Below are 288,358 nucleotides of genomic sequence, written 5' to 3' on the forward strand. Positions count from 1 at the left end.
TGTGAGGATATTTCCTTTTTCACCATAGCCCTCTATGGGCTTCCAAATATCACCTTGCCAATTCCACAAGAACTGTCTTAGCGAAAGGCTTCTGGAGGGGAAAGCTGTAACTCTATGAGATGATTTCACAGAACACAAAGAATTTTCTCAGAAAGCTTCTTTCTCTTTGTTATCGGAGGATATTTCCTTTGGCCCTAGAGTCTTCAAAGGGATCCGAAATATCTCCTCTCAGATTCCACAGAAGTAAGGCTAGCAAAGAGATGCACGAAATACAGATGTAACTCTGTGAGTGGAAGTCACATATCACAGAGCAGTTTCTCAGAAAGCTTCTTTCCAAATTTCATCTGAGGATATTTCCTTTTTCACCATAGCCCTCTATGGGCTTCCAAATACCACTTTGCCAATTTCACAAGTACTGTCTTAGCGAACGGCTTCTTGAGGGGAAAGCTGTAACTCTGTGAGATGATTTCACAGAACACAAAGAAGTTTCTCAGAAAGCTTCTTTCTCTTTTTTATCGGAGGATATTTCCTTTGGCTCAATAACTTCCAAAGGATCCGAAATATCTGTTCTCAGATTCCACAGAAATAAGGCAATCAAAGAGATCCACGAAATACAGATGTAACTCCGTGAGATGAATTAACAGAACACTAAACAGTTTCTCAGAAAGCTTCTTTCCAAATTTCATCTGAGGATATTTCCTTTTTCACCATAGACCTCTATGGGCTTCCAAATATCACTTTGCCAATTCCACAAGAACTGTCTTAGCGAAAGGCTTCTGGAGGGGAAAGCTGTAACTCTGTGAGATGATTTCAGATAACACAAAGAAGTTTCTCAGAAAGCTTCTTTCTCCTTGTTATCGGAGGATATTTCCTTTGGCCCTGTAGTCTTCAAAGGGATCCAAAATATCTGTTCTCAGATTCCACAGAAATAAGGCTAGCAAAGAGATCCACGAAATACAGATGTAACTCTGTGAGATGAATTAACAGAACACTAAGCAGTTTCTCAAAAAGCTTCCTTCCAGATTTCATCTGAGGGTATTTCCTTTTTCACCATAGCCCTCTATGGGTTTCCAAATATCATTTGCCCATTACACAAGAGCTGCTTAGCGAAAGGCTTCTTGAGGGGAAAGCTGTAACTCTGTGAGATGATTTCACAGAACACAAAGAAGTTTCTCAGAAAGCTTCTTTCTCTTTGTTATCGGAGGATATTTCCTTTGGTCCTGTAGTCTTCAAAGGGATCCGAAATATCTGTCCACAGATGCCACAGAAATAAGGCTATCCAAGAGATCCACGACATACAGATGTAACTCTGTGAGATGAATTAAGAGAACACTAAGCAGTTTCTCAGAAAGCTTCTTTCTCTTTGTTATCGGAGGATATTTGCTTTGGCCCTATAGTCTTCAAAGGGATGCTAAATATCTGTTCTCAGATTCCACAGAAATAACGCAAGCAAAGAGATCCACGAAATACAGATGTAACTCTTTGAGTGGAAGTCACTATCACAGTGCAGTTTCTTTGAAAGCTTCTTTCCAGATTTCATCTGAGGATATTTCCTTTTTCACCATAGCCCTCTATGGGTTTCCAAATATCACCTTGCCAATTCCACAAAAACTGTCTTAGCAAAAGGTTTCTTGAAGGGACAGCTGTAACTCTGTGAGATTATGTCACAGAACACAAAGAAGTTTCTCAGAAAGCTTCTTTCTCTTTGTTATCGGAGGATATTTCCTTGGGCCCTATAGTCTTCAAAGGGATCCGAAAATCTGTCCTCAGATTCCACAGAAATAAGGCCATCTAAGAGATCCACGAAATACCGATGTAGCTCTGTCAGCTGAATTAACAGAACACTAAGCAGTTTCTCAGAAAGCTTCTTTCCAGATTTCATCTGCGGATAATTCCTTTTTCACCATAGCCCTCTATGGGTTTCCAAATATCACTTAGCCATTTCCACAAGAACTGTCTTAGCGAAAGGCTCCTTGTGGGGAAAGTTGTAACTCTGTGAGATGATTTCACAGAACACAAAGACATTTCTCTGAAAGCTTCTTTCTCTTTGTTATCGGAGGATATTTGCTTTGGCCCTATAGTCTTCAAAGGAATCCGAAATATCTGTTCTCAGATTCCACAGAAATAAGACTAGCAAACAGATCCACAAAATAGAGATGTAACACTGTGAGTGGAAGTCACATATCATAGAGCAGTTTCTCAGAAAGCTTCTTTCCAGATTTCATCTGAGGATATTTCCTTTTTCACCATAGACCTCTATGGGCTTCCAAATATCACCTTGCCAATTCCACAAGAACTGTCTTAGTGAAAGGCTTCTTGAGGGGAAAGCTGTAACTCTGTGAGATGATTTCACAGAACACAAAGAAGTTTCTGAGAAAGCTTCTTTCTCTTTGTTATCGGAGGATATTTCCTTTGGCCCTATAGTCTTCCAAGGGATCCGAAATATCTGTTCTCAGATTCCACAGAAATAAGGCTAGCAAAGAGATCCACGAAATACAGATGTAACTCCTTGAGATGAATTAACAGAACACTAAGCAGTTTCTCAGAAAGCTTCTTTCCAGATTTCATCGGAGGATATTTCCTTTTTCACCGTAGCCCTCTATGGGCTTTCAAATATCACTTTGCCAATTCCACAAGAACTGTCTTAGCGAAAGGCTTCTTGAGGGGAAAGCTGTAACTCTGTGAGATGATTTCACAGAACACAAAGAACTTTCTCAGAAAGCTTCTTTCCCTTTGTTATCGGAGGATATTTCCTTTGGCCCTATAGTCTTCAAAGGCATGCGAAATATCTGTTCTCAGATTCCACAGAAATAAGGCTAGCAAAGAGATCCACGAAATACAGGTGTAACTCTGTGAGTGGAAGTCAAATATCACAGAGCAGTTTCTCAGAAAGCTTCTTTCCAGATTTCATCTGAGGATATTTCCTTTTTCACCATAGCCCTCTATGGGCTTTCAAATATCACTTTGCCAATTCCACAAGAACTGTCTTAGCGAAAGGCTTCTTGAGGGGAAAGCTGTAACTCTGTGAGATGATTTCACAGAACACAAAGAACTTTCTCAGAAAGCTTCTTTCCCTTTGTTATCGGAGGATATTTCCTTTGGCCCTATAGTCTTCAAAGGCATGCGAAATATCTGTTCTCAGATTCCACAGAAATAAGGCTAGCAAAGAGATCCACGAAATACAGGTGTAACTCTGTGAGTGGAAGTCAAATATCACAGAGCAGTTTCTCAGAAAGCTTCTTTCCAAATTTCATCTGAGGATATTTCCTTTTTCACCATAGCCCTCTATGAGTTTCCAAATATCAAATTGCGAATTCCACAAAAACTGTCTTAGCGAAAGGTTTCTTGAAGGGAAAGCTGTAACTCTGTGAGATTATGTCCCAGAACACTAAGAAGTTTCTCAGAAAGCTTCTTTCTCTTTGTTATCAAAGAATATTTCCTTTGTCTCTATATTCTTCAAAGGGATGCGAAATATCTGTCGTCAGATCCAACAGAAATAAGGCCAGCTAAGAGATCCACGAAATACAGATGTAGCACTGTGAGCTGAATTAACAGAACACTAAGCAGTTTCTCAGAAAGCTTCTTTCCAGATTTCATCTGCGGATAATTCCTTTTTCACCATAGACCTCTATGGGCTTCCAAATATCACTTAGCCATTTCCACAAGAACTGTCTTAGAGAAAGGCTTCGGGAGGGGAAAGCTGTAACTCTGTGAGATGATTTCACAGAACACAAAGAAATTTCTCAGAAAGCTTCTTTCTCTTTGTTATCGGAGGATATTTCCTTGGGCCCTATATTCTTCAAAGGGATCCGAAATATCTGTACTCAGATTCCACAGAAATAAGGCCATCTAAGAGATCCACGAAATACCGATGTAGCTCTGTCAGCTGAATTAACAGAACACTAAGCAGTTTCTCAGAAAGCTTCTTTCCAGATTTCATCTGCGGATAATTCCTTTTTCACCATAGCCCTCTATGGGTTTCCAAATATCACTTAGCCATTTCCACAAGAACTGTCTTAGCGAAAGGCTCCTTGTGGGGAAAGTTGTAACTCTGTGAGATGATTTCACAGAACACAAAGACATTTCTCTGAAAGCTTCTTTCTCTTTGTTATCGGAGGATATCTGCTTTGGCCCTATAGTCTTCAAAGGAATCCGAAATATCAGTTCTCAGATTCCACAGAAATAAGACTAGCAAAGAGATCCACGAAATAGAGATGTAACACTGTGAGTGGAAGTCACATATCATAGAGCAGTTTCTCAGAAAGCTTCTTTCCAGATTTCATCTGAGGATATTTCCTTTTTCACCATAGCCCTCTATGGGCTTCCAAATATGACTTTGCCAATTCCACATGAACTGTCTTAGTGAAAGGCTTCTTGAGGGGAAAGCTGTAACTCTGTGAGATGATTTCACAGAACACAAAGAAGTTTCTCAGAAAGCTTCTTTCTCTTTGTTATTGGAGGATATTTATTTTGGCCCTATAGTCTTCCAAGGGATCTGAAGTATCTGTTCTCAGATTCCACAGAAATAAGGCTAGCAAAGAGATCCAAGAAATACAGTTGTAACTCTGTGAGATGATTTAAGAGAACACTAAGCAATTTCTCAGAAAGCTTCTTTCCAGATTTCATCTGAGGATATTTCCGTTATCACCATAGCCCTCTATGGGCTTCCAAATATCACTTTGACAATTCCCAAAAACTGTCTTAGCGAAAGGCTTCTTGAGGGGAAAGCTGTAACTCTGTGAGATGATATCACAGAACACAAAGAAGTTTCTCAGAAAGCTTCTTTCTCTTTGTTATCGGAGGATATTTCCTTTGGCCCTATAGTCTTCCAAGGGATCCGAAATATCTGTTCTCAGATTCCACAGAAATAAGGCTAGCCAAGAGATCCACTAAATACAGATGTAACTCTGTGAGATGAATTAAGAGAACACTAAGCAGTTTCTCAGAAACCTTCTTTCCAGATTTCATCTGAGGATATTTCCTTTTTCACCCTAGCCCTCTATGTGCTTCCAAATATCACTTTGCCAATTCCACAAGAACTGTCTTAGCGAAAGGCTTCTGGAGGGGAAAACAGTAACTCTATGAGATGATTTCACAGAACACAAAGAATTTTCTCAGAAAGCTTCTTCCACTTTGGTATCGGAGGATATTTCCTTTGGCCCTAGATTCTTCAAAGGGATCCGAAATATCTCCTCTCCGATTCCACAGAAATAAGGCTAGCAAAGAGATCCACGAAATACAGATGTAACTCTGTGAGTGGAAGTCACGTATCACAGAGCAGTTTCTCAGAAAGCTTCTTTCCAAATTTCATCTGAGGATATTTCCTTTTTCACCATAGCCCTCTATGGGCTTCCAAATATCATTTGCCAATTACACAAGAGCTGCTTAGCGAAAGGCTTCTTGAGGGGAAAGATGTAACTCTGTGAGATGATTTCACAGAACACAAAGAAGTTTCTCAGAAAGCTTCTTTCTCTTTGTTATCGGAGGATATTTCCTTTGGTCCTGTAGTCTTCAAAGGGATCCGAAATATCCGTCCACAGATGCCGCAGAAATAAGGCTAGCCAAGAGATCCACGACATACAGATGTAACTCTGTGAGATGAATTAACAGAACACTAAGCCGTTTCTCAGAAAGCTTCTTTCCAGATTTCATCTGAGGATATTTCCTTTTTCAACATAGCCCTCTATGGGCTTCCAAATATCACTTCGCCAATTCCACAAGAACTGTCTTAGCGAAAGGCTTCTTGAAGGGAAAGCTGTAACTCTGTAAGATGATTTCACAAAACACAAAGAAGTTTCTCAGAAAGCTTCTTTCTCTTTGTTATCGGAGGATATTTTTTGGCCCTACTGTCTTCAAAGGGATCCGAAATATCTATACTCAGATTCCACAGAAATAAGGCTAGCAAAGAGATCCATGAAATACAGATGTAACTCTGTGAGTGGAAGTCACATATCACAGAGCAGTTTCTCAGAAAGCTTCTTTCTAGATTGCATCTGAGGATATTTCCTTTTTCACCATAGTCCTCTATGGGCTTCCAAATATCACTTTGCCAATTCCACAAGAACCGTCTTAGCGAAAGGCTTCTTGAGGGAAAACCGGAACTCTGTGAGATGATTTCACAGAACACAAAGAAGTTTCTCAGAAAGCTTCTTTCTCTTTGTTATCGGAGGATATTTCCTTTTGCACTATAGTCTTCCAAGGGATCCGCAATATCTGTTCTCAGATTCCACAGAAATAAGGCTAGCAAAGAGATCCACGAAATACAGATGTAATTCTGTGAGCTGAATTAACAGAACACTAAGCAGTTTCTCAGAAAGCTTCTTTACAGGTTTCACCTGAGAATATTTCCTTTTTCAACATAGCCCTCTATGGGCTTCCAAATATCACTTCGCCAATTCCACAAGAACTGTCTTAGCGAAAGGCTTCTTGAAGGGAAAGCTGTAACTCTGTAAGATGATTTCACAAAACACAAAGAAGTTTCTCAGAAAGCTTCTTTCTCTTTGTTATCGGAGGATATTTTTTGGCCCTACTGTCTTCAAAGGGATCCGAAATATCTATACTCAGATTCCACAGAAATAAGGCTAGCAAAGAGATCCATGAAATACAGATGTAACTCTGTGAGTGGAAGTCACATATCACAGAGCAGTTTCTCAGAAAGCTTCTTTCTAGATTGCATCTGAGGATATTTCCTTTTTCACCATAGTCCTCTATGGGCTTCCAAATATCACTTTGCCAATTCCACAAGAACCGTCTTAGCGAAAGGCTTCTTGAGGGAAAACCGGAACTCTGTGAGATGATTTCACAGAACACAAAGAAGTTTCTCAGAAAGCTTCTTTCTCTTTGTTATCGGAGGATATTTCCTTTTGCACTATAGTCTTCCAAGGGATCCGCAATATCTGTTCTCAGATTCCACAGAAATAAGGCTAGCAAAGAGATCCACGAAATACAGATGTAACTCTGTGAGCTGAATTAACAGAACACTAAGCAGTTTCTCAGAAAGCTTCTTTACAGGTTTCACCTGAGAATATTTCCTTTTTCAACATAGCCCTCTATGGGCTTCCAAATATCACTTTGCCAATGCCAGAAGAACTGTCTTAGCGAAAGGATTCTTGAAGGGAAAGCTGTAACTCTGTGAGATGATTTCACAGAACACAAGTTTCTCAGAAAGCTTCTTTCTCTTTGTTATCGGAGGATATTTCCTTTGGCCCTATAGTCTTCCAAGGTATCCGAAATATCTGTTCTCAGATTCCACAGAAATAAGGCTAGCAAAGAGATGCACGAAATGCAAATGCAACTCAGTAAGTGGAAGTAACATATCACGGAGCAGTTTCTCAGAAAGCTTCTTTCCATATTTCATCTGAGGATAATTCCTTTTTCACCATAGCCCTCTATGGGCTTCCAAATATCACTTTACCAATTCCACAAGAACTGTCTTAGCGAAAGGCTTCTTGAGGGGAAAGCTGTAACTCTGTGAGATGATTTCACAGAGCACAAGGAAGTTTTTCAGAAAACTTCTTTCTCTTTGTTATCGGAGGATATTTAATTCGGCCCTATAGTCCTCCAAGGGATCCGAAATATCTGTTCTCAGAATCCACAGAAATAAGGCTAGCAAAGAGACCCACGAAATACAGATGTATCTCTGCAAGATGAATTAACAGATCACTAAGCAGTTTCTCAGAAAGCTTCTTTCCAGATTTCATCTGAGGCTATTTCCTTTTTCACGATACCCTTTAAGGGCTTCAAATTATCACTTTGCCAATTCCACAAGAACTGTCTTAGCCAAAGGCTTCTTGAGGGGAAAGCTGTAACTCTGTGAGATGATTTCACAGAACTCAAAGAAGTTTCTCAGAAAGCTTCTATCTCTTTGTTATTGGAGGATATTTCCTTTGGCCCTATAGTCTTCAAAGGGATCCGAAATATCTGTTCTCAGATTCCACAGAAAAAAGGCTAGCAAAGAGACCCACGAAATACAGATGTAACTCTGTGAGTGGAATCACATATCACAGAGCAGTTTCTCATAAAGCTTCTTTCCAGATTTCATCTGAGGATATTTCCTTTTTCACCATAGCCCTCCAGGGGATTCCAAATATCACTTTGCAAATTCCACAAGAACTGTCTTAGCGAAAGGCTTCTTGAGGGGAAAGCTGTAACTCTGTGAGATGATTTCACAGAACACAAAGAAGTTTCTCAGAAAGCTTCTTTCTCTTTGTTATCGGAGGATATTTCCTTTGGCCCTATAGTCTTCCAAGGGATCCGAAATATCTGTTCTAAGATTCCAAGAAATAAGGCTAGCAAAGATTTCCACGAAATACACATGCAACTCTGTGAGTGGAAGTCACATATCACGGAGCAGTTTCTCAGAAAGCTTCTTTCCAGATTTCATCTGAGGATAATCCCTTTTTCACCATAGCCCTCTATGGGCTTCCAAATATCACTTTGCCAATTCCACAAGAACTGTCTTAGCGAAAGGCTCCTTGAGGGGAAAGCTGTAACTCTGTGAGATGATTTCACAGAACAAGAAGAAGTTTCTCAGAAAGCTTCTTTCTCTTTGTTATCGGAGTATATTTACTTTGGCCCTATAGTCTTCAAAGGGATTCGAAATATCTGTTCTCAGATTCCACAGAAATAAGGCTAGCAAAGAGATCCACGAAATACAGATGTAACTCTGTGAGTGGAATCACATATCACAGAGCAGTTTCTCAGAAAGCTTCTTTCGAGATTTCATCTGAGGATATTTCCTTTTTCACCATAGCCCTCTAGGGGCTTCCACATATCACTTTGCCAATTCCACAAGAACTGTCTTTGCGAAAGTCTTCTTGAGGGGAAAGCTGTAACTCTGTGAGATGATTTCACAGAACTGAAGGAAGTTTCTCAGAAAGCTTCTTTCTCTTTGTTATCGGAGGATATTTCCTTCGGCCCTATAATCCTAAAAGGGATCCGAAATATCTGTTCTCAGAATCCACAGAAATAAGGCTAGGAAAGAGATCCACGAAATACAGATGTAACTCTGCAAGATGAATTAACAGATCACTACGCAGTTTCTCAGAAAGCTTCTTTCCAGATTTCATCTGAGGATATTTCCTTTTTCACGATACCCTCTAAGGGCTTCCAAATATCACTTTGCCAATTCCACAAGAACTGTCTTAGCCAAAGGCTTCTTGAGGGGAAAGCTGTAACTCTGTGAGATGATTTCACAGAACTCAAAGAAGTTTCTCAGAAAGCTTCTTTCTCTTTGTTATGGGAGGATATTTCCTTTGGCCCTATAGTCTTCCAAGGGATCCGAAATATCTGTTCTCAGATTCCACAGAAATAAGGCTAGCAAAGAGATCCACGAAATACAGATGTAACTCTGTGAGTGGAAGTCACATATCACAGAGCAGTTTCTCAGAAAGCTTCTTTCCATATTTCATCTGAGGATAATTCCTTTTTCACCATAGCCCTCTAAGGGCTTCCAAATATCACTTTGCCAATTCCACAAGAACTGTCTTAGGGAAAGGCTTCTTGAGGGGAAAGCTGTAACTCCGTGAGATGATTTCACAGAGCACAAGGAATTTTTCAGAAAACTTCTTTCTCTTTGTTATCGGAGGATATTTAATTCGGCCCTATAGTCCTCCAAGGGATCCGAAATATCTGTTCTCAGAATCCACAGAAATAAGGCTAGCAAAGAGATCCACGAAATACAGATGTATCTCTGCAAGATGAATTAACAGATCACTAAGCAGTTTCTCAGAAAGCTTCTTTCCAGATTTCATCTGAGGATATTTCCTTTTTTCACGATACCCTCTAAGGGCTTCAAATTATCACTTTGCCAATTCCACAAGAACTGTCTTAGCCAAAGGCTTCTTGAGGGGAAAGCTGTAACTCTGTGAGATGATTTCACAGAACTCAAAGAAGTTTCTCAGAAAGCTTCTTTCTCTTTGTTATCGGAGGATTTTTCCTTTGGCCCTATAGTCTTCAAAGGGATCGGAAATATCTGTTCTCACATTCCACAGAAAAAAGGCTTGCAAAGAGATCCAGGAAATACAGATGTAACTCTGTGAGTGGAATCACATATCACAGAGCAGTTTCTCATAAAGCTTCTTTCCAGATTTCATCTGAGGATATTTCCTTTTTCACCATAGCCCGGGAGGGGATTCCAAATATCACTTTGCAAATTCCACAGGAACTGTCTTAGGGAAAGGCTTATTGAGGGGAAAGCTGTAACTCTGTGAGATGATTTCACAGAACACAAAGAAGTTTCTCAGAAAGCTTCTTTCTCTTTGTCATTGGAGGATATCTCCTTTGGCCCTATAGTCTTCCAAGGGATCCGAAATATCTGTTCTCAGATTCCACAGAAATAAGGCTAACAAAGAGATCCACGAAATACAGATGTAACTCTGTTAGATGAATTAACAGAACACTAAGCAATTTCTCAGAAAGCTTCTTTCCAGATTTCATCTGAGGATATTTCCTTTTTCACCATAGCCCTCTATGTGCTTCCAAATATCACTTTGCCAATTCCTCAAGAACTGTCTTAGCGAAAGTCTTCTGGAGGGGAAAGCTGTAACTCTGTGAGATGATTTCACAGAACACAAAGAATTTTCTCAGAAAGCTTCTTTCTCTTTGTTATCGGAGATTATTTCCTTTGGCCCTAGAGTCTTCAAAGGGATCCGAAATATCTCCTCTCAGATTCCACAGAAATAAGGCTAGCAAAGAGAACCACGAAATACAGATGTAACTCTGTGAATGGAAGTCACGTAATACAGAGCAATTTCTCACAAAGCTTCTTTCCAAATTTCATCTGAGGATATTTCCTTTTTCACCATAGCCCTCTAAGGGCTTCCAAATATCACTTTGCCAATTTGACAAGTACTCTCTTAGCGAAAGGCTTCTTGAGGGGAAAGCTGTAACTCTGTGAGATGATTTCACAGAACACAGAGAAGTTTCTCAGAAAGCTTCTTTCTCTTTGTTATCGGAGGATATTTCCTTTGGCCCTATAGTCTTCAAAGGGATCCGAAATATCTGTTCTCAGATTCCACAGAAATAAGGCAAACAAAGAGATCCACGAAATACAGATGTAACTCTTTGAGTGGAATTCACATATCACAGAGCAGTTTCTCAGAAAGCTTCTTTCCAGATTTCATCTGAGGATATTTCCTTTTTCACCCTAGCCCTCTATGGGCTTCCAAATATCACTTTGCCAATTCCTCAAGAACTGTCATAGCGAAAGACTTTTGAGAGGAAAGCTGTAAATCTGTGAGATGATTTCACAGAACACAAAGAAGTTTCTCAGAAAGCTTCTTTCTCTTTGTTATCGTAGGATATTTCCTTTGGCCCTATAGTCTTCCAAGGGATCCTAAATATCTGTTCTCAGATTCCACAGAAATAAGGCTAGCAAAGAGATCCAAGAAATACAGATGTAATTCTGTGAGCTGAATTAACAGAACACTAAGCAGTTTCTCAGAAAGCTTCTTTGCAAATTTCATCTGAGGATATTTCCTTTTTCACCATAGACCCCTATGGGCTTCCAAATATCACTTTGCCAATTCCACAAGAACTGTCTTAGCGAAAGGCTTCTTGAGGGGAAAGCTGTAACTCTGTGAGATGATTTCACAGAACACAAAGAAGTTTCTCAGAAAGCTTCTTTCTCTTTGTTATCGGAGGATATTTCCTTTGATCCTATAGTCTTCAAAGGGATCCGAAATATCTGTTCTCAGATTCCACAGAAATAAGGCTAGCAAAGAGATCCACGAAATACAGATGTAACTCCTTGAGATGAATTAACAGAACACTAAGCAGTTTCACAGAAAGCTTCTTTCCAGATTTCATCGGAGGATATTTCCTTTTTCACCATAGCCCTCTATGGGCTTTCAAATATCACTTTGGTAATTCCACAAGAACTGTCTTAGCGAAAGGCTTCTTGAGTGGAAAGCTGTAACTCTGTGAGATGATTTCAAAGAACACAAAGAAGTTTCTCAGAAAGCTTCTTTCTCTTTGTTATCGGAGGATATTTCCTTTTTCCCCATAGTCTTCAAAGGGATCCGAAATATCTCTCTCAGATTCCACAGAAATAAGGCTAGCAAAGAGATCCACGAAATACAGATGTAACTCTGTGAATGGAAGTCACATATCACAGAGCAGTTTCTCAGAAAGCTTCTTTCCAGATTTCATCTGAGGATATTTCCTTTTTCACCATAGCCCTCTACGGGCTTCCAAATATCACTTTGCCACTTACACAAGAGCTGCTTAGCGAAAGGCTTCTTGAGGGGAAAGCTGTAACTCTGTGAGATGATTTCACAGAACACAAAGAAGTTTCTCAGAAAGCTTCTTTCTCTTTGTTATCGGAGGATATTTCCTTTGGCCCTATAGTCTTCAAAGGGATCCGAAATATGTGTCCTCAGATTCCACAGAAATAAGGCCAGCTAAGAGATCCACGAAATACCGATGTAGCTCTGTGAGCTGAATTATCAGAACACTAAGCATTTTCTCAGAAAGCTTCTTTCCAGTTTTCATCTGCGGATAATTCCTTTTTCACCATAGCCCTCTATGGGTTTCCAAATATCACTTAGCCATTTCCACAAGAACTGTCCTAGCGAAAGGCTTCTGGAGGGGAAAGCTGTAACTCTGTGAAATGATTTAACCGAAAACAAAGAAGTTTCTCAGAAAGCTTCTTTCTGTTATCGGAGGATATTTCCTTTGGCCCTATAGTCTTCCAAGGAATCCGAAATATCTGTTCTCAGATTCCACAGAAATAAGACTAGCAAAGAGATCCACGAAATACAGATGTAACACTGTGAGTGGAAGTCACATATCATAGAGCAGTTTCTCAGAAAGCTTCTTTCCAGATTTCATCTGAGGATATTTCCTTTTTCACCATAGCCCTCTATGGGCTTCCAAACATCACTTTGCCAATTCCACAAGAACTGTCTTAGCGAAAGGCTTCTTGAGGGGAAAGCTGTAACTCTGTGAGACGATTTCAGAGAACACAAAGAAGTATCTCACAAAGCTTCTTTCTCTTTGTTATCGGAGGATATTTCCTTTGGCCCTATAGTCTTCAAAGGGATCCGAAATATCTTTTGTCAGATTCAACAGAAATAAGGCTAACTAGGAGATCCACGAAATACAGATGTAGCTCTGTGAGCTGAATTAACAGAACACTCAGCAGTTTCTCAGAAAGCTTCTTTCCAATTTCATCTTAGGATATTTCCCTTTTCACCGTAGCCCTCTATGGGCTTCCAAATATCACTTTGCAAATTCCACAAGAACTGTCTTAGCGAAAGGCTTCTTGTAGGGAAAGCTGTAACTCTGTGAGATGATTTCACAAAACGCAAAGACGTTTCTCAGAAAGCTGCTTTCTCTTTGTTATCGGAGGATATTTCCTTTGGCCCTATAGTCTTCAAAGGGATCCGAAATATCTGTTCTCAGATTCCACAGAAATAAGGCTAGCAAAGAGATCCACGAAATACAGATGTAACTCTGTGAGTGGAAGTCACATATCACAGAGCAGTTTCTCAGAAAGCTTCTTTCCAGATTTCATCTGAGGATATATCCTTTTTCACCATAGCCCTCTATGGGCTTCCAAATATCACTTTGCCAATTCCACAAGAACTGTCTTAGCGAAAGGCTTCTTGAGGGGAAAGGTGTAACTCTGTACGATGATTTCACAGAACAAAAAAAAGTATCTCACAAAGCTTCTTTCTCTTTGTTATCGGAGGATATTTCCTTTGCCCTATAGTCTTCCAAGGGATCCGAAATATCTGTTCTCAGATTTCCAGAAATAAGGCTAGCAAAGAGATCCACGAAATACAGATGTAACTCTGTGAGCTGAATTAACAGAACACTAAGCAGTTTCTCAGAAAGCTTCTTTCCAAATTTCATCTGAGGATATTTCCTTTTTCACCATAGCACTCTATGGGCTTCCAAATATCACTTTGCCAATGCCACAAGAACTGTCTTAGCGTAAGGCTTCTTGAGGGGAAAGCTGTAACTCTGTGAGATGATTTCACAGAACACAAAGAAGTTTCTCAGAAAGCTTCTTTCTCTTTTTTATCGGAGGATATTTCCTTTGGCCCTATAGTCTTCAAAGGGATCCGAAATATCTGTTGCCAGATTCCACAGAAATAAGGCTAGCTATGAGATCCATGAAATACAGATGTAGCTCTGTGAGCTGAATTAACAGAACATTAAGCAGTTTCTCAGAAAGCTTCTTTCCAGATTTCATCTGAGGATATTCCCTTTTTCACCATAGCCCTCTATGGGCTTCCAAATATGACTTTGCCAATTCCACAAGAACTGTCTTAGAGAAAAGCATCTTGAGGGGAATGCTGTAACTCTGTGAGATGATTTCACAGAACACAAAGAAGTTTCTCAGAAAGCCTCTTTCTCTTTGTTATCGGAGGATATTTCCTTTGGCCCTATAGTCTTCAAAGGGATCCGAAATATCTGTTCTCAGATTCCACAGAAATAAGGCTAGCAAAGAGATCCACGAAATACAGATGTAACTCTGTGAGTGGAAGTGAAATATCACAGAGCAGTTTCTCAGAAAGCTTCTTTCCATATTTCCTCTGAGGATAATTCCTTTTTCACCATAGCCCTCTATGGGCTTCCAAATATCTCTTTGCCAATTCCACAAGAACTGTCTTAGCGAAAGGCTTCTTGAGGGGAAAGCTGTAACTCTGTGAGATGATTTCACAGAACACAAAGAAGTTTCTCAGAAAGCTTCTTTCTCTTTGTCATTGGAGGATATCTCCTTTGGCCCTATAGTCTTCCAAGGGATCCGATATATCTGTTCTCACATTCCACAGAATTAAGGCTAGTAAAGAGATCCACGAAATACAGATGTAACTCTGTGAGATGAATTAACAGAACACTAAGCAGTTTCTCAGAAAGCTTCTTTCCAGATTTCATCTGAGGATATTTGCTTTTTCACCATAGCCCTCTATGTGCTTCCAAATATCACTTTGCCAATTCCACAAGAACTGTCTTAGCGAAAGTCTTCTGGAGGGGAAAGCTGTAACCTTGTGAGATGATTTCACAGAACACAAAGAATTTTCTCAGAAAGTTTCTTTCTCTTTGTTATCGGAGATTATTTCCTTTGGCCCTAGAGTCTTCAAAGGGATCCGAAATATCTCCTCTCAGATTCCACAGAAATAAGGCTAGCAAAGAGAACCACGAAATACAGATGTAACTCTGTGAATGGAAGTCACGTAATACAGAGCAATTTCTCACAAAGCTTCTTTCCAAATTTCATCTGAGGATATTTCCTTTATCACCATAGTCCTCTATGGGCTTCCAAATATCACTTTGCCAATTTCACAAGTACTCTCTTAGCGAAAGGCTTCTTGAGGGGAAAGCTGTAACTCTGTGAGATGATTTCACAGAACACAAAGAAGTTTCTCAGAAAGCTTCTTTCTCTTTGTTATCGGAGGATATTTCCTTTGGTCCTGTAGTCTTCAAAGGGATCCGAAATATCTGTCCACAGATGCCACAGAAATAAGGCTAGCCAAGAGATCCACGACATACAGATGTAACTCTGTGAGATGAATTAACAGAACACTAAGCAGTTTCTCAGAAAGCTTCTTTCTCTTTGTTATCGGAGGATATTTGCTTTGGCCCTATAGTCTTCAAAGGGATGCGAAATATCTGTTCTCAGATTCCACAGAAATTAGGCAAGCAAAGAGATCCACGAAATACAGATGTAACTCTTTGCGTGGAAGTCACATATCACAGTGCAGTTTCTTTGAAAGCTTCTTTCCAGATTTCATCTGAGGATATTTCCTTTTTCACCATAGCCCTTTATGGGTTTCCAAATATCACCTTGCCAATTCCACAAGAACTGTCTGAGCGAAAGGTTTCTTGAAGGGAAAGCTGTAACTCTGTGAGCTTATGTCACAGAACACAAAGAAGTTTCTCAGAAAGCTTCTTTCTCTTTGTTATCGAAGGATATTTCCTTTGTCCCTATATTCTTCAAAGGGATGCGAAATATCTGTTGTCAGATTCCACAGAAATAAGGCCAGCTAAGAGATCCACGAAATACAGATGTAGCGCTGTGAGCTGAATTAACAGAACACTAAGCAGTTTCTCAGAAAGCTTCTTTCCAGATTTCATCTGCGGATAATTCCTTTTTCACCATAGCCCTCTATGGGCTTCCAAATATCACTTTGCCTATTCCACAAGAACTGTCTAAGCGAAAGGCTTCTGGAGGGGAAAGCTGTAACTCTGTGAGATGATTTCACAGAACACAAAGACCTTTCTCAGAAAGCTTCTTTCACTTTGCTATCGTAGGATATTTCCTTTGGCCCTATAGTCTTCAAAGGGATCCGAAATATCTGTTCTCAGATTCCACAGAAATAAGGTTAGCAAAGAGATCCACGAAATAAAGATATAATTCTGTGAGCTGAATTAACAGAACACTAAGCAGTTTCTCAGAAAGCTTCTTTCCAGTTTTCATGTGAGGATATTTCCTTTTTCACCATAGCCCTCTATGGGCTTCCAAATATCACCTTGCCAATTCCGCAAGAACTGTCTTAGCGAAAGGCTTCTGGAGGGGAAAGCTGTAACTCTATGAGATGATTTCACAGAACCCAAAGAATTTTCTCAGAAAGCTTCTTTCTCTTTGTTATCGGAGGATATTTCCTTTGGCCCTAGAGTCTTCAAAGGGATCCGAAATATCTGTTCTCAGATTCCACAGAAATAAGGCTAGCAAAGAGATGCACGAAATACAGATGTAACTCTGTGAGTGGAAGTCACGTATCACAGAGCAGTTTCTCAGAAAGCTTCTTTCCAAATTTCATCTGAGGATATTTCCTTTTTCACCAGAGCCCTCTATGGGCTTCCAAATACCACTTTGCCAATTTCACAAGTACTGTCTTACCGAACGGCTTCTTGAGGGGAAAGCTGTAACTCTGTGAGATGATTTCACAGAACACAAACTAGTTTCTCAGAAAGCTTCTTTCTCTTTTTTATCGGAGGATATTTCCTTTGGCTCAATAACTTCAAAAGGATCCGAAATATCTGTTGTCAGATTCCACAGAAATAAGGCAAACAAAGAGATCCACGAAATACAGATGTAACTCCGTGAGATGAATTAACAGAACACTAAGCAGTTTCTCAGAAAGCTTCTTTCCAAATTTCATCTGAGGATATTTCCTTTTTCACCATAGACCTCTATGGGTTTCCAAATATCACTTTGCCAATTCCACAAGAACTGTCTTAGCGAAAGGCTTCTGGAGGGGAAAGCTGTAACTCTGTGAGATGATTTCACATAACACAAAGAAGTTTCTCAGAAAGCTTCTTTCTCCTTGTTATCGGAGGATATTTCCTTTGGCCCTGTAGTCTTCAAAGGGATCCAAAATATCTGTTCTCAGATTCCACAGAAATAAGGCTAGCAAACAGATCCACGAAATACAGATGTAACTCTGTGAGATGAATTAACAGAACACTAAGCAGTTTCTCAAAAAGCTTCCTTCCAGATTTCATCTGAGGATATTTCCTTTTTCACCATAGCCCTCTATGGGTTTCCAAATATCATTTGCCCATTACACAAGAGCTGCTTAGCGAAAGGCTTCTTGAGGGGAAAGCTGTAACTCTGTGAGATGATTTCACAGAACACAAAGAAGTTTCTCAGAAAGCTTCTTTCCCTTTGTTATCGGAGGATATTTCCTTTGGTCCTGTAGTCTTCAAAGGGATCCGAAATATCTGTCCACAGATGCCACAGAAATAAGGCTAGCCAAGAGATCCACGACACACAGATGTAACTCTGTGAGATGAATTAACAGAACACTAAGCAGTTTCTCAGAAAGCTTCTTTCTCTTTGTTATCGGAGGATATTTGCTTTGGCCCTATAGTCTTCAAAGGGATGCTAAATATCTGTTCTCAGATTCCAGAGAAATAACGCAAGCAAAGAGATCCACGAAATACAGATGTAACTCTTTGAGTGGAAGTCACATATCACAGTGCAGTTTCTTTGAAAGCTTCTTTCCAGATTTCATCTGAGGATATTTCCTTTTTCACCATAGCCCTCTATGGGTTTCCAAATATCACCTTGCCAATTCCACAAAAACTGTCTTAGCGAAAGGTTTCTTGAAGGGAAAGCTGTAACTCTGTGAGATTATGTCACAGAACACAAAGAAGTTTCTCAGAAAGCTTCTTTCTCTTTGTTATCGGAGGATATTTCCTTGGGCCCTATAGTCTTCAAAGGGATCCGAAAATCTGTCCTCAGATTCCACAGAAATAAGGCCATCTAAGAGATCCACGAAATACCGAAGTAGCTCTGTCAGCTGAATTAACGGAACACTAAGCAGTTTCTCAGAAAGCTTCTTTCCAGATTTCATCTGCGGATAATTCCTTTTTCACCATAGCCCTCTATGGGTTTCCAAATATCACTTAGCCATTTCCACAAGAACTGTCTTAGCGAAAGGCTCCTTGTGGGGAAAGTTGTAACTCTGTGAGATGATTTCACAGAACACAAAGACATTTCTCTGAAAGCTTCTTTCTCTTTGTTATCGGAGGATATTTGCTTTGGCCCTATAGTCTTCAAAGGAATCCGAAATATCTGTTCTCAGATTCCACAGAAATAAGACTAGCAAAGAGATACACGAAATAGAGATGTAACACTGTGAGTGGAAGTCACATATCATAGAGCAGTTTCTCAGAAAGCTTCTTTCCAGATTTCATCTGAGGATATTTCCTTTTTCACCATAGACCTCTATGGGCTTCCAAATATCACCTTGCCAATTCCACAAGAACTGTCTTAGTGAAAGGCTTCTTGAGGGGAAAGCTGTAACTCTGTGAGATGATTTCACAGAACACAAAGAAGTTTCTGAGAAAGCTTCTTTCTCTCTGTTATCGGAGGATATTTCCTTGGGCCCTATAGTCTTCCAAGGGATCCGAAATATCTGTTCTCAGATTCCACAGAAATAAGGCTAGCAAAGAGATCCACGAAATACAGGTGTAACTCTGTGAGTGGATGTCAAATATCACAGAGCAGTTTCTCAGAAAGCTTCTTTCCAGATTTCATCTGAGGATATTTCGTTTTTCACCGTAGCCCTCTTGGGGCTTCCAAATATCACTTTGCCAATTCCACAAGAACTGTCTTAGCGAAGGGCTTCCTGACGGGAAAGCTGTATTTCTGTGAGATGACTTCACAGAACACAAAGAAGTTTCTCAGAAAGCTTCTTTCTCTTTGTTATCGGGGGATATTTCCTTTGGCCCTATAGTCTTCCAAGGGATCCGAAATATCTGTTCTCAGATTCCACAGAAATAAGGCTAGCAAAGAGATCCACGAAATACAGATGTAACTCTGTGAGATGAATAAACAGAACACTAAGCAGTTTCTCAGAAAGCTTCTTCCCAGATTTCATCTGAGGATATTTCCTTTTTCACCATAGCCCTCTATGGGCTTCCAAATATCACTTTGCCAATTCCACAAGAACTGTATTAGCGAAAGGCTTCTTGAGGGGAAAGCTGTAACTCTGTGAGATGATTTCACAAAACACAAAGATGTTTCTCAGAAAGCATCTTTCTCTTTGTTATCAGAGGATATTTCCATTGGCCCCATATTCTTTGAAGGGATCCGAAATAGCTGTTCTCAGATTCCACAGATATAAAGCTAGCAAAGAGATCCACGAAATACAGATGTAACTCTGTGAGATGAATAAACAGAACACTAAGCAGTTTCTCAGAAAGCTTCTTCCCAGATTTCATCTGAGGATATTTCCTTTTTTACCATAGCCCTCTATGGGCTTCCAAATATCACTTTGCCAATTCCACAAGAACTGTCTTAGCGAAAGACTTCTTGAGGGGAAAGCTGTAACTCTGTGAGATGATTTCACAGAACACAAAGAAGTTTCTCAGAAACTTCTTTCTCTTTGTTATCGGAGGATATTTCCTTTTTCCCCATAGTCTTTCAGAAATGCGAAATATCTCTTCTCATATTCCACAGAAATAAGGCTAGCAAAGAGATCCACGAATAACAGAGGTAACGCTGTGAAATGAATTAATAGAACACTAAGCAGTTTCTCAGAAAGCTTCTTTCAAGACTTCATCTGAGGATATTTCCTTTTTCACCATAGCCCTCTATGGGCTTACAAATATCACTTTTCCAATTCCACAAGAATTGTCTTAGCGAAAGGCTTCTTGAAGGGAAAGCTGTAACTCTGTGAGATGATTTCACAGAACACAAAGAAGTTTCTCAGAAAGCTTCTTTCTCTTTGTTATCGGAGGATATTTCCTTTGACCCTATAGTCTTCCAAGGGGTCCGAAATATTTCTTCTAAGATTCCAAGAAACAAGGCTAGCAAAGAGATGCACGAAATACAAATGCCACTCTGTGAGTGGAAGTCACATATCACGTTGCAGTTTCTCAGAAAGATTCTTTCCATATTTCATCTGAGGATAATTCCTTTTTCACCATAGCCCTCTATTGGCTTCCAAATATCACTTTGCCAATTCCACAAGAACTGTCTTAGCGAAAGGCTTCTTGAGGGGAAAGCTGTAACTCTGTGAGATGATTTCACAGAACACAAAGAAGTTCCACAGAAAGCTTCTTTCTCTTTGTTTCGGAGGATATTTACTTTGGCCCTATTGTCTTCAAAGTTATTCGAAATATCTGTTCTCAAATTCCACAGAAATAAGGCTAGCAAAGAGATCCACGAAATACAGATGTAACTCTGTGAGTGGAATCACATATCACAGAGCAGTTTCTCAGAAAGCTTCTTTCCAGATTTCATCTGAGGATATTTCCTTTTTCACCATAGCCCTCTAGGGGCTTCCAAATATCACTTTGCCAATTCTACAAGAACTGTCTTAGCAGAAGTCTTCTTGAGGGGAAAGCTGTAACTCTGTGAGATGATTTCACAGAGCACAAGGAAGTTTTTCAAAAAACTTCTTTCTCTTTGTTATCGGAGGATATTTCTTTCGGACCTATAGTCCTCCAAGGGATCCGAAATATCTGTTCTCAGATTCCACAGAAATAAGGCTAGTAAAGAGATCCACGAAATACAGATGTAACTCTGCAAGATGAATTAACACATCACTAACCAGTTTCTCCGAAAGCTTCTTTCCAGATTTCATCTGAGGATATTTCCTTTTTCACGATACCCTCTAAGGGCTTCAAATTATCACTTTGCCAATTCCACAAGAACTGTCATAGCCAAAGGCTTCTTGAGGGGAAAGCTGTAACTCTGTGAGATGATTTCACAGAACTCAAAGAAGTTTCTCAGAAAGCTTCTTTCTCTTTGTTATCGGAGGATATTTCCTTTGGCCCTATAGTCTTCAAAGGGATCCGAAATATCTGTTCTCAGACTCCACAGAAATAAGGCTAGCAAAGAGATCCACGAAAAACAGATGTAACTCTGTGACTTGAATTAACAGAACACTAAGCAGTTTCTCAGAAAGCGTCTTTCCAGATTTCACCTGAGGATATTTCCTTTTTCAACATAGCCCTCTATGGGCTTCCAAATAACACTTTGCCAATTCCAGAAGAACTGTCTTAGCGAAAGGATTCTTGAGGGGAAAGCTGTAACTCTGTGAGATGATTTCACAGAACACAAAGAAGTTTCTCAGAAAGCTTCTTTCTCTTTGTTATCGGAGGATATTTCCTTTGGCCCTATAGTCTTCCAAGGGATCCGAAATATCTGTTCTCAGTTTCCAAGAAATAAGGCTAGCAAAGAGATCCATGAAATACAGGTGTAACTCTGTGAGATGAATTAAGAGAACACTAAGCAGTTTCTCAGAAAGCTTCTTTCCAGATTTCATCTGAGGATAATTCCTTTTTCACCATAGCCCTCTATGGGCTTCCAAATATCACTTTGCCAATTCCACAAGAACTGTCTTTGCGAAATGCTTCTTGAGGGAAAAGCTCTAACTCTGTGAGATGATTTCACAGGACACAAAGAAGATTCTCACAAAGCTTCTTTCTCTTTGTTATCGGAGGATATTTCCTTTGGCCGTATAGTCTTCAAAGGGATCCGAAATATCTGTTCTCAGATTCCACAAAAATAAGACTAGCAAAGAGATCCACGAAATACAGATATAACTCTGTGAGTGGAATCATATATCACAGAGCAGTTTCTTAGAAAGCTTCTTTCCAGATTTCATCTGAGGATATTTCCTTTTTCATCATAGCCCTCTATGGTCTCCAAATATCACTATGCCAATTCCACAAGAACTGTCCTGGCGAAAGGCTTCTTGAGGGGAAAGCTGTAACTCTGTGAGATGATTTCACAGAACACAAAGAAGTTTCTCAGAAAGCTTCTTTCTCTTTGTTATCGGAGGATATTTCCTTTTGCCCTATAGTCTTCAAAGGGATCCGACATATCTGTTCTCAGATTCCACAGAAATAAGGCTAGCAAAGAGATCCACGAAATACAGATATAACTCTGGGAGATGAATTAAGAGAACACTAAGCAGTTTCTCAGAAATCCTCTTTCCAGATTTCATCTGAGGATATTTCCTTTTTCACCATAGCCTTTTATGGGTTTCCAAATATCACGTTGCCAATTCCACAAGAAACGTCTTAGCGAAAGGCTTCTGGAAGGGAAAGTTGTAACTCTGTGAGATGATATCTCAGAACACAAAGAAGTTTCTCAGATAGCTTCTTTCTCTTTGTTATCGGAGGAAATTTCCTTTGGCCCTAAAGACTTCCAAGGGATCCGAAATATCTGTCCTCAGATTCCACAGAAATAAGGCTAGCAAAGAGATCCACGAAATACAGATGTAACTCTGTGAGTGGAGGTCACATATCACAGAGCAGTTTCTCAGAAAGCTTCTTTCCAGATTTCATCTGAGGATATTTCCTTTTTCACCATAGCCCTCTTGGAGTTCCAAATATCACTTTTCCAATTCCACAAGTACTGTCTTAGCGAAAGGCTTCTTGAGGGAAAAGCTGTAACTCTGTGAGATGAATTCACAGAACATAAAGAAGTTTCTCAGAAAGCTTCTTTCTCTTTGTTATCGGAGGATATTTCCTTTGGCCCTATAGTCTTCCAAGGGATCCGAAATATCTGTTCTCAGATTCCACAGAAATAAGGCTAGCACAGAGATCCACGAAATACAGATATAACTCTGTGAGATGAATTAACAGAACACTAAGCAGTTTCTCAGAAAGCTTCTTTCCAGATTTCATCTGAGTATATTTCCTGATTCATCACAGCCCTCTATGGGCTTTCAAATATCACTTTGCCAATTCCAAAAGAACTGTCTTAGCGAAAGGCTTCTTGAAGGGAAAGCTGTAACTCTGTGAGATGATTTCACAGAACACAAAGAAGTTTCTCAAAAAGCTTCTCTCTCTTTGTTATCGGAGGATATTTCCTTTGGCCCCACTGTCTTCAAAGGGATCCGCAATATCTGTAGTCAGATTCCACAGAAATAAGGCTAGCAAAGAGATCCACGAAATACAGATGTAACTATGTGAGATGAATTAAGAGAACACTAAGCAGTTTCTCAGAAAGCTTCTTTCTCTTTGTTATCGGAGGATATTTCCTTTGGCCCTATAGTCTTTAAAGGGATCCGAAATATCTGTTCTCAGAATCCACAGAAATAAGGCAAGCAAAGAGATTCACGAAATACAGATGTAACTCTGTGAGATGAATTAACAGAACACTAAGCAGTTTCTCAGAAATCTTCTTTCCAGATTTCATCTGAGTATATTTCCTTTTTCACCATAGCCCTCTATGGGCTTCCAAATATCACTTTGCCAATTCCACAAGAACTGTTTTAGCGAAAGGCTTCTTGAGGGGAAAGCTGTAACTCCGTGAGATGATTTCACAGAACACAAAGAAGTTTCTCAGAAAGCTTCTCTCTCTTTGTTATCGGAGGATATTCCCTTTGGCCCTACTGTCTTCAAAGGGACCCGAAATATCTGTACTCAGATACCACGGAAATAAGGCTAGCAAAGAGATCCACGAAATACAGATGTAACTCTGTGAGATGAATTAATAGAACACTAAGCAGTTTCTCAGAAAGCTTATTTCCAGATTTCATCTGAGGATATTTCCTTTTTCACCATAGCCCTCGATGGGCTTCCAAATATCACTTTGCCAATTCCACAAGAACTGTCTTAGCGAAAGGCTTCTTGTGAGGAAAGCTGTAACTCTGTGAGATGATTTCACAGAACACAAAGAAGTTTCTCAGAAAGCTTCTTTCTCCTTGTTATCGGAGGATATTTCCTTTGTCTCTATAGTCTTCGAAGGGATCCTATATATATGTTCTCAGATTCCAAGAAATAAGGCTAGCAAAGAGATCCACGAAATACAAATGCAACACTGTGAGGGGAAGTCACATATCACAGAGCAGTTTCTCAGAAAGCTTCTTTCCAGATTTCATCGGAGGATATTTCCTTTTTCAACATAGCCCTGTATGGGCTTCCAAATATAACTTCGCCAATTCCACAAGAACTGTCTAAGCGAAAGGCTTCTTGAGGGGAAAGCTGTAACTCTGTGAGATGATTTCACAGAACACAAGGAAGTTTCTCAGAAAGCTTCTTTCTCCTTGTTATCGGAGGATATTTCCTTTGGCCCTAGAGTCTTCCAAGGGATCCGAAATATCTGTTCTCAGATTCCACAGAAATAAGGCTAGCAAAGAGATCCACGAAATATAGATGTAACACTGTGAACTAAATTAACAGAACACTAAGCACTTTCTCAAAAAACTTCTTTCCAGATTTCATCTGAGGATATTTCTTTTTTCACCATAACCCTCTATGGGCTTCCAATATCACTTTGCCAATTGCACAAGAACTATCTTAGCGAAAGGCTTCTTGATGGGAAAGCTGTAACTCTTTGAGATGATTTCACAGAACACAAAGAAGTTTCTCAGAAAGCGTCTTTCTCTTTGTAATCGGAGGATATTTCCTTTGGCCCTATAGGCTTCAAAGGGATTCGAAATATCTGTTCTCAGATTCCACAGAAATAAGGCTAGCAAAGAGATCCACGAAATACAGATGTAACTCTATGAGTGGAAGTCACATATCACAGAGAAGTTTCTCAGAAAGCCTCTTTGCAGATTTCATCTGAGGATATTTCCTTTTTCACCATAGACCTCGATGGGCTTCCAAATATCACTTTGCCAATTCCACAAGAACTGTTTTAGCGAAAGGCTTCTTGAGGGGAAAGCTTTAACTCTGTGAGATGATATCACAGAACACAAAGAAGTTTCTCAGAAAGCTTCTTTCTCTTGTTATCGGAGGATATTTCCTTTGGCTCTATAGTCTCCGAAGGGATCCGATATATCTCTTCTCAGATTCCAAGAAATAAGGCTAGCAAAGAGATCCACGAAATACAGATGCAACACTGCGACTGGAAGTCACATATCACAGAGCAGTTTCTCAGAAAACTCCTTTCCATATTTCATCTGAAGATATTTCCTTTTTAAACATAGCCCAGTATGGGCTTCCAAATATCACTTCGCCAATTCCACAAGAACTGTCTAAGCGAAAGGCTTCTTGAGGGGAAAGCTGTAACTCTGTGAGATGATTTCACAGAACACAAAGAAGTTTCTCATAAAGCTTCTTTCTCTGTGTTATCGGAGGATATTTCCTTTGGCCCTATAGACTTCCAAGGGATCCGAAATATCTGTTCTCAGATTCCACAGAAATAAGGCTACCAAAGAGATCCACGAAATACAGATGTACCTCTGTGAGAAGAATTAACAGAACACTAAGCAGTTTCTCAGAAAGCTTCTTTCCAGATTTCAACTGAGGATATTTCTTTTTTCACCATAGGCCTCTATGGGCTTCGAAATATCACTTTGCCAATTCCACAAGAACTGTCTTAGCGAAAGGCTTCTTGTGGGGAATGCTGTAACTCTGTGAGATGATTTCACAGAACACAAAGAAGTTTCTCAGAAAGCTTCTTTCTCTTTGTTATCGGAGGATATTTCCTTTGGCCCTATAGTCTTCAAAGGGATCCGAAATATCTGTTCTCAGATTCCACAAAAATAAGGCTACCAAAGAGATCCACGAAATACAGATGTAACTATGTGAGATGAATTAACAGAACACTAAGCAGGTTCTCAGAAAGCTTCTTTCCAGATTTCATCTGAGGATATTTCCTTTTTCACCATAGCCCTCTATGGGCTTCCAAATATCACTTTGTCAATTCCACAAGAACTGTCTTAGCGAAAAGCTTCATGAGGGAAAGCTGTAACTCTGGGAGATGATTTCACAGAACACAAAGAAGTTTCTCAGAAAGCTTCTTTCTCTTTGTTATCGGAGGATCTTTCCTTTGGCCCTATAGTCTTCAAAGATATCCGAAATATCTGTCCTCAGATTCCACAGAAATAAGGCTAGCAAAGAGATCCACGAAATACAGATGTAACTCTGTGAGTGGAAGTCTCATATCACAGAGCAGTTTGTCAGAAAGCTTCTTTCTAGATTTCATCTGAGGATATTTCCTTTTTCACCACAGCCCTCTACGGGCTTCCAAATATCACGTTGCCATTTCCACAATAACTGTCTTAGAGAACGGCTTCTTGAGGCGAAAGCTGTATCTCTGTGAGATGATTTCACAGAACACAAAGAAGTTTCTCAGAAAGCTTCTTTCTCTTTGTTATCGGAGGATATTTCCTTTGGCCCTATAGTCTTCCAAGGGATCCGAAATATCTGTTCTCAGATTCCACAGAAATAAGGCAAGCAAAGAGATCCAGGAAATACAGATGTAACTCTGTGAGTGGAAGTCACATATCACAGAGCAGTTTCTCAGAAGGCTTCTTTCCAGATTTCATCTGAGGATATTTCCTTTTTCACCATACCCCTCTATAGGCTTCCAAATATCACTTTGCCAATTCCACAAGAACTGTCTTAGCGAAAGGCTTCTTGAAGGGAAAGCTGTAACTCTGTGAGATGATTTCACAGAACACAAAGAAGTTTCTCAGAAAGCTTCTTTCTCTTTGTTATCGGAGGATATTTCCTTTGGCTTTATAGTCTTCAAAGGGATCCGAAATATCTGTTCTCAGATTCCATAGAAATAAGGCTAGCAAAGAGTTCCACGAAATACTTAGGTAACTCTGTGAGATGAATTAACAGGACACTAAGTAGTTTCTCAGAAATCCTCTTTCCAGATTTCATCTGAGAATATTTCCTTTTTCACCCTAGCCTTTTATGGGCTTCCAAATATCACTTTGCCAATTCCACAAGAACTGTCTTAGCGAAAGGCTACTTGTGGGGAATGCTGTAACTCTGTGAGATGATTTCACAGAACACAAAGAAGTTTCTCACAAAGCTTCTTTGCCTTTGTTATCGGAGGATATTTCCTTTGGCCCTATAGTCTTCTAAGAGTTCCGAAATATCTGTTCTCAGATTCCACAAAAATAAGGCTAGCAAAGAGATCCAGAAATACAGATGTAACTCTGTGAGATGAATTAACAGAACACTAAGCAGGTTCTCAGAAAGCTTCTTTCCAGATTTCATCTGAGAATATTTCCTTTTTAACCATAGCCCTCTATGGGCTTCAAAATGTCACTTTGTCAATTCCACAAGAACTGTCTTTACGAAAGGCTTCATGAGGGAAAGCTGTAACTCTGGGAGATGATTTAACAGAACACAAAGAAGTTTCTCAGAAAGCTTCTTTCCCTTTGTTATCGGAGGATATTTCCTTTGGCCCTATAGTCTTCCAAGGGATCCGAAATATCTGTCCTCAGATTCCACAGAAATAAGGCTAGCAAAGAGATCCACGAAATACAGATGTAGCTCTGTGGAGATGAATTAACAGAACACTAAGCAGTTTCTCAGAAATCTTCTTTCCAGATTTCGTCTGAGGGTATTTCCTTTTTCAACATAGCCCTCGATGGGCTTCCAAATATCACTTTTCCAATTCCACAAGAACTGTCTTAGCGAAAGGCTTCTTGAGGGGAAAGCTGTAACTCTGTGAGATGATTTCACAGAACACAAAGAAGTTCTCAGAAAGCTTCTTTCTCTTTGTTATCGGAGGATATTTCCTTTGGCCCTATAGTCTTCAAAGGGATCCGATATATCTGTTCTCAGATTCCAAGAAATAAGGCTAGCAAAGAGATCCACGAAATACAGATGCAACTCTGTGAGTGGAAGTCACATATCACAGAGAAATTTCTCAGAAAGCTTCTTTCCAGATTTCATTTGAGGATATTTCCTTTTTCAACGTAGCCCTCTATGGGCTTCCAAATATCACTTTGCCAATTCCACAAGAACTGTCTTAGCGAAAGGCTTCTTGTGGGGAAAGCTGTAACTCTGTGAGATGATTTCACAGAAAACAAAGAAGTTTCTCACAAAGCTTCTTTCTCTTTGTTATCGGAGGATATTTCCTTTGGCCCTGTAGTCTTCAAAGGGATCCGAAATATCTGTTCTCAGAATCCATAGAAATAAGCCTAGCAAAGAAATCCACGAAATACAGATGTAACTCTGTGAGATGAATTAACAGAACACTAAGCAGTTTCTCAGAAAGCTTCTTTCCAGATTTCATCGGAGGATATTTACTTTTTCACCATAGACTTCTATGGACTTCCAAATATCACTTTGCCAATTCCACAAGAACTGTCTTAGCGAAAGGCTTCTTGAAGGGAAAGCTGTAACTCTGTAAGATGATTTCCCAGAACACAAAGAAGTTTCTCAGAAAGCTTCTTTCTCTTTGTTATCGGAGGATATTTCCTTTGGCCCTACTGTCTTCAAAGAGATCCGAAATATCTGTACTCAGATTCCACAGAAATAAGGCTAGCAAAGAGATCCACGAAATACAGATGTAACTCTGTGAGATGAATTAACAGAACACTAAGCAGTTTCTCAGAAAGCTTCTTCCCAGATTTCATCTGAGGATATTTCCTTTTTCACCATAGACCTCTAAGGGCTTCCGAATATCTATTTGCCAATTCCACAAGAACTGTCTTAGCCAAAGGCTTCATGAGGCGAAAGCTGTAATTCTGTGAGATGATTTCACAGAACACAAAGAAGTTTCTCAGAAAGCTTCTTTCTCTTTGTTATCGGAGGATATTTCCTTTGGCCTATAGAATTCCAAGGGATCCGAAATATCTGTCCTCAGATTCCACAGAAATAAGGCTACCAAAGAGATCCAGGAAATACAGATGTAACTCTGTGAGATGAATTAACAGAACACTAAGCAGTTTCTCAGAAAGGTTCTTTCCAGAATTCATCTGAGGATATTTCCTTTTTCACCATAGCCCTCTAAGGGCTTCCAAATATCACTTTGCCAATTCCACAAGAACTGTCTTAGCGAAAGGCTTCTTGAGGGGAAAGCTTTAACTCTGTGAGATGATTTCACAGAACACAAAGAAGTTTCTCAGAAAGCATCTTTCTCTTTGTTATCGGAGGATATTTCCTTTGGCTCTATAGCCTTCGAAGGGATCCAATATATCTGTTCTCAGATTCCAAGAAATAAGGCTGGCAAAGAGATCCAGGAAATACAGATGCAACACTGCGAGTGGAAGTCACATATCACAGAGCAGTTTCTCAGAAAGCTCCTTTCCATATTTCATCTTAGGATATTTCCTTTTTCAACATAGCCCTGTATGGGCTTCCAAATATCACTTTGCTAATTCCACAAGAACTGTCAAAGCCAAAGGCTTCTTGAGGGGAAAGCTGTAACTCTGTGAGATGATTTCACAGAACACAAAGAAGTTTCTCAGAAAGCTTCCTTCTCTTTGTTATCGGAGGATTTTTCCATGGGCCCAATAGTCTTCAAAGGGATCCGAAATATCTGTTCTCAGATTCCACAAAAAAAAGGCTAGCAAAGAGATCCACGAAATACAGATGTATCTCTGTGAGATGAATTAACAGAACACTAAGCAGGATCTCACAAAGCTTCTTTCCAGATTTCATCTGAGAATATTTCCTTTTTAACCATAGTCCTCTATGGGCTTCAAAATATCACTTTGCCAATTTCACAAGAACTGTCTTAACGAAAGGCTTCATGAGGGAAAGCTGTAACTCTGGGAGATGATTTCACAGAACACAAAGAAGTTTCTCAGAAAGCTTCTTTCCCTTTGTTATCGGAGGATATTTCCTTTGGCCCTATAGTCTTCCAAGGGATCCGAAATATCTGTCCTCAGATTCCACAGAAATAAGGCTAGCAAAGAGATCCACGAAATACAGATGTAGCTCTGTGGAGATGACTTAACAGAACACTAAGCAGTTTGTCAGAAAGCTTCTTTCTAGATTTCATCTGAGGGTATTTCCTTTTTCACCATAGCCCTCGATGGGCTTCCAAATATCACTTTTCCAATTCCACAAGAACTGTCTTAGCGAAAGGCTTCTTGAGGGGAAAGCTGTAACTCTGTGAGATGATTTCACAGAACACAAAGGAGTTTCTCAGAAAGCTTCTTTCTCTTTGTTATCGGAGGATATTTCCTTTGGCCCTATACTCTTCCAAGGGATCCGATATATCTGTTATCAGATTCCAAGAAATAAGGCTAGCAAAGAGATCCACGAAATACAGATGCAACTCTGTGAGTGGAAGTCACATATCACAGAGCAGTATCTCAGAAAGCTTCTTTCCAGATTTCATCTGAGGATATTTCCTTTTTCAACATAGCCCTGTATGGGCTTCCAAATATCACTTTGCCAATTCCACAAGAACTGTCTTAGCGAAAGGCTTCTTGTGGGGAAAGCTGTAACTCTGTGAGATGATTTCACAGAAAACAAAGAAGTTTCTCAGAAAGCTTCTTTCTCTGTGTTATCGGAGGATATTTCCTTTGGCCCTATAGACTTCCAAGGGATCCGAAATATCTGTTCTCAGATTCCACAGAAATAAGGCGACAAAAGAGATCCACGAAATACAGATGTAACTCTGTGAGTGGAAGTCACATATCACAGAGCAGTTTCTCAGAAAGCTTCTTTCCAGATTTCAACTGAGGATATTTCTTTTTTCACCATAGGCCTCTATGGGCTTCGAAATATCACTTTGCCAATTCCACAAGAACTGTCTTAGCGAAAGGCTTCTTGTGGGGAATGCTGTAACTCTGTGAGATGATTTCACAGAACACAAAGAAGTTTCTCAGAAAGCTTCTTTCTCTTTGTTATCGGAGGATATTTCCTTTGGCCCTATAGTCTTCAAAGGGATCCAAAATATCTGTTCTCAGATTCCACAAAAATAAGGCTACCAAAGAGATCCACGAAATACAGATGTAACTACGTGAGATGAATTAACAGAACACTAAGCAGGTTCTCAGAAAGCTTCTTTCCAGATTTCATCTGAGGATATTTCCTTTTTCACCATAGCCCTCTATGGGCTTCCAAATATCACTTTGTCAATTCCACAAGAACTGTCTTAGCGAAAAGCTTCATGAGGGAAAGCTGTAACTCTGGGAGATGATTTCACAGAACACAAAGAAGTTTCTCAGAAAGCTTCTTTCTCTTTGTTATCGGAGGATCTTTCCTTTGGCCCTATAGTCTTCAAAGATATCCGAAATAACTGTCCTCAGATTCCACAGAAATAAGGCTAGCAAAGAGATCCACGAAATACAGATGTAACTCTGTGAGTGGAAGTCTCATATCACAGAGCAGTTTGTCAGAAAGCTTCTTTCTAGATTTCATCTGAGGATATTTCCTTTTTCACCACAGCCCTCTACGGGCTTCCAAATATCACGTTGCCATTTCCACAATAACTGTCTTAGAGAACGGCTTCTTGAGGCGAAAGCTGTATCTCTGTGAGATGATTTCACAGAACACAAAGAAGTTTCTCAGAAAGCTTCTTTCTCTTTGTTATCGGAGGATATTTCCTTTGGCCCTATAGTCTTCCAAGGGATCCGAAATATCTGTTCTCAGATTCCACAGAAATAAGGCAAGCAAAGAGATCCAGGAAATACAGATGTAACTCTGTGAGTGGAAGTCACATATCACAGAGCAGTTTCTCAGAAGGCTTCTTTCCAGATTTCATCTGAGGATATTTCCTTTTTCACCATACCCCTCTATAGGCTTCCAAATATCACTTTGCCAATTCCACAAGAACTGTCTTAGCGAAAGGCTTCTTGAAGGGAAAGCTGTAACTCTGTGAGATGATTTCACAGAACACAAAGAAGTTTCTCAGAAAGCTTCTTTCTCTTTGTTATCGGAGGATATTTCCTTTGGCTTTATAGTCTTCAAAGGGATCCGAAATATCTGTTCTCAGATTCCATAGAAATAAGGCTAGCAAAGAGTTCCACGAAATACTTAGGTAACTCTGTGAGATGAATTAACAGGACACTAAGTAGTTTCTCAGAAATCCTCTTTCCAGATTTCATCTGAGAATATTTCCTTTTTCACCCTAGCCTTTTATGGGCTTCCAAATATCACTTTGCCAATTCCACAAGAACTGTCTTAGCGAAAGGCTACTTGTGGGGAATGCTGTAACTCTGTGAGATGATTTCACAGAACACAAAGAAGTTTCTCACAAAGCTTCTTTGCCTTTGTTATCGGAGGATATTTCCTTTGGCCCTATAGTCTTCTAAGAGTTCCGAAATATCTGTTCTCAGATTCCACAAAAATAAGGCTAGCAAAGAGATCCAGAAATACAGATGTAACTCTGTGAGATGAATTAACAGAACACTAAGCAGGTTCTCAGAAAGCTTCTTTCCAGATTTCATCTGAGAATATTTCCTTTTTAACCATAGCCCTCTATGGGCTTCAAAATGTCACTTTGCCAATTCCACAAGAACTGTCTTTACGAAAGGCTTCATGAGGGAAAGCTGTAACTCTGGGAGATGATTTAACAGAACACAAAGAAGTTTCTCAGAAAGCTTCTTTCCCTTTGTTATCGGAGGATATTTCCTTTGGCCCTATAGTCTTCCAAGGGATCCGAAATATCTGTCCTCAGATTCCACAGAAATAAGGCTAGCAAAGAGATCCACGAAATACAGATGTAGCTCTGTGGAGATGAATTAACAGAACACTAAGCAGTTTCTCAGAAATCTTCTTTCCAGATTTCGTCTGAGGGTATTTCCTTTTTCAACATAGCCCTCGATGGGCTTCCAAATATCACTTTTCCAATTCCACAAGAACTGTCTTAGCGAAAGGCTTCTTGAGGGGAAAGCTGTAACTCTGTGAGATGATTTCACAGAACACAAAGAAGTTCTCAGAAAGCTTCTTTCTCTTTGTTATCGGAGGATATTTCCTTTGGCCCTATAGTCTTCAAAGGGATCCGATATATCTGTTCTCAGATTCCAAGAAATAAGGCTAGCAAAGAGATCCACGAAATACAGATGCAACTCTGTGAGTGGAAGTCACATATCACAGAGAAATTTCTCAGAAAGCTTCTTTCCAGATTTCATTTGAGGATATTTCCTTTTTCAACGTAGCCCTCTATGGGCTTCCAAATATCACTTTGCCAATTCCACAAGAACTGTCTTAGCGAAAGGCTTCTTGTGGGGAAAGCTGTAACTCTGTGAGATGATTTCACAGAAAACAAAGAAGTTTCTCACAAAGCTTCTTTCTCTTTGTTATCGGAGGATATTTCCTTTGGCCCTGTAGTCTTCAAAGGGATCCGAAATATCTGTTCTCAGAATCCATAGAAATAAGCCTAGCAAAGAAATCCACGAAATACAGATGTAACTCTGTGAGATGAATTAACAGAACACTAAGCAGTTTCTCAGAAAGCTTCTTTCCAGATTTCATCGGAGGATATTTACTTTTTCACCATAGACTTCTATGGACTTCCAAATATCACTTTGCCAATTCCACAAGAACTGTCTTAGCGAAAGGCTTCTTGAAGGGAAAGCTGTAACTCTGTAAGATGATTTCCCAGAACACAAAGAAGTTTCTCAGAAAGCTTCTTTCTCTTTGTTATCGGAGGATATTTCCTTTGGCCCTACTGTCTTCAAAGAGATCCGAAATATCTGTACTCAGATTCCACAGAAATAAGGCTAGCAAAGAGATCCACGAAATACAGATGTAACTCTGTGAGATGAATTAACAGAACACTAAGCAGTTTCTCAGAAAGCTTCTTCCCAGATTTCATCTGAGGATATTTCCTTTTTCACCATAGACCTCTAAGGGCTTCCGAATATCTATTTGCCAATTCCACAAGAACTGTCTTAGCCAAAGGCTTCATGAGGCGAAAGCTGTAATTCTGTGAGATGATTTCACAGAACACAAAGAAGTTTCTCAGAAAGCTTCTTTCTCTTTGTTATCGGAGGATATTTCCTTTGGCCTATAGAATTCCAAGGGATCCGAAATATCTGTCCTCAGATTCCACAGAAATAAGGCTACCAAAGAGATCCAGGAAATACAGATGTAACTCTGTGAGATGAATTAACAGAACACTAAGCAGTTTCTCAGAAAGGTTCTTTCCAGAATTCATCTGAGGATATTTCCTTTTTCACCATAGCCCTCTAAGGGCTTCCAAATATCACTTTGCCAATTCCACAAGAACTGTCTTAGCGAAAGGCTTCTTGAGGGGAAAGCTTTAACTCTGTGAGATGATTTCACAGAACACAAAGAAGTTTCTCAGAAAGCATCTTTCTCTTTGTTATCGGAGGATATTTCCTTTGGCTCTATAGCCTTCGAAGGGATCCAATATATCTGTTCTCAGATTCCAAGAAATAAGGCTGGCAAAGAGATCCAGGAAATACAGATGCAACACTGCGAGTGGAAGTCACATATCACAGAGCAGTTTCTCAGAAAGCTCCTTTCCATATTTCATCTTAGGATATTTCCTTTTTCAACATAGCCCTGTATGGGCTTCCAAATATCACTTTGCTAATTCCACAAGAACTGTCAAAGCCAAAGGCTTCTTGAGGGGAAAGCTGTAACTCTGTGAGATGATTTCACAGAACACAAAGAAGTTTCTCAGAAAGCTTCCTTCTCTTTGTTATCGGAGGATTTTTCCATGGGCCCAATAGTCTTCAAAGGGATCCGAAATATCTGTTCTCAGATTCCACAAAAAAAAGGCTAGCAAAGAGATCCACGAAATACAGATGTATCTCTGTGAGATGAATTAACAGAACACTAAGCAGGATCTCACAAAGCTTCTTTCCAGATTTCATCTGAGAATATTTCCTTTTTAACCATAGTCCTCTATGGGCTTCAAAATATCACTTTGCCAATTTCACAAGAACTGTCTTAACGAAAGGCTTCATGAGGGAAAGCTGTAACTCTGGGAGATGATTTCACAGAACACAAAGAAGTTTCTCAGAAAGCTTCTTTCCCTTTGTTATCGGAGGATATTTCCTTTGGCCCTATAGTCTTCCAAGGGATCCGAAATATCTGTCCTCAGATTCCACAGAAATAAGGCTAGCAAAGAGATCCACGAAATACAGATGTAGCTCTGTGGAGATGACTTAACAGAACACTAAGCAGTTTGTCAGAAAGCTTCTTTCTAGATTTCATCTGAGGGTATTTCCTTTTTCACCATAGCCCTCGATGGGCTTCCAAATATCACTTTTCCAATTCCACAAGAACTGTCTTAGCGAAAAGCTTCATGAGGGAAAGCTGTAACTCTGGGAGATGATTTCACAGAACACAAAGAAGTTTCTCAGAAAGCTTCTTTCTCTTTGTTATCGGAGGATCTTTCCTTTGGCCCTATAGTCTTCAAAGATATCCGAAATATCTGTCCTCAGATTCCACAGAAATAAGGCTAGCAAAGAGATCCACGAAATACAGATGTAACTCTGTGAGTGGAAGTCTCATATCACAGAGCAGTTTGTCAGAAAGCTTCTTTCTAGATTTCATCTGAGGATATTTCCTTTTTCACCACAGCCCTCTACGGGCTTCCAAATATCACGTTGCCATTTCCACAATAACTGTCTTAGAGAACGGCTTCTTGAGGCGAAAGCTGTATCTCTGTGAGATGATTTCACAGAACACAAAGAAGTTTCTCAGAAAGCTTCTTTCTCTTTGTTATCGGAGGATATTTCCTTTGGCCCTATAGTCTTCCAAGGGATCCGAAATATCTGTTCTCAGATTCCACAGAAATAAGGCAAGCAAAGAGATCCAGGAAATACAGATGTAACTCTGTGAGTGGAAGTCACATATCACAGAGCAGTTTCTAAGAAGGCTTCTTTCCAGATTTCATCTGAGGATATTTCCTTTTTCACCATACCCCTCTATAGGCTTCCAAATATCACTTTGCCAATTCCACAAGAACTGTCTTAGCGAAAGGCTTCTTGAAGGGAAAGCTGTAACTCTGTGAGATGATTTCACAGAACACAAAGAAGTTTCTCAGAAAGCTTCTTTCTCTTTGTTATCGGAGGATATTTCCTTTGGCTTTATAGTCTTCAAAGGGATCCGAAATATCTGTTCTCAGATTCCATAGAAATAAGGCTAGCAAAGAGTTCCACGAAATACTTAGGTAACTCTGTGAGATGAATTAACAGGACACTAAGTAGTTTCTCAGAAATCCTCTTTCCAGATTTCATCTGAGAATATTTCCTTTTTCACCCTAGCCTTTTATGGGCTTCCAAATATCACTTTGCCAATTCCACAAGAACTGTCTTAGCGAAAGGCTACTTGTGGGGAATGCTGTAACTCTGTGAGATGATTTCACAGAACACAAAGAAGTTTCTCACAAAGCTTCTTTGCCTTTGTTATCGGAGGATATTTCCTTTGGCCCTATAGTCTTCTAAGAGTTCCGAAATATCTGTTCTCAGATTCCACAAAAATAAGGCTAGCAAAGAGATCCAGAAATACAGATGTAACTCTGTGAGATGAATTAACAGAACACTAAGCAGGTTCTCAGAAAGCTTCTTTCCAGATTTCATCTGAGAATATTTCCTTTTTAACCATAGCCCTCTATGGGCTTCAAAATGTCACTTTGCCAATTCCACAAGAACTGTCTTTACGAAAGGCTTCATGAGGGAAAGCTGTAACTCTGGGAGATGATTTAACAGAACACAAAGAAGTTTCTCAGAAAGCTTCTTTCCCTTTGTTATCGGAGGATATTTCCTTTGGCCCTATAGTCTTCCAAGGGATCCGAAATATCTGTCCTCAGATTCCACAGAAATAAGGCTAGCAAAGAGATCCACGAAATACAGATGTAGCTCTGTGGAGATGAATTAACAGAACACTAAGCAGTTTCTCAGAAATCTTCTTTCCAGATTTCGTCTGAGGGTATTTCCTTTTTCAACATAGCCCTCGATGGGCTTCCAAATATCACTTTTCCAATTCCACAAGAACTGTCTTAGCGAAAGGCTTCTTGAGGGGAAAGCTGTAACTCTGTGAGATGATTTCACAGAACACAAAGAAGTTCTCAGAAAGCTTCTTTCTCTTTGTTATCGGAGGATATTTCCTTTGGCCCTATAGTCTTCAAAGGGATCCGATATATCTGTTCTCAGATTCCAAGAAATAAGGCTAGCAAAGAGATCCACGAAATACAGATGCAACTCTGTGAGTGGAAGTCACATATCACAGAGAAATTTCTCAGAAAGCTTCTTTCCAGATTTCATTTGAGGATATTTCCTTTTTCAACGTAGCCCTCTATGGGCTTCCAAATATCACTTTGCCAATTCCACAAGAACTGTCTTAGCGAAAGGCTTCTTGTGGGGAAAGCTGTAACTCTGTGAGATGATTTCACAGAAAACAAAGAAGTTTCTCACAAAGCTTCTTTCTCTTTGTTATCGGAGGATATTTCCTTTGGCCCTGTAGTCTTCAAAGGGATCCGAAATATCTGTTCTCAGAATCCATAGAAATAAGCCTAGCAAAGAAATCCACGAAATACAGATGTAACTCTGTGAGATGAATTAACAGAACACTAAGCAGTTTCTCAGAAAGCTTCTTTCCAGATTTCATCGGAGGATATTTACTTTTTCACCATAGACTTCTATGGACTTCCAAATATCACTTTGCCAATTCCACAAGAACTGTCTTAGCGAAAGGCTTCTTGAAGGGAAAGCTGTAACTCTGTAAGATGATTTCCCAGAACACAAAGAAGTTTCTCAGAAAGCTTCTTTCTCTTTGTTATCGGAGGATATTTCCTTTGGCCCTACTGTCTTCAAAGAGATCCGAAATATCTGTACTCAGATTCCACAGAAATAAGGCTAGCAAAGAGATCCACGAAATACAGATGTAACTCTGTGAGATGAATTAACAGAACACTAAGCAGTTTCTCAGAAAGCTTCTTCCCAGATTTCATCTGAGGATATTTCCTTTTTCACCATAGACCTCTAAGGGCTTCCGAATATCTATTTGCCAATTCCACAAGAACTGTCTTAGCCAAAGGCTTCATGAGGCGAAAGCTGTAATTCTGTGAGATGATTTCACAGAACACAAAGAAGTTTCTCAGAAAGCTTCTTTCTCTTTGTTATCGGAGGATATTTCCTTTGGCCTATAGAATTCCAAGGGATCCGAAATATCTGTCCTCAGATTCCACAGAAATAAGGCTACCAAAGAGATCCAGGAAATACAGATGTAACTCTGTGAGATGAATTAACAGAACACTAAGCAGTTTCTCAGAAAGGTTCTTTCCAGAATTCATCTGAGGATATTTCCTTTTTCACCATAGCCCTCTAAGGGCTTCCAAATATCACTTTGCCAATTCCACAAGAACTGTCTTAGCGAAAGGCTTCTTGAGGGGAAAGCTTTAACTCTGTGAGATGATTTCACAGAACACAAAGAAGTTTCTCAGAAAGCATCTTTCTCTTTGTTATCGGAGGATATTTCCTTTGGCTCTATAGCCTTCGAAGGGATCCAATATATCTGTTCTCAGATTCCAAGAAATAAGGCTGGCAAAGAGATCCAGGAAATACAGATGCAACACTGCGAGTGGAAGTCACATATCACAGAGCAGTTTCTCAGAAAGCTCCTTTCCATATTTCATCTTAGGATATTTCCTTTTTCAACATAGCCCTGTATGGGCTTCCAAATATCACTTTGCTAATTCCACAAGAACTGTCAAAGCCAAAGGCTTCTTGAGGGGAAAGCTGTAACTCTGTGAGATGATTTCACAGAACACAAAGAAGTTTCTCAGAAAGCTTCCTTCTCTTTGTTATCGGAGGATTTTTCCATGGGCCCAATAGTCTTCAAAGGGATCCGAAATATCTGTTCTCAGATTCCACAAAAAAAAGGCTAGCAAAGAGATCCACGAAATACAGATGTATCTCTGTGAGATGAATTAACAGAACACTAAGCAGGATCTCACAAAGCTTCTTTCCAGATTTCATCTGAGAATATTTCCTTTTTAACCATAGTCCTCTATGGGCTTCAAAATATCACTTTGCCAATTTCACAAGAACTGTCTTAACGAAAGGCTTCATGAGGGAAAGCTGTAACTCTGGGAGATGATTTCACAGAACACAAAGAAGTTTCTCAGAAAGCTTCTTTCCCTTTGTTATCGGAGGATATTTCCTTTGGCCCTATAGTCTTCCAAGGGATCCGAAATATCTGTCCTCAGATTCCACAGAAATAAGGCTAGCAAAGAGATCCACGAAATACAGATGTAGCTCTGTGGAGATGACTTAACAGAACACTAAGCAGTTTGTCAGAAAGCTTCTTTCTAGATTTCATCTGAGGGTATTTCCTTTTTCACCATAGCCCTCGATGGGCTTCCAAATATCACTTTTCCAATTCCACAAGAACTGTCTTAGCGAAAGGCTTCTTGAGGGGAAAGCTGTAACTCTGTGAGATGATTTCACAGAACACAAAGGAGTTTCTCAGAAAGCTTCTTTCTCTTTGTTATCGGAGGATATTTCCTTTGGCCCTATACTCTTCCAAGGGATCCGATATATCTGTTATCAGATTCCAAGAAATAAGGCTAGCAAAGAGATCCACGAAATACAGATGCAACTCTGTGAGTGGAAGTCACATATCACAGAGCAGTATCTCAGAAAGCTTCTTTCCAGATTTCATCTGAGGATATTTCCTTTTTCAACATAGCCCTGTATGGGCTTCCAAATATCACTTTGCCAATTCCACAAGAACTGTCTTAGCGAAAGGCTTCTTGTGGGGAAAGCTGTAACTCTGTGAGATGATTTCACAGAAAACAAAGAAGTTTCTCAGAAAGCTTCTTTCTCTGTGTTATCGGAGGATATTTCCTTTGGCCCTATAGACTTCCAAGGGATCCGAAATATCTGTTCTCAGATTCCACAGAAATAAGGCGACAAAAGAGATCCACGAAATACAGATGTAACTCTGTGAGTGGAAGTCACATATCACAGAGCAGTTTCTCAGAAAGCTTCTTTCCAGATTTCAACTGAGGATATTTCTTTTTTCACCATAGGCCTCTATGGGCTTCGAAATATCACTTTGCCAATTCCACAAGAACTGTCTTAGCGAAAGGCTTCTTGTGGGGAATGCTGTAACTCTGTGAGATGATTTCACAGAACACAAAGAAGTTTCTCAGAAAGCTTCTTTCTCTTTGTTATCGGAGGATATTTCCTTTGGCCCTATAGTCTTCAAAGGGATCCGAAATATCTGTTCTCAGATTCCACAAAAATAAGGCTACCAAAGAGATCCACGAAATACAGATGTAACTATGTGAGATGAATTAACAGAACACTAAGCAGGTTCTCAGAAAGCTTCTTTCCAGATTTCATCTGAGGATATTTCCTTTTTCACCTTAGCCCTCTATGGGCTTCCAAATATCACTTTGTCAATTCCACAAGAACTGTCTTAGCGAAAAGCTTCATGAGGGAAAGCTGTAACTCTGGGAGATGATTTCACAGAACACAAAGAAGTTTCTCAGAAAGCTTCTTTCTCTTTGTTATCGGAGGATCTTTCCTTTGGCCCTATAGTCTTCAAAGATATCCGAAATAACTGTCCTCAGATTCCACAGAAATAAGGCTAGCAAAGAGATCCACGAAATACAGATGTAACTCTGTGAGTGGAAGTCTCATATCACAGAGCAGTTTGTCAGAAAGCTTCTTTCTAGATTTCATCTGAGGATATTTCCTTTTTCACCACAGCCCTCTACGGGCTTCCAAATATCACGTTGCCATTTCCACAATAACTGTCTTAGAGAACGGCTTCTTGAGGCGAAAGCTGTATCTCTGTGAGATGATTTCACAGAACACAAAGAAGTTTCTCAGAAAGCTTCTTTCTCTTTGTTATCGGAGGATATTTCCTTTGGCCCTATAGTCTTCCAAGGGATCCGAAATATCTGTTCTCAGATTCCACAGAAATAAGGCAAGCAAAGAGATCCAGGAAATACAGATGTAACTCTGTGAGTGGAAGTCACATATCACAGAGCAGTTTCTCAGAAGGCTTCTTTCCAGATTTCATCTGAGGATATTTCCTTTTTCACCATACCCCTCTATAGGCTTCCAAATATCACTTTGCCAATTCCACAAGAACTGTCTTAGCGAAAGGCTTCTTGAAGGGAAAGCTGTAACTCTGTGAGATGATTTCACAGAACACAAAGAAGTTTCTCAGAAAGCTTCTTTCTCTTTGTTATCGGAGGATATTTCCTTTGGCTTTATAGTCTTCAAAGGGATCCGAAATATCTGTTCTCAGATTCCATAGAAATAAGGCTAGCAAAGAGTTCCACGAAATACTTAGGTAACTCTGTGAGATGAATTAACAGGACACTAAGTAGTTTCTCAGAAATCCTCTTTCCAGATTTCATCTGAGAATATTTCCTTTTTCACCCTAGCCTTTTATGGGCTTCCAAATATCACTTTGCCAATTCCACAAGAACTGTCTTAGCGAAAGGCTACTTGTGGGGAATGCTGTAACTCTGTGAGATGATTTCACAGAACACAAAGAAGTTTCTCACAAAGCTTCTTTGCCTTTGTTATCGGAGGATATTTCCTTTGGCCCTATAGTCTTCTAAGAGTTCGAAATATCTGTTCTCAGATTCCACAAAAATAAGGCTAGCAAAGAGATCCAGAAATACAGATGTAACTCTGTGAGATGAATTAACAGAACACTAAGCAGGTTCTCAGAAAGCTTCTTTCCAGATTTCATCTGAGAATATTTCCTTTTTAACCATAGCCCTCTATGGGCTTCAAAATGTCACTTTGCCAATTCCACAAGAACTGTCTTTACGAAAGGCTTCATGAGGGAAAGCTGTAACTCTGGGAGATGATTTAACAGAACACAAAGAAGTTTCTCAGAAAGCTTCTTTCCCTTTGTTATCGGAGGATATTTCCTTTGGCCCTATAGTCTTCCAAGGGATCCGAAATATCTGTCCTCAGATTCCACAGAAATAAGGCTAGCAAAGAGATCCACGAAATACAGATGTAGCTCTGTGGAGATGAATTAACAGAACACTAAGCAGTTTCTCAGAAATCTTCTTTCCAGATTTCGTCTGAGGGTATTTCCTTTTTCAACATAGCCCTCGATGGGCTTCCAAATATCACTTTTCCAATTCCACAAGAACTGTCTTAGCGAAAGGCTTCTTGAGGGGAAAGCTGTAACTCTGTGAGATGATTTCACAGAACACAAAGAAGTTCTCAGAAAGCTTCTTTCTCTTTGTTATCGGAGGATATTTCCTTTGGCCCTATAGTCTTCAAAGGGATCCGATATATCTGTTCTCAGATTCCAAGAAATAAGGCTAGCAAAGAGATCCACGAAATACAGATGCAACTCTGTGAGTGGAAGTCACATATCACAGAGAAATTTCTCAGAAAGCTTCTTTCCAGATTTCATTTGAGGATATTTCCTTTTTCAACGTAGCCCTCTATGGGCTTCCAAATATCACTTTGCCAATTCCACAAGAACTGTCTTAGCGAAAGGCTTCTTGTGGGGAAAGCTGTAACTCTGTGAGATGATTTCACAGAAAACAAAGAAGTTTCTCACAAAGCTTCTTTCTCTTTGTTATCGGAGGATATTTCCTTTGGCCCTGTAGTCTTCAAAGGGATCCGAAATATCTGTTCTCAGAATCCATAGAAATAAGCCTAGCAAAGAAATCCACGAAATACAGATGTAACTCTGTGAGATGAATTAACAGAACACTAAGCAGTTTCTCAGAAAGCTTCTTTCCAGATTTCATCGGAGGATATTTACTTTTTCACCATAGACTTCTATGGACTTCCAAATATCACTTTGCCAATTCCACAAGAACTGTCTTAGCGAAAGGCTTCTTGAAGGGAAAGCTGTAACTCTGTAAGATGATTTCCCAGAACACAAAGAAGTTTCTCAGAAAGCTTCTTTCTCTTTGTTATCGGAGGATATTTCCTTTGGCCCTACTGTCTTCAAAGAGATCCGAAATATCTGTACTCAGATTCCACAGAAATAAGGCTAGCAAAGAGATCCACGAAATACAGATGTAACTCTGTGAGATGAATTAACAGAACACTAAGCAGTTTCTCAGAAAGCTTCTTCCCAGATTTCATCTGAGGATATTTCCTTTTTCACCATAGACCTCTAAGGGCTTCCGAATATCTATTTGCCAATTCCACAAGAACTGTCTTAGCCAAAGGCTTCATGAGGCGAAAGCTGTAATTCTGTGAGATGATTTCACAGAACACAAAGAAGTTTCTCAGAAAGCTTCTTTCTCTTTGTTATCGGAGGATATTTCCTTTGGCCTATAGAATTCCAAGGGATCCGAAATATCTGTCCTCAGATTCCACAGAAATAAGGCTACCAAAGAGATCCAGGAAATACAGATGTAACTCTGTGAGATGAATTAACAGAACACTAAGCAGTTTCTCAGAAAGGTTCTTTCCAGAATTCATCTGAGGATATTTCCTTTTTCACCATAGCCCTCTAAGGGCTTCCAAATATCACTTTGCCAATTCCACAAGAACTGTCTTAGCGAAAGGCTTCTTGAGGGGAAAGCTTTAACTCTGTGAGATGATTTCACAGAACACAAAGAAGTTTCTCAGAAAGCATCTTTCTCTTTGTTATCGGAGGATATTTCCTTTGGCTCTATAGCCTTCGAAGGGATCCAATATATCTGTTCTCAGATTCCAAGAAATAAGGCTGGCAAAGAGATCCAGGAAATACAGATGCAACACTGCGAGTGGAAGTCACATATCACAGAGCAGTTTCTCAGAAAGCTCCTTTCCATATTTCATCTTAGGATATTTCCTTTTTCAACATAGCCCTGTATGGGCTTCCAAATATCACTTTGCTAATTCCACAAGAACTGTCAAAGCCAAAGGCTTCTTGAGGGGAAAGCTGTAACTCTGTGAGATGATTTCACAGAACACAAAGAAGTTTCTCAGAAAGCTTCCTTCTCTTTGTTATCGGAGGATTTTTCCATGGGCCCAATAGTCTTCAAAGGGATCCGAAATATCTGTTCTCAGATTCCACAAAAAAAAGGCTAGCAAAGAGATCCACGAAATACAGATGTATCTCTGTGAGATGAATTAACAGAACACTAAGCAGGATCTCACAAAGCTTCTTTCCAGATTTCATCTGAGAATATTTCCTTTTTAACCATAGTCCTCTATGGGCTTCAAAATATCACTTTGCCAATTTCACAAGAACTGTCTTAACGAAAGGCTTCATGAGGGAAAGCTGTAACTCTGGGAGATGATTTCACAGAACACAAAGAAGTTTCTCAGAAAGCTTCTTTCCCTTTGTTATCGGAGGATATTTCCTTTGGCCCTATAGTCTTCCAAGGGATCCGAAATATCTGTCCTCAGATTCCACAGAAATAAGGCTAGCAAAGAGATCCACGAAATACAGATGTAGCTCTGTGGAGATGACTTAACAGAACACTAAGCAGTTTGTCAGAAAGCTTCTTTCTAGATTTCATCTGAGGGTATTTCCTTTTTCACCATAGCCCTCGATGGGCTTCCAAATATCACTTTTCCAATTCCACAAGAACTGTCTTAGCGAAAGGCTTCTTGAGGGGAAAGCTGTAACTCTGTGAGATGATTTCACAGAACACAAAGGAGTTTCTCAGAAAGCTTCTTTCTCTTTGTTATCGGAGGATATTTCCTTTGGCCCTATACTCTTCCAAGGGATCCGATATATCTGTTATCAGATTCCAAGAAATAAGGCTAGCAAAGAGATCCACGAAATACAGATGCAACTCTGTGAGTGGAAGTCACATATCACAGAGCAGTATCTCAGAAAGCTTCTTTCCAGATTTCATCTGAGGATATTTCCTTTTTCAACATAGCCCTGTATGGGCTTCCAAATATCACTTTGCCAATTCCACAAGAACTGTCTTAGCGAAAGGCTTCTTGTGGGGAAAGCTGTAACTCTGTGAGATGATTTCACAGAAAACAAAGAAGTTTCTCAGAAAGCTTCTTTCTCTGTGTTATCGGAGGATATTTCCTTTGGCCCTATAGACTTCCAAGGGATCCGAAATATCTGTTCTCAGATTCCACAGAAATAAGGCGACAAAAGAGATCCACGAAATACAGATGTAACTCTGTGAGTGGAAGTCACATATCACAGAGCAGTTTCTCAGAAAGATTCTTTCCAGATTTCATCTGAGGATATTTCCTTTTTCACCATAGCCCTCTTTGGGCTTCCAAATATCACTTTGCCAATTCCACAAGAACTGTCTTAGCGAAAGGCTTCTTGTGGGGAAAGCTGTAACTCTGTGAGATGATTTCACAGAACACAAAGAAGTTTCTCAGAAAGCTTCTTTCTCTCTGTTATCGGAGGATATTTCCTTTGGCCCTATAGTCTTCAAAGATATCCGAAATATCTGTTCTCAGATTCCACAGAAATAAGGCTAGCAAAGAGATCCACGAAATACAGATGTAACTCTGTGAGTGGAAGTCACATATCACAGAGCAGTTTCTCAGAAAGCCTCTTTCCAGATTTCATTTGAGGATATTTCCTTTTTCACCATAGTCCTCTATGGGCTTCCAAATATCACTTTGCCAATTCCACAAGAACTGTCTTAGCGAAAGGCTTCTTGTGAGGAAAGCTGTAACTCTGTGAGATGATTTCACAGAAAACAAAGAAGTTTCTCACAAAGCTTCTTTCTCTTTGTTGTCGGAGGATATTTCCTTTGGCCCTATAGTCTTCAAAGGAATCCAAAATATCTGTTCTCAGAATCCACAGAAATAAGGCTAGCAAAGAGATCCACGAAATACAGATATAACTCTGTGAGATGAATTAACAGAACACTAAGCAGTTTCTCAGAAATCTTCTTTCCAGATTTCATCTGAGGATATTTCCTTTTTCACCATACCCCTCTATAGGCTTCCAAATATCACTTTGCCAATTCCACAAGAACTGTCTTAGCGAAAGGCTTCTTGAAGGGAAAGCTGTAACTCTGTAACATGATTTCACAGAACACAAAGAAGTTTCTCAGAAAGCTTCTTTCTCTTTGTTATCGGAGGATATTTCCTTTGGCCCTACTGTCTACAAAGGGATCCGAAATATCTGTATTCAGATTCCACAGAAATAAGGCAAGCAAAGAGATCCACGAAATACAGATGTAACTCTGTGAGATGAATTAACAGAACACTAAGCAGTTTCTCAGAAAGCTTCTTTCCAGATTTCATCTGAGGATATATCCTTTTTCACCATAGCCGTCTACGGGCTTCCAAATATCACTTTGCCAATTCCACAAGAACTGTCTTAGCGAAAGGCTTCTTGTGGGGAATGCTGTAACTCTGTGAGATGATTTCACAGAACACAAAGAAGTTTCTCAGAAAGCTTCTTTCTCTTTGTTATCGGAGGATCTTTCCTTTGGCCCTATAGTCTTCAAAGAGATCCGAAATATCTGTTCTCAGATTCCACAAAAATAAGGCTAGCAAAGAGATCCACGAAATACAGATGTAACTCTGTGAGATGAATTAACAGAACACTAAGCAGGTTCTCAGAAAGCTTCTTTCCAGATTTCATCTGAGGATATTTCCTTTTTAACCATAGCCCTCTATGGGCTTCAAAATATCACTTTGCCAATTCCACAAGAACTGTCTTAACGAAAGGCTTCATGAGGGAAAGCTGTAACTCTGGGAGATGATTTCACAGAACACAAAGAAGTTTCTCAGAAAGCTTCTTTCCCTTTGTTATCGAAGGATATTTCCTTTGGCCCTATATCTTCCAAGGGATCCGAAATATCTGTCCTCAGATTCCACAGAAATAAGGCTAGCAAAGAGATCCACGAAATACAGATGTTACCCTGTGAGTGGAAGTCACATATCACAGAGCAGTTTGTCAGAAAGCTTCTTTCTAGATTTCATCTGAGGATATTTCCTTTTTCACCATAGCCCACTATGGGCTTCCAAATATCACTTTGCCAATTCCACAAGAACTGTCTTAGCGAAAGGCTTCTTGTGGGGAATGCTGTAACTCTGTGAGATGATTTCACAGAACACAAAGAAGTTTCTCAGAAAGCTTCTTTCTCTTTGTTATCGGAGGATATTTCCTTTGGCTCTATAGCCTTCGAAGGGATCCAATATATCTGTTCTCAGATTCCAAGAAATAAGGCTGGCAAAGAGATCCACGAAATACAGATGCAACACTGCGAGTGGAAGTCACATATCACATAGCAGTTTCTCAGAAAGCTCCTTTCCATATTTCATCTTAGGATATTTCCTTTTTCAACATAGCCCTGTATGGGCTTCCAAATATCACTTTGCCAATTCCACAAGAACTGTCAAAGCCAAAGGCTTCTTGAGGGGAAAGCTGTAACTCTGTGAGATGATTTCACAGAACACAAAGAAGTTTCTCAGAAAGCTTCTTTCTCTTTGTTATCGGAGGATATTTCCTTTGGCCCAATAGAATTCCAAGGGATCCGAAATATCTGTTCTCAGATTCCACAGAAATAAGGCTACAAAAGAGATCCACGAAATACAGATGTAACTCTGTGAGATGAATTAACAGAACACTAAGCAGTTTCTCAGAAAGCTTCTTTCCAGATTTCATCTGGGGATATTTCCTTTTTCACCATAGCCCACTATGGGCTTCCAAATATCACTTTGCCAATTCCACAAGAACTGTCTTAGCGAAGGGCTTCTTGTGGGGAATGCTGTAACTCTGTGAGATCATTTCACAGAACCCAAAGAAGTTTCTCAGAAAGCTTCTTTCTCTTTGTTATCGGAGGATATTTCCTTTGGCTTTATAGTCTTCAAAGGGATCCGAAATATCTGTTCTCAGATTCCATAGAAATAAGGCTAGCAAAGAGTTCCACGAAATACATAGGTAACTCTGTGAGATGAATTAACAGGACACTAAGTAGTTTCTCAGAAAGCCTCTTTCCAGATTTCATCTGAGGATATTTCCTTTTTCACCCTAGCCTTTTATGGGCTTCCAAATATCACTTTGCCAATTACACAAGTACTGTCTTAGCGAAAGGCTTCTTGTGAGGAAAGCTGTAACTTTGTGAGATGATTTCACAGAAAACAACGAAGTTTCTCAGAAAGCTTCTTTCTCTTTGTTATCGGAGGATATTTCCTTTGGCCCTATAGTCTTCAAAGGGATCCAAAATATCTGTTCTCAGAATCCACAGAAGTAAGTCTAGCCAAGAGATCCACGAAATACAGATGTTACTCTGTGAGATGAATTAACAGAACACTAAGCAGTTTCTCAGAAATCTTCTTTCCAGATTTCATCTGAGGATATTTCCTTTTTCACCATAGCCCTCGATGGGCTTCCAAATATCACTTTGCCAATTCCACAAGAGCTGTCTTAGCGAAAGGCTTCTTGAGGGGAAAGCTTTAACTCTGTGAGATGATTTCACAGAACACAAAGAAGTTTCTCAGAAAGCTTCTTTCTCTTTGTTATGGGAGGATATTTCCTTTGGCTCTATAGTCTTCGAAGGGATCCGATATATCTGTTCTCAGATTCCAAGAAATAAGGCTAGCAAAGAGATCCACGAAATACAGATGCAACCCTGTCAGTGGAAGTCACATATCACAGAGCAGTTTCTCAGAAAGCTCCTTTCCAGATTTCATCTGAGAATATTTCGTTTTTCAACATAGCCCTACATGGGCTTCCAAATATCACTTCGCCAATTCCAAAAGAACTGTCTAACGGAAAGGCTTCTTGAGGGGAAAGCTGTATCTCTGTGAGGTGATTTCACAGAACACAAAGAAGTTTCTCGGAAAGCTTCTTTCTCTGTGTTATCGGAGGATATTTCCTTTGGCCCTATAGTCTTCCAAGGGATCCGAAATATCTGTTCTCAGATTCCACAAAAAAAAGGTTAGCAAAGAGATCCACGAAATACAGATGTATCTCTGTGAGATGAATTAACAGAACACTAAGCAGGATCTCAGAAAGCTTCTTTCCAGATTTCATCTGAGAATATTTCCTTTTTAACCATAGCCCTCTATGGGCTTCAAAATATCACTTTGCCAATTCCACAAGAACTGTCTTAACGAAAGGCTTCATGAGGGAAAGCTGTAACTCTGGGAGATGATTTCACAGAACACAAAGAAGTTTCTCAGAAAGCTTCTTTCCCTTTGTTATCGGAGGATATTTCCTTTGGCTTATAGTCTTCCAAGGGATCCGAAATATCTGTCCTCAGATTCCACAGAAATAAGGCTAGCAAAGAGATCCAAGAAATACAGATGTAGCTCTGTGGAGATGACTTAACAGAACACTAAGCAGTTTCTCAGAAATCTTCTTTCCAGATTTCATCTGAGGGTATTTCCTTTTTCAACATAGCCCTCGATGGGCTTCCAAATATCACTTTTCCAATTCCACAAGAACTGTCTTAGCGAAAGGCTTCTTGAGGGGAAAGCTGTAACTCTGTGAGATGATTTCACAGAACACAAAGGAGTTTCTCAGAAAGCTTCTTTCTCTTTGTTATCGGAGGATATTTATTTCCTTTGGCCCTATACTCTTCCATGGGATCCGATATATCTGTTCTCAGATTCCAAGAAATAAGGCTAGCAAACAGATCCACGAAATACAGATGCAACTCTGTGAGTGGAAGTCACATATCACAGAGCAGTATCTCAGAAAGCTTCTTTCCAGATTTCATCTGAGGATATTTCCTTTTTCAACATAGCCCTGTATGGGCTTCCAAATATCACTTTGCCAATTCCACAAGAACTGTCTTAGCGAAAGGCTTCTTGTGGGGAAAGCTGTAACTCTGTGAGATGATTTCACAGAAAACAAAGAAGTTTCTCAGAAAGCTTCTTTCTCTGTGTTATCGGAGGATATTTCCTTTGGCCCTATAGACTTCCAAGGGATCCGAAATATCTGTTCTCAGATTCCACAGAAATAAGGCAAGCAAAGAGATCCACGAAATACAGATGTAACCCTGTGAGATGAATTAACAGAACACTAAGCAGTTTCTCAGAAAGATTCTTTCCAGATTTCATCTGAGGATATTTCCTTTTTCACCATAGCCCTCTATGGGCTTCAAAATATCACTTTGCCAATTCCACAAGAACTGTCTTAACGAAAGGCTTCATGAGGGAAAGCTGTAACTCTGGGAGATGATTTCACAGAACACAAAGAAGTTTCTCAGAAAGCTTCTTTCCCTTTGTTATCGAAGGATATTTCCTTTGGCCCTATATCTTCCAAGGGATCCGAAATATCTGTCCTCAGATTCCACAGAAATAAGGCTAGCAAAGAGATCCACGAAATACAGATGTAACCCTGTGAGTGGAAGTCACATATCACAGAGCAGTTTGTCAGAAAGCTTCTTTCTAGATTTCATCTGAGGATATTTCCTTTTTCACCATAGCCCACTATGGGCTTCCAAATATCACTTTGCCAATTCCACAAGAACTGTCTTAGCGAAAGGCTTCTTGTGGGGAATACTGTAACTCTGTGAGATGATTTCACAGAACACAAAGAAGTTTCTCAGAAAGCTTCTTTCTCTTTGTTATCGGAGGATATTTCCTTTGGCTCTATAGCCTTCGAAGGGATCCAATATATCTGTTCTCAGATTCCAAGAAATAAGGCTGGCAAAGAGATCCACGAAATACAGATGCAACACTGCGAGTGGAAGTCACATATCACATAGCAGTTTCTCAGAAAGCTCCTTTCCATATTTCATCTTAGGATATTTCCTTTTTCAACATAGCCCTGTATGGGCTTCCAAATATCACTTTGCCAATTCCACAAGAACTGTCAAAGCCAAAGGCTTGTTGAGGGGAAAGCTGTAACTCTGTGAGATGATTTCACAGAACACAAAGAAGTTTCTCAGAAAGCTTCTTTCTCTTTGTTATCGGAGGATATTTCCTTTGGCCCTATAGACTTCCAAGGGATCCGAAATATCTGTTCTCAGATTCCACAGAAATAAGGCTACAAAAGAGATCCACGAAATACAGATGTAACTCTGTGAGATGAATTAACAGAACACTAAGCAGTTTCTCAGAAAGCTTCTTTCCAGATTTCATCTGGGGATATTTCCTTTTTCACCACAGCCCACTATGGGCTTCCAAATATCACTTTGCCAATTCCACAAGAACTGTCTTAGCGAAGGGCTTCTTGTGGGGAATGCTGTAACTCTGTGAGATCATTTCACAGAACCCAAAGAAGTTTCTCAGAAAGCTTCTTTCTCTTTGTTATCGGAGGATATTTCCTTTGGCTTTATAGTCTTCAAAGGGATCCGAAATATCTGTTCTCAGATTCCATAGAAATAAGGCTAGCAAAGAGTTCCACGAAATACATAGGTAACTCTGTGAGATGAATTAACAGGACACTAAGTAGTTTCTCAGAAAGCCTCTTTCCAGATTTCATCTGAGGATATTTCCTTTTTCACCCTAGCCTTTTATGGGCTTCCAAATATCACTTTGCCAATTACACAAGAACTGTCTTAGCGAAAGGCTTCTTGTGAGGAAAGCTGTAACTTTGTGAGATGATTTCACAGAAAACAACGAAGTTTCTCACAAAGCTTCTTTCTCTTTGTTATCGGAGGATATTTCCTTTGGCCCTATAGTCTTCAAAGGGATCCAAAATATCTGTTCTCAGAATCCACAGAAGTAAGTCTAGCAAAGAGATCCACGAAATACAGATGTTACTCTGTGAGATGAATTAACAGAACACTAAGCAGTTTCTCAGAAATCTTCTTTCCAGATTTCATCTGAGGATATTTCCTTTTTCACCATAGCCCTCGATGGGCTTCCAAATATCACTTTGCCAATTCCACAAGAGCTGTCTTAGCGAAAGGCTTCTTGAGGGGAAAGCTTTAACTCTGTGAGATGATTTCACAGAACACAAAGAAGTTTCTCAGAAAGCTTCTTTCTCTTTGTTATGGGAGGATATTTCCTTTGGCTCTATAGTCTTCGAAGGGATCCGATATATCTGTTCTCAGATTCCAAGAAATAAGGCTAGCAAAGAGATCCACGAAATACAGATGCAACCCTGTCAGTGGAAGTCACATATCACAGAGCAGTTTCTCAGAAAGCTCCTTTCCAGATTTCATCTGAGAATATTTCGTTTTTCAACATAGCCCTACATGGGCTTCCAAATATCACTTCGCCAATTCCAAAAGAACTGTCTAACGGAAAGGCTTCTTGAGGGGAAAGCTGTATCTCTGTGAGGTGATTTCACAGAACCCAAAGAAGTTTCTCGGAAAGCTTCTTTCTCTGTGTTATCGGAGGATATTTCCTTTGGCCCTATAGTCTTCCTAGAGATCCGAAATATCTGTTCTCAGATTCCACAAAAAAAAGGTTAGCAAAGAGATCCACGAAATACAGATGTATCTCTGTGAGATGAATTAACAGAACACTAAGCAGGATCTCAGAAAGCTTCTTTCCAGATTTCATCTGAGAATATTTCCATTTTAACCATAGCCCTCTATGGGCTTCAAAATATCACTTTGCCAATTCCACAAGAACTGTCTTAACGAAAGGCTTCATGAGGGAAAGCTGTAACTCTGGGAGATGATTTCACAGAACACAAAGAAGTTTCTCAGAAAGCTTCTTTCCCTTTGTTATCGGAGGATATTTCCTTTGGCTTATAGTCTTCCAAGGGATCCGAAATATCTGTCCTCAGATTCCACAGAAATAAGGCTAGCAAAGAGATCCAAGAAATACAGATGTAGCTCTGTGGAGATGACTTAACAGAACACTAAGCAGTTTCTCAGAAATCTTCTTTCCAGATTTCATCTGAGGGTATTTCCTTTTTCAACATAGCCCTCGATGGGCTTCCAAATATCACTTTTCCAATTCCACAAGAACTGTCTTAGCGAAAGGCTTCTTGAGGGGAAAGCTGTAACTCTGTGAGATGATTTCACAGAACACAAAGGAGTTTCTCAGAAAGCTTCTTTCTCTTTGTTATCGGAGGATATTTCCTTTGGCCCTATACTCTTCCATGGGATCCGATACATCTGTTCTCAGATTCCAAGAAATAAGGCTAGCAAAGAGATCCACGAAATACAGATGCAACTCTGTGAGTGGAAGTCACATATCACAGAGCAGTATCTCAGAAAGCTTCTTTCCGGATTTCATCTGAGGATATTTCCTTTTTCAACATAGCCCTGTATGGGCTTCCAAATATCACTTTGCCAATTCCACAAGAACTGTCTTAGCGAAAGGCTTCTTGTGGGGAAAGCTGTAACTCTGTGAGATGATTTCACAGAAAACAAAGAAGTTTCTCAGAAAGCTTCTTTCTCTGTGTTATCGGAGGATATTTCCTTTGGCCCTATAGACTTCCAAGGGATCCGAAATATCTGTTCTCAGATTCCACAGAAATAAGGCAAGCAAAGAGATCCACGAAATACAGATGTAACTCTGTGAGATGAATTAACAGAACACTAAGCAGTTTCTCAGAAAGATTCTTTCCAGATTTCATCTGAGGATATTTCCTTTTTCACCATAGCCCTCTATGGGCTTCAAAATATCACTTTGCCAATTCCACAAGAACTGTCTTAACGAAAGGCTTCATGAGGGAAAGCTGTAACTCTGGGAGATGATTTCACAGAACACAAAGAAGTTTCTCAGAAAGCTTCTTTCTCTCTGTTATCGGAGGATATTTCCTTTGGCCCTATAGTCTTCAAAGATATCCGAAATATCTGTTCTCAGATTCCACAGAAATAAGGCTAGCAAAGAGATCTACGAAATACAGATGTAACTCTATGAGTGGAAGTCACATATCACAGAGCAGTTTCTCAGAAAGCCTCTTTCCAGATTTCATTTGAGGATATTTCCTTTTTCACCATAGCCCTTTATGGGCTTCCAAATATCACTTTGCCTATTCCACAAGAGCTGTCTTAGCGAAAGGCTTCTTGAGAGGAAAGCTGTAACTCTGTGAGATGATTTCACAGAACACAAAGAAGTTTCTCAGATAGCCTCTTTCTCTTTGTTATCGGAGGATATTTCCTTTGGCCCTATATTCTTCCAAGGTATCCGAAATATCTGTTCTCAGATTCCACAGAAATAAGGCTAGCAAAGAGATCCTCGAAATACAGATGTAACTCTGTGAGTGGGAGTCACCTATCACAGAGCAGATTCTCAGAAAGCTTCCTTCCAGATTTCATCTGAGGATATTTCCTGTTTCACCATAGCCCTCTATGGGCTTCCAAATATCACTTTGCCAATTCCACAAGAACTTTCTTAGCGAAAGGCTTCTTGAGGGGAAAGCTGTAACTCTGTGAGATGATTTCACAGAACACAAAGAAGTTTCTCAGAAAGCTTCTTTCTCTTTGTTATCGGAGGATATTTCCTTTAGCCCTATAGTCTGCAAGGGATCTGAAATATCTGTTCTCAGATTCCACAAAAATAAGGCTAGGAAAGAGATCCATGAAATAAAGATATATCTCTGTGAGATGAATTAACAGAACACTAAGCAGTTTATCAGAAAGCTTCTTTACAGATTTCATCTGAGGATATTTCCTTTTTCACCATAGCCCTCTATGGGCTTCCCAATATCACTTTGCCAATTCCACAAGAACTGTCTTAGCGAAAGGCTTCTTGAGGGGAAAGCTGTAACTCTGTGAGATGATTTCACAGAACACAAAGAAGTTTCTCAGAAAGCTTCTTTCTCTTTGTTATCGGAACTTATTTCCTTTGGCCCTATAGTCTTGAAAGAGATCCGAAATATCTGTTCTCAGATTCCAGAGAAATAAGGATAGGAAAGAGATCCACGAAACATAGATGTAACTCCGTGAGTGGAAGTCACATATCACAGAGCAGTTTCTCAGAAAGCTTCTTTCCAGATTTCATCTGAGGATATTTCCTTTTTCACCATAGACCTCTATGGGCTTCCAAATATCACATTGCCAATTCCACAAGAACTGTTTTAGCGAAAGGCTTCTTGAGGGGAAAGCTGTAACTCTGTGAGAAGATTTCACAGAACACAAACAAGTTTCTCAGAAAGCTTCTTTCTCTTTGTTATCGGAGGATATTTCCTTTGTCCCTATAGTCTTCCAAGGGATCCGAAATATCTGTTCTCAGATTCCAAAGAAAAAAGGCTAGCAAACAGATCCCCGAAATACAGATGCAGCTCTTTGAAGGGAAGTCACATATCACAGAGCAGTTTCTCAGACAGCTTCTTTCCAGATTTCATCTGAGGATATTTCCTTTTTCACCATAGCCCTCTATGGGCTACCCAATATCACTTTGCAAATTCCAAAAGAACTGTCTTAGTGAAAGTCTTCTTGAGGGGAATGCTGTAACTCTGTGAGATGATTTCACAGAACACAAAGAAGTTTCTCAGAAAGCTTCTTTCTCTTTGTTATCGGAGGATATTTCCTTTGGCCCTATAGTTTTCAAAGCTATCCGAAATATCTGTTCTCAGATTCCACCGAAATAAGGCTAGCAAAGAGATCCACGAAATATAGTTGTAACTCTGTGAGTGGAAGTCACATATCACAGAGCAGTTTCTCAGAAAGCTTCTTTCCAGATTTCATCTGAGGATATTTCCTTTTTCACCCTAGCCGTCTAAGGGCTTCCAAATATCACTTTGCCAATTCAACAAGAACTATCTTAGCCAAACGTTTCATGAGGGAAAAGCTGTAACTCTGTGAGATGATTTCACAGAACACAAAGAAGTTTCTCACAAAGCTTCTTTATCTTTGTTATCGGAGGATATTTCCTTTGGCCCTATAGTCTTCAAAGGCATCCGAAATATCTCTTCTTGGATTCCACAGAAATAAGGCTAGCAAAGAGATCCACGAAATACAGACGTAAATCTGTGAGATGAATTAACAGAACACTAAGCAGTTTCTCAGAAAGCTTCTTTCCAGATTTCATCTGAGGATATTTCCTTTTTCACCGTAGCCCTCTATGGGCTAACAAATATCACTTTACCAATTCCACAAGAACTGTCTTAACGAAAGGCTTCTTGAGGGGAGAGCTGTAACTCTGTGAGATGATTTCACAGAACACAAATAAGTTTCTCAGAAAGCTTCTTTCTCTTTGTTATCGGAGGATATTTCCTTTGGCCCTATAGTCTTCCTAGGGATCCGAAATATCTGTTCTCAGATTCCACAGAAATAACGCTAGCAAAGAGATCCACGAAACACAGATGTTACTCTTGAGTGGAAGTCACATATCACAGAGCAGTTTCTCTGAAAGCTTCTTTCCAGATTTCATCTGAGGATAATTCCTTTTTCACCATAGCCCTCTATGGGCTTCCAAATATCACTTTGCCAATTCCACAAGAACTGTTCTAGCGAAAGGCTTCTTGAGGGGAAAGCTGTAACTCTGTGAATGATTTCACAGAACACAAAGAAGTTTCTCAGAAACCTTCTTTCTCTTTGTTATCGGAGGATAATTCCTTTGGCCCTACTGTCTTCAAAGGGATCCGAAATATCTGTACTCAGATTCCACAGAAATAAGGCTAGCAAAGAGATCCAAGAAATACAGATGTAACACTGTGAGATGAATTAACAGAGCATTAAGCAGTTTCTCAGAAAGCTTCTTTCCAGATTTCATATGAGGATATTTCCTTTTTCACTGGGCTTCCAAATCTCACTTTGCCAATTCCACAAGAACTGTCTTAGCGAAAGGCTTCCTGAGGGGAAAGCTGTAACTCCGTGAGTTGATTTCACAGAACACAAAGAAGTTTTTGAGAAATCTTCTTTCTCTTTGTTGTCGGAGGATATTTCCTTTGGCCCTATAGTCTTCCTAGGGATCCGAAATATCTGTTCTCAGATTCCACAGAAATAAGGCTAGCAAAGAGATCCACGAAATACAGATGTAACTCTGTGCGATGAATTAACATAACACTAAGCAGTTTCGCAGAAAGCTTCTTTCCAGATATTATCTGAGGATATTTCCTTTTTCAGCATAGCCCTCTATGGGCTTCCCAATATCACTTTGCCAATTCCACAAGAACTGTCTTGGTGAAAGGCTTCTTGAGGGGAAAGCTGTAACTCTGTGAGATGATTTCACAGAACACAAAGAAGTTTCTCAGAAAGCTTCTTTCTCTTTGTTATGGGAGGATATTTCCTTTGGCCCTATAGTCTGCAAAGGGATCCGAAATATCTGCTCTCAGATTCCACAGAAATAAGGATAGCAAAGAGATTCACGAAATACAGATGTAACTCTGTGAGTGGAAGTCACATATCACAGAGCAGTTTCTCAGAAAGCTTCTTTCCAGATTTCATCGGAGGATATTTCCTTTTTCACCACATCCCTCTATGGGCTTCCCAATATCACTTTGCCAATTCCACAACAACTGTCTTAGCGAAAGGCTTCTGGAGGATAAAGCTGTAACTCTGTGAGATGATTTCACAGAACACAAAGAAGTGTCTCAGAAAGCTTCTTTCTCTTTGTTATCGGAGGATATTTCCTTTTGCCCTATAGGCTTCAAAGGGATCCGAAATATCTGTTCTCAGATTCCACAGAAATAAGGCTAGCAAAGAGATCCACGAAATACAGATATAACTCTGTGAGATGAATTAACAGAACACTAAGCAGTTTCTCAGAAAGCTTCTTTCCACCTTTCATCTGAGGAGATTTTCTTTTTCACCATAGCCCTCAATGGGCTTCCAAGTATCACTTTGCCAATTCCACAAGAACTGTCTTAGCGAAAGACTTATGGAAGGGAAACCTGTAACTCTGTGAGATGATTTCACAGAACACAAAGAAGTTTCTCAGAAAGCTTCTTTCTCTTTGTTATCGGAGGATAATTCCTTTGGCCCTACTGTCTTCAAAGGGATCCGAAATATCTGTACTCAGATTCCACAGAAATAAGGCTAGCAAAGAGATCCACGAAATACAGATGTAACACTGTGAGATGAATTAAGAGAACACTAAGCAGTTTATCAGAAAGCTTCTTTCAAGATTTCATCTGAGGTAATTTCATTTTTCACCATAGCCCTCTATGGGCTTCCAAATATCACTTTGCCAATTACACAAGAACTGTCTGAGCGAAAGGCTTCCTGAGGGGAAAGCTGTAACTCCGAGAGCTGATTTCACAGAACACAAAGAAGTTTCTCAGAAATCTTCTTTCTCTTTGTTATCGGAGGATATTTCCTTTGGCCCTATAGTCTTCCTAGGGATCCGAAATATCTGTTCTCAGATTCCACAGAAATAAGGCTTGCAAAGCGATCCACGAAATACAGATGTAACTCTGTGAGATGAATTAACAGAACACTAAGCAGTTTCTCAGAAAGCTTCTTTCCATATTTCATCTGATGATATTTCCTTTTTCACCATAGCCCTCTATGGGCTTCCAAATATCACTTTGTCAATTCCACAAGAACTGTCTTAGCGAAAGTCTTCCTGAGGGGAAAGCTGTAACTCCGTGAGATGATTTCACAAAACACAAAGAAGTTTCTCAGAAAGCTTCTTTCTCTTTGTTATCGGAGGATATTTCCTTTGGCCCTATAGTCTTCCTAGGGATCCGAAATATCTGTTCCCAGATTCCACAGAAATAAGGCTAGCAAAGAGATCCACGAAACACAGATGTTACTCTTGAGTGGAAGTCACATATCACAGAGCAGTTTCTCAGAAAGCTTCTTTCCACATTTCATCTGAGGATATTTCCTTTTTCACCATAGCCCTCTATGGGCTTCCAAATATCACTTTGCCAATTCCACAAGAACTGTTGTAGCGAAAGGCTTCTTGAGGGGAAAGCTGTAACTCTGTGAGATGATTTCACAGAACACAAAGAAGTTTCTCAGAAAGCTTCCTTCTCTTTGTTATGGGAGGATATTTCCTTTGGCCCTATAGTCTGCAAAGGGATCCGAAATATCTGTTCTCAGATTCCACAGAAATAAGGATAGCAAAGAGATCCACGAAATACAGATGTAACTCTGTGAGTGGAAGTCATATATCACAGAGCAGTTTCTCAGAAAGCTTCTTTCTAGATTTCATCTGAGGATATTTCCTTTTTCACCACATCCCTCTATGGGCTTCTCAATATCACTTTGCCAATTCCACTACAACTGTCTTAGCGAAAGGCTTCAGGAGGATAAAGCTGTAACTCTGTGAGATGATTTCACAGAACACAAAGAAGTTTCTCAGAAAGCTTCTTTCTCTTTGTTATCGGAGGATATTTCCTTTTGCCCTATAGGCTTCAAAGGGATCCGAAATATCTGTTCTCAGATTCCACAGAAATAAGGCTAGCAAAGAAATCCACGAAATACAGATATAACTCTGTGAGATGAATTAACAGAACACTAAGCAGTTTCTCAGAAAGCTTCTTTCCACCTTTCATCTGAGAAGATTTTCTTTTTCACCATAGCCCTCAATGGGCTTCCAAGTATCACTTTGCCAATTCCACAAGAACTGTCTTAGCGAAAGACTTATGGAAGGGAAACCTGTAACTCTGTGAGATGATTTCACAGAACACAAAGAAGTTTCTCAGAAAGCTTCTTTCTCTTTGTTATCGGAGGATAATTCCTTTGGCCCTACTGTCTTCAAAGGGATCCGAAATATCTGTACTCAGATTCCACAGAAATAAGGCTAGCAAAGAGATCCACGAAATACAGATGTAACTCTGTGAGATGAATTAAGAGAACACTAAGCAGTTTCTCAGAAAGCTTCTTTCGAGATTTCATCTGAGGTAATTTCATTTTTCACCATAGCCCTCTATGGGCTTCCAAATATCACTTTGCCAATTCCACAAGAACTGTCTTAGCGAAAGGCTTCCTGAGGGGAAAGCTATAACTCCGAGAGCTGATTTCACAGAACACAAAGAAGTTTCTCAGAAAGCTTCTTTCTGTTTGTTATCGGAGGATATTTCCTTTGACCTTATAGTCTTCCAAGGGATCCGAAATATCTGTTCCCATATTCCCCAGAAATAAGGCTAGCAAACAGATCCACGAAATACAGATGTAACTCTGTGAGTGGAAGTCACACATCACAAAGCATACTCAGAAAGCTTCTTTCCAGTTTTTCTCGGAGGAAATTTTCTTTTTCACCATAGCCCTCTAAGGGCTTCCAAATATCACTTTGCCAACTCCAAAGAACAGGCCTAGCGAACGGCTTCTTGAAGGGAAAGCTGTAACTGTGAGATGAATTAAAGGACACTAAGCGGTTTCTCAGAACGCTTCTTTCCAGATTTCATCTGAGGATATTTCCTTTTTCACCGTAGCCCTCTATGGGCATCGAAATATCACTTTGCCAATTCCAAAAGAACAGGATTACAGAAAGGCTTCTTGAGGGGAAAGCTGTAACTCTGTGAGATGATTTCACAGAACACAAAGAAGTTTCTCAGAAAGCTTCTTTCTCTTTGTTATCGGAGGATATTTCCTTTTGCCCTATAGTCTTCAAAGGGATGCGAAATATCTGTTCTCAGATTCCACAGAAATAAGGCTAGCAAAGAGATCCACGAAATATAGATGTAACTCTGTGAGTGGAAGTCACATATCACAGAGCAGTTTCACAGAAAGCTTCTTTCCAGATTTCATCTGAGCATATTTCCTTTTTCACCATAGCCCTCTTTGGGCTTCCAAATATCACTTTGCCAATTTCACAAAACTGTCTTAGCAAAAGGCTTCCTGAAGGGAAAGCTGTAACTCTGTGAGAAGATTTCACAGAACACAAAGAAGTTTCTCAGAAAGCTTCTTTCTCTTTGTTATCGGAGGATCTTTCCTTTGGCCCTGTAGTCTTCAAAGGGATCCAAAATATCTGTTCTCAGATTCCACAGAAATAAGGCTAGGAAAGAGATCCACGAAATATAGATGTAACTCTGTGAGTGGAAGTCACATATCACAGAGCAGTTTCTCAGAAAGCTTCTTTCCAGATTTCATCTGAGGATTTTTCCTTTTTCACCTTAGCCCTCTATGGGATTCCAAATATCACTTTGCCAATTCCACAAGAACTGTCTTAGCGAAAGGCTTCTTGAGGGGAAAGCTGTAACTCTGTGAGATGATTTCACAGAACACAAAGAAGTTTCTCAGAAAGCTTCTTTCTCTTTGTTATCGGAGGATATTTCCTTTTGCCCTATAGACTTCAAAGGGATCCGAAATATCTGTTCTCAGATTCCACAGAAATAAGGCTAGCAAAGAGATCCACGAAATACAGATATAACTCTGTGAGATGAATTAACAGAACACTAAGCAGTTCCTCAGAAAGCTTCTTTCCACATTTCATCTGAGGATATTTTCTTTTTCACCATAGCCCTCTATGGGCTTCCAAGTATCACTTTGCGAATTCCAAAAGAACTGTCTTAGCGAAAGGCTTATGGTAGGGAAAGCTGTAACTCTGTGAGATGATTTCACAGAACACAAAGAAGTTTCTCAGAAAGCTTCTTTCTCTTTGTTATCGGAGGATAATTCCTTTGGCCCTACTGTCTTCAAAGGGATCCGATATATCTGTACTCAGATTCCACAGAAATAAGGCTAGCAAAGAGATCCACGAAATACAGATGTAACTCTGTGAGATGAATTAACAGAACACTAAGCAGTTTCTCAGAAAGCTTCCTTCCAGTTTTCATCTGAGGATATTTCCTTTTTCACCGTAGATCTCTATGGGCTTCCAAATATCACTTTGCCAATTCCACAACAACTGTCTTACTCAAAGGCTTCTTGAGGGGAAAGATGTAACTCGGTAAGATGATTTCACAGAACACAAAGAAGTTTCTCAGAAAGCTTCTTTCTCTTTGTTTTCGGAGGATATTTCCTTTGGCCCTACTGTCTTCAAAGGGATCCGAAATATCTGTACTCAGAATCCACAGAAATAAAGCTAGCAAAGAGATCCACGAAATGCAGATGTAACTCTGTGAGAAGAATTAACAGAACACTAAGCAGTTTCTCAGAAACTTCTTTCCAGATTTCATTGAGGATATTTCCTTTTTCACCATAGCCCTCTATGGGCTTCCAAGTATCACTTTGCCAATTCCACAAGAACTGACTTAGCGAAAGGCTTCTTGAGGGGAAAGCTGTAACTCTGTGAGATGATTTCACAGAACACAAAGAAGTTTCTCAGAAAGCTTCTTTCTCTTTGTTTTCGGAGGATATTTCCTTTGGCCCTATAGTCTTCCAAGGGATCCGAAATATCTGTTCTCAGATTCCACAGAAATAAGGCTAGCAAAGAGAACCACGAAATACAGATGTAACTCTGTGAGATGAATTAACAGAACACTAAGCAGTTTCTCAGAAAGCTTCTTTCCATATTTCATCTGATGATATTTCCTTTTTCACCATAGCCCTCTATGGGCTTCCAAATATCACTTTGTCAATTCCACAAGAACTGTCTTAGCGAAAGGCTTCCTGAGGGGAAAGCTGTAACTCCGTGAGATGATTTCACAGAACACAAAGAAATTTCTGAGAAAGCTTCTTTCTCTTTGTTATCGGAGGATATTTCCTTTAACCCTATAGTCTTCCTAGGGATCCGAAATATCTGTTCTCAGATTCCACAGAAATAAGGCTAGCAAAGAGATCCACGAAACACAGATGTTACTCTTGAGTGGAAGTCACATATCACAGAGCAGTTTCTCAGAAAGCTACTTTCCAGATTTCATCTGAGGATATTTCCTTTTTCACCATAGCCCTCTATGGGCTTCCAAATATCACTTTGACAATTCCACAAGAACAGGCTTAGCGAAAGGCTTCTTGAGGGCATAGCTCTAACTCTGTGAGATGATGTCACAGAACACCAGGAAGTTTCTCAGAAAGCTTCCTTCTCTTTGTTATCGGAGGATATTTCCTTTGGTCCCTTAATCTTCAAAGGGATCCGAAATATCAGTTCTCAGATTCCAAAGAAATAAGGCTAGCAAACAGTTCCACGAAATACAGATGTAACTCTGTTAGTGGAAGTCACACATCACATCAGTTTCTCAGAAGCTTCTTTCCAGTTTTTTTTGGAGTATATTTTCTTTTTCACCATAGAACTCTATGGGCTTCCAAATATCACCTTAAGAACAGGCTTAGCGAACGGCTTCTTGAGGGGAAAGCTGTAACTCTGTGAGATGAATTAACGGAACACTAAGCATTTTCTCAGAAAGCTTCCTTCAAGATTTCATCTGAGGATATTTCCTTTTTCAGCCTAGCCCTCTATGGGCATCGAAATATCACTTTCCCAATTCCACAAGAACAGGCTTAGCGAAATGCTTCTTAAGGGGAAAGCGGTATCTCCCTGAGATGATATCACAGAACACGAAGAATTTTCTCAGAAAGCTTATTTCTCTTTGTTATGGGAGGATATTTCCTTTGGCCCTAGAGTCTTCAAAGGGATCAGAAATATCAGTTCTCAGATTCCACAGAAATAAGGCTAGCAAACAGATCCACGAAATACAGATGTAACTCTGTGATTCGAAGACACACATCACAAAGCAGTTTCTCAGAAAGCTTTTTTCCAGTTTTTCTCGGAGGATATTTTCTGTTTCACCATAGCCCTCTAAGGGCTTCCTAATATCACTTAGGCAATTCCACAAGAACAAGCTTAGCGAAGGGCTTCTTTAGGGGAAAGCTGTAAATCAGTGAGATGAATTAACAGAACACTAAGCAGTTTCCCAGAAAGCTTCTTTCCAGATTTCATCTGAGGATATTTCCTTTTTCACCCTAGTCTTCTAAGGTCATCGAAATATCTCTTTGCCAATTCCACAAGAACAGGCTTAGCGAAAGGCTTCTTGAGAGGAGAGCTGTAACTCTGTGAGATGATTTCACAGAACACGAAGAAGTTTCTCAGAAAGCTTCTTTCTCTTTGTTACCGGAGGATATTTCCTTTGGCCCTATAGTCTTCAACGGGATCCGAAATATCAGTTCTCAGATTCCACAGAAATAAGGCTAGCAAACAGATCCACGAAATACAGATGTAACTCTCTGAGTGAAAGTCACACATCACAAAGCAGTTTCTCAGAAAGTTTCTTTCCAGTTTTTCTCGGAGGATATTTTCTTTTTCACCATAACCCTCTATGGGCTTCCAAATATCACTTTTCCAATTCCACAAGAACAGGCTTAGCGAAAGGCTTCTTGAGGGGAAAGCTGTAACTCGGTGAGATCAATTAACAGAACACTAAGCAGTTTCTCAGAAAGCTTCTTTCCAGATTTCATCTGAGGATATTTCCTTTTTATCCTAGCCCTCTATGAGCTTCGAAACGTCACTTTGCCAATTCCACAAGAACAGGGTTAGCGAAAGGCTTCTTGAGGGGAAGGTGGTAGCTCTGTGAGATGATTTCACAGAACACGAAGAATTTTCTCAGAAAGCTTCTTTCCAGTTTTTCACGGAGGATATTTTCTTTTTCACCATAGCCCTCTATGGGCATCGAAATATCACTTTGCCAATTCCACAAGAACAGGCTTAGCGAAAGACTTCTTGAGGGGAAAGCTGTAACTCTGTGAGATGATTTCACAGAACACGAAAAAGTTTCTCAGAAAGTTTCTTTCTCTTTGTTATGTGAGGATATTTCCTTTGGCCCCAGAGACTTCAAAGGGATCCGAAATATCAGTTCTCAGATTCCACAGAAATAAGGCTAGCAAACAGATCCACGAAATAAAGATGAAACTTTGTGAGTCGAAGTCACACATCACAAAGCAGTTTCTCAGAAAGATTGTTTACAGTTTTTCTCGGAGGATATTTTCTTTTTCACCATAGCCTCTATGGGCTTCGAAATATCACTTTGCCAATTCCACAAGAACAGGCTTAGCGAACGGCTTCTTGAGGGGAAAGCTGTAACTGTGAGATGAATTAAAGAACACTATGCAGTTTCTCAGAAAGCTTCTTTCCAGATTTTATCTGAGGATATTTCCTTTTTCAGCATAGCCCTCTATGGGCATCGAAATATCACTTTGCCAATTCCACAACGACAGGATTAGAGAAAGGCTTCTTGAGGGGAAAGGTGAAACTCTGTGAGATGATTTCAAAGAACACGAAGAAGTTTCTCAGAAAGCTTCTTTCTCTTTGTTATCGGAGGATATTTCCTTTGGCCCTAGAGCCTTCAAAGGGATCCGAAATATCAGTTCTCAGATTCCACAGAAATAAGGCTAGCAAAGATATCCACGAAATAAAGATGTAACTCTTTAAGTGGAAATCACACATCACAAAGCAGTTGTTAAGAAAGCTTCTTTACAGTTATTCTCTGAGGATATTTTCTTTTTCACCATAGCCTGTATGGGCTTCGAAATATCACTTTGCCAATTCCACAAGAATAGGCTTAGCGAACGGCTTCTTGAGGGGAAAGCTGTAACTCTGTGAGATGAATTAACAGAACACTAAGCATTTTCTCAGAAAGCATCCTTCAAGATTTCATCTGAGGATATTTCCTTTTTCACCATAGTCCTCTATGGGCATCGAAATATCACTTTGCCAATTAAACAAGCACACGCGTAGCGAAAGGGTTCTGAAGGGGAAAGCTGTAACTCGGTGAGATGATTTCACAGAACACGAAGAAGTTTCTCAGAAAGCTTCTTTCTCTTTGTTACCGGAGGATATTTCCTTTGGCCCTATAGTCTTCAAAGGGATCCGAAATATCAGTTCTCAGATTCCACAGAAGTAATGCTAGCAAACAGATCCACAAAATACAGATGTAACTCTGTGAGTGGAAGTCACGCATCACAAAGCAGTTTCTCAGAAAGCTTCTTTCCATTTTTTCTCGGAGGATATTTTCTTTTTCACCATAGGCCTCTATGGGCTTCCAAATATCACTTTGCCAATTCCACAAGAACTGGCTTAGCGAACGGCTTCTTGACCTGAAAGCTGTAACTCTGTGAGATGAATTAACAGAACACTAAGCAGTTTCTCAGAAAGCTTCTTTCCAGATTTCATCTGAGGATATTTCCTTTTTGCCCTAGCCCACTTTGAGCATCGAAACATCACTTTGCCAATTCCACAAGAACAGACTTAGCGAAAGGCTTCTTGAGGGGAAGGCTGTAACTCTGTGAGATGATTTCACAGAACACGAAGAATTTTCTCAGAAAGCTTCTTTCTCTTTTTTATCCTAGGATATTTCCTTTGGCCCTAGAGTCTTCAAATTGATCCGAAATATCAGTTCTCAGATTCCACAGAAATAAGGCTAGCAAACAGATACACGAAAAACAGATGTAACTCTGTGAGTCGAAGTCACACATCACAAAGCAGTATCTCAGAAAGATTCTTTCCAGATTTCATCTGAGGATATTTCCTTTTTCACCGTAGCCCTCTATGGGCATCGAAATATCACTTTGCCAATTCCACAAGAACAGGCTTAGCTAAAGGCTTCTTGAGGGGAAGGCTGTAACTCTGTGTGATGATTTCAGAGAACACGAAGAAGTTTCTCAGAAAGCTTCTTTCTCTTTGTTATTGGAGGGTATTTCCTTTGGCCCTAGAGTTTTCAAAGGGATCCGAAATATCAGTTCTCAGATTCCACAGAAATAAGGCTAGCAAAGAGATCCACAAAATACAGATATAATCTGTGAGTGGAAGTCACACATCACAAAGCAGTTTCTCAGAAAGATTCTTTCCACTTTTTCTCAGAGGATATTTTCTTTTTCACCATAGCCCTCTAAGGGCTTCCAAATATCACTGTGCCAATTCCACAAGAACAGGCTTAGCGAACGGCTTCTTGAGGGGAAAGCTGTAACACTGTGAGATGAATTAACAGAACACTAAGCAGTTTCTCAGAAAGCTTCTTTCCAGATTTCATCTGATTATATTTCCTTTTTCACCGTAGCCCTCTATGGGCATCGAAATATCACTATGCCAATTCCACAAGAACAGGCTTAACGAAAGGCTTATTAAGGGGAAAGCTGTAAGCCCGTGAGATGATTTCACAGAACACGAAGAAGTTTCTCAGAAAGCTTCTGTCTCTTTGTTATCAGAGGAATTTCCTTGGGCCTATAGTATTCAAAGGGATCCGAAATATCAGTTCTCAGATTCCACAGAAATAAGGCTAGCAAACAGATCCATGAAATACAGATGTAACTCTGTGAGTGAAAGTCAGACATCACAAAGCACTTTCTCAGAAAGCTTCCTTCCAGTTTTTCTCGGAGGATATTTTCTTTTTCACCATAGCCCTCTATGGAATTCCAAATATCACTTTGCCAATTCCAGAAGAACAGGCTTAGCGAACGGCTTCTTGAGGGGAAAGCAGTAACTCTGTGAGATGAACTAAAAGGACACTAAGCAGTTTCTCAGAAAGCTTCTTTCCAGATTTCATCAGAGGATATTTCTTTTTTCACCGTAGCCCTCTATGGGCATCGAAATATCACTTTGCCAATTCCACTAGAACAGGATTAGCGAAAGGCTTCTTGAGAGGAAAGCTGTAACTATGTGAGATGATTTCACAGAACACGAAGAATTTTCTCAGAGGCTTCTTTCCCTTTGTTATCGGAGGATATTTCCTTTGGAACTATAGTCTTCAAAGGGATCCAAAATATCAGTTCTCAGATTCCACAGAAATAAGGCTAGCAAACAGATCCACGAAATACAGATGTAACTCTGTGATAGGAAATCACACATCACAAAGCAGTTTCTCAGAAAGTTTCTTTCCAGTTTTTGTCGGAGGATATTTTCTTTGTCACCATAGCCTCTATGGGCTTCGAAATATCACTTTGCCAATTCCACAATAACAGGCTTAGCAAACGGCTTCTTGAGGGGAAAGCTGAAACTCTGTGAGATGATTTAACAGAACAGTAAGCAGTTTCTCAGAAAGCTTCTTTCCAGATATCATTTGAGGATATTTCCTTTTTCACCGTAGCCCTCTATGGGCATTGAAATATCACTTTGCCAATTCCACAAGAACAGGGTTAGCGAAAGGCTTCTTGAGGAGAGGGTTGTAACTCTGTGAGATGATTTCACAGAACACGAAGAATTTTCTCAGAAAGCTTCTTTCTCTTTGTTACCGTAGGGTGTTTCCTTTGTCCCTATAGTCTTCAAAGGGATCCGAAATATCAGTTCTCAGATTCCACAGAAATAAGGCTAGCAAACAGATCCATGAAATACAGAGGTAACTCTGTGAGTGGAAGTCACACATCACAAAGCAGTTTCTCAGAAAGCTTCTTTCCAATTTTTCTCAGAGGATATTTTCTTTTTCACCATAACCCTCTATGGGCTTCCAAATATCACTTTGCCAATTACACAAGAACAGGCTTAGCGAACGGCTTCTTGAGGGGACAGCTGTAACTCTGTGAGATGAATTAACAGAACACTAAGCATTTTCTCAGAAAGCTTCCTTCAAGATTTCATCTGAGGATATTTCCTTTTTCACCGTAGCCCTCTATGGGCATCGAAATATCACTTTGCCAATTCCACAAGAACAGGCTTAGCGAAAGGCTTATTTAGGGGAAAGCTGTAACTCCGTGAGATGATTTCACAGAACACGAAGTAGTTTCTCAGAAAGTTTCTATCTCTTTCTTATCGGAGGACATTTCCTTGGGCCTAGAGTCTTCAAAGGCATCCGAAATATCAGTTCTCAGATTCCACAGAAATAAGGCTAGCAAACAGATCCACGAAATACAGATGTAACTTTGTGAGTCGAAGTCACACATCACAAAGCAGTTTCTCAGAAAACTTCTTTACAGTTTTTCTCGGAGGATATTTTCTTTTTCACCATAGCCTCTATGGGCTTCGATATATCACTTTGCCAATTCCACAAGAACAGGCTTAGCAAACGGCTTCATGAGGGGAAAAATGTCACTCTGTGAGATGAATTAACAGAACACTAAGCAGTTTCTCAGAAAGCTTCTTTCCAGATTTCATCTGAGGATATTTCCTTTTTCACCGTAGCCCTCTATGGGCATCGAAGTATCACTTTGCCAATTCCACAAGAACAGGATTAGCGAAAGACTTCTGGAGGTCAAAGCTGTTAACTCTGTGAGGTGATTTCACAGAACACGAAGAAGTTTCTCGGAAAGCTTCTTTCTCTTTGTTATCGGAGGATATTTCCTTTGGCCCTATAGTCTTCAGAGGAATCCGAAATATCAGTTCTCAGATTCCACAGAAATAAGGCTAGCAAACAGATCCACGAAATAAAGATATAACTCTGTGAGTGGAAGTCACACATCACAGAGCAGTTTCTCACAAAGCTTCTTTCCAATTTTTCTCGGAGGAAATTTTCTTTTTCACCCTAGCCCTCTTCGGGCTTCCAAATATCACTTTGCCAATTCCACAAGAACAGGCTTAGCGAACGGCTTCTTTAGGGGAAAGCTATAACACTGTGAGATGAATTAACAGAACACTAAGCAGTTTCTCAGAAAGCTTCTTTACAGATTTCATCTGAGGATATTTCCTTTTTCAACGTAGCCCTCTATGGGTATCGAAATATAACTTTGCCAATTCCACAAGAACAGGCTTAGCGAAAGGCTTCTTAAGGGGAAAGCGGTAAATCCCTAATATGATTTCACAGAACACGAAGAAGTTTCTCAGAATGCTTCTTTCTCTTTGTTATCGGAGGATATTTCCTTTGGCCCTAGAGTCTTCAAAGGGATCCGAAAAATCAGTTCTCAGACTCCACAAAAATAAGGCTAGCAAAGAGATCCACGAAATACTGATGTAACTCTGTGAGTGGAAGTCACACATCTAAAAGCAGTTTCTCAGAAAGCTTCTTTCCAGTTATTCTCGGAGCATATTTTCTTGTTCACCATAGCCCTCAATGGGCTTCCAAATATCACTTTCCCAATTCCACAAGAACAGGCTTAACGAAAGAATTCTTGAGGGCAAGGCTGAAACTCTGTGAGATGATTTCACTGAACACGAAGAAGTTTCTCAGAAAGCTTCTTTCTCTTTGTTACGGGAGGGTATTTCCTTTGGCCCTAGAGTCTTCAAAGGCATCCGAAATATCAGTTCTCAGATTCCACAGAAATAAGGCTAGGAAACAGATTCACGACATACAGATGTAACTCTGTGAGTGGAAGTCACACATCACAAAGCAGTTTCTCAGAAAGCTTCTTTCCAGTTTCTCACGGAGGATATTTTCTTTTTAACCATAGCCTCTATGGGCTTCCAAATATCACTTTGCCAATTCCACAAGAACAGGCTTAGCGAACGGCTTCTTGAGGGGAAGCTGTAACTCTGTGAGATGAATTAACAGTACACAAAGCAGTTTGTCAGAAAGCTTCTTTGCAGATTTCATCTGAGGATATTTCCTTTTTCAACATTGGCCTCTGTGGGCATCAAAATATCACTTTGCCACCTCCACAAGAACAGGCGTAGGGAAATGCTTCTTGAGGGGAAAGCTGTACCTCTGTGAGATGATTTCACAGAACACAAAGAAGTTTCTCAGAAATCTTCTTTCTCTTTGTTATCGGAGGATATTTCCTTTGACCCTATAGGCTTCAAAGGGATCCGAAAAATCTGTTCTCAGAATCCACAAAAATAAGGCTAGCAAAGAGATCCACGAAATACAGATGTAACTCTGTTAGTGGAAGTCACACATCAAAAAGCAGTTTCTCAGAAATCTTCTTTCCAGTTATTCTCGGAGGATGTTTTCTTGTTCACCATATCCCTCTATAGGCTTCCAAATATCACTTTGCCAATTCCACAAGAACAGGCTTTGTGAACAGCTTCTTGAGTGGAGAGCTGTAACACTGAGAGATGAATTAACAGAACTCTAAGCAGTTTCTCAGAAAGCTTCTTTCCAGATTTCATCTGAGGATATTTCATTTTTAACCGTAGCCCTCTATGGACACCGAAATATCACTTTGCCAATTCCACAAGAACTGTCTTAGCGAAAGGCTTCTTGAGGGGAAAGCTGTAACTCTGTGAGATGATTTCACAGAACACAAAGAAGTTTCTCAGAAAGCTTCTTTCTCTTAGTTATCAGAGGATATTTCCTTTGGCCCTATAGTCGTCAAAGGGATCCGAATTATCAGTTCTCAGATTCCACAGAAATAAGGCTACCAAACAGACCCACAATATACAGATGTAACTTTGTGAGTCGAAGTCACACATCACAAAGCAGTTTCTCAGAAAGCTTCTTTCCAGTTTTTCTCGGAGGATATTTTCTTTTTCACCATAGCCCTCTATGGGCTTCCAAATATCACTTTGCAAATTCCAGAAGCACAGGCTTAGCGAACAGCTTCTTGAGGGGAAAGCAGTAATTCTGTGAGTTGAATTAACAGACACTAAGCAGTTTCTCAGCAAGCTTCTTTCCAGATTTCATCTGAGGATATTTCCTTTTTCGCCATAGCCCTCTATGGGCATCGAAATATCCCTTTGCCAATTCCACTAGAACAGGATTAGCGAAAGGCTTCTTGAGGGGAAACCTGTAACTCTGTGAGATGATTTCACAGAACACGAAGAATTTTCTCAGAAAGCTTCTTTCCCTTTGTTATCGGAGAATATTTCCTTTGGCCCTAGAGTCTTCAAAGGGATCCGAAATAGCAGTTCTCAGATTCCACAGAAATAAGGCTAGCAAACAGATCCACGAAATACAGATGTAACTCTGTGAGTGGAAATCTCAATCACAAAGCAGTTTCTCAGAATGCTTCTTTCCCGTTTTTCCCGGAGGATATTTTCTTTTTCACCATAGCCCTCTAAGGGCTTCCAAATATCACTTTGCGAATTCCACAAGAACAGGCTTAGAGAACGGCTTCTTGAGGGGAAAGCTGTAACTCTGTGAGATGAATTAAAAGGACACTAAGCAGTTTCTCAGAAAGCTTCTTTGCAGATTTATCTGAGGACATTTCCTTTTTCACCGTAGCCCTCTATGGGCATCGAAATATCACTTTGCCAATTCCACTAGAACAGGATTAGCGAAAGGCTTCTTGAGGGGAAAGCTGTAACTCTGTGAGATGATTTCACTGAACAAGAAGAATTTTCTCAGAAAGCTTCTTTCCCTTTGTTATCGAAGGATATTTCCTTTGGCCCTATAGTCTACAAAGGGATCCGAAATATCAGTTCTCAGATTCCACAGAAATAAGGCTAGCAAACAGATCCATGAAATACAGAAGTAACTCTGTGAGTGGAAATCACACATCACAAAGCAGTTTCTCAGAAAGATTCTTTCCAGATTTTCTCGGAGGATATTTTCTTTTTCACCATAGCCTCTATGGGCTTCCAAATATCACTTTGCCAATTCCACAAGAACAGGCTTAGCGAACGGTTTCTTGAGCGGAAGGCTGTAACTCTGTGAGATGAATAAACAGAACACTAAGCATTTTCTCAGAAAGCTTCCTTCAAGATTTCATCTGAGGATAATGCCTTTTTCATCATCGCCCTCTATGGGCATCGAAATATCACTTTTCCAATTCCACAAGAACAGGTTTAGCGAAAGGCTTCTGAACGGGAAAGCTGTAACTCTGTGAGATGATTTCACAGAATACGAAGTAGTTTCTCAGAAAGCTTATTTCTCTTTGTTACCGGAGGATATGTCACGCATCACAAAGTAGTTTCTCAGAAAGCTTCTTTCCAGTTTTTCTCGGAGGATATTTTCTTTTTCACCATAGCCCTCTATGGGCTTCCAAATATCACTTTGCCAATTCCACAAGAACAGGCTTATGAACGGCTTCTTGAGGGGACAGCTGTAACTCTGTGAGATGAATTAACAGAATACTTAGCAGTTTCCCAGAAAGCTTCTTTCCAGATTTCATCTAAGGATATTTCCTTTTTCACCATAGCCTTCTAAGGTCATCGAAATATCACTTTGCCAATTCCACAAGAACAGGCTTAGCGAAAGGATTTTTGAGGGGAAACCTGTAACTCTGTGAGATGATTTCACAGAACACGAAGAAGTATCTCAGAAAGCTTCTTTCTCTTTGTTATCGGAGGATATTTGCTTTGGCCCTAGAGTCTTCAAAGGGATCCGAACTATCAGTTCTCAGATTCCACAGAAATAAGGATAGCAAACAGATCCACGAAATACAGATGTAACTTTGTGAGTCGAATTCACACATCACAAACCAGTTTCTCAGAAAGCTTCTTTACAGTTTTTCTCAGAGGATATTTTCTTTTTCGCCATAGCCTCTATGGGCTTCGAAATATCACTTCGCCAATTCCACAAGAACAGGCTTAGCGAACGGCTTCATGAGTGGAAAGATGTAACTCGGTGAGATGAATTAACAGAACACTAAGCAGTTTCTCAGAAATCTTTTTTCCAGATTTCATCTGAGGATATTTCCTTTTTCACCGTAGTCCTCTATGGGCATCGAAATATCACTTTGCCAATTCCACAAGAACGGGCTTAGCGAAAGGCTTCTTGAGGGAAAAGCTGTAACTCTGTGAGGTGATTTCACAGAACACGAAGAAGTTTCTCAGAAAGCTTCTTTCTCTTTGTTATCGGAGGATATTTCCTTTGGCCCTATAATCTTCAGAGGGATCCGAAATTTCAGTTCTCAGATTCCACAGAAATAAGGCTAGCAAACAGATCCACGAAATACAGATGTAACTCTGTGAGTGAAGTCACGCATCACAACGCAGTTTCTCAGAAAGCTTCTTTCCCATTTTTCTCAGAGGATATTTTCTTTTTCGCCATAGCCCTCTGTGGGCTTCCAAATATCACTTTGCCAATTTCACAAGAACAGGCTTAGCGAACGGCTTCTTGAGGGGAAAGCTGTAACTCTGTGAGATGAATTAACAGAACACTAAGCAGTTTCTCAGAAAGCTTCCTTCAAGATTTCATCTGAAGATATTTCCTTTTTCACCGTAGCCATCTATGGGCATAGAAATATCACTTTGCCAATTCCACAAGAACAGGCTTTGCGAAAGGCTTCTTGTGGGAAAAGCTGTAACTCTTTGAGATGATTTCACAGAACACGAAGAAGTTTCTCAGAAAGCTTCTTTCTGTTTGTTACGGGAGGATATTTCCTTAGGCCCTAAAGTCTTCAAAGGGATCCGAAATATCAGTTCTCAGATTCCACAGAAAAAAGGCTACCAAACTGATCCACGAAATACAGATGTAACTCTGTGAGTGTAAGTCCCACCTCACAAAGCAGTTTCTCAGAAAGCTTCTTTCCAGTTTTTCTCGAAGGATATTTTCTTTTTCACCATAGCCCTCTATGGGCTTCCAAATATCACTTTGAAAATTCCACAAGAACAGGCTTAGCGAACGGCTTCTTGAGGGGAAAGCTGTAACTCTGTGAGGTGATTTCACAGAACACAAAGAAGTTTCCCAGAAAGCTTCTTTCCAGATTTCATCTGAGCATATTTCCTTTTTCACCGTAGCCTTCTATGGGCATCGAAATATAACTTTGCCAATTCCACAAGAACAGGCTTAGCGAAAGGCTTCTTCAGGGAAAGCTGTAACTCTGTGAGATGATTTCACAGAACACGAAGAAGTATCTCAGAAAGCTTCTTTCTCTTTGTTATCGGAGGATATTTCCTTTGCCCCTATAGTCTACAAAGGGATCCGCAATATCAGTTCTCAGATTCCACAGAAATAAGGCTAGCAAACAGATCCACGGAATACAGATGTAACTTTATGATCGAAGTCACACATCACAAAGCAGTTTCTCAGAAAGCTTCTTTCCCGTTTTTCTCGGAAGATATTTACTTTTTCACCATAGCCTCTATGGGATTCGAAATATCACTTTGCCAATTCCACAAGAACAGGCTTAGCGAACGGCTTCTTGAGGGGAAAGCTGTAACTCTGTGAGATGTATTAAAAGGACACCAAGCAGTTTCCCAGAAAGCTTCTTTCCAGATTTCATCTGAGGATATTTCCTTTATCACCTTAGCCCTCTATGGGCATCGAAATATCACTTTGCCAATTCCACTACAACAGCATTAGCGAAAGGCTTCTTGAGGGGAAAGCTGTAACTCTATGAGATGATTTCACAGAATATGAAGAATTTTCTCAGAAAGCTTCTTTCCCTTGGTTATCGGAGGATTTTTCCTTTGGCCCTATAGTCTACAAAGGGATCCGAAATATTAGTTCTCAGATTCCACAGAAATAAGGCTAGCAAACAGATCTATGAAATACAGATGTAACTCTGTGAGTGGAAATCACACTTCACAAAGCAGTTTCTCAGAAAGCTGCTTTCCAGTTTTTCTCGGAGGATATTTTCTTTTTCACCATAGCCTCTATGGGCTTCGAAATATCACTTTGCCAATTCCACAAGAACAGGCTTAGCGAACGGTTTCTTGAGGGGAAAGCTGTAACTCTGTGAGATGAATTAACAGAACACTAAGCATTTTCTCAGAAAGCTTCCTTCAAGATTTCATCTGAGGATAATGCCTTTTTCACCATAGCCCTCTAGGGGCATCGAAATATCACTTTGCCAATTCCACAAGAACAGGCTTAGCGAAAGGCTTCTTGTGGGGAAGGCTATAATTCTATGAGATTATTTCACAGAACACGAAGAAGTTTCTCAGAAAGCTTCCTTCTCTTTGTTACGGGAGGATATTTCCTTAGGCCCTATAGTCTTCAAAAGGATCCGAAATATCAGTTTTCAGATTCCACTGAAATAAGGCTAGCAAACAGATCCACGAAATACAGATGTAACTCTGTGAGTCGAAGTCACACATCACAAAGCAGTTTCTCAGAAAGCTTGTTTCCAGATTTCATCTGAGGAAATTTTCTTTTTACCCTAGCCCTATATGAGCATCGATACATCACTTTGCCAATTCCACAAGAACAGGCTTAGAGAAAGGCTTCTTGAGGGGAAGGCTGTAATTCTGTGAGATGATTTCACAGAACTCAAAGAATTTTCTCAGAAAGCATCTTTCTCTTTTTTAACTTAGGATATTTCCTTTGGCCCCAGAGTCTTCAAAGGGATCCGAAATATCAGATCTCAGATTCCACAGAAATAAGGCTAGCAAACAGATCCACGAAATACAGATGTAACTCTCTGAGTGGAAGTCACACATCACAAAGCAGTTTCTCACAAAGCTTCTTTCCAGTTTTTTTCAGAGGATATTGTCTTTTTCACCATAGCCCTCTATGGGCTTCCAAATACCACTTTGCCAATTCCACAAGAACAGGCTTAGCGAACGGCTTCTGGAGGGGAAAGCTGTAACTCTGTAAGATGAATTTACAGAACACTAAGCAGGTTCTCAGCAAGCTTCTTTCCAGATTTCATCTGAGGATATTTCCTTTTTCAACATAGCCCTCTATGGGCATCGAAATATCACTTTGCCAATTCCACAAGAACAGGCTTAGCGACTTCTTGAGAGGAAAGCTGTAACTCTTTGAGATGATTTAACAGAACGCGAAGAAGTTTCTCAGAAAGCTTCTGTCTCTTTGTTATCGGAGGATATTTCCTTCGCCCTATTGTCTTCAAAGGGATCCGATATATCAGTTCTCAGATTCCACAGAAATAAGGCTAGCAAACTGATCCACGAAATACAGATGTAACTCTGTGAGTGGAAGTCACACATCACAAAGCAGTTTCTCAGAAAGCTTCTTTCCAGTTGTTCTCGGAGGATATTTTCTTTTTCACCAGAGCCCTCTAAGGGCTTCCAAATATCACTTTGCCAATCCCACAAGAACAGGCTTAGCGAAAGCTTCTTGAGGGGAAAGCTGTAACTCTGTGAGATGAATTAACAGAACACTAAGCAGTTTCTCAGTAAGCTTCTTTCCAGATTTCATCTGAGGATATTTCCTTTTTCACCCTAGCCCTCTATGGGCATCAAAATATCACTTTGCCAATTCCACAAGAACAGGCTTAGCGAAAGTCTACTTGAGGCGAAAGCTGTAACTCTGTGAGATGATTTCACAGAACATGAAGAAGTATTTCAGAAAGCTTTTTTTCTCTTTCTTATCGGAGGATATTTCCTTTGGCCCTGTAGTCTTCAAAGGGATCCGAATTATCAGTTCTCAGATTCCACAGAAATAAGGCTAGCAAACAGATCCACGAAATACAGATGTAACTCTGTGAGTGGAAGTCACACATCACAAAGCAGTTTCTCAGAAAGCTTCTTTCCAGTTTTTCTCGGAGGGTGTTTTCCTTTTCAACATAGCCCTCTATGGGCTTCCTAATATCACTTTGTCAATTCCACAAGAACAGGCTTAGCGACGGGCTTCTTAAGGGGAAAGCTGTAACTCCTTGAGATGAATTAACATAACACTAAGAAGTTTCTCAGAAAGCTTCTTTTCAGTTTTTCTCAGAGGATATTTTCTTTTTTAACCATAGCCCTCTATGGGCTTCCAAATACCACTTTGCCAATTCCACAAGAACAGACGTAGCGAACGGCTTATGGAGGGGAAACATGTAACTCTGTGAGATGAATTTACAGAACACTAAGCAGGTTCTCAGAAAGCTTCTTTCCAGATTTCATCTGAGGATATTTCCTTTTTCAACGTAGCCCTCTATGGGCATCAAAATATCACTTTGCCAATTCCACAAGAACAGGCTTAGCGAAAGGCTTCTTGAGGGGAAAGCTGTATCTCTTTGAGATGATTTATCAGAACACGAAGAAGTTTCTCAGAAAGCTTCTGTCTCTTTGTTATCGGAGGATATTTCCTTTGGCCCTATAGTCTTCAAAGGGATCCGATATATCAGTTCTCAGATTCCACAGAAATAAGGCTAGCAAACAGATCCACGAAATACAGATGTAACTCTGTGAGTGGAAGTCACACATCACAAAGCAGATTCTCTGAAAACTTCTTTCCAGTTTTTCCCGGAGGATATTTTCTTTTGCACCATAGCCCTCTATGGGCTTCCAAATATCACTTTGCCAATTTCACAAGAACAGGCTTAGCGAACGCCTTCTTTAGGGGAAAGCTGTAACTCTGTGAGATGAATTAACAGAACACTAAGCAGTTTCTCAGAAAGCTTCTTTCCAGATTTCATCTGAGGATATTTCCTTTCTCACCCTAGCACTCTATGGGCATAGAAATATCACTTTGCCAATTCCACAAGAACAGGCTTAGCGAAAGGCTTCCTGAGGCCAAAGCTGTAACTCTGTGAGATGATTTCACAGAACATGAAGTAGTATTTCAGAAAGCTTCTTTCTCTTTGTTATCGGAGGATATTTCCTTTGGCCCTGTAGTCTTCAAAGGGATCCGAATTATTAGTTGTCAGATTCCACAGAAATAAGGCTAGCAAACAGATCCACGAAATACAGATGTAACTCTGTGAGTGGAAGTCACACATAACAAAGCAGTTTCTCAGAAAGCTTCTTTCCATTTTTTCTCGGAGGATATTTTCTTTTTCACCATAGCGCTCTAAGGGTTTCCAAACTACACTTTGCCAATTCCACAAAAACAGGTTTAGTGAACGGCTTCTGGAGGGCAAAGCTGTAACTCGGAGAGATGAATTAACAGAACAGTAAGCAGTTTCTCAGAAAGCTTCTTTCCAGATTTCATCTCAGGATATTACCTTTTTCACCTTAGAACTCTATGGGCATCGAAATATCACTTTGCCAATTCCACAAGAACAGGCTTAGCGAAAGGCTTCTGAAGGGGAAAGCTTAACTCTGTGAGATGATTTCACAGAACACGAAGAAGTTTCTCAGAAAGCTTCTTTCTCTTTGTTACCGGAGGATATTTCCTTTGGCCCTATAGTCTTCAAATGGATCCGAAATATCAGTTCTCAGATTCCACAGAAGTAAGGCTAGCAAACAGATCCACAAAATACAGATTTAACTCTGTGAGTGGAAGTCACGCATCACAAAGCAGTTTCTAAGAATGCTTCTTCCAGGTTTTCTCGGAGGATATTTTCTTTTTCACCATAGCCCTCTATGGGCTTCCAAATATCACTTTGCCAATTCCACAAGAACTGGCTTAGCGAAAGGTTTCTTGAGGGGAAAGCTGTAACTCTGTGAGATGATTTCACAGAAGAGGAAGTAGTTTTTCATAAAGCTTCTTTCTCTTTGTTATCGGAGGATATTTCCTTTGGCCCTATAGTCTTCAAAGGCATACGAATTATCAATTCTCAGATTCCACAGAAATAAGGCTAGTAAACAGATCCACGAAATACAGATGTAACTCTGTTAGTGGAAGTCACACTTCACAAAGCAGTTTCTCAGAAAGCTTCTTTCCAGTTTTTCTCAGAGGATATTTTCTTTTTTCACCATAGCCCTCTATGGGCTTCCAAATACCACTTTGCCAATTCCACAAGAACTGGCTTAGCGAACGGCTTCTGGAGGGGAAAGCTGTAACTCTGTGAGATTAATTTACAGAACACTAAGCAGGTTCTCAGAACGCTTCTTTCCAGATTTCATCTGAGGATATTTCCTTTTTCAACATAGCCCTCTATGGGCATCGAAATATCACTTTGCCAATTCCACAAGAACAGGCTTAGCGAAAGGCTTCTTGAGGCGAAATCTGTTACTCTGTGAGATGATTTCACAGAACATGAAGAAGTATTTCAGAAAGCTTGTTTCTATTTGTTATCGGAGGATATTTCCTTTGGCCCTGTAGTCTTCAAAGGGATCCGAACTATCTGTTGTCAGATTCCACAGAAATAAGGCTAGCAAACAGACCCACGAAATACAGATGTAATTCTGTGAGTGTACGTCACACATCACAAAGCAGTTTCTCAGAAAGCTTCTTTCCATTTTTTCTCAGAGGATATTTTCTTTTTCACCATAGCGCTCTATGGGCTTCCAAACTGCACTTTGCCAATTCCACGAGAACAGGATTAGTGAACGGCTTCTGGAGGGCAAAGTTGTAACTCGGAGAGATGAATTAACAGAACACTAAGCAGTTTCTCAGAAAGCTTCCTTCCAGATTTCATCTCAGGATATTTCCTTTTTCACCTTAAAACGCTATGGGCATCGAAATATCACTTTGCCAATTCCACAAGAACAGGCTTAGCGAAAGGCTTCTGAAGGGGAAAGCTGTAACTCTGTGAGATGATTTCACAGAACACGAAGTTTCTCAGAAAGCTTCTTTCTCTTTTTTACCGGAGGATATTTCCTTTGGCCCTATAGTCTTCAAAGGGATCCGAAATATCAGTTCTCAGATTCCACAGAAATAAGGCTAGCAAACAGATCCACGAAATACAGATGTAACTCTGTGAGTTGAAGTAACATATCACAGAGCAGTTTCTCAGAAAGCTTCTTTCCAGATTTCATGTGAGGATATTTCCTTTTTCACCATATCCCTCTATGGGCTTCCAAATATCACTTTGCCAATTCCACAAGAACTGTCTTAGGCAATGGCTTCTTGAGGGGAAAGCTGTAACTCTGTGAGATGATTTCACAGAACACAAAGAAGTTTCTCAGAAAGCTTCTTTCTCTTTTTTATCGGAGGATATTTCCTTTGGCCCTATAGTCTTCAAAGGGATCCGATATATCAGTTCTCAGATTCCACAGAAATAAGGCTAGCAAACAGATCCACGAAATACAGATGTAACTCTGTGAGTGGAAGTCACACATCACAAAGCAGTTTCTCAGAAAGCTTCTTTCCAGTTTTTCTCGGAGGATATTTTCCTTTTCACCATAGCCCTCTATGGGCTTCCAAATATCACTTTGCCAATTTCACAAGAACAGGCTTAGCGAACGGCTTCTTAAGGGGAAAGCTGTAACTCTGTGAGATGAATTAACAGAACACTAAGCAGTTTCTCAGTAAGCTTCTTTCCAGATTTCATCTGGGGATATTTCCTTTTTCACCCTACCCCTCTATGGGCATCGAAATATCACTTTGCCAATTCCACAAGAACAGGCTTAGCGAAAGGCTTCTTGAGGGGAAAGCTGTAACTCTGTGAGATGATTTCACAGAACAGGAAGAAGTTTATCATAAAGCTTCTTTCTCTTTGTTATCGGAGGATATTTCCTTTGGCCCTATAGTCTTCAAACGCATCCGAATTATCAATTCTCAGATTCCACAGAAGTAAGGCTAGCAAACAGACCCACGAAATACAGATGTAACTCTGTTAGTGGAAGTCACCCATCACAAAGCAGTTTCTCAGAAAGCTTCTTTCCAGTTTTTCTCAGAGGATATTTTCTTTTTCGCCATAGCCCTCTATGGGCTTCCAAATACCACTTTGCCAATTCCACAAGAACAGGCTTAGCGAACGGCTTCTGGAAGGGAAAGCTGTAACTCTGTGAGATGAATTTACAGAACACTAAGCAGGTTCTCAGAACGCTTCTTTCCAGATTTCATCTGAGGATATTTCCTTTTTCAACATAGCCCTCTATGGGCATCGAAATATCACTTTGCCAATTCCACAAGAACAGGCTTAAAAGGCTTCTTGAGAGAAAAGCTGTAACTCTTTGAGATGATTTCACAGAACACGAAGAAGTTTCTCAGAAAGCTTCTTTCTCTTTTTTATCGGAGGATATTTCTTTTGGCCCTATGGTCTTCAAAGGGATCCGATATATCAGTTCTCAGATTCCACAGAAATAAGGCTAGCAAACAGATCCACGAAATACAGATGTAACTCTGTGAGTGGAAGTCACACATCACAAAGCAGTTTGTCAGAAAGCTTCTTTCCAGTTTTTCTCGGAGGATATTTTCCTTTTCACCATAGCCCTCTATGGGCTTTCAAATATCACTTTGCCAATTTCACAAGAACAGGCTTAGCGAACGGCTTCTTAAAGGGAAAGCTGTAACTCTGTGAGATGAATTAACAGAACACTAAGCAGTTTCTCAGTAAGCTTCTTTCCAGATTTCATCTGGGGATATTTCCTTTTTCACCCTACCCCTCTATGGGCATCGAAATATCACTTTGCCAATTCCACAAGAACAGGCTTAGCGAAAGGCTTCTTGAGGCGAAAGCTGTTACTCTGTGAGATGATTTCACAGAACATGAAGAAGTATTTCAGAAAGCTTGTTTCTCTTTGTTATCGGAGGATATTTCCTTTGGCCCTGTAGTCTTCAAAGGGATCCGAATTATCAGTTCTCAGATTCCACAGAAATAAGGCTAGCAAACAGATCCACGAAATGCAGATGTAACTCTGTGAATGGAAGTCACACATCAAAAGCAGTTTCTCAGAAAGCTTCTTTCCAGTTTTTCTCGGAGGATGTTTTCCTTTTCAACATAGCCCTCTATGGGCTTCCTGATATCACTTTGTCAATTCCACAAGAACAGGCTTAGCGAAGGTCTTCTTAAGGGGAAAGCTGTAACTCCGTGAGATGAATTAACAGAACACTAAGAAGTTTCTCAGAAAGCTTCTTTTCAGTTTTTCTCAGAGGATATTTTCTTTTTCACCATACCCATCTATGGGCTTCCAAATACCACTTTGCCAATTTCACAAGAACAGGCTTAGCGAACGGCTTCTTGAGGGGAAAGCTGTAACTCTGTGAGATGATTTCACAGAACATGAAGAAGTTTCTGAGAAAGATTCTTTCTCTTTGTTATCGGAGGATATTTCCTTTGGCCCTATAGTCTTCCTAGGGATCCGAAATATCTGTGCTCAGATTCCACAGAAATAAGGCTAGCAAAGAGATCCGCGAAACACAGATGTTACTCTTGAGTGGAAGTCACATATCACAGAGCAGTTTCTCAGAAAGCTTCTTTCCAGATTTCATCTGAGGATATTTCCTTTTTCACCATAGCGCTCCATGAGCTTCCAAATATCACTTTGGCAATTCCACAAGAACAGGCTTAGCGAAAGGCTTCTTGAGGGGAATGCTGTACCTCTGTGAGATGAATTAACAGAACACTAAGCAGTTTCTCAGAAAGCTTCCTTCCTGATTTCATCTGAGGATATTTCCTTTTTCACCGTAGCCCACTTGGGCATCGAAATATCACTTTGCCCATTCCACAAGAACAGGATTAGCGAAAGGCTTCTTGAGGGGAAGGCTGTAACTCTGTGAGATGATTTCACAGAACACGAAGAAGTATCTCAGAAAGCTTCTTTCTCTTTGTTATCGGAGGATAATCACTTTGGCCCTATTGTCTTCAAAGGGATCCGAAATATCAGTTCTCAGTTTCCACAGAAATAAGGCTAGCAAAGAGATCCACGAAATACAGATGTAACTCTGTGAGTCAAAGTCACACTTCACAAAGCAGATTCTCCGAAAGCTTCTTTCCAGTATTTCTCGGAGGATATTTTCTTTTTCACCATAGCCCTCTATGGGCTTCCAAATACAACTTTGCCAATTCGACAAGAACAGGCTTAGCGATCGGCTTCTTGAGGGGAAATCTGTAACTCTGTGAGATGAATTAACAGAACACTAAGCAGTTTCTCAGAAAGCTTATTTCCAGTTTTTCTCAGAGGATATTTCCTTTTTCACCAAAGCCCTCTATGGGCATCGAAATATCACTTTTCCAATTCCACAAGAACAGGCTTAGCAATAGGCTTCTTGAGGGGAAAGATGTCACTCTGTGAGATGATTTCACAGAACACAAAGAAGTTTCTCAGAAAGCTTCTTTCTCTTTGTTATCGGAGGATATTTACTTTGGCCCTATAGTCTTCAATGGAATCCGAAATACAAGTTCTCAGATTCCCAGAAATAAGGCTACCAAACAGATCCACGAAATACAGATGTAACTCTGTGAGTGGAAGTAACACATCACAAAGCAGTTTCTCAGAAAGCTTCTTTCCAGTTTTTCTCAGAGGATATTTCCTTTTTCACCGAAACCCTCTATGTGCATCGAAATATCACTTTGCCAATTTTGCAAGAAGAGGCTTAGTGAAAGGCTTCTTGAGGGCAAAGCTGTAACTCTCTCTGTGAGATGATTTCACAGAACACAAAGAAGTTTCTCTGAAAGCTTCTTTCTCTTTGTTATCGGAGAATATTTCTTTTTCCCTATTGTTTTCAAAGGGATCCGAAATATCAGTTCTCAGATTCCACAGAAATAAGGCTCGCAAACAGATCCATGAAATACAGATGTAACTCTCTCTGTGGAAGTCACACATACGAAAGCAGTTTCTCAGAAATCTTCTCTCCAGTTTTTCTCGGAGAATATTTTCTTTTTCACCATAGCCCTCTATGGGCTTCCAAATATCACTTTGCCAATTCCACAAGAACTGTCTTAACGAAAGGCTTCTTGAGGGGAAAGCTGTAACTCTGTGAGATGATTTCACAGATCACAAAGAAGTTTCTCAGAATGCTTCTTTCTCTTTGCTATCGGAGGATATTTCCTTTGGCCCTATAGTCTTCAAAGGGATCCCAAATATCAGTTCTCAGATTACACAGAAATAAGGCTAGCAAACAGATCCACGAAATACAGATGTAACTCTGTAAGTGGAAGTCACACATCACAAAGCAGTTTCTCAGAAAGCTTCTTTCCTGTTTTTCTGGGATGATATTTTCTTTTTCACCATAGCCCTCTATCGCTTCCATATATCACTTTGTCAATTCCACAAAACAGGCTTAGCGAACGGCTTCTTGAGGGGAAAGCTGTAACTCTTTGAAATGAATTAACAGAATACAAAGCAGTTTCTCAGAAAGCTTCTTTCCAGTTTTTCTCGGGGGATATTTTCTTTTTCACCATAGCCCTCTATTGGCTTCCAAATATCACTTTGCCAATTCCACAAGAACAGGCTTAGCGAAAGGCTTCTTGAGGGGAAAGCTGTAACTCTGTGAGATGAATTAACAGAACACTAAGCAGGTTCTCAGAAAGCTTCTTTCCAGATTTCATCTGAGGGTATTTCCTTTTTCATCGTAGCCCTCTATGGGCATCGAAATATCACTTTGCCAGTTCCACAAGAACAGGTTTAGCGAAAGGCTTTTGAGGGGAAAGCTGTAACTCTGTGAGATAATTTCACAGAACACGAAGAAGTTTCTCAGAAAGCTTCTTTCTCTTTGTTATCGGAGGATATTTCCTTTGGCCCTATATTCTTCAAAGGGAACCGAAATATCAGTTCTCAGACTCCGCAGAAATAAGGCTATCAAACAGATCCACGAAATACTGATGTAACTCTGAGAGTGGAAGTCACACATCCGAAAGCAGTTTCTCAGAAAGCTTCTTTCCAGTTTTTCTCGGAGGATATTTTCTTTTTCAACATAGCCCTCTACGGGCTTCCAAATATCACTTTGCCAATTCCACAAGAACAGTCTTAGCGAAAGGCTTCTGGAGGGGAAAGCTGTAACTCTGTGAGATGAATTCACACAACACAGAGCAGTTTCTCTGAAAGTTTCCTTCCCGTTTTTATCTGAGAATATTTCCCTTTTCACCGTAGCCCTCCATGGGCTTCAAAATATCCCTTTGCCAATTCCACAAGAACAGTCTTAGCGAAAGGCTTCTTGAGGGGAAATCTGTAACTCTGTGAGTTGAATTCAAAGATCACAAAGAAGTTTCTCTGAAAGCTTCTTTCTCATTTTAATCGGAGGATATTTGCCTTGGCCTTATTGTCTTCAAAGGGATCAAAAATATCTGTTCTCAGATTCCACAGAAAGAAGGCTAGCAAACAACTCCACGAAATACAGCTGTAACTCAGTGAGTGGAGGTCACACATCAGAAAGGAGCTTCTCAGAAAGCTTCTTTCCAGTTTTCTTCTGAGAATATTTTCTTTACCGTCATAGGCCTCCAAGGGCTTCCAAATATCCCTTTGTAAATTCCACAAGAACAGTCTTTGCGAACGGCTTCAGTAGAGGAAAGCTGTAACGCTGTGAAATGAATTCACAGAACACAGAGAAATGCCACAGAAAGCTTCTTTCCAGTTTTTATCTGAGGATACATTCATGGGCTTCCAAATATCACTTTGCCAATTACACAAGAACAGTGATAGCGAAAGGCTTCTTGAGGGGAAAGCTGTAACTCTGTGAGGTGAATTCACAGATCACAAAGAAGTTTCTAGGAAAGCTTCTTTCTCATTTTGATCGGAGGATATTTCCTTTGGCTCTGTAGTCTTCAAAGGGATGCGAAATATCAGTTCTCAGATTCACAGAAATAAGGCTAGCAAATAACTCCCCGAAATACAGCTGTAACTCAGTGAGTGGAAGTCACACATCACAAAGCAGCTTCACAGAAAGCTTCTTTCCAGTTTTCATCTGAGGATATTTTCTTTTTTAGCATAGGTCTCTATGAGCTACCAAATATCCCTTTGCAAATTCATCAAGAACAGTCGTAGCGAACGGCTTCTGGAGGGGAAAGCTGTATCTCTCTGAGATGAATTCACAAAACACAGAGCAGTATCTCAGAAAGCTTCTTTCTAGTTTTTATCTGAGGATATTTCCCTTTTCACCATAGCCCTCCATGGGCTTCCAAATATCACTTTGCCAATTCCACAAGAACAGTCTTAGAGAAAGGCTTCTTGAGGGGAAGCTGTAACTCTGTGAGAAGAATTCCCAGATCACAAAGAAGTTTCTCAGAAAGCTTCTTTCTCATTTTGATCGGAGGATATTTCCTTTGGCCCTATAATCATCAAAGGGATGCGAAATATCAGTTCTCAGATTCCACAGAAATAAGGCTGGCAAACAGTTCCACGAAATACAGCTGTAACTCTGTGAGTGGAAGTCACACATCACAAAGCAGTTGCTCAGAAAGGTTCTTTTCTGCTTTCCTCTCAGGATATTTCGTTTTTCCTCATAGGTCTTTAAGGGCTCCCAAATATCCCTTTGCAAATTCCACAAGAACAGTCTTACCGAACGGCTTCAGGAGGGGAAAGATGTAAGTCTGTGATATGAATTCACGGAACACAGATCAGTATCTCAGAAAGCTTCTTTCCAGTTTTTATCTGAGGATATTTCCTTTTTCACCATAGCCCTCTCTAGGCTTCCAAATATCACTTTGCCAATTCCACAAGAAGAGTCTTAGCGAAAGGCTTCTTGAGGCTTAAGCTGTAACTCTGTAAGATGAATTCACAGATAACAAAGAAGTTTCTCAGAAAGCTTCTTTCTCATTTTGATTGGAGGATATTTCCTTTGGCCCTATAGTCTTCAAAGGGATCCGAAATATCAGTTCTCAGATTCCACAGAAATAAGGCTCGAAAACTGCTCCACGACATACAGCTGACACGCAGTGAGTGGAAGTCACACATCACAATGAAATTTCTCAGAAAGCTTCTTTCCAGTTTTCCTCTGTGGATATTCCCTGTTTCACCATAGGCCTCTATGGGCTTCAAAATATCCCTTTGCAAATACCACAAGAACAGTCTTAGCGAACAGCTTCTGGAGGGGAAAGCTGTAACTCTGTGAGATGAATTCAGGGAACACAGAGCACTATCTCAGAAAGCATCTTTCCAGTTTTTATCTAACAATATTTCCCTTTTCACCATAGCCCTCCATGGGCTTGCAAATATCAATATACCAATTCCACAAGAACAGTCTTAGCGAAAGGCTTCTTGAGGGGAAGCTGTAACTCTGTGAGAAGAATTCCCAGATCACAAAGAAGTTTCTCAGAAAGCTTCTTTCTCATTTTGATCGGAGGATATTTCCTTTGGCCCTAGAGTCTTCAAAGGGATCCGAAATATCAGTTCTCAGACTACACAAAAAAAGGCTAGCAAACAGCTGCACGAAAAACAGCTGTAACTCAGTGAGTGGATGTCACACATCACAAAGCAGCTGCTCAGAAATCTTCTTTCCAGTTTTCATCTGACGATATTTTATTTTTCAACATAGGCCGCTATAGACTTCCAAATATCCCTTTGCAAATTTCACATGAAGAGTCTTAGCGAACGGCTTCCGGAGGGGAAAGCTGTAAATCTGTGAGATGAATTCACAGATCACAGAGCAGTATCTCAGAAAGCTTCTTTCCAGTTTTTATCTGAGGATATTTCACTTTTCACTGTAGCTCTCCATGGGCTTCCAAATATCACTTTTCCAATTCCACAAGAACAGTCTTAGTGAAAGGCTTCTTGAGGGGAAAGCTGTAACTCTGTGAGATGAATTCACAGATGACAAAGAAGTTTCTCAGAAAGCTTCTTTATCATTTTGATCGGAGGATATTTCCTTTGGCCCTATAGTCTTCAAAGGGATCCTAAATATCAGTTCTCACATTCCACAGAAATAAGGCTAGCAAACAGCTCCACGAAATACAGCTGTAAGTCATTTAGTGGAAGTCACACATCACAAAGCAGTTGCTCAGAATGCTTCTTTCCAATTTTCATCTGAGGATATTTTCTTTTTCACCAAGGCCTCTAAGGGCTTCCAAATATCCCTTTGCAAATTCCACAAGAACAGTCTTAGCGATCGGCTTCTGGACTGGAAAGCTGTAACTCTGTGAGATGAATTCACAGAACACAGAGCAGTATCTCAGAAAGCTTTTTTCCAGTTTTTAACTGAGGATACCTCCATGGGCTTCCAAATATCATTTTGCCAATTCCACAAGAACAGTCTTAGCGAAAGGCTTCTTGAGGGGAAAGCTGTAACTCTGTGCGATGATTTCACAGAAAACAAAGAAGTTTCTCAGAAAGCTTCTATCTCATTTTGATCGGAGGATATTTACTTTGGCCGTATAGTCTTCAAAGGGATCCGAAATATCAGTTCTCAGATTCCACAGAAATAAGGCTAGCAAACAGCTCCAGGAAATACAGCTGTAACTCAGTGAGTGGAAGTCAAACATCACAAAGCAGTTTCTCAGAAGCTTCTTTCCAGTTTTTATCTTAGGATATTTCCCTTTTCACCATAGCGCTCCATGGGCTTCCAAATATCACTTTGCCAATTCCACAAGAACAGTCTTAGCGAAAGACTTCTTGAGGGGAAAGCTGTAACTCTGTGAGGTGAATTCACAGAACACAGAGCAGTTTCTCAGAAAGCTTCTTTCCAGTTTTTATCTGAGGATATTTTTCTTTTCAACATAGCCCTCCATGGGCTTCCAAATATCCCTTTGCCAATTCCAAAAGAACAGTCTTCGCGAAAGGTTTCTTGATGGGAAATCTGTTCCTCTGTGTGCTGAATTCACAGATCAGAAAGAAGTTTCTCTGAAAGCTTCTTTCTCATTTTGATCGGAGGATATTTCCTTTGGCCCTATAGTCTTCAACGGGATCCGAAATATCAGTTATCAGATTCCACAGAAATAAGGCTAACAAACAGCTCCACGAATTACAGCTGTAACTCAGTGAGTGGAAGTCACACATCACAAAGCAGCTTCTCAGAAAGCTTCTTTCCAGTTTTCATCTGACGATATTTTCTTTTTCACCATAGGCCTCTATGGGCTTCCAAATATCCCTTTGCAAATTCCACAAGAACAGTCTTAGCGAACAGCTTCTGGAGGGGGAAGCTGTAACACTGTGAGATGAATTCACAGAACACAGAGCAGTTTCTCAGAAAGTTCTTTCCATTTTTTATCTGAGGATATTTCCCTTTTCACCATAGCCCTCCATGGGGTTCCAAATATCACTTTGCCAATTCCACAAGAACAGTCTTAGCGAACGGCTTCTGCAGGGGAAAGATGTAACTCTGTGAGATGAATTCACACAACACAGAGCAGTTTGTCAGAAAGCTTCTTTCCAGTTTTTATCTGAGGATATTTCCCTTTTCACCATAGCCCTCCATTTGCTTCCGAATATCACTTTGCCAATGACTCAAGAACAGTCTTATCGAAAGGCTTCTTGAGGGGAATGCTGTAACTTCTGTGAGATGAATTCACAGATCACAATGAAGTTTCTCAGAAAGCTTCTTTCTCATTTTGATCGGAGGATATTTCCTTTGGCCCTATAATCTTCAAAGGGATGCGAAATATCAGTTCTCAGATTCCACAGAAATAAGGCTGGCAAACAGCTTCACGAAATACAGGTGTATCTCAGTGTGTGGAAGTGACATATCACAAAGCAGCTTCTATGAAAGCTCCATTCCAGTTTTCATCTGACCATATTTTCTTTTTCCCCAAAGGCCTCTATTTGCTTCCAAATATTCCTGTGCCAAATCCAAAAGAACACTCTTAGCGAACGGCTTCTGGAGGGGAAAGCTGTAAGTCTGTGAGACGAATTCACAGAACTCAGGGAAGTATCTCAGAAAGCTTCTTTCTCATTTTTATCTGAGGATATTTCCCTTTTCACCATAGCCCTCCATGGGCTTCCAAATATCACTTTGCCAATTCCACAAGAACAGTCTTAGAGAAAGGCTTCTTGAGGGGAAAGCTGTAACTCTGTGAGATGAATTAACAGATCACAAAGAAGTTTTCCAGAAAGTTTCTTTCTCATTTGGATCGGAGGATAATTCCTTTGGCCCCATAGTCTTCAAAGGGATCCGAAATATCAGTTCTCAGATTCCAAAGAAATAAGGCTAGCAAACAGCTCCACCAAATACAGCTGTAACTCAGTGAGTGGAAGTCACACATCACAAAGCAGCTTCTCAGACAGGTTGTTTCCAATTTTCATCAGTGGATATTTTCTTTTTCACCATAGGCCTCTTGGGGCTTCCAAATATCACTTTGCAAATTCCAGAAGAACAGTCTTAGCGAACGTCTTCTGGAGGGGATAGCTGTAACTCTGTGAGATGAATTCACAGATCACAAAGAAGTTTCTCAGAAAGCTTCTTTCTCATTTTGATCGGAGGATGTTTCCTTTGGCCCTATAGACTTCAAAGGGATCCGAAATATCAGTTCTCAGATTCCACAGAAATAAGGCGAGCAAACAGCTCCACGAAATACAGCTGTAACTCAGTAAGTGGAAATTACAACATCACAAAGCAGTTGCTCAGAAAGCTTCTTTGCAGTTTTTATCTGACGATATTTTCTTTTTCACCATAGGCCTCTAGGGTCTTCCAAATGTCTCTTTGCAAATTCTACCAGAACAGTCTTAGCGAACGGCTTCTGGAGGGGAAAGCTGTAACTCTGTGAGATGAATTCAGAGAACACAGAGCAGTATCTCAGAAAGCTTCTTTCTCATTTTTATCTAAGGATATTTCCCTTTTTAACATAGCCCTCCATAGGCTTTCAAATATCCCTTTGCCAATTCCACAAGAACAGTCTTAGCGAAAGGCTTCTTGAGGGGAAAGCTGTAACTCTTTGAGATGAATTCATAGATCACAAAGAAGTTTCTCAGAAAGCTTCTTTCTCATTTTGATCGGAGGATATTTACTTTGAAGCTATAGTCTTCAAAGGGAACCAAAATATCAGTTCACAGATTCCACAGAAATAAGGCTAGCATCAGCTCCACGAAATACAGCTGTAACTCAGTGAGGGGAAGTCACACATCACAAAGCAGCTTCCAAGAAATCTTATTTCCAGTTTTTATATGAGGATATTTCCCTTTTCTCCATAGCCCTCCATAGGCTTCCAAATATCCCTTTGCCAATTCCACTAGAACAGTATAAGCGAACGGCTTCTTTAGGGGCAAGCTGTAACTCTGTGAGATGAATTCTCAGGACAGAGAGCAGTTTCTCAGAAAGCTTCTTTCCACTTTTTATCTTAGGATATTTCCCTTTTCACCATAGCCCTCCATGGGCTTCCAAATATCCCTCTGCCAATTCCACAAGAACAGTCTTAGCGAACGGCTTCTGGAGGGGAAAGCTGTACCTCTGTGAGATGAATTCACAGAACACAGAGCAGTTTCTCAGAAAGCCTCTTTCCAGTTTTTATCTGAGGATATTTCCCTTTTCACCATAGCCCTCCATAGGATTCCAAATATCCCTTTGCCAATTCCACAAGAACAGTCTTAGCGAAAGGCTTCTTTAGGGGAAAGCTGTAACTCTGTGTGATGAATTCACAGATCACAAAGAAGTTTCTAAGAAAGCTTCTTTCTCATTTTGATCGGAGGATATTTACTTTGGAGCTATAGTCTTCAAAGGGATCCGAAATATCAGTTCTCAGATTCTACAGAAATATGGCTAGTAAACAGCACCATGAAATACAGCTGTAACTCAGTGAGGGGAAGTCACAAATCACAAAGCAGCTTCTAAGAAATCTTCTTTCCAGTTTTCATCTGAGGATATTTTCTTTTTCACCATAGGCCTCTAGGGGCTTCCAAATATCCCTTTGGAAATTCCTCAAGAACAGTCTTAGCGAACGGTTTCTGGAGGGTAAAGCTGTAACGCTGTGAGGTGAATTCACAGAACACAGAGCAGTATCTCAGAAAGCTTCTTTCTCATTTTTATCTGAGGATATTTCCCTTTTCACCATAGCCCTCCATAGGCTTCGAAATATCCTTTGCCAATACCACAAGAAAAGTCTTAGCGAAAGGCTTCTTGAGGGGAAACCTGTAACTCTGTGTGATGAATTCACAGATCACAAAGAAGTTTCTCGAAAGCTTCCTTCTCATTTTGATCAGAGGATATTTCCTTTGGCCCTGTGGTCTTCAGAGAGATCCGAAATATCAGTTCTCAGATTCCACAGAAATAAGGCTAACAAACAGCTCCAAAAATACAGCTGTAACTCAGTGAGTGGAAGTCACACATCACAAAGCAGCTTCTCAGAAAGCTTCTTTCCAGTTTTCATCTGACGATATTTTCTTTTTGACCATAGGCCTCTTTGGGCTTCCAAATAATCCTTTGTAAATTCCACAAGAACAGTCTTAGCGAACGGCTTCTGGAGAGGAAAGCTGTAACTCTGTGAGATGAATTCACAGAACACAGAGCAGTATCTCAGGAAACTTCTTTCTCATTTTTATCTCAGGATATTTCCCTTTTCACCATAGCCCTCCATAGGCTTCCAAATATCCCTCTGCCAATTCCACAAGAACAGTCTTAGCGAAAGGCTTCTTGAGGGGAAAGCTGAAACTCTGTGTGATGAATTCACAGATCACAAAGAAGTTTCTCAGATAGCTTCTTTCTCATTTTGATCGGAGGATATTTCCTTTGGCCCTATAGTATTCAAATTGATCCGCAATATCACTTCTCAGATTCCACAGAAATAAGGCTAGCATCACCTCCACGAAATACAGCTGTAACTCAGTGAGTGGAAGTCACACATCACAAAGCAGCTTCTCAGAAAACTTCTTTCCAGTTTTCATCTGACGATATTTTCTTTTTGACCATAGGCCTCTATGGGCTTCCAAATATCCCTTTGTAAATTCCACAAGAACAGTCTTAGCGATCGGGTTCTGGAGGGGAAAGCTGTAACTCTGTGAGATGAATTCACAGAACACAGAACAGATTCTCAGAAAGCTTCTTTCCAGTTTTTATCTAAGGATATTTCCCTTTTCACCATAGCCCTCCATGGGCTTCCAAATATCACGTTGACAATTCCACAAGAACAGTCTTAGCGAAAGGCTTCTTGAGCGGAAAGCTGTAACTCTGTGAGATCAATTCACAGATCACAAAGAAGTTTCTCAGAAAGCTTCTTTCTCATTTTGATCGTGGGATATTTCCTTTGGCCCTATAGTCTTCAACGGGATCCGAAATATCAGTTCTCACATTCCACAGAAATAAGGCTTGCAAACAGCTCCACGAAATACAGCTGTAACTCTGTGAGTGGAAGTCACACATCACAAAGCAGCTTCTCAAAAATCTTCTTTTCAGTTTTTATCTGACGATATTTTCTTTTTCACCACAGGCCTCTAGGGTCTTCCAAATATCCCTTTGCAAACTCCACAAGAACAGTCTTAGCGAATGGCTTCTGGAGGGGAAAGCTGTAAGTCTGTGAGATGAATTCACAGAACACAGAGCCGTTTCTCAGAGAGCTTCTTTCCAGTATTCATCTGAGGATATTTTCTTTTTCCCCATAGGCCTCTTTGGGCTTACAATTATCACTTTGAAAATTCCACAAGAACAGTCTCATCGAAAGGCTTTTTGTGGGAAAGCTGTAACTCTGTGAAATGAATTTTATAGAACACAAAGAAGTTTCTCAGAAATCTTCTTTCTCATTTTGATCGGAGGATATTTCCTTTAGCCCTATAGTCTTCAAAGGGATCTGAAATATCAGTTCTCAGATCCCAAAGAAATAAGGGTAGCAAACAGCTCCACGAAATACAGCTGTAACTCAGTGAGTGGAAGTCACACATCACAAAGCAGTTGCTCGGAAAGCTTCTTTTCAGTTTTTATCTGACGATATTTTCTTTTCCACCATAGGCCTCTAGGGTCTTCCAAATATCCCTTTGCAAATTCCACAACAACAATGGTGGCGAACGGCTTCTGGAGGGGAAAGCTGTAACTCTGTGAGATGAATTCACAGAACACAGAGCAGTTTCTCAGAGAGCTTCTTTCCAGTTTTCATCTGAGGATATTTTCTTTTTCACCATAGCCCTCCATGCGCTTCCAAATATCACTTTGCCAATTCCACAAGAACCGTCTTAGAGAAAGGCTTATTGAGGGGAAAGCTGTAACTCTGGGTAATGAATTCACATACCACAAAGAAGTTTCTTGAAAGCTTCCTTCTCATTTTGATCAGAGGATATTTCCTTTGGCCCTGTAGTCTTCAAAGGGATCCGAAATATCAGTTCTCAGATTACACAGAAATAAGGCTAGCAAACAGCTCCACGAAATACAGCTGTAACTCAGTGAGTGTAAGTCACACATCACAAAGCAGCTTCTCAGAAAGCTTCTTTCCAGTTTTCATCTGACGATATTTTCTTTTTCACCATAGGGCTCTAGGGGCTTCTAAATATCCCTTTGCAAATTCCACGAGAACAGTCTTAGCGAACGGCTTCTGGAGGGGAAAGCTGTAAGTCTGTGAGATGAATTCACAGATCACAAAGAAGTTTCTCAGAAAGCTTCTTTCTCATTTTGATCGGAGGATATTTCCTTTGGCCATGTAGTCTTTAAAGGGATCCGAAATACCAGTTCTCAGATTCTACAGAAAAAAGGCTAGCAAACAGCTCCACGAAATACAGCTGTAACTCAGTGAGTGTAAGTCACACATCACAAAGCAGCTTCTCAGAAATCTTCTTTCCAGTTTTCATCTGACGATATTTTCTTTCTCACCATAGGCCTCTAGGGGCTTCCAAATATCCCTTTGCAAATTCCACCAGAACAGTCTTAGCAAACGTCTTCTGGAGGGGAAGGCTGTAAGTCTGTGAGATGAATTCACAGAACACAGAGCCGTTTCTCAGAGAGCTTCTTTCCAGTTTTCATCTGAGGATATTTTCTTTTTCCCCATAGGCCTCTTTGGGCTTCCAAATATCACTTTGAAAATTCCACAAGAACAGTCTCATCGAAAGGCTTTTTGTGGGAAAGCTGTAACTCTGTGAAATCAATTTTATAGATCAAAAAGAAGTTTCTCAGAAATCTTCTTTCTCATTTTGATCGGAGGATATTTCCTTTGGCCCTATAGCCTTCAAAGGGATCCGAAATATCAGTTCTCACATTCCACAGAAATAAGGCTAGTAAACAGCTCCACGAAATACAGCTGTAACTCAGTGAGTGGAAGTTACACATCACAAAGCAGCTTCTCAGAAAGCTTCTTTCCAGTTTTCATCTGAGGATATTTTCTTTTTCACCATAGGCCTCTAGGGGCTTCCAAATATGGCTTTGCAAATTCCACAAGAACAGTCTTAGCGAACGGCTTCTGGAGGGGAAAGCTGTACCTCTGTGAGATGAATTCACAGAACACAGAGCAGTTTCTCAGGAAGCTTCTTTCCAGTTTTTATCTGAGGACATTTCCCTTTTCTCCATAGCCCTCCATGGGCTTCCAAATATCCCTTTGCCAAATCCACAAGAACAGTCTTAGCGAAAGACTTCTTGAGGGGAAAGCTGTAACTCTTTGAGATGAATTCACAGATCACAAAGAAGTTTCTTGGAAAGCTTCTTTCTCATTTTGATCAGAGGATATTTACTTTGGAGCTATAGTCTTCAAAGGGATCCGAAATATCAGTTCTCAGATTCTACAGAAATAAGGCTAGCAAACAGCTCAACGAAATACAGCTGTAACTCAGTGATGGGAAGTCACACATCACAAAGCAGCTTCTCAGAAATCTTCATTCCAGATTTCATCTGACGATATTATCTTTTTCACCATAGGCCTCCACGGGCTTCCAAATATCCCTTTGAAAATTCCACAAGAACAGTCTTAGCGAACGGTTTCTGGAGGGTAAAGCTGTAACTCTGTGAGGGGAATTCACAGAACACAGAGCAGTATCTCAGAAAGCTTCTGTCTCATTTTTATCTGGCGATATTTCCCTTTTCACCATAGCCCTCCATTGGCTTCCAAATATCCCTTTGCCAATTCCAAAAGAACAGTCTTAGCGAAAGGCTTCTTGAGGGGAAAGCTGTATCTCTGTGAGATGAATTCACAGATCACAATGAAGTTTCTAGGAAAGCTTCTTTCTCATTTTGATCGAAGAATATTTCCTTTGGCAATATAGTTTTCAAAGGGATCGGAAATATCAGTTCTCAGATTCCACAGAAATATGGCTAGCAAACAGCTCAACGAAATACAGCTGTAACTCAGTGAGTGGAAGTCACACATCACAAAGCAGCTTCTCAGAAATCTTCTTTCCAGTTTTCATCTGAGGATATTTTCTTTTTCACCATAGGCCTCTACGGGCTTCCAAATATCCCTTTGCAAATTCCACAAGAACAGTGTTAGCGAATGGCTTCTGGAGGGGAAAGCTGTAACTCTGTGAGATGAATTCACAGAACACAGAGCAGTATCTCAGAAAACTTCTTTCTCATTTTTATCTGAGGATATTTCCCTTTTCACCATAGCCCTCCATAGGCTTCCAAATATCCCTCTGCCAATTCCACAAGAACAGTCTTAGCGAAAGGCTTCTTGAGGGGAAAGCTGAAACTCTGTGTGATGAATTCACAGATCACAAAGAAGTTTCTCAGATAGCTTCTTTCTAATTTAGATCGAAGGATATTTCATTTGGCCCTATAGTCTTCACAGGGATCCGAAATATCACTTCTCAGATTCCACAAAAATAAGACTAGCAAACAGCTCCACGAAATACAGCTGTAACTCAGTGAGTGGAGGTCACACATCACAAAGCAGCTTCTCAGAAAACTTCTTTCCAGTTTTCATCTGACGATATTTTCTTTCTCACCATAGGCCTCTAGGGGCTTCCAAATATCCCTTTGCAAATTCCACCAGAACAGTCTTAGCAAACGTCTTCTGGAGGGGAAAGCTGTAACTCTGTGAGATGAATTCACAGAACACAGAGCAGTATCTCAGAAAACTTCTTTCTCATTTTCATCTGAGGATATTTCCCTTTTCTCCATAGCCCTCCATTGGCTTCCAAATATCCCTTTGACAATTCCACAAGAACAGTCTTAGCGAAAGGCTTCTTGAGGGGAAAGCTGAAACTCTGTGTGATGAATTCAGAGATCACAAAGAAGTTTCTCAGATAGCTTCTTTCTAATTTAGATCGAAGGATATTTCCTTTGGCCCTATAGTCTTCAAAGGGATCCGAAATATCACTTCTCAGATTCCACAGAAATAAGGCTAGCAAACAGCTCCACGAAATACAGCTGTAACTCAGTGAGTGGAGGTCACATATCACAAAGCAGCTTCTCAGAAAACTTCTTTCCTGTTTTCATCTGACGATATTTTCTTTTTGACCATAGGCCTCTATGGGCTTCCAAATATCCCTTTGTAAATTCCACAAGAACAGTCTTAGCGAACGGCTTCTGTAGGGGAAAGCTGTAACTTTGTGAGATGAATTCACAGAACACAGAGCAGTTTCTCAGAGAGCTTCTTTCCAGTTTTCATCTGAGGATATTTTCTTTTTCACCATAGCCCTCCATGGGCTTCCAAATATCACTTTGCCAATTCCACAAGAACCGTCTTAGCGAAAGGCTTATTGAGGGGAAAGCTGTAACTCTGGGTAATGAATTCACATACCACAAAGAAGTTTCTCGAAAGCTTCCTTCTCATTTTGATCAGAGGATATTTCCTTTGGCCCTGTAGTCTTCAAAGGGATCCGAAATATCAGTTCTCAGATTACACAGAAATAAGGCTAGCAAACAGCTCCACGAAATACAGCTGTAACTCAGTGAGTGTAAGTCACACATCACAAAGCAGCTTCTCAGAAAGCTTCTTTCCAGTTTTCATCTGACGATATTTTCTTTTTCACCATAGGGCTCTAGGGGCTTCTAAATATCCCTTTGCAAATTCCACGAGAACAGTCTTAGCGAACGTCTTCTGGAGGGGAAATCTGTAACTCTGTCAGATGAATTCACAGAACACAGAGCAGTTTCTCAGAAAGCTTCTTACAAGTTTTCCTCTGAGGATATTTTCCTTTTCACCATAGCCCTCCATGGGCTTCCAAATATCACTTTGCCAATCCCACAAGAACAGTCTTAGCGAAAGACTTCTTGAGGGGAAAGCTGTAACTCTTTGAGATGAATTCACAGATCACAAAGAAGTTTCTTCGAAAGCTTCTTTCTCATTTTGATCAGAGGATATTTACTTTGGAGCTATAGTCTTCAAAGGGATCCGAAATATCAGTTCTCAGATTCTACAGAAATAAGGCTAGCAAACAGCTCAACGAAATACAGCTGTAACTCAGTGATGGGAAGTCACACATCACAAAGCAGCTTCTAAGAAATCTTCTTCCTAGTTTTCATCTGAGGATACTTTCTTTTTGATCATAGGCCTTTAGGGGCTTCCAAATATTCCTGTGGAAATTCCACACGAACAGTCTTAGCGAATGGTTTCTGGAGGTTAAAGTTGTAACTCTGTGAGATGAATTCACAGAACACGGAGCAGTATCTCGGAAAGCTTCTGTCTCATTTTTATCTGATGATATTTCCCTTTTCTCCATAGCCCTCCATTGGCTTCCAAATATCCCTTTGCCAATTCCAAAAGAACAGTCTTAGCGAAAGGCTTCTTGAGGGGAAAGCTGTATCTCTGTGAGATGAATTCACAGATCACAATTAAGTTTCTAGGAAAGCTTCTTTCTCATTTTGATCGAAGAATATTTCCTTTGGCAATATAGTCTTCAAAGGTATCGGAAATATCAGTTCTCAGATTCCACAGAAATATGGCTAGCAAACAGCTCAACGAAATACAGCTGTAACTCAGTAAGTGGAAGTCACACATCACAAAGCAGCTTCTCAGAAATCTTCTTTCCAGTTTTCATCTGAGGATATTTTCTTTTTCACCATAGGCCTCTAGGGGCTTCCAAATATCCCTTTGCAAATTCCACAAGAACATTCTTAGCGAATGGCTTCTGGAGGGGAAAGCTGTAACTCTGTGAGATGAATTCACAGAACACAGAGCAGTATCTCAGAAAACTTCTTTCTCATTTTTATCTGAGGATATTTCCCTTTTCTCCATAGCCCTCCATTGGCTTCCAAATATCCCTTTGCCAATTTCACAAGAACATTCTTAGTGAAAGGCTTCTTGAGGGGAAAGCTGAAACTCTGTGTGATGAATTCACAGATCACAAAGAAGTTTCTCAGATAGCTTCTTTCTAATTTAGATCGAAGGATATTTCCTTTGGCCCTATAGTCTTCAAAGGGATCCGAAATATCACTTCTCAGATTCCACAGAAATAAGGCTAGCAAACAGCTCCACGAAATACAGCTGTAACTCAGTGAGTGGAGGTCACATATCACAAAGCAGCTTCTCAGAAAACTTCTTTCCTGTTTTCATCTGACGATATTTTCTTTTTGACCATAGGCCTCTATGGGCTTCCAAATATCCCTTTGTAAATTCCACAAGAAGAGTCTTAGCGAACGGCTTCTGGAGGGGAAATCTGTAACTCTGTGAGATGAATTCACAGAACACAGAACAGTTTCTCAGAAAGCTTCTTACAAGTTTTTCTCTGAGGATATTTCCCTTTTCACCATAGCCCTCCATGGGCTTCCAAATATCACTTTGCCAATCCCACAAGAACAGTCTTAGCGAAAGGCTTCTTGAGGGGAAAGCTGTAACTCGGTGTGATGAATTCACAGATCACAAAGAAGTTTCTCAGAAAGCTTCTTTATCATTTTGATCGGAGGATATTTCCTTTGGCCCTATAGTCTTCAAAGGGATCCTAAATATCAGTTCTCACATTCCACAGAAATAAGGCTAGCAAACAGCTCCACGAAATACAGCTGTAACTCTGTGAGTGGAAGTCACACATCACAAAGCAGTTTCTCAAAAATCTTCTTTTCGGTTTTTATCTGACGATATTTTCTTTTTCACCACAGGCCTCTAGGGTCTTCCAAATATCCCTTTGCAAATTCCACAAGAACAGTCTTAGCGAACGGCTTCTAGAGGGGAAAGCTGTAAGTCTGTGAGATGAATTCACAGAACACAGAGCCGTTTCTCAGAGAGCTTCTTTCCAGTTTTCATCTGAGGATATTTTCTTTTTCCCCATAGGCCTCTTTGGGCTTACAATTATCACTTTGAAAATTCCACAAGAACAGTCTCATCGAAAGGCTTTTTGTGGGAAAGCTGTAACTCTGTGAAATGAATTTTATAGATCACAAAGAAGTTTCTCAGAAATCTTCTTTCTCATTTTGATCGAAGGATATTTTCTTTGGCCCTATAGCCTTCAAAGGGATCCGAAATATCAGTTCTCACATTCCACAGAAATAAGGCTAGCAAACAGCTCCACGAAATACAGCTGTAACTCGGTGAGTGGAAGTCACACATCACAAAGCAGCTTCTCAGAAAGCTTCTTTCCAGTTTCCATCTGACGATATTTTCTTTTTCACCATTGGCCTCTAGGGGCTTCCAAATATCCCTTTGCAAATTCCACAAGAACAGTCTTAGCCATCGGCATCTGGAGGGGAAGCTGTAACTCTGTGAGATGTATTCACAGAACATAGAGCAGTATCTCAGAAAGCTTCTTTCGCATTTTCATCTGAGGATATTTCCCTTTTCACCATAGCCCTCCATAGGCTTGCAAATATCCCTTTGCCAATTCCACAAGAACAGTCTTAGCGAATGTCTTGTTGATGGGAAAGCTGTAACTCTGTGTGATGAATTAACAGATCACAAAGAAGTTTCTCAGAAAGCTTCTTTCTCATTTTGATCGGAGGATATTTCCTTATGGCCCTATAGTCTTCCAAGGGATCTGAAATATCAGTTTTCAGATTCCACAGAAATAAGGCTAGCTAACAGCTCCACGAAATATAGCTGTAATTCAGTGAGTGGAAGTCACACATCACAATGCAGTTGCTCAGAAATCTTCTTTCCAGTTTTCATCTGACGATATTCTCTTCTTCATCATAGGCCTCTAAGGGCTTCCAAATATCCCTTGGCAAATTCCACAAGAACAGTCGTAGCGAACAGCTTCTGGAGGGGAAAGCTGTATCTCTGTGAGATGAATTCACAGAACACAGAGCAGTTTCTCAGAAAGCTTCTTTCCAGTTTTTATCTGAGGATATTTCCCTTTTCTCCATACCCCTCCATGGGCTTCCAAATATCCATTTGCCAAATCCACAAGAACAGTCTTAGCGAAAGACTTCTTGAGAAGAAAGCTGTAACTCTTTGAGATGAATTCACAGATCACAAAGAAGTTTCTTAGAAAGTTTCTTTCTCATTTTGATCAGAGGATATTTATTTTGGAGCTATAGTCTTCAAAGGGATCTGAAATATCAGTTCTCAGATTCTACAGAAATAAGGCTAGCAAACAGCTCCACGAAATACAGCTGTAACTCAATGAGGGGAAATCACACATCACAAAGCAGCTGCTAAGAAATCTTCTTTCCAGTTTTCATCTGAGGATATTTTCTTTTTGACCTTAGGCCTTTAGGGGCTTCCAAATATTCCTTTGGATATTCCACAAGAACAGTCTTAGCGAATGGTTTCGTGAGGGTAAAGCTGTAACTCTCTGAGATGAATTCACAGAACAGAGAGCAGTATCTCAGAAAGCTTCTTTCTCGTTTTTATCTGAGGATATTTCCCTTTTCACCATAGCCCTCCATTGGCTTCCAAATATCCTTTGCCAATTCCACAAGAACAGTCTTAGTGAAAGGCTTCTTGAGGGGAAAGCTGTATCTCTGTGAGATGAATTCACAGATCACAAAAAAGTTTCTAGGAAAGCTTCCTTCTCATTTTGATCGGAGGATATTGCCTTTGGCAATATAGTCTTCAAAGGGATCCGAAATATCAGTTCTCAGATTGCACAGAAATAAGGCTAGCAAACAGCTCAACGAAATACAGCTGTAACTCAGTGAGCGGAAGTCACACATCACAAAGCAGCTTCTCAGAAATCTTCTTTCCAGTTTTCATCTGACGATATTATCTTTTTCACCATAGGCCTCTAGGGGCTTCCAAATATCCCTTTGCAAATTCCACCAGAACAGTCTTAGCGAACGTCTTCTGGAGGGGAAAGCTGTAACTCTGTGAGATTAATTCACAGAACACAGAGCAGTATCTCAAAAATATTCTTTCTCATTTTCATCTGAGGTTATTTCCCTTTTCACCGTAGCCCTCCATAGGCTTCCAAATATCCCTTTGCAAATTCCACCAGAACAGTCTTAGTGAACGTCTTCTGGAGGGGAAAGCTGTAACTCTGTGAGATGAATTCACAGAACACAGAGCAGTATCTCAGAAAGCTTCTTTCTCATTTTCATCTGAGGATATTTTCCTTTTCACCATTGCCCTCCATAGGCTTTCAAATATCCCTTTGCCAATTCCACAAGAACAGTCTTAGGGAAAGGCTTCTTGATGGGAAAGCTGTAACTCTGTGTGATGAATTCACAGATCACAAAGAAGTTTCTCAGAAAGCTTCTTTCTCATTTTGATCGTGGGATATTTCCTTTGGCCCTATAGTCTTCAAAGGGATCCGAAATATCAGTTCTCACATTCCACAGAAATAAGGCTAGCAAACAGCTCCACGAAATACAGCTGTAACTCTGTGAGTGGAAGTCACACATCACAAAGCAGCTTCTCAAAAATCTTCTTTTCAGTTTTTATCTGACGATATTTTCTTTTCCACCATAGGCCTCTAGGGTCTTCCAAATATCCCTTTGCAAATTCCACAACAACAATGGTGGCGAACGGCTTCTGGAGGGGAAAGCTGTAACTCTGTGAGATGAATTCACAGAACACAGAGCAGTTTCTCAGAGAGCTTCTTTAAAGTTTTCATCTGAGGATATTTTCTTTTTCCCCATAGGCCTCTTTGGGCTTCCAAATATCACTTTGAAAATTCCACAAGAACAGTCTCATCGAAAGGCTTTTTGTGGGAAAGCTGTAACTCTGTGAAATGAATTTTATAGATCACAAAGAAGTTTCTCAGAAATCTTCTTTCTCATTTTGATCGGAGGATATTTCCTTTGGCCCTATAGCCTTCAAAGGGATCCGAAATATCAGTTCTCACATTCCACAGAAATAAGGCTAGCAAACAGCTCCACGAAATACAGCTGTAACTCAGTGAGTGGAAGTCACACATCACAAAGCAGCTTCTCAGAAAGCTTCTTTCCAGTTTTCATCTGAGGTTATTTTCTTTTTCACCATAGGCCTCTAGGGGCTTCCAAATATCGCTTTGCAAATTCCACAAGAACAGTCTTAGCGAACGGCTTCTGGAGGGGAAAGCTGTACCTATGTGAGATGAATTCACAGAACACAGAGCAGTTTCTCTGGAAGCTTCTTTCCAGTTTTTACCTGAGGATATTTCCCTTTTCACCATAGCCCTCCATGGGCTTCCAAATATCCCTTTGCCAAATCCACAAGAACAGTCTTAGCGAAAGGCTTCTTGAGGGGAAAGCTGTAACTCTGTGAGACGCATTCACAGATCACGAAGAAGTTTCTCAGAAAACTTCTTTCTCATTTTGATCGGAGGATATTTCCTTTGGCCCTACAGTCTTCAAAGGGATCTGAAATATCAGTTCTCAGATCCCACAGAAATAAGGGTAGCAAACAGCTCCACGAAACACAGCTGTAACTCAGTGAGTGGAAGTTACACATCACAGAGCAGTTGCTCAGAAAGCTTCTTTCCAGTTTTCCTCTGAGGATATTTTCTTTTTCACCATCGGCCTCTATGGGCTTCCAAATATCCCTTTGCAAATTCCACCAGAACAGTCTTAGCCAACGGCTTCTGGAGGGGAAAGCTGTAACTCTGTGAGGTGAATTCACAGAACACAGAGCAGTTTCTCAGAAAGCTTCTTTCCAGTTTTTATCTGAGGATATTTCCCTTTTCACCATAGCCCTCCAAGGGCTTCCAAATATCACTTCGACAATTCCACAAGAACAGTCTTAGCGAAAGGCTTCTTCAGGGGAAAGCTCTAACTCTGTGAGGTGAATTCACAGATCACAAAGAAGTTTCTCAGAAAGCTTCTTTCTCATTTTGATCGGAGGATATTTCCTTTGGCCCTATAGTCTTCAAAGGGATGCGAAATATCAGTTCTCAGATTCCACAGAAATAAGGGTAGCAAACAGCTCCACGAAATATAGCTGTAATCCAGTGAGTGAAGTCACACATCACAAAGCAGTTGCTCAGAAAGCTTCTTTCCAGTTTTCACCTGACGATATTCTCTTCTTCATCATAGGCTTCTAAGGTCTTCCAAATATCCCTTTGCAAATTCCACAAGAAGAGTCTTAGCAAACGGCTTCTACAGGGAAAGCTGTAACTCTGTGAGATGAATTCACAGGACACAGAGCAGTTTCTCAGGAAGCTTCTTTCCAGTTTTTATCGGAGGATATTTCCCTTTTCACCATAGCCCTCCATGGGCTTCCAAATATCCCTTTGCCAATTCCACAAGAAAAGTCTTAGCGAAAGGCTACTTCAGGGGACAGCTGTAACTCTCTGAGATGAATTCACAGATCACGAAGAAGTTTCTCAGAAAGCTTCTTTCTCATTTTGTTCATAGGATATTTAATTTGGCCCTCTAGTCTTCAAAGAGATCTGAAATATCAGTTCTCAGATCCCACAGAAATAAGGCTAGCAAACAGCTCCACGGAATACAGCTGTAACTCAGTGAGTGGAAGTCACACATCACAAAGCAGTTGCTCAGAAAGCATCTTTCCAGTATTCCTCTGAGGATATTTTCTTTTTCACCATCGGCCTCTATGAGCTTCCAAATATCCCTTTGCAAATTCCAACAGAACAGTCTTAGCGAACGGCTTCTGGAGGGTAAAGCTGTAACTCTGTGAGATGAATTCACAGAACACAGAGCAGTTTCTAAGAAAGCTTCTTTCCAGTTTTTATCTGAGGATATTTCCCTTTTCACCATAGCCCTCCATTGGCCTCCAAATAACACTTTGACAATTCCACAAGAACACTCTTAGCTAAAGGCTTCTTGAGGGGAAAGCTGTAACTCAGTGTGATGAATTCACAGATCACAAAAAGTTTCTGAGAAAGCTTCTTTCTCATTTTGATGGAGGACATTTCCTTTGGCCATGTAGTCTTCAAAGGGATCCGAAATATCAGTTCTCAGATTCCCAGGAATAAGGCTAGGAAACAGCTCCATGAAATACTGCTGTAACACTCTGAGTGGATGTCACACATAACAAAGCAGGTTCTCAGAGAGCTTCTTTCCAGTTTTCATCTGAGAATACTTTCTGTTTACCATTGCCCTCTATGGTCTTCCAAATATCACTTTGCAAATTCCACAAGAACAGGCTTAGCGAACGGCTTCTTCAGGGGAAAGCTGTAATTCTGTGAGCTGAATTAACAGAACACTAAGCAGTTTCTCAGGAAGCTTCTTTCCAGTATTCATCTGAGGATATTTACTTTTTCACCATAGCCCTCCATGAGCTTCCAAATATCACTTTGCAAATTCCACAAGGACAGTCTTAGCGAAAGGCTTTTTGAGGGGAAAGCTGTAGCTCTTTGAGATGATTTCACAGAATACAAAGAAGTTTCTCAGAAAGCTTCTTTCACATTTTCATCGGAGGATATTTCCTTTGGCCCTCTACTCTTCAAAGGGATCCGGAATATCAGTTCTCAGATTCCACAGAAATAAGGCTAGTACACAGCTCCACGGAATACAGCTGTAACTCTATGAGTGGAAGTAACACATCACAAATCAGTTTCTCAAAATGCTTATTTCCAGTTTTTTTCTGAAGATATTTTCATTTTCACCGTAGCACTCTATGGGTTTCAAATTGCACTTTGCGAATCCCACAAGAACAGGCTTAGCGAACGGCTTCTTGAGGGGAAAGATCTAACTCTGTTAGATGAATTAACAGAACACTAAGCAGTTTCTCAGAAAGCTTCTTTCCAGTTTTCATCTGAGGATATTTCCTTTTTCACCAAAGCCCTCCATGGGCTTCCAAATATCACTTTGCCAATTCCACAAGAACAGTCTTAGCGAAAGGCTTCCTGAAGGCAATGCTCTAACTCTGTGAGATGATTTCACAGAACACAAAGAAGTTTCTCAGAAAGCTTCTTTCTCTTTGCTGTCGGAGGATATTTCATTTGGCCCTATAGTCTTCAAAAGGATCCTAAATATCCGTTCTCAGATTCCACAGAAATAAGGCTAGCAAACTGCTCCACGAAATACAGCTGTAACTCTGTGAGTGGAAGACACACATCACAAAGCAGTTTCTCAGAAAGCTTCTTAGCACTTTTTCTCTGAGGATTTTTTCTTCTCACCATAAACCTCTATGGGCTTCCAAATATCACTTTGCAAATTCCACAAGAACAGGCTTAGCGAACGCCTTCTTGAGGGGAAAGCTGTAACTCTGTGAGTTGCATTAACAGAACACTAAACAGTTTCTCAGAAAGCTTCGTTCCTGTTTTCATCTGAGGATAATTACCTTTCCACCATAGCCCTCCATGGGCTTCCAAATATCACTTGCAAATTCCATAATTACAGTCATAGCGAAAGGCTTCTTGAGGGGAAAGCTGTAGCTCTGTGAGATGATTTCACAGAACACAAAGAAGTTTCTCAGAAAGCTTCTTTGTCTTTGTTGTCGGAGGATATTTCCTTTGGCCAGATAGTCTTCAAAAGGATCCAAAATTTCCGTTCCCAAATTCCACAGAAATAAGGCTAGGAAACAGCTCCACGAAATTCAGCTGTAACTCTGTGACTGGTAGTCACACATAACAAAGCAGTTTCTCAGAGAGCTTCTTTCCAGTTATCAGCTGAGAATAGTTTCTTTTTCACCATTACCCTCTATGGGCTTCCAAATATAACTTTGCAAACTCCACAAGAACAGGCTTTGCAAACTCCAGACGAACGGCTTCTTGAGGGGAAAGCTGTAACTCTCTGAGATTAATTAACAGAACACTAAGCAGTTTCTCAGAAACCTTCTTTCCAGTTTTCATCTGAGGATATTTTCTTTTTCAACATAGCCTTCATGGGCTTCCAAATATCACTTTGCAAATTCCACAAGAACCGTCTTAGCGAAAGGTTTCCTGACGAGAGAGCTGTAACTCTGTGAGATGATTTCACAGAACAGAAAGAAGTTTCTTAGAAAGCTTCTGTCTCTTTGTTATCGGAGGATATTTCCTTTGGCCCTATGGTCTTCAAAGAGATCCGAAATATCCGTTCTCAGATACCACAGAAATAAGGCTAGCAAACAGCTCCACAAAATACAGCTGTAACTCTGTGAGTTTAAGTCACACATCACAAAGCAGTTTCTCAGAAAGCTTATATCCAGTTTTTCTCTGAGGATATTTTCTTTTTCACCGTAGCCCTCTATGGGCTTCCAAATATCACTTTGCAAATTCCACAAGAACAAGCTTAGCGAACGGCTTCTTGAGGGGAAAGCTGTATCTCTGTAAAAAGAATTAACGGAGCACTTAGCAGATTCTCAGAAAGATTCTTTCCAGTTTTCATCTGAGGATATTTCCGTTTTCACCTTAGCCTTCCAAGGGCATCCAAATATCACTTTGCCAATTCCAAAAGAACAGTCTTAGTGAAAGGCTTCTTGACGGGAAAGCTGTAAATCTGTGAGATGATTTCACAGATCACAAAGAAGTTTCTCAGAAAGCTTCTTTCTCTTTGTTATCGGAGGATATTTCCTTTGGCCGTATAGTCTTCAAAGAGATCCGAAATATCCGTTCTCAGAGTTCACAGAAATAAGGCTAGCAAACAGCTCCACGAAACACAGCCGTAATTCTGTGATGGAAGTCACAGATCAGAAAGCAGTTTCTCAGAAAGTTTCTTTCCAGTTTTCATCTGAGGATATTTTCTTTTTCACCATAGCCCTCTATGGGCTTCCAAATATCACTGAAAATTCCATAAGAACAGGCTTAGCGATCGGCTTCTTGAGGGGAAAGCTGTAACTCTGTGAGATGAATTATCAGAACACTAAGTAGATTCTCAGAAAGCTTCTTTCCAGTTTTCATCTGAGGATATTTCCTTATTCACCATAGCCCTCCAAGGGCTTCCAAATATTACTTTGTAAATTCCACAAGAACAGTCTTAGTGAAAGGCTTCATGAGGGGAAAGCTGTAACTCTGTGAGATGATTTCACAGATCACAAAGAAGTTTCTCAGAAAGCTTCTTTCTCTTTGTTATCGGAGGATATTTCCTTTGGCCCTATAGTCTTCAAAGAGATCCGAAATATCCGTTCTCAGATTCCACAGAAATAAGGCTAGGAAACAGCTCCACGAAATACAGCTGTAACACTGTGAGTGGATGTCACACATAACAATGCAGTTTCTCACAAATCTTCTTTCCAGTTTTTCTCTGAGGATATCTTTTTTTCAGCATAGCACTGTGAGTGGATGTCACACATAACAAAGCAGTTTCTCACAAATCTTCTTTCCAGTTTTTCTCTGAGGATATCTTTTTTTCAGCATAGCCTTCTATGGGCTTCCAAATATCACTTTGCCAATTCCACAAGAACAGGCTTAGCGAGCGACTTCTTGAGTGGAAAGTTGCAACTCTGTGAGATGATTTAACAGAACACGAAACAGTTTCTCAGAAAGCTTCTTTCAGATTTCATCTGAGGATATTTACTTTTTCACCATAGCCCTCCATGGGCTTCCAACTATCACATTGCAAATTCCACAAGAACAGTCTTAGCGAAAGGCTTCTTGAGGGGAAAGCTGTAACTCTCAGAGATGAATTCACAGAACACAAAGAAGTTTCTCAGAAAGCTTCTTTCTCTTTGTTATCGGAGGATATTTCCTTTGGCCCTATAGTCTTCAAAGGGATCCGAAATATCCGTTCTCATATTCTCCAGAAATAAGGCTAGCAAACAGCTCCACGAAATACAGCTGTAACTCTGTGAGTGGAAGTCGCACATCACAAAGCAGTTTCTCACAAAGCTCCTTTCCAGTTTTTTTCTGAGGATATTTTCTTTTTCACCATAGCACTTTATGGGCTTTATATTGCACTTTGCAAATTTCACAAGAACAGGCTTAGCGAACGGCTTCTTGAGGGGAAAACTCTAACTCTGTGAGATAAATTAACAGAACACTAAGCAGATACTCAGAAAGCTTCTTTCCAGTTTTCAACTTAGGATATTTCCTTTTTCACCGTAGCCCTCCATGGACTTCCAAAATCACTTTGCAAATTCCACGAGAACAGTCTTAGCGAAAGACGTCTTGAGGGGAAAGCTGCAACTGTGTGAGATGATTTCACAGAACACAAAGAAGTTTCTCAGAAAGCTTCTTTCTCTTTGTTACTGGAGGATATTTCCTTTGGCTCTATAGCCTTCATCGAGATCCAAAATATCCGTTCACAGATTACACAGAAATAAGGCTAGTAAACAGATCCACGAAATGCTGCTGTAACTCTGTGAGTGGAAGTCACAAATCACAAAGCAATTTCTCAAAAAGCTTCTTACCAGTTTTTCTTTGAGCACATGTTCCTTTCACCATAGACCTCTATGGGCTTCCAAATATCACTTTGCAAATTCCACAAGAACAGGCTTAGCGAACGGCTTATTGAGGGGAAAGCTCTATCTCTGGTAGATGAATTAACAGAACACTAAGCAGTTTCTCAGAAAGCTTCTTTCCAGTTTTCATCTGAGGATATTTTCTTTTTCACCATAGCCCTCCATGGGCTTCCAAATATCACTTTGCAAATTCTACTAGAACAGTCTTAGCGAAAGACTTCCTGACGGGAAAGCTATAACCCTGTGAGATGATTTCACAGCACACAAAGAAGTTTCTCAGAAAGCTTCTTTCTCTTTGTTATTGGAGGATATTTCCTTTGGCTCTGTGGTCTTCAAACAGATCCAAAATATCCGTTCATCGATTCCAAAGAAATAAGGCGAGCAAACAGCTCCAAGAAATACAGCTGTAACTCTGTAACTGGAAGTCACACATCACAAAGCAGTTACTCCGAAAGCTTATTTCCACTTAATCTCTGAAAATATTTTCCTTTTCTTCGTAGCCCTCTATGGGCTTCCAAATATCATTTTGTAAATTCCACAAGAAAAGTCTTAGCTTAAGACTCTTGAGGGGAAAGCTGTAACTCTGTGAGATGATTTCGCAGAACACAAAGAATTTTCTCAGAAAGCTTCTTTCTCTTTGTTATCGGACGATATTTCCTTTAGCCCTATAGTCTTCAAAAGGATCCGAAATATCAGTTCTCAGATTCCACTACAATAAGGCTTGCAAACAGATCCACGAAACACAGCTGTAACTCTGTGAGTGGAAGTCACATATTACAAAGCCGTTTCTCAGGAAGCTTCTTTCCAGGTTTTCTCTCAGGATATTTTCTTTTTCAACATAGCCCTCTATCGGATTCCAAATATCACTTTGCAAATTCCAAAAGAACAGGCTTAGCGAACGGATGCTTGAGGGGAAAGCTGTAACTCTGTGAGACGAATTAACAGAACAGTAAGCAGTTTCTCAGAAAGCTTCCTTCCAGATTTCATCTGAGGATATTTCCTTTTTCACCATAGCCCTCCATGCACTTCCAACTATCACTTTGCAAATTCCACAAGAACAGGCTTAGCGAACGGCTTCTTGAGGGGAAAGCTGTAACTCTGTGAGATGAATTAACAGAACACTAAGCAGTTTCTCAGAAACCTTCTTTCCAGTTTTCATCTGAGGATATTTCCTTTTTCACCATAGCCCTCCAAGGGCTTCCAAATATCACTTTGCAAATTCCACAAGAACCGTCTTAGAGAAAGGCTTCATAACGGGAAAGCTGTAACTCTGTGAGATGATTTCACAGAACACAAAGAAGTCTCTCAGAAGGCTTCTTTCTCTTTGTTATCGGAGGATATTTCCTTTGGCCCTATAGTCTTCAAAGGGATCCGGAATATCAGTTCTCAGATTCCACAGAAATAAGGCTAGTAAACAGCTCCACGGAATACAGCTGTAACACTGTGAGTGGAAGTCACACATCACAAAGCAGTTTCTCAGAAACCTTCTTTCCAGTTTTCATCTGAGAATATTTCCTTTTTCAACACAGCCTTTCAAGGGCTTCCAAATATCACTTTGCAAATTCCACAAGAACAGTCTTAGCGAAAGGCTTCTTGAGGGGAAATCTGTAGCTCTGTGAGATGATTTCACGGAACACGAAGAAGTTTCTCAGAAAGCTTCTTTTTCTTTGTTATCAGAGGATATTTCCTTTGGCCCTATTGTCTTCAAAGCGATCCGAAATATCCGTTCTCAGATTCCACAGAAATAAGGCTAGCATACAGATCCACGAAATACAGCTGTAACACTGTGAGTGGAAGTCACACATTACAAAGCAGTTTCTCACAAATCTTGTTTCCAGTTTTTCTCGGAGGATATTTTTTTTTTCACCGTTGCCCTCTATGGGCTTCCAAATATCACTTTGCAAGTTCCACAAGAACAGGCTTAGCGAACGGCTACTTCAGGGGAAAGCTGTAACTCTGTGAGATGAATTAATAGAACACTAAGCAGTTTCTCAGAAACCTTCTTTCCAGATTTCATCTGAGGATATTTCCTTTTTCACCATAGCCCTCCATGGGCTTCCAAATATCACTTTGCAAATTCCACAAGAACAGTATTAGCGAAAGGCTTCTTGAGGGGAAAGCTGTAACTCTCAGAGATGATTTCACAGAACACGAAGAAGTTTCTTAGAGATTTTCTTTCTCTTTGTTATCGGAGGATATTTCTTTTGGCCCTCTAGTCTTCAAAGGGATCCGGAATATCAGTTCTCAGATTCCTCAGAAATAAGGCTAGTACAAAGACCCACGGAATACAGCTGTAACTCTGTGAGTGGAAGTCACACATCACAAATCAGTTTCTCAAAATGCTTATTTCCAGTTTTTTTCTGAAGATATTTTCATTTTCACCGTAGCACTCTATGGGTTTCAAATTGCACTTTGCGAATCCCACAATAACAGGCTTAGCGAACGGCTTCTTGACGGGAAAGCTCTAACTCTGTTAGATGAATTAACAGAACACTAAGCAGTTTCTCAGAAAGCTTCTTTCCAGTTTTCATCTGAGGATATTTCCTTTTTCACCATAGCCCTCCGTGGGCTTCCAAATATCACTTTGCCAATTCCACAAGAACTGTCTTAGCGAAAGGCTTCTTGAGGGGAAAGCTGTAGCTTTGTGAGATGATATCTCAGAACACAAAGTAGTTTCTCAAAAAGAATCTTTTTCTTTGTTATCGGAGGATATTTCCTTTGTCCCTATAGTCTTCAAAAGGATCCGAAATATCCGTTCTCAGTTTCCACAGAAATAAGGCTAGGAAACAGCTCCAAGAAATACAGCTGTAACTCTGTGAGTGGAAGTCACACTTAACAAAGCAGTTTCTCAAAAGTCTTCTTTCCAGTTTTTCTCTGAGGATATTTTTTTTTTCACCATAGCCCTCTATGGGCTTCCAAATATCACTTTGCAAATTCCACAACAACAGGCTTACCGAGCGGCTTCTTGAGGGGAAACTGCAACTCTGTGAGATGAATTAACAGAACACTAAGCAGTTTCCCAGAAAGCTTCTTTCCAGATTTCATCTGAGGGTATTTCCTTTTTCACCATAGCCCTCCATGGGCTTAAAGGAGTCACTTTGCAAATTCCACAAGAACAGTCTCTGCGAAAGGGTTTTTGAAGGGAAAGCTGTAACTCTGTTAGATGATTTCAGAGAACACAAAGACGTTTCTCAGAAACCTTCTTTTTCTTTGTTATCGGAGGATATTTCCTTTGGCCCTATAGTCTTCAAATGGATCCGAAATATCCGTTCTCAGATTCCACAGAAATAAGGCTAGGAAACAGCTCCAGGAAATACAGCTGTAACTCTGTGAGTGGAAGTCACAAATAACAAAGCAGTTTCTCAGAGAGCTTCTTTCCATTTTTCATCTGAGAATACTTTCTTTTTCACCATTGCCCTCTATAGGCTTCCAAATATAACTTTGCAAATTCCACAAGAACAGGCTTAGCGAACGCCTTCTTCAGGGGAAAGCTGTAACTCTGTGAGATGAATTAACAGAACACTAAGCAGTTTCTCAGAAAGCTTCGTTCCAGTTTTCATCTGAGGATACTGACTTTTTCACCATAGCCCTCCATGGGCTTCCAAACATCACTTTGCAAATTCCACAAGGACAGTCTTAGCGAAAGGCTTCCTGAGGGGAAAGCTGTAGCTCTGTGAGATGATATCACAGAACACAAAGAAGTTTCTCAGAAAGCTTCTTTGTCTTTGTTGTCGGAGGATATTTCCTTTGCCCGATAGTTTTCAAAAGGATCCGAAATATCCGTTCTCAGATTCCACAGAAATAAGGCTAGGAAACAGCTCCACGAAATACAGCTGTAACTCTATGAGTGGAAGTCACACATAACAAAGCAGTTTTTCAGAGACCTTCTTTCCAGTTAATAGCTGAAAATACTTTTTTTTCACCATTGCCCTCTATGGGGTTACAAATAACACTTTGCAAATTCCACAAGAACAGGCTGAGCGAACGGCTTCTTGAGGGGAAAGCTGTAACTCTGTGAGATTAATTAACGGAACACTAAGCAGTTTCTCAGAAACCTTCTTTACACTTTTCATCTGAGGATATTTCCTTTTTCAACATAGCCTTTCATGGGCTTCCAAATATCACTTTGCAAATTCCACAAGAACAGTCTTTGCGAAAGGCTTTTTGAAGGAAAAGTTGTAACTCTGTGAGATGATTTCACAGAACACAAAGAAGTTTCTCAGAATTCTTTCTCTTTGTTATTGGAGGATATTTCCTTTGGCCCTATAGTCTTCAAAGGGATCCGAAATATCTGTTCTCAGATTCCACAGAAATAAGGCTAGCAAACACCTCCACGAAATACAGCTGTAACTCTGTCAGTGGAAGTCACACATTACAAAGCAGTTTCTAACAAATCTTCTTTCCAGTTTTTCTCTGAGGATATTTTCTTTTAAACCATAGCACTCTATGGGCTTCAAATTGCACTTTGCAAATTCCACAAGAACAGGCTTAGCAAACGGCTCCTTGAGGGGAAATCTCTAACTCTGTTAGATGAATTAACTGAACACTAAGCAGTTTCTCAGAAAGCTTCTTTCCAGTTTTCATCTGAGGATATTTCCTTTTTCACCATAGCCCTCCATGGGCTTCCAAATATCACTTTGCAAATTCCACAAGAACAGTCTTAGCGAAAGGCTTCTTGAGGGGAAAGCTGTAACTCTGTGAGATGAATTCACACAACACAGAGCAGTTTCTCTGAAAGTTTCCTTCCCGTTTTTATCTGAGAATATTTCCCTTTTCACCGTAGCCCTCCATGGGCTTCAAAATATCCCTTTGCCAATTCCACAAGAACAGTCTTAGCGAAAGGCTTCTTGAGGGGAAATCTGTAACTCTGTGAGTTGAATTCAAAGATCACAAAGAAGTTTCTCTGAAAGCTTCTTTCTCATTTTAATCGGAGGATATTTGCCTTGGCCTTATTGTCTTCAAAGGGATCAAAAATATCTGTTCTCAGATTCCACAGAAAGAAGGCTAGCAAACAACTCCACGAAATACAGCTGTAACTCAGTGAGTGGAGGTCACACATCAGAAAGGAGCTTCTCAGAAAGCTTCTTTCCAGTTTTCTTCTGAGAATATTTTCTTTACCGTCATAGGCCTCCAAGGGCTTCCAAATATCCCTTTGTAAATTCCACAAGAACAGTCTTTGCGAACGGCTTCAGTAGAGGAAAGCTGTAACGCTGTGAAATGAATTCACAGAACACAGAGAAATGCCACAGAAAGCTTCTTTCCAGTTTTTATCTGAGGATACATTCATGGGCTTCCAAATATCACTTTGCCAATTACACAAGAACAGTGATAGCGAAAGGCTTCTTGAGGGGAAAGCTGTAACTCTGTGAGGTGAATTCACAGATCACAAAGAAGTTTCTAGGAAAGCTTCTTTCTCATTTTGATCGGAGGATATTTCCTTTGGCTCTGTAGTCTTCAAAGGGATGCGAAATATCAGTTCTCAGATTCACAGAAATAAGGCTAGCAAATAACTCCCCGAAATACAGCTGTAACTCAGTGAGTGGAAGTCACACATCACAAAGCAGCTTCACAGAAAGCTTCTTTCCAGTTTTCATCTGAGGATATTTTCTTTTTTAGCATAGGTCTCTATGAGCTACCAAATATCCCTTTGCAAATTCATCAAGAACAGTCGTAGCGAACGGCTTCTGGAGGGGAAAGCTGTATCTCTCTGAGATGAATTCACAAAACACAGAGCAGTATCTCAGAAAGCTTCTTTCTAGTTTTTATCTGAGGATATTTCCCTTTTCACCATAGCCCTCCATGGGCTTCCAAATATCACTTTGCCAATTCCACAAGAACAGTCTTAGAGAAAGGCTTCTTGAGGGGAAGCTGTAACTCTGTGAGAAGAATTCCCAGATCACAAAGAAGTTTCTCAGAAAGCTTCTTTCTCATTTTGATCGGAGGATATTTCCTTTGGCCCTATAATCATCAAAGGGATGCGAAATATCAGTTCTCAGATTCCACAGAAATAAGGCTGGCAAACAGTTCCACGAAATACAGCTGTAACTCTGTGAGTGGAAGTCACACATCACAAAGCAGTTGCTCAGAAAGGTTCTTTTCTGCTTTCCTCTCAGGATATTTCGTTTTTCCTCATAGGTCTTTAAGGGCTCCCAAATATCCCTTTGCAAATTCCACAAGAACAGTCTTACCGAACGGCTTCAGGAGGGGAAAGATGTAAGTCTGTGATATGAATTCACGGAACACAGATCAGTATCTCAGAAAGCTTCTTTCCAGTTTTTATCTGAGGATATTTCCTTTTTCACCATAGCCCTCTCTAGGCTTCCAAATATCACTTTGCCAATTCCACAAGAAGAGTCTTAGCGAAAGGCTTCTTGAGGCTTAAGCTGTAACTCTGTAAGATGAATTCACAGATAACAAAGAAGTTTCTCAGAAAGCTTCTTTCTCATTTTGATTGGAGGATATTTCCTTTGGCCCTATAGTCTTCAAAGGGATCCGAAATATCAGTTCTCAGATTCCACAGAAATAAGGCTCGAAAACTGCTCCACGACATACAGCTGACACGCAGTGAGTGGAAGTCACACATCACAATGAAATTTCTCAGAAAGCTTCTTTCCAGTTTTCCTCTGTGGATATTCCCTGTTTCACCATAGGCCTCTATGGGCTTCAAAATATCCCTTTGCAAATACCACAAGAACAGTCTTAGCGAACAGCTTCTGGAGGGGAAAGCTGTAACTCTGTGAGATGAATTCAGGGAACACAGAGCACTATCTCAGAAAGCATCTTTCCAGTTTTTATCTAACAATATTTCCCTTTTCACCATAGCCCTCCATGGGCTTGCAAATATCAATATACCAATTCCACAAGAACAGTCTTAGCGAAAGGCTTCTTGAGGGGAAGCTGTAACTCTGTGAGAAGAATTCCCAGATCACAAAGAAGTTTCTCAGAAAGCTTCTTTCTCATTTTGATCGGAGGATATTTCCTTTGGCCCTAGAGTCTTCAAAGGGATCCGAAATATCAGTTCTCAGACTACACAAAAAAAGGCTAGCAAACAGCTGCACGAAAAACAGCTGTAACTCAGTGAGTGGATGTCACACATCACAAAGCAGCTGCTCAGAAATCTTCTTTCCAGTTTTCATCTGACGATATTTTATTTTTCAACATAGGCCGCTATAGACTTCCAAATATCCCTTTGCAAATTTCACATGAAGAGTCTTAGCGAACGGCTTCCGGAGGGGAAAGCTGTAAATCTGTGAGATGAATTCACAGATCACAGAGCAGTATCTCAGAAAGCTTCTTTCCAGTTTTTATCTGAGGATATTTCACTTTTCACTGTAGCTCTCCATGGGCTTCCAAATATCACTTTTCCAATTCCACAAGAACAGTCTTAGTGAAAGGCTTCTTGAGGGGAAAGCTGTAACTCTGTGAGATGAATTCACAGATGACAAAGAAGTTTCTCAGAAAGCTTCTTTATCATTTTGATCGGAGGATATTTCCTTTGGCCCTATAGTCTTCAAAGGGATCCTAAATATCAGTTCTCACATTCCACAGAAATAAGGCTAGCAAACAGCTCCACGAAATACAGCTGTAAGTCATTTAGTGGAAGTCACACATCACAAAGCAGTTGCTCAGAATGTTTCTTTCCAATTTTCATCTGAGGATATTTTCTTTTTCACCAAGGCCTCTAAGGGCTTCCAAATATCCCTTTGCAAATTCCACAAGAACAGTCTTAGCGATCGGCTTCTGGACTGGAAAGCTGTAACTCTGTGAGATGAATTCACAGAACACAGAGCAGTATCTCAGAAAGCTTTTTTCCAGTTTTTAACTGAGGATACCTCCATGGGCTTCCAAATATCATTTTGCCAATTCCACAAGAACAGTCTTAGCGAAAGGCTTCTTGAGGGGAAAGCTGTAACTCTGTGCGATGATTTCACAGAAAACAAAGAAGTTTCTCAGAAAGCTTCTATCTCATTTTGATCGGAGGATATTTACTTTGGCCGTATAGTCTTCAAAGGGATCCGAAATATCAGTTCTCAGATTCCACAGAAATAAGGCTAGCAAACAGCTCCAGGAAATACAGCTGTAACTCAGTGAGTGGAAGTCAAACATCACAAAGCAGTTTCTCAGAAGCTTCTTTCCAGTTTTTATCTTAGGATATTTCCCTTTTCACCATAGCGCTCCATGGGCTTCCAAATATCACTTTGCCAATTCCACAAGAACAGTCTTAGCGAAAGACTTCTTGAGGGGAAAGCTGTAACTCTGTGAGGTGAATTCACAGAACACAGAGCAGTTTCTCAGAAAGCTTCTTTCCAGTTTTTATCTGAGGATATTTTTCTTTTCAACATAGCCCTCCATGGGCTTCCAAATATCCCTTTGCCAATTCCAAAAGAACAGTCTTCGCGAAAGGTTTCTTGATGGGAAATCTGTTCCTCTGTGTGCTGAATTCACAGATCAGAAAGAAGTTTCTCTGAAAGCTTCTTTCTCATTTTGATCGGAGGATATTTCCTTTGGCCCTATAGTCTTCAACGGGATCCGAAATATCAGTTATCAGATTCCACAGAAATAAGGCTAACAAACAGCTCCACGAATTACAGCTGTAACTCAGTGAGTGGAAGTCACACATCACAAAGCAGCTTCTCAGAAAGCTTCTTTCCAGTTTTCATCTGACGATATTTTCTTTTTCACCATAGGCCTCTATGGGCTTCCAAATATCCCTTTGCAAATTCCACAAGAACAGTCTTAGCGAACAGCTTCTGGAGGGGGAAGCTGTAACACTGTGAGATGAATTCACAGAACACAGAGCAGTTTCTCAGAAAGTTCTTTCCATTTTTTATCTGAGGATATTTCCCTTTTCACCATAGCCCTCCATGGGGTTCCAAATATCACTTTGCCAATTCCACAAGAACAGTCTTAGCGAACGGCTTCTGCAGGGGAAAGATGTAACTCTGTGAGATGAATTCACACAACACAGAGCAGTTTGTCAGAAAGCTTCTTTCCAGTTTTTATCTGAGGATATTTCCCTTTTCACCATAGCCCTCCATTTGCTTCCGAATATCACTTTGCCAATGACTCAAGAACAGTCTTATCGAAAGGCTTCTTGAGGGGAATGCTGTAACTTCTGTGAGATGAATTCACAGATCACAATGAAGTTTCTCAGAAAGCTTCTTTCTCATTTTGATCGGAGGATATTTCCTTTGGCCCTATAATCTTCAAAGGGATGCGAAATATCAGTTCTCAGATTCCACAGAAATAAGGCTGGCAAACAGCTTCACGAAATACAGGTGTATCTCAGTGTGTGGAAGTGACATATCACAAAGCAGCTTCTATGAAAGCTCCATTCCAGTTTTCATCTGACCATATTTTCTTTTTCCCCAAAGGCCTCTATTTGCTTCCAAATATTCCTGTGCCAAATCCAAAAGAACACTCTTAGCGAACGGCTTCTGGAGGGGAAAGCTGTAAGTCTGTGAGACGAATTCACAGAACTCAGGGAAGTATCTCAGAAAGCTTCTTTCTCATTTTTATCTGAGGATATTTCCCTTTTCACCATAGCCCTCCATGGGCTTCCAAATATCACTTTGCCAATTCCACAAGAACAGTCTTAGAGAAAGGCTTCTTGAGGGGAAAGCTGTAACTCTGTGAGATGAATTAACAGATCACAAAGAAGTTTTCCAGAAAGTTTCTTTCTCATTTGGATCGGAGGATAATTCCTTTGGCCCCATAGTCTTCAAAGGGATCCGAAATATCAGTTCTCAGATTCCAAAGAAATAAGGCTAGCAAACAGCTCCACCAAATACAGCTGTAACTCAGTGAGTGGAAGTCACACATCACAAAGCAGCTTCTCAGACAGGTTGTTTCCAATTTTCATCAGTGGATATTTTCTTTTTCACCATAGGCCTCTTGGGGCTTCCAAATATCACTTTGCAAATTCCAGAAGAACAGTCTTAGCGAACGTCTTCTGGAGGGGATAGCTGTAACTCTGTGAGATGAATTCACAGATCACAAAGAAGTTTCTCAGAAAGCTTCTTTCTCATTTTGATCGGAGGATGTTTCCTTTGGCCCTATAGACTTCAAAGGGATCCGAAATATCAGTTCTCAGATTCCACAGAAATAAGGCGAGCAAACAGCTCCACGAAATACAGCTGTAACTCAGTAAGTGGAAATTACAACATCACAAAGCAGTTGCTCAGAAAGCTTCTTTGCAGTTTTTATCTGACGATATTTTCTTTTTCACCATAGGCCTCTAGGGTCTTCCAAATGTCTCTTTGCAAATTCTACCAGAACAGTCTTAGCGAACGGCTTCTGGAGGGGAAAGCTGTAACTCTGTGAGATGAATTCAGAGAACACAGAGCAGTATCTCAGAAAGCTTCTTTCTCATTTTTATCTAAGGATATTTCCCTTTTTAACATAGCCCTCCATAGGCTTTCAAATATCCCTTTGCCAATTCCACAAGAACAGTCTTAGCGAAAGGCTTCTTGAGGGGAAAGCTGTAACTCTTTGAGATGAATTCATAGATCACAAAGAAGTTTCTCAGAAAGCTTCTTTCTCATTTTGATCGGAGGATATTTACTTTGAAGCTATAGTCTTCAAAGGGAACCAAAATATCAGTTCACAGATTCCACAGAAATAAGGCTAGCATCAGCTCCACGAAATACAGCTGTAACTCAGTGAGGGGAAGTCACACATCACAAAGCAGCTTCCAAGAAATCTTATTTCCAGTTTTTATATGAGGATATTTCCCTTTTCTCCATAGCCCTCCATAGGCTTCCAAATATCCCTTTGCCAATTCCACTAGAACAGTATAAGCGAACGGCTTCTTTAGGGGCAAGCTGTAACTCTGTGAGATGAATTCTCAGGACAGAGAGCAGTTTCTCAGAAAGCTTCTTTCCACTTTTTATCTTAGGATATTTCCCTTTTCACCATAGCCCTCCATGGGCTTCCAAATATCCCTCTGCCAATTCCACAAGAACAGTCTTAGCGAACGGCTTCTGGAGGGGAAAGCTGTACCTCTGTGAGATGAATTCACAGAACACAGAGCAGTTTCTCAGAAAGCCTCTTTCCAGTTTTTATCTGAGGATATTTCCCTTTTCACCATAGCCCTCCATAGGATTCCAAATATCCCTTTGCCAATTCCACAAGAACAGTCTTAGCGAAAGGCTTCTTTAGGGGAAAGCTGTAACTCTGTGTGATGAATTCACAGATCACAAAGAAGTTTCTAAGAAAGCTTCTTTCTCATTTTGATCGGAGGATATTTACTTTGGAGCTATAGTCTTCAAAGGGATCCGAAATATCAGTTCTCAGATTCTACAGAAATATGGCTAGTAAACAGCACCATGAAATACAGCTGTAACTCAGTGAGGGGAAGTCACAAATCACAAAGCAGCTTCTAAGAAATCTTCTTTCCAGTTTTCATCTGAGGATATTTTCTTTTTCACCATAGGCCTCTAGGGGCTTCCAAATATCCCTTTGGAAATTCCTCAAGAACAGTCTTAGCGAACGGTTTCTGGAGGGTAAAGCTGTAACGCTGTGAGGTGAATTCACAGAACACAGAGCAGTATCTCAGAAAGCTTCTTTCTCATTTTTATCTGAGGATATTTCCCTTTTCACCATAGCCCTCCATAGGCTTCGAAATATCCTTTGCCAATACCACAAGAAAAGTCTTAGCGAAAGGCTTCTTGAGGGGAAACCTGTAACTCTGTGTGATGAATTCACAGATCACAAAGAAGTTTCTCGAAAGCTTCCTTCTCATTTTGATCAGAGGATATTTCCTTTGGCCCTGTGGTCTTCAGAGAGATCCGAAATATCAGTTCTCAGATTCCACAGAAATAAGGCTAACAAACAGCTCCAAAAATACAGCTGTAACTCAGTGAGTGGAAGTCACACATCACAAAGCAGCTTCTCAGAAAGCTTCTTTCCAGTTTTCATCTGACGATATTTTCTTTTTGACCATAGGCCTCTTTGGGCTTCCAAATAATCCTTTGTAAATTCCACAAGAACAGTCTTAGCGAACGGCTTCTGGAGAGGAAAGCTGTAACTCTGTGAGATGAATTCACAGAACACAGAGCAGTATCTCAGGAAACTTCTTTCTCATTTTTATCTCAGGATATTTCCCTTTTCACCATAGCCCTCCATAGGCTTCCAAATATCCCTCTGCCAATTCCACAAGAACAGTCTTAGCGAAAGGCTTCTTGAGGGGAAAGCTGAAACTCTGTGTGATGAATTCACAGATCACAAAGAAGTTTCTCAGATAGCTTCTTTCTCATTTTGATCGGAGGATATTTCCTTTGGCCCTATAGTATTCAAATTGATCCGCAATATCACTTCTCAGATTCCACAGAAATAAGGCTAGCATCACCTCCACGAAATACAGCTGTAACTCAGTGAGTGGAAGTCACACATCACAAAGCAGCTTCTCAGAAAACTTCTTTCCAGTTTTCATCTGACGATATTTTCTTTTTGACCATAGGCCTCTATGGGCTTCCAAATATCCCTTTGTAAATTCCACAAGAACAGTCTTAGCGATCGGGTTCTGGAGGGGAAAGCTGTAACTCTGTGAGATGAATTCACAGAACACAGAACAGATTCTCAGAAAGCTTCTTTCCAGTTTTTATCTAAGGATATTTCCCTTTTCACCATAGCCCTCCATGGGCTTCCAAATATCACGTTGACAATTCCACAAGAACAGTCTTAGCGAAAGGCTTCTTGAGCGGAAAGCTGTAACTCTGTGAGATCAATTCACAGATCACAAAGAAGTTTCTCAGAAAGCTTCTTTCTCATTTTGATCGTGGGATATTTCCTTTGGCCCTATAGTCTTCAACGGGATCCGAAATATCAGTTCTCACATTCCACAGAAATAAGGCTTGCAAACAGCTCCACGAAATACAGCTGTAACTCTGTGAGTGGAAGTCACACATCACAAAGCAGCTTCTCAAAAATCTTCTTTTCAGTTTTTATCTGACGATATTTTCTTTTTCACCACAGGCCTCTAGGGTCTTCCAAATATCCCTTTGCAAACTCCACAAGAACAGTCTTAGCGAATGGCTTCTGGAGGGGAAAGCTGTAAGTCTGTGAGATGAATTCACAGAACACAGAGCCGTTTCTCAGAGAGCTTCTTTCCAGTATTCATCTGAGGATATTTTCTTTTTCCCCATAGGCCTCTTTGGGCTTACAATTATCACTTTGAAAATTCCACAAGAACAGTCTCATCGAAAGGCTTTTTGTGGGAAAGCTGTAACTCTGTGAAATGAATTTTATAGAACACAAAGAAGTTTCTCAGAAATCTTCTTTCTCATTTTGATCGGAGGATATTTCCTTTAGCCCTATAGTCTTCAAAGGGATCTGAAATATCAGTTCTCAGATCCCAAAGAAATAAGGGTAGCAAACAGCTCCACGAAATACAGCTGTAACTCAGTGAGTGGAAGTCACACATCACAAAGCAGTTGCTCGGAAAGCTTCTTTTCAGTTTTTATCTGACGATATTTTCTTTTCCACCATAGGCCTCTAGGGTCTTCCAAATATCCCTTTGCAAATTCCACAACAACAATGGTGGCGAACGGCTTCTGGAGGGGAAAGCTGTAACTCTGTGAGATGAATTCACAGAACACAGAGCAGTTTCTCAGAGAGCTTCTTTCCAGTTTTCATCTGAGGATATTTTCTTTTTCACCATAGCCCTCCATGCGCTTCCAAATATCACTTTGCCAATTCCACAAGAACCGTCTTAGAGAAAGGCTTATTGAGGGGAAAGCTGTAACTCTGGGTAATGAATTCACATACCACAAAGAAGTTTCTTGAAAGCTTCCTTCTCATTTTGATCAGAGGATATTTCCTTTGGCCCTGTAGTCTTCAAAGGGATCCGAAATATCAGTTCTCAGATTACACAGAAATAAGGCTAGCAAACAGCTCCACGAAATACAGCTGTAACTCAGTGAGTGTAAGTCACACATCACAAAGCAGCTTCTCAGAAAGCTTCTTTCCAGTTTTCATCTGACGATATTTTCTTTTTCACCATAGGGCTCTAGGGGCTTCTAAATATCCCTTTGCAAATTCCACGAGAACAGTCTTAGCGAACGGCTTCTGGAGGGGAAAGCTGTAAGTCTGTGAGATGAATTCACAGATCACAAAGAAGTTTCTCAGAAAGCTTCTTTCTCATTTTGATCGGAGGATATTTCCTTTGGCCATGTAGTCTTTAAAGGGATCCGAAATACCAGTTCTCAGATTCTACAGAAAAAAGGCTAGCAAACAGCTCCACGAAATACAGCTGTAACTCAGTGAGTGTAAGTCACACATCACAAAGCAGCTTCTCAGAAATCTTCTTTCCAGTTTTCATCTGACGATATTTTCTTTCTCACCATAGGCCTCTAGGGGCTTCCAAATATCCCTTTGCAAATTCCACCAGAACAGTCTTAGCAAACGTCTTCTGGAGGGGAAGGCTGTAAGTCTGTGAGATGAATTCACAGAACACAGAGCCGTTTCTCAGAGAGCTTCTTTCCAGTTTTCATCTGAGGATATTTTCTTTTTCCCCATAGGCCTCTTTGGGCTTCCAAATATCACTTTGAAAATTCCACAAGAACAGTCTCATCGAAAGGCTTTTTGTGGGAAAGCTGTAACTCTGTGAAATCAATTTTATAGATCAAAAAGAAGTTTCTCAGAAATCTTCTTTCTCATTTTGATCGGAGGATATTTCCTTTGGCCCTATAGCCTTCAAAGGGATCCGAAATATCAGTTCTCACATTCCACAGAAATAAGGCTAGTAAACAGCTCCACGAAATACAGCTGTAACTCAGTGAGTGGAAGTTACACATCACAAAGCAGCTTCTCAGAAAGCTTCTTTCCAGTTTTCATCTGAGGATATTTTCTTTTTCACCATAGGCCTCTAGGGGCTTCCAAATATGGCTTTGCAAATTCCACAAGAACAGTCTTAGCGAACGGCTTCTGGAGGGGAAAGCTGTACCTCTGTGAGATGAATTCACAGAACACAGAGCAGTTTCTCAGGAAGCTTCTTTCCAGTTTTTATCTGAGGACATTTCCCTTTTCTCCATAGCCCTCCATGGGCTTCCAAATATCCCTTTGCCAAATCCACAAGAACAGTCTTAGCGAAAGACTTCTTGAGGGGAAAGCTGTAACTCTTTGAGATGAATTCACAGATCACAAAGAAGTTTCTTGGAAAGCTTCTTTCTCATTTTGATCAGAGGATATTTACTTTGGAGCTATAGTCTTCAAAGGGATCCGAAATATCAGTTCTCAGATTCTACAGAAATAAGGCTAGCAAACAGCTCAACGAAATACAGCTGTAACTCAGTGATGGGAAGTCACACATCACAAAGCAGCTTCTCAGAAATCTTCATTCCAGATTTCATCTGACGATATTATCTTTTTCACCATAGGCCTCCACGGGCTTCCAAATATCCCTTTGAAAATTCCACAAGAACAGTCTTAGCGAACGGTTTCTGGAGGGTAAAGCTGTAACTCTGTGAGGGGAATTCACAGAACACAGAGCAGTATCTCAGAAAGCTTCTGTCTCATTTTTATCTGGCGATATTTCCCTTTTCACCATAGCCCTCCATTGGCTTCCAAATATCCCTTTGCCAATTCCAAAAGAACAGTCTTAGCGAAAGGCTTCTTGAGGGGAAAGCTGTATCTCTGTGAGATGAATTCACAGATCACAATGAAGTTTCTAGGAAAGCTTCTTTCTCATTTTGATCGAAGAATATTTCCTTTGGCAATATAGTTTTCAAAGGGATCGGAAATATCAGTTCTCAGATTCCACAGAAATATGGCTAGCAAACAGCTCAACGAAATACAGCTGTAACTCAGTGAGTGGAAGTCACACATCACAAAGCAGCTTCTCAGAAATCTTCTTTCCAGTTTTCATCTGAGGATATTTTCTTTTTCACCATAGGCCTCTACGGGCTTCCAAATATCCCTTTGCAAATTCCACAAGAACAGTGTTAGCGAATGGCTTCTGGAGGGGAAAGCTGTAACTCTGTGAGATGAATTCACAGAACACAGAGCAGTATCTCAGAAAACTTCTTTCTCATTTTTATCTGAGGATATTTCCCTTTTCACCATAGCCCTCCATAGGCTTCCAAATATCCCTCTGCCAATTCCACAAGAACAGTCTTAGCGAAAGGCTTCTTGAGGGGAAAGCTGAAACTCTGTGTGATGAATTCACAGATCACAAAGAAGTTTCTCAGATAGCTTCTTTCTAATTTAGATCGAAGGATATTTCATTTGGCCCTATAGTCTTCACAGGGATCCGAAATATCACTTCTCAGATTCCACAAAAATAAGACTAGCAAACAGCTCCACGAAATACAGCTGTAACTCAGTGAGTGGAGGTCACACATCACAAAGCAGCTTCTCAGAAAACTTCTTTCCAGTTTTCATCTGACGATATTTTCTTTCTCACCATAGGCCTCTAGGGGCTTCCAAATATCCCTTTGCAAATTCCACCAGAACAGTCTTAGCAAACGTCTTCTGGAGGGGAAAGCTGTAACTCTGTGAGATGAATTCACAGAACACAGAGCAGTATCTCAGAAAACTTCTTTCTCATTTTCATCTGAGGATATTTCCCTTTTCTCCATAGCCCTCCATTGGCTTCCAAATATCCCTTTGACAATTCCACAAGAACAGTCTTAGCGAAAGGCTTCTTGAGGGGAAAGCTGAAACTCTGTGTGATGAATTCAGAGATCACAAAGAAGTTTCTCAGATAGCTTCTTTCTAATTTAGATCGAAGGATATTTCCTTTGGCCCTATAGTCTTCAAAGGGATCCGAAATATCACTTCTCAGATTCCACAGAAATAAGGCTAGCAAACAGCTCCACGAAATACAGCTGTAACTCAGTGAGTGGAGGTCACATATCACAAAGCAGCTTCTCAGAAAACTTCTTTCCTGTTTTCATCTGACGATATTTTCTTTTTGACCATAGGCCTCTATGGGCTTCCAAATATCCCTTTGTAAATTCCACAAGAACAGTCTTAGCGAACGGCTTCTGTAGGGGAAAGCTGTAACTTTGTGAGATGAATTCACAGAACACAGAGCAGTTTCTCAGAGAGCTTCTTTCCAGTTTTCATCTGAGGATATTTTCTTTTTCACCATAGCCCTCCATGGGCTTCCAAATATCACTTTGCCAATTCCACAAGAACCGTCTTAGCGAAAGGCTTATTGAGGGGAAAGCTGTAACTCTGGGTAATGAATTCACATACCACAAAGAAGTTTCTCGAAAGCTTCCTTCTCATTTTGATCAGAGGATATTTCCTTTGGCCCTGTAGTCTTCAAAGGGATCCGAAATATCAGTTCTCAGATTACACAGAAATAAGGCTAGCAAACAGCTCCACGAAATACAGCTGTAACTCAGTGAGTGTAAGTCACACATCACAAAGCAGCTTCTCAGAAAGCTTCTTTCCAGTTTTCATCTGACGATATTTTCTTTTTCACCATAGGGCTCTAGGGGCTTCTAAATATCCCTTTGCAAATTCCACGAGAACAGTCTTAGCGAACGTCTTCTGGAGGGGAAATCTGTAACTCTGTCAGATGAATTCACAGAACACAGAGCAGTTTCTCAGAAAGCTTCTTACAAGTTTTCCTCTGAGGATATTTTCCTTTTCACCATAGCCCTCCATGGGCTTCCAAATATCACTTTGCCAATCCCACAAGAACAGTCTTAGCGAAAGACTTCTTGAGGGGAAAGCTGTAACTCTTTGAGATGAATTCACAGATCACAAAGAAGTTTCTTCGAAAGCTTCTTTCTCATTTTGATCAGAGGATATTTACTTTGGAGCTATAGTCTTCAAAGGGATCCGAAATATCAGTTCTCAGATTCTACAGAAATAAGGCTAGCAAACAGCTCAACGAAATACAGCTGTAACTCAGTGATGGGAAGTCACACATCACAAAGCAGCTTCTAAGAAATCTTCTTCCTAGTTTTCATCTGAGGATACTTTCTTTTTGATCATAGGCCTTTAGGGGCTTCCAAATATTCCTGTGGAAATTCCACACGAACAGTCTTAGCGAATGGTTTCTGGAGGTTAAAGTTGTAACTCTGTGAGATGAATTCACAGAACACGGAGCAGTATCTCGGAAAGCTTCTGTCTCATTTTTATCTGATGATATTTCCCTTTTCTCCATAGCCCTCCATTGGCTTCCAAATATCCCTTTGCCAATTCCAAAAGAACAGTCTTAGCGAAAGGCTTCTTGAGGGGAAAGCTGTATCTCTGTGAGATGAATTCACAGATCACAATTAAGTTTCTAGGAAAGCTTCTTTCTCATTTTGATCGAAGAATATTTCCTTTGGCAATATAGTCTTCAAAGGTATCGGAAATATCAGTTCTCAGATTCCACAGAAATATGGCTAGCAAACAGCTCAACGAAATACAGCTGTAACTCAGTAAGTGGAAGTCACACATCACAAAGCAGCTTCTCAGAAATCTTCTTTCCAGTTTTCATCTGAGGATATTTTCTTTTTCACCATAGGCCTCTAGGGGCTTCCAAATATCCCTTTGCAAATTCCACAAGAACATTCTTAGCGAATGGCTTCTGGAGGGGAAAGCTGTAACTCTGTGAGATGAATTCACAGAACACAGAGCAGTATCTCAGAAAACTTCTTTCTCATTTTTATCTGAGGATATTTCCCTTTTCTCCATAGCCCTCCATTGGCTTCCAAATATCCCTTTGCCAATTTCACAAGAACATTCTTAGTGAAAGGCTTCTTGAGGGGAAAGCTGAAACTCTGTGTGATGAATTCACAGATCACAAAGAAGTTTCTCAGATAGCTTCTTTCTAATTTAGATCGAAGGATATTTCCTTTGGCCCTATAGTCTTCAAAGGGATCCGAAATATCACTTCTCAGATTCCACAGAAATAAGGCTAGCAAACAGCTCCACGAAATACAGCTGTAACTCAGTGAGTGGAGGTCACATATCACAAAGCAGCTTCTCAGAAAACTTCTTTCCTGTTTTCATCTGACGATATTTTCTTTTTGACCATAGGCCTCTATGGGCTTCCAAATATCCCTTTGTAAATTCCACAAGAAGAGTCTTAGCGAACGGCTTCTGGAGGGGAAATCTGTAACTCTGTGAGATGAATTCACAGAACACAGAACAGTTTCTCAGAAAGCTTCTTACAAGTTTTTCTCTGAGGATATTTCCCTTTTCACCATAGCCCTCCATGGGCTTCCAAATATCACTTTGCCAATCCCACAAGAACAGTCTTAGCGAAAGGCTTCTTGAGGGGAAAGCTGTAACTCGGTGTGATGAATTCACAGATCACAAAGAAGTTTCTCAGAAAGCTTCTTTATCATTTTGATCGGAGGATATTTCCTTTGGCCCTATAGTCTTCAAAGGGATCCTAAATATCAGTTCTCACATTCCACAGAAATAAGGCTAGCAAACAGCTCCACGAAATACAGCTGTAACTCTGTGAGTGGAAGTCACACATCACAAAGCAGTTTCTCAAAAATCTTCTTTTCGGTTTTTATCTGACGATATTTTCTTTTTCACCACAGGCCTCTAGGGTCTTCCAAATATCCCTTTGCAAATTCCACAAGAACAGTCTTAGCGAACGGCTTCTAGAGGGGAAAGCTGTAAGTCTGTGAGATGAATTCACAGAACACAGAGCCGTTTCTCAGAGAGCTTCTTTCCAGTTTTCATCTGAGGATATTTTCTTTTTCCCCATAGGCCTCTTTGGGCTTACAATTATCACTTTGAAAATTCCACAAGAACAGTCTCATCGAAAGGCTTTTTGTGGGAAAGCTGTAACTCTGTGAAATGAATTTTATAGATCACAAAGAAGTTTCTCAGAAATCTTCTTTCTCATTTTGATCGAAGGATATTTTCTTTGGCCCTATAGCCTTCAAAGGGATCCGAAATATCAGTTCTCACATTCCACAGAAATAAGGCTAGCAAACAGCTCCACGAAATACAGCTGTAACTCGGTGAGTGGAAGTCACACATCACAAAGCAGCTTCTCAGAAAGCTTCTTTCCAGTTTCCATCTGACGATATTTTCTTTTTCACCATTGGCCTCTAGGGGCTTCCAAATATCCCTTTGCAAATTCCACAAGAACAGTCTTAGCCATCGGCATCTGGAGGGGAAGCTGTAACTCTGTGAGATGTATTCACAGAACATAGAGCAGTATCTCAGAAAGCTTCTTTCGCATTTTCATCTGAGGATATTTCCCTTTTCACCATAGCCCTCCATAGGCTTGCAAATATCCCTTTGCCAATTCCACAAGAACAGTCTTAGCGAATGTCTTGTTGATGGGAAAGCTGTAACTCTGTGTGATGAATTAACAGATCACAAAGAAGTTTCTCAGAAAGCTTCTTTCTCATTTTGATCGGAGGATATTTCCTTATGGCCCTATAGTCTTCCAAGGGATCTGAAATATCAGTTTTCAGATTCCACAGAAATAAGGCTAGCTAACAGCTCCACGAAATATAGCTGTAATTCAGTGAGTGGAAGTCACACATCACAATGCAGTTGCTCAGAAATCTTCTTTCCAGTTTTCATCTGACGATATTCTCTTCTTCATCATAGGCCTCTAAGGGCTTCCAAATATCCCTTGGCAAATTCCACAAGAACAGTCGTAGCGAACAGCTTCTGGAGGGGAAAGCTGTATCTCTGTGAGATGAATTCACAGAACACAGAGCAGTTTCTCAGAAAGCTTCTTTCCAGTTTTTATCTGAGGATATTTCCCTTTTCTCCATACCCCTCCATGGGCTTCCAAATATCCATTTGCCAAATCCACAAGAACAGTCTTAGCGAAAGACTTCTTGAGAAGAAAGCTGTAACTCTTTGAGATGAATTCACAGATCACAAAGAAGTTTCTTAGAAAGTTTCTTTCTCATTTTGATCAGAGGATATTTATTTTGGAGCTATAGTCTTCAAAGGGATCTGAAATATCAGTTCTCAGATTCTACAGAAATAAGGCTAGCAAACAGCTCCACGAAATACAGCTGTAACTCAATGAGGGGAAATCACACATCACAAAGCAGCTGCTAAGAAATCTTCTTTCCAGTTTTCATCTGAGGATATTTTCTTTTTGACCTTAGGCCTTTAGGGGCTTCCAAATATTCCTTTGGATATTCCACAAGAACAGTCTTAGCGAATGGTTTCGTGAGGGTAAAGCTGTAACTCTCTGAGATGAATTCACAGAACAGAGAGCAGTATCTCAGAAAGCTTCTTTCTCGTTTTTATCTGAGGATATTTCCCTTTTCACCATAGCCCTCCATTGGCTTCCAAATATCCTTTGCCAATTCCACAAGAACAGTCTTAGTGAAAGGCTTCTTGAGGGGAAAGCTGTATCTCTGTGAGATGAATTCACAGATCACAAAAAAGTTTCTAGGAAAGCTTCCTTCTCATTTTGATCGGAGGATATTGCCTTTGGCAATATAGTCTTCAAAGGGATCCGAAATATCAGTTCTCAGATTGCACAGAAATAAGGCTAGCAAACAGCTCAACGAAATACAGCTGTAACTCAGTGAGCGGAAGTCACACATCACAAAGCAGCTTCTCAGAAATCTTCTTTCCAGTTTTCATCTGACGATATTATCTTTTTCACCATAGGCCTCTAGGGGCTTCCAAATATCCCTTTGCAAATTCCACCAGAACAGTCTTAGCGAACGTCTTCTGGAGGGGAAAGCTGTAACTCTGTGAGATTAATTCACAGAACACAGAGCAGTATCTCAAAAATATTCTTTCTCATTTTCATCTGAGGTTATTTCCCTTTTCACCGTAGCCCTCCATAGGCTTCCAAATATCCCTTTGCAAATTCCACCAGAACAGTCTTAGTGAACGTCTTCTGGAGGGGAAAGCTGTAACTCTGTGAGATGAATTCACAGAACACAGAGCAGTATCTCAGAAAGCTTCTTTCTCATTTTCATCTGAGGATATTTTCCTTTTCACCATTGCCCTCCATAGGCTTTCAAATATCCCTTTGCCAATTCCACAAGAACAGTCTTAGGGAAAGGCTTCTTGATGGGAAAGCTGTAACTCTGTGTGATGAATTCACAGATCACAAAGAAGTTTCTCAGAAAGCTTCTTTCTCATTTTGATCGTGGGATATTTCCTTTGGCCCTATAGTCTTCAAAGGGATCCGAAATATCAGTTCTCACATTCCACAGAAATAAGGCTAGCAAACAGCTCCACGAAATACAGCTGTAACTCTGTGAGTGGAAGTCACACATCACAAAGCAGCTTCTCAAAAATCTTCTTTTCAGTTTTTATCTGACGATATTTTCTTTTCCACCATAGGCCTCTAGGGTCTTCCAAATATCCCTTTGCAAATTCCACAACAACAATGGTGGCGAACGGCTTCTGGAGGGGAAAGCTGTAACTCTGTGAGATGAATTCACAGAACACAGAGCAGTTTCTCAGAGAGCTTCTTTAAAGTTTTCATCTGAGGATATTTTCTTTTTCCCCATAGGCCTCTTTGGGCTTCCAAATATCACTTTGAAAATTCCACAAGAACAGTCTCATCGAAAGGCTTTTTGTGGGAAAGCTGTAACTCTGTGAAATGAATTTTATAGATCACAAAGAAGTTTCTCAGAAATCTTCTTTCTCATTTTGATCGGAGGATATTTCCTTTGGCCCTATAGCCTTCAAAGGGATCCGAAATATCAGTTCTCACATTCCACAGAAATAAGGCTAGCAAACAGCTCCACGAAATACAGCTGTAACTCAGTGAGTGGAAGTCACACATCACAAAGCAGCTTCTCAGAAAGCTTCTTTCCAGTTTTCATCTGAGGTTATTTTCTTTTTCACCATAGGCCTCTAGGGGCTTCCAAATATCGCTTTGCAAATTCCACAAGAACAGTCTTAGCGAACGGCTTCTGGAGGGGAAAGCTGTACCTATGTGAGATGAATTCACAGAACACAGAGCAGTTTCTCTGGAAGCTTCTTTCCAGTTTTTACCTGAGGATATTTCCCTTTTCACCATAGCCCTCCATGGGCTTCCAAATATCCCTTTGCCAAATCCACAAGAACAGTCTTAGCGAAAGGCTTCTTGAGGGGAAAGCTGTAACTCTGTGAGACGCATTCACAGATCACGAAGAAGTTTCTCAGAAAACTTCTTTCTCATTTTGATCGGAGGATATTTCCTTTGGCCCTACAGTCTTCAAAGGGATCTGAAATATCAGTTCTCAGATCCCACAGAAATAAGGGTAGCAAACAGCTCCACGAAACACAGCTGTAACTCAGTGAGTGGAAGTTACACATCACAGAGCAGTTGCTCAGAAAGCTTCTTTCCAGTTTTCCTCTGAGGATATTTTCTTTTTCACCATCGGCCTCTATGGGCTTCCAAATATCCCTTTGCAAATTCCACCAGAACAGTCTTAGCCAACGGCTTCTGGAGGGGAAAGCTGTAACTCTGTGAGGTGAATTCACAGAACACAGAGCAGTTTCTCAGAAAGCTTCTTTCCAGTTTTTATCTGAGGATATTTCCCTTTTCACCATAGCCCTCCAAGGGCTTCCAAATATCACTTCGACAATTCCACAAGAACAGTCTTAGCGAAAGGCTTCTTCAGGGGAAAGCTCTAACTCTGTGAGGTGAATTCACAGATCACAAAGAAGTTTCTCAGAAAGCTTCTTTCTCATTTTGATCGGAGGATATTTCCTTTGGCCCTATAGTCTTCAAAGGGATGCGAAATATCAGTTCTCAGATTCCACAGAAATAAGGGTAGCAAACAGCTCCACGAAATATAGCTGTAATCCAGTGAGTGAAGTCACACATCACAAAGCAGTTGCTCAGAAAGCTTCTTTCCAGTTTTCACCTGACGATATTCTCTTCTTCATCATAGGCTTCTAAGGTCTTCCAAATATCCCTTTGCAAATTCCACAAGAAGAGTCTTAGCAAACGGCTTCTACAGGGAAAGCTGTAACTCTGTGAGATGAATTCACAGGACACAGAGCAGTTTCTCAGGAAGCTTCTTTCCAGTTTTTATCGGAGGATATTTCCCTTTTCACCATAGCCCTCCATGGGCTTCCAAATATCCCTTTGCCAATTCCACAAGAAAAGTCTTAGCGAAAGGCTACTTCAGGGGACAGCTGTAACTCTCTGAGATGAATTCACAGATCACGAAGAAGTTTCTCAGAAAGCTTCTTTCTCATTTTGTTCATAGGATATTTAATTTGGCCCTCTAGTCTTCAAAGAGATCTGAAATATCAGTTCTCAGATCCCACAGAAATAAGGCTAGCAAACAGCTCCACGGAATACAGCTGTAACTCAGTGAGTGGAAGTCACACATCACAAAGCAGTTGCTCAGAAAGCATCTTTCCAGTATTCCTCTGAGGATATTTTCTTTTTCACCATCGGCCTCTATGAGCTTCCAAATATCCCTTTGCAAATTCCAACAGAACAGTCTTAGCGAACGGCTTCTGGAGGGTAAAGCTGTAACTCTGTGAGATGAATTCACAGAACACAGAGCAGTTTCTAAGAAAGCTTCTTTCCAGTTTTTATCTGAGGATATTTCCCTTTTCACCATAGCCCTCCATTGGCCTCCAAATAACACTTTGACAATTCCACAAGAACACTCTTAGCTAAAGGCTTCTTGAGGGGAAAGCTGTAACTCAGTGTGATGAATTCACAGATCACAAAAAGTTTCTGAGAAAGCTTCTTTCTCATTTTGATGGAGGACATTTCCTTTGGCCATGTAGTCTTCAAAGGGATCCGAAATATCAGTTCTCAGATTCCCAGGAATAAGGCTAGGAAACAGCTCCATGAAATACTGCTGTAACACTCTGAGTGGATGTCACACATAACAAAGCAGGTTCTCAGAGAGCTTCTTTCCAGTTTTCATCTGAGAATACTTTCTGTTTACCATTGCCCTCTATGGTCTTCCAAATATCACTTTGCAAATTCCACAAGAACAGGCTTAGCGAACGGCTTCTTCAGGGGAAAGCTGTAATTCTGTGAGCTGAATTAACAGAACACTAAGCAGTTTCTCAGGAAGCTTCTTTCCAGTATTCATCTGAGGATATTTACTTTTTCACCATAGCCCTCCATGAGCTTCCAAATATCACTTTGCAAATTCCACAAGGACAGTCTTAGCGAAAGGCTTTTTGAGGGGAAAGCTGTAGCTCTTTGAGATGATTTCACAGAATACAAAGAAGTTTCTCAGAAAGCTTCTTTCACATTTTCATCGGAGGATATTTCCTTTGGCCCTCTACTCTTCAAAGGGATCCGGAATATCAGTTCTCAGATTCCACAGAAATAAGGCTAGTACACAGCTCCACGGAATACAGCTGTAACTCTATGAGTGGAAGTAACACATCACAAATCAGTTTCTCAAAATGCTTATTTCCAGTTTTTTTCTGAAGATATTTTCATTTTCACCGTAGCACTCTATGGGTTTCAAATTGCACTTTGCGAATCCCACAAGAACAGGCTTAGCGAACGGCTTCTTGAGGGGAAAGATCTAACTCTGTTAGATGAATTAACAGAACACTAAGCAGTTTCTCAGAAAGCTTCTTTCCAGTTTTCATCTGAGGATATTTCCTTTTTCACCAAAGCCCTCCATGGGCTTCCAAATATCACTTTGCCAATTCCACAAGAACAGTCTTAGCGAAAGGCTTCCTGAAGGCAATGCTCTAACTCTGTGAGATGATTTCACAGAACACAAAGAAGTTTCTCAGAAAGCTTCTTTCTCTTTGCTGTCGGAGGATATTTCATTTGGCCCTATAGTCTTCAAAAGGATCCTAAATATCCGTTCTCAGATTCCACAGAAATAAGGCTAGCAAACTGCTCCACGAAATACAGCTGTAACTCTGTGAGTGGAAGACACACATCACAAAGCAGTTTCTCAGAAAGCTTCTTAGCACTTTTTCTCTGAGGATTTTTTCTTCTCACCATAAACCTCTATGGGCTTCCAAATATCACTTTGCAAATTCCACAAGAACAGGCTTAGCGAACGCCTTCTTGAGGGGAAAGCTGTAACTCTGTGAGTTGCATTAACAGAACACTAAACAGTTTCTCAGAAAGCTTCGTTCCTGTTTTCATCTGAGGATAATTACCTTTCCACCATAGCCCTCCATGGGCTTCCAAATATCACTTGCAAATTCCATAATTACAGTCATAGCGAAAGGCTTCTTGAGGGGAAAGCTGTAGCTCTGTGAGATGATTTCACAGAACACAAAGAAGTTTCTCAGAAAGCTTCTTTGTCTTTGTTGTCGGAGGATATTTCCTTTGGCCAGATAGTCTTCAAAAGGATCCAAAATTTCCGTTCCCAAATTCCACAGAAATAAGGCTAGGAAACAGCTCCACGAAATTCAGCTGTAACTCTGTGACTGGTAGTCACACATAACAAAGCAGTTTCTCAGAGAGCTTCTTTCCAGTTATCAGCTGAGAATAGTTTCTTTTTCACCATTACCCTCTATGGGCTTCCAAATATAACTTTGCAAACTCCACAAGAACAGGCTTTGCAAACTCCAGACGAACGGCTTCTTGAGGGGAAAGCTGTAACTCTCTGAGATTAATTAACAGAACACTAAGCAGTTTCTCAGAAACCTTCTTTCCAGTTTTCATCTGAGGATATTTTCTTTTTCAACATAGCCTTCATGGGCTTCCAAATATCACTTTGCAAATTCCACAAGAACCGTCTTAGCGAAAGGTTTCCTGACGAGAGAGCTGTAACTCTGTGAGATGATTTCACAGAACAGAAAGAAGTTTCTTAGAAAGCTTCTGTCTCTTTGTTATCGGAGGATATTTCCTTTGGCCCTATGGTCTTCAAAGAGATCCGAAATATCCGTTCTCAGATACCACAGAAATAAGGCTAGCAAACAGCTCCACAAAATACAGCTGTAACTCTGTGAGTTTAAGTCACACATCACAAAGCAGTTTCTCAGAAAGCTTATATCCAGTTTTTCTCTGAGGATATTTTCTTTTTCACCGTAGCCCTCTATGGGCTTCCAAATATCACTTTGCAAATTCCACAAGAACAAGCTTAGCGAACGGCTTCTTGAGGGGAAAGCTGTATCTCTGTAAAAAGAATTAACGGAGCACTTAGCAGATTCTCAGAAAGATTCTTTCCAGTTTTCATCTGAGGATATTTCCGTTTTCACCTTAGCCTTCCAAGGGCATCCAAATATCACTTTGCCAATTCCAAAAGAACAGTCTTAGTGAAAGGCTTCTTGACGGGAAAGCTGTAAATCTGTGAGATGATTTCACAGATCACAAAGAAGTTTCTCAGAAAGCTTCTTTCTCTTTGTTATCGGAGGATATTTCCTTTGGCCGTATAGTCTTCAAAGAGATCCGAAATATCCGTTCTCAGAGTTCACAGAAATAAGGCTAGCAAACAGCTCCACGAAACACAGCCGTAATTCTGTGATGGAAGTCACAGATCAGAAAGCAGTTTCTCAGAAAGTTTCTTTCCAGTTTTCATCTGAGGATATTTTCTTTTTCACCATAGCCCTCTATGGGCTTCCAAATATCACTGAAAATTCCATAAGAACAGGCTTAGCGATCGGCTTCTTGAGGGGAAAGCTGTAACTCTGTGAGATGAATTATCAGAACACTAAGTAGATTCTCAGAAAGCTTCTTTCCAGTTTTCATCTGAGGATATTTCCTTATTCACCATAGCCCTCCAAGGGCTTCCAAATATTACTTTGTAAATTCCACAAGAACAGTCTTAGTGAAAGGCTTCATGAGGGGAAAGCTGTAACTCTGTGAGATGATTTCACAGATCACAAAGAAGTTTCTCAGAAAGCTTCTTTCTCTTTGTTATCGGAGGATATTTCCTTTGGCCCTATAGTCTTCAAAGAGATCCGAAATATCCGTTCTCAGATTCCACAGAAATAAGGCTAGGAAACAGCTCCACGAAATACAGCTGTAACACTGTGAGTGGATGTCACACATAACAATGCAGTTTCTCACAAATCTTCTTTCCAGTTTTTCTCTGAGGATATCTTTTTTTCAGCATAGCACTGTGAGTGGATGTCACACATAACAAAGCAGTTTCTCACAAATCTTCTTTCCAGTTTTTCTCTGAGGATATCTTTTTTTCAGCATAGCCTTCTATGGGCTTCCAAATATCACTTTGCCAATTCCACAAGAACAGGCTTAGCGAGCGACTTCTTGAGTGGAAAGTTGCAACTCTGTGAGATGATTTAACAGAACACGAAACAGTTTCTCAGAAAGCTTCTTTCAGATTTCATCTGAGGATATTTACTTTTTCACCATAGCCCTCCATGGGCTTCCAACTATCACATTGCAAATTCCACAAGAACAGTCTTAGCGAAAGGCTTCTTGAGGGGAAAGCTGTAACTCTCAGAGATGAATTCACAGAACACAAAGAAGTTTCTCAGAAAGCTTCTTTCTCTTTGTTATCGGAGGATATTTCCTTTGGCCCTATAGTCTTCAAAGGGATCCGAAATATCCGTTCTCAGATTCTCCAGAAATAAGGCTAGCAAACAGCTCCACGAAATACAGCTGTAACTCTGTGAGTGGAAGTCGCACATCACAAAGCAGTTTCTCACAAAGCTCCTTTCCAGTTTTTTTCTGAGGATATTTTCTTTTTCACCATAGCACTTTATGGGCTTTATATTGCACTTTGCAAATTTCACAAGAACAGGCTTAGCGAACGGCTTCTTGAGGGGAAAACTCTAACTCTGTGAGATAAATTAACAGAACACTAAGCAGATACTCAGAAAGCTTCTTTCCAGTTTTCAACTTAGGATATTTCCTTTTTCACCGTAGCCCTCCATGGACTTCCAAAATCACTTTGCAAATTCCACGAGAACAGTCTTAGCGAAAGACGTCTTGAGGGGAAAGCTGCAACTGTGTGAGATGATTTCACAGAACACAAAGAAGTTTCTCAGAAAGCTTCTTTCTCTTTGTTACTGGAGGATATTTCCTTTGGCTCTATAGCCTTCATCGAGATCCAAAATATCCGTTCACAGATTACACAGAAATAAGGCTAGTAAACAGATCCACGAAATGCTGCTGTAACTCTGTGAGTGGAAGTCACAAATCACAAAGCAATTTCTCAAAAAGCTTCTTACCAGTTTTTCTTTGAGCACATGTTCCTTTCACCATAGACCTCTATGGGCTTCCAAATATCACTTTGCAAATTCCACAAGAACAGGCTTAGCGAACGGCTTATTGAGGGGAAAGCTCTATCTCTGGTAGATGAATTAACAGAACACTAAGCAGTTTCTCAGAAAGCTTCTTTCCAGTTTTCATCTGAGGATATTTTCTTTTTCACCATAGCCCTCCATGGGCTTCCAAATATCACTTTGCAAATTCTACTAGAACAGTCTTAGCGAAAGACTTCCTGACGGGAAAGCTATAACCCTGTGAGATGATTTCACAGCACACAAAGAAGTTTCTCAGAAAGCTTCTTTCTCTTTGTTATTGGAGGATATTTCCTTTGGCTCTGTGGTCTTCAAACAGATCCAAAATATCCGTTCATCGATTCCAAAGAAATAAGGCGAGCAAACAGCTCCAAGAAATACAGCTGTAACTCTGTAACTGGAAGTCACACATCACAAAGCAGTTACTCCGAAAGCTTATTTCCACTTAATCTCTGAAAATATTTTCCTTTTCTTCGTAGCCCTCTATGGGCTTCCAAATATCATTTTGTAAATTCCACAAGAAAAGTCTTAGCTTAAGACTCTTGAGGGGAAAGCTGTAACTCTGTGAGATGATTTCGCAGAACACAAAGAATTTTCTCAGAAAGCTTCTTTCTCTTTGTTATCGGACGATATTTCCTTTAGCCCTATAGTCTTCAAAAGGATCCGAAATATCAGTTCTCAGATTCCACTACAATAAGGCTTGCAAACAGATCCACGAAACACAGCTGTAACTCTGTGAGTGGAAGTCACATATTACAAAGCCGTTTCTCAGGAAGCTTCTTTCCAGGTTTTCTCTCAGGATATTTTCTTTTTCAACATAGCCCTCTATCGGATTCCAAATATCACTTTGCAAATTCCAAAAGAACAGGCTTAGCGAACGGATGCTTGAGGGGAAAGCTGTAACTCTGTGAGACGAATTAACAGAACAGTAAGCAGTTTCTCAGAAAGCTTCCTTCCAGATTTCATCTGAGGATATTTCCTTTTTCACCATAGCCCTCCATGCACTTCCAACTATCACTTTGCAAATTCCACAAGAACAGGCTTAGCGAACGGCTTCTTGAGGGGAAAGCTGTAACTCTGTGAGATGAATTAACAGAACACTAAGCAGTTTCTCAGAAACCTTCTTTCCAGTTTTCATCTGAGGATATTTCCTTTTTCACCATAGCCCTCCAAGGGCTTCCAAATATCACTTTGCAAATTCCACAAGAACCGTCTTAGAGAAAGGCTTCATAACGGGAAAGCTGTAACTCTGTGAGATGATTTCACAGAACACAAAGAAGTCTCTCAGAAGGCTTCTTTCTCTTTGTTATCGGAGGATATTTCCTTTGGCCCTATAGTCTTCAAAGGGATCCGGAATATCAGTTCTCAGATTCCACAGAAATAAGGCTAGTAAACAGCTCCACGGAATACAGCTGTAACACTGTGAGTGGAAGTCACACATCACAAAGCAGTTTCTCAGAAACCTTCTTTCCAGTTTTCATCTGAGAATATTTCCTTTTTCAACACAGCCTTTCAAGGGCTTCCAAATATCACTTTGCAAATTCCACAAGAACAGTCTTAGCGAAAGGCTTCTTGAGGGGAAATCTGTAGCTCTGTGAGATGATTTCACGGAACACGAAGAAGTTTCTCAGAAAGCTTCTTTTTCTTTGTTATCAGAGGATATTTCCTTTGGCCCTATTGTCTTCAAAGCGATCCGAAATATCCGTTCTCAGATTCCACAGAAATAAGGCTAGCATACAGATCCACGAAATACAGCTGTAACACTGTGAGTGGAAGTCACACATTACAAAGCAGTTTCTCACAAATCTTGTTTCCAGTTTTTCTCGGAGGATAATTTTTTTTTCACCGTTGCCCTCTATGGGCTTCCAAATATCACTTTGCAAGTTCCACAAGAACAGGCTTAGCGAACGGCTACTTCAGGGGAAAGCTGTAACTCTGTGAGATGAATTAATAGAACACTAAGCAGTTTCTCAGAAACCTTCTTTCCAGATTTCATCTGAGGATATTTCCTTTTTCACCATAGCCCTCCATGGGCTTCCAAATATCACTTTGCAAATTCCACAAGAACAGTATTAGCGAAAGGCTTCTTGAGGGGAAAGCTGTAACTCTCAGAGATGATTTCACAGAACACGAAGAAGTTTCTTAGAGATTTTCTTTCTCTTTGTTATCGGAGGATATTTCTTTTGGCCCTCTAGTCTTCAAAGGGATCCGGAATATCAGTTCTCAGATTCCTCAGAAATAAGGCTAGTACAAAGACCCACGGAATACAGCTGTAACTCTGTGAGTGGAAGTCACACATCACAAATCAGTTTCTCAAAATGCTTATTTCCAGTTTTTTTCTGAAGATATTTTCATTTTCACCGTAGCACTCTATGGGTTTCAAATTGCACTTTGCGAATCCCACAATAACAGGCTTAGCGAACGGCTTCTTGACGGGAAAGCTCTAACTCTGTTAGATGAATTAACAGAACACTAAGCAGTTTCTCAGAAAGCTTCTTTCCAGTTTTCATCTGAGGATATTTCCTTTTTCACCATAGCCCTCCGTGGGCTTCCAAATATCACTTTGCCAATTCCACAAGAACTGTCTTAGCGAAAGGCTTCTTGAGGGGAAAGCTGTAGCTTTGTGAGATGATTTCTCAGAACACAAAGTAGTTTCTCAAAAAGAATCTTTTTCTTTGTTATCGGAGGATATTTCCTTTGTCCCTATAGTCTTCAAAAGGATCCGAAATATCCGTTCTCAGTTTCCACAGAAATAAGGCTAGGAAACAGCTCCAAGAAATACAGCTGTAACTCTGTGAGTGGAAGTCACACTTAACAAAGCAGTTTCTCAAAAGTCTTCTTTCCAGTTTTTCTCTGAGGATATTTTTTTTTTCACCATAGCCCTCTATGGGCTTCCAAATATCACTTTGCAAATTCCACAACAACAGGCTTACCGAGCGGCTTCTTGAGGGGAAACTGCAACTCTGTGAGATGAATTAACAGAACACTAAGCAGTTTCCCAGAAAGCTTCTTTCCAGATTTCATCTGAGGGTATTTCCTTTTTCACCATAGCCCTCCATGGGCTTAAAGGAGTCACTTTGCAAATTCCACAAGAACAGTCTCTGCGAAAGGGTTTTTGAAGGGAAAGCTGTAACTCTGTTAGATGATTTCAGAGAACACAAAGACGTTTCTCAGAAACCTTCTTTTTCTTTGTTATCGGAGGATATTTCCTTTGGCCCTATAGTCTTCAAATGGATCCGAAATATCCGTTCTCAGATTCCACAGAAATAAGGCTAGGAAACAGCTCCAGGAAATACAGCTGTAACTCTGTGAGTGGAAGTCACAAATAACAAAGCAGTTTCTCAGAGAGCTTCTTTCCATTTTTCATCTGAGAATACTTTCTTTTTCACCATTGCCCTCTATAGGCTTCCAAATATAACTTTGCAAATTCCACAAGAACAGGCTTAGCGAACGCCTTCTTCAGGGGAAAGCTGTAACTCTGTGAGATGAATTAACAGAACACTAAGCAGTTTCTCAGAAAGCTTCGTTCCAGTTTTCATCTGAGGATACTGACTTTTTCACCATAGCCCTCCATGGGCTTCCAAACATCACTTTGCAAATTCCACAAGGACAGTCTTAGCGAAAGGCTTCCTGAGGGGAAAGCTGTAGCTCTGTGAGATGATATCACAGAACACAAAGAAGTTTCTCAGAAAGCTTCTTTGTCTTTGTTGTCGGAGGATATTTCCTTTGCCCGATAGTTTTCAAAAGGATCCGAAATATCCGTTCTCAGATTCCACAGAAATAAGGCTAGGAAACAGCTCCACGAAATACAGCTGTAACTCTATGAGTGGAAGTCACACATAACAAAGCAGTTTTTCAGAGACCTTCTTTCCAGTTAATAGCTGAAAATACTTTTTTTTCACCATTGCCCTCTATGGGGTTACAAATAACACTTTGCAAATTCCACAAGAACAGGCTGAGCGAACGGCTTCTTGAGGGGAAAGCTGTAACTCTGTGAGATTAATTAACGGAACACTAAGCAGTTTCTCAGAAACCTTCTTTACACTTTTCATCTGAGGATATTTCCTTTTTCAACATAGCCTTTCATGGGCTTCCAAATATCACTTTGCAAATTCCACAAGAACAGTCTTTGCGAAAGGCTTTTTGAAGGAAAAGTTGTAACTCTGTGAGATGATTTCACAGAACACAAAGAAGTTTCTCAGAATTCTTTCTCTTTGTTATTGGAGGATATTTCCTTTGGCCCTATAGTCTTCAAAGGGATCCGAAATATCTGTTCTCAGATTCCACAGAAATAAGGCTAGCAAACACCTCCACGAAATACAGCTGTAACTCTGTCAGTGGAAGTCACACATTACAAAGCAGTTTCTAACAAATCTTCTTTCCAGTTTTTCTCTGAGGATATTTTCTTTTAAACCATAGCACTCTATGGGCTTCAAATTGCACTTTGCAAATTCCACAAGAACAGGCTTAGCAAACGGCTCCTTGAGGGGAAATCTCTAACTCTGTTAGATGAATTAACTGAACACTAAGCAGTTTCTCAGAAAGCTTCTTTCCAGTTTTCATCTGAGGATATTTCCTTTTTCACCATAGCCCTCCATGGGCTTCCAAATATCACTTTGCAAATTCCACAAGAACAGTCTTAGCGAAAGGCTTCTTGAGGGGAAAGCTGTAGCTCTGTGAGATGATTTCACGGAACACAAAGAAGTTTCTCAAAAAGCTTCTTTCTCTTTGTTATCAGAGGATATTTCCTTTAGCCGTATTGTTTCAAAGGTATCCGAAATATCCGTTCTCAGATTCCACTTAAATAAGGCTAGCAAACAGATCCACGACATACAGCTGTAACACTGTGAGTGGAAGTCACACATTACAAAGCAGTTTCTCACAAATCTTCTTCCCAGTTTTTCTCTGAGGATATTTTTTTTTTCACCATTGCCCTCTAGGGGCTTCCAAATATCACTTTGCAAATTCCACAAGAACAGTCTTTGCGAAAGGCTTTTTGAAGGGAAAGTTGTAACTCTGTGAGATGATTTCACAGAACACAAAGAAGTTTCTCAGAATTCTTTCTCTTTGTTATTGGAGGATATTTCCTTTGGCCCTATAGTCTTCAAAGGGATCCGAAATATCTGTTCTCAGATTCCACAGAAATAAGGCTAGCAAACACCTCCACGAAATACAGCTGTAACTCTGTCAGTGGAAGTCACACATTACAAAGCAGTTTCTAACAAATCTTCTTTCCAGATTTTCTCTGAGGATATTTTCTTTTAAACCATAGCACTCTATGGGCTTCAAATTGCGCTTTGCAAATTCCACAAGAACAGGCTTAGCAAACGGCTTCTTGAGGGGAAATCTCTAACTCTGTTAGATGAATTAACAGAACACTAAGCAGTTTCTCAGAAAGCTTCATTCCAGTTTTCATCTGAGGATATTTCCTTTTTCACCATAGCCCTCCATGGGCTTCCAAATATCACTTTGCAAATTCCACAAGAACAGTCTTAGCAAAAGGCTTCCTGACGGGACAGCTGTAACTCTGTGAGATGATTTCACAGAACACCAAGAAGTTTCTCAGAAAGCTTCTTTCTCTTTGTTATCGGAGGATATTTCCTTTGGCCCTCTGGTCTTCAATGAGATCCGAAATATCCGTTCTCAGATTCCACGGAAATAAGGCTAGCAAACAGCTCCACAAAATACAGCTGTAACTCTGTGAGTGGAAGTCACACATCACAAAGCAGTTTCTCAGAAAGCTTCTTGCCACTTTTTCTCTGAGGATATTTTCTTTTTCACCGTAGCCCCCTATGGGCTTCCAAATATCATTTTGCAAATTCCACAAGAGCAGGCTTAGCGAACGGCTTCTTAGGGGGAAAGCTGTAACTCTGTGAGATGAATTAACAGAACACTAAACAGTTTCTCAGAAAGCTTCGTTCCAGTTTTCATCTGAGGATATTTACTTTTTCACCATAGCCCTCCATGGGCTTCCAAATATCACTTTGCAAATTCCACAAGGACAGTCTTAGTAAAAGGCTTCTTGAGGGGAAAGCTGTAGCTTTGTGAGATGATTTCACAGAACACAAAGAAGTTTCTCAGAAAGCTTCTTTTTCTTTGTTATCGGAGGATATTTCCTTTGGCCCTAGAGTCTTCAAAAGGATCCGAAATATTCGTTCACAGAATCCACAGAAATAAGACTAGGAAACAGCTCCATGAAATACATCTGTACCTCTGTGAGTGTAAGTCACACATAACAAAGCAGTTTCTCAGAGAGCTTCTTTCCAGTTATCATCTGAGAATACTTTTTTTTTCACCATTGCCCTCTATGGGCTTCCATATATCAATTTGCAAATTCCACAAGAACAGGCTTAGGGAACGGCTTCTTGAGGGAAAAGCTGCAACTCTGTGAGATGAATTAACAGAACACTAAGCAGTTTCTCAGAAAGCTTCTTTCCAGTTTTCATCTGAGGATATTTCCTTTTTCACCGTAGCCCTCCATGGGCTACCACCTATCGCTTTGGAAATTCCAGAAGAACAGTCTTAGCGAATGGCTTCTTGAAGGGAAAGTTGTAACTCTGTGAGATGATTTCACAGAACACAAAGAAGTTTGTCAGAAAGCTTCTTTCTCTTTGTTATCGGATGATATTTCATTTGGCTCTATAGTCTTGAAAGAGATCCGAAATATCCGTTCTCAGATTCCACAGAAATAAGACTAGCAAACAGATCCAAGAAATACAGCTGTAACTCTGTGTGTGGAAGTCAAACATCACAAAGCAGTTTCTCAGAAACTTCTTACAAGTTTTTCTCTGAGGATATTTTCTTTTCACCATAGACCTCTATGGGCTTCCAAATATCACTTTGCAAATTCCACAAGAACAGGCTTAGCGAACGGCTTCTTGAGGGGAAAGCTGTAACTCTGTTAGATGAATTAACAGATCACTAAGCAGTTTCTCAGAAAGCTTCTTTCCAGTTTTCATCTGAGGATATTTACTTTTTCACTACAGCCCTCCGTGAGCTTCCAAATATCACTTCGCAAATTCCACAAGGACAGTCTTAGCGAAAGGCTTCTTGAGGGGAAAGCTGTAGCTCTGTGAGATGATTTCACAGAACACAGAGAAGTTTGTCAGAAATCTTCTTTCTCATTTTAATCGGAGGATATTTCCTTTGGCCCTCTAGTCTTCAAAGGGATCCGGGGTATCAGTTCTCAGATTCCACAGAAATAAGGCTAGTACAAAGACCCACGGAATACAGCTGTAACTCTTGAGTGGAAGTCACACATCACAAAGCAGTTTCTCAGAAACTTCTTACAAGTTTTTCTGTGAGGATATTTTCTTTTCACCATAGACTTCTATGGGCTTCCAAATATCACTTTGCAAATTCTACAAGAACAGTCTTAGCGAAAGGCTTCTTAAGGGGAAAGATGTAACTCAGTGAGATGATTTCACAGAACACAAAGAAGTTTCTCAGAAAGCTTCTTTTTCTTTGTTATCAGAGGATATTTCCTTTGGCCCTATTGTCTTCAAAGGGATCCGAAATATCCGTTCTCAGATTCCACAGAAATAAGGCTAGCAAACGGATCCAGGAAATACAGCTGTAACTCTGTGAGTGGAAGTCACACATTACAAAGCAGTTTCTCACAAATCTTCTTTCCAGTTTTTCTCTGAGGATATCTTTTTTTCACCATAGCCTTCTAAGGGCTTCCAAATATCACTTTGCAAATTCCACAAGAACAGGCTTAGCGAGCGGCTTCTTGAGGGGAAAGCTGCAACTCTGTGAGATGAATTAACAGATCATAGAGCAGTTTCTAAGAAAGCTTCCTTTCAGTTTTTATCTAAGGGTATTATCTTTTTCACCATAGCCCTCCATGGACTCGAAATATCACTATGAAATTCCACAAGAACAGTATTACCGAAATGCTTCTTGAGGGGAAATCTGTAACTCCGTGAGATAAATTCACAGATCACAAACAAGTTTCTCAGAAAATTACTTTCTCATTTTTATCAGAGGATATTTCCTTTGTCCCTGTAGTCTTCAAAGGGATCCGAAATATCAGTTCTCAGATTCCACAGAAATAAGGCTAGCAAAAAGCTCCATGAAACACAGCTGTAACTCTGTGAGTGGAAGTCACACATAACAAAGCAGTTTCTCAGAGAGCTTCTTTACAGTTATCATCTGAGAATACTTTCTTTTTCACCATTGCCCTCTATGGGCTTCCATATATCAATTTGCAAATTTCACAAGAGCAGGCTTAGCGAACGGCTTCTTGAGGGGAAAGCTGCAACTCTGTGAGATGAATTATCAGAACACGAAGCAGTTTCTCAGCAACCTTCTTTTCAGTTTTCATCTGAGGATATTTCCTTTTTCACCATAGCCTTCCATGGGCTTCCAAATATCACTTTGCAAATTCTACAAGAACAGTCTCAGCAGAAGGCTTCTTGAGGGGAAAGCTGTAGCTCTGTGAGATGATTTCACAGAACATAAAGAAGTTTCTCGGAAAGCTTCTTTCTCTTTGTTATCAGAGGATATTTCCTTTGGCCCTATTGTCTTGAAAGGGATCCGAAATATTCGTTCTCAGATTCCACAGAAATAAGGCTAGCAAACAGCTCCACGAAATACAGCTGTAGCTCTGTGAGTGGAAGTCACACATTAAAAAACAGTTTCTCAGAAAGCTTCTTTCCTGTTTTTCTCTGAGGATATTTTCTTTTTCACCTTAGCCCTCTATGGGCTTCCAAATATCACTTTTCACATTCCACAAGAACCGGCTTAGCAAACGGCTTCTTGAGGGGAAAGCTGTAACTCTGTGAGATGAATAAACAGACCAATAAGCAGTTTCTCAGAAAGCTTCTTTCCGCTTTTCATCTGAGGATATTTCCTTTTTCACCATAGCCCTCCAAGGGCTTCCAAATATCACTTTGTAAATTCCACAAGAACAGTCTTAGTGAAAGGCTTCTTGAGTGGAAAGCTGTAACTCTGTGAGATGATTTCACAGAACACAAAGAAGTTTCTCAGAAAGCTTCTTTCTCTTTGTTATCGGAGGGTATTTCCTTTGGCCCTATAGTCTTCAAAGGGATCCGAATATCAGTTCTCAGATTCCACAGAAATAAGGCTAGCAAACACCTCCACGAAATACAGCTGTAACTCTGTCAGTGGAAGTCACACATTACAAAGCAGTTTCTAACAAATCTTCTTTCCAGTTTTTCTCTGAGGATATTTTCTTTTTCACGTTAGCCCTCTATGGGCTTCAAATTGCACTTTTCAAATTCCACAAGAACAGGCTTAGCGAACGGCTTCTTGAGGGGAAAAGTCTAACGCTGTGAGAGGAATTAAGAGAACACTAAGCAGATACTCAGAAAGCTTCTTTCCAGATTTCATCTGAGGATATTTCCTTTTTCACCACAGTCCTCCAAGGGCTTCCAAATATCAGTTTGGAAATTCCACAAGAACGGTCTTAGCGAAAGGCTTCCTGAAGGGAAAGCTGTAACTGTGTGGGATGATTTCACAGAACACAAAGAAGTTTGACAGAAACCTTCTTTCTCTTTGTTATCGGAGGATATTTCCTTTGTCCCTATAATCTTCAAATGGATCCGAAATATCGGTTCTCAAGTTCCACAGAAATAAGGCTAGCAAACAGCTCCACGATATACAGCTGTAACTCTGTGAGTGGAAGTCGCACATCACAAAGCAGTTTCTCACAAAGCTTCTTACAAGTTTTCATCTGAGGATATTTTCTTTTTCACTATAGCCCTCTAAGGGCTTCCAAATATCACTTTGCAAATTCCACAAGAACAGGCTTAGCGAACGGCTTCTTGAGGGGAAAGCGTTATCTCTGTGAGATGAATTAACAGAACACTAAGCAGTTTCTCAGAAAGCTTCTTTCCAGTTTTCATCTGAGGATATTTCCTTTATCAACATAGCCCTCCATGGGCTTCCAACTATCACTTTGCAAATTCCACAAGAACAGTCTTAACCAAAGGCTACTTGAAGGGAAAGTTGTAACTCTGTGAGATGATTTCACAGAACACAAAGAAGTTTGTCAGAAAGCTTCTTTCTCTTTGTTATCGGATGATATTTCCTTTGGCTCTATCGTCTTGAAAGAGATCCGAAATATCCATTCTCAGATTTCACAGAAATAAGGCTAGCAAACAGATCCACGAAATACAGCTGTAACTCTGTGAGTGGAAGTCACACATCGCAAAGCAGTTTCTCAGAAACTTCTTACAAGTTTTTCTGTGAGGATATTTTCTTTTCACCTTAGACCTCTATGGGCTTCCAAATATCACTTTGCAAATTCTACAAGAACAGTCTTAGCGAAAGGCTTCTTGAGGGGAAAGATGTAACTATGTGAGATGATTTCAGAGAACACAAAGAATTTTCTCAGAAAGCTTGTTTCTCTTTGTTATCAGAGGATATTTCCTTTGGCCCTATTGTCTTCAAAGGGATCCGAAATATCCGTTCTCAGATTCCACAGAAATAAGGCTAGCAAACAGATCCAGGAAATACAGCTGTAACTCTGTGAGTGGAAGTCACACATTACAAAGCAGTTTCTCACAAATCTTCTTTCCAGTTTTTCTCTGAGGATATCTTTTTTTCACCATAGCCTTCTAAGGGCTTCCAAATATCACTTTGCAAATTCCACAAGAACAGGCTTAGCGAGCGGCTTCTTGAGGGGAAAGCTGCAACTCTGTGAGATGAATTAACAGATCACAGAACAGTTTCTAAGAAAGCTTCCTTTCAGTTTTTATCTAAGGGTATTATCTTTTTCACCGTAGCCCTCCATGGACTTCGAAATATCACTATGAAATTCCACAAAAACAGTATTACCGAAATGCTTCTTGAGGGGAAATCTGTAACTCCGTGAGATAAATTCACAGATCACAAACAAGTTTCTCAGAAAGTTACTTTCTCATTTTTATCAGAGGATATTTCCTTTGTCCCTGTAGTCTTCAAAGGGATCCGAAATATCAGTTCTCAGATTCCACAGAAATAAGGCTAGCAAAAAGCTCCATGAAACACAGCTGTAATTCTATGAGTGGAAGTCGCACATCACAAAGCAGTTTCTCACAAAGCTTCTTTCCAGTTTTTTTCTGAGGATATTTTCTTTTTCACCATAGCACTTTATGGGCTTCAAATTGCACTTTGTAAATTCCACAAGAACAGGCTTAGCGAACGCCTTCTTGAGGGGAAAACTCTAACTCTGTGAGATGAATTAATAGAACACTAAGCAGATACTCAGAAAGCTTCTTTCCAGTTTTCAACTTAGGATATTTCCTTTTTCACCATAGCCCTCCATGGGCTTCCAAATATCACTTTGCCAATTCCACAAGAACACACTTAGCGAAAGGCGTCTTTAGGGGAAAGCTGTAACTGTGTGAGATGATTTCACAGAGCACAAAGAAGTTTCTCAGAAAGCTTCTTTCTCTTTGTTACCGGAGGATATTTCCTTTGGCTCTATAGTCTTCAAAGATATCCAAAATATCCGTTCACAGATTCCACAGAAATAAGGCTAGTAAACAGGTCCACGAAATACAGCTGTAACTCTGTGAGTTGAAGTCACACATCACAAAGCAGTTTCTCAGAAAGATTCTTACCAGTTTTTCTCTGACGATATTTTCTTTTCACCATAGACCTCTTTGGGCTTCCAAATATCACTTTGCAAATTCCACAAGAACAAGCTTAGCGAACGGCTTCTGGAGGGAAAAGCTGTAACTCTGTGAGATGAATTAACAGAACACTAAACACTTTCTCAGAAAGCTTCGTTCCTGTTTTCATGTGAGGATATTTCCTTTTTCACCATAGCCCTCCATGGGCTTCCAAATATCACCTTGCAAATTCCACAAGGACAGTCTTAGCAAAAGGCTTCTTGAGGGGAAAGCTGAAGCTCTGTGAGATGATTTCACAGAACACAAAGAAGTTTCTCAGAAAGCTTCTTTTTCTTTGTTATCGGAGGATATTTCCTTTGGCCCTATAGTCTTCAAAGGGATCCGAAATATCAGTTCTCAGATTGCAAGGAATGAGGCTAGGAAACAGCTCCACGAAATACAGCTGTAACACTGGGAGTGGATGTCACACATAACAAAGCAGTTTCACAGAGAGCTTCTTTCCAGTTTTCATCTGAGAATCCTTTCTTTTTCACCTTAGCCCTCTATGGGCTTCCAAATATCACTTTTCAATTCCACAAGAACAGGCTTAGCGAACGGTTTCTTGAGGGGAAAGCTGTAACTCTGTGAGATGAATTAACAGAACACTAAGCAGTTTCTCAGAAACCTTCTTTCCAGTTTTCATCTGAGGATATTTCCTTTTTCACCATAGCACTCCAAGGGCTTCCAAATATCACTTTGCAAATTCCACAAGAACAGTCTTAGAGAAAGGCTTCCTAAGGGGAAAGCTGTAACTCTCAGAGATGAATTCACAGAACACAAAGAAGTCTCTCAGAAAGCTACTTTCTCTTTGTTATCGGAGGATATTTCCTTTGGCCCTTTAGTCTTCAAAGGGACCCGGAATATCCGTTCTCAGATTCCACAGAAATAAGGCTAGGAAACAGCTCCAGGGAATACAGCTGTAACTCTGTGAGTGGAAGTCACACATCACAAAGCAGTTTCTCAGAAAGCTTCTTTCCTGTTTTCATCTGAGAATACTTTCTTTTTCACCTTTGCCCTCTATGGTCTTCCAAATATCACTTTGCAAATTCCACAAGAACAAGCTTAGCGAGCGGCTTCTTAAGGGAAAGCTGTAACTCTGTGACATGAATTAACAGAACACTAAGCAGTTTCTCAGAAAGCTTCGTTCCAGTTTTCATCTGAGGATATTGACTTTTTCACCATAGCCCTCCATGAGCTTCCAAATATCACTTTGCAAATTCCACAAGGACAGTCTTAGCGAAAGGCTTCTTGAGGATAAAGCTGTAGCTCTGTGAGATGATTTCACAGAACACAAAGAAGTTTCTCAGTAAGCTTCTTTCTCATTTTAATCGGAGGATATTTCCTTTGGCCCTCTAGTCTTCAAAGGGATCCGGAATATCAGTTCTCAGATTCCTCAGAAATAAGGCTAGTACACAGCTCCACGGAATACAGCTGTAACTCTGTGAGTGGAAGTCACAAATCACAAATCAGTTTCTCATAAACTTATTTCCAGTTCTTTTCTGAATATATTTTCATTTTCACCGTAGCACTATGTGAGTTTCAAATTGCACTTTGCGAATCCCACAAGAACAGGCTTAGCGAACGGCTTCTTGAGGGGAAAGCTCTAACTCTGTTAGATGAATTAAAAGAACACTAAGCAGTTTCTCAGAAAGCTTCTTTCCAGTTTTCATCTGAGGATATTTCCTTTTTCACCATAGCCCTCCATGGGCGTCCATATATCACTTTGCAAATTCCACAAGAACAGTCTTAGCGAACGGCTTCCTGAAGGGAAAGCTGTAACTCTGTGAGATGATTTCACAGAACACAAAGAAGTTTCTCAGAAAGCTTCTTTCTCTTTGTGTCGGAGGATATTTCATTTGGCCCTATTCTCTTCAAATGGATCCTAAATATCCGTTCTCAGCTTCCACAGAAATAAGGCTATCAAACTGCTCCACGAAATACAGCTGTAACTCTGTGAGTGGAAGTCACACATCACAAAGCAATTTCTCAGAAAGCTTCTTAGCACTTTTTGTCTGAGGATATTTTCTTTTCACCATAAACCTCTCTGGGCTTCCAAATATCACTTTGCAAATTCCACAAGAACAGGCTTAGCGAACGGCTTCTTGAGGGGAAAGCTGTAACTCTATGAGATGAATTAACAGAACACTAAACACTTTCTCAGAAAGCTTCGTTCCTGTTTTCATCTGAGGATATTTACTTTTTCACCATAAACCTCCATGGGCTTCCAAATATCACTTTGCAAATTCCACAGGGAACAGTCTTAGCAAAAGGCTTCTTGAGGGGAAAGCTGTAGATTTGTGAGATGATTTCACAGAACACAAAGTAGTTTCTCAGAAAGCTTCGTTTTCTTTGTTATCGGAGGATATTTCCTTTGGCCCTATACTCTTCAAAAGGATCCGAAATATCCGTTCTCAGATTCCACAGAAATAAGGCTAATAAATAGCTCCACGAAATACAGCTGTAACTCTGTGAGTGGAAGTTACACATAACAAAGCAGTTTCTCAAAAGTCTTCTTTCCAGTTTTTCTCTGAGGATATTTTTTTTTCACCATAGCCCTCTATGGGCTTCCTAATGTCACTTTGCAAATTCCACAACAACAGGCTTACCGAGCGGCTTCTTGAGGGGAAACTGCAACTCTGTGAGATGAATTAACAGAACACTAAGCAGTTTCCCAGAAAGCTTCTTTCCAGATTTCATCTGAGGATATTTCCTTTTTCACCATAGCCCTCCATGGGCTTAAAGGAATCACTTTGCAAATTCCACAAGAACAGTCTTTGCGAAAGGGTTTTTGAAGGGAAAGCTGTAACTCTGTGAGATGATTTCACAGAACACAAAGACTTTGCTCAGAAAGCTTCTTTTTCTTTTTTATCGGAGGATATTTCCTTTGGCCCTATAGTCTTCAAATGGATCCGAAATATCCGTTCTCAGATTCCACAGAAATAAGGCTAGGAAACAGCTCCACAAAATACAGCTGTAACTCTGTGAGTGGAAGTCACACATCACAAAACAGTTTCGCAGAGAGCTTCCTTCCAGTTTTCATCTGAGAATACTTTCTTTTTCACCATTGGCCTCTATGGGCTTCCAAATATCACTTTGCAAATTCCACAAGAACAGGCTTAGCGAACGGCTTCTTGAGGGGAAAGCTGTAACTCTGTGAGATGAATTAACAGAACACTAAGCAGTTTCTCAGAAAGCTTCGTTCCAGTTTTCATCTGAGGATACTTACTTTTTCACCATAGACCTCCTTGGGCTTCCAAATATCACTTTGCAAATTCCACAAGGACAGTCTTAGCGAAAGGCTTCTTTAGGGGAAAGCTATAGCTCTGTGAGATGATTTCACAGAACACAAAGAAGTTTCTCAGAAAGCTTCTTTGTCTTTGTTGTCGGAGGATATTTCCTTTGCCCGATAGTCTTCAAAAGGATCCGAAATATCCGTTCTCAGATTCCACAGAAATAAGACTAGGGAACAGCTCCACGAAATACAGCTGTAACTCTGTGAGTGGAAGTCACACATAACAAAGCAGTTTCTCAGATAGCTTCTTTCCAGTTTTCATCTGAGAATACTTTCTTTTTCACCTTTGCCCTCTAAGGGCTTCCAAATATCACTTTGCAAATTCCACAAGAACAGGCTGAGCGTACGGCTTGTTGAGGAGAAAGCTGTAACTCTGTGAGATGAATTAACAGAACACTAAGCAGTTTCTCAGAAACCTTCTTTCCAGTTTTCATCTGCGGATATTTCCTTTTTCAACATAGCCTTTCATGGGCTTCCAAATATCACTTTGCAAATACCACAAGAACAGTTTTACCGAAAGGCTTCTTGAGGGAAAGCTATAACTCTGTGAGATCAATTAACAGAACACTAAACAGTTTCTCAGAAAGCTTCTTTCCAGATTTCATCTGAGGATATATCCTTTTTCACCATAGCCCTCCAAGGGCTTCCAAATATCACTTTGCAAATTCCACAAGAACAGTCTTAGCGAAAGGCTTCTTGAGTGGAAAGCTGTAACTCTGTGAGATGATTTCACAGAACACAAAGAAGTTTCTCAGAAAGCTTCTCTCTCTTTGTTATCGGAGGCTATTTCCTTTGGCCCTATAGTCTTCAAAGGGATCCGAATATCAGTTCTCAGATTCCACAGAAATAAGGCTAGCAAACCCCTCCACGAAATACAGCTGTAACTCTGTCAGTGGAAGTCACACATTACAAAGCAGTTTCTAACAAATCTTCTTTCCAGTTTTTCTCTGAGGATATTTTCTTTTTCACGATAGCCCTCTATGGGCTTCAAATTGCACTTTTCAAATTCCACAAGAACATGCTTAGCGAACGGCTCCTTGAGGAGAAAACTCTAACTCTGTGAGAGGAATTAAGAGAACACTAAGCAGATACTCAGAAAGCTTCTTTCCAGATTTCATCTGAGGATATTTCCTTTTTCACCATAGCCCTCCAAGGGCTTCCAAATATCAGTTTGGAAATTCCACAAGAACAGTCTTAGCGAAAGGCTTCCTGAAGGGAAAACTGTAACTGTGTGAGATGATTTCACAGAACACAAAGCAGTTTCTCCGAAAGCTTCCTTTCAGTTTTATCTGAGGATACTTTCTGTTTTACCACAGCCCTCCATGGGCTTCCAAATATCACTTTAGAAATTCTGCAAGAACAGTCTTAGTGAACGGCTTCCTGATGCGTAAGCTGTAACACTGTGAGATGAATTCACAGATCACAAAGCAGTTTCTCAGAAAGCTTCCTTTCAGTTTTTATCTAAGTATATTTTCTTTTTCACCAAGCCCTCCATGGACTTCCAAATATCACTTTGAAATTCCACAATAACAGTCTTAGCGAAAGGCTTCTTGAGGAGAATGCTGTAACTCTGTGAGATGATTTCACAGAACACAAAGAAGTTTCTCAGAAAGCTTCTTTCTCATTTTTATCGGAGGATACTTCCTTTGTCCCTATAGTCTTCAAAGGAATTCGAAATATCAGTTCTCAGATTCCACAGAAAAGAGGCTAGCAAACAGCTCCAGGAAATACAGCTCTAAGTCAGTGAGTGGAAGTCACACATCACAAAGCAGTTTCTTAGAAAGCTTCTTTCCACTTTTTATCTGAGGATATTTTCTTTTTCACCATAGCCCTCCATGGGCTTCCAAATATCACTTTGTAAATTCCACAAGAAGAGTCTTAGCGAATGGCTTCTTGAGCGGAAAGCTGTAACGCTGTGAGATGAATTCACAGATCACAAAGCAGTTTCTCAAAAATCTTCTTTCCATTTTTTATTTGAGGATATTTTCTTTTTCACCGTAGCCCGCCATCGGCTTCCAAATATCACTTTGCAAATTCCACATGAAAAGTCTTACCGAATGGCATCTTAAGGGGAAAGCTGAAACTCTGTGAGATGATTTCACAGATCACAAAAAAGACTCCTAGAAAGCTTCTTTCTCTTTTTTTTCGGAGGATATATCCCTTGACCCTGTGGTCTTCAAAGGGATCCAAAATATCAGTTCTCAGATTCCACAGAAATAAGGCTAGCAAACAACTCCATTAAATACAGCTGTAACTCAGTGAGTTGAAGTCACACATCAGAAAGCAGTTTTTCAGAAACCTTCTTTCCAGTTTTTATCTGAGGATATTTTCATTTACAACGTAACCCTCCATGGGCTTCCAAATATCACTTTGCCAATTTCACAAGAATAGTCTTAGTGAACGCCTACTTGACGGGAAAGCTGTAACTCTGTGGTATGAATTCACAGATCACAAAGCAGTTTCTCAGAGAGCTTCCTTTCAGTTTTTATCTGAGGATATTTTCTTTTTCACCATAGTACTCATGGGCTTCCAAATATCACTTTGCTAATTGTAGAAGAACAGTCTTAGCGAAAGGCTTCTTGAGGGGAAAGCTGTAACTCTGTGAGATGAATTCACAGATCACAAAGAAGTTTCTCAGAAACCTTCTTTCTCCTTTTTATCGGAGGATATTTCCTTTGGCCCGCTAGTCTTCGAAGGGTTCCAAAATATCAGTCTCAGATTTATCAGAAATAGGGCTAGCAAACAGCTGCATGAAATAGAGCTGCAACTCAGTGAGTGGAAGTCACACATCACAAAGCAGTTTCACAGAAAGCTTCTTTCCAGTTTTTATCTGAGGATATTTTCTTTTTCACCATAGCTCTCCATGGGCTTCCAAATATCACTTTGCCAATTCCACAAGAACAGTCTTAGTGAACGGCTTCCTGAGGGGACAGCTGTAACGCTGTGAGATGAATTCACAGATCACTAAGCAGTTTCTCAGAAAGCTTCCTTTCAGTTTTTATCTGAGGATACTTTCTTTTTCACCATGGCGCTCCATGGGCTTCCAGATATCACTTTGGAAAATCCTCAAGAACATCTTAGTGAACGGCTTCCTGTCGCCTAAGCTGTAACTCTGTGAGATGAATTCACAGATCACAAAGCAGTTTCTCAGAAAGCTTCCCTTCAGTTTTTATCTAAGGATATTTTCTTTTTCACCGTAGCCCTCTATGGGCTTCCAAATATCACTTTGCAAATTCCACAAGAGAAGTCTTACTGAACGGCTTCTTGAGGGGAAAGTTGTAACTCTGTGAGGTGAATTCACAGATCACAAAGAAGTTTCTCAGAAACATTCTTTCTCTTTTTTATCGGACGATATTTCCTTTGGCCCTATAGTATTCTAAGGGTTCCGAAATATCAGTTCTCAGATTCCACAGAAATAGGGGTAGCAAACAGCTGCATGAAATATAGCTGTATCTCAGTGAGTTGAAGTCACACATCACAAAGCAGTTTCTCAGAAAGCATCTTTCCAGTTTCTATCTGAGGATATTTTCTTTCTCACCGTAGCCTTCCATGGGCTACCAAATATCACTTTGTCAATTCCACAAGAACAGTCTTAGTGAGCGGCTTCCTGACACGAAAGCTGCAACTCTGTGAGATGAATTCAGAGGTCACCAACCATTTTCTCAGAAAGCTTCTTTTCAAATTTTATCTGAGGATACTTTCTATTTCACCATAGCCCTCCATGGACTTAGAAATATCACTTTGCAAATTCCACAATAACAGTCTTAGCGAAAGACTTCTTAAGAGGAAAGCTGTAACTTTGTGAGATGAATTCACAGATCACAAAGAAGTTTCTCAGAAAGTTTCTTTCCCATATTTATCAGAGGATATTTGCTTTGGACCTATAGTCTTCAAAGTTATCCGATATATCACTTCTGCGATTCCATAAAAATAACGCTGGCAAACAGCTCAACGAAATGCAGCTGTAACTCAGTGAGTGGAAGTCTCACATCACAAAGCAGTTTCTCAGAATCTTTCTTTCCAGTTGTTCTCTGAGGATATTTTATTTTTCACCATAGCCCTCCATGGGCTTCCAAATATCACTTTGGAAAATCCACAATTACAGTCTTAGTGAACCACTTCCTGACGCCCAAGCTGTAACTCTGTGAGATGAATTCACAGGTTACAAAGAAGTTTCTCAGAAAGCTTCCCTTCAGTTTTTATCTAAGGTTATTTTCTTTTTCACCATAGCCCTCCATGGGCTTCCAAGTATAACTTTGCAAATTCCACAAGAACAGTCTTTCTGAAGGGCCTCTTGAGAGGAAAGGTGTAACTCTTTGAGATGAATTCACAGATCACAAGGAAGTTTCTCAGAAAGTTTCTTTCTCATTTTTATCGGAGGATATTTCCTTTGGCCCTATAGTCGTCATGGGGATCTGAAATGCTAGTTCTCAGATTCCACAGAAGTAAAGTTTGCAAACAGTTCCACGAAATATAGCTGTAACTCAGTGATTAGAAGTCACACATCACAAAGCAGTTTCTCAGTAAGTTTTTTTCCGATTTTTATCTGAAGATATTTTCTTTTTCACCATAGCCCTCCATGGCCTTCCAAATATCACTTTGTAAATCCCACAACCACTGTCTTAGAGAACAGATTCTTGAGGGGAAAGCTGTAACTCTGTGAGATGAATTCACAGGTCACAAAGCAGTTTCTCAGAAAGCTTCTTTCTAGTTTTTATCTGAGGATGTTTTCTTTTTCACCATAGCCCTCCTGGGCTTCCAAATATCACTTTGCAAATTCCACAAGAACAGTCTTAACGAACAGCTTCTTGAGGGGAAAGCTGTAACTCTGTGAGATGAATTCACAGATCACTAATAAGTTTCTCAGAAAGCTTCTTTGTCATTTTTATCCGAGGATATTTCCTTTGGCCCTACCGTCCTCAAAGGGATCCGAAATATCAGTTCTCAGATTCCACAAAAACCGGGCTAGCCAACGGATCCACTAAATACAGCTGTAACTCAGTGAGTTGAATGCACACATCCGAAAGCAGTTTTTCGAAAATCGTCTTTTTGCCTGAGGTTATTTGTGGTCTCGGAGCGCCACCGTATGTCTTATTGCAGGTTCTGGGAAAACACTGTTAGCAAGCTTCTCAATGAAAACAATGATGTAACCCTGTGAGCTGAATTCGCCCACACCAAAGGAATTTCTAAGAAAGCTTCTCTGCAGATTTGTCTGAGGTTCTTTCATGATTCACCATGGGATTCAACAATATCCAGGATATCACTTCTGACATTCCACGAAGTCAGTGCTAGCTAACTCCTCCATGAAAGAGTGGTGTAACACTGTCAAATGAATTCACACATCACAAAGCGGTTTCTCAGAAAGCTTCATTCTGGTTTTTCTCGGAGGGTATTTCCTTTGTCCTTCTACCCTTCAAACCCATCCGAAATATCAGTTCTCAGAATCCACAAAACCAGGGCCAGCAAACGGCTGCACGAAATAGTGGTGTAACTCTGGGAGACGAATTCACATATCACAAAGCAATTTCTCAGAAAGCTTCTTTCAGGTTTTTGTCTGAGGAGATCTCCTTTCTCACTGTAAGCTGCAGAGCGCTAAGTATCCTGTGGAAGATTTCAAGAAAACTGTGTTAGCAAACTGATGCCTGAAGAGAAATGTGTACCTCTGTGAGTTGCATTCACACATCGCAGTGCAGTTTCTCAGAACGCTTCTTTCCAATTTTTAATCTGAGGATATTTCCTTTTTCACCATAGCCCTCAACGAGCTCTCAAATATCACTTTGCAGCATCCAAGAACACAGTGTTAACAAACTGATGATTGAAAAGAAATGTGTAACTCTGTGAATTCCACGAGAAATGTGTAACTCTGTGAGTTGCATTCACACATCGCAGTGCAGTTTCTCAGAACGCGTCTTTCCAGTTTTAAACTGAGGATATTACCTTTTTCCCCATAGCCCTCAGTGAGCTCCCAAATACCACTTTGCAGAATCCACGAACACAGTGATAGCAAACTGATGCCTGAAGAGAAATTTGTAACTCTGTGAGTTGCATTCACACATCGCAGTGCAGTTTCTCAGAACGCATCTTTCCAGTTTTAATCTGAGGATATTTCCTTTTCCACGAAAGCCCTCAATGAGCTCCCAAATATCACTTTGCAGAATCCACGAACAGAGTGTTAGCAAACTGATGCCTGAAGAGAAATGTGTAACTCTATGAGTTGCATTCACACATCGCAGTGCATTTTCTCAGAACGCTTCTTTCCAGTTTTAATCTAAGGATATTTCCTTTTTCACAATATCACTCAATGAGCTCCCAAATATCACTTTGCCATAGCCCTCAATGAGCTCCCAAATATCACTTTGCAGAATCCACGAACACAGTGTTAGCAAACTGATGCCTGAAGAGAATTGTGTAACTCTGTGAGTTTCATCCACATGTCACAACGCAGTTTCTCAGAAGGCTTCTTTCCAGGGTTTATCTGAGGATATTTCCTTTTTCACCATAGCCCTCCATGTGCTCCCAAATATCACTTTGCCGATTCCACGAGAACACTCTTAGCGAACCGCTTCATGAGGAGAGAGGTGTAAGTCTGTGAGATGAATTCACAGATCACAAAGAAGTTTCTCAGAAAGTTTCTTTCTCATTTTTATCGGAGGATATTTCCTTTCACCCTACAGTCCTCAAAGGGATCCGAAATATCAGTTCTCAGATTCCACAAAAACCGGGCTAGCCAACGGAACCACGAAATACAGCTGTAATTCAGTGAGTTGAATGCACACATCACAAAACAGTTTCTCAGAAAGCGTCTTTCTTTTTTGAGCTGAGGTTTTTTGTGGTCTGGGTGAGCCACCGTGTATCTTATTGCAGTTTCTGCGAAAACACTGTTAGCAAGCTTCTCAATGAAAACAATGATGTAATCCTGTGAGCAGAATTCACCCACACCAAAGAAGTTTCTGAGAAGGCTTCACTGCAGATTTGTCTGAGGTTCTTTCATGATTCACCATGGGATTCAACGATATCCAGGATATCACTTCTGAGATTCCACAAACTCAGTGCTAGCAAACTCCTCCATGAAAGAGTGGTGTAACACTGTGAAATGAATTCACACATCACAAAGCGGTTTCTCAGAGAGCTTCATTCTGGTTTTTCTGGGAGGATATTTCCTTTGTCCTTCTACTCTTCAAACCCATCGGAAATATCAGTTCTCAGAATCCACAAAAACAGGGCTAGCAAACGGCTGCACGAAATAGTGGTGTAACTCTGGGAGAGGAAGTCACATATCAGAAACAACTTCTCAGAAAGCTTCTTTCACGTTTTTCTCTGAGGAGATCTCCTTTGTAACTGTAAGCTGCATAGCGCTAAGAAGTATACCGTGGCATATTTCAAGAAAACTGTGTTAGCAAACTGATGCCTGAAAAGAAATGTGTAACTGTGTGAGTTGCATTCACACATCGCAGTGCAGTTTCTCAGAACGCTTTTTTCCAGGTTTAATCTGAGGATATTTCCTTTTTCACCATAGCTTTCAATGAGCTCCCAAATGTCACTATGCAGAATCCACGAACACAGTGTTATCAACCTGACGCCTGAAGAGAAATGTGTAACTCTGTGAGATGCCTTCACACATCTCTGTGCAGTTTCTCAGAACGCTTCTTTCCAGTTTTAATCTGAGGATATTTTCTATTTCACCACAATCGTCAATAAGCTCCCAAATATCAGTTTTCAAAATCCACGAACACAGTGTTAGCAAACTGATGCCTGAAGAGAAATGTGTAACTCTATGAGTTGCATTCACACATCGCAGTGCAGTTTCTCAGAACGCTTCCTTTCAGTTTTAATCTGAGGATATTTCCTTTTTCACCATAGCCGTCAATGAGCTCCCAAATATCACTTTGCAGAATCCAAGAACACATTGTTAGCAAACGGATGCCTGAAGAGAAATGTGTAACTCTCTGAGTTGCATTCACATGTCACAACGCAGTTTCTCAGAACGCTTCTTTCCAGTTTTAATCTGAGGATATTTCCTTTTTCACCATTGTCCTCCATGGGCTTCCAAATATCACTTTGCAAATTCCACGAGAACAGTCTTAGCGAACCGCTTCATGAGGAGAGAGGTGTAACTCTGTTAGATGAATTCACAGATCACAAAGGAGTTTCTCAGAAAGTTTCTTTCTCATTTTTACCGGAGGATATTTCCAATGGCCCTACAGTCCTCTAAGGGATCCGAAATATCAGTTCTCAGATTGCAAAAAAACCGGGCTAGCCAACGGATCCTTGAAATACAGCTGTAACTCAGTGAGTTGAATGCACACATCAAAAAGTAGTTTCTCAGAAAGTGTCTTTCTTTTTTGAGCTGAGGTGATTTGTGGTCTCGGAGCGCCACCTTGTGTCTTATTGCAGATTCTGCGAAAACACTGTTAGCAAGCTTCTCAATGAAAACGATGATGTAACCCTGGGAGCTGAATTCACCCACACCAAAGAAGTTTCTGAGAAGGCTTCTCTGCAGATTTCTCTAAGGTTCTCCCATGATTCACCATGGGATTCAACGATATCCAGGATATCACTTCTGAGATTCCACAAACTCAGTGCTAGCAAACTCCTCCATGAAAGAGTGGTGTAACACTGAGAAATGAATTCACACATCACAAAGCAGTTTCTCAGAAAGCTTCATTCCAGTTTTTCTCGGAGGATATTTCCTTTCTCCTTCTACTCTTCATTCGCATACGAAATATCAGTTCTGAAAATCCACAAAAACAGGTCTAGAAAACGGCTGCACGAAATAATGGTGTAACTCTGGGAGACGAAGTCACATTTCAGAAAGCAATTTCTCGGAAAACTTCTTTCACGTTTTTATCTCAGTACATCTCCTTTGTCACTGTAAGCTGCATAGCGCTAAGAAGTATCCTGTGGCAGATTTCAAGAAAACTGTGATAGCAAACTGATGCCTGAGGAGAAATGTGTAACTCTGTGAGTTGCATTCACACATCTCATTGCAGTGTCTCAGAACGCTTCTTTCCAATTTTAATCTGAGGATATTTTCTTTTTCACCATACCTTTCAATGAGCTCCCAAATATAACTTTGCCATAGGCCTCAATGAGCTCCCAAATATCACTTTGCAGAATCCACGAACACAGTGATAGCAAACTGATGCCTGAAGAGAAATGTGTAACTCTGTGGGTTCCGTTCACACATCGCAGTGCAGTTTTTCAGAACGCTTCTTTCCAGTTTTAAGCTGAGGATATTTCCTTTTTCACCATAGGTTTCAATGAGCTCCCAAATATCACTTTGCAGAATCCATGAACATAGTGTTAGCAACCTGATGTCTGAAGAGAAATTTGTAACTCTGTGAGTTGCATTCACATATCGCAGTGCAGTTTCTCAGAACTCTTCTTTCCAGTTTTAATCTGAGGACATTTCCTTTTTCACCATAGCTCTCAATGAGCTCTCAAATATCACTTTGCAGAATCTATGAACATAGTGTTAGCAACCTGATGCCTGAAGAGAAATTTGTAACTCTGTGAGTTGCATTCACACATCGCAGTGCAGTTTCTCAGAACGCTTCTTTCCAGGTTTAATCTGAGGACATTTCCTTTTTCACCATAGCTCTCAATGAGCTCCCAAATATCACTTTGCAGAATCCACGAGCACAGTGTTAGCAAACTGCTTCGTGAAGACAAAGTTGTAACGCGGTGAGATGAGATGAATTCACATATCACAAAGAAGTTTCTCAGAAAGCTACTTTCTAGTTTTTATTTGAGGATATTTCCTTAGTCACCTTAAGCTTCATTGTGCTAAGAAATATCCCAATGCAGATTTGAAGAAAACAGTGTTAGCAAATGGATCAATGAAAAGGAAAGTGTAACTCTGTGAGTTTTATTCACATGTCACAATGTAGTTTCTCAGAAGGCTTCTTTCCAGGTTTTATCTGAGGATATTTCCTTTTTCACCATAGCCCTCCATGGGCTCCTAAATATCACTTTGCCAATTCCACGAGAACAGTCTCAGCGAACGGCTTCATGAGGAGAGAGGTGTAACTCTGTGAGATGAATTCACAGATCACAAAGAAGTTTCTCCGAAAGCTTCTTTCTCATTTTTATCAGAGGACATTTCCTTTGGCCCTATATTCTTCCAAGGGATCCGAAATGTCGGTTCTCAGATTCCATAAAAACCGGGCTAGCCAACGGATCCACGAAATACAGCTGTAACTCAGTAAGTTGAATGCACACATCACAAAGCAGTTTCTCAGAAAGCTTATTTCTTTTGTGAGCTGAGGTTATTTGTGGTCTCGGGGCGCCACCGTGTGTCTTATTGCAGATTCTGCGAAAACACTGTTAGCAAGCTTCTCAATGAAAATGATGTAACTCTGTGAGATAAATTCAGCCACAACAAAGAAGTTTCTGACAAGGGTTCTCTGCAGATTTGTCTGAGGATATTTCGTTATTCACCATGGGATTCAACCATAGCCAAGGTATCCCTTCTGAGATTCCACAAAACCAGTGCTAGCAAACTCCTCCATGAGAGAGTGGGGTAACACTGTGAAATGAATTCACATATCACAAAGCAGTTTCTCAGAAAGCTTCATTCCGGTTTTTCTCAGAGGATATTTCCTTTGTCCTTATAGACTTCCAACCCATCCAAAATATCAGTTCTCAGAATCCGCACGAACAGTGCTAGCAAACGACTGCACGAAATAGTGGTGTAACTCTGTGAGATGAAGTCACATATCAGAAAGCAATTTCTCAGAAAGCTTCCTTCAGGTTTTTATCTGAGAATATTTCCTTTGTCACCGTAAGCTGCATAGCGCTAAGAAGTATCCCGTTGTAGATTTCAAGAAAACTGTGTCAGCAAACTGATCACTGAAAAGAAAAGCGTAACTCTGAGAGTTGCATTCACACAGCGCAATGCAGTTTCTCAGAACGCTTCTTTCCAGTTTTTATCTGAGAAGATTTCCTTTTTCAACCTAACCCTCCATGAGCTCCCGAATATCACTTTCCAGAATCCACGAAAACAGTGTTAGCAAACTGCCACAAGAAGGGAAAGGTGAATCTCTGTGTGATGAATTCACACATCAGAAAGCAATATCTGAGAAAGCTTCTTTCTAGTTATTATCTGAGGATATTTCCGTTTTCACCATAGGCCTCAATGCACTCCCAAATATCACTTTGCAGATTCCACGGAAACAGTGTTAGCAAAGTGCTTCATGAAAACTAAGTAGTAACCCTGTGAGATGAATGCACATATCACAAAGAAGTTTTTCACCAAGCTTGTTTCAGGATTTTAATGGAGGATATTTCCTTTATCAGTGTAGGCCTCAATGCGATCCAAAGTAGCCCTTCTCAGGTTCCTCAAAGACAGTGTTAATCGACTGCTCCATGAAACGTAAGTGTAACTCTGTGAGATGAAGTCACATATCATAAAGCAATTTCTCAGAAAGCTTCTTGCAGGTTTTCATCTGAGAATATTTTCTTTGTCCTTATAGTCTTCAAAGCGATCCGAAATATAAGTTCCCAGATTCTAGAAAAACAGGGCTAGCAAACGGATGCACGAATTACAGGTTTAACTGAGTGAGTTGAATTCACACATCCCAAAGTAATTTGTCAGAAATCTTGTTTCCAATTTTTCTCTGTGGATATTACCTTTGGCACAATAAGCTTCATTGCACTAAGAAGTATCAGATGGCAGATTTCAAGAAAACTGTGTTAACAAACTGATCGTTGAAGAGAAATGTGTATCTCTCTGAGTTGGATTCACACGTCACATTGTAGTTTCTCAGAACGCTTCTTTCCTGTTTTTATCTTTGGATATTTTATTTTCCAATGGAGCCCTCAATGCTCTCCCAATTATCACTTTGCAGATTCCATGAAAACAATGTTAGCAAACTACTACAGAAGGGAAATATCTGTGTGATGAATACAGACATCAGAAAGATAGTTCTCAGAAAGCTTCTGTCTCGTTGTTAACTGAGGATACTTCCTTTTTCACCATAGGTCTCAATGCGCTCCCAAATATCACTGAACAGATTCCACGAAAATAGTATTAGCTAACTGCTTCATGAAGACTGAGTTGTAACTCTGTGAGATGAATTCACATATCACAAAGAAGTTTCTCAGAAAGTGTCTTTCACGCTTTTAATTGAGGATATTTCTTTATCAGCATAGGTCTCAATGCCATCCAAAGTATGCTATCTCAGCTTCCCCAAAGACAGTGATAATAGACTGCTCCATGAAAGGAAAGTGTAACTCTGTGAGATGAATTCACACATCACAAAGCCGTTTCTCAGAAAGCTCCTTTTTAGTATTTATCTGAGGATATTTCCTTAGTCCTTATAGTCTTCAAAGCGATCTGAAACATCAGTTCCCAGATTCCAGAAAAGCAGGGCTAGCAAAAGGCTCCATGAAATACAGGTGTAACTGAGTGTGCTGAATTCACACATCACAAAGCAGTTTCTCAGAACGCTTCTTTCTAGTTTTTCTCTAAGGATATTTCCTTTGTCACCGTAAGCTTCATTGCGCTAAGTATCCCATTACAGATTTCAAGAAAACTGTGTTAGCAAACTGATCAATGAAAAGAAAAGTGTAACTCTGTGAGTTGCATTCACACATCACAATGCAGTTTCTCAGAACGCTTCCTTCCAGTATGTATCTGTGGATATTATCTTTTTCACCATATTCCTCAATGTGCTTCCAAATATCACTTTGCAGACTCCACAAGAACCGTTTTAGAAATGGCTTTGTGAAGGTACGGTTGTAACTCTTTGAGATGAATTCACACATCACAAAGAAGTTTCACAGAAAGCTTCTTTCTCGTTTTTATCTGAGGACATTTCCTTTGCCCGTATAGTCTTCAAAGCGATCTGAAATATCAGTTCTCAGATTCCACAAAAACAGGACTGGCAAACGGCTCCTCGAAATACAGGTGTAACTCAGTGAGTTGAATTCACACATCAAAAAGCAGTTTCTCAGAAAGGTTCTTTCCAGTTTTTCTCTGAGGATATTTCCTTTGACACAATAAGCTTCATTGTGCTAAGAAGTATCAGATGGCAGATTTCAAGAAAACTGTGTTAGCAAACTGATCGATGAAGAGAAATGTGTATCTCTCTGAGTTGGATTCACACATCACAATGCTGTTTCTCTGAACGCTTCTTTCCTGGTTTTATCTGTGGATATTTCATTTTCCACCGGAGCCCTCAAAGCGCTTCCAAATATCACTTTGCAAGTTCCATGAAAACAATGTTAGCAAACTACTACAAGAAGGGAAAGGTGAATCTCTGTGTGATTAATACACACATCAGAAAGCTAGTTCTCACAAAGCTTGTTTCTGGTTATTATCTGAGGAGACTTCCTTTTTCACCAGAGGACTGAATGCACTCCAAAATATCACTGAACAGATTCCACGAAAACAGTGTTAGCAAACTGCTTCATGAAGACTAAGTTGTAACTCTGTGAAACGTATTCACATATCACAAAGAAGTATCTTTCACCCTTTTAATTGAGGATATTTCCTTATCAGCGTAGGTCCCAATGCCATCCAAAGTATGGCTTAGCTTTCCCAAAGACAGTGGTAATAGACTGCTCCATTAAATGAAACTGTAACTCTGTGAGATGAATTCACACATCACAACGAAGTTTCTCAGAAAGTTTCTTTCTCGTTTTTATCTCAGGATATTTCCTTTGGCCATATAGTCTTCAAAGCGACCAGAAATATCTGTTCTCAGATTCCACAAAAAGAGGACTGGCAAACGGTCCCCGAAATACAGGTGTAACTCAGTGAGATGAATTCACACATCACAAAGCAGTTTCTCAGAAAGCTTCTTTCCAGTTTTTCTCTGAGGATATTTCCATTGGCACAATAAGCTTCATTGCACTAAGAAGTATCAGATGGCAGATTTCAAGAAAACTGTGCTAGCAAACTGATCGATGAAGAGAAATGTGTATCTCTGTGAGTTGCACTCACACATCACAATGCAGTTTCTCTGAATGCTTCTTTCCTGTTTTTTCCAAAGGAGCTTTCAAAGCGCTACCAATTAACACTTTGCAGATTTCATTAAAACAATGTTAGCAAACTACTACAAGAAGCGAAAGGTGAATCTCTCTGTGATGAATTCAGACATCAGAAAGCTAGGTCTCAGAAAGTTTCTTTCTGGTTATTATCTCAGGATACTTCCTTTTTCACCATAGGACTTAATGCGCTCCCAAATATCACTGAACAGATTCCACGAAAACAGTGTTAGCAAACTGCTGCATGAAGACTAAGTTGTAATTTTGTGAGATGAATTCCCAAATGACAATGAAGTTTCTCAAAAAGCTTCTTTCACTTTTTTAATTGAGGATATTTCTTTATCATTGTAGGCCTCAATGTCATCCAAATTATGCCTTCTCAGCTTCCCCAAAGACAGTGGTAATAGACTGCTCCATGAAAGGAAAGTGTACTCTGTGAGATGAATTCACACATCATAAAGTATTTTCTCAGAAAAATCCTTTGTAGTTTTTATCTGAGGATATTTCCTTTGTCCTTATAATCTTCAAAGTGATCCAAAATATCAGTTCCCAGATTCCAGAAAAACAGGGCTAGCACACGGCTCCACGAAATACAGGTGTAACTGAGCGAGTTGAATTCACACATCCCAAAGCAGTTTCTCAGAAAGCTTCTTTCCAGTTTTTCTCTGAGGATATTTCCTTTGACACCATAAGCTTCATTGCATTAAGAAGTATCAGATGGCAGATTTCAAGAAAACTATGTTAGCACACTGATCGATGAAGAGAAATGTGTATCTCTTTGAGTTGGATTCACACGTCACAATGCAGTTTCTCTGAACACTTCTTTCCTGTTTTTATCTGTGGATATATGCTTTTTCACCAGAGCGCTCAAAGCGCTCCCAAATATCACTTTGCAAGTTCCACGAAAACAATGTTAGCAAACTACTACAAGAAGGGAAAGGTGAAACTCTGTGTGATGAATTCAGACATCAGAAAGCTAGTTCTCAGAAAGCTTCTTTCTGGTTATTATCTAAGGATACTTCCTTTTTCACCATACGACTGAATGCGCTCCTAAATATCACTGAACAGATTCCACGAAAACAGTGTTAGCAAACTGCTTCATGAAGACTAAGTTGTAACTCTGTGAGATGAATTCCAATATCACAAAGAAGTTTCTGAGAAAGCTTCTTTCACGTTTTTAATTGATGATATTTCTTTATAAGCTTAGGCCTCAATGCCATCCAAAATATGCGTTTTCAGCTTCCCCAGAGACAGTGGTAATAGACTGCTTCATGAAAGGAAAGTGTAACTCTGTGAGATGAATTAACATGTCACAAAGTAGTTTCTCAGAAAGCTCCTTTTTAGTTTTTATCTGAGCATATTTCCTTTGTCCTTATGGTCTACAAAGCGATCCAAAACATCAGTTCCCAGATTACAGAAAATCAGGGCTAACAAAAGGTTCCAGGAAATACAGGTGTAACTCAGTGAGTTGAATTCACACATCACAAAGCAGTTTCTCAGAAACCTTCTTTCCAGTTTTTCTCTGTGGATATTTCCTTTGTCCTTATAGTCTTCAAAGTGATCCGAAATATCAGTTCCCAGATTCCAGAAAAATAGGGCTAGCAAAAGGTTCCACGAAATACAGGTGTAACTCAGTAAGTTGAATTCACACATCACAAAGCAGTTTCTCAGAAAGCTTCTTTCCAGTTTTTCTCTGAGGATATTTCCTTTGTCTCCATTAGCTTCATTGCGCTAAGAAGTATCCCATTACAGATTTCAAGAAAACTGTGTTAGCACACTGATCAATGAAGAGAATAGTGTAACTCTGTGATTTGCATTCACACTTCACAATGGAGTTTCTCAGAACGCTTCTTTCCAGTTTGTATCTGTGGACATTTTCTTTTTCACCATAGTCCTCAATGTGCTTCCAAGTACCACTTTGTAGACTCCACCAGAACAGTGTTAGGAAATGGCTTCATGAAGAGAAAGATGTAAGTCTCTGAGAAGAACTCACACATCACAACGAAGTTTCTCAGAAAGCTTCTTTCTAGTTTTTATCTGAGAATATTTCCTTTGGCCGTATAGTCTTCAAAGCGATCTGAAATATCAGTTCTCAGATTCCACAAAAACAGGACTGGCAATCGGTTCCTCGAAATACAGGTGTATCTCAGTGAGTTGAATTCACACATCACAAAGCAGTTTCTCAGAAAGCTTCTTTCCAGTTTCTCTCTGAGGATATTTCCTTTGGCACAATAAGCTTCATTGTCCTAAGAAGGATCAGATGGCAGATTTCAAGAAGACTGTGTTAGTAAACTGATCGATGAAGAGAAATGTGTATCTCTGTGAGTTGCATTCACACATCACAATGCAGTTTCTCTGAACGCTTCTTTCCTGTTTTTATCTGTGGATATTTGCTTTTTTACCAGAGCCCTCAAAGCGCTCCCAAATATCACTTTTCAGGTTCCACGAAAACAATGTTAGCCAACTACTACAAGAAGAGAAAGGTGAATCTCTGTGTGATGAATTCAGACATCAGAAAGCTAGTTCACAGAAAGCTTCTTTCTAGTTATTATCTGAGGATTCTTCCTTTTTCACCATAGGCCTCAATATGCTCCCAAATATCACTGAACAGATTCCACGAAAACAGTGTTAGCAAACTGCTTCATGAAGACTAAGTTTTAACTCTGTGAGATGAATTCACATATCACAAAGAAGTTTCTCAGAAAGTGGCTTTCACGCTTTTAATTGAGGATATTTCTTTATCAGCGTAGGTCTCAATGCCATCCAAAGTATGCCATCTAAGCTTCCCCAAAGACAGTGGTAATAGACTGCTCCATGAGAGGAAAGTGGAACTCTGTGAGATGAATTCACACATCACAAAGCAGTTCCTCAGAAAGCTCCTTTTTTGTTTTTATGTGAGAATATTTCCTTTGTCCTTATAGTCTTCAAAGCAATCCACAACATCAGTTCCCAGATTCCAGAAAAACAGGGCTAGCAAATGGGTCCACCAAATACAGGTGTAACTCAGTGAGTTGAATTCACACATCACAAAGCAGTTTCTCAGAACGCTTCTTTCTTGTTTTTCTCTGAGGATATTTCCTTTGTGACCTTAATCTTAATTGCGCTAAGAAGTACCCCATTACAGATTTCAAGAAAACTGTTAGCAAACTGATCAATTAAGAGGAAAGTGTAACTCTGTGAGTTGCATTCACACATCACAATGCAGTTTCTCAGAACGCTTCTTTCCAGTTTGTATCTGTGGATATTATCTTTTTCACCATATTCCTCAATGTGCTTCCAAATATCACTTTGCAGACTCCATAGAACAGTGTTAGGAAATGGCTTCGTGAAGGGAAAGATGTAACTCTCTGAGATGAATTCACACATCAAAACGAAGTTTCTCAGAAAGCTTCTGTCTCGTTTTTATCTGAGGATATTTCCTTTGGCCGTATAGTCTTCAAAGATATCATTTCCCAGTTTCCAGAAAAACAGGGCTAGCAAACGGATCCACGATATACAGGTGTAACTCAGTGAGTTGAATTCACACATCACAGAGCAGTTTCTCAGAAAGCTTCTTTCCAGTATTTCTCTGAGGAAATTTCCTTTGACACAAAAAGCTTCATTGCACTAGAAGTATCAGATATCAGATTTCAAGAAAACTGTGTTAGCAAACTGATCGATGAAGAGAAATGTGTATCTCTGTGAGTTGGATTCACACATCACAATGCAGTTTCTTAGTACACTTCTTTCCTGTTTTTATCTGTAGATATTTCATTTTCCAACGGAGCCCTCAATCCACTCCCAATTATCACTTTGCAGATTCCATGAAAACAATGTTAGCAAACTACTACAAGAAGGGAAAGGTGAATATCTGTGTGTTGAATACAGACATCAGAAAACTAGTTCACAGAAAGCTTCTTTCTAGTTATTATCTGAGGATACATCCTTTTTCACCATAGGCCTCAATGCACTCCCAAATATCACTGAACAGATTCCACGAAAACAGTGTTAGCAAACTGCTTCATGAAGACTAAGTTTTAACTCTGTGAGATGAATTCACATATCACAAAGAAGTTTCTCAGAAAGTGGCTTTCACGCTTTTAATTGAGGATATTTCTTTATCAGCGTAGGTCTCAATGCCATCCAAAGTATGCCATCTAAGCTTCCCCAAAGACAGTGGTAATAGACTGCTCCATGAGAGGAAAGTGGAACTCTGTGAGATGAATTCACACATCACAAAGCAGTTCCTCAGAAAGCTCCATTTTAGTTTTTATCTGAGGATATTTCCTTTGTCCTTATAGTCTTCAAGGCAATCCGAAACATCAGTTCCCAGATTCCAGAAACACCAGGCTATCAAATGGCTCCACGAAATACAAGTGTAACTCAGAGAGTTGAATTCACACATCACAGAGTAATTTCTCAGAACGCTTCTTTCTTGTTTTCCTCTGAGGATATATCCTTTGTCACCATAAGCTTCATTACGCTAAGAAGTATCCCATCACAGATTTCAAGAAAACTGTGCTAGCAAACTGATCAATGAAGAGAAAAGTGTAATTCTGTGAGTTGCATTCACACATCACAATGCAGTTTCTCAGAACGCTTCTTTCATGTTTGTATGTGTGGATATTTTCTTTATCACCATAGTCCTCAGGGCGCTTCCAAATATCACTTTGCAGACTCCACGAGAACAGTGTTAGGAAATGGCTTCATGAAGGGAAGGATGTAACTCTCTGAGACGAATTCACTCATCACAACGAAGTTTCTCAGAAAGATTCTTTCTCGTTTTTATCTGAGAATATTTCCTTTGGCCGTATAGTCTTCAAAGCGATCTGAAATATCAGTTCTCAGATTCCACAAAAACAGTACTGGCAAACGGCTCCTCAAAATACAGGTGTAACTCAGTGAGTTGAATTCACACATCAAAAAGCAGTTTCTCAGAAAGTTTCTTTCCAGTTTCTCTCTGAGGATATTTCCTTTGGTACAATAAGCTTCATTGCGCTAAGAATTATCAGATGGCAGATTTCAAGAAAACTGTGTTAGCAAACTGATTGATGAAGGGAAATGTGTATCTCTGTGAGCTGGATTCACCCATCACAATGCAGTTTCTCTGAAAGCTTCTTTCCTCTTTTTATCTGTGGATATTTGCTTTTTCACCGGAGCTTTCAAAGCGCTCCCAAATATCACTTTGTGGGTTCCACGAAAACAATGTTAGCAAACTACTACAAGAAGGGAAAGGTGAATCTCTGTGTGATGAATTCAGACATCAGAAAGCTAGTTCTCAGAAAGTTTCTTTCTGGTTATTGTCTGAGGATACTTCCTTTTTACCATAGGCCTCCATGTGCTCCCAAATATCACTGAACGGATTCCACGAAAAGCGTGTTAGCAAACTGCTTCATGAAGACTAAGTTGTAACTCTGTGAGATGAATTCACATATCACAAAGAAGTTTCTCAGAAAGTGTCTTTCACACTTTTAATTGAGGATATTCCTTTATTAGCGTAGGTCTCAATGCCATCCAAAATATGCGTTTTCAGCTTCCCCAAAGACAGTGGTAATAGACTGCTCCAATAAAGGAATGTGTAACTCTGTGAGATGAATTAACACATCGCAAAGCCGTTACTCAGAAAGTTCCTTTTTAATTTTTATCTGAGGATATTTCCTTTGTCCTTATGGTCTTCAAAGTGATCCGAAATATCAGTTCCCAGATTGGAGAAAAACAGGGCTAGCAAATGGGTCCACCAAATACAAGTGTAACTGAGTGAGTTGAATTCACACATCCCAAAGCAGTTTCTCAGAAAACTTCTTTTCCTTTTTCCTCTGAGGATATTTCCTTTGACACAATAAGCTTCATTGCGCTAAGAAGTATCAGATGGCAGATTTCAAGAAAACTGTGTTAGCAAACTGATGGATGAAAAGAAATGTGTATCTCTTTGAGTTGGATTCACACATCACAGTGCAGTTTCTCAGAACCCTTCTTTCCTGTTTTTATCTGTGGATATTTCATTTCCACCAGAGCCCTCAATGCGCTCCCAAATATCACAGAACAGATTCCACGAAAACAGTGTTAGCAAACTGATTCATGAAGACTGAGTTGTAACTCTGTGAGATGAATTCACCTATCACAAAGGAGTTTCTCAGAAAGTGGCTTTCACGCTTTTAATTGAGGATATTTCTTTATCAGCGTAGGTCTCAATGCCATCCAAAGTATGCTATCTCAGCTTCCCCAAAGACAGTGGTAATAGACTGCTCCATGAAAAGAAAGTGGAACTCTGTGAGATGAATTCACACATCACAAAGCAGTTCCTCAGAAAGCTCCTTTTTAGTTTTTATGTGAGGATATTTCCTTTGTCCTTATAGTCTTCAAAGCAATCCACAACATCAGTTCCCAGATTCCAGAAAAACATGGCTAGAAAACGGGTTCACCAAATACCGGTGTAACTCAGTGAGTTGAATACACACATCACAAAGCAGTTTCTCAGAACGCTTCTTTCTTGTTTTTCTCTGAGGATATTTCCTTTGTGACCGTAAGCTTCATTGTGCTAAGTAGTGTCCCATTACAGATTTCAACAAAACTGTGTTAGCAAACTGATCAATGAAAAGAAAAGTGTAACTCTGTGAGTTGCATTCACACATCACAATGCAGTTTCTCAGAACGCTTCTTTCCAGTTTGTATCTGTGGATATTTTCTTTTTCACCATATTCCTCAATATGCTTCCAAATATCACTTTGCAGACTCCATAGAACAGTGTTAGGAAATGGCTTCGTGAAGGGAAAGATGTAACTCTCTGAGATGAATTCACACATCACAACGAAGTTTCTCAGAAAGCTTCTTTCTCGTTTTTATCTGAGGATATTTCCTTTGGCCGTATAGTCTTCAAAGCTGTCATAAATATCATTTCCCAGTTTCCAGAAAAACAGGGCTAGCAAATGGCTCCACAAAATACAAGTAGAACTGAGTGAGTTGAATTCACACATCACAGAGCAGTTTCTCAGAAAGCTTCTTTACAGTATTTCTCTGAGGATATTTGCTTTGGCACAATAAGCTTCATTGCGCTAAGAAGTATCAGATATCAGATTTCAAGAAAACTGTGTTAGCAAACTGATCGATGAAGAGAAATGTGTATCTCTGTGAGTTGGATTCACACATCACAATGAAGTTTCTCAGAATGCTTTTTTCCTGTTTTTATATTTCATTTTCCACCGGAGCCCTCAATGCGCTCAAAATTATCACTTTGCAGATTCCATGAAAACAATGTTAGCAAACTACTACAAGAAGGGAAAGGTGAATCTCTGTGTGATGAATACAGACACCAGAAAGCTAGTTCACAGAAAGCTTCTTTCTAGTTATTATCTGAGGAAACTTCGTTTTTCAACATAAGCCTCAATGCGCTCCCAAATAACACAGAATAGATTCCACGATAACAGTGTTAGCAAACTGCTTCATGAAAAATAAGTTGTAACTCTGTGAGATGAATTCACATATCACAAAGATGTTTCTCAGAAAGCTTCTTTCACGTTTTTAATTGAGGATTTTTTTTTTATCAGCGTAGACCTCAATGCCATCCAAAGTATGCCTTCTCAGCTTCCCCAAAGACAGTGGTAATAGACTGTTCTATGAAAGGAATGTGTAACTCTGTGAAATGAATTAACACATCACAAAGCCGTTTCTCAGTAAGCTCCTTTTTATTTTTTTTTCTGAGGATATTTTCTTTGTCCTTATAGTCTTCAAAGAGATCTGAAATATCAGTTCCCAGATTCCAGAAAAACAGGGCTAGCAAACGGCTCCACTAAATACAGGTGTAACTGAGTGAGTTGAATTCACACATCACAAAGTAATTGCTCAGAAAGGTTCTTTCCATTTTTTCTCTGAGGTTATTTCCTTTGGTACAATAAGCTTCATAGCACTAAGAAGTATCAGATGGCAGATTTCAAGAAAACTGTGTTAGCAAACTGATGGATGAAGAGAAATGTGTATCTCTCTGAGGTGGATTCACACATCACAGTGCAGTTTCTCAGAACGTTTCTTTCCTGTTTTTATCTGTGGCTAGTTCATTTTCCACCGGAGCCCTCAATACGCTCCCAATTATCACTTTGCAGATTCCATGAAAACAATGTTAGCAAACTACTAAAAGAAGGGAAAGATCAATATCTGTGTGTTGAATACAGACATCAGAAAGCTAGTTCACCAAAAGTTTATTTCTATTTATTATCTGAGGATACTTAATTTTGCAAAATAGGCCTCAATGCGCTCCCAAATATCACTGAAGAGATTTCACGAAAACAGTGTTAGCAAACTGCTTCACGCAGACGAAGTTGTAACTCTGTGAGTTGAATTCACATATCACAAAGATGTTTCTCAGAAAGCTTCTTTCACATTTTTAATTGAGGATATTTCTTTATCAGCGTAGGCATCTAATGCATCAAAAGTATACCTTCTCAGCTTCCCAAAAGACAGTGGTAATAGACTGCTCCATGAAAGGAAAGTGGAACTCTGTGAGATGAATTCACACATCACAAAGCAGTTTCTCAGAAAGCTCCTTTTAGTTTTTATCTGAGGATACTTCCTTTGTCCTTATACTCTTCAAAGCCATCTGAAACATCATTTCCCAGATTCCAGAAAAACAGGGCTAGCAAACGGCTCCACGATATACAGGTGTAACTCAGAGAGTTGAATTCACACATCACAAAGCAGTTTCCCAGAACACCTCTTTCTAGTTTTTCTCTGAGGATATTTCCTTTGTCACCATAAGCTTCATTGCACTAAGAAGTATCCCATTACAGATTTCAGGAAAACTGTGCTAGCAAACTGATCAATGAAGAGAAAAGTGTAATTCTGTGAGTTGCATTCACACATCACAATGCAGTTTCTCAGAACGCTTCTTTCCAGTTTGTATCTGTGGATATTATCTTTTTCACCATAGTCCTCAATGCGCTTCCAAATATCACTTTGCAGACTCCACGAGAACAGTGTTAGGAAATGGCTTCGTGAAGGGAAAGATGTAACTTGCTGACATGAATTCACACATCACAACGAAGTTTCACAGAAAGCTTCTTTCTGGTTTATAACTGAGGATATTTCTTTTGGCCGTATAGTCTTCAAAGCGATCTGAAATATCAGTTCTCAGATTCCACAAAAAGGACTGGCAAAGGGCTCCTTGAAATACAGGTGTAACTCAGTGAGATGAATTCACACATCACAAAGCAGTTTCTCAGAAAGCTTCTTTCCAGTTTTTCTCTGAGGATATTTCCTTTGGCACAATAAGCTACATTGCTAAGAAATATCAGATGGCAGATTTCAAGAAAACTGTGCTAGCAAACTGATCGATGAAGAGAAATGTGTATCTCTCTGAGTTGGATTCACACATCACAGTGCAGTTTCCCTGAACGCTTCTTTCCTGTTTTTGTCTGTGGATATTTGCTTTTTCACCAAAGCCCTCAAAGCACTCCCAAATATCACTTTTCAGGTTCCACGAAAACAATGTTAGCCAACTACTACAAGAAGGGAAAGGTGAAACTCTGTGTGATGAATTCAGACATCAGAAAGCTAGTTCTCAGAAAGCTTCCTTCTGGTTATTATCTGAGGATACTTCTTTTTTCACCATAGAACTGCATGCGCTCCCAAATATCACTGAACAGATTCCACAAAAACAGTGTTAGCAAACTGCTTCATGAAGACTACTAAGTTGTAACTCTGTGAGATGAATTCACATATCACGAAGAAGTTTCTTAGAAAGTGGCTTTCACGCTTTTAATTGAGGATTTTTTTTGTATCAACGTAGGTCTCAATGCTATCCAAAGTATGGCTTCTCAGCTTCCCCGAAGACAGTGGTAATAGACTGCTCCATGAAAAGAAAGTGTAACTCTGCGAGATGAATTCACACGTCACAAAGCAGTTTCTCAGAAAGCTTCTTTTTAGTTTTTATCTGAGGATATTTCCTTTGTCCTTATACTCTTCAAAGCGATCCAAAACATCATTTCTCAGAGTCCAGAAAGACAGGGCTAGCAAACGGCTCCATGAAATACAGGTGTAACTCAGTGAGTTGAATTCACACATCATAGAGCAGTTTCTCAGAACACTTCTTTCTAGTTTTTCTCTGAGGATATATCCTTTGTCACCATAAGCTTCATTGCGCTAAGAAGTATCCCATTACAGATTTCAAGAAAACTGTGTTAGCAAACTGATCAATGAAGAGAAAAGTGTAACTCTGTGAGTTGCATTCACACATCAGAATGCAGTTTCTCAGAACGCTTCTTTCATGTTTGTATCTGTGGATATATTCTTTTTCACCATAGTCCTCAAAGCACTTCCGAATATCACTTTGCAGACTCCACAAGAACAGTGTTAGGAAATGGCTTCGTGAAGGGAATGATGTAACTTGCTGAGATGAATTCACACATCACAATGAAGTTTCTCAGAAAGCTTCTTTCTCGTTTTTATCTGAGGATATTTCCTTTGGCCGTATAGTCTTCAAAACTTTCCAAAATATCAGTTCTCAGATTCCACAAAAACAAGACTGGCAAACGGCTCCACAAAATACAGATGTAACTCAATGTGTTGAATTCACACATGACAAAGCAGTTTCTTAGAAAGCATCTTTCTAGTTTTTATCTGAGGATATTTCATTTTTCACCATAAGCTTCATTGCACTAAGAAGTATCTGATTGCAGATTTCAAGAAAACTGTGTTAGCAAACTGATCAATGAAGAGAAAACTCACAGAGTTGCATTCACACATCCCAATGCAGTTTCTCAGAACGCTTCTTTCTGGTTTTTATCTGTGGATATTTCCTTTTTCACCATAGGCCTCAAAGCACTCCAAATATCACTTTGAGGATTCCACGAAAACAGTGTTAGCAAACTGCTACAAGAAAGGAAATGTGAATCTCTGTGTGTTGTATTAACACATCATAAAGCAAGTACTCAGAACGCTTCTTTCTAGTTTTTAGGTGAGCATATTTCCTTTGTCACTGTAAGCTTCATTGCGCTATGAAATATCCCATTGCAGATTTCAAGAAAACAGTGTTAGCAAACAAATCAATGAAAAGAAAAGTTTAACTCTATGAGTTGCATTCACACATCACAATGCAGTTTCTCAGAACGCTTCTTTCCAGTTTTTATCTGAGGATATTTCCTTTTACCATAGCCCTCAATGCGCTCCAAAATATCACTTTGCAGACTCCACGAGAACAGTGTTAGCAAATGGCTTCATGAAGAGAAAGCTGTAACTCTGTGAGATGAATTCACACATCACAGAGAAGTTTCTCAGAAAGCTTCTTTCTCATTTTTATCTGAGGATATTTCCTTTGTCCATATAGTCTTCAAAGCGATCCGAAATATCAGTTCTCAGATTCCACAAAAACAGGGCTAGCAAACGGCTCTATGAAATACAGGTTTAACTCTGTGAGTTGAAGTCACATATCTCAAAGCAGTTTTCAGAAAGCTTCTTTCTGGTTTTTATGTGAGGATATTTCTTTTGTCACCGTAAGTTTCATTGCACTAAGAAGTATCCCATATCAGATTTCAAGAAACCTGTGTTAGCAAACCGATCAATGAAAAGTATGACTCTGTGAGTTGCATTCCTTAGAATTAAGAAGCAAATATACATAGAACCCTAGGAAACAAATTATTGGCTACAATTGTTGGTGTCCTCAAAGTAGTTCCTATATGTTTCAGGACCCAGAGGTTAACAGGGTTTCTAACAGCCTGTCTGGCCATTAGATCTTTGACTGTCCAATTCTGTTAAAATGATTGAATCAAATTGTTGTTCTGGAGGACCTGCTTGAGGGCAGTCAATCTAACCTGTCCTTTTTGTCTATCCCACTGGTTTGGTAGAATTAGTCTGCCTCATGATACTGAGCAAGGGCTACATGAATGAGGGTGGGGAAGACCTCCAGGTGTGTTGATGGCTGTTTCACATGAAAGATACAGAAGATATGTTTCTACTTATCTTCTCAGTAAGGTGAAGGGAGATGTTGATCCAATTGTGTTCACAGATATCTGGTAGGGTTTGTTAGACTGAGCAGTCAGCTGAAGTAAAGCTTCTTATAATATTTTGGGAGAGAAAATCAGGGCCTTCTTCTTTGTGAAAGAAGTCTCCAGAGTTGATTCTGGAAGACAAAGATGATTAAAGTAACCCTCTCTCTTCTCCCTCTCCATATCTGAAGTGTTCTTCTCCCAGGTGACAGGGTGTTGTTTTCTGCCACCACAAAATAGATATGCCTCATTTCAATACAGCACAACAGTTTTTTTTTTTTAATCATCTCCTGCTTACAATTATATTTCTCAACTAGAAAGATCAGGTATGAGAGAAACAAGCTCATTTTTATAACATTTGTAGAAATCCATTATGTTCAATTTTGTAGAAGTGGGCCACTGCAGGGGGACTCAATGAACAATGTGGTCAACCAAGAGATCATTGTATTATGATGCAAGACCAGATCCATCCAACAAAAGAATCCAAATGCTAACCCAGAATTCCAGAATTAAGTTTTTTGGGTCCCCTTATGGGCATCCACAGGGCATATCTACCAAGACCACCTGTGTTTATTATTAGGAGAAAATAAGAAGCTTCAGGCCCAAGAATGATCAATGATGAATCTTGAATTTTCAAAAAAGGTTTAAATAATCTCTCACATCTTTGGTCCTAATTATCACCCAAGAAGCAGCCACAGGTAGATGATCCTTTTCTAGGGGCAGAAGCACTCATTGGCCAAATTTCCTTGCTGTGGTGTGTGAGCCAAAAAATAGTGAGAAGCACAAAGTCAGAAATAGTTTGGATCAATTTTTGAGAAGGCAGATGCAATGCATGCACAATAATATCAGATACCTGTAGATAAAAGGGAGTGTGGAAATTCTATAAAATGCCTTGATAATGAACTCATTATAAGTAACATGTAGGATAAAAAGTGCTTATCAGACTGAAAATGATCTGGAAGACCAAATACACAGATCATTTGAAGGGCCACAACTCTGGCCAAATACAGCTGATACTTAAGGAACGGAAACACTCATAATGAGAGAAAGCGTAAACAGTGGTAAAACACTGCTGTCAGCCTGAAGATGGGGTCAAAGGTGCAATCTAGTCCGTCTACAATAGTGGGGTGAGAGCTATATCCTGTACACGGTGACCTTCCTTATCACAAGAAAAATGGGTCAACTTTTGGCATATATCACAAGTTACACAAGTGGTGGTAATGGTAACCTCTGAATCAGAAACACAGAATCCTTTATTTTGTACCTTGCCTATGATGGTATATGTACTGATTTTTCTAGTATGATAATGAATCCAGATGGCAATAATGGCAAGCTGAGCAGTATAAGCTCAGGCAGTCAGTCTCATCAGAGATTGGACCCTTATCATAGACATCTGCACAAGTAATCAAGATAGCTCCTTTAGCAACCATGATTTATTTTCAGTTTGTGGCCCCAAAGAAAGTGTACTCTAATCTGCCAATATGCAGTGTAGGAAAGCAGAAACAGGCTAATGAAAAAACACAGGAGCCAAATAGAAAACATACCAAGTCATAGATTTAATGCATCCACTTTAATATAAAAAGGGGCTATAGACTCCAATTAAAAGAAGTCATCAGGTTGGATAAAAAGCAAGACACAATTATTTATTTCTCACAAGAGATACATCTTAAATACAAAGTTAGTTTCTACACTATCTTAAGCAGCTGAACTTAAGCCTTAAATTAATCTGCAAATATGTACACGGAAAACTGTAGAGACTCAGGCAGGAACTCATGCTAAAGTTTATTATTATTATTGTTTTTGTTATTAACAAAAGAGTGTGGCCCTAAGTCCTAAAAAGAAAAAAAAAATTGAGACACATTTTAAAGATAAAACCAGTAATTAATGACAAATTGGATACAGAATAGGATATAAGGGTGAAAAATGACTTTGGACTTAACTACAGTGGCATTTTCAAATTAACATTTCATTGAGCAACACTTTTTTGTTTATTAAGTGGTTTTAGTGGTTGCCATAAAGGAAGTAAACATAGTTATGTGTATTTGATTTCCTTCTTTCAATGGGCTCCCGGATAGGCAGAGAGCTCCGATCCAGAGCCTTCAATTGTCAGAAATGGCCAGCACCCAAGTAATTCAAGGGAGAAGTGAAATTGAGTTTCTACCAATCTTGTTCAGAAAGTTCTTTTAATATGTCAGCTAAATTCTCCAAACCAGTACTATCAACATGCTCAGATGCCTTTTTGTCTTTCCTAATCTTCCTAATTATTGCATGTGGTTTTATATGTAATAGAAAAGCTTATCTTGCTGAGGAGGTAAAACTCCAGATACATAATTTAGTCATAATACAAAAAACCCACAGTGCGTTTGCCGGCTTGACTCAATATACAGAGATATGCACATTGTTTATCAGAATCTGGAGTAAATTCCACACATATAAACATATTTATCTTTAGTATCTCCAACTTATGGGGGGGGGGAGTGATAAGTAAAAATCAAAGCTGTCTTGTGTTTTGTTTTGTTTTTTTTCATGAAATGAAAATGTTCATCCTAAAATCACTCTATGAATCTGCCTGGAGGGTTGATTTTTTTTTTCCAAGTCTCATGGGGATGTGGGGATGTTTTCTGAACAAATTTTTCCTTTAATGTCTGTGGTGCCCTATGTTTAGATTAGCTTTGTGAGCTCATAGTGGAACACAAAATAGCCTCATGGGGAAAATAACCCTGAAAAGGACACATTAATAATCCAAATAAATCCTCACTGTCCTGAGGATATAAGATATGAAGAAATGAGAAGGCTGAATATGGATTATACAAGAGACATCAAGTACACAAAAGACTATTGTAGGAAGGAAGTTACCTACTATTCTTCATTTGAATGCAATTTTAGACATTGATGTAGTAATTTCCTAGAGTAAATATTGCAAGGTTGATTAGAGTTACTGTATCTTCCAAAAGCACCTCCCTTAAGTCTCAAAACATAGATTGCATTATAAAGTCAGTTGAGAAGGCAATAGATAAAATACTTCTACAGTTTCCTTTGCTTTTCAACCCTGTTGGGGAGTCCTCAGCCAAAGCAAAGAGACTTTATATTCAATGCTAAATATAAAATATTTTGGAGATCAAATTTGTTTCCAGAAGGTTAAAAAGTACAGCCTTGAGTGAAGTATATATTCCTTTGGAATAGTCATTGATTTTGTTTATTGGGTTATTGTTTTTCACTTCGATGGTATATACAAGAAGAGAATTAAGTCTCATTAGGTCTGTATTTAGTTACATATTCTACTATATATTCATCAGGGCATGCAGTTGCTTATCTGTCTAGTCCACTGTGGGCACCAGAATCCTGACTCTAATTTTATAAGATGGTTTTCATTCATCCCATCACAAAACATATAGGGCATTTTAAATGGGGAATATATAGGAAGACAAAAGAAAGACAATGAAAATGATATAACATTTAATTTGTACATATATAACAAACTCTAAAGGAATTCAATAGCTTTTGATATTTATTTGCAGTTCTGATTACTGTTGAGCTGATGATAATCTTTGAGCAATGTGATAATGGGCTAATGTTAATCTTCTCTGGGTTCTCTGGGTATACTCTGATGTCTGCTTCTTTCTTTTGGTTTCAAAGTCTTACTTTGTTTCTTTCTTTGCTCCTGAGACAGGCTTTAGCAACTGATTTCCACAGAAGCTGTATTTTACTCCCCTTACCTCTGCTCAATGCTAGCTTTCTGTTTTGTATATTGTCAAAAACAATTGTGAGATCTTGCAAGGCTTTACTCTTTACCTGAGACCTGGGGCTGTGATCTCTGTCACCTGCATTTGCTCTGTGAGATCTGTATTATCCCAGGTGCTGTTGAGCTAGGAAGGACATTTCAAAACCTCATCTATGGAAAAAAAACATTTTCTGCCTAGAGTCTTTATAGAAAATGTGCTGCAATCTGGCCTAAGCCAATGTAATGTGGTCATTCACAAGTATGAGATTCTTCTTGATTGACACTGGGCCATCTCCAGTAGTTTAGAAATAGCTGAAAACAATAGGTATCCTCCCATACAGCCTCACTACCAGAGACTAGGTTATGAAAGCAAATTCTGTACATCAACATCTATTAACAAGCATGCACAAAAGTCATCATAAAACATTTTCAGTAATATTGATTAGGTTCTAGGCCTCTCTCCATTTCTTACATCATTAGAGACAGATGTGACGTCATTCTAGAGGCAGTTTTCACCTAGTATTATAGTTGGAGCACATGTCAAATGTCTTAGACAGATGGTTGTGACAATTAATTTAATAAGTCAACTTGACTGGGCAATGCAGTACAATGATATTTGGTCAAACATTATTCTGGATGTTTCTGTGATAGTGGTTTTGGATGTGTTTAACATTTACATCAATAGACTGAGTAAAGCAGATTGTACCCCTGAATGTAGGTGGGCATCATCCATTCAGTTGAAGGGCTGAATACAACAAAAGGCTGACCTTCCCTTGAATAAGAGTTAATTCTTCCTATCTGACTGCTTTGGGACTGGAATATTGGTTGTCCTGCCTTAAGACTTGAACAGAAACATCAAAACATCAGCCCTTCCTGGGTCTCAAGTCTGCTGACTGTAGATTTTGGGATTTGTCATCTCTGTAATCGTATGAGTCAATTCCTTATGGTAATTCTCTTTCTTTGCCGCCCCACTCCACTTTCTCCCTCTTAGTACACACAAACACATATGCTATTGATTCTGTTTCTCTGGAGGACCATGACTAATACAGAGGTAAAATAAATATAGGTTTAATTTCAGAAGTCTAAGCCTAAAACAGTGTTCTGTAAGATTGAGCATATTGGGTTTGCTGATTCTGATTCTTATTCTCTATTTTTACGAAGGTGTTGGAGTAGGATATATTGCCAGGAACAATAACTCTCCTCTGCACTCATCTGAAATAGCACCCAGTTCAATGATGAAAAACTACTTTATCATCCAGTATGTTCATTTTAAGAGCTCTGATGTTGTTTGGAAATTAAGATAGCTAAAGCCTCTGACCTGGAGACTCACAGAGTTACAGGTTGGCATATTCTCAGTCATGGAATTTGGAAAGTTCCTAAGTTATAGATTTAAAGTAACACACATATATATTGGCCGAAGGTATTTTAAAATCAAGTGTAGAGAACACAACAAAACAGGCTCCTTGCCCCCAAGTACATGGACAGCAAAACCCTTCCTGCATATGCCATTGGCTTTTCCTCAGCAGCAGTAGCCTGAGACCTTCCTCTTTTATTCCATGTTCTCAATTATGGAGTTAGCCAACCAATATGATATTTGATACTTTATATGAGACCAAATCTGCAGATTCAGCCTGTTATCAATACTTTTAAGAGCATCTAGCGACAGGTGTCTTACTGTGACACACTCTTATATTCTTGTATTCAGAATCTGCAGCTCACAAGCTTTCCTAAGACATACAATTTCATTGCCCAAGAATAAATGCATCTTGCAACTTTTCATCATAGCAACTTTCTTGGCTTCTGAGTTATTTTGAATATGTAAATTTACAGACAAAAAACAGACATTCACTTTATATAATCCCAGCCTCTCAGTTGGATAGCTGTTTCCTTAAAATGTGTGCATGTCCTAAATAGTCTACTTCATATTTATGCTTATTCTTTTGAGGAATAAAAAAATACACTTTTCAGTCATCATTTAAAAAATATTACAGAGCATGGGGCTTGTGCTCATTCCTCCTGTGAAGCCATGGCATATAGATGAGATCTTCCAGGTACCAAAAGCTCATCCCTTTCAGTAACAGGTTTTGTATTTGAAATAGCCATGGCCGGTCACCTTCAGTGAGAAGCTTGACCCCATCAAGGTCCTTAATTGGTTTATCACTAACCACTCACTAACTGTTCTGGTCTTCAGCTTGAATTGTAGCAACATATTTAAATTCCAAATAGGTGAAAAATATGTTTTAAGCCAAAAACTATATCCCAATAAGATATCTCCTCTATCAATTTGGTACTCCACACAGGAGAGCAACAAATTAGGGGAATTTCCAAGTCTAATACGGGTGTGCTTCCAGGGAGACAATGAGTTTCCTCCTCCTGCCTCCTAAAGTCATGCCGGGCTTTCAAGAGACCTGCAGTCCCATGTTGAGCTTTAAGAGTATAATAATAAAATGCTTCTTAATTAATCTCATAGCTTATTATTTAGGCTAAAATTTGGGCTATTTCACTCAGAGTCAATCTGAAGTGAAACCATTGGGAAACTCGTTCCCAGGTTCAGTCAACCAATATGCAAATAATAGATTTCATAACTCTCTCATAATAGGCCAATTGGCTAAAAGCAATAGGCAAGTCAGATGCTTGACTGAATTACCCTGTTATTTTTATATTTGATTGAACTTAGCAGCCTGCTTAGTTAAAAGAAGTAACCTGAATATAATAAACTAAATGGGACGACCCTTGTAGTATGGTAGAATACACTACTAAGTCTCTATGTCCTAATTGGATAGATTGCTATAGCAATTTCTAAATTTGTTGAGGCAACCAGTGGGAGAGGAAGTATAGTGATTTTATTATTAATTTTGTTCTTGCAACTTTCTCTTCTCAAGAGTGATTTTGGAAGCCCCTGACAAATCTAGACACCACCAAGGGCTATGAAAACCAGAGAGTTCTGTTTCTGCAAAATTTAGTTTTGTTCAATGGGCTTGAACGCCTGGAGGGCACAGGAAGGAAAGGTCTCTAGCTTCAGACTGATTTCAGGGTCTCCAGCCAAAAAGCATCTTACTACATGATTTCTGGACAGGAAAGAAAAGAACATAGCAGAAGCTCACGTGGGTAGCAGGGAAAAAGTCAGAAGCAGAAGACAGAACGCAATGGCCCTGGGAAGCTTAGCATCACCCGAGTCACCCCAAAAGAGATGAGGCTGAGCTGGTCCAAAGAAATAGAGCTCCTGCTCTGGCAGGCAGGAACAGCAGAGTGAATTGTCTGTTTAATAATCAGATCAGTAGCTGCCTGTGAACTGTGATAAGGAAGCGCAAATAGGATGGGATTAAAGAGAAGAATAATGCACCATGTCTTCAACTGACTTGTTCTAATTGTCCTGTAGGACTGAGAAAGGATCAGCTTTATAAGGAATATATTTCTAAAAAATATTAAGCAGAAACCTCAGGCTGCTTAGAAATCTATGTGCCCTTTCATTTAAAGGAGCTCTCAGTCTTGCAGTGTTAGGGCTGGAATTAAAGAGACTGAGGAGGAGGAGCTAAACAAATGGGCATGTGACAGGCTAAATTTCCAGGTTAGCATTTAGGAAGCCATAGTTAAAACTTTTCATTTTTCATTTTTTTTTTTAGCAGTATGGTCATTATTAAGAGAGAGTTCTGGAGTCATATAGCATAGGCTCCAATTCTAGCTCTGTCACCTGCTGTGTGACCCCAAGTAACTTAACTTTCTCTGCCTTTATTGACTCATCCCATTAAAGGAGGGAATTGGTGTTGTTGCTTATCATAAAACAGACACTGGGTATAAAAAGCTTTTACCTGTGCTTGACAGGCAGTGAGTGATCCACCCATTTTCCCTATGATTTTTCATGGCTCCTACATCCTGATATGTACCTGCACTGAATGAAAAGACTAGATTTCTGTGCTTCCTCTTGACAATGACAATTTGTGTGATGGTGTGGTCCCTTTATGTGCTCCTTTTTAAATAAGAGATTGAGTGGTGATGACAGGGAGGAAGATAACAAAGAGACTTCCAGGGAATGTAGAACATGCAGAAGTCGACTTGGAAGATAGTGACAGGCTCCCACACAGACAAGACTGGGTATTTGAATATTGCTGTTTTTGTCTTCTTTTCTTTCCATATTTAACTGAAGCAATAAAATATTCTTAATGTCCATTCTTGGCATTTTCACAGCTTGCTTTTGCCTACTTCCAGGTGTCACAACAGGATGACTTGGTAGTGCTATTTCCAGAAATATGTTGGAAAATAACTTTTAAGGCAAAGAGGCCAAGAAGCTCACACTGCTGAACTATTACAGGTATTGTGAGGAGTCAAAATCGTTTGCTAAGTTAATGATGTAACAGACTTCCATCTACAGTTTACATCACCTTGTCAGTTCAATTTACTTTCTTCCCCATTTCCCTTCAGAAGGCAAGGATGTCAGAACCAAGTTTCTTTTCATTGAGGCACCTATTTTATATTCATTTACTTACTGTGTGACATTTTTACGTCAGGAAAACCACATTTGCTGTCACAAAATGACCCTAAGGTAATAAACCATATATTATCTTTAAAACATGATAGAGAATTTTGAAGTTACAAACAAGTAATAAAATAATTTGCAGGCAATGTTATTTCCCCACCAGATTTACCTAAAGAAACTACTCTATGGTAAGATCCATTTATTACACAAATCACGGTAAAGAAGGTGAATGGCTATTCCAATTTTCATTTACTTTACTTTCAAATTTGGAGAGAATTAGAGGTGGACATTACAGGGGGAAATCTCCAATACCAAGATCACTGAAGAATTAGGTAAACAATTTTAATTAACAAGCACTTTCAAAGGCTTGCATCATGTCTAATAGAGGTGTATAGAGGGGAAAACTTGCTTTAAAGTTGTTATGGAATTAAATTTTTATTTTTATTTTATTTTTGAGACAGAGTCTCACTCAGTCACCCAGGCTGGAGTGCAGTAGTCCAATTTTGGCTTACTGCAACCTCCACCTCCTGGCTTCAAGTGATTCTCCTGCCTCAGCCTCTTGAGTAGCTGGAACTACAGGCATCCTCCACCATGCCCAGCTAATTTATATATTTTTAGTATAAAATATGTTTCACTATTTTGGCCAGGATTGTCTCAAACACCCGACTCAGGGGTTCTGCCAGCCTCAGGCTCCCAAAGTGCTCGGATTACAGGCATGGGCCACCATGACCCGCCTGGAATAACATTTTTAAATTCATACGTATGCACGCACATTAGTATTTTATACCAGTATGTAGCATATCATGCTATGAAAATAATTGGGATCAAATGTGTACAAAGAGAGCTTTTTCTTTTCTTTCCTTTTCCTTTTTTGCCAATAATATGTGTTCTTGTCATTTTGTAACAACAGTTCTCTTTAAAGAACACTGACCAATATCACAGAAACACACACGCGCACGCACACACACACACACACACACATATATATGTAGTCCTTAGTCCTTAGTCATTGTGTTTACCTGTTAAATTGCTAAAATATCTCTTTTTTGTATTTTCCAAAATTTCAGTAACTCAAGCATTTGGGGTGAGATAAATAATAAATAATAACTATTTTTTAGCAGTTGTAATATGTATCTTAAAATGCATTGAATAAAAATACAGATTAAAGAAAAGAAATGACAGATGGAAAAAAGATAAGAGAAGGGGAAAAAGCAAATGGGAAAGCTAGAAGAAGGAAAGTAATGGGATGTTGAAGAAAAAGTCAGATATTAGGGAAAGGAACAAAGAAAGGAAGAACAAGGAGACATGATCTCTCAATTATCTATGAGTAAGAAGTGAAGAAATAGCTTTCTCAGGTAAGAATATCTTCATTAGAGAATCAGAGAAAAAGAAGAGAATAAAATTATTACTACTTCTCTCATGATTGAGGGGATAATGAGAAAATGAAATCTTCAGTCATGAAAATAGTTTTGAAAAATCATCATCTCTTACAAACCGCCTCCTAAAATATAGATACTTTACCTCCCTTTTATTTACATATTTATTTTTCCCTGTAGTCATGTAGCTCTTGGGGATTGAATTTGCCTGACTGCCTGTAAATGTAAACAATTTGAGAGTTTAGAGCCCAATCACACAATAAGATATCCAAAGGCAGATTCTTGTAGGCACTGGTCCTGTGGCTGAAAAATTTCTGAGTCCAGGATTCTGTGACTCTCTTGGCTTTTCATTAATGGTCTTAATGGCTGCTCTATCACCAGCTTTCATACTCACAACAGATAGGAGTAAAGGAGACGGTGAAAAGTAAAAGGGTATGAACTTGCTGAGTCCGTCTCCTTTAAAGGAGTTTTTCAGAATGCTCTGTCAGCTACCCTCTGATTATACCTACTTGGCCAGAATTGCAAAACCTTGGTCATCACTGTTTCACAGATACCAGTGAATGTAGTTTTGTTTGCTTGTTTGTTTTTATTTGAGCCCTTTGCTGCTGCCCACAAAATTAGGATGTCACTAAAAACGTATACCAGATTGGCAGCTTTTTTTGGATTGCATAAATTGAATTTAAAAGTTACAATAATAGATGAAACTGGTCTTACGATTGCTTTGCTGATGATATACAAGTATTACATTTTTCAACTTATATACCTTACAAAGAAAAAGGCAGAAAGTCTGAAGATGGCAAGTCAGAAAGATGGCAAAAAATAAAGTCCTGTACCATTCTTTCCCCTCCCCATTAAGAAACCAAATCAACAATAATTCATATGCAAATTTCTCCTCTAAGAATTTAGAAAACAGTTAAAAATCTTCTGTACCTTGTGTAAATGCGAAATCAGATATGTAGAAACTGATAGGGAGATCAAGACACCCTCTTGCAAGAATTCCTATTCTTGCCCACGCCATATGATTGAAAGGAAACTATCAGCTCCTAGCTTCTCCCTGGGGAGGGAAAGAGTTGGACCATGCATCCAATGCCACAGCTTTTCTGTGGACTACCCACAAAAATGGCTTCTGTTTGGCCTGTTTCAAAGGGCTAATGAGAACCAGAATACTTTAGACATCAGTGGACCAGTGAGAATAAGACAGTGGTTTGATTGAGCAGGCAACTGGTTGCCACAGTCCCATCCCCCAACTTAGCATAGAAGGAACAAGCAAAATATCCAAGATCTCAGATTTTCCTGGAGAAAAGGTTTGGATAGAGCATCTAGTTATTCAACTTTTCTGTGGGCTACTCTGGTAACTGGATTCAGTCTCACTTGTCTCAAAGCTCTGGGTGGGACAAGCATAATCTGGACACTGGACACTGGGAGAAACGACTGTTTTTCTAATGTGCCAACACCAACACAGAGAGCGAAAGAAAACAAAGAAATGAATAAATATGTTCCAATAACATCTACAAGATAATTATCTGGAAACCACCACTAATTAAGTAGAGATATGTGATTTATCTGACAGAGAATTCAAAATACCAGTCATAAAGATGTCCACTGAGGTCAGGAGATCAATGCATGAACAAAATGATAATTTTTTTAAATTTATTTATTATTATTATACTTTAAGTTGTAGGGTACATGTGCATAACGTGCAGATTTGTTACATATGTATACTTGTGCCATGTTGCTGTGCTGCACCCATCAACTCGTCATTTACATCAGGTATAACTCCCAATGCAATCCCTCCCCCCTCCCCCCCCCCATGATAGGCCCCCGTGTGTGATGTTCCCCTTCCTGAGTTCAAGTGATCTCATTGTTCAGTTCCCACCTATGAGTGAGAACATGCGGTGTTTGGTTTTCTGTTCTTGTGATAGTTTGCTAAGACTGATGGTTTCCAGCTGCATCCATGTCCCTACAAAGGACACAAACTCATCCTTTTTTATGGCTGCATAGTATTCCATGGTGTATATGTGCCACATTTTCTTAATCCAATCTGTCACTGATGGACGTTTGGGTTGATTCCAAGTCTTTGCTATTGTGAATAGTGCTGCAATAAACATACGTGTGCATATGTCTTTATAGCAGCATGATTTATAATCCTTTGGGTATATACCCAGTAATGGGATGGCTGGGTCATATGGTACATCTAGTTCTAGATCCTTGAGGAATCGCCATACTGTTTTCCATAATGGTTGAACTAGTTTACAATCCCACCAACAGTGTAAAAGTGTTCCTATTTCTCCACATCCTCTCCAGCACCTGTTGTTTCCTGACTTTTTAATGATCGCCATTCTAACTGGTGTGAGATGGTATCTCATTGTGGTTTTGATTTGCATTTCTCTGATGGCCAGTGATGATGAGCATTTTTTCATGTGTCTGTTGGCTGTATGAATGTCTTCTTTTGAGAAATGTCTGTTCATATCCTTTGCCCACTTTTTGATGGGGTTGTTTTTTTTTTTTCTTGTAAATTTGTTTGAGTTCTTTGTAGGTTCTGGATATTAGCCCTTTGTCAGATGAGTAGATTGCAAAAATTTTCTCCCATTCTGTAGGTTGCCTGTTCACTCTGATGGTAGTTTCTTTTGCTGTGCAGAAGCTCTTTAGTTTAATGAGATCCCATTTGTCAATTTTGGCTTTTGCTGCTGTTAATTTTGGTGTTTTAGACATGAAGTCTTTGCCCATGCCTATGTCCTGAATGGTACTACCTAGGTTTTCCTCTAGGGTTTTTATGGTATTAGGTCTAACATTTAAGTCTCTAATCCATCTTGAATTAATTTTCGTATAAGGAGTAAGGAAAGGATCCAGTTTCAGCTTTCTACTTATGGCTAGCCAATTTTCCCAGCACCATTTATTAAATAGGGAATCCTTTCCCCATTTCTTGTTTCTCTCAGGTTTGTCAAAGATCAGATGGCTGTAGATGTGTGGTATTATCTCAATAGATGCAGAAAAGGCTTTTGACAAAATTCAACAGCCCTTCATGCTAAAAACGCTCAATAAAGTCGGTATTGATGGAACGTACCTCAAAATAATAAGAGCTATTTATGACAAACCCACAGCCAATATCATACCGAATGGGCAAAAACTGGAAAAATTCCCTTTGAAAACTGGCACAAGACAGGGATGCCCTCTCTCACCACTCCTATTCAACATAGTGTTGGAAGTTCTGGCTAGGGCAATCAGGCAAGAGAAAGAATTCAAGGGTATTCAGTTAGGAAAAGAAGAAGTCAAATTGTCCCTGTTTGCAGATGGCATGATTGTATATTTAGAAAACCCCATTGTCTCAGCGCAAAATCTCCTTAAGCTGATAAGCAACTTCAGAAAAGTCTCAGGATACAAAATTAATGTGCAAAAATCACAAGCATTCTTATACACCAGTAACAGACAAACAGAGAGCCAAATCATGAATGAACTTCCATTCACAATTGCTTCAAAGAGAATCAAATACCTAGGAATCCAACTTCCAAGGGATGTAAAGGACCTCTTCAAGGAGAACTACAAACCACTGCTCAGTGAAATCAAAGAGGACACAAACAAATGGAAGAACATACGATGCTCATGGATAGGAAGAATCAATATTGTGAAAATGGCCATACTGCCCAAGGTAATTTATACATTCAATGCCATCCCCATCAAGCTACCAATGACTTTCTTCACAGAATTGGAAAGAACTTCTTTAAAGTTCATATGGAACCAAAAAAGAGCCCGCATCTCCAAGACAATCCTAAGTCAAAAGAACAAAGCTGGAGGCATCACGCTACCTGACTTCAAACTATACTGCAAGGCTACAGTAACCAAAACAGCATGGTACTGGTACCAAAACAGAGATATAGACCAATGGAACAGAACAGAGTCCTCAGAAACAAAATGATAATTTAAACAAAGATATAAAAATATAATAAAGTACCAAACAAAAACGGTAGGGCTAAAGGTTATTGAACTGAAAAATTTAATAGAGAAGGTTTTTTTTTTTTTTTTTTTTTTTTTTGATTTTGTCTCACCATTTTGTCTCTTAGTGCACATGCCCAGAAAGTTTATTCTCCCTGGCATTTGTATCCAATTAACACTTTTTTAAAAAAAAAATTTAAGTTATGGGGTATGTGTGGAGCAATGCAGGATTGTTACATAGGTAAATGTGTGCCATGGTGATTTGCTGCACCTATCAAGCATCACCTAGGTATTAAGACCAGCATGCATTAGATATTTTTCCTGATGCTCTCCCTCCCCAAACCATCCTGCGCTTGACAGGCTCCAGTGTGTGTTGTTACCCTCCCTGTGTCTATGTGTTTTCGCCATTCAGCTCTCATTTATAAGTGAGAACATATTGAGTTTGGTTTTCTGCTCCTGCATTAGTTTGTGAGGATGATGGCTTCCAGCTCCATCCTTGTCCCTGCAAAGGACATGATCTTGTGTCTTTTCTTGGCTGCATAGCATTCCATGGTGTATATGTACCACATTTTCTTTATCCAGTCAATCATTCATTGGGTTGACTCAATGTCTTGGCTATTGTGAATAGTGGTGCAATGAACATACATGTACATGTAAGTTTATAGTAGAATGACATATCTTCTTTTGGGTATATACCCAGTAATGGGATTGCTGGGTCAAACAGTATTTCTGGTTCTAGATAATTGATGAATATCCACACTGTCTTCCACAATGGTTGAACTAATTTATGCTCCCACCAACAGTGTAAAACCATTTCTACTTCTCCACAACCTTGCCAGCATCTGTCATTTTTTGACTTTTTAATAATGGCCATTCTGACTGGAGTGAGATGGTATCTCATTGTGGTTTTGATTTCCATTTCTCTAACGATCAGTGATGAGGTTTTTTTCATATGTTTGTTGGCCACATAAATGTCTTCTTCTGAGAAGTGTCTGTTCGTGCTCTTTGCCCACTTTTTATTGGGGTTGGCTTTTTTTTTTTTTTTTTTTTTTTTTTTGTAAATTTGTTTAAGTTCCTTATAGACTCTGGATTTTTGACTTTTGTCAGATAAATAGATAGCAAAAATTTTCTCCCATTCTGTAGGTTGTCTTTTTGCTCTGATGATAGTTTCTTTTGCTATGCAGAAGCTCTTTAGTTTAATTAGATCCCAGGGGTCAATTTTTGCTTTTGTTGCAATGCTTTTGGCATTTTCATCATGAAATCTTTCCCCATGCCTATATCCTTAGTGCTATTGCCTACATATTCTTCTAGGGTTTTTATTTACTTTTATTATTTTATTTTATTTTATTTTTTATTTTCATAGGTCATTGGGGAACAGGTGGTATTTTTTATATGAGTAAGTTCTTTAGTGGTGGTTTGTGAGATTTTGGTGCACCCATCAGCTGAGAAGTATACACTGAACTCTATTTGTAGTCTTTTATCCGTCACCCCCTTCCTACCCTTTCCCTCTGAGTCCCCGAAGTCCATTGTGTTATTCTTATGCCTTTGCGTCCTCATAGCTTAGCTCTCACTTATGAGTAAGTGCATACAATGTTTGGTTTTCCATTCTTGAGTTACTTTACTTAGAATAATAGTCTCCCATCACATCCAGCTTGCTGCAAATGCCATTACTTCACTCCTTTTTATGGCTGATTATTATTCCATCATATATATATATACCACAATTTCATTGTTCACTCATGGATTGATGGACATTTGGGTTGGTTCCATGTGTTTTCAGTTGTGAATTGTGCTGCTATAAACATGCATGTGTGAGTATCTTTTCCAGTCTCTCAGGCCTTGGCAGGGGAAAACAGCCTGCTGGAGCCACAGAGATGGCAACCATCCCTCCCCCTAGGAGCTCATTCATCTTAGGCAGTCTCAAGCCTGCTGCCACTGGATGGTGGGAATTCCAAGCCTGTGGGTCTTAGCTAGTGAGTATCTGCGGAAGTGGGGCCCACTGGACAATGCTGATTGGCTCCCTGTCTTTAGCCCCCTTCCTATGGGAGTGGACAAATTTCCTGCCTCACTGGAATTCTCACTAGAGGAATTTAAGAGCAGGCTAGATCAAACGGAAGAAAGAATCAGTAAACTCAAAGGTAGGTCATTGGAAATTATTCAATCAGAGAAGCAAAAAGAAAAGAAATAAACAAGAGTGGAGAAAACTTAACATATGTCATCAGTTGGACTGGTGTGTGCACTATGGAAATCATGGAATTAGGAGAAAAAGAGAAAGGACCAGAAAGTTATTCAAAGAAATAGTGGCTAAAAATGTCCCAAATCTGGGAATGGAAATGAATATCCAGAACCAGGAAGTCCAAGGATTCCTAACAAGTTAATAACCCAAATAAATTTACACCTAAACACACTGTAATCAAATGGTGAAAAGTCAAAGACAAATAATTTTGAAAGCAGTAAGAGAAAAGCAACTTGTTGTGCACAAGGAAACTTTTTTGAGATGAGACCATCAATCAATTTTTCAGCAGAAACTTGCAGGCCAAAAAAGTAGTGGAATCATATGATCAAAGTGCTGAAGAGAAGAAAAATCTGCCAACCAAGAAAACAATATCTGGCAAAACTTTCATTCAGAAATGAAAGACTTTCTCAGATAAACAAAAACTGAGAGTGTTTATCACCACCAGATTTGCCTTACAAGAAATGCTAAAGAGAGTTCTTCCAGTTGAAACAAAAGAATGCTAAGCAGGAGCACAATAAAATAAAAAATTATAAAACTCATTGGTAAAGATAACTTTATAGACAAATACAGATTACTTCTTGATTGTAACTGTTGCATAAGTCACTTTTATCCTAGAAGAAAACTTTTAAAGGTATTATAAATGAATGTAATTTTAAAATATGTTAAGGGTACACTATATGAATAGATGTAAATTGTGACATTAATAACATAAAGTGTGTGTGTCCAGGATATAAAGTGTAACCTTTGTATGCAATTTAGCTTAAATTGCTATCAGCTTGCAATAAACATAACTATTGATATATAATGTAAGTCCCAAGGTAACCACAAAAAATACTTGTAGAAATTACACAAAAGAAAAAGAGAAGAAAACAAAAACATAGCAGTACAAAAAAATAGTGAAATTCAAAGGAAAACAGCAAGAGAGAAAAAGAACCACGAGAGAAACAAAACAATTAACAAAATGGTAATAGTAAATCCATCCCTATTAATAATTACTTTAGATATAGATGGATTAAACTCCTCAATCAAAAGACATAGAGTGGCTAGATGGAGTCTTAAAATCCAAATGTATGATGTTTACAAGAAACTTGTTTTTGGTTGAAGGACACACATAAGCTAAATTAGAAGGGCTGGAAAAGGCTATTACATGTGAATATTAACAAAAATAATGCAGAGGTGGCTATACATATACCAGGCAAAACAGACTTAAGTAAAATATTTTGCCACAAGAAATAAAGAAAAACAATAGCTGCATCCATGTCCCTACAAAGGACATAAACTCATCCTTTTTGATGGCTGCATAGTATTCCATGGTGTATATGTGCCACATTTTCTTAATCCAATCTGTCACTGATGGACATTTGGGTTGATTCCAAGGAAACCATCATTCTTAGCAAACTATCACAAGAACAGAAAACCAAACACCGCATGTTCTCACTCATAGGTGGGAACTGAACAATGAGATCACTTGGACTCAGGAAGGGGAACATCACACACCGGGGCCTATCATGGGGAGGGGGGAGGGGGGAGGGATTGCATTGGGAGTTATACCTGATGTAAATGATGAGTTGATGGGTGCAGCACACCAACATGGCACAAGTATACATATGTAACAAACCTGCACGTTATGCACATGTACCCTACAACTTAAAGTATAATAATAATAAATAAATTAAAAAAAGAAAAACAAAGAAAAACAATATCTATCTATCTATCTATCTATCTATCTATCTATCTATCTATCTATAATAAAAGAGTTAATTCACCAAGAAGATATAGCAATTCTAAATATATGCATCCAACAGCAGAATACCTAAGTCTATAAAGCAAAAATTGATAGAATTGATAGAGAAATATAAGCCAATACAATAATGGTAGGAGGTTTCACTGCCCCACTTTCAATAATGGATTAAATGATCAGATAGAAAATTGAAAAGAAGCAGTAGACTTAAACAACATGAAATACCAAATGGACCTAACAGACCTATACAGAAAGTTTCACTCAATAGTAGTAGAATATACATTCCTCGTAAGTGCACACTGAGCACTCTCCAGTATGGATCACATGTTAGTTAGTTCATAAAACAACACTTTATAAAATTAAGAAGATTTAAATCATACCATGTATTTTTTTTCTGACCACAGTGGAATGAAATTAGAAATCAACAGTGGGGGAAAGCTTGAACATTTCCAAATATGTGGAGAATAAACAATGCACAATGAACAACCAATAACTCTAAAAAGAAGTCAAAGGAAAATCAGAAAATATCTTGATACAAACAAAAATGAAAACACAACGCACCAAAACTTATGAGATGCAGGAAAAGAAATAAGGACTGAGAAGGAAGTTTAATGTGAAAAATGCCTACATTAAAAAAAAAGAAAGATCTCAAGTAAGCAACCCAAATTTACACTGCAAGGAACTAGAAAAAGAATAATCCAAAGACAAAAGTAGTAGAGGAAGGAAATAATGAAATTTAGAGCAGAATTAAGCAAAATAGAGAATAGAAAAACAATAAAAGGTCAATAAAACTAAGCGTTGGTGTTTTGAAAAGATCAACAAAACTTACAAATCTTTAGCTAGACTAACCAAGAAAAAAAGAAAAACTTGAATAAAATAAAACAAAAATGTAAGTAGAGACATTAAAACTGATGCCATGGAAATGAAAAGGGTCACAAGTGATTACTGTAAGTAATTTTCCACTAACAAACTGGATAATCTAGAAAAAATGGATATATTCCTAGAAACATACAAATACCAAGACTAAATTATAAATAAATAGAGACCTATAACTGACCTGGAGATTGATTCAGTAATCCAAAATCTCCACAAAAGCCCAAGACCAGATAGCTTTAAAGAATTAATGTTGATAATTCTCAAACTCTTTCAAAAAACTGAAACAGAGAAACTTCAAAACTCATTTATGAGGCCAGCATTATCCTAATATCCAAGCCAGACCAAGATGTTACAAGCAAAAAATTACAGACCAATATCCCTGACAAACAGGTGCACAAAACCTCAAAAAAAAAAAAAAAATTACTAGCAAGCTGAATCCAACAGTGCATTAAAAGTGCCATACACCATGAATAAGTTGGAGTGTTCTTGGGTCACAACATCCAAACATCAATTAATGTGAGATATTCCATTAAGAGAATACAGAATACAGAATACAAATCACATGATTGTTTGAATAGATGCCAAAAAAACGTTTCACAAAATTCCACACCCTTTCATGATAACTCTCAACAAACTAGGAAAGATGAAAATTGCCTCAACATAATAAAGGCAGCCCTATATGACAAGACCACAACTAACATGACAATCAACAGTGAAAAACTGAAAGATTTTCCTCTAAAATGTGGAACAAGGCAAGATGCCCACTTTGTTCATTTTTGTTCAAATGTTCGTGCAACACATAGTAATCTACAGATTCAAAATACTGTCCCTATTAAAATACCAATTGTATTTTTTAATAGAAATAGAAAAACAATTCTAAAATTTATGTGAAACCACAAATGACCTCAAATAGTCAAATCAGTCTTGAGAAAGAAGAGCAAAGCTGGCAGCACCACACCTCCTTATTTTAAAATATATTACAAAGCTACAATACTTAAAACAGTATGGTACTTTCATAAAGCTAGGCACATGGAACAATGGAACAGAAAAGAGCCCGGAAATAAATTCATGCGTATATTGTGAACTGGTCAATAGTGTCAAGTATACACAATGGGGAAAAGATAGTTTCTTCAACAAATGATGTTGGGAAAGCTGGGCATCCACATGCAAAAGAATAAAATAAAATTAGAGCATTGCATTATACCATATGCAAAAATCAATTTGAAATGGATTAAAGGCTTAAATATACAAACTAAAATGTCAAAACTTCCAGAAGAAACCACAGGGGCAAAGTTACACGACAGAGGTCTTGGCAATCATTTCATGGATATGACACCAAAAGCATAGGCAACAAAAACAAAATCAGACAAGTGGAACTACGTCAAACTAAAAAACTGTACACCAAAAAAAAAAAAAAAAAAAAAAAAAAAAAAAAGCATTGTAAAAAAAAAAGCCTACGGAATCGGATAATTCGCAAAGCAAATCAAATAAGGGAATAATTTGTAAAATAAATTTAAAAACTCCTACAATTCAATAGCAAAAATACCTTTGAAATTCATGTTTAAAATGCCTAAAGACTTGAACAGATCTTTTCTCAAAGAAGACATACAAATGGCCAACAAGTATATAAATAGATGCTCAATGTCACTAATCATTAAAGAATGAGGTCAAAACTATAATGTGACATACCTAACACCTGTTAGTATAGCTAATATCAAAAAAAAAAAAAAACAAATAACAATTGTTAGACAACATGTGAAGAAATAGAAACTTGTGTACACTGTTAGTGGAAATGCATACTGATGCAGCTTCTGGTGAAACAGCATAGAGGTTCCTCAAAAAAATTAAAAATTAAAGCATTATAAGGGACATTACTAATCAACAGGTGAAAGTCTCAGTCACTCAATATTAATAACTGCTAGATATACCACAATGTACTTACAGTTAACAATATTGTATTGTATACTTAAAATTTTGTTAAGAAGGTAGATTTCATGCTGTGTTATCACAATAAAATTAAAATTTAGAAATTCAACCCAAATATAACTAAATGTTTACCAATGGCTGCATTTTGTTTTATTTTAATAAACTCAAAATAATCACTGGGGAAAGCTGTAAAGTTGACTTAAACACATATAAATTAATGAACTATCTACATGAATAAAAACTACTTGAACAAAATTAGGAGAATTACTGTACTAATGGCATGTATGTCCACAAATCTCTGGAAACACTTAGCAATTATTTGTAAGCAGAATTCCTTATTTTAAAATATAAAAGCAATAATGTCTGATGGTTTATAAAGGGCTACTATGATTGTATAAATTAAGGTTAGTTCAGTTGCATAAAGGAGAAAACTCAAAATAACCATGAGACAAAGACATGTAAAAGGTAGACTGTCAAGGCTCGTGTGATGATTTGATGAATTATTCAGCCACCTAACTCCTAGTTTTCCCCTAAAATGTCTTCACTACAAGCTTCTATTTTCAAGGTTGAATCCTGAACAAATATGACATCTGGACATCTGGTGTTCACGCTATCTCATCTTCAACACAGGCAGTAGGAAAGTGGAAGAACCAAAACAGAGTTTGTGAAACTGAGTCAATACCACTTTCCTGGAAATCCCATGCAATACTTCTGCAAATATCTTATTGACATTAAGTATTCACATGCCCATACCTTGCTGAAAAGAAGGCTTGAGAAAGTCGTGGAAGGCTAGTTACATCATCACTCTAAATTAAAACTCTGAGTTTTGTTTTTATGGAGGAAGTAGAAAATAAATATTGCATGGTAATTAGAAGTATATGTTAAAGCAAGTTAAAACTGTTTCCAGCACTTACCAGTGTGCTTCTATTAATAGAGAAGTGGTCACCCAGCCAAATTCATGATTAGAAAGAGCAATTTCATGGTGTTTATAACAAAACAATAGCAACAAAGAAAATATGATTTAGTTACTGTACCATGTGTCTGTTCTTGTGTTTTGCCCATCTTCAGGTTAAACCTAGCATTTGGTAACTTTACCCCATCATCCAAAATATCCAGCTTTGAAAGATTTGATGAATAACAAAATGTCCATAAAGTTTTACGCAGGGAAGAAGATGATGACCAATTTACACACCATGAAATCTTCCTGCATGGGTTTTCTCCCTCTGGTAGCCACATCTTTCTTCTCTCTTTTGGTCTTCTCTGGCCTTCTGGCCAGGCTAACCCCTCACTCAGACTCACAAGACTTTCATATCTCATCAGCTGCAACACCAATAGTAAGCCCAGACATGGGCCAAATGAACGTCACATGTGTCCCTTAATTAATCTCAAACATATTGACCAACTATTAAATACTTGCTATTAGACATAACAGGGTCTGGATTCTCAGCAGGGTGTAAATGCTTATAAAGACTTGTTGTGGGCTCTAGGAGTTTGAACATCAATGTAACAGCATGTGAATACCAAGAGGACAAAGACTTACCCTGCTTGATGAACAGTGCTTTCTGTGATCATCAGTGGGAAAATTCATGAGCAAATCTCACCTTTATTTCTGATGGGGCCCAACATAACTTGTCTGCTGCTAAGTGTTTGCTTTTCGGTAGCTTCTTTGAACAAATGCAATTCTTCATGAACACATTTTCCCAGCTTTTTTCCCAATTCTTCATGAACACATTTTCCCAGCTTTTTTTGTAATGAACATTAGAAACAGAAATTTGCAATAGCAGCATTGTGTGCTCCCCACAGAGGTAATGGAAATAGTTACCATCACCAGACAAAGATTTGTCTGATCAACCACAATGATTCCCCAAACCCTGATATTCAGTGTATTAGCTTCTTAATATTAGGAGATGCTTTCCCAAGAAATGAAAAATAAAACATTTTGGGGTCAAACCTGCAATAACCAGATTTTTCATTAAGGGGGTGCTAGTAAATGTTTAACAACAGGCTATTCACACACAAAAAACAAAACAAAACAAAACAAAACACTAGCCCTAAGTTTACGATTTTTGCCAGCTTCTATGGTGTAAATACTCCCTCCAAGGCTGATTTCAAGCTACCTGTGTGATGGTATTAAGGTGGAGAGAGGAAGAGAATTGCAGAAAGGGCTGTTATCGGTCAGTGAGAGCCAGCTTATCACTGACTCTGAGAATTAGTAATAATGTCTGTGCTTTTTATTCACACTTAATGACATAATTAATCAATGTGTTACTTAAATATGGCAGTGTGGGAAGCACTTAGAATTTTCAGCCAGGTCACAGGAAACCCTGGCCATACTACTAAATAGCTTCATATTCATGTGATTGTAGGCAACTTCATCCTTTCTGAGCCTCAGTTGCTTTATCTTTTAAATGGAGAGAACATCATGAGATCTGGTAAGTATTTAATGTAATAATATACGGAAATTGCCCTCCATGGAATGAATGTTAAGTATATTTCATTCCCTACATACTAACACTCATTTATTCATTTTTATTCATTTGTTTTACCTTCACTTATTGCTTAATAAATGCAAAATAATACATGTTTTCACTCGCTTTATGTAATATACCTTTTTGTTTTTCTTAATCATCAAAAGTTATTTTATTTTACTTTTTATGTTTTGGCTTTTCATAGAGGTATTAAAACAATAAGTATTTTACTTTCCTCTAACTCTAGTATTAAAGTCAATATATCAATACACACCAATTAACACAAGCTAAATAGTTACTGTTCCCTTAGCATCAGTATTGTGGAGAGAGTAGGGAGTGGAGGCATCCATCCGGTTTAAATAAAACAGTAACTTCTCAGCTCCCATGAATTACTGTGAGGCGATTAGCAGGCTCAACATTGCCAGATCTTTCCATTTTTCTGAAGAACCAGGAATCTGATTTTTTTTGTGAAAACATCTGATTTTTAGTATCTTACTTTAAAATGCCACAAACCAGTGCTGCATAGGTCACATCTGATCTATAGTCTATTCATTTGCACATCTGAATTACTGGATAAGGAGGGTGTGGACAGCAGGAAAGCTGGAAGGAAGAGACTGAGTACGTTGTAGAGGCAGGATTGACAAGGGGAGAAGCTTCAGCCAGAGTCTGCAACTGCTGGAGAGATAGTCTCTTGCACTAGACAAGTTTGGTTCAGTACTGTTAGGAGAAATTGAACGTGGTCTGGAATTCCAAAAAATATGTTTTTTTCTTCTATTGACAATGGAAAAAAATGTTTTCTTATGGAAAGAGATTTAATTAAGTTGCTTGCAGTTGAAGATGAATTCAAGGATGGGGAACAGTATACCTAGTGTTTTAAGACTTGGTGTCAGTTTGCCTAAGTTTGCATCTGACTCACCACTTTATAATTTTGCTACTATGGCAAAGTCATTTTATCTCTCCAGGAATCGTAGCAATAAGATTGTTCTCAGCATTAAGATAATTACTGATTAGGAAGTGCTTAAGTACTGCCTAGAACAGAGGAAGAATTCAAAACAATGTGAGTTATTTTTATTAGTGTCAAATAAAGAAAGTGAGTGGCAGAAACACTGGTTAAGAGGTCAATATAAAATGCAGGTGTAGATTGTTCAAGGAAAGATTCAAATGCCTGAAAAAGAAAAGAAGAAAAGGAAGTATAGGTTAAAGACTGAGGTTTTTTTTTTTTTTTTTTTTTTTTTTTTTTTTTTGCTGTTTTTGTTTTTGTTTTTGCCTTGTTTTGTTTTGTTTTTCCCATGGCTAGTGAGTTAGAAGACCTACCTTGACAAAAACAAGAAATTGTAAATGGAGAATCTTGTGATCAGGGGATGATGAGCCCAGCTTTAGAAATAAGCAGAATTTTAGATAAAAATAAAATAAATATTCTGTCAGCAGTTGAAGATGGAGGGCAAAAGGTACATTGCAATTTGAGTATGACATTTACTGAACAATGAATAATGCACAGCGTCTTATGTTTGGTGTTTTGAAGAAAACCAGATATGAAAAACTCAATCCATGCCCTTCAATGAACAATATGCAGTTTATTTAACACAGAAAATTGGACAAGGACAAAAATGATCATTTCACTAGGTAAGCATTGATAAAATGGTGGCAACAAATACTCTGGGTGTTCACAAAAGAGAAAAATAATGTTGAAGGTGGAGGAGCATGGCAGGCTTAAAAAAAAAAAAAAACCCTGCTTTTTATAGGATCTATAATGATGTGGTGCAGAGTTTACAGGGGACAAAGCAAGGTTGAAACAGACACTCAGGAAAACATAGGGCATATTCATGATCAAGGATCAGGGTACATTGGCTGGAATGTGAAAGTTCTTTTGCTATACACATTGTTGAAGCAGAAAGATTAGTTTGGGGCATGTTAGTGAGGATCTTAAATGTCAGGATGGGAACTTTTCATTTAATGCATATGGTGAAGAGTTTGCACTCAGGATTTTAGCAGAGTGTACTAATACAAAGAATCTCTGCTTTGAAGAAATTCCTATGGCCATATTATATAGGACTGAGTAGATGGAGAAGGCAAATAACACTGGAAAATAAGTATGGATGGAAATAAACTACATGAGGCACAATCTGCACAATTTAGCACCAATTATGTCAACGTGGTAAAGTTAAAGGAGGAAGTTAGGAAAAGTGCCTTTAAGCAAATGGCTAAAGTTGGGCAAAGCACCTGATACCCAGATAAAAAATCTGTAATTCAGAAAAGGGACTTAAGCTTAAATTGCAAATTTGATAATCCTCTATAAATGATTATTGAAACCAGAAAGTAAATGAAAATGTCAAAGGGGCACATTCAGAAGAAAAGAAAGTGATTTTGTGTCAGAGCCCCGGGTGGTAGCTACATTGAAGGAGTGGGGGAAAGAGGAAAAGTTAGTGAAGGGGACAGAGAAAAAGAAGTCATTGCAGTAGAAAACATACTGAGAAAGACACAGGAGTGCTGAAGAGCAGAGAGCCAAAATAATGATTGAGGATGAGTTCCTGAGCTCTTTCACTCCTTTTCCTTCAAAGAAAAAGGAGTCTATGGAAAAAGTATAAAGCCACACTGGGCTCTGTCCAACTCTGGGGAAAGCCCGGCTCCATAGAGGGCAGAGTAGAAGCAGCCAGAAAGAATTCAGGCATCTAAAATACTTCAAAATTATAACTGAAAATGCAATTGGATTTCCTGGAAATTCATCTATGCCTAGATCAATTGATCTCTGTATTTTTAGAAGTTGTTGACCTTTAATGGAAATGTCGGGATTTATGTAGATATATTAATAACGCAGCTCCAGTGAACTACGAAAACCATTCTGTAGTTCAAGGTTTAACAGCCTTAGCACTATTGACACTTTGGAGTGAATATTTTATTGTCAGACTGTCTCATAAATTGTAGAATGTTTAGCAGCATCTCTGACCTCTATTCACTAGCTGCTAATAGTAACCCTTCCCACTTGAGACAGCCAAAAATGTTTAGTCACAAAATACCCTCTTTCTCTGTATTGGGAACCACTGCTGTAGTTTAAGTAGCCAGAGTAAGGGTTTTTTTTTTTTTTTTTTTCTTTCCACAAGAGGAATAATGATATCTAGGCAATGAAGTTCCTAGAGAAATAAAAGTGTGGTTACCAGATTTGTGACATAAAGATGTTACATTTACATATATTAAAACAGAGAGAGAAAGTTATGCTTTCAAGTATCTAACAAGTGGAAGAGGCTGAAGTTCTAAAACCCAAGAATAAATTAACCATTATATCTAAGCAGATGTGCCATAGGGTAGTATTTTCAGTTAGTGGCAAATACAATTAAATAGACAGTCAGTTTGAAGCAAATAAAATTCTCCACATATCTGGTGGCATCTTTACACTGATATAAATTGCAGTGAGAAACAATTTGCATAAGTCACTATTATTCCAGAGCGAGACATATAGACCAAGCAAATCTAATGTGACATGTTATAAACGTAGTCCTTATGGTTTTTCATTTCAATTCAAACAGTTCATAGACTTCCTCCCCTGATTGCATTAAACAGGGAATTGGAGCTTCTCCTGTCAGGAAAGACAACAGCTTTGTCATGCAGGGAATTTGTTCACTCAGGCTGAGCATTTTCACTTTCCTATGGATAAAACAGTTTTCACGATATGGTATACAAAGCAAATACCTTGGATCAGAAACGTGCTGAAGAAATATCCCAAATCACAGATTAAGACAAAAACAAGAGAAGAAAAAGCATGTGGTCAGTATCTAAAACAATTTTAGGTAAATCTGTGGAAAATAATAATGAATTTTATGTTTTTTCATCTCAATAAACATTAAAATGCACAATAAAGAGCCATATTGATGGTTCAAAAGGGTCTAAATTCTCATATGCAGAGATTGTAAGGGCTAGCTGTGACCAAATATGACAAATTATTTATTTATTTATTTATTTATTTATTATTTATTTATTTTTATTATTATTATACTTTAAGTTCTAGGGTACATGTGCATAACATGCAGGTTTGTTACATATGTATACTTGTGCCATGTTGCTGTGCTGCACCCATCAACTCGTCAGCACTCATCAACTCGTCATTTACATCAGATATAACTCCCAATGCAATCCCTCCCCCCTCCCCCCTCCCCATGATAGGCCCTGGTGTGTGATGTTCCTCTTCCCGAGTCCAAGTGATCTCATTGTTCAGTTCCCACCTATGAGTGAGAACATGCGGTGTTTGGTTTTCTGTTCTTGTGATAGTTTGCTAAGAATGATGGTTTCCAGCTGCATCCATGTCCCTACAAAGGACACAAACTCATCATTTTTTATGGCTGCATAGTATTCCATGGTGTATATGTGCCACATTTTCTTAATCCAGTCTGTCACTGATGGACATTTGGGTCCAGGACCAGATGGATTCACAGCTGAATTCTACCAGAGGCACAAGGAGGAGCTGGTACCATTCCTTCTGAAACTATTCCAATCAATAGAAAATGAGGGAATCCTCCCTAACTCATTTTATGAGGCCAACATCATCCTGATACCAAAGCCTGGCAGAGACACTACAAAAAAAGAGAATTTTAGACCAATATCCCTGATGAACATCGATGCAAAAATCCTCAGTAAAATACTGGCAAACCGGATTCAGCAACACATCAAAGAGCTTATCCACCATGATCAAGTGGGCTTCATCCCTGGGATGCAAGGCTGGTTCAACATTCGCAAATCAATAAACATAATCCAGCATATAAACAGAACCAAAGACAAGAACCACATGATTATCTCAATAGATGCAGAAAAGGCTTTTGACAAAATTCAACAGCCCTTCATGCTAAAAACGCTCAATAAAGTCGGTATTGATGGAATGTACCTCAAAATAATAAGAGCTATTTATGACAAACCCACAGCCAATATCATACTGAATGGGCAACAACTGGAAAAATTCCCTTTGAAAACTGGCACAAGACAGGGATGCCCTCTATCACCACTCCTATTCAACATAGTGTTGGAAGTTCTGGCTAGGGCAATTAGGCAAGAAAAGGAAATCAAGGGTATTCAGTTAGGAAAAGAAGAAGTCAAATTGTCCCTGTTTGCAGATGACATGATTGTATATTTAGAAAACCCCATTGTCTCAGCCCAAAATCTCCTTAAGCTGATAAGCAACTTCAGCAAAGTCTCAGGATACAAAATTAATGTGCAAATTCACAAGCATTAGTATACACCAGTAACAGACAAACAGAGAGCCAAATCATGAATGAACTTCCATTCACAATTGCTTCAAAGAGAATCAAATACCTAGGAATCCAACTTCCAAGGGATGTAAAGGACCTCTTCAAGGAGAACTACAAACCACTGCTCAGTGAAATCAAAGAGGACACAAACAAATGGAAGAACATACGATGCTCATGGATAGGAAGAATCAATATTGTGAAAATGACCATACTGCCCAAGGTAATTTATACATTCAATGCCATCCCCATCAAGCTACCAATGACTTTCTTCACAGAATTGGAAAGAACTTCTTTAAAGTTCATATGGAACCAAAAAAGAGCCCGCATCTCCAAGACAATCCTAAGTCAAAAGAACAAAGCTGGAGGCATCACGCTACCTGACTTCAAACTTTACTACAAGGCTACAGTAACCAAAACAGCATGGTACTGGTACCAAAACAGAGATATAGACCAATGGAACAGAACAGAGTCCTCAGAAATAAAACCACACATCTACAGCCATCTGATCTTTGACAAACCTGAGAGAAACAGGAAATGGGGAAAGGATTCCCTATTTAATAAATGGTGCTGGGAAAATTGGCTAGCCATAAGTAGAAAGCTGAAACTGGATCCTTTCCTTACTCCTTATACGAAAATTAATTCAAGATGGATTAGAGACTTAAATGTTAGACCTAATACCATAAAAACCCTAGAGGAAAACCTAGATAGTACCATTCAGGGAATAGGCATGGGCAAAGACTTCATGTCTAAAACACCAAAAGCAATGGCAGCAAAAGCCAAAATTGACAAATGGGATCTCATTAAACTAAAGAGCTTCTGCACAGCAAAAGAAACTACCATCAGAGTGAACAGGCAACCTACAGAATGGGAGAAAATTTTTGCAATCTACTCATCTGACAAAGGGCAAATATCCAGAACCTACAAAGAACTCAAACAAATTTACAAGAAAAAAAAAAAACAACCCCATCAAAAAGTGGGCAAAGGATATGAACAGACATTTCTCAAAAGAAGACATTCATACAGCCAACAGACACATGAAAAAATGCTCATCATCACTGGCCATCAGAGAAATGCAAATCAAAACCACAATGAGATACCATCTCACACCAGTTAGAATGGCGATCATTAAAAAGTCAGGAAACAACAGGTGCTGGAGAGGATGTGGAGAAATAGGAACACTTTTACACTGTTGGTGGGATTGTAAACTAGTTCAACCATTATGGAAAACAGTATGGCGATTCCTCAAGGATCTAGAACTAGATGTACCATATGACCCAGCCATCCCATTACTGGGTATATACCCAAAGGATTATAAATCATGCTGCTATAAAGACATATGCACACGTATGTTTATTGCAGCACTATTCACAATAGCAAAGACTTGGACAAATTCTTTTTAATCCCTTAAATGCAATAGATCACCTAGAGCAGAATTTAACTGTCTATATGTTTATGTCTCTAAGACTCTTTCATGAGAAATATTATTTCCCATTAACCTCATTCCTAAAATAGATATATACTGCTATCTGTTAAGGAGAGTTGGCTATGTAATTAAAAAATATATTTTTAAAGTTTTTTAGATTTAATTTTTTGGTGCATATATTTATGGGGTACATGAGATGTTCTAACACAGACATGCAATGCATAATATCACGTAATGGAAAATGGGATATACATGCCCTAAAGCATTTATCCTTTGTATTACAAACCAATTATACTCTTTTAGTTATTTTTAAGTGTACAATTGAACTAATATTGACTATACTCACCCTGTTGTGCTATCAAATACTAGGCCATATTTATTCTTTCCAACTATGTGCATATCCATTAACCATCCAGACATCCCCTCTACCCGCCTACTACACCTACCAGCTTCTGGTAACCTCCTTTCTACTCTCTACCTCCATGGCTTCAGTTGTTTTGATTTTTAGATCCCACAAGTAAGTGAGAATATGTGATGATTGTCTTTGTGTGCCTGGCTTATGTCACTTAAGATGATGACCTCCAGTTCCATCCACATTGTTGCAAATACTGAATATCACTCATTTTTATGGCTGAATAATACTCCATTGTATATATGTACAACATTTTCTTTACACATTCATCTGTTGATGGACACTTAGGTTGCTTCCAAATCTTGCCTGTTGTGAACAGTGCTGAAACAAACATGGGTGTTCAGATATCTCTTCAACATCCTGTTTTTGGGGGGACGGGAGAGGGTTACATACCCAGCAATGGGATTGCTGCATTGTATAGTACCTCTATTTTTAGTCTTTTGAGGAACCTCCATACTGTTCTTCATAGTGGTTGTACTAATTTACTTTTCCACCAACAGTTTATGAGGGTTTCCTTTTTTCCACATCCTCACCAGCATTTGTTATTGCCTGACTTTTGTATAAAAGCCATTTTAACTGGGGTGAGATGATATCTCATTGTAGTTCTGATTTGCATTTCTTTGATGATCAGTGATATTGAGCACTTTTTAATATTCCTGTTTGTCATTTGTAAGTCTTCTTTTGAGAAATGTCTATCCAAATCTTTTCCCCATTTTGAATTGGATTATTCATTTTTTTCTGATAGAGTATGAGCTGTTTATATATTCTGGTTTTTAATCCCTTGTCAGATGGGTTGTTTGCAAATATTTTCTCCCATTCTGTGGGTTGTCTCTTCACTTCGTTAATTGTTTCCTTTGCTGTGCAGACCTTTCCTTTGCTGTGCAGAACTTGATGTGATACCCCTTGTCCATTTTTACTTTGGTTGCCTGTGCTTGTAAGGTACTACTCGATAAATTTTTGCCCAGTAACCTGGAGATTTTCCCCAGGTTTCCTTGTAGTAGTTTCATAGTTTGAGGTCTTACATTTAAGTCTTTAATTCATTTTTATTTTTTTATTTTATTCATTTTTATTTGATTTGTGTATAAATTGAAAGACAGGATTCAAGTTTTATTCTTCTGCATATAGATATTTAGTTTCCCCAGCATGGTTTATTGAAGGCTGTCTTTTCCGCAGTGTATGTTCTTGGCAACTTTGTTGAAGTTGAGTTTACTCTAAGAGTGTGGATTTGTTCTTGAGTTCTCTATTCTGTTCCATTGGTCTGTGTCTGTTTGTATGCCAGGTAACTATAGCTCTGCCACATAGTTTGAAGTTGGGTAATGTGATGCCTCCAGTTTTGTTTTTTTGCTTAGGATATATTTACTTATTTTGGGTCTTTTGTGGTTCCATATGAAATATAGGAATTTTTCTTCCATTTTCATGCAAAATGTCATTGGTATTTTAATGGGGATTGCATTAAATCTAAAGATTGCTTTGGGTAGTATGGACATTTTAACAACATTTATTCTTCAAATCTAGGAACCTGCACTATCTTTCTAATTTTTTGGTTTCTTCTTCAATTTCTTTCATCAGTGTTTTATAGTTTTCATTATACATATCTTTCACTTTTTTGGCTAATTCCTAGGTACTTAATTTTATTTTGGCTATTGTACATGGAATTACTTTTTAAATTTCTTTTTCAGATTGTTCATGGTTGGCATATGGAAATATGAGTGATTTTTGTATGCTGATTTCATATCCTTCAGCTTTACTGAATTTATTGACCAGTTATAACAGTTTTTTTTTGTGGGGTCTTTAGGTTTTTTCAAATATAAAATCATATCATCTGCCAACAAGGATAATTTGACTTCTTTTATTTTCCAATTTGGATTATCTTTATAGTACTGTGTTGCATAACAGTGGTGAAAATGGGCATCTTTGTTGCGTTCCAGATCTCCGAGAAAACGTTTTCAGCTTTTTCCTATTCAGTATAATACTAGCTGTGGGTCTATCATCTCTAGCCTTTACTATGTTGAAGTATGTTCTTTCTATACTAGGTTTTTTAGCATTTTTAGCTTGAATGGATGTTCAATTTTATCAAATGCTTTTTCAGCATTAATTGAAATGATCATACGATTATTGTCCTTCATTCTATTGATATGACGTATGACTTTTAAATTATGTAATCAATAAATAATCACAATCAATACAACATAAATAATAAACAAACCAATAATAAATTTAAAAAATAATAAAACATAATTATAAATTAAATAAATAGATAATAAAATGCAACAAATAATATTTATTTATATTAATATATTTATTTCATATTTATTTATAATATTTATATAAATAAATAATAAAAATAAAAATATCATATATTTATTGATTATGTTGAAACTTTCTTGCATCCAAGGGAAAAGTCCCACTTGGTCATGATGCATGATCTTGTAAATGTATTATTTAATTTGGTTTGCTAACATTTTGTTGAGAATTTTTGTATCAATATTCATTGGGGATATTAGCCCGTAGTTTTCTTTTGGTGATGTGTCTTTGTCTGCTTTTGGCATCAGAGCAATAATGGCCTCATGGAATGACTTTGGAAGGATTCCCTCCTCCTCTGCTTTTTAGAATAGTTTGAGTAGAATTTGTATTAGGTCTTCTTAAAATGTTTCCTGGTTCAATCTTGGTAGGTTGTATGTGTTTAGGAATTTGTCCATTTCTTCTAAGTTTTCTAATTTTTTGGCATATATTTGCTCATAGTAGCCACTAATAATCCTTTGAATTACTATGGTATCTGTTCTAAAAATCTCCATTTTCATCTGTCATTTTATTTATTTTGATCTTCTCTCTCTCTCTCTTTTTTTTTTTTTTTCTTATTTAGTGTGGCTAAAGGTTTGTCTGTTTTATTTAACTTTTCAAGAAAAACCCAATTTTTGTTTCATTTATCTTTTGTATTGTTCTTTTCACTTCAATTTCATTTATTTCTGTTCTAATAGTTTACTTCTTTTCTTTTACTAATTTTGGACTTGGTTTGCTCTTGCTTTTCCAGTTTTTTTTTTTTAAGATTCATTATTACATTGTTTATTCAAAGTTTGTCTTCTTTTTTGATATAGGCGCTTATAGCTGTAAACTTCCCTCTTAGTATTGCTTTTGCCATATCCCATAGGTTTTCATACGTTGTGTTTCTATTGTCATTTGTTTCAAGAAATTTTTCAATTTCTTTCTTAATTTCTTCATTGACACACTGATAATTCAGGAGTATATTGTTTCATTTATATGTATTTTTTTGGTTTCCAAAATTCATCTTCTTATTAATTTTTAGTTTTTCCATCATGGACAGACAAAATGATTGATATTATTTTAATTTTTTCAATGTTTAACAACTTTATTTGTGACCTGATACCTGGTTCATCCTTGAGAATGATCCATGTGCTGAGGAAAACAATGTGTATTCTCTAGCTGTTGGATAAATATTCTGTAAATATCCATTAAATCATTTTGGCTTGTAGTGCAGATTAAATCAAATGTTTCTTTGTTGATTTTCTGTCTTGAAGATCTTTCCCTTGCTGAAAGTGGGGTGTTGAAGTCCCCAGCTATTATTGTATTGGAGCCTATCCCTCTCTTTAGCTCTATGAATAATTGTTTTATATATTTGGGTGGTTCAGTGTTGAGTGTATATATATTAAAATTGTTATGTGCTGTTTCCGAATTGACCCCTTTATCATTATATAGTGACCTTCTTTGTCTCTTCTTATGGTTTTCATCTTTAAATTTATTTGGTCTGATATAAGTATAGCATTTCCAACTCTTTTTTGGTTTCCATTGGCATGGAATATCTTTTTTCATCTGTATTAGTCAGGATTCTCTAGAGGGACAGAACTAATAGGAGATACGTGTGTGTATGTATGTATATGTGAGTTTATTAAAGAATATGAAGTCACACGATTAGAAAGGTCCACAATAGGCCATCTGCATGCTGAGAAGCAAGGAAGCCAGTCTGAGTCCCAAAGCTGAGGAACTTGGATTCCTATGTTCACGGGCAGAAAGCATCCAGCACAAGAGAAAAGATGTAGGCTGGGAAGCTAAGCCAGTCTAGTCTTTTCACATTTTTCTGCCTGCTTTACATTCTGCCTATGCTGGGAGCTGATTAGATGGTGGCCACCCAGATTAAAGGTGAGTCTGCCTTTCCCAGGCCACTGACTCAAATGTTAATCTCCTTTGGCAGGACTCTCATAGACACACCCAGGATCAGTATTTTGCATCCTTCAATCCAATCAAGTTGACACTCTGTATTAACCATCATAAGTTCACCCCTTGTCAATTTGAACCCGTACACATCTCCTGAGATCACACACTATTTTCAAAAAAAAAAAAGTAAAGTTATAATTACACCTAACATAATATAATTATCCTTCATACAACCAGAAATGCTTTAATCCCCAAACCAAATGCTATTACATAAAGTTAACAATATTTAAATGCTGACATGAAGTCAAGAAATCTTATGTCACTTGATAAAGGAAAAGGAAATAAAATGAATATATTTTCTTAGTATAGGTATGTACATGCACAAATATGTTTTTAACAAAATAAAGAGGAATTACTCATGACTATTGCAGTTCTCATTTCTGCAACTAGTCACGTGGTCATAGCTGGCGTTAATGACTACCTTCTTTTACCACTCATTCTGAATTCCCTTTGCCTTCGGCAAACCCCTCAGCAGGTCATAATTTTTTTCCTGGTGGATTGACCCAAACTTTCATTCCTGAGTGGTCTGAGCCACTTGCAGTCCTGCCAGGATTGGGCTGTCATAGTTTCCCATTGACTTTAATCATAGGGCATGGTAATGCTAAGAGACGCCTAATGGATCTGTATTCCATCCATACTCTTTCTTACCTTGGTTGTGGAGTACTAGACTGATTATATATTAATAGTTTGGGCCAATTAGCCCAGCCAACACTGTAACTCGCTTCTTAGCCATTGACTTAAAGGTAGGAGGAGCCCAAATTGTCCAGATGGCAATCTTAACTTCCAGTTTAATTGAATTGTTGTTGTGTCTCATGGTGGCAGCATTCCTCCCTCTGGAACTAAGACCTCTAAGCCAGCAGAATGTAATGTTGCAGGAACAAGAGGCAAAAATTTTGCTAGTGGATCATTAGGGGTGATGGTGAATGATGTCATGTCCACTTTCACCCCTTGATTCCTGGACCCATGAATCCCAGCTATAGGAGAAACAATACCATATATTGGATGCTGATTCAGAGCATACATGGCTTTCTGGAGAACTTTGCCTCAGCTCTGCAAAGTATTGTCACCTAGTTGGCATTGTAATTGTGAATTCAAAAGGCCATTCCACCATTCTATCAATCCAGCTCCTTCAGGATAATGAGGAACATACTAAGTCCAGTGAATTCCATGAGCATAAGCCCACTGCCACACTTTTTTAGCCATAAAGTGAGTGCCTTGGTCAAAGGCAATGCTGTGCGGAATACCGTAACAGTGGATAAGGCTTTCCGTGAGTCCATAGATGGTAGTCTTGGCAGAAGCATTGTGTGCAGGATAGGCAAGCCCATATCTAGAGTAAGTGTCCATTCCAATGAGGACAAACCTCTGCCCTTTCCACGATGGAAGAGGTCCAATATAATCAACCTGCCACAAAGTAGCTGGCTGACCACCCCAAAGAATGGTCATATCGAGGGATCAGTGTTGATCTCTGCTGCTGGTAAATTGACCACTCAGCAATGGCTGTAGCCAGGTCAGCCTAGGTGAATGGAAGTCCATGTTGCTGAACCCATACATGACCTCCATCCCTACCACCATGACTATTTTGTTTATGGGCCCATTGCGTGATAACAGCAGGTGGCTGGGGAAAAAGGCTGAGTGGTGTCCACAGAATGGGTCATCCTATCCACTTGATTATTAAAATCCTCCTCTACTGAGGTCACCTGTTGGTGAGTACTCATATGGGATACAAATATTTTCACAGTTTTTGACTACTCAGAGAAGTCCATCCACATGCCTCTTCGTCAAGTTTCTTTGTCACTAATTTTCCAATCATGTTTCTTCCAGCCAAAGAAGAACCATCCAGCCAAACCATTGGCTACAGTTCATGAATCAGTATATAATCACATTTCTGGCCATTTTTCCTTCCATGCAAAGGCCATGATCAGGTGCACTGCTTGAAGTCCTGCCCACTGGGAAGATTTCCCTTTACTGCTGTCCTTCAGGGTTATCCTAGAAAGGGTCTGTAGTGCTGCAGTTCTCCACTTCCAGGTGGTGCCAATGTATCGTGCAGACCATCTGTGAACCAGGCCCTAGTCTTCTCTTCTTGTCAACAGATCATAGGGAACTCCCCATGAGACCATAAGTGCAGTCTGTGGGAGGGAAGGCAGGGTGGTAGGAGTGGAGACCATGGGCATTTGAGCCACTTTCTCATGTAACTTACTTGTGCCTTCAGGACCTGCTCAAGCCTGATCATGTAGACAGCCTTCCATATGATGTTGGAATGCTGATGTCCATGACTCACTTTATGGATAGACGGGTCAGAAAGCACCCAGTTCATGATAGGCAGTTTGGGTTGCATGGTTGATGACCCATAGTCAAACATTCAGTTTCCACCAAAGCCCAGTAACAGGCCAAAAGCTGTCTCTCAAAAAGAGAGTAGTTATCTGCAGAAAATGGCAGGGACTTGCTCCAAAATTCTAAAGGCCTCCACTGTGATTCATCTATGAGAGCTTGCCAAAGGTTCCAAACAGCATTCCTATCTGCCACTGACACCTCAAGCACCATTGGATTTGCTGGGTCATAGGGCCCAAGTGGCAGAGTAGCTTGCACAGCAGCCTGGACCTGTTTCAGAGTCTTCTTCTCTTCTGGACCCCGCTCAAAACTAGCAACCTTTAGGGTAACTCGATAAATGGACTGGAGCAACACACCCAAAGGAGGAAGGTGTTGCCTCCAAAATTCAAATAGGCCCACTAGGCATTATGCCTTTCTTGGTTGTAGGAGGGTCCAAATGCAGCAACTTATCTTTTACCTTTGAAGAAATATCTTGACAGGCCCCACACCACTGAACCCCTAGAAATTTTACTGAGGTAGAAGTTCCTTGAATTTTAGTTGTATTTATTTCCCACCCTCTGGCATGCAAATGTCTCAGCAACAAGTCCAGTGTGTTTACTACTTCTTGCTCACTGGATCCAATCAGCATAATGTCATCAATGTAATGGATCAGTGTGATACTGGTGGAAGTAAAAAGTGATCAGGTCTCTTCGATCAAGACTATGACACAAAGTCAGAGAATTGATATATATTTGAGGTAGGACAGTAAAGGCATATTGCTGGCCTTGCCAGCTGAAGGCAAATCGCTTCTGGTGGTCCTTATGGACAGGAATGGAGAAAAAGGAATTTACCAAATCAATAGCTGCATATTAGGTACCAGGAAATGTGTTAATTTGCTCAAGCAATGAAACTACATCTGGTACAGCACCGGCAATTCGAGTCACCACTTGGTTAAGCTTACAATAATCCATTGTCATTCTCCAAGATCCGTCTGTCTTCTGCACAGGCCAAATGGGAGAGTTGAATAGGGATATGGTGGGAATCACCACTCCTGCCCCTTTCAAGTCCTTTATGGTGGCACTAATCTCCACAATCTCTCCATGGAAGCAGTATTGTTTTTTATTTACATTCTTCTAGGTAAAGGCAGCTCTAATGGCTTGCATTTGGCCTTTCTCATTATAATTGCCCTCACCCTACCAGTCATGAAGCCAGTGTGGAGGTTCTGCCAGCTGCTAAATATGTCTATGCCAGTTATGCATTCTGGCACTGGGGAAATGACTACAAGATGAATCCGTGGACACACTGGACCCACTGTAAGTCGGACCTGAGCTAAAATTCCATTAATAAGCCCCTACTTTAACTGACCTTAATAAGCCCCTACTTTAACTGGAGGACCACAAGGATGTTTTGTGTCCCCTGGAATCAAGGTCAGCTCAGAACCAGTGTCCAGTAGTCACTGAAATGTCTGACTATTTCCCTTTCCCCATTGTGCAGTAACCCTGGTAAAAGGCCGTAGGTCTCCTTGGGGAAGAATGGGAGGAATATTAATAGCATAAATTGTCAGAAATGTAGTGGAGTCCTTCCTCAAGGGGACCCGGTCTCTCCTTCATTCAAGGGATTCTGGGTCAGTCAACTGGTTCAAGTCTGGAAATTGATCAATGGGTGGTGATTCTCTGTTTTTATAATTCAAATTAGTTTTTTTGTCTGCTTTACCTGGAAGTTTTCTGCTTATATAAATTAAATAGGAATGCAGTAGGCTTTCTATCCATTTTACTTCCAGGAACACCATAATTAGTTAGCCAATGCCAAAACTCTACATGTATCAGACTATTCTGATTGCTGCTTTGCCTCTGCTGTCCATTACAGTAGCTACTCCCACCTTGTCTTTGATGGTTGAATGCTGCCACTTGCCCCCTGCCACCTTAGAATCCAATAATTCTCACTGGATTTAAATGTTGTAGTTGAGTGACTGTGGTTCCCACAGTTCAATCTGACAAACAGAGAAGAGCAATTATAGGACTCTTCAAAGATGCAGGTGCTGCCCTCACAAATTTACTTTGCAAGAATTGCTCAAAAGTATATCTTCTGGACCCTCCCAGCTGGAATGAGTAGGTTTAAAGTGACTAACCCACTCCAGCATCCCAATCTCCCTAAGCCTTTGGATCCCTTCTTTTACATTAAAATAAGAGAGATTAGACATTTCGAACTCACTCACAGTGGGCCATCTATTAACCCATATTTCAGTTAAGCAAGCAAATAAACTATTAGAACTTTTTTTTAACTCCCTGATCTACAACATTAGATGCAGAATCCCTACTTAGTGGGTTCAAACCTATAAATTCAGTCTGATCCAAATCTGTGTTCCTTCCACCATCATCCCACTCCCTTAATATCCATTCCTATGCCTGTTTCCAGATTTCTGCTTATATAAATTAGAAAACTCAAGCAGATTTTTTCGAATCTAGTGCATCTCCTTGTGTGTCACACTCTGAACCTCACCTTTAGAGACCTGTCAGCTTTAGTCTAGTTATAGGTCTAGAAGCAAACTGGGGTGCTGGGGGAAGGTCCTGAGGAGAATCAACACTGTCTTGTCTGGCAACTGCCTCAGAGGAGGCCATCACTGTTGCCTCAGGAAGTGTAGGGTTTATCTTCCCAGACAAAGGTGGAAAGGCTGATGGCAGCATGGACCGAGGACAGGATGTTGCCCCTACTGGGAATGGGGAAGTTGTTTCTTCTGGCAAAAAAGGTTCATCAGAGTTTACAAGCTCAATGTCCCCAGCTTCAACAGGGTTCTTCCACACATTCCCATTCCAAGTTTTAGGGTTCCATTCTTTTTCAATCAATGCCCTCACTTTAACAGTAGACACTTGGCGAGGCTGCACATGCACTTTTCATTGCAGATCAGCCACTGGCATGATAAGAGCTTGTGTCTAGTTTTCCACAATTTCAGCTCTTTCTCTACAGGAAATAAGACTCTCACTTAGGGCAATCTTAGCAGACACAAAGTTCAGGATCTGCTTCTGAAGCCAGAAGTTAGAATCCTTGAGTTCTTCATTTTCTTTCATCACTTTGTCCAGTGAACTTAGGAGCAACCAACAAACTTCATTATATTCTTTGGTTCTCCACATATTGTCAAAGGTATTATGTATAGAGTCACTAAACTCCTTGCCTCTCATGACTGGTGAATCAGGAGTGTCAAATGCACTTGTTTTGCATAACTTTCTAAACAGTTCACACCAAGGACTATCAGTGTTCTCCATACTATTAGAAGTGGAGTCCTTAGCATTTAGGGTTGAATCATATTAAGCAGGCAACTCCGGAAACTACAAAACCAACAAACGAACTTTATCCTTAATATTCTGTTTCTTTAGAACCCTTCTCCTGATACCAAATCTGTATTAGTCAGGATTCTCTAGAGAGACAGAACTAATAGGATACACACACACACACACACACACATACACGTATGTATATTTATATTTATATGTATGTATATTTATATACATATATTTATATGTATGTATATTTATATACATATATTTATATGTATATTTATATAATATATTAATATGTATGTATATTTACATACATATATTTATATGTGTATATATATTTATATACATATATATAAAGGGAAGTTTATTAAGGAATATTAACTCACAGTATCACAAGGTACCACAATAGGCCACCTGTAAGCTGAGGAGCAAGGAAGCCAGTCCGAGTTCCAAAGCTGAAGAATTTGGAGTTTGATGTTTGGGGGTAGGAAGCCTCCAGCATTAGAGAAAGATGTAGACTAGAAAGCTAAGCCAGTTTAGTCTTCTCATGTTTTTCTGCCTGCTTTATTTTCTGGCCATGCTTGCAGCTGATTAGACGGTGCTCACCCAGATTAAGGGTGGGTCTGCCTTTCCCAGCCAACTGACTCAAATGTTTATCTCCTTTGGCTACACCCTCACAGACACATCCAAGATCAATATTTTGCATCCTTCAATCCAATCAGGTTGACACTCAGTATTTACCATCACACCATTCCTTTATTTCAGTCGTATGTGTCTTAGCAGGTGAAGTGTTTCTTTTAGGCAACAGATCAATGGGTCTTGTTTTGACTGTGTATATTAACAGCAAAATATAGACATTATTTTGAGGTCCAGGAGAGAATCATTAAATATATATATATATGTGTGTATATATATATATGTATACACACACACATATAAATCTTTATGTATATTTGATATAAACATATATACTACATATGTATGAATATATACCTATAAGAGAACAAAATGCAGCAACATTAAAGATCACTATTTTGAAACAGTAGAAACCCATGTAACCAGATTGTCCCAGGAATTACTAGATGTGATAGAGTAAATTATGTTTTCTCCAAGTTTATAAGTTGAATCCCTATTGTTCACTGTGACTGTGTTTGGAGATAAGGCCTTTAGAAAGATAATTAAATTTAAATGATGTCTTAAGGGTGGGGCTCTGATTCAATATGACAGATTTTTTTATAAGAAAGTGAAGATGTACCAGTGATATTTACTCAGAGAGAAAAGGCCATGTGAAGATACAGTGAGAAGGCAGCCGTCTGCAAGTCAAGGAGAGGAGCCTCAGAAGAAACCAAATCTGCTGACATCTTGATCTTGGACTTCCATCCTCCAAAGAAACTACATTTCTGTTGCTTTAGCTACCCAATCTGTGATTGTGATATTTTATGGCAGCTCTAGCAAAAAAATATACCAGAGAAAGTTACCTCTCCTGATTTTCCCAAAACTTCTTGCTGCTACCACTTGTTAGATTTATAAGAACATTAGACTTTGAAAGATTCTGCTTCCACAAACATCTTCAAAATTCCCTAGGAATGCATATGTTTTTACCCACAAATGATAATTTAGTAAGACTTGCTGTTCTTTGCCAGTATAATAGCAACACATGTGGGTCTGTCAACACATGTAGAGCAACACAGGACTCTAACAATCTTTGACATTAAGGTTACGTGCCCAAGACAGTTTGGGCTACTATCATGGTCAGTGCTCCACAATGATAATTGTATAAGATCTGACACAGCTGCTACTGTCTCAAAGGAGTAGGCAGGAAATTCAGTACTGTCATCATATGTTAGATGTCAGTTCTACAGAAAAGAATGGTGCTGCTACCACCGCCATTGTGGTAGTTGCTTTGGGGCATAGATCTCAGAGCAATGGGGGCTAAGTTCCTATTCACATAGACCTCATCTAGTGATAAGAGAAAAAAAATAAGTAAATGTACATCCTTAACATGAGACTATTTTCATGTAATTGAGTCACTTAACCTAGTTTTAGAAGTTGGGGAAGATTTTCTTGAGGAAACAATTTTAAGGCCGAGGACAGAATCCTGAGTAGAAGTCAACTACTTGAGCAGTCAACCAGTGAAGAGCATTGATGAGCACAGATCTTAGGAAACCTGGGCAAAAATGCCAATATGTTGAACCATAGTGAACACACACAATAGGGCTGGAGGAGCAGGTGGGAGAAAAGGATGAAAGGAGTATATGCTAGGAGAAGAAATGAAGAGAGCACATGAAACATAATGCTTGCAAACCACTTTCGTGTCTAGCAAAAAGGAAAAAAAGATAATGTACTTTGTAATGCTTCCAGGTAATTAACCACACCAAAAAATTATAAAGTGAATTACCTTGAAGCAATGGTTTAATGTGTGTATTGGCAGTAATGGAGTTGTCACCTGAGATAGATTCAATTGGTTATATAAAAATATTTCTTTAGAGCTCTTGCATTACCTGCCTGAGTTAGAGCTGTTGCTTGAAATATATGCTGATAGGAAAAAAGCCTTAAGGTATTTGAATGGGGCTGACCAATGTCTTCAAAATATGTAAAACTCTAATAGGCTTCCCTTACCAGAAAAGAATGAGATCTCTTAATTTGTTCCAGCATCAGTCGTCAGCCCAAAGAATTATAGCTCCTGAGACTCATCATTTGCCAATCCTGAGAGATGTCCAGATTTGAGACTGCTCATACGAGAATTACATTGTGCTGCCACATGCCTGGCCTCCAAAATAAAGGTGGAAGTGTGTAGTTTTCTCTGCTGTGTTAGATGCCCTAGTCAGGGCTTATGTGTAAGAACTATCTGAGAACGATAGGACAACAAAACAAGAAAATATATCTTCAATTCACGTTGTTATTAGATAAACATCCTTGCTTACTTTAAAAATCATTTCCAGGACAAAGTAGCCCTTGATAGTCTTGACAGCCTGTGCCTCAGCTACAATCTATTGTAACCCAGCCTGATAATTTCAGCAAATGAATCTTAAATGCAAATGTACCAGTAATGCTTTTAGTCTACAATTTATTTCTGACACTATTGTCTACCCTAGAGCTGATTAAATTACTTAAACTAGAAAAATAATGATGGCTTTGTAAATGAAAACTAAATAATCAAACATGGCCATCAAAATACCCCCAGGTAATGACTGGATTCCTAAAGCAAAGATAATTGGTAAAATCAGACTTTGTTTGTTTTAAGTCCATGCCATTGTGAGCTACTTGGTCACGCCTACAGTAAAGATTCGAAGATTGTTGGTAAGAGAAGTTTTGATGTGACCAACTTTTACTCTGACCTTTTTCTCACTCAAACCTGAACTGAAATTTTAAAAACAAAAACAATAATAAATCAATTGCTCCTGGGCCACTAGCATTGCTCAGCCTTCAGCAATGTATTACTGAAGCATTGACTATGTAAAAGGTATGTGTTAGGGGCTGCCTGGACATGATGGATAAGACAAAGATGAATAAGAAAAACACTTTTTTTCCTCCAACAAAAATACCATTTAATGGAAGAGAGAGGAAGGCTCCATAATAAATATACCAACTATGACCTAATAATAGTTGCTAAAAGTGAAGAATTACAAGTGCCATAAGACCGGGCCTTTGGTTTCAGTTGATTAAAAATAAGAGAAATGTAGAGATATTTTGCATAAAGGTAAATATGTTTAATTGAAGGAACTGAACTTAATTCTAAAATAAAGGTTCTTTCTGATTTTATTTTCCTAGCCAAGTACAGTAGTGAGAATAGAGGAAAGAATAGAGCAAGGAGTTGGATCTGTAAGTGAACAATCAATTGAGATAACTCATCATCTTCAGATCAGCCTTTTCCTGATTAAGTGAAGATAATTCTTTATTTTATGGAAATATGGTGATATAGATGATAAGGTTGGAAATTCTGGGATATATTTAGATTCTCTGCCCTTAACTGGACAAGAACATCTAAATATCTGAGACCCACTGTTCTGAGAGCCAAAGAGGAAGACATTGAATAGCAGTGTATATTGAGCATTTAAGAAATCTTTATAAGAGACAACTCTGAGGTAGGTCTGCTTTGCATGAACTACTCAGCCTTCTATCTGATTTTATTCTCTTCTGCTCATAATTAAGAACTAAAATATTGTTGATAGAAGAAAAGATGTTGAAGAGCTCACTGTGGTCATCTTTACATTCAAGCAATACTGAAACATTTAATACAATCAAGAGATTTAAATCATATGTACTGTATAAATTGAGTTTTTTTGTTCAAAGAAACAGAAATCAAGTCAAAGAAAAATTTAAACATGAAATATAAGAATTTATGAGTATTTCCTAGAAACCTAGAAAGGTAGAAATGCAGCATAGCTAGGTCTTGACCAAAAGAAAGAAAGCTACAAGGCATGATCACATTATAACTGCCAGGGTTACACATTAAGTTCAAGTTATCAGTAGAGACTAATTTGCAGTTTCTCAATCAATTCTGTTTCCAGGAGATCATCTGCTTGACTTAGCATGAAAAATATATCCACCCAAGGTCAAATGAACACCATCTTTCATAAAGAGGTGGAAACCGGCTTACATATTTATGTGAAATAATAATCACCTTATGTCAGACACTATTTTATTCTTTTCAACTTTTATTTTGGATTCAGAGGGTGCATGTGCAGGTTTGTTCCATGAGTATATTGTATGATGCTGATGTATATGGTATGGATGACCCCATCACCCAGGTTATAAGCATACTACCAACAGTTTCTCAACCCTTGCCCCATCCCTCCCTGCTGCAGGTCTAATGATTTTGGCCTGGTGATCCTACAGGTGCATCAGATTAATTGATTCTCTAACTTTTCTCATCATCTTTGTCCCCAAACCAGAGCTACATATATATTTCAGTTCATCTCCTTTCTGTTGCCATAGCTATCTCTTCCTTGCCTTTAATACTCCACCTTCAATTCCATGTTACTAGAATACAAATCTGAGGTCTATTCTGCTTAAGCTTATTGAATGTGTATCCATAGCCTTTGGTCAATGTCTACATGGCTTATTATGCTACGAATGGCTCTCTATAATCCAGCTCTTTTTTTTCTCTCAAGAGGTACTTCCTACATTCCCCTTACATCCATGCTTCTTTGAATTATTTCAGGTACTTCATATCTCAATGATATGCCTCTGTTTCTTCTGCCTGGAATACCATTTCCCAATCTGTCTCACAACTTAGCTCCAAATCCTTTGTAAAGACATCTTTTAATCACCTGAGGCCAATTTATTGGCATCTTTATGCCTCCAGTGTATTGTGAACATACATTTACAATATGATCTAAACATTTCATTGTTTTATACCACTTATGAATCTTCCCCATAATATATTGTAAATTCCTTGAGGGCAACACTTTGTGTCTCTAACTCCTAATACATAACTTATTGCTGAGAATGTGTAGTTACATACTAGTATTCTAGCAATTGTAGATGTGCAATGTCCTATATAAACTGGAAAAGACAAAGCTATGCCAGACTTCAATGACTTGTGAAATTTTTTTATCCTCCTGAAGTCAAGGCTCCTTGGAAGATAAGAAATATAACTTTTTTTCTTTACCTTTAAGGCATACAGTTTGACAGAAGTTTATATTAAATAAACATTTTTTTCTCTTTAAATTGTAATTTTCTCTTAGATTTTGCCCTCTATATGTTACCAATTTCATCATTTTAAAAGATGGAAATGTTCCTCTTTTCTTTTTATCTTACTACACTGTTCAGAAAGTTTAGTAGTCATCATACATTCAATAAGCATATTCTTGACTTATCCCTGATTTTTGGGGGAATATTTCTAATATCTCTTTTACTTTTTTTTAATTTGCTCATTGATTATTCAATAGTATATTGTTTAATTTTCATGTATTTTTAAAGTTTCTGAATGCCCTCCTGTTATCAATTTCTAGTTTTACACCATTGTGATTAAAAAAGATGCTTGTTATGATTTCAGTCTTCTTAAACTTGTTAAGTTTTGTGGCCTAACATGTAATGTATCCTGGAAAATGTTCTATGTACAATTGAGAAGAATGTGTATTCAGTAGCTATTGGATGGAATGTTCTATAAATGTCTGTTAGGTCCATTTGGTCTAGAGTTCAGTTTATATCTGATTTTTTTTGTTGATTTTCTGCCTGGATGATCATCTGTCTATTGTTGAGAATGGAGTGTTGAAGTCTTCTACTATTATTGTGTTGCAGTCTCTCTCTCTCTCTAGGTCTATTAATATTTGTTCCATATATTTAGGTGCGCCTATGCTGGGTACATATATATTTATAATGATTATATCCTCTTGCTGAATTGAAACTTTTATCATTATATAATGACCTTCTTTGCCTCTTTTTAAGAGGAAAAGAAAATTTCAAGTTTTTAACCTGAAAAATCTATTTAATCTGATATAAGTATAGCTGCCCCAGCTCTCTTCTGGTTTTCATTTGCATGGAATATTTTTTTTCCATCCCTTCACTTTCAGTCTGTGAGTATTCTTACAGGTAAAGTGAGTCTCCTATATGCAACATATTGTTGGGTCTTTATTTTTTATCCATTCAGTCATTCTGTGTCTTAATTGAAGAATTTAATCCATTTGTATTCAGTGTGATTATTGTTAGGTAAGAACCTACTACTACCATTGTGTTAATTATTTTACTGTCATTTTGTAGATTCTTTATTACTTTCCTTCTTAGTGTCTTCCTTGATGGTTGTGATTGTCTCTACTATTGTGCTTTGATTCCTTGCCTTTTATTTTTAGGTTATCTACTAAACTAAAGGCAGGTTTTGTGCTTCATGGTTACCATGAGGCTTACAGACAATGTCTTGTAGCTAGAATAGGTTATTTTAGGCTTCTATCAACTTAACCTTGATCTCTTCAAAAAAGTTATATTTTCAGTTTACTGTCACCCCATATTTAGAAATTTTCATGTCACAATTTACATTTTTATATTGCATATTCTTTAAAATAGAATCATATTTACTATTATTTTTCAGTGTTTTATCACTTAACCATTATACTAAGAGTATTAAATTGATTTATATACCATCATTACATTTTTAAAGTATTCTGAATTTGACTATTATTAATGTTGTTGGTTTTTTTTTTTTTTTTTTTCTCCAGCTTGGAGAAAATCCTTGAGTGTTCCCTGTAAGCAAGGTCTGGTAGTAATGAACTCCTTCAGCTTTTGTTTGTCTGGAAAAGTCTTTATTTCTCTTTTATTTTTGAAGTATAGCTTTTATGGGTAAAGTATCATTGGTTGGAAAGGTTTTTTTTTTTTTTTTCTTCAGCATTTTGAACATATCATCCCACTCTCTCTTAGTTGGCAAGATTTCTGCCAACAAATCCACTGAAAGTTGTACTAGTACTACATTGAAGAATGTGATATGTTTTTTCCTCTTGCTGCATTAAGTATTCTTTCTTTTCTCTGATTTTTGAGGATTTGTTGGGGAATTATTCTTTGTCTTATATTTGATTGATGATCTATGAGCTTCCTGTACCTGTATGTATGTTGTTATTTTTTCCCAGATTTGGAAAATTTTTAGTCATTATTTTTGAAAGTATTATTTCTAGGCATTTTTCTCTCTTACCTCCTTCAAGAACTGTTATATTATGTGAAGATTAGATCACGTGATGGTGTCCCATGATTCCCATAGGTGTTTATTTTTACTTACCTACTTGAACAATTTTATACATCCTTTGAGCTTAGTGATACTTTCCTATGTTTGATTAAGTCTGCTTTCAAAACTTTCTATTGAATTTTTCAATTCAGTTATTGTATTTTTTAGTTTTAGGGTTTTAGTTTGTTTCTTTATTTCGATTCCTCTGTCAAATGTCTTTGTGAACATCATAATTTGTTTTCTAAAATTTTATTTAATTTTCTAAATATACTTTCTTGTAATGTCCTGAATTGTTCTAAGAGGATCTCTCTGAATTCTTTGCCAGTCAGTTCATATATCTTCATTTCTTCTGGGTCCAGTTTGGGAGCTTTATTGGTTTATCTTGGTGGTATCATATTTTCCTGATTTTTCACAATCATTGTGTCTTTATGTTAATACTTGTGCATTTAAAGGGACAGCCACCACTTTTATCTTGTGAATATGTTATTTTGTGGCTTTAAACTTTTACTATTTAATGTCAGAATTTAACTACTGGTCTGCAGTTAAGTTCTGTTCTGGGGAACACTTATAGTGAGCACCAGACCTCAAATGTGCTGTACTAGAACTAAATCAATGACTTGCACTTCTTTTCAAATCTGGAGAAGACTTAATCCGAACACTGAAAAATAATTACAGAAGTTTTAGTTGCTTCCTAGTCAGGGTAAGACTCAATAAGAGTACCTGAACCATGTGTGAAAGCCAGCCAGAAACTGGGGCCTAGGATATCTTCTAAAACTAGGTTAAGTGACTCAATTACATGAAAATAGTCTCATGTTAATGATGTACATTTACATATTTTTTCTCTTATCACTAGATAAGGTCTATGTGAATAGGAACTTAGTCCCCATTGCCTCCTTAATGAAAATTCCTTCCAGTTCCAGTACAATCTAACAGGTACAGCTGAAATCTATGACCTTGTTGTTTTCCCTGAACATTGACTAATGAGAGAATTTTGGTGTGTGTTTTCATTCTCAAGATTAAGAATGGAGAGTAGAATGTGTGAGTCTCTTGCATAAAAGGCTGAGGACTTGATGTTTCTAGTATCCCCTCACAGAAAGAAATGCCCACTCTTGGCATGTCCAATTTACAGGCATGTCCATCTTGGCATGTCGAATCAGCAAGGCCACATAAAATTTCTGTAGTAAGAGAAACTTAGGAAGATTTGGCAACATTTCAGAAAACTACATTGACTTGCTTGATGAGACCTCAAGCTTCAGCCGTGTGTAGACTAGTCAGCTGATTCCAAGTCTGACAAAGGAAATGTCTAAGATGAGCCTGAAACATCCTGACATATATAGCACAGAAGCTAATGAGGACCACCACAGTCTTTATTGAAAAGTTTATAGGACACATTTTAAAAGACTATCACTAGGAGAATCTGAATATTATTGTAAATGATAATTGAAAAGGATTAAAACACATCAAATTTGTTTAAATCTGTGATTTCATAACAACATAAAAAAGTCACGTATGGTGAAAGCTGCTAAAAATTCCCCATATTGAAAACCAGCAAGTAAAATGTTGATATTAATTTTGCTTGCCTCCTCAATACAAAACGTATTATTGAATAATTAAATGGCCATGGAAGCAAAAATTCTTTTAATAGAAACAGTTCCACAAACAAATGAGGAAGAATGATAGAATCTGAACACTGCCATTTTGCATTCCCTAAACAGCAAAGGCTGTAGTCGTTGACCATCAATGGTAGCCACACTCACAGAAAGTGATAAACACACATTATGTGCTTTCTGGCAAACAGCACACTTTCTATGAAGGAGTCTTGTCAAAGACTAATGAAGCCTTGATATCCAACTTCCATTTTACAGGAAATTCAAGGATAAAGGAACATGTTAAACCTCACCATGCAGATGCAATTCACTAAAGAGAGACTGAAAATGTTTATAGGACAGGTGGCCTATTTCCTCACCAATAAATTACTAGGAAGGGGGAAAACAAGTAAGAGAAAGAGAAGCTAGGTTAAAAGAGGTTTAAAGACATATGTAAAGACAGAACTAACAATCTGAATTTGAACCACTCTGGTTTTAGACCTGTAAGGAGAAGTAAGGAAGAGACTATCATAGACATCAGGGCAGAATTTACTTTTGAGGGAAGCAAGTTAGTTACTATTAGGAGGAAGTTGTGAAGTCTTCCTTCCAAGTAGCTGGGAAGGTTCTGCCTCCTGGGTGACTGTTACAAGGGTATTCAGCTAATAATTATTTAATTGTATATTTGTGAAACATATAGTTTATTTGTTCTGCATCTGTGTCCTAATCAATTTTGAAGAAGTTAAAAGAATCTTTCTCTCATCATTCTTGGAAGATGCAAGATTATTTTCAGTATGAGATTTGAGAGTTTCCTGACAGCCATCTTTTCCAAAGTGTGTTGTTTTCTATAGTGTGCTAGGAGGTGCCAAAAGAGAAAATCAGTGTTCTTAGTCAAATATATTGAGAAAACATTGACCTAAATAGTGCTAAACAAGGATTTTTTGCAATAGAACTTAATGATGTTTGGCAGAGTCTGAGATTTGTTATTAAAATCTATTTTCTGTTTTCATTGTTGGCACAAGACTGGATCACACATCCCAGTCTTCTTTGCAGTTAAATGACCATGTTACTGAGTTCTGACCAATGAGAGATAAATGGGAGGTCTTATGTGACACTTCCACTCCTGAGGCTAAATCCCACTTGTTATCCTCCAAGCTCTTTGCTCCCTCCACAGAGCTGGAATAGTGGTAACCAGAATTACTTTGAAAGTCAAACTTGAAGGCAGCACACCCACTATGGGCTTGGGCCTCAGAGTGATGCATGACAGATTCAGATTGCCCTTTCCACAACTGGAAAACTCACTTTGGACTGTTTTATGGGTGATCAGCAAAAATTACATTGCATTTGAACCATTATAATTTGGGGCTATGTGTTTTGACAAATTATCTATAACTGGTACACTGTACACGGTAACTCTTGAAGAGTTTCAAACTTTTATGTTTCAATTTAGCATTTCATGTAACACAATTTGAATTACAGATTTAAGACACCTGAATGTAAAATCATTGTAAATTACAAAGTTATTAATTTATTATCTATACGCATCACCTGGTCTCCTTGAAAATTTTTCTATTAAGATTTACACTAATTTTAAACAAATAGTTTTTGAAAATACATTAAATGCAAGACACGACACCAATGAATAAAACATTATCTAAGGAATAATTTTCTTTTTATAGTCTGGATTTTCAAGAGATCATACCTTGTCTCCCCAAAAGACTTACAAATACACTTTAAAAGAACATACTAGGGATTTAAAAGGAAATGGAGCTATTTCACCCTCCATACAAAATAAAAGAACTTACTAATGTTGCCTCTGAGAAAGTTAATTTACTAATTTTTTATACGTGTTGAAAGGTAAGGTGGCAGGTGAGTGAGGTTAATCTTAGTGATGCACGTAAGTGTTTTTTTGTTTGTTTGTTTTTCAAACTTCAAGCCATTACATATTATTGGGTTGTGAAAACAATATTAGTAACTAATACTTCCGTAGTGTTTACTATATGTCAGTCCCCATTCTAAGTTCTTTAACTCATTTCATCCTTATTAACTGCCTTATAAGGTAAATATATTATTATTCCCATTTTACTGATGGTAAAGAGAAGATAAGCAATTTCATCAAGATTACACAGTTAGAGGCAGAGCCAAGATTCCAACCCAATCAATCTTGTGAGTCCATGTTTTTAATTATGCCATCTTGATTATCAATTTAGTGGGTAAAAGCCAGCAATATTAAAACTGATAGGGCACAGCATAGTAAACATCTGTCATACACTCAGGGTAAAAATTATTTCAAAAAATTATATATATATTCATAATATCTATAGGTAAACAATGATTTGTGTGTTTTTTTGTGATATAAAACATATTTTTATAGTAGATCATGGTCAAAAATGATTAAAGGCCACTAAGGTAGCGATAAATTCTTATCAAAAGAATTTTTCCATTACATAGACTGTCATGATCATTATTGCAAAACTGTGTTTTCATTATAAAGGTTTGCTTGTCCATTTTTTGTGCGTTTTGCTATAAGCTATAACTTTTAAAAAGAAGTGGATGTTCACCTTATTTTTCTCTCTAGAATATTTCTCCATAAGAAGAAACAATTTTCTTCTTTAAATGCCAGAATTAATTTCAGAACCATACAATTATCAAATTATGTTTGTACCTAGAAAACTCACATTTGCTTTCAATTATATGACATCTAAAGCAAAAAAATGTGATTCTTAAATGTAAACTTGTCAGACAAATTAATTTCTTAGGCATATCTCTTCCCATAGAAATGGGTATGTAGTTAGGTTGGTGTCTGCAGCCTATCTAGATAAATTAGACTTAACTAGAGAAGAAGCAAAAGCTAGTGTCTGAGTCAACTCTTCATGTGTTTAGAACATTCCGTTTCACAGGGTTCTTTGTGACCGAATGTGAAGGAGGATCAAAACTCAAAAACTGTTGTTCACCATGGGCTAACACATATCAATATTGACCATGAGGTAGAAGAAAGTAGAACTGAAGGGGGTACTCCAGCAGTCCAGGTGCAGAAAGCATTCCAGTAACTATACTTCAACTCCCTGCTGCTAATGCTGTGGGGCTTTTTTACCTTAGCCATGCCTTCCATGGATACTCTCAGTACTAGAAAAATCATTCTTCAGGTGTGGTCCCAGGACCAGCAGCATCAACATCACCTGGCAACTTGTTAGAAATACAAAGTATTGGGTCCCATCCCATTCTAGATCCACTAAATCAAAAACCCTGGTGTAAAAAAGACAAAAGAAAAATCTACTTCAGGGTTTGGATGCAGCAATCTTGTTTTAATGAGTCCTCTAAGTGATTCTAATGCATGTCCTAGTTTGTAAACCAATGCCCTCAAACCATTGTCTCTGAACTTTATGTGCACAATAACCAACTGATATCCCCATCCCCAGCACCCTCCTCTAATCTTCCCCATCTCTGTTAACAGCAACTCCAACAATCTAGAGGCTCAGGTCGAACAGTTTGGAGTCAATTTTGATTCGATTCCCTTACTTTTCTTACACCTTACAACCCAAACCTGAGCAAATTCTTTCAGCTCTATCTTCAAAGTAGAATGTACAACCCATCTACTTCTCACCGTTTGTGCCACTCCTACCCTGGTAAAAGTCACTATCACTCTTCACTTAGATTATAACAATAACCTCATAACTGACTCCACTCTTCCCATTCTATAGATTATGTTGACCTCTAGGGCCAGAACTATCTTCTTAAAATAGTGCAGGTCAGATAATTAATTCTTCTCCTCCATACCCTTAAATGGCTTCCCGACTTAGTGAAAACCAAGTCCATTTCTATGCCTACAAAGTTATACACAACAAGGAAGTGTATAGTCCGGAGGAAGAAAGAGCATCACATCTGAATGCTCATGGCCTGCTTACACAATCTGCCCATTCACCTCCTTACACTACCTGCTTACACCTCATTCACCACTCTGGCCTGTGTTGTTCCTGGAGAGCTCCAAGCATTTCCTTGCCCCGGGGCCTTGATCTTGCTGTTCCAGCCGCCTGCAGTGCTCTTCCTCCAGCACCTGCAGGCCTTGCTGCTTTATTTACTTCTGGTCACCAGTGCTCAAAGCCTTCTCTATTAGAGAGGACTTCTCTGATCATGCTATGTAAAAATATCAGCAACTACTCCATGTTACTCCTTATCTTCCTATATATTTTTTCTTCTCCATGTCATTTATCACTACCTCATATGCTTTATATTAATTTGGTGCTTTTGGTGTGTTTTGTTTCTCTTAAATTTTATCTTTCCCCTAATAGGCTCACACCCTTTAGAGATACTAGACAAATAGATTACCACAGACTGTGTGTGTTAGTGAGTGACAATGCAAGCTTTGCAAGGGCAGTCTGGCCTTTCAATTGTCTCAATTGTGACCATGAGGTAGAGAATATTTATCACTTAGCCTCCCCAGGGGGTTGGGATATCTAATGCATTTAATCCTGATTTCCTGGGAGTTTTGGATTTTGCAAGTGCAGTGTACCCTTATCATTAATGCATTTTACACAGGTAAAAAGATAGCATACAACACAGGAATGTTTACTATAACATCTGGTCAGAAATTGAAACACTATAAACTAATCTGGTCAGTTAGAAGGGCCGGAGGTTTGGATTTCTGGGGTCCTGCAGTGAAGACGGTCTCTTTCTATACTTTAAGTTTAAGGAATTTAACAAGGCATACATATCTGTGCATAAAGGACTAGCTCCTTACAGCTTCCACTGGTCTTTTAAGAAATAAATGGATAATAGAGAGGGAAACCAAAACTATATTCTGGGTGCTATGTTATTCCCAAAATAATAGCAACAGGAAACATTTAAAAATGTCAATACATACCTAGAACAGTGCCGAACATTCCATATTTACTCTCTCACACAGCCCTTTAATCTCCCAACGAGCTGGGTGTACTTTTAATATCCTTGTTTTTACAGATAATGAAATTAAAGGTCAAAGAACATAACAAGTTCATAGTAGATGTCTAAGCTGAGATTTCAATCTGGGAGGTCTAATGTGCTCCTCAGTAATGGTTACACTTGTAAGGCACTGGTGCTTGTGGAGTATGTTGAGTCGGGGATAACTGTTTTTTTTTTTTTAAAAAAAAAAAAAAAAAAAAAACCACCACAGAGCTGTATTGTGATTGCAGTTATTGTAACTTGAAAAGCATTTAGCATGGACAATGCTAATTACAGATGGGGAAAGAGAGGGAACAGACACAAGGAACTATAGCTTATAAGCTAATCAAAAAGCAAGATAAATCACAGGCTAAAGAATGAGAGAGCCAAGCTAGGAGTAGAACAATAAGTAAGGCTTGCTGCCTGCCTTTGAGGAGTCCACGGTTCACAAAAGATGTTCCCAGTCAAGGTGGCTGGCTTGTCAGATTTAGAGTTAATTGGAAGGAGAAGTGCCAGATACATGTTTGAGTATTAACGGGACTGACAAGACCAGGGGCAAAAGCTATGATATCATCAAGATGATATGACGTTCCTAGTAAGACTTTGCTGGCCTACTGCAAAGAGGAAGTTAGGATGATGGATAAATGTCAGTGGATGTTTTGCTTAGCTAAGTTGTTTGGGTGAATATTTTATAATAGGCAGGGACATCCCCACATACTCTTTTTGTCGGGTATTTTATGACACTAAGGAGTTATGAAGTTGCATATTTACAATCCAGTCAAAAGTTTTGGAACAGATAAATGATGTATATCATAGCCAATAACGGAAATCGAGGCTGTCACCTGTTTGTATTACAGTTGGAGTTTGGGAGTAAAGAAAGAAGAAGACCAAGTACAAGCCAAAATGCTAGCCTGCATTCTCCAAAAATGTCAGTTATTTGGCATTGAGAGAGGAAGAAAGAGATTAAAGAGATATGATCCTCAAATGCAATACAGTCTGGATCCTGTAATCAAACAAATATAAATACCATAAAGGCCATTATTAAGACCCATGAGAACTACAAATATGGACTACAGACTAGTTATAAGTATTGCATCGAGGCTGAAGTTTTCAACCATGTTGTGATTATGTTAGAAAATAACCCTGCATTTAGGATTACATACTAGATGTCTACAACATATACTGAAATGGTTCAGAAAAGATAATAGGTGTGTGTGTATGTGTGTGTTTGGAAGGTCTGTGTAGAGTATAGCAATAGAGCTACATAGAAAAAGACCTAGGCATAGAGGTAAGTGTATGTAGTAAACTTAATAATCGATGGTGCAAATTTTATGTAAATGAGTTTTTCTGGAAATTTTTTCAACGAGAGAAATATAAATGGCACTGGAACACCAATATTAGAAGACACTAATGAATAACACAAGCAAGGCCTTACCAGGAACGTTGTATCATTTTGATGATATCATAGCTTTTGCCCCCGATGTGTATCTGGCACTTCTCCTTCCAATTAACTCTAAATCTGACAAACCAGGCCCCTAGACTGGGAGCATCCCTTGTGAACTGTAGGCTCCTCAAAGGCAGGCAGCAAGCCTTATTCATATTTATCTATATGCCACCCAAAGGGTCCTTAGGTGACAGTTGCTTTTTGAAATGAGGGCACACAAAACTCTTAATCTCAGTTTCCTTCTCTCCTTTCACTTTCTCTCTCTTTCCTTTCCTCCTCCTCCTCCTTCCTCTTTTCCTTCCCATGCAATGCTTACTTCTCTTTCTTTATTCTAAGCCCCAGCCATTCAAGAACCAAATTTAAAGTCAAGCCAAAGTGGTCAATAAATTACTCGAGGCTTCCTGGTCTGTGAGGAGCCCCAGAATAACATCTGGAATGAGACTCCCAGGACAAAAATTCTAGTCTCTGCCAGCAGAGTAGGGGTACTGGGTCTTTCTCTAGACTCCAGAAAAGTAAAAGGGGCCACTTCTATGACATTTCTGTTTTAATATTTGTGCCCCCTTCATTCCCACTCCCTATCATACCAAAGAAAAGGTGCCAAACAATGGATCTAGAACGTGTCTGGGATTTCACTCTTCACCTTCTCCTTTCTTCTTCCACCAAAGAATGCAGGGCCCCTTTCCTCTCAGGTTAGCCAAAGCCACATGATCTGCTTGTGGAAGAAGTGTTAGTCTGTTGCATACTTGGGGCTAGCAACATAGAGGCCCCTACATGGGACTTTGATCTTGGTCCATTCTTTCCAGTCACGTTGTTGTTCTGGGCTCTCCTCATACAGGATATATTCTTTTTTTTTTTTTTTTCCCCCTTTCCTCATCACTCTCCCACGCCACTTTGCCTAACTCGCCCTTACTTGCCTCTCAGGTTTCCAGAAAAATATTCTCTTCCTGAAAGATGTCACTGATCTTCCCAGGGGCTAGAAAATGTGCAAATATCCGGGTGTGGTGGCTCACACTTGTAATCACAGCACTTTGGGAAGCCAAGGTGGGTGGATCATAAGACAGGAGATTGAGATCATCCTGGCTAACATGGTGAAACCCTGTCTCTACTAAAAATACAAAAAAATTAGGCTGGGCGTGGTAGCGGGTGCCTGTAATCCCAGCTACTCAGGAAGCTGAGGCTTGAACCAGGGAGGCAGAGGTTGCAGTGAGCCGAGATCACGCCACTGTGCTCCAACCTGGCAACAGAGCGAGACTCTGTCTCAAAAAAAAAAAAAAAAAAAGAAGAAGTGCCAATATATGCTTTTTAAATACCCTTGCCTTTTTTACTTTTAACACTACTGCTCTGTTGAGATTGAGTTGGAATTTTCTCTATATCTCAGGAGACTGTTCCTTGGGGACAAGGTCTCTTCATCATAGCACTGATCTCTACCATAATATCTGTTACATAGCAGGTGCTTAATATTAGTCAAACACATAATATTTACAACTGATTTTTGTACTTATGTGCCTGACACTGTTAAGTGATTTACATGTATTAATCCTAACACTCGCCTCTGAGTTGCGCACTATTACTCCAATTTTCCAGGCATATTGAGGTTAAATTACTTGTCCAAAGTGCCAGTGTCAAGGTGTATATGCACATGAAAGGAGACAGGGTAAAAAGGAGAATGTGATGAGTTTGGGCTGTTTCTAAATCTTAAACTTATTTTCCACAATTGTTTACTCAGCATCACTATGTACTTGCCTCTTAAAATAGAAATTAGCATCTGGAAAACAAGACATGCAGCCAAATAGAGAAGGTCTATTTTGTCCAGGGGCCTTATTGAAATGTGAAGAGAATCTGGGAGGTGAGAGGATGCTCTCTATAAAATTTATGCTTATTAGCTAATTTGAAGGTCAAAATACCCAAAGGACTTATATGTGCAATTTCAGAATTATTATTATATTATTATTACTTTTCTACTATTACAACCATAGCAAAAAAGTAATGATTTAGCAATTCTACAGATAAATATTAAGAACTAAGAAATACTAGTGGGATGTAATAAATCTAATATAGTCAAATATATCACATACTTGTTTAGGAAATCACAGTTTGCACAATATTATTCATCGATTCTTTTTAAGGTAATAGTTATATTGTACCCAAAAATGGAAAAGATATTAGAAAAGACTTGGAAAGGAACATGTAAATTTTAAAAAAGCTGAAGTGTGTGCAAAATTCAACAAGAGATCACTGTGCCCAGTATGACTCATCAGTAGTGATATTTTATGGAGAGGGTCCCTGGCCACTGACATTGTGAGGTTCCATGGGAATAAATGCATTTTTACATTCTTTTCCATATAAGCAATTTTGGGGATTAAAACGATGCAAAAGAGGACTTCTAGGATAACCTAGACAATAGATACTTGTTAAAATTCAAAGCAAAAATCTGGCTTTTCTTCTTAGACATGAAACACACATATTAGATGAAATAAAAATCACAGATAAAGTGTAATATAGATCACAAATCTGAGTTCAAAACTGGTGCTATAGAGTAGTCTAATACTAAAGTTTTAATAATAGCCATCATAATAATGAAATATTATTGACAGTAAAGACATATATCACCTAGATCAAAGAGAGGAATTGAGTCATTTTTAAAAATTAAATTTTACATTTTCACTATTTAAAAAGTTGGAATAGTCACTTCTTTTTATACTTCTCGAAGAAAACTCTTTCCTTACTTTCAGAAAACTATGAGCAATTAGAAATATTTATTATAGGTGAATTGGGGATCTGATGCTGTTGTTTTTAAGTTGTTTTAGATTTTATTATTATTATTTTTTTCAAGACAGAGTCTCACTTTGTCACCCAGGCAGGCTGGAATACAGTGGCACGATCTTGGCTCACTGCAACCTCCACCTCCCAGGTTCAAGTGATTCTCCTGCCTCAGCCTCCCAAGTAGCTGGGATTACAGTTGCACACCACCAAACCTGGATAATTTTTGTATTTTTAGTCTTGAACTCCTGACCTCAGGTGATTCACCTGCCTTGGCCTCCCAAAGTGTTGGGATCACAGGCATGAGCCACCGTGCCTGGCCATGTTTTAAATTTTTTAATATTACTAATTCTTATGCATTTGTGATGCCAAGCCAAATTATATTTGATATTCTAAAAAGTAATTACACTAAGTTTTATAGATAGTAAACTGAGCTTGAAAGAATATCAGCAACATGCCAAAGTCACATAGCATAATAAGCAAAACAGAGAGCAAAATCTAGATATCCCCTTCTTGCTGTCTTCTTGGATGTCAAGTACTATATCAAGTGTTATCTTTTTATACTCGCTCTATAAATATTAATTCAATAGCAAGAAGAATCATTTTATTATTACCACAGTGGCTAATGAGTTTCAGCCTTCATTCTAAATTATATGGTGACTAAGACCTTCCAAGTATGCTGTTCAGTGATCTGGGTGTTCCAATGTCAAAACCATGCTACAAAGAAAGTTAAAGAGTTAGAGAACCCATTTTAGGACATTTTAATTACACAGGACTCATTGGAAGAAGTGTACTTCTTAAAAAACAAAAAACAAACAAACAAAAAAAACTAAAGTCACTGTGCAGAAATAAGATTCATTTCTCCATGTCTCAGTCTCTTCACTCAGCTTTACCCCATATAATTCACAATGATATGAAGGCAGTGAAGTGAGATAAGCTTGAAAGCACTTTGAAGAAACAAAAGACATTCTACAAATAAATGGTGGTGTCCATATCGCAATGGTGGGATACTCAGGCAAGGGGAGGAGTTCATGCTGGACTGTGCCATGAGATAGCAGCTCAGCAAAGCATCATCTAATGAAAACTGAAGACTATCTAGCTCCAACTCACCACCAATTACATTAAGGCTGGAGCAACTCAATCAAGCTCCACTAAAAACAAAATAAAAATTGGTCAGGCACAGACAGTCAGACTCCGGGATGTAATGATTGGGCATGGGAAGGGTTGGTAACTGCTAAAGCAGGGTCATTGTGGATGGTAGATACAGACATGTGGCACAAAGAGAAACTTCTCATTGAAAGGTGCTATGGTTTTAATGTGTCCCCCAAAGTTCATGGGTTTGAAACAATCTCAGATGCAATTGTGTTGAGAGGTAGGACTTTTAAGAGGTAATTAGGCCTTGAGGGCTCCACTCTCATGAGTAGATTAATTCTGTTATCTCAAGAGTGGGTTCCTTATTAAAAAAACAAAGAAACTTGTCCCCCACCCTGATGCTTCTTTTACCCTTCCACCTTGGGATGATGCACCTAGAAGACCCTTGCCAGATGCTGGCACCTTGATATTGAACTTCCCAGTCTCCAGAACTGTAAGAAACATCTTTCCTTGGTGGGGCGCGGTGGCTCATGCCTGTAATCCCAGTACTTTGGGAGGCCGAGGCGGGTGGATCACGAGGTCAGGAGATCAAGACCATCCTGGTCAACATGGTAAAACCCCGTCTCTACTAAAATACAAAAAATTAGTTGGGCATGGTGGTGCACGCCTGTAGTCCCAACTACTCGGGAGGCTGAGGCAAGGGAATCGCTTGAATCTGGGAGACGGAGGTTTCAGTGAGCCGAGATTGCGCCACTGCACCCCAGCCTGGTGAAAGAGCAAGACTCCATATCAAAAAAGTAAGTCTTTCCTTTATAAATTACCCAGTCTGGGGTATTCTGCAATAGCAGCACAAAACAGAACAACACACAATGATTCTCCACTCTCAATTAATGTAGCCTCAGAAATAAACAATACATTTGAAGGATAGTTTGGATTCTATTCCCTCAAGAAGCCCAAGGGATGACCAGAAAGGGGTGAATGAAAGCAGCACAGGTAAATGTGAGAGGGAACAGGCCACTGCAATTTTGGGAACTCAGACACAGTGAGCAGAGATAAAATTTCAGAGCACTCTGTTGAATAGGCATGACAGATTTTCATCAGATTGAAATAGTTTGCTACAGTTATGACCAATTAGGTAGAGCTGAAAGGATACAGATGTTGGCTTCTGAATGAGGCTCAATTTCAAATTCTGATCCTGCAACCTCAAGTATTATGAGTTTGATTAGTTATTTCATTGCTGCATCTTTCACTTTCTTCACTAATAAAGAGGGACTAAGAATGCTACACTGTGAATTAATACTCCTTTAATAATGAGATAATGCATGCAAAATGCCCACAACAAAGAAACATCATTTTTGAAAATTCCTTTTACTTAGAAGAATGATTTCAAAGACATACAGTCATGTGTTACTTAATGACAGGGCGATGTTCTGAGAAATCCATCATTAGGCAATATCATCATTGTGTGAATATCATAAAGTGTACTTACACAAACCTGGATGGGATAGCCTGGGACACACCTGGGCTACATGGGATAGTGTATTGCTCCTAGGTTACAAACCTGTACAGAATACTGTATGCTAAGTACTATAGATAATTATAACACAATGGTATTTGTATATCTAAATACACCTAAAATAAAAAAGGTACAGTAAACTTATGGCATAAAAGATTTAAAAAATGGTACACCTATGTAAGTCACTTAGCACAAATGGAGCCTGCAGGACTGGAAGTTGCTCCAGGTGAGCCAGTGAGTGAGCAGTGAGTGAAGATGGAGGCCTAAGGCATTACTGTACACTACGGTAGACTTTATAAACATTGTGCACTTAGGATACACTCGATTTATTTTAAATGTTTTTCATTCTTCAATAATAAATTTACCTCAGCTTATTGTAACTTTTTTATTTTATAAACTTTTAATTTTTTTAACTTTTTGACTCTTTTATAATAACACTAAGCTTAAAACACAAACACATTTTATAGCCTAACAAAAATATTTTTGTTATTTATATCCTTATCCTATAATTATTTTCTATTTTTAATTTTTTTCCTATTTAAACTTTGTTGTTGAAAACTAAGATATAAACACACATTTTAGCTAGGCTACACAGGGTGTGGATCATCAATTTCACTGTCTTCGACCTCCCCAGCTTGTCCCACTGGAAGGTCTTCAGGGGCAATAACATGCATAGCACTGTTATCTCATACAATAACAACGGCATCTATTGAAATACCTCCTGAAGGAGCAGCCTGATGCTGTCTTGTAGTTAAGTTTTGTTTTTTTGTTTTGTTTTGTTTTTGAAACCGTCTCTCTGTTGCCCACACTGGAGTACAGTGGCGTGATCTCAGCTCACTGCAACCTCTGCCTCATGGGTTCAAGTGATTCTCAGACCTTAGCCTCCCAAGTAGCCGGGACTACAGGTGTGTGCCACTACACCCAGCTAATTTTTGTAGTTTTAGTAGAGATAGTGTTCCACCATGTTGATCAGGCTGGTCTTGAACTTCTGGCCTCAAGTGATCTGCCTGCCTCAGCCTCTCAAAGTGCTAGGACTACAGGCCTGAGCCACTAGTTAACTTTTTAAAAAATATATAAGTAGTCAGGTAGTGTGATGCCTCCAGCTTTGTTCTTTTGACTTAGGATTGTCTTGGCAATGCGGGGTCTTTTTTGGTTCCATATGAACTTTAAAGAAGTTCTTTCCAATTCTGTGAAGAAACTCATTGGTAGCTTGATGGGGATGGCATTGAATCTATAAATTACCTTGGGCAGTATGGCCATTTTCACAATATTGATTCTTCCTATCCATGAGCATGGTATGTTCTTCCACTTGTTTGTGTCCTCTTTAATTTCACTGAGCAGTGGTTTTAGTTCTCCTTGAAGAGGTCCTTTACATCCCTTGGAAGTTGGATTCCTAGGTATTTGATTCTCTTTGAAGCAATTGTGAATGGAAGTTCATTCATGATTTGGCTCTCTGTTTGTCTGTTACTGGTGTATAAGAATGCTTGTAATTTTTGCACATTAATTTTGTATCCTGAGACTTTGCTGAAGTTGCTTATCAGCTTAAGGAGATTTTGGGCTGAGACAATGGGGTTTTCTAAATATACAATCATGTCATCTGCAAACAGGGACAATTTGACTTCTTCTTTTCCTAACTGAATACCCTTGATTTCTTTCTCTTGCCTGATTGCCCTAGCCAGAACTTCCAACACTATGTTGAATAGGAGTGGTGAGAGAGAGCATCCCTGTCTTGTGCCAGTTTTCAAAGGGAATTTTTCCAGTTTTTGCCCATTCAGTATGATATTGGCTGTGGGTTTGTCATAAATAGCTTTTATTATTTTGAGGTACATTCCATCAATACCGACTTTATTGAGGGTTTTTAGCATGAAGGGCTGTTGAATTTTATCAAAAGCCTTTTCTGCATCTATTGAGATAATCATGTGGTTCTTGTCTTTGGTTCTGTTTATATGCTGGATTATGTTTATTGATTTGCGAATGTTGAACCAGCCTTGCATCCCAGGGATGAAGCCCACTTGATCATGGTGGATAAGCTTTTTGATGTGCTGCTGAATCTGGTTTGCCAGTATTTTATTGAGGATTTTTGCATCAATGTTCATCAGGGATATTGGTCTAAAATTCTCTTTTTTTGTTGTGTCTCTGCCAGGCTTTGGTATCAGGATGATGTTGGCCTCATAAAATGAGTTAGGGAGGATTCCCTCTTTTTCTATTGATTGGAATAGTTTCAGAAGGAATGGTACCAGCTCCTCCTTATACCTCTGGTAGAATTCAGCTGTGAATGCATCTGGTCCTGGACTTTTTTTGGTTGGTAGGCTATTAATTATTGCCTACACTGTTGGTGGGATTGTAAACTAGTTCAACCATTATGGAAAACAGTATGGCGATTCCTCAAGGATCTAGAACTAGATGTACCATATGACCCAGCCATCCCATTACTGGGTATATACCCAAAGGATTATAAATCATGCTGCTATAAAGACACATGCACACGTATGTTCATTGCGGCACTATTCACAATAGCAAAGACTTGGAATCAACCCAAATGTCCATCGGTGACAGACTGGATTAAGAAAATGTGGCACATATACACCATGGAATACTATGCAGCCATAAAAAAGGATGAGTTTGTGTCCTTGGTAGGGACATGGATGCAGCTGGAAACCATCATTCTTAGCAAACTATCACAAGAACCGAAAACCAAACACCACATGTTCTCACTCATAGGTGGGAACTGAACAATGAGATCACATGGACTCGGGAAGGTGGACATCACACACCAAGGCCTATTATGGTGAGGGGGGAGTGGGGAGGGATTGCATTGGGAGTTATACCTGATGTAAATGACGAGTAGTTGGGTGCTGACGAGTTGATGGGTGCAGCACAGCAACATGGCACAAGTATATATATGTAACAAACCTGCACGTTATGCACATGTACCCTAGAACTTAAAGTATAATAATAATAATAATAATAATAAATAAAAATAAAAATTAATTAATTAATTAATTAATTAATTCAATCCAAAAATATATATATATAAGTAGAAGGAGTACACTAAAGTAATGATAAAAATTATAATACAGTAAATAGTAGGCAATAAGAAATTTTCAGCTCCATTGTAATCATATGGCACCACCTTCATACATGTGGTTAGTCATTATTGAAATATTATGTGTCACATGACTGAATACTGAAACCAAAAACCTTTATTGTCTCCAAAGCTGAATGCTCATTTTGCTTCTGATATGCCATAAGTTTTAATGAAATTCATGGTGGTAGGAACAGACAAAATATGCCTGAACTGGTTTCCACAATAAATGTTTTTATCTCTCTCTCTTTCTCTGTTTGTGTGTGTGTGTGTGCACGCATGGGGAGGGGAAGGCAGAAAATGGAGAGACTATGAAGAAGAAGAGGAGACAATGGAGGAAGTGGAGGGAGGAAAGAAGAAGGAAGACAAAGGAAACTGGAAGCTGAGGGGCATTGGAAAATTGCCACACCTTGCATGGCCATAGAGGATTTCTGAGTCTTACAAGGAGGAAGGCTTGGTAGAGAAAGGGGAAAAGGATACATGAATGATGGCCCAACCATGTGCAGTGGAAAGTCACTCTATATGCTTTTTGTTTATTCCCTCTCGTTTAGTTGTACACTAAAACCTCCAGTTTCTATTAAAAAATAAAGCTTTATAAAGGCATTCAAAATGAATTTCTTCGAGCTAGATGTTTGTCGATATCATACAAGAAGGGAGGAAAGAAAACAAGAGAAAAATCTCTAAGGTTTTCTTTCAAGGGTTGCAAATCATTGAAATATGAGTTACACAGATATTTACAAGCTTGGCCTAGATAGATTATAGTAATCTATAAATGCTATTCAAGTGATACATTCAAGTGATACATGGTAAAACTGTTCTAACACATTAGCAATATCAGGAAATGTATTTAATTTATTCTCAGGGATGCACATTTACATTATTCACAACAAACCATTTATAGGGAAACATGCAACCCTTAAACTAAAGTGAATGCATCTCTAGTGAGTTTTTGAACAGTTATAACTGTCTAATAAATGCTCATTTGCTAACTTACTGTACAAGCCAATATAAATGTTTTCCAGTTCTTCTCTAAGCACTTTATTCTATGAATTAGTGAACAGTTTGGAACACACGGCAGAATCTGTACACTGGGTCCTAAATGATAAAGAATCTGAATAATAAAGAACCTACTTTCCTTGCTAAAATTTTGCTAGCACTTGAAAAAGAAAATCATCTTTTACCCCTGATTCTATATTCTATATTTATCAGATGTAGCAATGTGATATATTTCAAGGATCTGAGGATTCCTTAGCATGCTGCTGGCTACTCTGGAGAATGTACCATCCAGCAGACTGCTGTGTCACTGGTCTAGTTCCCTCTTGACTTTCATCAGGACAAAAATAATGTTCTGGAATTTGTTAGATCTTTATTAAAAATATGCATATGTACATGGCATGGAGAATGGGGTGAAGAGGAAAGAAAGAAAAAAAGAAAGATGGGGAAATGGGGAGATAGGAACAGGAATGAGATAGAGTGAGGGAGCGAGAGAAGTAGGAGCTAGGAAGATAGACTTAAGCTCAATCGTTGGGGTCTTTTATGTCGCCTATCATTTATTTATCTTAGGAACTCTTTGAGAAATATTTACTAACTAGCTATATTATAGATATGAAAAGTTAGGGCTATATCTCTATATACAGAGAGTGTAATGACAATTTTAATAATCTTTTATCAATAAACAGTGTCAACCCAATTCAAAATAATTAAATGGTAACCACTAAAATTGTGTACCTTTTGCAAGTGTTCCCTCAGAAAACTACAGTGCACAGTGCATTGCCCTTTTACAGATTTGGATGGCTGAGTTTTACAAAATGGAATTATGTGTTTGAAACATAATATACTTCATTGATTTTGTGTATTTTGTTCTTGGAGATGCCTGCAGTTGTCCTGACTCTATGTTCTCTGTAGTTTGACCATTGTTAAGGACTCTCCTTGTCACTATGCAAGCAGTTTGTTGTACTAGAGGACCATTCTTCCCATGATTCCAGGTAAATTTTATTGTAGTGATATCTGCAAACAATAGCATCTTAAAACAACAACAACAACAACAACAGGTTTCTTTTGTTTTTCTTTTGCCCATTGGACCTTCTTAGATTAGGAAGTGACCTTCACAGCTGACTCATACAGCCAATGCATTTAAACACAAAGAATCCTGTTTCCAAGCACTAAAAGATCAGGACCTCCGGCCTGATAGACAATGGAGAATTCCGTGGTCTAATATTATTTGAGAGTCAGAGAATCATAATTTAACTATACAGGTGTTGATAACAAAGGCAGAGTTCCATTATTCTAAATGTCATTACAACAAAGATTGTATCCAGAAAGGCACTTCCGTGTCCTATTTGATCATCCATGGCAACAGTAATTTTTATTAGTTAGTATACTCCAGTATACTAACCTCCATTCTGACAAAATTTCAAAATTTATCTCAAATCCATGATTTTGGGGCCTAGGCTACTAGTAATGCTAGTTTCCAAATGTTCTTTTTGGTAAAAAACCACACAATGGTTTCTTAAACATTTATCAAACTTATCACCACATGTTGTTGTATCCTTACATTCTAATGTTTTTATGGCAATACACATTCTCTAGCACCCCTTACAGTTACACATAATAATCTTGTTTCATTATGTCATTTCAAACTTCTAAAAATAATTTAGAATATACAGCAACAAAGAAGAAAATGTGCTGACCAATCCACTCTGTTACTGGACCACAGAACATAGCTACATGGTATTAACAATCTTGAAGAAGAAAGGAGGAGGTACAAGAGAAAAAGGAGGAAGAGGAGAGGGGAGGAGGGAGAGAAGAAAGAAAACAAAAAAAGAATAAAAGAAGCCATTTATATCAGGCACTCACAGCACAACTCTCACATTAACTCAATTTGCATGTGCTTTGATGAATTTGATTGAAGTCAATTCATTTTATTTCAATGGAGATGAATATGGGTTGAGACACAGCTATAATTGTTTGATATTTGATCAGAGTATGCTTAACCATGATGATAAGATTTTGGTTTCAGGAGTTTTGAGCAATTAGAAGATGATGTTTGAACACAGCCAAATAAAGAATAATTAAACATTTTTTAACGTTTCTAGAAAGTGTGCAGATTTCAAAACATATACTAATTCCATATACTGGCAACACAAAAATAATTTGTTAATCTGACATTCAAGTCCTGTGTTATCTGCCTCCATTTAACTGAATCCTTAACGGTTAGTTAATAGCTACATTGTCTTCCAGGTAAGGCAGTCTGAGCTCTGTCCCTGGAGGATGCTGTATTATCCAGCAAGTGTTCATGCTTTTTACCTGTTTGGTGAGTTTCTATGTTGCCCTCTGTGCTTGCAAGATGTATGACTTTTACCAGCTGTCTTTCTCAACTTTTTTGGCTTACAATAATCTCACTTTTTAAAAGCCTCACAATAAGATATATAGGCTGAAATATATTTGACTATTTTGTATAGCTCTCTGTTTTTGCTACTTGTATTTTGAGGTTTTTTCTTCACTAAGATTCTGAGTCTTTTAAAGATTAGAGCTATGTAATATATAGCTTCAAAAGTATTCAGCAATTTATAAGCTCCCAAAAATATACTAAATATTTAATAACTTGAATTAAAATATTAAATAGGTATATAGTTATAACCTTTACTTGAAGTTTGTAATACTATTTTTAAAGTTTTGTGTGATTAATAAATCATTCATGATTGATATAAACATATATGTGTGTATATATATTTATTGATTCATATGGAAAGTGTACATATATCTCTACAAGTATATTTTTAAAATGAAATTTCTCCCAATGTACATCCAACAAAAAGGGACTAAGTCTATAAAAGATAGTCCATTTTCTGTTTAAAACTGAAAGTTTAGTGTTTCCAATACCAAGCCAACATAGTAAATCTCAAATTAAACTTTCTTGGATTCACATTTGAATTCAAGAATTGTGCACAAAATACAACTAAAGTGTTAGAAACCAGAAAGCATTTTAATGTGCCACCTCACCCCTTTGAAAGTATTTATCCCTGGGTTGTTTGAACATGCCTGCTTTAGGGTTGCCTAATTAGCCATGTGCTATAAATATGATAGAAATCATGTCAAGGCTTATGAAACTCACTACAACAAGTTACCCATATTACTGCCAATGAGAAGATGTGGTATGTAAAGAAGAAACTTTGATAGACTGAAAAATAAAAGGAGCAGGTATAGCACTTTCATATCTTTTTGTAATTAAATAGTGTCACTTTGGAATAGATAGAGGAATACAACAAATGCAACAAAGGGGATAATTGGAAACTTTGAGGCCATAACATATGGCCTTAAGTATCATACGGATATTTGAGGAGTGATAAAATATCATACGGAAAGTTGTCCATTGCATAAAGACTGGAAAGTTGTGTTTGCCACAGAAAAAGAGTAATTTTAGTAGCATCGAATTTAGCATAGTAGTGCCATATAAGGTTAATATTTAATAATTAATTGCATGTCTGTACAGTTGCAACCAAAAATGGGAAAGTAAAAATGGCAAAACAATTTCATTTACAGTAACATTAAAAACATACAATTATAGTAATAAACTAAGATATGCAGGACATCTACACTGAACTCTATAAAACATTGTTGAAATAAATTAAGAAAGACCTTAACAATGGAGAGATATACCATTTTCATGAATTGGGAGACTATTTTTATGATATCAGGCTTCTTTTCCAAACAGATCCTCAAATTCCATTTATTATCAAATAAAAACACAGCAGGATTATTGTAAGAAATCGACAATGCAATCCTAAAATTTATATGGAAATGCTAAGACACAGAATAGCTATGAAAATTTTGAAGAATTAAGAATAATGAAAAAATATATTATCAAATTTTTAGACTTAGTTTAAGTCAACACTAATTACAGCAATGCAATACTGCTGCATGGATATACAAACCAATCAATGGAATAAAATAGACAGTTTGGAAAGAGACACATAGCTGTTTCCTTGATGGTCTACAAAAGCAACAATGCAATTTGAAACTGTATGGAAGTGGGGGTCATTAATCTTATAGCAGATAACATTAGTGCCACATTCAGATTCCTTCAGATATTTTTACCAGTTCTGTGTACCAATTTCTCTGCTTTGCCATGACTTGCAGCTAATGGCTTGCACCTGAGACTCTCAAATAATTGCCCATGGATTATCTTACCTTTTTAAAACTCTAAAGAGAATCAAAAGTGCCTGAAAGATTTAATCCCCAACCCCAAACAGGCAACCTGTAGCTGGTAAGTAACTACTGGCAGGAGATATAAGCCTAGATCCTTTGCCTCAAAAAGGGTCATCTCTGTAGTGCAATTCTGCTCCAGAGAGTCTTTCAAAATCAGACTGAGTCTGGGACTTCATTTGAAATAGCACCTTCGCCTGGCTTCTTTCCCTTTTCAGTTCTGCTTCCCCTCTATACCTTACTGATTTCTTTTTGGAACATTTAACACTTCCTTAATAAATCACTTGCACTGAAGCTCAGGATCCACCTCCGAAAGGACTCAACCTTATATATTCCTAAACCATTCCACATACACATAATGTATTTGAGATGAACCATATATCTAAATGTGAACACTAAACTTATAAAACTTTTAGAAGAAAATATGAAAAAATGCTTTTGTGGTCTTGAGTAAGAAAAAGATTTCTTAGGACAAAATAGATGTTAACCATAATATAAAACAATAAATTTGGCATCAACAGAACTAAAATCCTCTTCTAAAACAAAACAAAACATTGTCATAAAAAGTAGAAAGTAATCTAAAATTGTGGAAAATATTCACAATGCTTACATCTGACAGATGACTTACATCTAGAATACACAACTTATTTAAATCAATAATAAAAATAATTAAATTCATTTAAAAATAGGCATGTGCCTTCAACAATCATTTTACAAATAAGATATCTTAATGATCCATAAGCTGATAAAAAGTTGCTCAACACTATTAGTTATTAGGGAAATACAAATTAAAATCACTAAAAGATATTACTGTATACCCAGTGGAGTAGCTAAAATTAAACAAGAAAAAACCATGGAAAATATCAAATGTTGATGAGGTTGTATTAAAATGGAAAGTTTCCTACATTGTTGTAAATAGTGTAAAATGGCACTATAACATTGAAAACTGCTTGAAAATTTCTAATAATTAATATACACATATTTTATAACTTAGCTATTCTACTCCTAAATATGTGCTTAAGAGAAATGAGTGCAGATGTTTACAAAATGCCTTTTACAGAATGTTTGCAGTAGCTTTATTCATAAAGGCTCTAAATTAGAAATGAACCAAATCTCCGCTAACAAGAGAGTACATAAATATATGATGCTATAATCCTACAGTGAAATTTAACAACAAAAAAGAACAAACTACTGATCTGCTCAACAACACACAGACATCTCAAAGGCATTATGTTGAGCAAATGAAACTAAACCAAAAAGAACTGTGTGGTTCCATTTATATGAAATTAAGACATAATGTTGAGTTAATGAGATCATACACTAAAGCCTAGGGTATTATTCCAGTACATGAAGCCCAAGGTGGGCAAAACTAATAGATGTAATTGAAGTGCCTAAATTTGGGTAGAAAATTGTGCATATACACTGAAAAGTAGCATCAAAGATCCTGTAGTGTACTAGATTTGGCTTATCTTTTTGTGTTTAGTGGTTATTCAGAGATATAAGAAGTAAAAATATTGATCAACTCATACCCTTGAGATCTATGCATTTTAACATATAAAGTATATACATCAAAAGACTATTAAAAATTTCCTAGAGTTGAGATAGAAAATAAACATGTAAAACCTTAAATCATACAGGGGATAACAGAAAAATGCAGCTTGGGTGAAGATTCATCCAGTAATGAGAAGTGATTTAGGAATAAAAGTTATGGTCTCAGAATGCACTAAAGCACCTGAAGTTTTGTCATAATGAAGTATACAGAAATTCGAGGTATCATTCCAACTTGCTTGGAGTGGTATTCCATAGTTAAAATACAGAAATTAAAGGGTACCACATTCATAAAAGCAAAAATATTCTAATAGAAAAAGATTAGCTTTTCTATGTGGATATTTACAAATAATATATGATTATGTAAAATACAGAAGCTGATGAAAATAATCATCTAGCTCTATAATTTTAGGTTATTATTGACAAAATACAAAAAATTTGAGGGAGAAATAAAACAAGCTATATGTTTTTTTATATGCAAGGTTCACTATTGAATTTTTTGTTTATACATTAGTAATGCAGAGAATTACGTATTTAAGATTTTTAATTGAAAAAAAGATAACCAGTAGTAATATTAAATTACTCAAGTGCACAGACAAATACAAGGCATAGTCCATGAAACTACTGGAAATAAAAGAAATATCAAAGATCCTTTCTTTTTGTAGCATAATACAACAGATGCCCATTATACAAAATAGATTTTAAATACTCCTATGAAAAGCCAAAAATATTAATCTGTCTTCTAATGGAAGTCTTCTTTAAAAGAAATAAGCATAGAAAAATTAAAAAAGGGTTAATAAAGATATTTTAAAAACCAAAAGAAAAAGAAAGGAAAACAGCATAACTGTTAGAGAGAATAAAATCCCAGGCAAAACGTTCTTAGGAAATAAAGATCAGCCGAACATTATATAAACAAACATTTGTGATCCTTATTGAGCTAAATAACATGGTATCAAACTATAAGAATAAAACACTATAATAAAAGCAAAAAGAATTGACAGAAATATAATTGTTATGACATCCTCTAATAGACTGCTATCATTCTATAACTTTTTGATAGGTTTATGACAAATAGGACACAAGAATATTGAAAAATATAATAAATGAAACCAATTTTTTCAATATATATGTGTATTCTTAGGCAATCACTGATTTTGTTAAAACTTAAATATCTTTTTAAAGCAAACATAAATTAATAAGTAAAAAAGCTTAAATAATATGAAAAACCTTTGAAATTTAAAAACTGAAATATATTGAACTTTATAAAATATTCAGGAAACAAGGACATTTATATAATTTTGGGCTTTTTAGACATAATGAAAATGAGAATACTACATGTCAAATTTAAGGTCGGAGTCAAAACCTTACCATTCCACTCTGCCCAAATTCTACTAAAGGGAAATTAATATCTTTAAATGTTTTATTACTACAAAAGATAGTAAATATATTAATAAGCATTTTATTCTAGTTGGAAAAAATGTATGCCTTAAATGCCTCCCCAAATAGGTTAAATAAGTGCAGCAACTAAAAACAATAAATTAGAAAATAAAAAGACCAGATACAATCATCAAATAAAATTTTGAAAATAGATTACTAAAGGGGTAAACTTTTAACAAATCTAATCAAGAGAAATGAAGAGAAAAAATAATAAACAAAGTGAAATAAAAGTAGAAAGACTCTTCCACAAGGGGATATTTAAAGTGTATCAGAAAAAATAAAAGTTCTGACAATTAACTCAAGAAATTATTGAAAACGTGAATAGACTAATCAGTCTGGAGGAAATTAAGGAATAGTTTGACCAAAGGTCACCAACCAAAATGTTCTGTATCCAGAGTTTCACAGATAAATTCCTTTATGTCATTAGGTATCGTGTACCTCCTTAGCTTAAAAAAAGAAAAAACTATTTCAAAGCAGAGGAAAAAGTGAAAAATGTATTTCACAGCAATTAGATTCCCTAATCCCAAATTTACAAAATTAATATATAAAAAGGAAATTATAAATCAATGTCAATTATAGAAATATGATGCAGAAGCACTAAAAAACCTATGCTACTTTAAAAAATATTATACAGTAGGAGTGATTGAGTTGTTTTTCTTGGAAAAGCAAAGATATCTAATATAAAAGACTTTCAAAATATCATAATAATTCATCCATTTATACACAAACACACACATACACAAACACTCATTGCGATACATGCAGGGTATTCAATCAAGAGAGTCTAAAATCCAAATCTGATACAATCTTGTATGTTTAGAAATAAACATATTATTATTATAGTAAGCTATACTAGCCAAGTCAGCCATGATGCCTGTCCTGCACAAATTTCCATTCCAGATGATGTCATCTGCCCATGGTTCTAGTTCAGAAAATGACCATCATCAGTCTGGTTCTTTGTGAGGTAATCGGGCCTAAGTGTGTCCCACATTTCTGTATCTTGCGCTAAATGCTTGTATTAAAATGCTTGGACAAGTATTAGCCATGGTAAATAGTATGGTCAGTGATCTTGCTCTTCCTAGGACTTGTACTAAAGAATATTGTGAGTTCTGTTCTGGAGTAAAAGGAAGGGAGAAAGCATGGCTTAGATATGAAAAGTGAAGCACAGGTACTGATAGCAAAAGAGAAAAATCAGGAGGGCCATGAAAGAAAAAAAAAAATGAACTTAAAAGTTAATAATTTCACTCAAATTTTCGATAAATTTTAAACACAAGTGGCAGCTTATGTGGTCTTCATCTTAGTTATGGTCTCGGTCTTAGTCTTTTGTCCCTTAAGGCAAAAATCATAAATGATCTCAATTTAACAGTCACAATAATTGTGAAGCACTTGGCATTGCTGTGTTAATCAGGAATGCAAGGATGTCCAACAACCAGGAGTATATAATTGCCATGGTGGTTGTTAGCTCTTCCCAACTCAGTAAGTTCTGATAGGAAAAAGAATTCTACACGCTTACATGTACACATCAGAAAAAAAGGCGCATCTACTATTTGAGATAATACACTTGTATGCCTTAAAATACTAAGAAACCAGACCCCAAATACGCGAGAGCAAATATAAAAGTCTAGTGAAGTGAGTAAAAATGTGAAAACCAAAAACCAAAAAGAAAACCCAACACTATACTGCCTCTATGCTGGCAATAATATTTTAAACAGTGTAATTTAAAATGGCAATGCCTAAATATAAACTTAATGTAAAATACCTACTTGAAGAAAATCACAAAATTTCACAATTGGATATAAGGAAAGGGTTGAATTTTTAAAATGTAGGCGTAAATTGCTTTAGATTTTATAAAACTGGAGGTTGGACACTAAAGTTTTATTTATATGATTCTGGGTAGTTTCTGCATGCTTAAATGTTTCATGATTAAAAAAGAGAAAATACGTTACATTAATAGAATGAAGTAAATATTTTCTAAATAAAATATTGATTAAATAAAAACTTAACAAATATCTAAGTATTTTTTTATTTTACAAATGACAAAAATGTCAAAGTTTAAGAATAATAAGAAATGTAAATAGCCAAAAAAGGGAAAAGAAAACCAAATGACAGGAAACTGTGTGCCCAAACATCAAAACCTTACACTTAGGTGATTTTAAAAGGGCAACATGGGACTGGGTGCGGTGGCTCACTCCTGTAATCCCAGCATTTGTGGAGACCCAGGTGGGCGAATCACCTGAGGTCAGGAGCTTGAGCCCAGCCTGGTCAACATGGCGAAACCCCATCTCTACTAAAAATGCAAAAATTAGCTGGGCATGGTGGCATGCACCTGTAATCCCAGCTAGTCGGGAGGCTGAGGCAGGAGAATCAATCACTTGAACCCAAGAGGCAGAGGTTTCAGTGAGCTGAAATCACGCCATTGCACTCTAGCCTGGGTGACAAGAGTGAAATTCCATCTTAAAAAAAAAAAAAAAAAAAAAAAAAAAGACAATGTGAGTCAACATACAAATATATGGATATGGATAGAAGTGTCAAAATGTAAAATGCCAGGGACACACATACACATTAGTATGTGATTAAAAAGTAGTAAAAAGTTGGCGATCACAGATATATGAGACAGGTCAGCCATAACTTAAAGGTCACAATTGTCCTAGACTTCCCCCTTTTGGGTTTAAGCAGAATCTATGTATTCACTGATACATCTTATTGCATGTCAGTTAAAGTTTTGGACCAAGTGGAAAGGCTAATGCAGAAATTTAAGAAGAAAATTACCTCAATTTCTAAAGTAGACCCTGATGACTTAAAAGAATTTATTTAGCTGGTTGGGTCCAGCTGGGAAGAATGGTCAATACAGCAGATTGGCCTCCTCCTGCTACTTGTAGCTCTGGAGATAGCAGTCTTAATTAAATGATACAGGAAACAAAGTGATAGATTTAGTCCTAGCCTACCTTATTTAAATTAATGAGACTAGCCAACAGAGTAGCATACTCATGGGAAAATTCACCAGCAGTCAAGACAGAGAATTAGCAATAAGAAGCAGATACTGGCTGTGACATAATTCTCCAGGGCTATCTCATAATCTTATGTCTTATAAGGAAGGCAGTTACTGTACTTTATGCTGAACTATCTTTTAGAAGATTTTTGTATAGAGAATAGCCTTGGAAGACAGAGACAGAGTTTTCCTCCAGAGCAAATAGCAAGCATGCTTACCATCAAATGCAGTGATGATAACATCTCTTTCCAGACCAAAGGACTGGCATACTCATTACCTATCATGAAATATTAGAGTTCTAAGCACAGAATCCCTTTCCTGTATTACATACCGCAGCATGTGCTAATGCTTTCTGGCTGAATAGCCCTGTAGAAATCAGGAATTGGAGGCACAGGGCAAAAAAAAAAAAAAAAAAATGCCAATACCGTTGCTATTGCCATTATTTTTTGTAATTAACTATATTTTCTGAACCAGGAAGCTCATATAATTTACCAGAATCCATGAAACTGTGGCAAGCTAACATATTAGCTTCCCAATAAAGTAAAATCTCAGAGCCTTCAGAGTTGCTGACAATATAATAAGGTGAAACATCACACATAAACAGTGATCACAGTTTCTGATACAATAAATTACTTCAATATTGGAAGTTATTTGGTATCATTTCCCTTGCATATCACAACACTCAGCACAGAGTCAAAGTGCAATATATAGTAAAAGAGGGATTGGTCAAACTTTCAATGAGATATTAAAGAAAAATAATTTGCTTGACATAATGCCACAAAATAATGATTTCAAAATATAATTGGGTGGTCAAAATGAAATTAATAGATAGTTCTAGAATCTTTTTAGTTCAATATATACCAATCAGAACGTCAGTTTTCACAAGTTGAATAAATTTTGTTCTTAATTTTCTATCTAGTAGATGTCAGCAGTTTTCTCTATTTCTTTATAAAGTTAATTCTTTCCTAACTCATATGTTTTAAATATCAGAGATTCTCATCACAATTAGATTTTTATCATTATCTAAAAATTTGGTAACATAATAATCAATGTTGGCTAAAGATGTTATTTTGATACAATGACAAAAAGCCAATGCTCAGCTTTATGTATCTCAATGCATCAGCCAGAAACTTGAAAAAAACTCATTTACGAAGGATATATCTGTCATATAATGAAAAGATATCATAAATTTGTGTCCTGATAATATTTCAGTACTTATTAAAGCCATAATGTTCTTTTATTTTTATGGAAAATGAGGGAAGGGTGGAGTTTCTATTAAATTATATTACTACATAAAATATCCTATACCCTTCCCTGTGGAAGGGTTATAGAAATACTTCAAAAAGTTTGTAAAAAATGGAATTAAGTGATAAAAATAAAAAATATAAACTTTATTTCTCAACATAAGCTCCACTGAGTTCAAGACAGCTTTTAAGTGATAGTTACAGCCATTCAGTGTATCTCTGAAGAATTGAGGGGCCTGGGAATTTAACCATGTCAATGCTGTTTTTTTACATTACTAACTTAAAAAAAAAGTGTGCCCTTTAAAGATTTGTTTAAGATTAGGAAACAATAAAAAGTCAGAAGGAGCCAAATGAGGACTGTAAGGTGAATGCCTATTGATTTCCTATTTACACTCTAACAAAATTGCCTTTGTTTAATGAGAAGAATGAGCAGGAACATTGTCATAGTGGTGAAGAACTCTCTGATGAAAATTTCTGGGTGTTTTTCTGCTAACACTTTGGCTAACTTTCTTAAAACTCTCTCATAATATTCAGATGTTATCAGTTTTTGGCCCTCCGCAAAGGCAACAAGCCAAATGCATTTAGCATCTCCCAAAATTGTTGCCATTACTTTTGCTCTTGACCATTTCACAATTGGACCATTTCTATCTTTTGGTAGCCATTTTTTTTTTTTTTTTTTTTTTTGTCTTCAGGTTTGTACTGATAAATCCATGTTCAATCACTTGTTACAATTCTTCAAAGAAATCCTTCAGGATCTTGATCTCTCTTGTGTAAAATTTCCATTGAAAGTTTTGCTCACATCTGCAGCTGATCTGGGTGCAACGGTTTTGGCACCCATTGAGTAGAATATTTGCTCAACTTTAATTTTTCAGTCAGAATTGTGTAAGCTGAACCAATTAAGATGTCTATGATGTTGGTTATTGTGGATGATATTAATCATTGTTTTTTTACAATTAGGGCATTGTGATGGTCAGTATTGAGTGTTAACTTGATCAGATTGAATGATATAAAGTATTGTTCCTAGGCATGTCTGTAAGTGTTGCCAAAGGAGATTAACATTTGCGTCAGTGGACTTGGAGGGGCAAACCCACCCTCAATCTGGGTGGCACCATCTAATCACCTACCGCTGCAGCTAGAATAAAGCAGGCAGAAGAGGTTGGAAGGACTTGACTTGCTGAGTCTTCCAGGTTTCAACTTTCTCCCATGCTGCTGCTTCCTGCCTTCAAACATCAGACTCCCAGTTCTTCAGCTTGTGGACTCTAGGACTTACAGCAGCGATTTGCCAGGGCTCTCAGGTCTTTGACCACAGACTGAAGGCTGCACCATCGGCTTCCTTATTTTGAGGTGTTGGGACTTAAACTGGCTTCCTTGCTCCTCAGCTTGCAGTGGGCCTATTGTGGGACTTCGCCTTGTGATCATGTGAGTCAATATTCTCAATAACCTCCCCTTCATAATTACATCTATCCTATTAGTTCGGTCCCTGTAGAGAACCCTGGTTAATACAGGCATGAACAAGATTAATTTTTTCCTCACAAATTGATGTGAATAATCTGCTGCTGTGGGCTTCATCTTCAAGAATGTCTGATTCCTTCTTAAAATGAACTATTTATTTGTAAGTTTCTAATATCTTTAGGGCGTTGTCCCCATAAACTTTCTGAAAAGCATCAATGGTTTTACCATTCTTTCATCCAAGCGTCCCATTAATTGAATGTCTGCTTTGTATCAATTTTAGAATTCTTGTTGCTCTGATAAAGACTCTGTTCAAACTGATGTTTTATCCTTCTTAGTACCTCAAACTAGATCCTGTTCAGACATGTTATAACAAGTTAATATGACTTTATTTTGGTGTAAAACTTTGAAATGCCTGCATAGATATTTCATAATGTGCATTTTCATGAACTTTTTGAATATCTCTTGTACACTTCAATCTATTTATGGATGCTGGATTCTAAAATGTGAGTAGGAATGATGTGTCTCATTAATGAGTAGAAATTTTTAGAGTCATCATGTCCTTTATTCATTGTTTTATTTTTCCTGACATGAGACTGAAAATATCTCATACAGTGGTTGTTCGTCATGTTTCCTAGAATGAGAACAATGAGTTGCATTTAACCCATGATGACCATGTAACAAGAGAAAAAGATTGACTGAAGTTGAAGACACTAAGATTTAGGGGGTTATTAGATACTGCAACAGATTTAGCTTGAGCTATCTGATAAAGAGGCAATAGAAAAGGATATTTATGATAGTTTGCTAAGAATGATGGTTTCCAGCTGCATCCATGTCCCTACAAAGGACACAAACTCATCCTTTTTTATGGCTGCATAGTATTCCATAGTGTATATGTGCCACATTTTCTTAATCCAATCTGTCACTGATGGACATTTGGGTTGATTCCAAGTCTTTGCTATTGTGAATAGTGCTGCAATAAACATACGTGTGCATGTGTCTTTATAGCAGCATAATTTATAATCCTTTGGGTATATACCCAGTAATGGGATGGCTGGGTCATATGGTACATCTAGTTCTAGATCTTTGAGGAATCGCCATACTGTTTTCCATAATGGTTGAACTAGTTTACAATCCCACCAACAGTGTAAAAGTGTTCCTATTTCTCCACATCCTCTCCAGCACCTGTTGTTTCCACCAAACACCGCATGTTCTCACTCATAGGTGGGAACTGAACAATGAGATCACTTGGACTCAGGAAGGGGAACATCACACACCGGGGCCTATCATGGGGAGGGGGGAGGAGGGAGGGATTGCATTGGGAGTTATACCTGATGTAAATGACGAGTTGATGGGTGCAGCACACCAACATGGCACAAGTATACATATGTAAGAAACCTGCACGTTATGCACATGTACCCTACAACTTAAAGTATAATAATAATAAATAAATTTTAAAAAAAAAGAAAAGGATATTTATTACCCCAGAAGTTTGATAAGTGGGTAATATGTATCAACACCTTGCTAATTCTAGAGTACAATTCTATACATTTAAAGAAGAATATTGCAGGGCATGGTGGCTTATGTCTGTAATCCCAGCACTTTGGGAGGCCAAGACGGGTGGATCATCTGAGATCAGGGGTTCAAGACCAGCCTGGCCAACATGGTGAAACCCGTCTCTACTAAAAATACAAAAATTAACCGGGTGTGGTGTCATGGAACCTGTAGTTCCAGCTACTCGGGAGGCTGAGGCAGGAGAATTGCTTGAACCTGGGAGGTGGAGGTTGCAGTGTGCCGAGATCGCACCACTGCAATCCAGCCTGAGTGACAGAGCGAGACTTTGTTAAAAAAAAAAAAAAAGAAAGAAATGACTTCTGAACATAGAAAGCTACTAACTTTTCCTCTTCTTTATTTGCTTTTTTAAAGATCACCTATTCCATGGCCTCTGTTGGTGTCTTGTAATGTTGATCATTAAATTCTATTTTTCTCTTTTACTATCCTTAGGCAAAGATTCAATGAACATCCATTATGTTCAGCCATGTGTCCACATTTCTGTCTTTATTCCTTCCTCATACCTTATGGAGAAAACTTCTTATAAGATTTGTAACCATTTATGAAGCAACTTCTGTATATCAGGTTCTTATGTTATTAATGTTATTGTTATTAACATATTTAATAATAAATCATATGTTATGCATAGATTTTCTTTTACAAATAACTCAAATGAGATTGACAAATGTTAAGAAAATTGAATACAATTACACAGCTGATAAAAGAGCAAAACAAAGATTTGAATTTAGTTTGCTTAGTTTCAAACTCCCCTATCCTTCTACTACATCATTTGCCTAGGTGGCAGCATGAGAAAACTACATAGTTTATCAAATCAAATTTTTCCACGAAACCCAAAATATGTGTAATGAAAATTAACCATATGAGAAACTGATGAATTTCAATTAACATTTGTACTCCTGAACTGTATGTTGCCTCTTTCTTAGTTTAATGCAATCAAAGTATCAATTTCAAAGTACTTGACAATAATTAAGGTGGAAGAAGTTTTTGGACAAATCTAGGTACTTGAGATAAATATTAATCAATTGCCTCAAAAACTTTGCTTTTAACTTAATTTCACATGACCTTCATAACTCTTTTGCGGCTGAAATTGGTTTATTTAAGATAAGCCTAGAACTGATTATTGGTTTAGGAATATAAGATTATAAGAGAAACAGATGGATTTGAAAAGCATTATGCTGAAGAAAAGAAGCCAGAAACAAAAGATTATATACTATATGAATTCTTTGTATTGTATTCTAGGATGGCTCTGCCTATAAAATCAATTAACGTATTATATCATGTCAATAGAAAAGGAAAAAGCACAAACAAAATCCACATGATCATTTCAACAGGTGCAGAAATAGAATCTGACAAAATCCCATCTCCTTTCATGATAAACCACACAGCAAAATAGGAATAGAAGAAAACTTCCTCAACTTGATAAAGAGTATCTATGAAAAAAACCTATAGCTAGCATCAGGATGAATAGTGAAAGACTAGCTTCTTTTCCTCCTAAGATCGGGGACTAGACAGATGTCCACTTTCACAACATCTCTTCAACATTGCATGGAAGATGCTCACCAGGGAAATTATGCAAGAAAAGTAAATTAATGTCATCTGGTTGGAAATAAGAAAGTAAAACTATAGCTACTTGAAAATGACATGATTGTGTATTTGGAAGATCTTTAAAATTTACTAACAATTTATTGCAGATAATAAATGACCTCAGTAAGACTGCAAGACACAGAATCAATATATTAAAAAAAACACAACAGGATTTCTGTACACTTGCACTAAAAAATTCAAAATAAAATTAAGAAAACCATTCAATTTATAGTAGCATCAAAAGCAATAACATATTTAGGAAAAAAATTATAGTAGCGTCAAAAGCAATAACATATTTAGGAAAACATTTAACAAAACAACTGTAAAATGTATACTCTGAAAACTATGAAACATTATTGAAAGATACTAAATGAAAGAAGATCTAAATAAAAGAAAAAAATCTGATGTTCATGAATTCGAAGACTTAGTATTGTTAAAATGGCAATACTTCCAAAAGTAATCTAAAAATTCAAGGTAATTACTATTAGAATCCCAGAAGACTTCTTGCAGAACTTGTCCAGCTGATTCTAACATTCAGATGGAATTGCAAGAGACCAGGATAACCAAAGCAATATTGAAAAGGAAGAACAATTGGGAGGCCGAGATGGGCGGATCGCGAGGTCAGGAGATCAAGACCATCCTGGCTAACATGGTGAAACCCCGTCTCTACTAAAAAATATGAAAAACTAGCCGGGCGAGGTGGCGGGCGCCTGTAGTCCCAGCTACTCAGGAGGCTGAGACAGGAGAATGGCGTGAACCCGGGAGGCGGAGCCTGCAGTGAGCTGAGATCCGGCCACTGCACTCCAGCCTGGGCGACAGAGCGAGACTCCGTCTCAAAAAAAAAAAAAAAAAAAAAAAAAGAAAAGAAAAGAAAAAGAAAAAGGAAGAACAAAAAACTATGACTCATTTTTCTGATTTAAAAACTTACCAAAAAACTAGAGTAATCAAGACATTATGGTATGGCATGAGGACATAAATCAATGAAATAGAATTGAGAGATCAAAAATACATCCATGTGTGTATGGTCAAATGATTCCCATTAAGAATGCCAAGACCATTAAATGGGACAAATAATAGTCTTTTAAACAAATGGTGTAGGAACAACTGGCGAACTACATGGAAAAAAAAGGCAATTGCCACTTGTCTTTGAAATGGTTTGATAAAATAATTCATGAGCATGATGGTAAGACACACTACCATCTACCATCTGACACAGGTTGTTTTAGGTAATATTGTACTATTTCTTTAGTCAACTTTTATGATAGCACCATACATATTGATTGGCTATTGACTTACCATGGTTATCCTTGAATCTTTTCAAGGATCTCCACTTCAAAATGGGAACATAATAGAAATTGACATATATAATTGAATAAATAAACTTTTACATTCCCCTTTTTTTTCATGATTCTCTTTCCATTGGCCAAAACATTTCACTAAAAAACTCCTCCAGAGCACAGCCAGGGAAACCCATCCCCCAGGGCTCACCATGTTCCCCTCGGAGACTCTAGCCTCAGGAGAAGTGTTGGACCTGAAGAGAGAAGGGCAATTTTGCCCATGAGATGGAGTCAGTCTTTCTGTCTGCCTCCTTCTCTCAGGACCCCAGCCTGGCCATGCCTGTTAGCAATTCAGCCTTGGATGCCCAACTGGAGTGCTGTCCTGAAGTTGCATCATAGCTTCTGCACTGGCAGACCATGCCTGAACATCAGACAGCTCCAGCAGAGCAGTCCCCCACTGACACATACCAGCCGTCTGCATCTTCATTCCACCTCAGCCTCCCCCATGCCACTTTGCTGGCATACACTTGCCCATGGCCACTCCCTCATTGCTTTGCCAGCAAGCATGTATGCAGGTGGACCTTGCCTCCCCTTCTCTGCCACTACATGAGTGCATATGCATCCCGTCATGCCATTGCTGCCAACATGAGTGCGCCATGCCCCTCCTCCCACCACCGCACCACCACATCACCATTGTTGGCATGAATACATGTGTGGACACCAGCAACCCTGCCTCTGCCTTGTGCTGCCACTGCCACCAGTGTAAACATGCAGGGACACCAGCAGTCCCCCACCCATTCCCCACTGCCACTGGCATGAAAGTGCTCTCAGTCACTAGTCTGGCACTCACCAGGGCCCCACCCCTATACTGACACTGCCATGGGTGCAAATGCACAAATGGACCCCAGCAGCCCCAACCTTTCTCCCCTGCCATGTAACCACTACAGTTATTACCAACTCCTACATGGAAGCCAGTATCCCTGGGTCTGCCAGCATTCCCCCCGAGCTGACAAGCGTGCAGCCCAGCATGCTGCTGCTGCTTCCGGCATATTCAAACAAGCATTGATTCCACTGCTACCACATGATGAAGCACTTTGGCTGGCACCACCCTTTGGGGAGCTGTGACCAACAGTCCAGGAACACCTCAGTCCCTCCAACACAGTACATACCCCACCTCGAGAGGCCAGAGAACAAAGCCAGGGGCCTGATACCAGCCCTTAGAGTTAGAGCATGTAGCCCAGGCATGCCCAGCTGAGACTTGCCCCTCCAAAAGTTTACCAGAAATGAAGCCAGATGACTGAACCCATCTTATACCACAATCAAACACCAAGCACATCAAAGAATACAAAAGAAACAAAAACCTATCCAAAGGACAGCAACTTCAAAGGTGAAAGCAACATCAGCCCACACAGATGAAAAAGAACCAGCACAAAAACTCTGGCAACTCAAGAAGCCAGTGTATCTTCTTACTTCCAAACAACTACACACTAGTTCCGCAGCAATGGTTCTTAAGCAGGCTGAAATGGCTGAAATGACAGAAATACAAGTGAGAATATGGCTAGAAACAAAGATCGTAGACATTCAGAAGAAAGTTGAAACCCAATCCAAGGATTTTAAGAAATACAACAAAACAATACAGGAGATGAAAGACGGAATGGCAATTTTTAGAAAAAACAAACAGAAATGATAGAGCTGAAAAACTCATTTCAAGAATTTCAAAAACAATTGCAAACATTAACAGCAGAACTGACCAAAATGAGGAGAGAATCTCATAACTTGATTACTGGCTTTCTAAAATAACTCAGTCAGAAAAAATGAAGAAAAATCAATAAAGAAAAATGAATGAAATCCTTAAGAAATATACGATCATGTAAAGTGACAAAATCACACACTCATTGGTGTCCCTGAAAGAGAGGGAGAGAAAGCAAGCAACTTGGAAAACATATTTCAGAATACTGTCCATGAAAATTTTCCAAACTTACCAGAGAGGACAACATTCAAATTCAGGCAATGCAGAGAACCCCTATGAAACACTACTCAAGAAGATCATCCCCAAGACATTGTCATCACATTCTCCAAGGTCAAAAAAAATAAAAAATAAAAAAGTTAATCATAGCTAGAGAGAAGGGACAGGTAACATACAAATGGAACTCAATTAAGCTAAAAATAGACCTTTCAGCAAACCTTAAAAGCCAGAAGAGAATGGAGGTCAATTTTCAATTTTCAGCGTTTTTTTTTTTTTTTTTTTTTTTTTTTTTTTTTAGATGGAGTCTTTCTCTGTCACCCAGACTGGAGTGCCGTGGCACTGTCTCAGCTCACTGCAACCTCCACCTCCCAGGTCCAAGTGATTCTTCTGCCTCAGCCTCCCGAGAAGCTGGCATTACAGGCATGCGCCACCACGCCTGACGAATTTTTGTGTTTTCAGTAGAGACGGGGTTTTGCCATGTTGGCCAGGCTGGCCTCGAACTCCTGACCTCAGGTGATCCACCTGAAGCATCAGCCACTGCGCCTGGCAATTTTCAGCACTCTTAAAGAAAAAAACATAAACAAGAATTTCATATCCAGCCAAAGTAAGCTTTGTAAGTGAAGGAGAAACATCCTTTTAAGACGTGTAAATACTGAGGCATTTTATTACCACCAGACTTGCCTTACAAGATGTCCTGAAGTGAGTGCTAAGCAAGAAAAGGAAAAACTGTTACCAGCTACTACAAAAACATACTTACTTACATGGACCATTAACACTATAAAGCAGCCACACAAACAAGTTTACATAATAACCTGCTAACAACATGATGACAGGAACAACTTCACACATATCAATACTAACCTTGAAAATAAACAAGCTACATGCCCCAGTTGAACGGCACAGACTGCTAAGTTGAATAAAGAAGCAAGACCCAATGGTATGCTATCTTCGAGAGTCCCATCTCACATGCAATGACACCCATAGGCTCAAAATAAAGGGATAAAGAAAAATCTACCATGCAAACAGAAAACAGAAAAAAGTGTCTGTTGCAATCATAGTTTCAGACAAAACAAACTTTAAACCAACAAAGATCAAAAAAGACAAAGAAGGGCATTACATAATGTTAAAGTACTCAACTCAACAAGAAGACCTAACTGTTAAATATTCTAACTATATATACACCCAAAGCAGGAGCATACAGATTCATAAAGCAATTTCTTAGAGACGTAAAAAGAGACTTAGGTAACAACACAATAATAGTGGGAGACTTCAACACCCCACTGACAGTATTAGACATATCAGCATGGCAGAAAATGAACAAAGATATTCAGGACCTGAACTATGGGCCTAGAAGACATCTACAGAACATTCCACCCCAAAGCAACAGAATATACATTCTTCTCACCTGCACATGGCATATACTCTAAAATTGACCATACACAAACCAACCCCAAAGCTAGCAGAAGGCAAGAAATAACCAAAATCAGAGCTGAACTGAAGGAGTCTGAGACATGAAAAACCATACAAAAGATCAATGAATTCAGGAGTTGGTCCTTGGAAAAATTTCTGAGATAAATAGACTGCTAGTTACACCAATAAAGAAAAAAGAGAGAAGATCCAAATACACACAATTAGAAATGACAAAGGGTACATTACCACTGACCCCACAGAAACACAAATAACCATGAGAGACTACTATCAACACCTCTATGCACACAAACTGGAAAATCTAGGGGAAAAAATGGGTAAATTTTTGGACACATACAACCTCCCAAGACTGAACCAGGAAGAAATTGAATATCTGAACAGACCAATAATGAGTTCCAATATTGAATCAGTAAGTAAAAATCCTGACAACCCCCAAAACACCCAGGACCAGATAGATTCATTGCTGAATTCTACCAGATGTACGAAGAAAAGCTGGTATCATTCCTACTGAAAGTATTCCAAACAATTGAGGAGAGACTCCCCCACAATTCTATGAGGCCAGCATCATCTTGATACCAAAATCTTGCAGGGACACAACAAAAAAAGAAAGCTTCAGGACAACATTGTTTATGAGTATTGATGCAAAAAATATCAACAAAAAAATTGCAAACTGAATTCAGCAGCACATCAGAAAGCTACTACATCGTGATGAAGTAGGCTTTTTCCTTAGGATGCAAAGTTGGTTCAACATATGAAGATCAATAAATGTGATTCATCAGATAAACAGAACTAAAGACAAAGACCACATAATTATCTCTAGATGCAGAAAAGGCTTTTGATAAAATTCGACGTTGCTTAATGTTGAAAACTGTAAAAAAAACTAGATGTTGAAGGAGTAATAAAAGTCATCTATGACAAACCTACAGAGAACATCATACAGAATGGGCAAAAGCTGGAAGTATTCTCCTTGAAAACCGACATAAGGCAAGGATGCCTTCTCTCACCACTCCTATTCAATCACCACTGAGTGCTCTGGCCTACTGGATGTCCTGGTCTGAAAAATCAGGCAAGACAAGAAATAAAAGGCATCAAACTAGGAAGAATGAAAATCACACTATCCCTGTTTGTGGATGATATGATTCTATAGCTAGAAAACCCCATAGCCTCTGCCCAAAATTCCTTGGCCTGAGAAACAACTTCAGCAAAGTTTCAGGATGCAAAATCAATGTATAAAATCAGTAGCATTCCTATAGACCAACAACATCCAAACAGAGAGCCTAATTTGGAACACAATTCCATTCACAATAGCCACAAAAAGAACAAAATAAAATACATAGGAAGTCAGCTAACCATGGAGATGACAGACCTCTACAATGAGAATTACAAAACACTTCTCAAAGAAATGAGAGATGATGCAAACAAGCAGAAAAACATTCTATGCTCACGGATAGAAAGAATCGATACAAAATGGCAATTACTACCCAAAATAATTTACTGATTCAATGCTAATTCTTATCAAACTACTAATGACATTCTTCACAGAATTAGAAGAAACTATTTTAAAATTCATATGGAAAAAAGAAAAAAGAGCCTGAATAATAATACTATTCAAATAGGCAATACTAAGCTAAAAGAACAAAGCTGGAGGCATCATATTACCTGACTTCAAACCATACTACAAGGCTACAGTAACAAAAACAGCATGGTCCTGGGACATAAACAGACATGTAGACCAGTGAAACTGAATAAAGACCCCAGAAATAATGCCGTACACCTACAACCATCTGATCTTTGGCAAAGTTGACAAAAATAAGCAATGGGGAAAGGAATCCCTATTCAATAAATGGTGTTGAGATAAATGGCCAGTCATATGCAGAAGATTGAAACTATACTCCTTCCTTATAATATATACAAAAATCTCAAGATGGATTAAATACTTAAATATAAAACTCAAAACTATAAAAACCATAGAAGGTAACCTAAGAAATACCATCCTGGACATAGCACCTGGCAAAGATTTCATGACAAAGATGCCAAAGCAATTGCAACAAAAACAAAAATTAATAAATAAGGCCAAATTAAACTAACGTGCTTCTGCCCAACAAAAGAAACCATCAAGAGAATAAACAGACAACCTACAGAATGGGAGAAAGTTTTTGCAAACTATGCATCTGACAAAGGTTTAATATCCAGAATACATAAGAAACTTAAACAAATTTGCAAGCAAAAAACAAACAACCCCATTAAAAAGTGGGCCAAGGACATGATCAAACACTTTTCCAAAGAAAACCTACATGTAATTAGCAAGCATATGAAAAAATGCTCAACATCACTGATTATTAGGGAAATGCAAATCAAAACCACAATGAGATACCATCTCACACCAGTCAGAATGGTTGTTATTTAAAAATCTAAAAATAACAGGTGCTAGCAAAGTTGTGGAGAAAAGGGAATGCTTACACACTTCTGGAGGAAATATAAATTAGTTCAGCCATTGTGAAAAGCAGTTTGGCATTTTCTGAAAGATCTTAAAACTGAACTACTGTTCAAAGTAGCAATCCTGTTATCAGGTATATACCCAAAGGAATATATATCATCCTACTGTAAAGACACAGGCATGTGTACATTCATTGCAGCAGTATTTGCAATAGCAAACACATGGATTCAAACTAAAGGCCCATCAATGGTAAACTGAAAAAAGAAATGTAGTACATATATACTACGGAATACTATGCAGCCATAGAAAAGAATGAAATCATGTTCCTTGCAGCCATATGGATGGACCTGGAGGACACAATCTTAAGCTAACTAACATAGGAACAGAAAACCAAATATTGCATGTTCTCACCTACAAGTGGAAGCTAAACATTGCATACATATGAACACAAAGACGAGAGCAACATATCAGGGCCTACTTAGGATGCAAGGTGGGAGAATGGTGATAATCAAAAAGTTACCTTTTGGGTACTATGCTTATTACATAAGTGATGAAACAATCTGTACACTAAATCCCCATGACACACAATTTACATATATGATAAGCATGCACACATACCCCTGAACCTCAAATAAAAGTTAAAAGTAACTTCCATATTTTTGCCTTCACTCAAGTGTTAAATATTGTTATTAGTAAAACGGACATACTGCAGAAATAATTTTATGTGTGCCTTTACATACATATGTGAACATATTAATATGTACATCATTTTATATTATTGAATTCATACTGCTTTTTTTCTCAATCTGTTTCATTTACAGATAATATATCTTGGATAATAATCATAGCTTCCACCTATACACTACTTTTTATGGGTGAGGCAACATCTCTAAGTCCTCTGTGGCTCTTAATGTAATCCTCAAAAAAACCCTGAGATAAGTAGTATTATTGTTCACATTTCAGGATGATGAAACTGAAATATGTGGAGTTTAATAAATTTGGCCAAGTTTGCACAGCTGGAAGCTGCTGATTTAACTCTGGAAAAACTGGAAGAACTTGAAGTCTCTCCATAGAAGAGCATATTTTCCTCCTCCTCCTTCTCCTTTTTTTTTTTTTCTTTTTTGACAGTGTCTTGCTCTGTTGCCCAGGCTGGAGTGCAGTGGCGTGATCTTAGTTCACTGCAACCTCCATTTCACATGTTCAAGCGATTCTCCTGCCTCAGCCTCCCGAGTAGCTGAGATTACAGGTGCGCATCACCATGCTTGGCTATGTTTTGTATTTTTAGTAGAGCTGGGGTTTCACCATGTTGACCAGGCTGGTCTTGAACTCCTGACCTCAGATGATCCAAAGCTTGGCCTACCAAAGTGCTGGGATGACAGGTATAAGCCACCAGGCCCTACCCTTCTTCTGTTTTACTACAGTCCCATTTCAGCAACAATTAACATGTTTTCTACTTAACTATATTTATCGTTTAAGAAATGGAGACATAATCATTTAAGCTGGGTCTTTTTGTATTATTTCAAGTAGTACTACATGAACATATTGACAACACTTATCTTACTGTACGGAATGAGGTAAAGATCACATTATCTTTTCTTGATTGCCAGCCAGAATTTTATTTATGATATTTATGTATTTATTTGTCTGCCTATCCATGACATGACCAGGAACTGTCTTTTATCTTATGCCAAGCTAAGTGACTACAATTGTCCACTAAATGAATGAATGAATAAATAACCTATCCTTTTTATGAATTATTTGCTCATTGAGGATAAATCAAATGAGTCACAAAATTGTGAAGATCAGATGAATAAACTACAACATGCTGAGAAATTAAAAGTTTTATGTTGTTCTCCCTCTTTGTGATTTGATGTGAAGTCTTTGTGTAGGTAGTTTAAAGATTCCTGACCACGTATTCAAAATCTTCAACATTCTTTAAGTTCAAAGTCGCTACTTCCTGACTCCTCTAAAATGTCTCCAACTTTTTTGGTTTCTCTGATTCTTCATTTAAATAAAAACTTTCCTCTTTCATTAAATTTCATTTGGTCTTTGAAAAGACACTCTAGCTTTTGGGCTATGCTTTGCTTTGCATCCTGTCTGCCACTCTGAGTTTACAAGGAGGAAGCACGAGGCCGCTCCACATCTGATTGGCTGTAGTCCCCTCTCTGGTACTGTGCTGACGCAGCTGACAGTGCTGAGATGATTAAAGGATTCTGGGAATCTGTGAAGAACTGAGTACAGATATTTGAATGTGTAACCACTTGTCAAAATTTTACAGTAATTAGGAGCTAAGAAAAGCAAAAAGAATGTGGCTGCTCAGAACTTGGTAGAATCTCAGTGTAATGAATATTCCTTTTGAAATTTTTAAATGACCTGAATTCATTAAGAAGACACATAAACTTCTCATTCCATTGAAAAGAAAAAATAAATACATTTGTGTAGTATCCTAGATAGTGGTATCCTTGAGATAGGGGCCAGTATTTAGAAGTGGTGTCTTGGAATTGATTGCATTTGAGCAGTATCATCTTCCTTCTTTCTCCTAGGAGAGTAGTCAGATTCACCCTTTCGTTAATTTTCTCCTTCATTGCATTTATACTGCCAGGCACTGTAGCAGGCATGGGGACAAAATGGTAAAGAGCGTAGGTGCTGTATTGGACCTTTTCAACCCAATAGCTTGTTTAGGACCTTTTATCACAGTTTTCTTTGTGTCATTTACAACTACTGTATTTAAACACAATTTTTGAAGCTTTGTGATCTCTTATGATTGAGAGCCATCATCGTTTACTTGTTTATTTGAGAAGATTAAGATTGCTTCTATTTTTTAAATTATTACATCTAATTTGGATACAAATATTTTTGTATTTAAATATTTATTTACCTTGTCAAAGGAGAGCTTTGAAGTAAAATTTATCGCTTACCACAGGTGGCTTCTTCTTACCTACAGAGAGCCTCCTATTTGCTGCCATGTTTGTAGTCAGGGAACATGGCGTGGTGTCTTGGTTTGTTTCATGTGACTGTATGATGATGGATACTTTTTGCAGCATCTGAGGTTCCAGAGATATTGAGCAACTTGAATACTTGAGAATGTTTTAGAAATTCTGAATTATGATTATACAATACTAGAAATCTCTATGATACAAAATAGAAAAAAAAATAAGTTGCTAACTGACCTTCTTAGAGAGATGTATGGGTTTGAGGGTTATATATAAGATTTCAAACGATCTAGAATTCAAGGTTTGTTATTCAGGAATGGAGTCTCCCACCTTGACTAGATGCAATGAATCCTAGAAAACCAATCTTTCCGGTCTGTCCCCATTGGAATGGTGTAACCAGCTCCATCTAGCCCCAACAAGAAGGAATAAATGTAATTATGGTTTTTCCTGTTACAAAAACCTCAGGACAGAGAACAGCTCCCAGCTATTCCAACTAACAATACACACCCCTTAGCTTCCTCAGGCTGTAGAAAATTGGAAGTGACACAAAGTACCCAGCTCTCATTATATCTCATAGTGAAAAAGAAAAAGGAAAAGGAAAGAAAAATTATACAAAAAATGCACTTGTGGGGAGAGAGTCTAAAGTTAACCACATTATATGAGAGCAAATAGAATAAGAAAAAGATAAGAAGAATAAATTTTTAAAATCAAGAAGCCAGGAAAGAAGGAAAAAAGTCACATTATCTAACGTAATAAATAAATAAATAAATAAATAAATAATACACTGTTCCAATTATTAAAAGATGAATAAAAATAATAAAATAAAAATTTTGGTAACAGGGAAATGTGTTAAAGGATTACTGCTTCATACTGTCAAAAGACAAAATTACAACAAATTTATTTTTTATGCTTATTTGAATATAAAGTTTCAGGGTTTAATTTTTATTTTTAATTTTGTCAGGCATAAAGTTTCAATTTATATAGTTTAAAGACTTAATTGGCTTCTATTGGAAATTCTAGATTTGGACAACACATTCTATAAAACATAATTAGTGATTTGATGAGCTGAGCAGAGGCTTGGTTTTATAGACAGAAAAGGGCTGAAAAAAGCAGAAACAGGGAATAAGAAATAGATTGGTCATTTCAATGTTACTTTCCTTATAGTGTTAAACACAAGGGACTTCCTTAATATGCTGACTTAAGTTGATTGAGATCTTCTGCATTTTGTTTTGAATTATTTTGGAAAACTGGCCCCCTTCAACGTTCAGTTTGATTACATGGCACCTAGTATGAGTAGCTTCATTCTGGTTTGGTCTGGAGTGCTGGGATCTAGTACAGGAGGCTAGTCCAAAAACATGGTCTCCCATAAATTTTGTTTAACACTAGTATATCCACTAAATATAGGAGTAAAACCAATCATTAGAATTATGGTTAACAACTAAATGCTGATATTATAAAAGTTGATCTTGACATAGGAATACCAGTAAGCAAAAATCCAGAGGAAGAGTTGAGGAGTGTTGATAAGATTGGTGAGATTGGTGGCATCCTTCTAAAGCAGAGTAAATTATAGAAATGGATTAAAATTGAAGTACATCATTTAAAAAAAGCATAATGATTCTAACTTTTACCAAAAGTTTCATATCCTCTTTTTGAAACCATAGTTGAGAATATTAATTTTAATTTTTTCAACTTCTATATTTTAACCTCAAGTAAAATTTACTTTAGTATCAAAATAGCATGTACTTTATAAATTATTTTATATAAATATTTATATTTGTTTATTTATTCTCATCCATCTGCATATAAATCCATCATTTTACTTGTATATTCAGAAAATAGCACCCAACTATTTCAATAATAAAAATGCATGGATGGTGAGAATTAAGTTTAAAAAAATACTTCACCTTTGTGGTTTTTTTCAAAATAGACTATTTTTTAGAACAGTTTTAGGTTCACAGCAAAATTAAGAGGACAATTCAGAGAATTCCCATATACTCCTTGACCTCACACACAGGGAGTCTCTACAGATATCAATATCCCACATCAGAGTGATTCATTTGTTAAAACTGACAAACTTACATTGACATCATTATCACCCAGCCTTCGTAGTTTGTATTAAGGCTCACTCAGAGTTGTACATCTTATGAGTTTTGACATAATGTGTAATGACATGTTTTAGTTCATTCAGGATCCTATAACTAAACATCAAACACTGGATAACTTATAAACAATAGAAATTTCCCAGTTCTAGAGGCTGGGAAGTCCAAGATCAAGGGACCAGTAGATTTAGTGTCTGGTGATGGCCCATTTGATTCATAAGTGATGCCTTCTTGCTGTGTCCTCACCTGAGAAATTAAAAGTTTTATATTGTTTCACGGGTGAAAGGGACAAGGTAGCTCTCTGAGGCCACTTTTTTTTTTTTTTTTTTTTTTTTTTTTGAGATGGAGTTTCATTCTTGTTGCCCAGACTGGAGTGCAATGGTGTGGGGTGCGGTCTGGGCTCACTGCAATCTCCGCCTCATGGGTTCAAGTGATTCTCCTGTCTGAGGCCAGTTTTATAAAGGCACTAATCCTATTCATGAGAATTCCCTGCTCATGATCTAATAGTCTCATAAAAGCCTTATCTACTAATATTATCACATAGGTGAATAGGTTTCAACATGTAAATTTGTGGGTGAGGGGATACAACATTCAGACTACAGAAGCATATATCTATCATTATAGTTTCATACATAGGACAGCTTTACTCTCCTAAAAAATCTATTTATTCTACTTACTCCCTGGCCCATGAAAATCACTAATCGTTTTACTGTCTCTATAATGTTGCCTTTTCCAGAATGTCATATAATTGGAAATATACGGTATCTAGGCTTTTCAGATTGGCTTTGTTCACTTAGTAATATACACTTCAGTTTCTTTCATGTCTTTTTCATGGCTCTGAATTATATTCCATTGTCTGGATGTACCAGTTTTTGTTTGTTTGTTTGTTTGCTTTGGGTTTTTTTAAAAAACGTATTCATCTACTAAAGGACATTTGGCTGCTTCCAAGTTTTAGCAATTATAAATAAAGCTGCTCTAAACAACTATATACATTTTTGTGTCAATGTAAGTTTTCAACTTCTTTAGATAAATACCAAGGAGCATGATTACTGGATCACATGGTATGACTATGTAGGATTTTATAGGAAATTGCTCAATTGTCCTCCCAAGTGGTTGTACAATTTTGCATTCTCACTGGCAATGAATGAGAGTTCTGGTTGCTCCATATTCTTGCCAGCATTTGGTGGTGGCAGTGTTCCGGATTTTAGCCATTTGAATAGGTAGGCAGTGGTATCTTTCTTGTTTTAATTTAAAATTCTCTAATGAGAGTATCATCTTGAGCATCTTTTTGAATGCTCCTTTTGATTTTCAATTCTTAAAAATTCCTTTAAAGCAGTTTTCAATTTTATGAAATCAATTGAGAAATATTAACTTTAAAGGAAAAAAAAAAAAAAAACCTTGAAGCAAATATGCCAAGATTTAACAGTGGTTAATTCGGAACATGTAATGTGAACCATAAATTATCCCACTTTCTCTTTTGTATTTTAAAAATTCAACAAAGTAAGAAAAATTGTGAGATAATTTTAATCTACTCAGCCAGGCACAGATGAGAGGATATCTAGGTGTGGGATTAGGGATATTACCCTACCTTTCCATTTTTACCCTGGATTTTTTGTCTTTGTCTCCACCCTTGAGCATGTCTTGTCAGAGCTTACATGTATTAAGGAGACCCTTTGACATGGCATTTCAACACCACTCATACCCAAAAAGAGATTGGAGAGTGGTATCCTTCTGGGCCTGGAGGAACTTGGCTTCATTTTATTCAAACCTTAGCAAAGCTACATTGAAAGAACTGCTTCTCTTATTTTGAAATTTGCTATACTTCCCTTTTCTCTTTCCATCACCAATCTTGCTCATTTTGTAACATTTCTCAATAGCAAGAAAAATGCTAATTTTTGGAATGAGTCCTTAACAAGTAACTTTCTCATGTTAAGTCTGTAAGTGCAATGCAGAAGAGCCTGTCCTGCCTAAACAGCTGAGGCCACAGAGGGGTGTCAGTTCTGACTCATTTCCAATTTATCTACATGAATAGTTTATGAGAAGGCTGGGGAATGGGTTAGAGAAACTCTAAACACTTGCGAGGCAAAAAGCAAAGAAGAGAAGAGAGAGAGGGAAACATGCACCCACAATGGCAGTTGGTAATGTGGGCTGCTGATGAAGGGAGCTTAACAAGAAGCTGGCTGTCCTTTGATTCACTGGGTCTTGGTGGGGCGTGAGGGGACTTCTCGTTCCTGGTATTTTGCTAGTTTAACCTAAGATGACATAGCTAGTGTCCCAGTGCTTGTTCACTGGCATTCAAGCAGCTTTCTGCTTGATAATTCTGTTTTATATGCTAAGCTGAGGAAATCACCTCAGCAAGACAGAACAACCATCACGATTAAAAGGTCCTGGCCCCAGCACTATCAACAGCCCTGCAGTGTTTGTTGCATGAATGAGTGCTAAACTCCCCAATTAAATGCCTCATCAGAAGGCCACCCAGTCCTAGATCTTCATAGAATCACATAGCGTCTATCTTCTTAGCTCAGCTTTGGGAACAGTGACAACAGGAGGGAACCTGATCCTCACAGTGGAGTAGAAATGTTTTCCCAAGAAAGGAGAACATTAGGAATTATCTATTCAATTTGAAGGCTGCATAGGGCCTAAAAAATTAGAGTTCCTCAGAAACGCTATGGAACCAGGCTGATTTGAATATGTCAGAAAGGCAATGCTTTTTTCCTATTTCTTAACATACCCAAGGACAGAAGCAGGTGAATTTCTGTGTTAAATAACCAAAGAAGTACTTTTTTTAAATTTTAGAGATTCACTGGAAATAATGGTAATTTGAAACACAAAATGCAATAATAGGAAAGTGTATGGGCCGTAGAGTTCATAAGCCACAACTTACATCTGAGTGATTTTCACTGCCTTGTTTAACCTCTTGGAGTCTCAGTTTCCTCATTTGTAAAATGAGAACTTCTAGCCTGGAGTATTTATATAAGAATTAGAGACAGTGAGTGTAAATTGGTACAGTGGTCAGCACGCCTTAGGCACATTATAATGATGATTTAAATACTCTTTATATGTATTTTTCCCTCAGATCAACACTAAGGATTAGCCATTATTGGAAAAAAGAGATGCAATTTTAGCCATGTACATCAGTGGGTTTAGGAATATATAAAAACCACCAGTAATTAAGAAGATATGGGTTACAGATATTGGTCCAAATTTTGCTATTATCTTAATAAAGGATAAGTATTGTGACAGAAATGAAAAGACAAACAAACCACCACAAAAAAGGGAGACTGCAAGAGGAGAACTGAAACTGCTCCTTAAATCAGTCAACTTCAGCCCACAGAGAGGGCATCAGAACAAGACTGAGGAGCAATTTTGTGGCCATTACTTTATAACCACTTTGTCATTCTGAAGCAGTGCTAATGGTATTTAGAAATTTCCTGTAGCAGCACAGTTCTCTCACATCCTGTTTTCCCATAGCTACGGCAAATTTTGGAAGTATTATAGAGAGTTTTATGTGCGAAGAAATCATTGCTCAGACACAATGGTAACTGGTTTTAACACCAATGCTCTCTGCTTGGTGCACCGGGTAACATTTCCCCAACACAGGCAAAGAAATCCATGTTGGAGCCAGATCAGAGATTGCACATATGTGACAAAAGCTCGAAATACCTCATTACTCTCTAATTGTCATTAGAGTCCAAAGTCTTCCTGAGAGTGGCTCTGCTTCACTCACCAGAACTTCATGTTATGATGTGCCTCTGGAATTAACAGTTAGAATTAAAAATTTAAGATGGAATAGTTTTAGAATAAGTCTGCTTATGAAGGACGTTGACTCTCTCCACTTAATGTGACATTTGTTTGTCCCCTGCAGACATCATATTCTGAGGGAAGAACATTTATTATTTATATCATTTTTAAAAATTTATGATTTTTTTCCTCAAAGGATATATCCCAAACTCCAAACTCTTAATAGTTTATATGGCAAGATGGTTAAAAATACACATGGAAGAATTTTCCTTGTCACTTTCTTGCTTTTATGGGTGTGAATTTTTATGTTCACCTATTTATTTAGTTAGAAGTTAAATAAGTTAAAACATGTATGTCCCAAAACTCGTAGTTTTGCTCAGTCATTCTACAGAGATGCTGATAATTTATAGCACTCTAATCATAAAGGTTGACTGGCTTAGTTAAGTCCTCAATATTAGTCATAAAGGTCTTTAGAAAGAATAAATGATTTAATTTATTTAAAACTCAATGACCATTTTTTAGTGCCAACTCTTTTCCAGCTAGTGGAGATACAGAGGTAAATCAGATTGGTCCATACTTTCCAGAAGGATACTCTCTATTGATAATAATAATTTCATAAAGAATAATTATGATAATGCTACCAGTTGTTGATTCTCACCCCAGGCCTGGCACTGTGCTGAGCCCTTCATTCACATTCATTTATAGAAACTTTTCATTAACAAGATGAAAAAGATAACCATTAGTATCTCAATTTTACAGAAGGAAAAAACTGAAGACATAGACAGTTTACACAAATCTGTCAATACGTTTTAAAATGTAGGTTTTCTTACATTATTCAGGTATGGTGAGGCCAGTGGATCAGGAGAAGACTGCCATGGAAAAGATAGTTGTTACTCATAGTTCCCAAGAGGAGGGAGAAGAACCCACTACCCAGGTCCACATGAGGAAGCGCCAGCGCCAATGAGAAGGCAGAGGAAGCAGGAGGAAAATGTGGGCAAGAGCTTTTGTTTTGGCTTTCATGGGAAGAAATGGGCATTGCGCCTACAGGCTGAACATGAGGATTTTACTTGTTAAAGACTCAGCACCAACAACCACCCTACTACTTTTGTTGCTATTAAGAAACGTTACAAAAAGAGCAAGACTGGCTCTTTCAGGGTTCACAGTGAAATGCTTTAGTGTTCCTTCATCCTGTGCATTCTCTGTCGACTTTGCTCCATGTGGAGGCCTCCAATTAGCATAACACAGGATGCTACTTTTCCATTCATATCTATGAACAAAGGCAGAACCTGGTTCTTCAGATTTAAATTTTGCTGCCTCTGCTGACCAGACTTTTTAGCCCTACATATAAATTACAAACCTCACTGAGCTTTAGTCTTCTTACTTACAAAGAGGAAGTATGTAAAAATGCTGTTGACCTAAAAAGAAGAAACTGAAGCAAACTTAATATAAGGAAAGAGTTTATTGGGCTAAGGTTGAGGACTAAAGCACAAGAATCATAGATTCAAGTTGTCCTGAACCTACGCTCCCATTAACAGCAGTTATGAGTGGGTTTTTAAAGGAAAACAATAAGAAGTTAAGGGACAGTTCTTCAGTTGTTCCTCAAGAATTTACATTGGTTCATTAAAATAACATAAGCTATCTACTGGCTATACATTGATCTTTGTGTCACAAATTCCACAAACATGGAGATAGTGGGCAGGGGTCACTTTGTGCACCTTGTGGTAGCACTTAGGTAATTTATCACCTAGTCTGAAACTTCCGAGAAGGAAGGGAAAACCAAAATGCCTTTAAACAACTACCTCTCCACCCCCATCCAAGTATGGGTTCAGGGACCATGACTGAAGTTCTTTTAGAGTAAACAGGTTTTTGTAGTACACTTATACACTCTAGGTAGGGATGCAGTAGAACAGGTTTTTGCATAGGTTGGAGAGTATAGTAAGTGCTCAGTAAGCACTATATATTTTAAAATTATTCAGGAAATTTCCCTGTGAGATTCTTGCTGGAAGACAAACATTAGCAGATAGTTACTAACTACTTTTTTTTTTTTACGTTTTTGTTTTTATAGATTCAGGAGATGTGTTGCAGCTTTGTTATGTGGATATATTGCATAATGATGAAGTTTGGGCTTCTAGTGTGCCCATCACCTGAATAGTGAATGCTGTACGCAGTAGGTTATTTTTTAACCCTCACCGCATTCCCACCCTCTCCTCTTTAGAAGTCCCCAGTGTTTGTTATTTCCCTCTGTAGGTCCATATGTACCCACTGTTGAGCTTGCACTTATAGGTGATAATATATGGTATTTGATTTTCTGTTTCTGAGTTATTTTACTTAGGATAATGGCAAAGCCCCATCCACGTTGCTGCAAAAAAAAAATTATTTCATTCTTTTTCATGGTTGTGTAATATTTCAGGGTGTATATATATATATATATATATATATACACACACACACACACACACACACACACACACACACACACGGTATATGATATATATATATCAGTCATCCACATCCATCAGATCCATCCTTAGGTTGGCTTTATGACTTTGCTATTGTGAGTAATGATGTGGTGTGATAAACATATGAATACAGGTGTCTTTTTGATAAATTAATTTCTTTTCTTTCAGCAGATACCCAGTAGTGGGATTACGGGGTCAAATGGTAGTTCTATTTTTAGTTCTCTGAGAAATCTCCATACTGTTTTTCATAGAAGTTGTACTGATTTACAACTGGGTTTGGGGCAGGTCCCTCTCTGATTTACATCCCTACCTAGAGTGTATAAGTGTTCTCTTTTCTCTGCATCCTCACTACCATCTGTTTTTTAAAAACCTTTTAATAATAGCCTTTCTGACTGGTGTGGGATGGTATCTCATTGCAATTTTAATTGCATTTCTTTTATGATTAGTGATATTGAGCTTTTTTTCATATGTTTATTGGCCACTTGGATGTCTTCTTTTGAGGAATGTATGTTTCTGTCCTTTGTCCAATTTTTAATGGGGTTCTTTCATTTTTTCCTTGTTTGAGTTCCTTGTAGGTTCCAGATATTAGTCCTTTGTTACATGCATAGTTTGCAAATATTTTCTCCCATTCTTTACATTGTCTATTTACTCTGTTGATTATTTATTTTGCTATGCAGAAGCTAGTTTGAGTCCCATTTATCTATTTGTCTTTTTGTTGCATTTGCTTTTGAGGTCTTAGCCATAAATTATATGACTGAGCCAATGTTCAGAAGTTTTGTCTAGGTTTTCTTTTAGGCTTTTTATAGTTTCAGGTCATACATTTAATTGCGAACTACTATTTAGTGAGGACAATAGTAGTGATGGTTAGACAAAATGTGCTTGAATGCTTCTAGGTAAAGAGCATCTTTTTCTGAATTACACAAAATCATAGAAGCATATCAGTCAGAGTTCTAGAAATTATCTACCATCTAGTAAACAACCCTAACATGATTAAATACCTTTAAAAAACTCTACTTCAACAGCTGACTATGATAAGGTTCCTTGTATTCAATTCTTAGTAGAGTGCCCTTTCCTTTGTCTACATTGTCAGGGTTGGCTTTGTATGTACATAAAATGGCATCAAAATATTAGAGTATTACATGAAGTATGAAATATATAATTTCTCCTCTACAATTCCCTGTATAGGGCCGAAAGGGTTAACCTCTCCACCTGAAATTTCACTGAAAAATCAAATTGCAAAAGGCAAGTTCATTAGCGAAAAGGCATATACATTTATTTAACATGTGTACTTGGGAATCTTTAGAATGAAGATCCCCAAATACAGGGGAAATTGTTCATTTTTATGCTTATGTTCAATAAAGTATAGAAAGCCATGTAAAAATGTGATTGGACAAAAGGGGTATGTGCTGATGCTAATAGACTGATTGGGAAATCCAGCAAAGCCAGTCTGTCTAGACTCTTGACCTCATTGTGTCTGCATCTTTCCTTCTGGGTTTGGGGCAGGTCCCTCTCTGGAAGGGGGGTTTTATAACTTACAGTCAAATAAAGTTGGTCAGATAACTTGTGACTAGTTTTCACATAGGATATTTTTCTGTTTTATGGCTGCCTTTCAAAAAAAAGCATTCTGCTTTCTGTGACCTGCCTCGGGGAAGAAGGATTATAGTTTCTGTGGTTAGCCCTAGGGGAGAATGAGACTGAGAGATAGGAGAGCAAGAGAAAGTTAGAGGCAAACTTTTATTTCTAAGGTGTTTCTGAGGCTTTCATGTTGGGGTATTGTTTTTTGAGTCCTACTTGTCAGTTGGGGTTGGGAATTCCAAACATTAGATTCATTCCACTGGGTTGAAAGAGTGCCGCGTCACAGTCCTTGTTAAAATGCTCACAAATAATCTGAGTGCTAGCACCATGCATAAAACCTATCAGTCACAAATTTAACACAGCAGGTGGAGTCCTCAACCAAGGGACTGTGCTTTCTTGGATTCTTTTCTTTTCATTGTAACCCCACCCTCCCATTGATAATTGGTTGCCTGACCAATTCATCTGGGTAGGTAGCCTGAACAGTTGAGGAAGTTATGATAGCATTTACATTTATCAAAAGGGGGCAGGACTGATATGTTAGGTTGGAAACTGTGGGGCATCAAGAGTGATGAATACCAGACACCATATGGGTTTTATTTCAAAAGTGTATGTCCTGGCCAGCACCGTGGCTCACGCCTGTAATCCCAGCACTTTGGGAGGCTGGACAGGTGGATCACCTGAGGTCAGGAGTTCAAGACCAGCCTGACCTACATGATGAAACCCCATATCTACTAAATACAAAAAATTAGCCAGACACGGTGGCACATTCCTGTAATCCCAGCTACTTGGGAGGCTGAGGCAGGAAAATCGCTTAAACCTGGGAGGCAGAGGTTGCAGTGAGCAGAGATTGCCCCATGGCACTCCAGCCTGGGCAACAAGAGTGAAACTCTGTCTCAAAGAAAAAAAAATATATGTCCTGACATTTTCTTAATCCTGTGGTGAAGAGTAGTGCTTTTTAAAATGGACTTGTCCCTGGATCCAATTGAATGGAAAATAAAAGAAGGCACATTGGAGAGGAGAGGTATGGCTGAAAATCCAGGACACAGCTGTGGGGTTGGATAAGGGCATCTCACTTCCTTCCACCTGAGCTGTTAGCCAGAAAGTGTCACCCAAGATTCACCACATAATGAGAGCTGCAGTGTCCATTTCAGGCTGCGGGAATTCTGCTGGGATTTTTTTAGGTGCTGAACATGAAAGGAAGTCTTACATCAGGCATCTCAGCAGGGTGCCTGGGTGGTCAGAGGGAAGATAAGAACACAGTTTCCAACAGTTTTGCCAGATTACCTGAGAGCATATTTAGGCTTGAAGTGATTATTTTCTTGAAAGGAAGCTTAGAGGTCTAGATGAGTAGCAAATGTGTCAATGAATAAGGTTTCAAACACTTTTAAAGTACAGATTTTCTGATACTTTTACATTTCTTTTGCAGCCCAGGGAGGCAATATGATGCAGTGGGTAATGGGATGGATTTTGAAACTGAATAGATTTGTGTTAAAAACCCTGGCTCTACCATGAGTATGTTCCATAATGAGTATTGGAACCACAGTCTCCTAATCTGTAAAACATGGGGATAAGATCTACCTCACATAATTATTGCAGATTTTAAATAAGCTTATACAAGTATTTAGCATAAAGCTTATATAATTGAAAGTGATAAATAAGTATTGTTACGGTTATGATTATTTTCTTACTGGTCATGCCCACTTGTTCATGCCGGATCATTCTGGAAACATGGAGAGACTAAACAGAATGACCCATTAACTAAATTCAATTCTTAATTTCATTACTATGTCTCACTATTTTGTATGGATAGACTGCTTGTGCTTGTTTCACCTAGACCAAGTGTCCATAAGTGATACAGGCTAATCCATCTTAATGAGCTAATAAATCAGTTTAAGCAGGGATTCTACTGGTGCTTCACTCATCTACTTTATCAATTCTTTGTACTTTGTCTTCAGGGGGAAGTTTGTAAGCACAGTGAGAAAGTTTGTAATTAAAATAGAAGGTTCATTTAACCCTAATATGCTACTTTGTCTTCGTGAGGAGATGAAAACATTATCGATACACTATCAGGAAATAAAATACAACCAGTTGCATTTTTTTTCCTGAAATGATAACAAAGAAGATAACATTGGAGCAGTAATACTAAGTCTGAAATTGAGGTTAGCTTTATGTACTTAACACAAATGAAACAAGATTTCTCTTCTCTTTAGATCCTCTCTGTTAGGTTTTTAACTTCCTGCTCATCCATAGAGACCATGTTTTCAGTTCTTCTTGTCACCAGGATCTGTCTGACTCCAGGCACTATCAAGTTTCCTTTGTATTTCTTTATTGGTAAGCTGTGTGTTATGAAAGATAATTTCTGTGTAGCCTCCTTGTGTCACTTCCTGCATCTTCTTTCCACAATTGGAATATTCCTCTCAATTAGTCAGGTTTGCCATCACACAGGGACGATGAAAAAGGTGTGAATTACAGAATATTGGCTAATTAGAGTTCTTAGAATAATGTGAAACTATAAATATTTGCTGAGTCTACTGAAATTTATGCTGGTGAGTCAGGAAGTCATTTCAATTGGTTGCAATTGAGCATTACTGTGTTTAGAGTAAAGGTTAGTTTCTTAGTTTCAAGTGTACATATAGGACCTTTTACTTCAAGGGGCCTAGGGCAAGAAAAATAGGTGTAGATTAAATAGGGACTTTTTTTTATTATTATACTTTAAGTTCTAGGGTACATGTGCATAACGTGCAGGTTTGTTACATATGTATATTTGTGCCATGTTGGCGTGCTGCACCCATCAACTCGTCAGCACCCATCAACTCATCATTTACATCAGGTATAACTCCCAAGGCAATCCCTCCCCCCTCCCCCTTCCCCATGATAGGCCCCGGTGTATGATGTTCCCCTTCCCGAGTACAAGTAATCTCATTGTTCAGTTCCCACCTATGAGTGAGAACATTCGGTGTTTGGTTTTCTGTTCTTGTGATAGTTTGCTGAGAATGATGGTTTCCAGCTGCATCCATGTCCCTACAAAGGACACAAACTCATCCTTTTTTGTGGCTGCATAGTATTCCATGGTGTATATGTGCCACATTTTCTTAATCCAGTCTGTCACTGATGGACATTTGGGTTGATTCCGAGACTTTGCTATTGTGAATAGTGCCGCAATAAACATGCGTGTGCATGTGTCTTTATAGCAGCATGATTTATCATCCTTTGGGTATATACCCAGTAATGGGATGGCTGGGTCATATGGTACATCTAGTTCTAGATCCTTGAGGAATCGCCATACTGTTTTCCATAATGGTTGAACTAGTTTACAATCCCACCAACAGTGTAAAAGTGTTCCTATTTCTCCACATCCTCTCCAGCACCTGTTGTTTCCTGACTTTTTAATGATTGCCATTCTAACGGGTGTGAGATGGTATCTCATTGTGGTTTTGATTTGCATTTCTCTGATGGCCAGTGATGATGAGCATTTTTTCATGTGTCTGTTGGCTGTATGAATGTCTTCTTTTGAGAAATGTCTGTTCATATCCTTTGCCCACTTTTGGATGGGGTTGTTTGATTTTTTCTTGTAAATTTGTTTGAGTTCTTTGTAGGTTCTGGATATTAGCCCTTTGTCAGATGAGTAGATTGCAAAAATTTTCTCCCATTCTGTAGGTTGCTATTCACTCTGATGGCAGTTTCTTTTGCTGTGCAGAAGCTCTTTAGTTTAATTAGATCCCATTTGTCAATTTTGGCTTTTGTTGCCATTGCTTTTGGTGTTTTAGACATGAAGTCCTTGCCCATGCCTATGTCCTGAATGGTATTACCTAGGTTTTCTTCTAGGGTTTTTATGGTATGAGGTCTAACATTTAAGTCTCTAATCCATGTTGAATTAATTTTCGTATAAGGAGTAAGGAAAGGATCCAGTTTCAGCTTTCTACTTATGGCTAGCCAATTATCACAGCACCATTTATTAAATAGGGAATCCTTTCCCCATTTCTTGTTTTTCTCAGGTTTATCAAAGATCAGATGGCTGTAGATGTGTGGTATTATTTCTGAGGACTCTGTTCTGTTCCATTGGTCTATAGCTCTGTTTTGGTACCAGTACCATGCTGTTTTGGTTACTGTAGCCTTGTAGTATAGTTTGAAGTCAGGTAGCGTGATGCCTCCAGCTTTGTTCTTTTGACTTAGGATTGTCTTGGAGATGCGGGCTCTTTTTTGGTTCCATATGAACTTTAAAGAAGTTTTTTCCAATTCTGTGAAGAAACACATTGGTAGCTTGATGGGGATGGCATTGAATCTATAAATTACCATGGGCAGTATGGCCATTTTCACGATATTGTTTCTTCCTATCCATGAGCATCGTATGTTCTTCCATTTGTTTGTGTCCTCTTTTATTTCACTGAGCAGTGGTTTGTAGTTCTCCTTGAAGAGGTCCTTTACATCCCTTGGAAGCTGGATTCCTAGGTATTTTATTCTCTTTGAAGCAATTGTGAATGGAAGTTCATTCATGATTTGGCTCTCTGTTTGTCTGTTACTGGTGTATACGAATGCTTGTGATTTTTTGCGCATTAATTTTGTATCCTGAGACTTTGCTGAAGTTGCTTATCAGCTTAAGGAGATTTTGGGCTGAGACAATGGGGTTTTCTAAATATACAATCATGTCATCTGCAAACAGGGACAATTTGACTTCTTCTTTTCCTAACTGAATACCCTTGATTTCTTTCCCTTGCCTGATTGCCCTAGCCAGAACTTCCAACACTATGTTGAATAGGAGTGGTGAGAGAGGGCATCCCTGTCTTGTGCCAGTTTTCAAAGGGAATTTTTCCAGTTGTTGCCCATTCAGTATGATATTGGCTGTGGGTTTGTCATAAATAGCTCTTATTATTTTGAGATACGTTCCATCAATACCGAATTTTTTGAGCGTTTTTAGCATGAAGGGCTGTTGAATTTTGTCAAAGGCCTTTTCTGCATCTATTGAGATAATCATGTGGTTTTTGTCTTTGGTTCTCTTTATATGCTGGATTAAGTTTATTGATTTGCATATGTTGAACCAGCCTTGCATCCCAGGGATGAAGCCCACTTGATCATGGTGGATAAGCTTTTTGATGTGCTGCTGGATCCAGTTTGCCAGTATTTTATTGAGGATTTTTGCATCGATGTTCATCAGGGATATTGGTCTAAAATTCTCTTTTTTTGTAGTGTCTCTGCCAGGCTTTGGTATCAGGATGATGTTGGCCTCATAAAATGAGTTAGGGAGGATTCCCTCATTTTCTATTGATTGGAATAGTTTCAGAAGGAATGGTACCAACTCCTCCTTGTACCTCTGGTAGAATTCAGCTGTGAATCCATCTGGTCCTGGACTTTTTTTCGTTGGCAGGCTATTAATTATTGCCTCAATTTCAGAGCCTGCTATTGGTCTATTCAGGAATTCAGCTTCTTCCTGGTTTAGTTTTGGGAGAGTGTTAAGTGTCCAGGAAATTATCCTTTTCTTCTAGATTTTCTAGTTTACTTGCGTAGAGGTGTTTATAGTATTCTCTGATGGTAGTTTGTATTTCTGTGGGGTCAGTGGTGATATCCCCTTTATCATTTTTATTGCCTCGATTTGATTCTTCTCTCTTTTCTTCTTTATTAGTCTTGCTAGCAGTCTATCAATTTTGTTGAACTTTTCAAAAAATCAACTCCTGGATTCATTGATTTTTTGGAGGGTTTTTTGTGTCTCTATCTCCTTCAGTTCTGCTCTGATCTTAGTTATTTCTTGCCTTCTGCTAGCTTTTGAATGTGTTTGCTCTTGCTTCTCTAGTTCTTTTAATTGTGATGTTAGAGTGTCAATTTTAGATCTTTCCAGTTTTCTCTTGTGGGCATTTAGTGCTATAAATTTCCCTCTACACACTGCTTTAAATGTATCCCAGAGATTCTTGTATGTTGTATCTTTGTTCTCATTGGTTTCAAAGAACATCTTTATTTCTGCTTTCATTTCGTTGTGTACCCAGTAGTCATTCAGGAGCAGGTTATTCAGTTTCCATGTAGTTGAGTGGTTTTGATTGAGTTTGTTAGTCCTGAGTTCTAGTTTGATTGCACTGTGGTATGAGAGACAGTTTGTTATAATTTCTGTTCTTGTACATTTGCTGAAGAGTGCTTTACTTCCAATTACGTGGTCGATTTTGGAATAAGTGTGATGTGGTGCTGAGTAGAATGTATATTCTGTTGATTTGGGGTGGAGAGTTCTGTAGATGTCTATTAGGTCTGCTTGCTGCAGAGATGAGTTCAATTCCTGGATATCTTTGTTAACTTTCTGTCTTGTTGATCTGTCTAATGTTGACAGTGGGGTGTTGAAGTCTCCCATTATTACTGTATGGGAGTCTAAGTCTCTTTGTAAGTCTCTAAGGACTTGCTTGATGAATCTGGGTGCTCCTGTATTGGGTGCATATATATTTAGGATAGTTAGCTCTTCCTGTTGAATTGATCCCTTTACCATTATGTAATGGCCTTCTTTGTCTCTTTTGATCTTTGATGGTTTAAAGTCTGTTTTATCAGAGACTAGTATTGCAACCCCTGCTTTTTTTTTGTTCTCCATTTGCTTAGTAGATCTTCCTCCATCCCTTTATTTTGAGTCTATGTATGTCTCTGCATGTGAGATGGGTCTCCTGAATACAGCAGACTGATGGGTCTTGACTCTTTATCCAGTTTGCCAGTCTGTGTCTTTTAATTTGAGCATTTAGTCCATTTACATTTAAGGTTAATATTGTTATGTGTGAACTTGATCCTGCCATTATGATATTAACTGGTTATTTTGCTCATTAGTTGATGCAGTTTCTTCCTAGCCTCAATGGTCTTTACATTTTGGCATGTTTTTGCAATGGCTGGTACCAGTTGTTCCTTTCCATGTTTAGTTCTTCCTTCAGGGTCTCTTGTAAGGCAGGCCTGGTGGTGACAAAATCTCTAAGCATTTGCTTATCTGTAAAGGATTTTATTTCTCCTTCACTTATGAAACTTAGTTTGGCTGGATATGAAATTCTGGGTTTAAAATTCTTTTCTTTAAGAATGTTGAATATTAGCCCCCACACTCTTCTGGCTTGTAGAGTTTCTGCTGAGATATCTGCTGTTAGTCTGATGCGCTTCCCTTTGGGGGTAACCTGACCTTTCTCTTTGGCTGCCCTTAAGATTTTTTCCTTCATTTCATCTTTGGTGAATCTGGCAATTATGTGTCTTGGAGTTGCTCTTCTCGAGGAGAATCTTTGTGGCATTCTCTGTATTTCCTGGATTTGAATGTTGGCCTGCCCTACTAGGTTGGGGAAGTTCTCCTGGATGATATCCTGAAGAGTGTTTTCCAACTTGGTTCCATTTTCCCCCTCACTTTCAGGCACCCCAATCAGATGTAGATTTGGTCTTTTTACATAATCCCATACTTCTTGCAGGCTTTGTTCATTTCTTTTTCTTCTTTTTTCTTTAGGTTTCTCTTCTCACTTCATTTCATTCATTTGATCCTCAATCGCTGATACTCTTTCTTCCAGTTGATCAAGTCGGTTACTGAAGCTTGTGCATTTGTCACGTATTTCTCGTGTCATGGCTTTGATCTCTGTCAATTCGTTTATGGCCTTCTTTGCATTAATTATTCTAGTTATCAATTCTTCCACTCTTTTTTCAAGATTTTTAGTTTCTTTGCACTGGGTATGTAATTCCTCCTTTAGCACTGAGAAGTTCGATGGACTGGAGCCTTCTTCTCTCATCTCATCGAAGTCATTCTCTGTCCAGCTTTGATCTGTTGCTGGCGATGAGCTGCGTTCCTTTGCAGGGGGCGATGCGCTCTTATTTTTTGATTTTCCAGCTTTTCTACCCGCTTTTTCCCCATCTTTGTGGTTTTATCTGCCTCTGGTCTTTGATGATGGTGACGTACTGATGGGGTTTTGGTGTGGGTGTCCTTCCTGTTTGTTAGTTTTCCTTCTAACAGTCAGGACCCTCAGCTATAGGTCTGTTGGAGATTGCTTGAGGTCCACTCCAGACCCTGTTTGCCTGGGTATCAGCAGCAGAGGTTGCAGAAGATAGAATATTTCTGAACAGCGAGTGTACCTGTCTGATTCTTGCTTTGGAAGCTTCCTCTCAGGGGTGTACTCCACCGTGTGAGGTGTGGGGTGTCGGTCTGCCCCTAGTGGAGAATGTCTCCCAGTTAGGCTACTCAGGGGTCAGGGACCCACTTGAGCAGGCAGTCTGTCCCTTCTCAGACCTCAACCTCCATGTTGGGAGATCCACTGCTCTCTTCAAAGCTGTCAGACAGAGTCATTTGTGTCTGCAGAGGTTTCAGCTGCTTTGTTGTTGTTGTTGTTGTTGTTGTTGTTTAGCTGTGCCCTGTCCCCAGAGGTGGTGTCTACAGAGACAGGCAGGACTCCTTGAGCTGCTGTGAGCTCCACCCAGTTCGAGCTTCCCAGCCGCTTTGTTTATCTACTTAAGCCTCAACAATGGTGGGCGCCCCTCCCCCAACCTCGCTGCTGCCTTGCCAGGAGATCGCAGACTGCTGTGCTAGCAATGAGGGAGGCTCCGTGGGGGTGGGACCCTCCTGGCCAGGTGTGGGATATAATCTCCTGGTGTGCCCGTTTGCTAAGATCCTTGGTAGAGTGCAGTATTGGGGTGGGAGTCACCCGATTTTCCAGGTGTTGTGTATCTCAGTTCCCCTAGTAGGAAATGGGATTCCCTTCCCCCTTGCACTTCCCAGGTAAGGCGATGCCTCCCCCTGCTTCAGCTCTTGCTGGTAGGGCTGCAGCAGGTGACC

This window comes from Macaca mulatta, chromosome 12 (genome assembly GCF_049350105.2).
Source record: "Macaca mulatta isolate MMU2019108-1 chromosome 12, T2T-MMU8v2.0, whole genome shotgun sequence".
Lineage (NCBI taxonomy): Eukaryota > Metazoa > Chordata > Mammalia > Primates > Cercopithecidae > Macaca > Macaca mulatta.